Here is a 288,358-nt window from a genome sequence, read left to right on the forward strand (position 1 = left end):
ATCAAATAATGTCAATGGATGTGTGACCAGCTGATTGGGAAACGAATCGGTGAAGAAACATTTATTGCAAAACCATTTCGAAAAAAAAAATACTGATTCGATTTGAATTCTATTTTGATTACAAAACATTAAAGGTTCTTACAATGCCCCCTTTGTACACTTCTGTATATAAAATTGAAACGTCTTAAGAAAGAGTGAAAAAATATTTATAATTTCTCAAGAAATCAATTTCTTACAGTGAAGAATGTTCAATTATTGAATTCTAAACAACCGAATTTGAAATTGTGTTAAAGGAAAGTGTGAAAACTACTTTAAAAGAAAAAATAATTCTATATAGACACACTGAAATCATTCCCTATCACATCCATTTGTGTTATTAAAACAAGGAAAATTAAATCTTAAGAGAACTCTAACTGTTATGAGAAATGTAATGGCTGCTCGTGAGGAAAGTCACATCCATAAAATTTCAAATTTTATTGCTACAAGTAAAAAGAAGCAAATATATCTATTGGACTAGCTGTTGTCATGTCTGCGATGAGAATCAGACGTTTGCTGTGCTACCATCTACTGGCACAAGAAACAAGTACCAACCTAAGTGTTTTAAGTAGGGGTTTCCAGATTTTGTAAACGAAAAACTGGGACATCAATCTCAGACTATATATAAGGTCAGGGTTCCCACTCATTGGGTCAGAATCAATTAATCACCTGAATTTTCCAGGCTACTACTCGCAATTTTCCAGTTCATTCTATACGTAGTTAACACAATTGAAGCCCCCGCAAGGGATATTTAAAGAATGTGAAAAGGTAACATAAGTAGAGCTGCCTGGCGTCCCTCATTCCGAATTCCGATTTGTTGTGTTTAACAGGTCCTAAATATTGCGTCAATTACAACACCCTCCCATTTATGACTGAAGAGACACTTTTTTCTTCGTTGCATCGTCACCTGAGTCAGAAACACTACCCTAAAAGAAATACAAATTTGGCATTTCGCAAGAAACAATACATTTACGCAAAATTCAGACGATAAACAAAAACTGAATCTCTTGAAAGATTTAAGCAGGCTGTCCTAAAGTTTAGTTGAAAACAAAATTCAGTATCAAAATTAAACAAGTCATATACCTTTATTTGTTTAACTGCCACTTCTTATGCTAGAGTAAGTTGTTACGGAATTTTAGCCTGAAACAACAGGAAATTCAGCCTGAAAATTACTGAAAATTTTATCAGTTAAAGGAAAGTATATAAATCCAAAATTATTGAATGCGTGCACAGCATCTTTAGAAATATTTATCCACATGGGAAAATATATTAAAGACAACTCAGTTCTCAGAAGAAATTGTGCCTAAGAAGACGACAAACAGGACGAAATAGTTTAAATGCGGTTATTATGCAGTGACTGAGAGCAATGCCACTATTGTTGATTAAAGTTCCAACAATGAAGTAGTTCTACGCTGCTGATTGAAGTATAAAATAACTAGATAGTAATTAAAGCCCATCACAAAGAAAAATACCTTCTTTTCTATAGAAAGTGATATGTCTCCTCTTGAATATTTTTTAAAATCCTTTTTTCTCCTGTAGAAGCTGAACAACCCATAGGACGAAAGAATGGATGTGAACTTCCTGTTGTTTCATTAGTAAAATTAACTAGCTACACAAATCTTCCAAAAACCTTCCGTTGTTGGCTGAGACATGTTGGTTCTTGCAGGTTGATTTTTTTCAATCTGAAGAACGAAAACCAGAACAAACGGGCGTCCCGAAAGCCTTTTTCGGGACAGTTAATTCTTTCATTGAAAACCGGGACGTCTGGCAACCCTAGCTTTAAGTAATGCACGTTCCATGTCGCTAGCATGTGAGAGGCACACGTAGTGCGCCTGTGTAGCATTTCTCTTACCTAGCTTCATTCTCCTTTCCTCTTTTCTTCATGCTTCTTGTATATAAGAACTAAATAGTACATGTTTGTTTTCTTCTCTTCGCTTATAGCCATAAAATTTTAATTTTTACCAATGTGATTTCCCTCCAAAGCCGCCATCGGAGAAAATGTAAATGCAGTTCAAGGAAATTATGGGTAAAAGTAAGAGAAATGATAACATCCCAAGAAAACCTATGTGCTTCGTATCTTTTGTCTCCCACAATGACTAATAACATTTGAACCGTCCAAGTTTTCCTGATGTAAATGCTCTCAAAACAGTTATGAGTGACCCTCAGAGGAAACGTATACTGTATACCCGTAGTGATGCAAAGTGGATCCGATGGGAATTTTGATCCCTAGATAATTTTTAAAATAGTGTCCAGGATTTCCTCATCGAGATACGATACGATTGTGAATATATCCTTGTATGGAGAATACAAGATCTATCATACCTACATTGTTCACCTGTCATTCTACATAAATTATGTATGTCCCTTTGATAAATCGGTTTAAGTTTAGAGATAGAAAAATAGTTATAGAATAAGCCGTTTTGAGTTTTGTGACCTTGGAGGTCTCACAACTCGTCTGTCTTTCGCTATGGCCTCGAAATAAATAACTAAAATACTCTCTTATAATGGCGTTCGATGTTATTCAGAAAACAAAAGTTATGTATAAGAGTAGTAATTGCGGGACTTGGCCGAAGTTTGGACTTTGACCCCGACCTTTATGACGTCATAGGTCAAAGGTCAATGACCTTGGCCCGGGTCAATGACCTAGGGGTACTTAGGACCACCCCCTCTAAATTTTGGCAGGGGTAAATTGGCCCACCCCCTAAATTTTGGCAGGGGTACATAGGACCACCCCCCTTAAATTTTGGAAATTACCAAATCTAAAAATTTGGTATGGTAGCCTAGGACAACAGTATGTACCTCAATCAGTATTGGGGGTCTATGTCGTTCCCTTTCATGGGTAAAAAATTGCCAAAAATTCAAATTTCGGGGGGTTTTGACCTAATTTATCCCCTTTGATGAGGTGTTATTACCCTATATGGTTATATGGGCGTATACAGGGGTCCATTACCTTTCATAAGAAATAGGTACATTTGTGCACCCCTTTAAAAATTTGGGAGGGGTACCTTGGCCCACCACTTAAATTTTGGAAATTGACCAATTTAAACATTGGGTATTATAGTATAGGACCCTAATATGTATTATGATAAATTTGGGTGGTCCACCTCGTTCCCTTTTAGGGGTACAAAATTGCCAAAAATATAAACGTAAGCAATACGTTATACCACGTGTTTGGTTTTTGGTCGATTTTATCCTCTTTGATGAGGTGTTATTATCCTATATAGTTATATGGTCATGTATAGGGGTCCATTCCCTTTCATAAGATATGGGTATATTTGTGCACCCTTTTAAAAATTTGGGATGGGGTACCTTGGCCCACCCCCTTAAATTTTAGAAATTGCCCAATTTCAACATTTGGTATTATAGTACTGGACCCTAACATGTATTATGATAAATTTGGGTGGTCCACCTCGTTCCCTTTTAGGGGTACAAAATTGCCAAAATTTTAGTACAACCACGTGTTTAGTATTTGGTACATTTTATCCCCCTTTGATGAGGTCCTATTACCTTATATGGTTATATGGTCATGTATAGGGGTCCATTATCTATCATAAGACATGGGTACATTGGTGCACCTCGGGAGGGGTACCTTGGCCCACCCCTTAAATTTTGGAAAATGCTCAATTTAAACATTTGGTATTATAGTACAGGACCTCAATATGTATCATGATAAATTTGGATGGTCCACATCGTTTTCTTTTAGGGGTACAAAATTGCCAAAATATAAACGTTGTACCACGTGTTTGGTTTTTGGTTCATTTTATCCCCTTTGATGAGATTCTATGATTACAGGGGTTCATTTCTTATCATATTGTTGCACCCTTCTTAAATTTTGGCAATGGGGGGTCCACTGAAATTGTCCAATTTAAGCATAGTACAGGACCTCAATATGTTTCGGTGGTCCTATTGTCAAAATTTTAAGTACAACCACGTGTTCGGTTACTGACTCAATTTATCCTATTTGATAAGGTATGGACGGGTATCCCCTTTCAATTTGGTAGGACCCTTCGGGTGTAGTACAGTCACGTGATCGATGATTTGGTTTTGATGCGCGACGAGGTCCCTGGTCAATGTTCTCTAGGAATTAGGTGGAAACTTTGCTCAGGGTTCTCGTCTTATATCGCACAGTTCTTTAGGAGAATCTGATAACGTTGTATGTGGAATGAACAATAAAACACATAGATAAGCATAAATTGTATTTTATTCAATTTTCTGGTTTCTTCTTTTTCTTTCTTATTGACAATGTTTGTATTTTGAGATGGATTTCTTCATTAGACCTCCTCCTCTTCTTGATTGCGATGATTTGTTTCCATGTTTTGCAGCATAGCACCCGTTTGCAAAGCTTCGTATTGTGAATTCTGTAAAAAGAACGAGGAAAAAGATGATTAGTATAGAAATAGATTATGATAAAAACAAATACACTTTCAATGATAAATATGATAAAATTACCTGGAAGGTATATTGCAGCAGTCTACGATCATTAACCGTGGGTACTGTTGTGAACAAGTATTGAATTTCACGCAGAGATTTTCCTTGGGCTTTACAGCACAAATAAAAATAAGCATAAAAGCCACATACGGATGAACCAAGACTTTGCATTTGGCTATTATTATATTTATAGTACATACAATGAAGTTTTAAGAATGCAACATGTTGTGGTACATAAGGAGGAAGGCCATAGCTGTCACAAATATTCTCCAACACCGCGATTATCAATATAAATTGCAATCCAATGGCTTCCTAGTTTTGTGGATGGATCTGTATTTACAATGATTGCCAGAGGAAGAGAAATCCGTGAGGGCAACTCATCGCTTACAAATACCCCGGTAAAATGATTTCTGAATAATGGACTACCGTTTAAAGCACTAGCTAATTGTAATGTATTCAACATCGTGAATGGAAATGATAAATAACGTATACGTACCTTGTAATTTAAAAGTCCAGGATAATGTTGCGCTGGTGGTCGATCTCTAGGAGTGAGGAAAACTCCCCATACACAATACAGTTTGCAGGTGCTGCTAATTTCTCTTGGAAGTGAACTTCCAATCGGATGGCTCCATGTCGTTGTAAATTCCAATAGTGACAATCTCCAGCAGAAGAATCGGGAGTTAGGTCAAATACAAACAGTGTATATCCATTCTTGTAGTCGGCTCTTGAAATTGTATTTCCAGTATTGGTAAAATGTATGCCAGAACCTGAGAACAATGTGTGGTACGATGAAATGTAGAGATTTTCTTCAAAGTTGGGTTGCAATGGTTTTGAAGGTACAGCTTTTCCATCCACGTACAATGTAAAGAAATTAATGTTTAGATGTTGAAATTCGAATGGATTGGTGGTAATAGTTCCACTGGATGCTTCATTCGATGTAAATCCTACAATAATACGATTTGGCAATGTTCCCATAAACAGGTTATCAATAGTTTTGGATTGTATATCCTTCGGGATGGTAAATGATTTCATTTGAACCCTTGTCAGAGGATACTTTGCCGGTGTAGATTGTAAAATTTTATTGTGTGCCAATTTGACACTAGGGCTGATGCTGACTTTTTTCACCTGCAACGATGCATCTAGAATATTGATTTTTGCATTGACACCACTTTCACCGGCCATGAGACAAAAGTTTGGCTTTGCAGGAATAAGTTTCACACGTAATTCCACTCCATGAATTAAAAATTTATCTTGATTAAAAATGTCACAATGAAGATGTCCAATCATATCGAATTTCATACTTTGTTTTGTCAGTTCATAGCGTTGTTGAAATCCTTTGTTCTCACTTGTGGTTGCGTTCATATGACCAGCCGTATCTTGAAACCACATTGCTGTTTGTAAATGTGTATTTTTAGCTCCATCGCTATAATTGAGCAGTTTTTCCAGGTACGAACGATATGGATGATTATGTGACGGAAATGAAATCAGTTTATTGTTCAAGTAGATTTGTACTTCACTAAACATAGCATTTAGAAAATCATTGACAGGTGCAATTGCTTTATCCGTATTGATGAAGGAGGAACCATCTGGTTTCACAATTTGTGCTTGGATGTATAATAAGGTTTGTGGCAAATCAATGTATTCATCACTGCTACCACTCACTACAAATTCTATTGGTGAATTTTCAGCTATTGAACTAATTGGTTTGTAGCCAATAATACGATTGTCCAGAACACTGGTTTGCGTGGGTAACGTTGAAAAAATGTCCAATTCACTTTTTACACATTCACAGGATTGATGATGTAAGAAAGCCATCGTTGAATTAATCAAAAATATCTGGTGACGATGCCAATGATCTCTTCTTCTTCTTATGTGATAATTTACGTCTCTTTGTAGGATTGATGGTGTTGTTGATCGTTGGAAGGTCAACTTCAAACTGAGAGCAGTCATCCCATTTTCGTTTATGATATCCACTTCCCAGCATAGTTTTCAACTTATTTTTAGCTTTTTCTTGTAAATTTGTTTTTGCCTCTTGCATCCGTTGATGAAACGATTCTTCCAGCGGTTGATTCGAGATCACAACATCATTAATCATATTGGCACCTGATTTTAATAATTCTTTTCCCACAGTTTTAGCTCCTTGCTTCACAAGTGGTAACACTGAACGAAATAAGCCACCAAGGAAACTTCCAATGCCATGTCCTGCTTGATAGGGACTTCCCACATAGACGTTGCCGATACCGGATAACGCTTGTTTTTGGTAGTATTGCAAATACGGATCAGTCATGACGACGACGACGGAAATGTAGTTTTGTACACACCGTTAAAAGGTGAATGGCATCCGATGGCCTGTGCTATCCCTTATATCGATTTGTATTTGCTCAAAATTCATTTTTTCCACCGGAACATAATGTGCAGGATTAAAGATTTGTACTGCATGACTTCCAAAAGTATGATTCACAGGATCCATGTTGACAATTCGTAGCAAGGGTACCATTGTATCTCCAACAATGACAGATTCAATAATGTCACAGTAGACGTACATTTGTGATGGTAAACCTAATCGTACATCCGGTGTATATTGTCCCTTTTCCATATCTTTTAAATCACTTTTTGGTTCAAATCCAAGCATTAAACTAACACTTGGTGAGATTTGTACAGAAGTATGGATTTCCTTATTGGGATGTCTTATGAGGCATATATTATTAGTTACATCATGGGATATAAATAAATTGGTTTCTTTATGACGTATATTAATTGCATGAATAAGATCCCGTATATTGTTATAATAGCGTACAGGGATCGTTACAACCTTCCACGGTTCTTGATCATTACTACTTGATGATTTATAATATATTTTATTGTTTTCACTGTTAATGTTCAGTAAAGAATGTGGATAATGAATCTCTACAATTGCCACATCCCATTTCTGGCGAAACTCTACACGTCGTTGTAATTTCGTAATATATGAAGTCAATGTATTTTCTGGAAAATAATCCATGGAACTATTACTGGGAGGTGTAACGTAAAAATCTTGATCAGGTTCCATTCTTCTTCTTCTTCTTCAATGAAGTTGCAGGGATCCACGAATTGAATGAGGAAGGATATCCTTTCCACTGGACGAGATACTCCTTTCTGTGACCTTTTGTTCTTGTACGTAATATTTTATCGATGAGGAACGTCGAAGGGAGCGGCACTGGCTGTAATTCTTCTCTGTAGAAAACACCATCGATGAGTTGATGATTTAAATCCTCTAGTCGATACACTGATGGGTTTCTTGGTACAATGGCTTTTACTCTGAATATTTCCCAAGTCCAGTTCTCGAGGTAACCCTTGTCAAAGATACGATTTGTTTTACTTATACGAACAGTATCACCAACAGATAAATCCGTATCTTGTTTTGAACGTTGTAGCTTTTTGTCGTATAAGTTATGCCACACCTCCAGTAAATTGTCCTGAGAAACGTTTGCAGGTGCCATTTTAATACTGGAATGCCGACTTTCATTGTATGCTTTTACAAGTAAAGGCAATACTTTGATGTAATTGTATGTTTGATATTTGGTAAAGTATTTCCACATACGATGTTTCAATGTCTGATTAAATCTTTCTGCGATGCTGGCTTTAATATCTGGATCCGTTGTTGTAACATGTTGCACGTTGTGTTTCCTGAGAAACTTTTGTACTGTCTTGTTGGTAAATTCAGTTCCTTGATCACTACGTAGCACAATTGGTTTCCTCTCCTGGAAAATCATTTCAAATGCATTCACTATATCCTCGGCACTTTTTGATTTTAGTGGTACAGCCCACCCGTACCGACTAAACACATCAATCACTGTAAGAATATAGCGGTAATTGTCATTATAGTTTTGAAGTGATTGTAAATCATTTAAATCACATTCCCATTGATCATCAATATTGTTGACAAGATAAAAATCTCTACGGAAACGACGACGTACAGGACGATGTAACGTGTAGGTAGGTTGTTTGTTTAACCAAAGTTTTATTTTGGCTAGAGGTATAGATTTTCCTGTGGCTTGCCATAATTTCTTTGCAGTAGAAAATGAGGCAGGATGTGCTGGATTGTAATAAATGGATTTCAACTTTTTGTTCATGGTTTGTACGTTGACCATTGTGGAATGGTACGTTTTCTTTTTGGTCGGACTTCTAAAACATCATCATCTTCTTCTTCTTCTTCTTCTTCTTCTCCGGAAGAAAATAATTCAGGTGCCGGTTTTGGTGGTGCAGATCCTTCAGATGCTGATGTACTATTATGCTTGACAATATAGTTTAATCTTCGTGGATTACCAATCAATTCTTGAGGTGTGTTTGACGATGCAAGGTAGTTGCAGAACAATTCCCAGCCTTGAGGATTAGAATGTTTCCTCGGTCGAGTCACATCACACATTAAATCTACAATATTGGATCCATGTAGTTTATTGTCGTTGATGTACACTGTCCCTTTATGATCCCACGTAATTGCGTCATCTTGTTTTAAACGACGGAATAGTAGTTCGGCTTTCTTACGATACATTTGTGGTATTGCGGCTAAAATTTCTTGTTTCGTGCTATCGTCAACATTCGGAACGTCACCATCAGGTTTCATTGATGTAATTATAAGTGGTATTGGTTCTTCTTGTTTACGTATCACATAAAGATATTTCTGTAATATTCTATTGTACTGATTCCATTTTTCTTCATCACTTGGATACAATGTATTCAGTATAGATTGCATTTCACGATCGAGATTAGATTCTCGATTTTCACTCACACGGGATGATGATGCATGCATTCGTTGAAGCATTTCTGGTGGCACTAAAACCATCTTCTTGCTATGTTCCATGATGTTTATTGTTTAAACAAAATACTGGATAACATACTTCCTACAATAGGTGCAAGTAATGCAGGTAAGAATCCTCCTTGTTGTACGGCTAAATGTTTCTTCTTTTTATCCAATGATTTTGTATTGTCTACGAGATAGCGGAGCGTGTTCTTGTAACGCTTTAATCTTGACTTCTGCGCACTTGTCAGTGGAACATTGCCTTTTAAGACATTATAACAACATTCACAAATACTATGAATTAATGAAGCATCTGCATTGGCAATAATAGCTTTACGCAATCTTGGTTTAGCTTTGTGCAGAGCACGTAGCAGATCAGCGTGTTTCACTGTAGGAGACATCGTGACAGACTAAGTCATTCTTTTCACATGCACAATAATTTAAACATGTTTTGTTGGTACGTAAACATAATGATGCAGATCGTCAGGAAAAATATTTGTACGAAATCGCATTTCATCGGGTGTATCATGTTTAAGATCCATCAGTAAATAGCCATGTGGATTTCTTGTTGCGTCTGCATAACTTTCTTGTAGAAACAGTGGATGTTCAGGCATGATTTGATAACTCATATGCTTGATTTGTGACTTGTCACGTGGATTTTTAAACAACACCAAATACGAACAATTTAAACTCATATTTCTATTTGCTTTACTTTGATGAAATACATTTTGTGTTATAAAAATCACACTAATATTTCGATGATGTGATCCTTTCGTGAACATATCAACAATATCACTATTCACTTCTCGCATATGGTCATCAATAATAATCAAATGTGGTCCATCTTGAGGCTGAAAATCTTTCATTCGTGGAAGTCCTTCGTGAAATTCTACTGGAACCGGCATTGTTGCATACACGTCTTGCCATTCTGCATAATACCAATATATCTTACGAAATTTTGCATTGATCATGGTTGGGAGATGTGACAGTAATCGCTTCACAAAATACGTTTTTCCACACCCACTAGGCCCTGCGAGAATACAGGTAAATGGATGTTTCCACTGTGTATCCATGATGAACACTAAAACCTTGTTTCAAAAATGATGCGTATTTAAAGTGAGTACAAATATTTTTGTTTTAGTTTGTAAATTCTTGCACTCACTGGTGTGAAAAGGAAAAAAAACAGTTCATCTGTTTATCGAGTAGTTGAAAACCGTTTATTTGTTAATCGAATAGTTGAAAACCGTTTATTTGTTAATCGAATAGTTGAAAACTGGATAAAGTTTAACGGTTAACCGTGAAAGCTGATCACTGTTTGAGTTAAATTCTATTTGAAAAATTTTTCGTTTCAAATTTGTTTTGAAATTTTTGTTTCAAAAATTTTGTTTGAAATTTTTTTTCAAATTTTTTGTTTCAAATTTTTGTTTGTAAATTTATTGTTTCAAAATTTTTTGTTTGAAAATTTTTCGTTTCAATTTTTTTTGTTGAAAATTTTTCGTTTCAAAATTTTTGTTTCAAATTTTTTCGTTTCAAATTTTTGTTTTGAAAATTTTTTAGTTTGAAAAGTTGAAAAAAAAGTTTTAAATCTTTCCTATCAAAGTTTCCACCTAATTCCTAGAGAACATTGACCAGGGACCTCGTCGCGCATCAAAACCAAATCATCGATCACGTGACTGTACTACACCCGAAGGGTCCTACCAAATTGAAAGGGGATACCCGTCCATACCTTATCAAATAGGATAAATTGAGTCAGTAACCGAACACGTGGTTGTACTTAAAATTTTGACAATAGGACCACCGAAACATATTGAGGTCCTGTACTATGCTTAAATTGGACAATTTCAGTGGACCCCCCATTGCCAAAATTTAAGAAGGGTGCAACAATATGATAAGAAATGAACCCCTGTAATCATAGAATCTCATCAAAGGGGATAAAATGAACCAAAAACCAAACACGTGGTACAACGTTTATATTTTGGCAATTTTGTACCCCTAAAAGAAAACGATGTGGACCATCCAAATTTATCATGATACATATTGAGGTCCTGTACTATAATACCAAATGTTTAAATTGAGCATTTTCCAAAATTTAAGGGGTGGGCCAAGGTACCCCTCCCGAGATGCACCAATGTACCCATGTCTTATGATAGATAATGGACCCCTATACATGACCATATAACCATATAAGGTAATAGGACCTCATCAAAGGGGGATAAAATGTACCAAATACCAAACACGTGGTTGTACTAAAATTTTGGCAATTTTGTACCCCTAAAAGGGAACGAGGTGGACCACCCAAATTTATCATAATACATGTTAGGGTCCAGTTCTATAATACCAAATGTTGAAATTGGGCAATTTCTAAAATTTAAGGGGGTGGGCCAAGGTACCCCATCCCAAATTTTTAAAAGGGTGCACAAATATACCCATATCTTATGAAAGGGAATGGACCCCTATACATGACCATATAACTATATAGGATAATAACACCTCATCAAAGAGGATAAAATCGACCAAAAACCAAACACGTGGTATAACGTATTGCTTACGTTTATATTTTTGGCAATTTTGTACCCCTAAAAGGGAACGAGGTGGACCACCCAAATTTATCATAATACATATTAGGGTCCTATACTATAATACCCAATGTTTAAATTGGTCAATTTCCAAAATTTAAGTGGTGGGCCAAGGTACCCCTCCCAAATTTTTAAAGGGGTGCACAAATGTACCTATTTCTTATGAAAGGTAATGGACCCCTGTATAAGGCCCATATAACCATATAGGGTAATAACACCTCATCAAAGGGGATAAATTAGGTCAAAAACTCCCGAAATTTGAATTTTTGGCAATTTTTTACCCATGAAAGGGAACGACATAGACCCCCAATACTGATAGAGGTACATACTGTGGTCCTAGGCTACCATACCAAATTTTTAGATTTGGCAATTTCCAAAATTTAAGGGGGGTGGTCCTATGTACCCCTGCCAAAATTTAGGAGGTGGGCCAATTTACCCCTGCCAAAATTTAGAGGGGGTGGTCCTAAGTACCCCTAGGTCATTGACCCCGGGCCAAGGTCATTGACCTTTGACCTATGACGTCATAAAGGTCGGGGTCAAAGTCCAAACTTCGGCCAAGTCCCGCAATTACTACTATAAGAAACTATTTTGATAAAGTTAAGTTTAAAAATAATGAGAATGCCCACCTTTCACTTAAAGTTACTTTGAATAAACTTACTGACTGAGTTCTATATGATAGTATGTTTTGAAACTTAGTGTTTTCAAGTTATAGATTCAAAAAGATGAAAAATATACGACTTTTCTTGCTAACATTCTATTTCGAGCTAAGGACAAAGAACTTTAGAAAATGTGTGTGTGTGTGTGTGTGTTTTCCAGGGTATGCATATTTTGTTGCTTGAAAGATGTAGTAATAACTTAAATTACGTATAGCTGGACCAACAAAATGAATACAACTACGTACTTTACACAAGACACCTCGTCTACGATGTTCATAGCCCAGATCTTCTGTTTCGCAGCAACAACTTTCTGGTTAAATTAGCTTAAAATTGCTCATAGCATGGAAGTAAATTTTATCCAGGAACTAGAGCCTCATTTAACAGATAAATTATCTTGCCCGGAAAGGCATGAAATGTATGTCATCTGTATTTAATATTTGAACTAATAATCCAAGAGACATGTTAAAAATTACGATAAAGATATATTTCTCTTCAACTTATAAAAGGTTAAAACAAAACCATAAAAGAATCATCAGAAAATTCTAGATGTAACAATCCATATGGAACGGTGTAATTCCATAGCACACTGACAGAATAAGATAAGTAAAATGTTTGATGCATACATTATATAGAACAGTACGCATATCCTTTAATGGAATGCTGGAGCCTGGGCTGAGTTGTTTAGTATAATCGGTTTAAGAGGAACAGAGATGCGTCTTGAATAATAAATGAGTGCGTCATTGAAGACATAAGGAATACTTAATTTATCATCAAAGAGTGCAAAATGAGAGAGGATATATTAAAGAGGTATAATGATGAAGAACTTCAGTTTCTCGCTAACACATTAAAGCTATATAAGTTTATCTATATTTCAAAAAGCATGAACCATCTGTTCCATAACATTTCAAAGTCATATGTTTGTACGAAGACATGATAGCTCAATGACAGTGTGCTCATCTGTGACGTGAAAGACCCCTGATTTGTTTAGAGGACATGTAAGGTCGAACTGTTCGTTTGTTTATTGAAGATTAGCGGTCCTTTTCAGCACCAAAGTTATATATATAAAGACAACCCGTTCAAATCTTTTAGTTCACCCACAACAATCGAACTCCGGACCATTTGCACCAAAGGCCCAAGGGCTAGCCACTAGACTAGCGAGGAGGGCTATGTAAGTTTGAAATGTACAACATTGTGTCCATGAGTTTTCTCGGGATTTTTCCGCAAGCTTCATTCCATTAATTCACTCTATCCTCATTCCCATACATTTCACTTAAAAGGAGTGATACAGAAACTATGTAGTGATAACACGCTTGAATTTAATACAGACCTATACCCAGGGCTGAACTAGGGGAATCCAATCCCCTAAAGTTCGCCCTAGCCCCACCCTTAACTGAAATTGTGAGTTGAAGTTTATAAACTACATTTGCGAGTTTGACTTACTGCCGAATTTTCAGTTAAATCAGGGGCGAATTTTCAAAAATACTCAATTTACAAGGGAAGAGAGGGAGATTATATTTTCGAAGTAGAAGATGGTTTATACACCAATCGAAAGCACTAACGAGAAATATTACGAAACTGTAACATTTTTTTCCCAATTCATGTACTGTGCGAGTTATATGAATATACAGAGTGTCCAGAAAGTCCGTTACCACTCCTAGAAATCGCAAACGGTAAGACAGATGCCAAAACAGGAAAACACTTTTTTAATCATTTTAAAAGTACAACGTATCAAAGCAAGAAAGTGTTGTCCCAGAGCCACCCGCAGGGTTCCAGGCGGGGTCCAACTCAAAAATTGCAAATGGTAAGGGGGCCAAGTAGCTTATCATTGGAAAGCTGTTGGAAAGTGAAAGAAGATGGAACAAGTCTCGACTCTAAAATTACCCTCTGTAAAATGGCGGCCGGTCAAAGTGTCAGCAAAATCATCATTGTAAAGTCTATGGCCATCCTCATAAATTTGAAATGGTGAGACAAAAGTCAAAACAGGAAAACACGTTTGTCATTATTTCAAAAATACAATGATTGAAAGTAAAAATATTTGTCAGGGTGCCATATGAGGTCCTACTTAAGATTTTCTAATGGCAAGGGGGGTCAAGTAGCATATCGTTTGAAAGCTGTTATTAAATGAAAGCAGATGAAACAAGTCTGGGCGCTCTACGATAACAATGTGCAAACATATTGCGTTTTAGGTCTTCTTTCTGTAGTTGGGTTTTACTTTGTTTTCACTTTAAATCTTGTATGCGACGTAAAGAAAGGAGATGCCCAAACTGTGAGATTCTGCTTTTCAAGGTCCATTAATATGTAAAGAAAGAAAGAACGAAAGAGAGAAAGAAAAGAAACAAGGACGGAGAATCGAAAAGAGACGGAGATTATATATTGAAGTGAAAGATGGTTTATACACCAATCGAAAGCACTAATTATGCTCATTAAGACACTGTAATATTATTGGTCCGAATGCATGTACGGTGCGTGTCATATACATGATTAATTGTAAGTTTTCCTATTTTCACCGAATACCGCATCAGATCGCATTGGAAATGGTTTGAGTATAGTCTGAAACCGATTTCCTAGGGTTTGCGTTTGAGAAAAGTGCTAAATCGTAGTTCATATTACATGCACAGTGAATTACTAGTTCCATACACATGTAGTTGTTTGTTTTTGGCGGGGGGCAAATTGCTCGAAGCAATAGTCAAGCGACGTCGGTACAAGGGGGAAAAGTTTGAAAGCGAAGCGTGTTGTCTGCTAGTGACTTCATCAGCATGAAGTGTATCACGTAATAACTCATTTCGGAACGTTCGTCGCTATCACATTATCTGCTATTGATTCAAACAACATGAGGCTTCTGGCGAAACATCGCACGAACATCGGACACATTGTGCATGCTTACATTGCCTAGATGCTTGAAAGACATCGCGAATCCAGCCGTCAGTGTTGTTGTAGTTCTTGCAACAATAAGTTGACATTGGCTACCTTATGCAGAGCCGTTTTGAAATATGATTAGCGTCATTCTAAAGGCCTGGCTACTGCAGGAAACATATGTTAGTCAAACTCTTTAGTACGGCAATAATCACGCGTCAAAACGACTCTGCATAAGGCCCTGAAGTCAGGTTTTGTAACATTTGTTTCTTTACGGTTTCAAAAATGCCACATATGAATATTGCCAACGTGCTACCAATTGTCATCGACCAAGTCCAAAGTTCTATCCGCAGTAATAGAATCAAGTCATCTCCAACAAGTGAATGCGAAATTGAATTTGCGACAACCATCAGTGACATCATGATTGAAGGCTGTGAGAAGGGTGATGCAATATCTGACTCACTTGTTCTCACCAACTTTTTCATGATTGATGCAGAAATACCAAGTGATAGTCTTCCATCATCAAGAAAGAGCTCGGTAGAATTAGCTGCTAATGCTGATTACGAGTCAGCTTCATCCGCCGGTCGCCCACGTGGCTCGAAGAAATATACTGACGACCCGCGACGAGAAGAAATTGGTGATTGATTATGCTTGGACACCTGCCTGCACATGCAGGAAAATTACATCATTTAGTAAGCAATATTCATGTGCGCCAGACTGGCCTGAAATACGCCGATGGAAAAAACAGCTTGAATCCGGTAGTGACAGGGAAACTTTGTTGAAGTGAATTGTTGAAGACACACTTGCAGATTCAAAACAAATTCGAGCAAGAGAACTTGATATCCACGACGAAGACCTGTGAATTTGGGCCGCTTGACATGCTGCAAATATAATGTATCTCATTCTTTTGATGCTTAGCATTGGTGGGTACAAAAGTTCAATAACAGCCACGGAATTACCAGCAGAAGAATAACTGCATTTGTTACCAAGCCATGCTTTGAAGATCAAGAACTGCTGCAGAATGAAGCCAAACAATGGTCAATGAAAATTCGTGATCTGGTCAATAGCAAACAAATTTCTCCAGTATTTGTATTCAATGTTGATCAATCTGGATTCAACTACGAGATGATAAGGATAAGATCGCTTGCTTACGTTGGTGAAGATAAAGTTGAAAAATCTGTGCAATCCAAAAGTGCAACGACTCATTCATTTACCATATTGCCAATTATTGTAATGAATGGAACAATGTATGAAAAAATTATGATCATCTTGAAGGAACCTACTGGAACTTTTGGATCACTCGTCTGGCCATCCCAGAAACGAAACCAGAAAATCTAGTCCTTGACGCTTCACCTAGTGGTATCATGACACAAGCTGATTGTGACAAATTTGTCACAGATTTACTTGTGAAAGCCGCTTCACCGACAGAAGAGAATTGTTTTGCTCGACCATTGGGGACCATTCAATAATCATGTGAAAATTGCATACAATCTATCTCAAGATATTTCACTGCGTGTAGAAAACATTCCGAAAAATTGCACAAAGTTTTGTCAACCACTTGATATTTACGGATTCGGAACTTGGAAAAACTACCTTAAAAAGTTAGGACCTTTATGAAACTCGAGCACAGTGATTACAAAGTTTTTTTCCGGAGGGATCACCGTCTAGTGCTGATGTCCATTTTGCATAATCAAACGAGCTCACCAAGGTAAGGTACTTATGTACCAATATGCATTTATGCGGCATTTATGTACCAATATGCTTTCATAAAAGCTGGATTGAAAACTGGTGTACATCCTCATTTCGATTTTCCAAGCGGTTTTATTTTATTTTATTTTATTTCTTTATTTATTAAGACATTACGAGGCCCAAAGAGTAGAATTTCAAAGTAGGGACATTTCTTTTCTTTCCGTTGAATGCAAGAATTAAAGTGAAAAAACTAAAACAAAACTACAGAAAGGAGACCTAAAACGCATTATGTTTGCACATTGTTATCGTAGAGCGTCCAGACTTGTTCTATCTGCTTTCATTTAATAACAGCTTCGAAACGACATGCTACTTGACCCTTTTGCCATTAGAAAATCTTAAGTAGGACCCCATAAGGGACCCTGCGGAGGGCTCTGGAACAAATATTTTTACTTTCAATCATTGTATTTTTGAAATGATGATACATGTGTTTCCTGTTTTGACTTGTCTCACCATTTCAGATTTATGGGGTGGTCATAGACTTTACAATGATGATTTTCCTGACATTTTGACTGGCCGCCATTTTACAGAGGGTAATTTTAGAGAGTCGAGGCTTGTTCCAACTTTTTTCACTTCCCAACAGCTTTCACTTCCCAACAGCTTTCTAACGATAGGCTACTTGGCCCCCTTACCATTTGCAATTTTTAGTTGAACCCCGCCTGGGACCCTGCGGGTGGCCCTGGGACAACACATTTTGCTTTGATACGTTGTACTTTTAAAATGATCAAACACGTGTTTTCCTATTTTGGCATCTGTCTTTCCGTTTGCGATTTCTAGGAGTGGTAACGGACTTTCTGGACACCCTATATATTCATATAACTCGCACAGTACATGAATTGGAAAAAAAATATATTACAGTTTCGTAATATTCCTCATTAGTGCTTTCGATCGGTGTATAAACCATGTTTTACTTCGATATATAATCTTCCTCTCTTCCTTTGTTAGTTGTTTGGACGTGATCTTTTCTCGCGGTGGCTCAGTGGTAGAGTGCTCACCTCTGGTGCGTGGGGTTCTCCCGTTTCGTCCCAGTTTCTTCATTCCACCATTTCATTCATTTCTCATAATCATCGTCTCCTTTAGCCTAGCCGGCATAACCGTGGGACATAAAACGAAGATTTTATTTCATTTTTTGTGATGTTTTCTGTTAATTAAAATCCTGTTCCCAATAATACTCTCCTTAACATTATCAATCCTCATTTTTACTTCAATCATATTACTAACATATCACTCTTCTGGTCGTGCACATTCATCGTGAAGTCTTTCTACCTTAATAACATTTTTTTCATTCTCAAACACAGCTTTACCTGCAGGGAGCGCCATTCTATCACTTACGGTCTTTCTTGGGAAGAAGTTTGCAGATTAGCCAGGCTCCAAGCATAAGCTACACAGGCAGCCGCCTACAGCATTGATATTCTGGGTGGATGTCACAAAAGTCCAGAACTTCACAAGCAACCATGTTCCTCCCAGGGACGCCACAAATGTCCAAGATTTCATGAAAGGCAATATCCTATCCAGGGGGGGCAAATGTATTGATCGCTTAGAGCAACGGAAACACTCTATGTACATAATAAGATTTTTGAATGCACTACATCTAGATTTTGGTTCTACGTATTCATGTAAATTATTTTGTGATCTTCCATGTTTAAAACAAAACAAATAAGCATAACTTGTTAAGAAATAGCAACAAATATGAGGATCCTCATAGCAACAAATATGAGGATCTCTTCTTAAGCAGTGATTTTCATAAAGAGAACCTTTCTGAAAGTTCCTTTACTTCCGAGGGTTCCTTTTTAAAGATATAACTCTGTAGTCAAAAATAAAACTAGAACATGCCTTCAAACATTGGTGGGGTGGAATATAAGTTACTATTTCCATTACAGGTATTAACTAGATTTTCTGTAGTAACTATTATTGCAAGAAAAAAATTCAATCGCACCTAGCTTCTCCCCAGCTAGGACCTGTTCCGATTGTATCGTATTTCATTCGCTCTTTATTTCGGTAGAATTCAAAGGGCAAAAGTTTGTCACAATTAAGTCCACTTGTCAGAATGTAGAAGTTTATAGTACTGGCCCCAGCACCTTCAGCGATCAATACCGAACACTTGGCGCCCTCATAGGAGGGGGAAGAGCTATATCTTTTAGTTTCATGTTCTAATTTCTTCTTTGTGTCTTGCTTGTTTTCAATTTAATATACTGTACATTATATATATATATATATGAATGTTATGGCCTTCGTGGCGCCCTACCAAAATCTCGGAGTCGTCTGCCTTAGTGAGATGACATGCTTCAAACTTACGAAACAGTTCTTAGCATTCAGAGAGCATTGCATCATTCACAAAATCCATACACCTTGCTGATATTGTATAGAAAGGTCTGGAGCTGATTAGTCTTCCTCTTAAGAAAGTTCTCACACAATACTATGATGAAGCAAGCAATACGCAAGGGGAACACATAAGTTTGCAAAGGAAACAACAAGAACAACAAACACATAAGCAACATGTGTGGTAAAGAACTTAATATTGTTCACTATTATGCTCACTGCTTGAATTTAGTACTTGTGATAGCATGAAGATGGAGAGATGAATCTTTTCTTCCTTCGCTACATTAAAAGCGCTGTATGTGTACATAGAAGGAAGTGTGTCGCACCATGTCGTTTTAAAGAGGATTTCAAACGCTCTTAAATATTAATTCTTGAAGTAAATATTAAATAGTACCACAAACTCAAAGTTCAGGTTTTATCACCACCATAAAGAATCTTAGAGAGCATTCTGTCAAGGGTGTTTCAAGAACCATTTGCTTGGACATGTTGTGGGCCGCCGAAAATCTATCATTTTGTAGATTGACAACGGCAGCCTTTGTTGTGCTGTTAAGAGGGGCGGGAAGGATAGCATATATACTTTAAGAAATTCCTGCAATTGATTATCTGTATGGGAGTGTACCTACTGCTGTAGCAGGAGGAAGGAATGTCGGAATAAAGAACATACCCTAGAGTTTAGTAAGTAGCTAAATTGTTGACGCTACCATCGCAGTATTCGTATGACAAATTAAGCGACAGTATTATATTACAGACTGATATTACACTCAATAATCCTCACATCACCAGTCTGACATCACGCTTACTAAACCTCAAGATCATATTATTTCGACCTCACACTCACAACATCCTTTCAACATCACGCTCCCTCAACCTCACAATCACATCATTTTGACATTACGCTTACTCGACCTCACTCTCACATCGTCAAACCAAAATCACACTCACTCGGCCTCACTCTCACAATATTCTTTTGACATCACGCTCACTAGACCTCACGACCAGAACATCATCTTGACATCACAGTCATCGACACGCTCATAATATCCTTTCGACATCACACTCACTCGACCTCACGCTGACAATATCCTTTCGACATCACACTCACTCGACCTCACGCTGACAATATCGTTTCGACATCACGCTCACTCAACCTCATGCTCACATTCTGATTTGGAACTCGCGCTCACCCGACCTCACGCTCACGAAATCATTTCGACATCAAATTCACTCGACTTCACGCTCACAACATCCTTTCGACCTCACGCTCACACCATGATTTGGAACTCAAGATCACTCACGAGTGAGAGTGAGTTCCGAACTCATGAGTTCGGGCACCTTTGATTGTGATACAGATTAAGTAACACAAAGCTATTCTTTTTGGTACACAATAGCCGGCGTTCAAAACATTTCTCTGTCCTTCCGCACTCCCTTCATCCCAAGAAATCAAAGTTAATGTCGTCTGGCAGTGGTGCTTTCAATGGATAGCCAGGGGAAAAGTTCGCTTGGGTGCTATCGCCAATCGTGCTTAACGTGAATTACCAGTATTTTCGCAGTACTACTTTCACCCTCTGTATGTTCAAAGTTTACTCGGAGAAATGTTCTGAAATCTCACTGGCCTAGTTTACATACGAGGCTGTCTTGTCTCAAAAAGGTGTCTGAAAGTGATGTCTCGTCTTGCATCGTGAGCAACCCTAGAGCATCCTCAATGTTTTATGCGCGTCAGCGCTTATGTATATTATAACAGGTATTTTATTGTACTTACTCTATAACAGTTTGCATTTTTTTTGTGATCATTCCATGTTTACTTATGTGTTTGTGTGTGTGTGTGTGTTCTATAAAATAGAATACAACTTTTAAAAATCCCTCCTTGAAGTCACCCACGTGGAAACCCATGAAAATAAGGCGCATGTCACAAGAAGGGCCGATATTTTTTTTAGATGGAGTTGACAACACTGATGAACTTCAGCATTCGTAGAAGCATGCCCTAGTATTCTATTCTTGCAATAATCATCCGAGTAGAGTTGCGTACATGCGAGTAGCAGTAAGTTGAAATGGCTGCCGTAATACAAAATCCCGTCAACTGTGAAGCGAGATCTGCCACACGATTTCTGAACATCAAACAGCTGACATCATCGGTAATTGTGTGCCATTTACGGACTGACAATAATGAATGTAGGGAAGATCAAGCAATGGTGCAGAGAGTTTCGGGACAATATTCATAACGATGAGCGTAGCGAAACGCGTTAATGAGAAAGTACGATCCAATCGCAGGTTCACAATAATTTAACTCATCAAAAAGCTTCCAGAAGTGTCTGCGAAAACAGTGCATCAAATTGTAATTGACAACCTGGGTTATCACAAACTATGTACGAGGTGGGTGCCAAAAATGCTGACACTCTCACAAAGAGCAAAAATGACAGCTGCACGTGATTTTTTGGCCCGCTGGGGGAGGATGGACATGGCTTCTTTTCTCACATAGTGACGGAAGATGAAAGCTGGGTATCGTACGCCAATGGGGAGACGAAGCAGCAGTAACGCAATGGCCACATTCTGATTCTCCTAAAACGAAAAAATTCAAACACCATGAGTTCACAAAATCATAGCAACCGTGTTTTGGAACCAAAAGAGTGTGAATCACAGCAGATGTGTATTACCAAGCACCGAATAATATGCGACATTCCATTCAAAATCGGTGAAGAGGAATAGTACTTTCTGGAATTCTTGTTATCCACATAAACGACCCTCCACCTCCCCCCACACACAGCTGCTCGTACTGTTGAGACAATTCGTACTGTTGAGACAAGATTTCAATGAGAACTATTTAATCATCCTCCTTACAGCCCCGACCTGGCACTAGTAATTTGTTTCTTTCTCTTCACCTGAAAAAATGGTTTTGCATCGAGGCGTTTCAACAACATTGAAGTGCTCAAAACATCAGTTCTTGGCTGACCGCACCCTGAGACGGCAGATTTTTACACAGAGGGTAGACTGAAGTTTGTACCACGGTACCAGAAATATCTGTAGGTTCATGGTAACTACGTGCAAAAATAGCCAAGGTATGTACTTGTATATCAATCATAATAAATTTCTTCTATCATTTTCTTAGGTTTTAAAAACTATCGGCTTTTTATGTGCCTCCTAATATAAGGTGTTTCGGCTAGTAAGGGCAAACTCAAAAGTTACGTACAGTACAATTTGAACACTCAAAACTTACATTTAAAGTGTTCAAGTAGTAATACCGAACTGACCTGTTTCATCCAGTTCTCATGCCTAAATATAAGTTTGTGGAATTAGATCCTCTTTCCTTAGATATTAGTTTCAAAATAATGGAACGATTGTTTTGTCCATTCAGAGTGCATTTTCAGGAAACAAGTCTTTGTTGAGTTCGCACTTACTACAGATTGACATTTAAGAAGCTAGCGAACTCTGGACCTGTATTCTCGACAATGCCAAATTTTGGATGGTTTAATGTATCTTTCTAAATCTAAGACGACGCCCCATTATTTAAAACAAAGGATTACAATAAATACATCTACATCGCATACTGGGTACATTTTCAGGAATAACCGTGAAATTATAGTTAAAATGAAATCAGATGCAGACGTCTCTTAATCTTGATCACTCGAAGAGTCCACTGAATCTGTAGACATGCATGTCTAAAGCAGCAGAAACGAATGAACATGAAAGCTTGTTAGTAGTGCAAGTAAGACTCAACAACTGATTATCGACTATAGTGCTATTCAAAACATAAGCGGCGTCTTCTGAAAACATTGGAAACGCCAAATTTGAAAATCCGCTTCGAAACCCACGTCGAAAATCTGAAGGAACCGGATTACCGATTTTATTAATGTCAACCTGTACTTGGAATGCTTCATATGTAATATTATCCAAGTATTTCGTATTCGTTACTAGAATCTTCTTTGATACAATATCTTTATATACGGGGTGTCTCAAAAGTCTCTCGACACAGGGAACTCTGTTATTATCAGAGTTACAACAAAATGTAAGATGGGGAACCGTCTCCAAATATGATGTTTTCAATCTAAAGTGAAGGTTTTATTTTATTTTTTTTTTTTTTTTTAATCGAACGAGGAGTTTGGGCTGTACACTCTTTATGCACCCAATGCTAAATGAAAATGCAACGTTGCCATTTACCTGGACCCACAACATAAGTAAAGGAAGTTACTGTCTTTTAGCTAACGTGTCGATGGCCAGCCCCAATTTTAAACAGAACTTCATTTACTTATGTTGTGGATCCAGGTAAATGGCAACGTTGCATTTTCATTTAATATTGTGACCATAAAGAATGTACAGCCCAAATGGCTCGTCCGATTTAAAAAAAAAAAATCCTTCATTTTAGATTGAAAACATTATTTTCTCTTACATTTTATTGTAACTCTCGTAATAACAGAGTTACCCTAATATATATATATAATGTTTTGTTTATTTTACTAACTTGCTTAAATAAATTATTAACATAGCCAGAATAAAATAAAAGACTTGCCTTGTCTAAAATATTTTTTCTTATAAAATAGACGAAAGAGAACCGTAATTATCTCTACATTAGCAGATTATACGTACACACACACACACACACACACACACACACACACACTACACATGTACCTAGGTACACTAGAATATCCGTGTGCACACAAACATAGATATTCAAACATCTTTACGAGTATATAATAACCAGAACAAAAGAATCACAACATGAGTATATCAAAATCTAAGGTATTTACGCTGAGAAACACTGAAAATAAAAATAATGGATAACTTAGCACTCAAGACAGAATGTCTTGTTATCAGAATGTAGAAAAGATTGAAGGAAAAAGAAGAAAGTACTTTACAGAAATGCCTGTCAACTATATTAAAAGAAGTGCTAATGGGCCGTTCACATATTACGTAACGCTATTTTTGACCAATTTTTACCATCTCCCTCCCCTTGTCACACTTCGTAACGCAAGCCGAAACCCCTCCTCCTTTTGTTACGTAACACCTTTTGATTTTAATTTTTTCACCATTTTTCCTTACTTTTCCGGGTTATTACAACAAAAAGTATTATTAATGGTAGAACTTTCTAGTCTCAATATACTTGTAGTGTGTTTCCCCAAAAATCAAAGTATTAGAAAAATGGTAGTATCGTGATAATATTTTAACCTTGTAAGGTGTTTAATTAACCAGTTTTAATTCTTCGAAATTGCATACTCTCGTTTCTCCAAGGAGATCACATCCATCGTTTTAGGTCATCGATGATTGGCAAGGAGAAAATACTGCCAGAAAATGTAAGTGACACAGAATCTAAATAACTGACATCGACCTCATTATTCGGGATCCAGGATGCTTCGTGTATTTAAAGTTCGCTAGTATTGACAATGAAAAAAAAAAAAAAATCTTTTCCTCGTCGACCATAGATTCGAAGTGACTGCACACGTGAAGGAGCAGGGACATCTTTGAGAACAAGCTTTCGAGCATCTTCTTTCGACTTTGGACTTCAGTCTACTCCTTTTTAAATGCTTCTTCTCCTAATGCAATCCCAGAATCCGAATAAATTCGACCTCATCAGAAATATTCAAATCCAAAAGTAGAAAAAAGTACAAGATGAATACCCGACGAATCCAGTTTTTAATATCTTATTTTGCTCCAAACCGTAGATCGGCACGATAAACATTATTTCATGAAAAAGGGTTTCTTCTGTTTCCCATGCGAAACCCCTTAGAAGGATAGAGTGGGTAATGATTCAAATCAAAAGTTTTAAATAATAATCTTAGAAATAACGATATGAGTGGGAACGCGAGGGCATTTTCAAGTGGTCATTACGATCACTAAGAACCAACTCCAGAAAAGCGTGTACCGTAAATGCAATTCTGCAATAGCCACAAAACGAAGATTCACTGTATTGTAATGCACAAAGTGCTTGTCACCAGTCATGCTGGTGTCTGGTAGCGTCTTCGAATCTCTACTGCATGATTCAATTTATATAGGCTATACGTTCGCAATTTCCCAAAACAATAGAAGTATTTATTTATTTATAAAACTAAAAGAACTGAATAAAATTATTTATTTAAAAGATTGCATATAAACCTGAGAATAAGAATAAAAATTACAGCAAAAAAAGCGTTACGTAACGAGGACGTAAACCTCCGCCTCCCTCTTGTCACAGTTCGTAAGTAAGATCGAACCGCCTCCTCCCTTTGCCGCGTTATGTAATATGTGGACGACCCCTAATATACCTTTACTTTTGTTTTTACTCTTTTTTACAATCTGATGATGGGATAGTCAAACTTGATAGCTAAAGGTCCTTTTTTAGTTCCATCTAGCTATCTTGTTCATGATTAAAAAGTACGATATATATATATATATATATATATATATATATATATATATATATATATATATATATATATATATATATATATATATATATATATATATATATATGTATATTCAGTTTTCATTCATATATTTGCTCTGATCATTTCCATAAGATCTTCGTTAGGACTCATTAAAATGAAAATATACTCAGCTATATTTAATTTTCGATGTATGATTACTACAAATTACACTTTAAAACATTCTTGGAAAGGCAATCACTCCTCCCCATGAGTTTCAGAAAAATACATTTTAATTAATGGTGTAGTAAGATTGTAATGAAAAACATAACACTATCTATGTCTATGGAGAGCTTTGTCCTTCTTCCCCTAAGCAAATTATGAAATAACACTACTGTGTTTACTGAATTTATTTATTTATTTATTTTAATTTTTAAGAATGCTCAATTCTATTTCTCTTTTCGGCTAAGAGTTAGTGGAGGGAGAGAAAATTTTCTACCGGAAAATGGATCTCACTTTCTCATTTGACAATAACTGTGAATAAAATGCTAACAGTAAACTTGAAACTGTACGCAGCAAACACATTATTCTGTGAATCAATGCATTTATCGGAAAAGTGCTCTTCGTACTATAATACAATAACAGATATAGTAGATTTTATAGACAGTATTATTCTTCTAGTAGAAACTATCATGTTTGGCGGATGTTTAAATGTATTATTCCGGTCGAATGTATATATTACTTCTTTTAAGTAACTTTTTCTTGTATTAGAATTTATGATACGGAAATAAGATATCAAGTGTACATCTTAACAAAGATTAATGAAATATCTAAGTCGACATGATATTATTAAAAAGCTGTACTTCATTACAATTGTAACTTACGAGAAACCCATGTATTTTATACTTTTGCTTTGGAGCCTTATTGTAAATCTATGCAGTCGACAAGCAGCAGTAAAACGCTCGAAATATTGGGGAACACCAAAATAATACATCAAACTAGGAGATTTTTTTCTAGTGATTAGCAACCTTATTTGGAATTCGGAAAGGCAAGTCTCAGGAAGAAATTATTTCATTACCGGATTGCAAATGCTTTCAAATATAATTGTTAGCCACAGTCATTGATCAAGTTAAAATGTAATGAATGATGTGTGCGTACAAAAGAAATTTTAAACACAATTTCGGTCTCACAACTTTAGTTGGAGACTTCGACATAGTTACGCTTCTGCAACATAATGCATAATATTTCCTTTAGCTAACATGAATATACAAATACTTTAAACTAACAAGATTCTATGTCGAAGCAATTGCTCTCTTATGGAATATATCTTTACAGCCTTTTCTAAGATACAATTTTCGTTATAACAATACATCATTTTCGCTATCTAAAAAGTAAATAACAAACTGCATTAGTGAGGCAAAATATTTCCCTTCAAATAATATATAACAATTAAAATAATTGTAGTTCAACTATCATGTTTTGTTTCTTGGCTGTTTTAATATGTCCTGTCTCATGGCTGCTTTGTGAATAACTTACCTTTGAGTTATGGTAGTATGTTTATTAAAATATATTCCTGTACTTCAACTGTGTGGTGGATTATTTATATATTTAATAATAATATACTGGAAATATTATTAATAAATTAAATTTGGAAGCATTTGTTATTTATTTAAACTATGCCAGTAACTAGACTTAGAGTAGTTTATACACATGCGTCCGTAAAGAGTAATACAGAGTTCGTATTTATATTGTTTCCTAGAGTTTGTTTTTTATTATTATTATATACCTCGGCGATGGATATTTATACATATTTATAGTTTATACCTGTATGTGTTCGGCACTTAGGAATTATACATGTTATGCTCAAAAACAATGCAAAGAAATTAAAGAAGGTAACATGATATAGATTTATCAAATAAAACAAGAATTAACAAACAGATACATACATGTATGTAGTGCAGCTTTATCTTAAAAAAGATATTACAATTCTTCGTGAAACATGTTTTCTTTTATATTAGATAATACAGTATAATGGGCTCAATAAACTTTTTATTATTTATAATAGATTATTATTTAATACTATTACTAGCTGAAATGCCCATTCTTCGCACGGAGAGAACAAAGTTATTAAAACTATTTGAATTCCCTTGACCCTTATGGTATGCCTTTCACTTAAAATGTAATGGTAGAAACGCATGAGAAACTCTACTTTTGACATAAAGTTTGAAACACAGTACTCCCTACTTTACTTTCTTTAATCAAAGTGACATGATAAAAACTCAACTTTAGGTGGTACAGACTTCCAAAAGTCATTTGAAATATATCAGTTGTTTTCCCAACCACGAAAACTATGAATTAGACATTAATCTTAGTCATTTTATTTTTAGCCCTTCCCAATCTCCTATGCCGATGGGGGCTGACCTTGAATTTAAATGGAATTGTGAGCGTTACTTTTAATTTCAGCAGCATCAAAAGCTATGGATCAACACTACTATCAGTCATTTTCAATAATTTTTATATATCACCCACCTTCTTACCCGAACATGTTTTTCCAGATTGTAAGACATATGTGTACCAAGTTTAGTTGAAATTGCTCTTGGCGTTCCAAACTTATGCTGGAATATTCATAATCCATTTTTATATATACACTGACGTACGAACAACACCTTAGACGTTGCCCCTGTCAGAAAATAAAGTACTGAGTAGAAAAAGCAATAATGGGCCAGCTTGGCATGCCCGTTTTTTAATAAACTTGGACTTGGAATAAATGTCAACGGGACTGTCACCCATCAACTTAACTAAACTATGGATTCGACACTAATTTCGATCATTTTGGAGATCTTATTTTTAACCCCTTCTTAACCTCACGTTGATGGAAGTTGAACTTGAACTTTAACGATGTGGGAAGTTTGACTATTAATCCCAGCAATCTCGAAAACTATGAATTTGACACTAATATCGGTATCCGCTCTAGGAGTGATGATGCGGACTGAACCTGGAATGAAACGGCATCGGGAGTGTTGCAAATTCAACCTCACTTTCAATTATTTCAGCATGTCATCTCTCCCTACATCCCCCTAGGACCAACAGAAGGATCTTACTTCACAGCATGTTTTTACCATATTGTATATCATATGTGTACCAAGTTTGGTTGAAATTTCTCCAGGTGTTCCGGAGTTATGCTGGAACACACACACTCACATATATATAGTTAGATAGATAGATATATTGTTGGAAAATAATTCTTGCTTAGATATAAACATCAGAAAAGTATTTCCCTGCCCAAAACCAATTAAATAAAACACGATTTAGCTTATTCATAGCTTCTCTTAAGAAACAGAAATATACATTAGTTCTATGCTGTTTTGAGTATATGCAAGTTAATGATGTATGATTTTTTCGGTAATTTTGGTTTTATAACTTGTATTTATAGCTAGGGATAACTAATGATGTCCATACAATTATAGATTAATAAGGTCATTTTGAGAAAGGAAGTTTAACAAGAAAACCCAAAATATTTATTAATACATTGAAAAACAACTTAAAATTGTAAAACTGAAAGATATGTAACCTAAATGGAAATTTTATTAACAATAAAAATTTTTTATAGACAATGTTATTCTTCTGGTGTAATTAATGTCTAATCTTGGCTAATCAATTGTCTTCTAATCTATTCTCGACTAATTGACGAACGTTTAAATTGTTTCAGAGAATGAGCAGAAAAAATAGTATTAGTCTCTAAATATGTTATAACAAGACTAAAATTATTTTAAAAACTCATCATACGAAAAGTGACAGATAATAGTACACACACATTTTCAGGTAATAAATCCCTATGGATATTTGCACTGAACAATGGGAACCAATGAAAATAATAACAAATATACACATTTCTAGAAGAAAAAAAAAATATCATTGTAAATATCACAGTGAACTTGGACTCAATCAAGAAATATATAGACATCTAGAAAAGCAACCCACTATTTTGAACAAAATGTTGAGACCTAAAGTAGGTGAATTCCACAATTATTTGAATTATCTTTCTGATATGGGTATTCACTACATACTTCATATGAATATCCAATTCATATTTTGTATTTACTATGAATTTCTACTTGTTGTCCAATATGATGAGAATGTATTTTTTTATATATTGTGTTTTTTCCATAAGTAATAAACAATATAATGACGGATAGTTAAATACATGGGATAGTTAAATATATGGGATATAATGACGGATAGTTAACATAATAAAAATGGGATACGTGATAAATTCATTTGCTTAAGAAGTGGTATACATGATCCCTACTAAGATAGATCACAGTTTGCAAGAAACTTAAGGATTTGTATCAGGAAAGTCATATACGTCACTGTTGAACAAATGTTGAATTATTTATCTCAATTTTGCTATTTCACATATACATCATACATCATACAAGTATACAACGTAAATGAAATTCTGACACAGAATATGGTTTAAAACTTGATGAAATATAATAACTAAATTGATTCTTAACGACGATAACATATGGACGTCTTCAAAGAAATTATTTGTTCGTGATTCACAAATAAATGTTTTAGCAGTCTAGCAGTTCACTTTCATCCGGGCGAGAAATAAAAAACTCACACAGTCTGAAAACTCTGGTAGCATTATATAGCTACTGTCCTGTCTTTCATCTTCAAGATTTCTATTTCTGTAGAAGAAGTCCAATGTTTAATGCACTAACCACATCGCTGAAAGAAACTGTTAACTTTTAAAAAAGATTCTTGGTTTTCAGCTTAATTTATATTAAGCTTGTAAAAAGACTGTATTGATGTACACTAGGAACATATTACTATATATTGTAAGTAACAATTAACAAATTTTCTTCGAATAGTTGGATGTTGTAGGTTTCTATTTCTTATTTTTACCTTATTTTATTTCCGTATTTACTTATTTATTTATTTATTAACAATCTTTACGAGTACTTTCTGCAAATTCATTAACATATGAGATTTTCAAGTATCAATGACTATTACATATAAGCGAACTTCTAATACCTTGATAAAAATTCGTATGGTCCAATTGGCTGTCAACTTTTTTTTATATGTTGATCATTCTGAAAAGCAATTCTATTTGTATTTATTGAACAGTCTTTTAGTACAGGTTACAATTGTACATTTGATTTGTTTAGTAACCAATAATAATAACCACGATATACTTACATATATCAAAAAGATTACAGACAAGAAGACATGTTAATATATGGAAAAGAACACAAATGAAAGTGGCATACTTGTATGTAAGTAGAAACATACAATAAGAGTAATAGTATAGATATGTAATGAGAATAAGTAACGCATGAACTGAAAAAAAAAAAAAAATAGAGTGGAGTTCAAAAATATTTGTCACTTCTCAAATCATCAGACCAACTTATTCACATGGAGTAAATTATCGAAAATTGGAAGATCCATGAACAGGAATTCCAGGCCGATCACGAAAGGCTTATGTAATGAATCAAAACTAGTTATTTAAAGATTTTGCATTACGCGATGCGCTATAATAACTGCTGTTGTAAAAGATCGGCTCATCTTTAATGTGATCTTGCAGTTCTAAAGCTTCTGATAATTTTGCATAGTTTCTGTTTTGATAAGATATATACGTAAAAAAAAAAAGTAATAAATAAGCCGCATACCATTTTTCTTTAAGTGTGAAACCAGTGGTCGAAGTGAGACGGTATGCGGTGGTATGCCATACCACCTCTTGTTTTTCAGTGATGAAGGCATCCCGCCTCTGGTTTTTCAGTGATCAAGATATCCCGTCACTGGAGAGCAGATGCTAAATACCTTTAATAAATCTATTTTTGTACACAGTACTTGACGAATAGCTTTCCACGTAAAAAGATTTTATTTCTTATGTAGAAATAATTTCTAACTTCACAACACCAACATTTGCGTTATCTTTTTCCTACCTTTTGTTTTTTTAAAATGAGATCTAGTTTATGTTTTGATGTGCCCTATTGAATTGTTTCCTTCTTATATATGTGTGTGTCTTCTTGCCTGAATGCGTAATGTCGTGTTTTGAGCATGGACATAGTTAGAGGTTATCTGCTAAGAGGGATGGACCTTTCAGGAGTTGGGATTGGAATACCCCTTAGTCGAGTGGAGGGTCCGGGAGTTTTCCCGCAGCAAGTTAATATAAAAACTTGGTTTTTGAGCATTTTCGTGTATAATTCTCTATAATCCAACATAAGTAGATATTTTTTTGCACAAAGTTATTGGTGATAAATCAAATTCTCTCCATGCCCCCCCCCCCTCCTCCGTAACTACAGAAAAGCTCTCCAATGGTCTTCAGTCATTATATACCAGAAATGCAAGCTTTCAGGCAACATACCCTCACTGTATTTTAACATTTAGATAGCCGGTACGTCGAGTCAAAATCGTAATAAAACATATCACCTCTGCTTTTTTCCCCACTTCGAACACTGTGTGAAACTAATTCATTATTTATGCTTATTAAATATTTGTTAATAAGTATAATTTTCAGTCACATCTTCGAGAAGGATATTGGCCTTAGAATCTTCCTCAATCAGAGGAAGTACAGAGTGAATATTTTTTACTTACTATCTATAACCATATTTCTTGTTCCTTTTTAAACAATTTAATCTCCCCCTTCAAAAAATATATTGATGCTCCCTTTATATATTTGTGCTTAACATTTATACGTGAGATATATAAATAACATCTAGTCACATCTCTCTTAATTACTTGGCTCAACTTTAGAAAAACTAAAGGTTGATTTGGACGTTTATTAAAAAGTTTGTTTTAATTAATTAATGTCTATCTCCAAAAGCGATAGAGAAAGACTAGAACCTTTTGAAGTGTGGATGTAGAGAAGAATGGGAAATAATTTTAGATGTAATGAAAAGAGAAAGAGAAACTGATTGGGACATTGGCTGAGAAGGAACTGTATATGAGGGACGTGCTAAAAGATATGGTGGAAGTAAGGAGGGAGGGGGCGAAGGAGGGTACAGTTGATGGACGGGAGTAAAACTGAAAAATCATACGTAAAGACAAAGAGGTTAGCGGAAGATCGTAAAACATGGAAACTTCGCCGCTGCGGAAATTGGCCTGCTAATAATGGCAGAATACCTATGACAATGATGATGACCTCTAAAAAGTAATTATAGTTATCAGGAAGGCTGGAAAGTTTCTCTTCGTCTCTGCAGAGTTTTTAGTTCTTCTAGAAGCAACTCTTGCACGTATTTTCTTCTCTCTTCACTTTCCTTATTTCGACGATTCTCCCTTACCCCGTCATTGAATGTAAACTTAATACGCAGATCCCTTCCTTCTTTTGGTTTACCTAATTCTATGCCAGAAAGACCGTAAAGAGCCACAGGGACTTTGCAGCATTCATTTTGAAATACGGGAACGCATTTGTATCTTTCCTTCTTTGCTTTCGCCATTATGTTGCCGAAAACAGCTCCGTTCTGAACACGTTGGATAAATTTGTCTTTATTAAAATTATCAGTAACATAAAAAAATACTTTTGTACTTCTTTCCATTGTGTCTTCGTACTTCAAAAAAATGTCATCTCCCAATTGAAAGTTTGGATCGTCTACTGTGCATCCTTTGAGTGAATACTCAGTCTGCAAGAGTTCTTTTAATTCTTGTGCAAGAACACTATCTCTCTCACTTGCAATAACACAAAAATCAAATACGAAATCTGGTAATCTCTTACCCACCACTCTATGTATATTTTCCTTTATGGTTATTTTTTCGTCTAAAGATATACAGTGAGCGTGTATTTCCCACAATTCTTCGAAAAGTTTATCAAATGTTTCCTCCGATTGTACTTCTCTGAGTCCATTTTCAGTTGCTTCAAAGCCACTTTCTTGATTAGTGTTTTCCTCAGCGATGAAACATAATCCACATGTCTGAGAATCTCTCTCTTCCCATGCTCCAAAGTCTATTGTTGAATATCTTTCATTGGCATTTTTGGATATATCCTTTGATGAGTGGATAAAGTTATACATGTTTGGTTTAAGCCTCAACCTTTCCAGTAAAATTCTTAGTTTGTTCATTGACAGAACGGCTGAAAAACACACAATAAGTAAATCAATAAGTAAATAAATAAACCAGAAGTATGATAGTCTAGCATTTAAGATTACAACTATAACTACATTGATTATGTTCAAACTATTGTATTTTAATTGGTAGGTATTTCGAATACGCACTTCAAATACAAAGGGTTTCTTGGCATATACAGAAAACTTGCTAGAAATATTATTTTCATTGAGCCATAAAAGGATAAAGAATACATAGGTACATAAGAAAATGTTGTTTGATTGTTGATAAACGTTAAGTTACGTGGTTACAACCGTGGTAGGGATATTGTATACTAACAATTATTTCTGGTAACAGATTTTCAAATTTCTAAGTAAAGATTTCAAATTAGATATCAGATTTCCAACAGTACTTAAATAAATACATTATGAATGCCGTTCATTCTAGTTTTGGAACACCTTTGCCTTAATTAAATATAGTATATACGACCAAAGCAAATCATTTTTAATAAATAATAATGTTATAGTTTTGGTAATACATATTCCTCTTCATCAGACACATTATCACTTAACGTATTTGTTGATGAAGGCAATGATTGCCGAAATTGTAACACTATCATTTATTAAGATAATGTGTCTAACAAAGACAATGATACATTGCAGAAACTGTAACACTATTATTTATTAAGATAACATGTCTGATAAAGGCAATGTATATTGCGGAAACTGTAATACTATTATTAATTAAGATAATGTATCTGATAAAGGCAATGACACATTGCAGAAACTGTGACACTATTATTTATTAACATATTGTGCCTGATAAAGGCAATAATACGTTCCAGAAACTTACCACTATTGTTTATTAAAAGTTATTTGCTTTGGTCAGATTTTAGTTTTAATTAAGATAAATTCATTACATGTTGTGACCAATATTCAAGTATGAAAATATTCAAATTAAGCCTCTATGTTGCAGATACCAATCATTTCATAACTTAGATTTAAAAAATCATATAGACTTCAATCCGAAAATAAGTGAACAATCCTTTACATTTTCTTTACTCATCCTCGTAGCCGCTTCTAGGATGAAATAATAATCTACTTTCCAACCCACTTTTAATCAATGTTGCTGAAGAAAAGTAAATATCACTATTTTTACTATAATCATTGATATTACTCAAGATATTACAAAGCAGATCAGTTAAATATGGCTACTTCACAAATAGAAAATAATAATACTGTAGAGAATAATAATGAATCCAATGTCCTGAGAGTGAATGAACTTTCTTAAAAAAGAAAACAATCATTAGAATTAGTAACCAAATTTTAAAAAGGAATTACTAGTGTACTACTGAATATTTTAACTTTTTATGGTTTAATTGAACATTGAATTGGACAAGGGTATGATAGTAGCTCATTCATAAGTGGTGTGCACAATGAAGTTCAAGCTAAAACAAAATCTAGTGAAGAAAATGCGTATTACGCGACATACATTCCTTAAAGTTATTCATAAATTATGCCGTTAAAGGCGTACAATAAACAAATATTTTCTATGTTGTTGAAAATATATTTGGCCATAGTATTAAAAGATGGAGCTTTCTCTTTCATCAGTAACTGGATAATCTGATTTTACGCTAAAAGAGCTAATTTCAACTCGATGGGTAACAAGGTTTACGTAAATCATTCATGTCTGCAAAACTTAGACTCGCTGATTTATTCAAAACAGTAAGGAAAGTTTTTCTTCCTTAGTTGTTTCTTTCTTTTTAATCAGTATAAATCTACCTGAAAGAGAAGAACCCAACTATTTGCTAAATCCAATAGATAATTTTGAATTTTTATTTCCTTTAGTAACATTGACTACGGTACTAGGAAAACGTAATGTCAAAATTATTACAAGAAAAAGGTATTAATGTACAGATGAAGGAGTTACTCCATGACAAAATCACGAACAGCTTGAAAAAGAAAGAGAATACCTTTAACAATGCCAAGAAAGAAACAATGTCAGTCTGAGTGAAGAATCCAATCAATGTTTAGATACAAACGAACCAAATAAGCCAAAAGGTTTTTATTATTATTATTATTAGTATTATTATTATTATTATTATTATTATTATTATTAGTAGTAGTAGTAGTAGTAGTAGTAGTAGTAGTAGTAGTAGTAGTAGTAGTAGTAGTAGTAGTAGTAGTAGTAGTAGTAGTAGTAGTAGTAGTAGTAGTAGTAGTACCGAGGTCACATAAGACGTGGCCTACAGTTTAAGGTGACATCCAAATCATCATAATGCGTTCAAATTGCTATGCTAACCCACCGGAAATTAAAGTCAGGATCACGCAAACCAAAGGGACATACACTATCATTAGCCAGTGGCAGGGAAGGCTTTATTATTATTTTCTTATGAATTGTATGAAAAAGATATGTTTGTGATTGGTAATCACATTTCAATTGTTGGACATTCTAAATATTCAGTTGGATGGAAGAACTATTTGTCTGTTTTATACGTGCAATTCCATACATGATTTCCCTTTCCTAATAATTTAATCCGCTGAAGCAAAAATGGCAGTTTTATGTGGACAGAAATACTTCAAAAACTACATTGTGATATTTGAAACATTGAAACATTTATTTTTATTTGAAACAAATTGACAGAATCAAAAATCAATATTCAGAAAAAATGTATATGATTTAATAATGTTTATTGTAAAATATTATTTGATCTCTAGTTAATTAGATTTTATCATTCACGCACATTACATACAATACAGGGTTTATAAAAATCTCGGGGCCATAAGTAAACTCCGTTATGAGTATAAATATGAAAAAATGGAAGAGAGAAGACTTGTTGGGAGTAGACAAGGGCGTCATTTAGGGAGAGCAGGAGGGGCAGTTGCCCACCCCCAAGAGTTTGAGGAATACATATACTTTAATAGATGCTCTACTAATATACTAGTACAAAACTGAAAGTCTTACGTCAGTGGTGCTCTTGCCCCCCTCCCCCCAAGCGAAGTCTGAAATGACGCCCTTGGGAGTAGATGGTTTTCAATCTAAAATGATCAAATTTTTCAATCTAAAATGAATCACTCCAGCCGTTTGGGCTCCACACTGGAAAGACATTAATGTTAAATGAAAAAGTAACGTTGCCAGTTCAGCACGCTATTCGAACGGAACGTAATGAAATGCAAAAATGACACGGGAAAAGTACATTGTTGTGTGAGGGAATCTAAGACACCTCGAATCACTTTCCTAACAATTCTTTATTGTTATCACGGTGAAGTCCCAAGGCAATAAATAGTCTCCTGAACTGGCAACGTTGATTTTTTATTTAACCTACGACGCTTTACTAATGCAGGGCCCGAACTGATGCGATAGGAAGAATTCCACCCTTTTAGATTGAGAACACCTATTTCAAACAACTTTCCTCTCCACTGTGTGCGTGAGTTTTCTCAGGGTTCTCCCGCTTCTCACTTTCTTCCTTCTACCAGTATCATCTATTTGAATATCACCATCTCTTTTAGCCCTGGTAATCAATCATGAGACGTTAAACTACAAATATAATGATGAAAAACAGTAGGGAAAAAAGAATCATACACACTGAAAAAAAAAAGGGACACACTAAAAACACTTTCGCTAAGTCTTCATCAGACAGCCAGGAAAAGACGTAGTGACAAAAGAAAAGAAATGTAGCTGTGAAGCATCCCTGGGGCACCATGTTGGAATGCAAGTTAAGAGTAAATAAGTTACTAAGCTGAAAGTAAAGAGAAGTTTGTGGAGAAATAGAAAAGTAATGAACGGAGTAGCTAAAAGTGCACCAGAGCAAATAAATAAATAAATAAATAAATAAATAAATAAATAAATAAATAAAGAAAGAAAGAAAGAAAGAAAGAAAGAAAGAAAGAAAGAAAGAAAGAAAGAAAAAAATATATACGTATAGAATAAGGAGAAAAGAATTGAAAAATAAAAAAATATATAAATTAATGAATTACTCTGCTTCTTATATTCTTTTTAACGAACTTAAAAAGTTCGTTACTGAATTCTCTATGTCTGTGTGTCTGCTGTCTGCCTGTTATTTGCGATTTTTCCAATTTTTGAACCCTGCATTCGATAGAGAATCAAAAACTATCAGAGAAGGTGATTAAATTTTTCGCGTCGCTCTTACCGTTCCCGAGATATTGGGCCAAAAATGGCCGACTTCCAGAGATTTAAGGAGCTATATCTCGGGAACCGTAAGTCCAGAGAGATCACATTGGTGCTGATCAATGTTTAAAAGAATGGTAAATATTTTGGTACCAAATAGTAACCGGCAGCCACTGTCTAACTGGCCACTGGTTTGGCCAGAGACCACCACTTAATATCGGTACCAAAATGTTTACCATACTTATCACCAATATCATCTCTCTATGACTTACCGTTCCCGTGATATTGGCTAAAAAATGGCCAATTTCTAGATATTAAGGAGCCATATCTCGGGAACCATAAGTTGTAGAGAGATGATATTGATGTTCATCACTACCTAAGAGAATGATAACTATTTTGGTACCAAATAGTAACCAGTGGCCACTGTCCAACTGGCCACTGGTTGGGCCAGTAGCCAGTTGGTTAGTGGCCATCAATTAATATCGGTATTAAAATGTTTGACATTCTATTAGGGATTGATTAACACCAATATCATCTCTCTATGACTTACCGTTTCCATGATATTGGCCAAAAGATAGTTCCGATTTCGGGAGATTTAAGGTATCAAATCTCAGGAACCGTAAGTCACACAGAGATCATATTCGTGTTGATCAATACCTGAGAGGATGGTGAACATTTTGGTACCAAATAGTAACCGGTGGCTACTGATTAACTGTCTACTGGCCAAGTAGTAGCCACCGTTCCCCAGATATTCGCCAAAAAAATGTTCGAATTTCTAGATATTTAAACGGCCATATCTTGAGAACTGTAAGTCATAGAGAGATGATATTTTGCTAATTTTTGCGAGAAAGAGAAGGTGCGAATAAAAAGATTTACTTTTACATCTAAGAACAATGACAGTTATCCTTCCCTCTCCATTCTTTTTAAGTTCGTTCTGGCAATGCTCTTGAAGCATTCTCAACTGATTTATCTTTGATTCATTTTATATTTTACTATCTTATTTTTCTTTTTTTAACCTACATACTATTCATTCGGTATTATTTTCCATTATTTTCATTACATTTTATAATTAATGTTAGTTGACTTACGTTTAATATTTTGTTCCTTCATTTTTGTTAGTCAAATTAAGATGTGTGCCTCTAAGTCTAACCAATATAATAGGAAACTATAAAGAACTTCGAATTTGTTTCTAAATCTTGGTTTCTAGTTTTCTTTAATCGCTTCAGTTTCATACATTTATTTCTTGCTAAAACTAGGGTAGTATATCTCAATTCCAAAACTACCATGACCCTTAACAACTTTCTGGCAACGTATGCATTCTAACCTCTTCTACTACAAACAAATCTAACGTAGTACACAAACAATCCTTGGTCACGATTAGGTATGTCATGTCGAGTAAACATTTATTGCCTCTCTGCCATTAACCACGTTTTTTTTCATCAATATAACTATTGCCTACATTTCCTTGGAGCTCCTCTAACAGAAATATTTTAAGCCTCTTCAAATAACAAAAACTCCATCCTTTATCTCTTGAACATCTCTCTGTAGTCTGTTGATGCTACAATCTCTCCTACTTAATTTTACCACTTATCCCCTCCCCCCGGTTCTTGTTTGAGTATCTGCCTTAAAATCTATCCTTAATCTTGTTTTTTTCTCTCTCTTTTCTGTCTGTATGCATCTTAGACCTCACTTTCTCCTTCATTCACTTATAAATTCATACATCATCACCATTGGGTAGGTTATGTTTGCCCTTCAAACTAAGAGTTTTCTTCGTGCCCGTTTCAGACTGCTATTTCTTAGTCTCTGCTTCCTTCTTTCTCGTCTGCCTTAGAAAAACAAATTCTTTGTATCCCCTGAAACCTCTGGAGGCTTTGTGTGCGTAGGAAATATGTCTTCCACACGTTAAAGGTTCCTCATAATGTGGAGACTCAACATGTGATGAACTTGTTCAATACCGTATGGGCAGACTTTCGCCAGTATCACACGTATACATAATTCCTAAGTAATCTCCTGTAACTTCAATCAAACTACAAAGGAAGATAAGGATTATAGATACCCAGTGTACCAGGTTGTAGTGTATTGCTATACTTATGAACTGTGCAAAATTCGTGAAAACTGAGTGCTTTCCAATGCTTGAGTAAATGCTGACATTATAGAGTTAACTGTACAAGTGTACTCAATGTGACTTAACTTTGCAACGTCGACATAGCTTCCCAAAGCTGGACAGAGCAGGGCACTGAGAATTTCTCGTAGAACAGTCTTGACATTTACTATAAACCAGAAAAGTACTTTTCCCACTATGCTCACATAATATTGAAGAAATATCTTCTTTGTCTAGAAACTGAAGTATTCGTATTTTGGGTCAAATCTTGTTCTTCACGTTGTATAATCTGATTTTACAATGCTTAAATCCTTGTGTCTCGCTTCTATAATATAACAAACATCCATTTCAATATGCCTAATATGCTAATCTCGGTCATCTTGCGAAATTGATCCAGTATGTTAGACAAATTAAAATAGCATATGTATGCCTCTAGTACATACAGTGTATGTTCCAGCTACTGTAAGTCCAACAACACAAAAATGAACCATAAACAATTTTAATTCTGCTTCTAAATATTTATTCCTATTGCTTTTTAAATCTCAACTGCAGTTTCGATCTCTTCAAACAATCCAACTCACAAATATTTTCTCCCATCAATATAGTATGATTTTATGACATATACACATACATATATGTCGGAAAATATCAACTGCAAAACTCGCTTTATACGAAATTGAAAACATTTAGACATAATGGCACTAACAGATTGTCCAGTTTCTTTCCGGTTATGTGCTCGAGATTAGACTTTTTTTTATAATTGCACTGCTACATATACAGTGTATATGGTGGTCGAGTGCTGGCGTAACGTCAGTGTGTCTGGATGGACGGACAATGCCTCTTCCTCTCTTCGTCAAATTGGAACAATTTCAGAAGGCTTCTCCTCTTAATTGCGGAAAACCTGCGGCATATCGCGACTGCAGACCACATCTTCTTCGTCATTGATCCCCGTACTGGACGGAATGCAGCCACAGTGATATGGACATGGAACTGATGTTTGTAGGGAGGCATTACACAACCACGTGAAGCACTGTAGCGAACACTTCGTAGCAAGGATCGAGAGGATATTTTTGTTTTTCAATGTCCCACGATTATGCATTGATCGTAAGGAAAACGCTGATGATAATGATGATTAAAGTAGCTGAATGAAGGAAGTAGAAAGAAACAGGAGAATTCCAAAAAAACTTGCCAAGAGCTTGGATCGAACCAGTGCACCAGAAGCGAGCACTCTACCACTGAACCACGAGCATGACTATGGCGGATTGGATAATTACATTCTAAATACTGTTACAAAATTTGGAGTTGTTGCGAAGTAGCCAGTGTCCTAATGAATAGTTCAACGTCGCCTCGCGGGACAATACAAATTTGCACGGCGTTTCCTAAGTTTATCAAAGCCGAACTGGTCAGGCAGATGAGCCCAGTCGTGTTTTTGGTAAGAATACAAGGAAAAATACGGAAGTGCCATCGACATCAAATAATTTTTCCGCAAGCAAAGGGAGACCAAGAAGATAACAGGCCAAGAAAATGTCAGGAGGATATATGGTTTCTTTGCCGGAAAAACCCGCTCACAAACGCAGCATTAGAGGATATACAACACGTACAACTGCCTAGAAGTCCAAACATAAATTCAGAAAGTGACAGAACATCAGTCAGAGAGCAAGATCAACACCTACCAAGACAACACCCAGAAGATGGCAGAACACCAGTACGAGACCCAGATAGGCAGCTACCAACAAGATATCCAGGAGATGGCAGAACATCAGCAGAGCAGCAAGATTGGCAGCTACCAAGAAGATCCGGAAGGATCAGGAGACCACCTAATAGATTGTCATTGTAAAAAAAAGAAAAAAAACGGGGGAAGAGTGTAATAGTGAATAATCCGTGAAGAATGTGGAAGAGTGTAATAGGAAATAATCTGTGAAGTAATCTGTGAAGAATGTGAAATAGTGTAATAGTGAATAGTCTGTGAAGAATGTGGAAGAGTGTAATAGGAAATAATCTGTGAAGAATGTGGAAGAGTTAAATAGTGAGTAATCTGTGGAGAATGTGGTATAGCAAGTAGTCTGTGAAGAGTGTGACACTACTGTCAATAGTCTGTGATGAGCATGAGGATGGCCGGCTTTGGCATGAGTCAAAGAGTTTGTGGGAGCAAGAATGAAGTTGGAGTATGCAAGTGGGCTTGTTAGAAGTACTGTGAAGAATATTATTTAGTAGCATGGGGATAAAAATTAGTAAAGTACTTTTGAAGTTTGTGTGCATGTACCCGTGTCCGTAAATAAAAAGAGTACCTTAGTTTGGAAGTAGTTATTTTAATAGTAAAAGTAATAGCAGTATAGCTAGTATAAGTTTTATTTAGCAGTATAGCAGCACAGAAGCGTATGAGGCTACAGTGGTGAAGCGGAAGTCGCTTATGGAGAATTGAATGGTAACATCATCATTTCTGTCTGCAGCATCAGGTGATAACATCCGGGTCAAGGATATCGTGGCAGCAAACTGGATGACGTGTTTATGTCTTGCGGATGCTCCGAACTGTCTTCTCTGTATCATGAAACATGGCGGCAACTTGAGTTCTGTGATTACGTTCATAAGATGCATTACTGTCAGAGATTGTGTGGACATTAGATGATCATGTGCATCCTGTGATACAGATGTTGCTACGAGCCAAAAATGCAATTTTCCAATATTCTGCTAATTAATATTGATGGAATTGTTTAGGTGTACTTTCATGAACATCGGGATGCACTACAACACCTCTGGCCCATCTAATCCCCAGAACTCAACACTATTTAACAATGTAGTCAGTTCTGGAGCTCAGACGTTCATTTATTATCTATTTGAATTTAATATCTCATGATAATGCACCGAGGCTAAGAGAGACGGAACTCATACTATAGAAGCAGATATCTACTTCTATCCTCGGTAATGGAACTAAATGCTGCACTGCACGGGAGATGGCACAATATTTCTCTTCAAGACTTCAACCCTTCGTGATTTATATGGCTCAATTCCACAACGAATGAGAATTGTTCTGAAGGTTAACGCTGATTCCACTCCTTGTTAAGGGGATAAGTTATATTTTTTCAGATATTTTCATTATTTTAATAAGCGTCTGTATGTGATGTGGAGAAGAAGTAAATAGACTGGTGTCTCAAACTATTCCATATTTCACTTTAAATCTGAGACTTTGACTCTCGGTAATAGTTTTACTCACATGAATCTGTATTTAAATCATATGGTACTGAAAGAAAGAACTGTATCTGACTTCCTACTGAAAAAGATTAAAGAAACTGTTCTTTGTTAATTTATATAGATTATTATTTTATTACCATAGATATCTACATATAACAAAATATTTTTAAATATATATATATATAAGCTCTCAAAATTCGATGTTCACCTTAAGTAACCCTCAAGATTTAATTCCAATACTGTACATATATTCTCTTAAATCGAAACTTCATAGGTTTCCACCTTACATTTGGAAAGACATAAAAAGTGACATTTAGAATTATAATTGGGTGTAAGAACATTGAGTTGGTCTATGGCTGTCACGTTGCCTGAGTTGTAATTTTCTTAACATATGAGTTAGCAACATTACTTGCACTAGAGAAGGGAAGGGAAGCTGTCTGCTGGGTAGTGTCTCAAGAATTGTTCTCACAAATACATCTAAGGAATTTCGAAAGCTGTCTACATCAATAAAATTTCGAACAACCTTGTACATTGAATCAGTCGTTGTTAAAGAGGGGGAAATATGCTCCTTTTGAAATACATTGAACATGTCCGCTTAGATCATTTACTCATTAATTCTGGCAAGTCTAATAATAATAATAATAATAATAATAATAATAATAATAATAATAATAATAATAATAATAATAATAATAATAATAATAATTGGAAAAGTCCAACACTGTATTCTGAAATTGCTAACCTACAAATGTTGCTTAAATTGTTATATAACAAAGGTCATGCATAAGAGGCGTTTACGTCACCTGTCTCTCGAGGCACCCATCATCCATGCCCTTACTCAAAGTCCTTGAACGCACAAAGAACAGGAGTGGTGCTAATGGACTTCACTACCTGTACATATTTTTTTAAATTTTATTTTTTATTTATTGAAGAGCAGGAAAGGAAGTAGTTAGAAGTGGATATTGAGGGAAGTTAAAGTGGTAAAAAGTAAACTTTTATCGTTTCAAACCAAGGAAAGAAAACTTACCTAACTCACTAAGTTCTAATTATTCTTTCAAGAATTGGTACTTTAGGTATTGTTCTTTCCAGGAGTGCCAATCTCCCCCCCAAAGGCTGTGACGCCAATCCCCCACATTAACAAAGCACCCCCTTACATTTAATTTTAGACCTCTTCCTATCACAACACGTGAGATCATTAGTTTTTTTTTTAAAAAAAAAAAGACTCAAAATTCACATTGCAATCACTCAAGCCTTAAATTTAAATGTAGTTTTATTTCAACGTAAAATTGATAAATAATTATTTAATCTTTGTACACTTAATAATTATAATCTTTGTACACTTTAGGAAGTTTCATTTTGTAAGCCAAAAAAATAAAATGTAAAATTTTTGCAGGCTTTGCTTATGCCCTGAGTCTCAGTGGTGTAAAAGATATAACAAATTTCAAGAAAATTGGATAATATTTCGGGGTTGCACACTTTGATTAGTTTTGTAAAAGTAGGCAAAAATACGATTTTTCTATGTTAATTAGTTTTATTTTTAAAACTAGACATCACAAACTTAAAATACAGTAGAGCGTCGATTATTCGAAGTAATTGGGGGACATGGGTGTTCGGAAAACTGGTTTGTTCGGATAATCGAACTGTACATGTTTATTTGCCATGCGCGGAGCGGCACGCCTCAACTCTAAGCTGGCGCAGCTGTTGCTGTGAACAGCTTTGATACTGCCGCTACTTCTACAGCCAGTGCCAAACCGACAGAAGTGTGCTGATTGTTGAAACACAGCGACTGGCGGCTTGGCCGGTCAGCAGCGCCTTATGAAGGCCCCATTAGAAGCAATGTTCCGCTAGCGATGGCTCAGTGCGGCGACTACTGTGGGAAACTTGGTTTGGGAGTGAGGGGGATGATGGACGGTAGGGTGGGAGAGTAACAGGTGCGAGCGAGTACACAGTTCGGTTAAGCGGTCGTTCCGTTGACCGACGTTCGGATAATCGACTGTAATACTAAAATTAAGGGGTGGCAATCCCGTGGGGGGAGAGTGTTTTCATTTGACCCTAAAAATAGTTCTGTTTTCCTGTTTGCAAAATTATTTTTTCACTCTTATATAAATAAGTAGGGCTATTAAGTGAATTTTTGTTATGTATGTAATTGAAGATTGTGCCTACCAATACTGGCAAGAATTTTTGGTAGACAGAAAATTCTGTGGGAAAGGTGTTTGATTATATTCACTATATGATTCTGGGCTTAATCGGGAAAAATCAGATTCCAAGGCAGAAAAACATTCATCAAAATGGTTATAGTATTATGGCGGCGTGGTGAGAGGCAAGAAGGTACAATAATGTAGTAATTGACTGAGTAACTAGTTTTTACGCTTTTTTCTTTCTTGTCTGTGTGAAATGAGGCAATTTTCATTATTTTGCATTAAAAAAAAATCTCCCCAAAAACGTTAATGACGCCATTGGCGTCATGTTCTTGAGAGTGTCACAATACCGATGTGACACTCTCAAGAGTCTCCACGGAAAGGAAGTAACGCTAAAATTCTCCAATAAATATGTGTACTATTACTTAGTGCTTACAATAATGTCTTAATAGATAACTTTATTCACTACTGTGTAATTTTGTATTTGTCACAATATGACAGAAATAAATCTCTCCAAAAGAGGGAAAAGAAACCTCGAAAAGGGAAAAAATGAAATGAAATCTTTAACTTTAACATTCCATGATTATGCCTTTTAGACTTGGCCGGGGGATCGAACCAGGAACCCACGCATCAGAGACAAGCCTAGAAAAGGGAAAGGAAACTCTGGATTTATGTTTGTCACTGATTTTTAGCCCCCTGCAGTAATATCATAACCGTGTTTCTTCTTATTAGGTGTTAGTGATAATACTAATACTAATAATTATAATCCTAGTTCGTCAACTAAAACGTTGTCCTTTTCTAGAATGAAAAACAATTTCCCGATTAACATGAAAATAAAGCAGTTCCCATTAGTGTAGTTTAACATATTTAGCCTGTGAAACATGTATATACAGGGTGAGGCAAAAGTCGGTTAACACCCCTGTAACAACACGAAAAACTTGGCGTTCACACTTGGTTCAACAACCATTTATTGTGGTACAAGTAATTTTCCTGGGGGAAAAATCTACGTGAGGTAATTCATGCATGGAGGTTAGTTCTTTTCCGATCATTTTCTCAAAAACGACTCAGGCGGTTATGTTTATATTTCATAAAGTAAATATTTATTCAACAATCTGACAATATGGTATCACTTATTGATCTTGAAGACATCTATGAGATTTAGTTTATTCCTGCGGATGATTTTTTTGGACTATTTTCTCAAAAATGATTCTCAAAAATGTTCATGCACTGTTAAAAATTCTTTCTTAAATCTGAGAAACCGTTTCTTATCTGTGCACCGAGACGAGGGCGCCCATGTTGTGGTTTCCAAGGGGGGCAAGTATAAGCGACGTTTCAAATATAGGTTCAAATTTTGCTGTAATTAATGTAAAAATTCTGTTGGGTTTTTGATATTCTGAAGTACAATTTCCTCTAGGGAGGGCGAGCGCCCCACCTTGCTCCCCCTGATGGGCGCCCTTGCACCGAGAATATATTTTCTTAGACACAACAGTTTGAAACTCTCATTAATGAGAAATGAAGAAAAGTAGTTGAGGATGTATAAAGCGAAACGAGAAAATACACCGTTACTTTTCTTATTAATTGGAATTGCCAAATCTCATTTCTAAGAAAATATTGCCTCGGTGCACAGATAAGAAACGGTTTCTCAAATTTAAGAGATTATTTTTAACAGTGTATATCATGAATAAATATTCCATTAATAACTTGACAATATGACATACAAGGTAACTCACTTGTCTTAAAGAAATCTAGGAGTGGTATTTTAGTCTTGAAGGTAAGTCTTTCGAACTACATTCTCAAAAACGTCTTAGGCTACCATAAATAATGTATTAACACTACTATACAGAATAAGTCATTTCTTACGAAAAACCAACAATAAGTTGTTTACTCTTGGGGATAAGTTCCTTTCTCTTCTATTTTGTTAGAAGCGATTCAGGCAACTTCGTTCATGCAGTGTTTTATATATACATATTTCATTAATAACTCTATAATGTTGGATACACGACTTCTGTAGGGTTATTTTTTTTATTTCCGAAAAGGGTTTTGCCAGTTTCATGCATGACAACTGCGGGGCCCCGGCAATATAGCTGTAACTTCAGGTTAACCACCCTTAAAAAGTCATTGGGGCCTACCAACAAAGAAAGATAATGTGTATTATTCCAGAAAGATACCATAAATATTTTAGGTAATTTATTCATTTTATTTTTCGTTACTATAGTCTATTATATATAAAAGTGAACGCGAGTTTGAGTATTACCGAATCAATAACTATTGATCCAATTAAAACGATAATTGGCATTATTGTCAACATTAGGGTTCTCAGGGATCTTATGGTATTACATTGTCATTTTTCGACATGGGGATGGGAAATGTGACATGTAGAAATAATCGGAAAACACTAATATCAGTGTCCAATCCATGGTTTCCGCGAGCACTGAGACAAATAACGATGATGCCGTTTAAGTTCAAATTCATACCCTGTTGGCATGGGATGATGAGTGGGAATGGGTGGCATCTATAAACAGAAGCGTCATTTCAGATTTTGCTTGGGGGTGGACAAGACCCCTTGAAATAAGTAAAATTTCCTGTTTTTCACTGATTTGCGACTATTCTATTGATAAAATCTATATAAATCTCAAACTCAGAGGGGAAAATGCCCCTCTCTGCCCCCCTAAATAACGCCCCTGTCTATAAATAATTGAAAACGACCGATATTAGTGTTCGATCTATAGTTTTCGGGGTCACGGTAATGTACCGTAAAACGGGGCTACTTTGACAGGTTTTGGACTAGTTTAGATGTGTACACGGGACACTTTCTGCAACCAATGAATGATACTATTCTCATCATAACAATAGGTATCTAGGCTATCACATCCACTACTAAACCTAAGTTTCTACAAGTAAGTTTTGGCGGGAACAAATTAAGAAATACCGGTCAAAGTAGCCCCGGGGGTGGGGCTACTTTGACATCTTATGTATTTGCTGCATAAGGTCAAAGTTACTCAACGTATAGAGTTATTTTGACATGGAATTTATGTAAAGTGTATGAAACACTGTTTTGGTCATGTGTAAAGTACGGTATGCTGTATACTTGATAAGCACGAAATCTTTATTTTGTTGTGGTACATGATTATACACCACTATACAAGTTTTTTTAAAGCTTTACTTTTAACATCTTTTACTTCGAACATACACGGTGCTTTACCTTACATTGTTACTTTATTTTTTATACTACTTTATTTTTTTTTACTTTACTTTACTTTTAACATAATTACATATGTATCGGTATGTTATCTTTACATGTAACAATGGAAAGAAAAACCTTAGTCGTCAACATCACAGTCGTAACAAGCATGTTGAGGATTTTTTTGATCCACCATTACAAAACCCCATACACCCATTTTTTGCACAGGACACATTGAATCCACTCTCTATATCGTCAGAGTGCGAATTAGATTATTTGGGGGGAATAAACAGTGGCGGATCTAGAAGTCCTTATATTATATATTGGGGGACAGGAAGGATATTGAGAGGGGGTAGAAATATAATGGGAGAAATCCCTCATCCCCTCCGGCAATTCGCACCGTGGACACCATATCAGCCTTTATCTATGAAAGTATATGCAACAATTCTCACAGGAAGCACGAATTGCTCATCTGTCAAAGTAGCCCCACTCTATGTCAAAGTAACCCTAAATGTCAAAGTAGCCCCGTTTTACGGTATAGTGGCTTCCAAATGCCATTTATGTGAGTCAACCCCATCTGCATAGAGGGTGAGAAGGGGTGAGAAGTGAGGAAGGCAAAGGGGTGACATTGAGGATTTTTGTATTTACAATTTCATTGAAACTCATATCCTAAGGAAAGAGAAGTTCAAATAATCTTTATAAACCTATTCTCCCTGTTCGAAAGTGGAGCGTTTCAGCTAGTAATTCATAAATATAATTTGAGGATGCCATAAAGGGGAGGTGCACCAGGCATTTTCTGGATGGCCGATGGGCAAGTCTACCCCTGCATGCATGGTAACTAAATATTGAAATATCCCATCAAAAGTGTGTTGCTTAATTTAATTGGTTGGCTGTGTACACCAGGGGTAAAAGTGTATCTGAAAAAGTTGGGAGACGTAAGACGTCACGCCGTCCCCCGTGCCTATCTTTGCCCATTGTAATTTTCTAGAAAGTGGATGGACGCTTTAGAAATTGTTTTGGTAGCGGGGGAACGGCGTCAGACCGTGCTCTCCCTTAACTTTACTCCTATTTTACCCAACAACAAGAATCAGAAGACTAGAGCAATAAAGTCCACATAGTGTTCTAGCTGCAACTACCTAGTAGACACATCAACCAAGCGTTTTGTGGGAAAGTGGAATAAATAAATCTCATTACTGTATTTGTCTATTTCTCTTTTGATAAGTCAAATAACCTACCTTGTTTACTTCCAATATGTGTTAATATCAACAGCCTGGCGCGGCTCCCCGATTCATCAACATCTGTGGCGGCTATAACTGGAACATTTACGTTTGCCACCAACGGTGTGATACCATGCGACCTAAAGTTTTTGTTTCTACTTGAGTCGATGTGCTTACTGCTTAGGATTACAGCAGGTTATGAAAGCACTAATTGTGAACAAAAGTTCAATACGACACTGCTTTCAATATTAGAATCCGCAATAGAAACTCTACTGCCGATTGTGAAATTCAAATGTGTTTACGAGGGCTTAATTCTCTTCCAGAGAAAACCTAGTGATACCCTGTAATAAATATTTATTTTTCCCCTGTGTGTATGTGTACACTGTAATGCCCCTCAGAAGGTCCTCATGTATCTGTACATAGCGAAACTATTCCGAAGCTGAATTAGTCAATTTGTTAGTCTTATTCATTTAAATGTTCTATGTTTTTATTTAAATGTTTTTATTGTTTACTAATTTCCCCCTTTTAGTTTATACTAGTATCGATTACCTCATGTGTTTAGAACCCGTGATTTTGTTTAAGTGGTATTACTGTTCGCCTCAGCGACCCCGAAAACTATGGATTCAACACTAATATCGGTCATTTTCGATCATTTGTATGTATCTTACCTATCCCAAGCTACGTGGCTGAATTTGGATTTAAACGGCATCGAAAGTGTCATTGTTCATCTCAGCGACCCCAAAAACTATGTATTAGACACTAATAACGGTCATTTTCGATCATTTTTAAATATCTTCCCCTTCCCCCTCCCTTAAGTTGCACCGTCAAAATGATATGATAAAAATCATTCCAGGTCCGAACCTCATCTATGTCGAAACTTTGATCGAAATCGGTACGGTGGTTCAAGAGTCATTAAGTCACAAAGACAGTCACTTTCATTTTCATTTTTTAAAATTATATCTCCTCCCCCCTACCTTAAGTTGCACCGTCAAAACAAAATGATGGCAATTATCCCAGACCCGAACTTCATCTATGTGGAAAGTTTAAATTGCTATCTATAGATGTTGGAGTGATTTTGTAACAAATTTGTAGAGTAAAATCATATCAAGTGGAAATGTTTTTTTTTAATAAATCCGTATCCGTCCGAGTACACCTCATTGCGTCTCTTGAGACCTTTGAAGTTGCCAGCACGCAATAGGTTTTGCAATTCCGATTTAAGCAAAGCACCTGCAATGTCAATCAACCCGCCATACATAACTTCTCTACTGGTTACCTAATATCGTAGTTTCGGCCTCCAACAATGTTAATCTTATGGGCCCAATATGGCCCCTAAAATGTTGAATAGAACAATAACCACACAGTTTTAACCCATAACCATTGAATGAGAACTGGACAATCTACACAACATTTGGAATCGACCAGTGAAAATGGCAATCTTGTGGTTTTCGAGACCTTATTGTCGAAAGGATTGGGACAAACATATAAATCTAGCATTCTAAACTTGGAATGAGTATATAGATAATACGATATATTCATTCCAAGTTTAGTCAAGTGAATCCAATTTTTTTTTCTTTATTGAAATAATTTCTTTTTCATATATCCGTCCCTATTATTAGATGTTATTAGATCCATGTTATTAGATGAGACATATATCAATTAATTGATTTCATTGAGCTCAACATAATGACATGAATGAATGTGAATATTCATGCGTAGTTCTGAGAATATAGAGAAAATCGATTTTTTTGTAAACCTAATAATTGATGCTGTACGTTAAGCCTCCATCTAATAAGATGAAACTGATTCTGAAGTACACACCAACCATTTTTTTTTATTACGTTACTAGCAACACGACAAATACAGTATGATTAATGAGATAGAGACCAAAATTGTGATTGTCACTTTAACTTTTTGTTTAACTGTAATATTGTTCCTATTGCATGCTTGAGGATAAATCATGCGTAATTTTTGAGAAAACTGATAAAAAAAATAATTTTTGATTGTATTAGCCTAATAAAGTATGTCGTATGTTGTCAAATCTGATGGGTTGATGTTTTATTATGCTGGAATAGATTATATATTTGATTATATACTGTATGTTAAAGATTCTCAAAATATTCCACTGACGTACCACTATATTTAATACAAGTAATATTAATGTATATACATGTACTAGTAGTCAAAGTTATGTCCATTTTACTTAGATGACATATTATTATTCAGTTCAAAACCTTTTTTTCGTCAAAGAATTTGAAGCATAAAATATACAAAATGATAATCATGCTTGTTGTGCTGTATGCTTGCGAAACATAGTCGCTTACTCTGAAAAAAGAATGTAGACTGAAAGTGTTTGAAAAATAAAATCCTGAGAGGAATATTTCAACCCAAGAGAAACGGGAATGGGTAATGGCGAAAACTTCATAACGAGGAGCTACATAATTTATAACGTTTACCAAACATTATTAGGGTCATCAAGTCTAGGAGGCTCAGGTGGGCAGGTCATGTAGGTAGAATGGAAGAAAGTAGAAACTCTTTCGAAGTTTTGACTGGAAATCCAATCGGAAAACGACCATTAGAAAGATCTAGGCGCAGATGGGAGGACAATATTAAGATGGATCTCGCAGAAATAGGAATACAAAGTACAAACTGGATTTATTTGGCTTAAAATAAAAAGCAGAAGTCAGTGGAGAGCTTTTGTGAACGTGGCATTGAACTTCCGGGTTCTAGAGGCCATAGAGTTAGTTAGTCAAGTTATTCTGGAGAAGTATGATATATATTAAAAAATCAACTATTAATTTGAATCTACTCAATAGGCTATTTATTAAAATATACCAACTTTTAAAGCTAAAATAACATTGAGGGAACACACACACATTTCTGATTAAGGTACTTCAGTTCTAAAATAAACTGATAGGATAAACAACGAATTTGTTCTATATATGAACAATGAAAATTTACTCACATTCAACCGGCTTATTTCCTGGTGAACTAATTTTAAAACGGTGTTTTTTTCGAACGACTCTCCAATGATTCTACACTATGTCAATATCAAACAAGCTCTGAAAATTCCAGAGATCTCATATTCACTAGTAACCTTGCAATCTTTCCGTATCTTTATCTTCTTTGTCTCTTTCCTTTCTTTTGTAAGAATAATTACATTAGTACACAAAGAGATACTCTGACTGAGGAATTTCCGCGTTATTTTCAAACTCGCATTCTTCTACCAGGAAATCGAAAATCTTTGTGATATACTCTTTTGCTCAGGGTATTTCCTTCCTGAGAAAAGAATTATGTAACCATGCTTAAAAGGCTTAAGCAATTTACGTTTTTCTAAATTTTAGTGAAATAAACTCAATATTTACTTACAGCTCGCATGAGACTACATCAGTTCATATCAGTACAACAGTACTCTACACCGAAGTAATTTTTCTCTAGTTTTTTTTAAAAGTTACTTTTTTCGGTATTAAACATTGTGCTTGGGAGCATGTGAGCATGCATACATGCATTCTTCACTCGCTATGCCACCAAAAATACATACTACAGCTCTTGTACAGTATTGGGCCACAATATATGGAATGAGTCACGAACTTGGTGACTCGAAAGACCCAGAAGCAGTCAGACCCACGACCCAATAGACCCGGCGATCCGGACAGGCCTATTACTCTGTCTGACTCGGAGACGAAATGTCATCATACACAGGGGAGAATGTGAGGCTACTAAGGCATTTCTAACGATCATGATTCTTTGCTCTCTGATTGTCTTTTTGTTAAGTGTAATTTTTCCTCCTTGCTTGCTGTTTGCGTCCGTGTGTATCAAACATTGCACTGAAAGATAACTACATGGTTTATTAGAGTATAAACGTGTCAGAATCAGAGAAAAGATAAGCTACATGTTTCTCTTATGAAGGATTATCAAAGTTGAATCTACCTGTAAAACTTGTCGTTAAAAAAATAAAAGATACCGCTGAGCCAGTGTTTTATTATTATTATTATTATTATTATTATTTTTGCATAGGCTATGTTCAAAAGCCACGTATGGGGAGGCGAATAAAAATAAAATCATATTTTTGAAAATATGATATATTCAAAACCTGAAATGTTGAGTAAGAAATGTCACACCGAGAATCAAACAAAAAAAATGAAATAAAATTTTGAGTTTTACCTCTCACGCTTCTGCTGGGTAGGCTAAAGGAGACGGTGATGATGAGAAATAAATGAAATGGTGGAATGAAGAAAGTGGGAAGAAACAGGAGAATACCGAGGAAACCCACGCACACTTTTTTGTCCACCACAAAGCCCACTTGGCGCGAGCTGAGATCGAACCAAGGACCCCATGCGAGACTCAAACAAATGAATGTTCAAACTCGAATAGTAAACATTATTAATCAACTACAAAATTCTGCGCTAATGCTACAGACCAGATATTACGACTGCTTCTGGGTCACTGGGTCTGTCTGGGTCTCCGTATCTGTCTGGATCATTGGGTCTTTCAGTCAACGGGTGTGAGAAGCAAGACCCAGACCCAGACAAAAATCGTGACCCAATTGACCCGTGATCCATTACCCATTCCATGAGTATATGAGCCCAAGTCGTATCTTTTACTATAAATCTGAATATTTACGTATATAAACGAATTCCTTTATCGTTAGTTAATATATCTAATATTGTGTTTGGAGTGTTCCCATTCCGCGGATTCCCAAATAGATACTATATCGCACCGACCCGAGATGCATTCTTTACCACAGCTACTAAGATCTATCTAAACGAACATTATGTAAAACTTAATTTTCAAATACTATAAGTAAAATAATTAATATTGTCTTTAGCGAAATCCAGATCTGGAAACACCATTCGCCTTTGTTGCGTATTATGCATACGTATTATGTCATAAATACGTATTTAACACAGTTCTTGTGAAGGATCGGAATCTACAGGTACCCTTAATTTAACTCCGAACTTGATATGTACTTTAATTTCATTTTCGAGTATTCTATAAACCGCCTAAGAGTATCAAGTACCCTTGGGAAAGTGTGTGGAAGGAAGGGAGGTGTCCGAATCCGTGTGTACTGTGGGTCTATGATACCGATAAGCTGTGTAGTGAGGTGGCCAAAGTTAATGTAGGCTTGTTTGCCTCCTCTTATTCTCAACCTCCAACTTCAAACTTGCTCTCACCCTCACACGCCAACTCATATTGACTTTTCCCCTCAAATCAGCTCCATTCTGTAACTTCGAATAATCCCTAACACTCCAAGCCAGCTGGTGAGGGTATCCATGCTAAAGGCTAACCTACCAGTAAAGCTTCTATGGCCAAAAGTTGACACATATTCTATAATGCATAGATATAATGCACACATAACGCAAAATATATTTAATTAAAGTGCAATTTTCATTGAAAAACTATCAACAAAAATGGGGAAAATGATAATGATTGGTGGAACGAAGCACTCTATCAACCAAATAAGTAGGAGAGGGAGAGGAGAAATAGAATAGATTTCTAGTTTCCGGTACCGGATATTGCGGTATTGAAAATCGCGAAAGAAGAGTTTCAGCAAAAGGAAAGTGGATTTTGTGGTTTTTTGAATAAAGAGTAAAGAAAAGCTCATTAAATGTTTCATTGATGGTGGATTAGACGTAGCGTTCCTTTCAGTAGAGAAGTCAATCTACAGCGTAAAGTAGGATCCGAGCTCCCGAACTAAATTTCAGCCACTTCCGGTTCAGTGTTGAGAATGATGATCATATGTTCTCTTGAGACGCTGAACCATTTTTTTTTTTTAATAAAATCCTTATCTTTATGTATTACCGTTTGAAGTTCTATGGCGATCAACATTGAAATCGGAATTAGTTGATTTCTACTACTTCAGATTTGAGTAGAAGATTAACAAAGGAGATGGAATATATCTTTGCACGTTGAATCGATTGAAAAAAAACCGTGTCGATAACTTTTACCGTTCTTGCTCTATGGAAATCAGCATTGAAACCGGAAGTACTACTAAATTTCAATCATTTCCGGTTTTGGCAGTGTGTTTTGGGTGGTGTCGATATAGGGTCTATATTCTCCTGGGACGCTGAATCGATTGCAAAAAAAAAAATATAATAATAATAATAATAATAATAATAATAATAATAATAATAATAATAATAATAATAATAATAATAATAATAATAATAATAATAATAATAATAATAACTTGTCGCTATCTATTACCGTTTTTGTTCTATAGTGATAAACGTTGAAACCAGAATAGAAATTGTTAGTTACAATCACTTCCTGTCTTAACGGAGGAGATAGAACCTATTCTCGGGACACTGAGTATAATACAATAAACTGCTTCTCAATATATCTTACTAAATTTTTCTTTGATGTTTGTCGACAGACAGACGGATGGACGGTGTGCCAATCTATAAGACTTCCCCTCTTCTTCTATGTATAGGTTCTAAGTATAAAAAATAGCTGTGATAATAAAAAAGTAGTAAACAACGCTCTTTCCAATTTTTTGTTAGTTTACTTCAGGATCATGTGAAATATTTTCACGTGTGGGATATGGATATCCGCCGTTAAAGTCGCCGTTACCAGTTACGATTTTAACTGATTGACTCCATTAACGAACTCGGCCAAGATAATCGCTCAAGTTGTCTATTGCCCCCCCCCAAAAAAAAATCGCACTTATACAAGACTTACCGTGTGGAGTAATAGTCGGACGTACTAACAAGACAATCCTAGAAATTTTACTGCGTGATTCTAATAAATAAACATATTTAAACTTCCAACATTTGATTCCGCTATTATTGGTCCTAACCAGGGAGTAGAAGTCAAGGGGAACACGAAGAGATGCCGTTCCCGAACTTCCAAATTATATATTGCGCTCCTCCACTTCCTAAGAGATTGCAATGGGCTTCGAGGCACAGCATGACGTCATGCATGCCCCTACCTTTTCAAATCCACTTTTACCCCTGGTCCTGATCAGATATGAATCATAGGAATGAAAACTAAAAGACAACCAGTGTTGGAAGACACGAGTTCCACTCCTAGTTGTGAGGAAGTTACACTACAAGAATAGCGTACGCAGAATTTCATCAAGGAGGGAATTGAACCTCCCAAATTCATATCATTTTAGGTATTTATGTGTACATAGGAACTTAATATGCTAAATATCTATTTTTGCATATCTTTCTCAGTACAGGGTGATTAAAATCCGGTAACCCCGCTTGCCTATGCCACTGCATTTCAATGAAGTCATTAGCCTCCGAAACTGAAAGTAAGTGCTAAATTTCAAAAAACAAACAAACCAAAGAAAGAATTTACCTCATTTAGCACAAGAAAATGTACGATACATTCTTTTGTCAAATCTCCGCTAGGCCTGTATTTGTTGTTGTTGCTATTATCGGATTGTTCCCACCAAGAGCCCATATATTAGCCGTATATTATTAGTAGTAGTAGTAGGAGTAGTAGAAAAAATAGTAGCAATAGTAGTAGTAGTAGGAGGAGGAGTAATGATAGTATCCTTCATTCAGGAAATAAGTTTACTATGTTTATATAACAACATTGTAGAACTTGAGGAAAGTTAGATAAGGCTATTATCGTCTCTTTTCATTATGTTTTACTGACTGGCACGTGTATCATTATAATGTTATTGTCGATACGAAACTTCCTCTTTACTATCCGCGTAAACATTAACTTCCGACACATTTCTTCCTTTTTTCCCCAATCTTATCTTATGTATTTGTTTCTCTAATTGTATTAAGAAATGTTTAAGTTTTCAGTATTTCATTGCATAAGAAGTAAAACGACACCTTTATCGTTTCACGGGTATGTCCCGTAAATTTCACACGTAACAGGGTGGTGAAAAGGAGTAATTGCCGTTCTTGTTCTTTCAGAGAAATTCCGATAACTCCTAGTTACCTTTAGAATTTTTAAATAATAATAATAATAATAATAATAATAATAATAATAATAATAATAATAATAATAATAATAATAATAATAACAATAATAATAATAATAATAATAATAATAATAATAATAATAATAATAATAATAATAATAATAATAATAATACAATATTATTGGTGTTTAAGGGGGAAAATATCCAAAAATGAAACATATCTTAGTCTATAGTTCTGACTCAGTAGAACCAAATTATATGCGTCAGTGTAAAAATATAATGCGTAGTTCTTGAGTAAATTGGGAAAAACGAATTATTTTGTAAATCTAACTATTGATGCTGAACGAGAACCATTCACCTAATAAGGAGAGACTGATGTTGAAGTATACGCTCATTATTGCACAGAATGGTTATAGAGATATAGGACAAAACTAGGTTATGATGAGCGCTTAAACTTTAATTTCTAATTCAGTAAAATATTGTCCAAAGGTAAGACACGTATCAGTCAATAGATCACATCCAACTTAACAAAATGACATGTTTAAGGGTAAATTTCTCATGCGTAGTTTCCGAGGACATCGACAAAAACAATTTTATGGCGCTAAAAATTTCAAACGTAACAGGCGTAATTCGTTCCACTGGCGGTTCGTACTTTGAATTTTAGGTGGTACACAATATATTACCTCGTTTTCATTATTATTAATATTATGATAAATAATAATAATAAATATTATTAATAATATAAATAATAATAACGATTTCTTTATGGCATACCTCTAGCACTCAATGCAGAAGCTTATATTGCATTATTTTTGCCGTACCCTTAAAATTTGTTGCGTTTTCTGAATGACTCTTGAGAGCGCTGTCAAGTTCAGCACTGAAATCAATTAATCCACTAAATAAGCCTGGATTTGAAGAAGATTGTGTCAACATGTCCTTCTCTAAAGCCAGTTCGAAGGCTCCACAAAACCGAATCCAATTGATGATTATATTGAGCCCGTATCTGTTTTGCGTCTGGCCACTGGGCACCAATTAACGGTACTAAAATGTTTACCATACTCTTAGGTACTGATTAACACCAGTATCATCTCTCTATGACTTACCGTTCCCGTGATATTGGCCAAAAATGGCCAATTTCTAGATATTTAATGAGCCATAGCTGGGAAACCATAAGTTTTAGACAGATAATATTGATGTTGATCAATACCTAAGAGGATGGTAAATATTTTGGTACCAAATAGTAACCGGTGGCTACTGTCCAACTCGCCACTGGCCTGGCCAGTTGGATAGTGGCCATCAATTAATATCGGCACTAAAAAGTTTAACATTCTATTGGGGATTGATTAACACCAATATCATCTCTCTATGACTTACCGTTCCCGTGATATTGGCCAAAAGATAGTTCCGATTTCAGGACATTTAAGAAGCCGAATCTCGGGAACCGTAAGTCACACAGAGATCATATTGGTCAAACTTAGATTTTTTCCTTATGGAATTGCAATGGTAAATTCTGAAACAGCCTGAAAAATCGTAAATCGAAGTGACAACAAAGAAAAAGCTGTATGGAATGATTTTATGTCGCAAGCCGACCAAATATGCGTCAATCAAGTGTCAAGGTCAGAGGTTACGGTCAGATCAAGGTCACAGGTCACCTTGAGAACCCATTTGACATGATGAGGTACGAACATTGCGTTGTTTTCAGAGTATTCAAAGGTTATCCATATAACCTGTGACCTTGATCTGACCGTGACCTCTGACCTTGACACTTGATTGACGCATATTTGGTCGGCTTGCGACATAAAATCATTCCATACAGCTTTTTCTTTGTTGTCACTTCGATTTACGATTTTTCAGGCTGTTTCAGAATTTACCATTGCAGTCTCATAAGAAAAAGATCGAAATTTGACCTTTGACCCTATATCTCTTCAATCTTTAGTACAAGTGACATGCTTCTATGACGAAACAAAACTTATGTTCTTCCTCTAAAGTTACACCAAATTGCACGGCTTTACTTCATACCACTTTTGCACAGTGAACACATGAAATTGACATGAATTAATCTATCCTCTGCATCAGTAGCGTAGCCAGGATGTGTGTTTGGGGGGCGGCCCCTCCGGCCCCCCTTCCCTACGCCACTGCTCTGTATATATATATATATATATATATATATATATATATATATATATATATATATATATATATATATATATATATATATATATATATATATGAATCGATACATATCATTGAGTTGAACAAAATTATACGAGTAAGTGTAGATTCACATGCGTAGTTTCCGAGAAAACAAAGAAAAACTTATTTTCTCTTGCAAATTTAAAAAAATTGATCTGTAACCATATCAAACTACAAACTTGCAAGATGAAACTGATACTTAATATAGCCTCCTCAAGCTATTCACTAGGAAGACGACAATATATAGCATGATTAAATGAGATGTAGCTCAAGCCTATGATTAACTCTTAAACTTTCGCTGATGGTTAAAGTATAATATTGTCCAAAGATAAGACATACTTGCATATCAATGGATAGATCACATCTATCTGAACAAAATTACATATTTGAGGGTAATTGTTGAAAAAAACGAAATGAAATCTTTGAGTTTTACGTCCCACGGTTATGTCGGTTACGCTAAAGGAGACGGTGATGATGAGTAATGAATGAAATGGTGGAATGAAGAAAGAAGAAAGTGGGAGGAAACGGGAGAGCCCCGAGAAAACCCACCAGCACGCTGTTTGTTCACCACAAAGTCCTCATGGCGCGAGCTGGGATCGAACCAGGGACCTCAAGCACCGCAGGTGAACGCCCTACCATTGAACCACCGCGCCCCCCGAGGTTAATTGTTATGCCTAGCTTATGAGATCATAGAGATAAACCAATTTTTATGGCGCTAACTATTAACAAAACAGAAGAGAAGGGCCAAACTGAAAATAAAAGCTTACAAGGGACATCACCCAATTGTCCGGCTCCGATTTCAGTGAAATTTTTATTGCTGATAGAGGACATGTATTCATTACTTGTGATGACAGAAATTTTTGCCATGGTGCATGTTTTCTATTTTTTAATAATTTTTAAAGGTTGTGATGTGGTTAATAGAGATTACTGCAGAAGTCCCTTACTACCCTTTGTAAACGGAGTGTTAATGAAAGAACAACCATGTAGATACGTATAGGGTCTAGGGGGAAGTCGTACGGTACGTATGACCTTGACGGCAGCCATCTTGAAATCCGCCATTTTGAATTAAGGTCAAGTTTTTTAAATGGGAATAGGGTAATATAATACATAATTTCGAACTAGAATTTAATCAGGAAGACAATGGTGAAGTTAGTTTTAAGATGCGCCCATTTGGTGAAAAGTTACAAGCATATTAATTGTTTATACTTACTATGTGCTTAAGTCCCTTACCTCCGCTTCTAACCCGCGTATTAATGATAATAAGTGGATAAAGGTTTCGGTAATACATATTATGCCTAGAGGGAAGTGATATGATAAGGGTATCATTGACGGCAGCCATCTTTAAATCCGCCATTTTGAACTGAAAACCATAGCATGTGCACCAAATTTTAATAGTAAATTTTCCCCAAAAGCCAATGGTATGCTTATTTTTGTTCTATAGTTAACCAGTATGAATTTATGACTGTTCTAATGTGCACGAAACGTCCATTATTCGATGTTTCAAACTGGCAACACTCTTAATTTTCACCGCATGTTTTAAGCAGGGGCGTCATTTAGGGGGGCAGGGAGGGGCATTTGCCCCCCTGAGTTTGAGATGTATATAGATTTTATCAGTAGAATAGTAGTAAATCAGTGAAAAAACGCGAAATTTTACTTATATCAAGGGATCTTGCCCCCCCCCCCCCCAAGCAAAATCTGAAATGACGCTCCTGGTTTTAAGATTCCAACTGGCAGTTTGCAATTGTTTCCATGGCTCATGTTTTCTAAATTTATTACATTTTTTTTAAGAATTGCAATTTGTCAGTTCGTGAATAGTGTTGGGATAAGCATCCAGCAATCTTTCTGAATTTTGAACACTTGCCATGTAATTATTAATTTCATAGGCAATGTAATCATTTATTTCCTATACCTGCCCTTCAAAAACTCGTTTACTGACATGAATCATCGCAGAACGAAAGAACGTTATTTTATATACCTTGGAAAGAACTCCAACTTTGCATTCACGTAATACCGGAGACGTAGCTTGTAATGGATAGTAGATGAGACGAGAAATAAGTTGAAAGTTCACTTCAGAAAAGGAAACGAAATATGATTGTTGTGTAAATCAATGGTCTTTTGTTTTGTTTTATATTTATTTTCTATGGCAATATTTTAGCTAGTCAGACAAAAAAGTCATTCGTTTTCTAGCGATTGTTGTCGATGGTTCATGTTTGTAAGATTTACAATCAGTTTCAATCGGGAACTCAATTAAGTTACACCTCTTTATAAAAAAGTTACCTGTTTTCATATTTTGTTCATGGTACAAACAGTGTGTTGGGAACAGTCATATTATGTCTCTTTGATATTTTCTATCCTTGTTGCTGTTCCTTTAAAATTGTAAAGTTGTATTTATTTAAAAAAAAAAAAATACTGTTTGTCGTTTCCGCAACATGTAGGCTACACTTCATGATAATTTTGAGTTCGTGTTACACCAACTTCTTATAATTTCATTTGTATTTCTTTACATCGCATAGGTTCATAGGTTCCTCATGTACTCTCGGTTAAAATAAATAATTACACTCCCTAGGAAATTAATAATTACATGGCAAGTCTTCAAACTTCAGAAAGACTGCTGGATGCTTAACCCAACACTATTCATGAACTGACAAATCGCAACTCTTAAAAAAAAAAAAAAAAAAAAAAAATGTAATAAATTTAGAAAACATGAGCCATGGAAACAATTGCAAAGTGCCAGTTGGAATCTTAAAACATGCGATGAAAATTAGGAGTGTTACCAATTTGAAAGATCGAATAATGGACGTTTCGTGCACATTAGAACAGTCATAAATTCATACTGGTTAACTATAGAACAAAAATAAGCATACCATTGGCTTTTGGGGAAAAAATTACTATTAAAATTTGGTGCACATGCTATGGTTTTCAGTTTTCAAAACTTCACTTTAATTCAAAATGGCGGATTTAAAGATGGCTGCCGTCAATGATACCCTTATCATATCACTTCCCTCTAGGCATAATATGTATTACCGAAACCATTATCCACTTATTATCATTAATACGCGGGTTAGAAGCGGAGGTAAGGGACTTAAGCACATAGTAAGTATAAACAATTAATATGCTTGTAACTTTTCACCAAATGGGCGCATCTTAAAACTAACTTCACCATTGTCTTCCTGATTAAATTCTAGTTCGAAATTATGTATTATATTACCCTATTCCCATTTAAAAAACTTGACCTTAATTCAAAATGGCGGATTTCAAGATGGCTGCCGTCAAGGTCATACGTACCGTACGACTTCCCCCTAGACCCTATACGTATCTACATGGTTGTTCTTTCATTAACACTCCGTTTACAAAGGGTAGTAAGGGACTTCTGCAGTAATCTCTATTAACCACATTACAACCTTTAAAAATTATTAAAAAATAGAAAACATGCACCATGGCAAAAATTTCTGTCATCACAAGTAATGAATACATGTCCTCTATCAGCAATAAAAATTTCATTGAAATCGGAGCCGGACAATTGGGTGATGTCCCTTGTTAGAAATGTTGATTTAGTTTCTGGATAAATTACCTTTCTGTCTGTTTAAAGTTTCAAAAAGATAAAGAATTCAGCTTATAATTAGTTTGCTGAAATTTTGTGTAATGTTAAATATACAGCTTTTGAAAAGTAAGTTTTTGAAATGGCTATACACTTGTTTTTTTTTTTTTTTTTTTTTTGTGCGTGTGTGTAGCGATTTTTTTTAAATCTCAACATCGGGTTCACAAATTGAATATGCTGCATGTAAGCACAATCACTTTTGGTATTACTGTACTAAGTGGAGGAGGGATTGAGCCGATCAACCCCCCTGCCTACGCCGCTGTTAAGAAATAGAAACAAAATTAGGAAAACTTACCAGTAGTGCTTTTAAAAACCATTCAACGATCGGTGCGCACGTGTACTGACACTTGAGAGCGTAAGATCCAGCGACGAGATTACCGGGAAGCCCCAGATTATAAAGCAGTTAAGTAGAGGAGAGAGAGTGAGAGATTCCCTCCTTGAGCGTTCACATCCGGAACGCGCCAGATTTTTGGATTCGTCATTATCATACAGCAACTTCAGCACTTTTAACATGTACTCCTACATACTCTCATTTCTTGCTTCGCTCATAAATGTAAAATATAGCCCTCAAGTAGCAGTATCATAGTTGTACATCTCGTTTTAGAGATGGTACCGAGACAGAGACGGACTTTTACATATCGAGACGAGACCGAGACGAGACTTAGGTCAGTCTCAAAAGTCTCGGTCTCGTCTCGAATACTCATAGCTATTAAAATTGCCAGTACACAAAATTTGTTTCGTTACTGTGTTAGATAAGGGTGGGAACGGTTCACTGATGTACATTCGCGTATTAAAGGGGTCTGAATGTCGAGCTCAATCCCCTCCCGATATAAATTTATGATCCTTTTTTCGCACTGCACGTATAACACAAATGTTTCTTACCCGTTCCTCAAGCCTATCCCGAAACAAAATTCACTGCTTCCTCTCTCTCTCTCTCTCTCTCTCTCTCTATATATATATATATATATATATATATATATAATAAAGAGTTTTTGTGTTTGTCTGTCTGTGTGTCTGAGTGCGGCCTGGCCTGGAGACAAGTCAAGTGGGTCGGGTGTCCAAATTTTAGTCACGAGTACCTTGGTCCAGGCCCCAGACCAAAACGAAACTTTTTTTTTTTTCAAAATTCGAACCAAAGGGTCTCAGGGGGAGGCGCTTAACAGGACAAGTAAAACTAGTAGAAAATGACCAAATTCATTGTTTTCGCGGTCGCTGAGATCAATGATGGAACTCTGATCACATTAACGTTTAAATTCACTCCATTCGGCTACGGGCCGGGGGACCCCGGGGAAGGGATACCGAGACATGTAAAAATAATCCAAAATGGCCGATATTAGTATCAAATCCATAGTTTTAGCGGGCGCTGAGATCAATGGTGACACTTCCATTAGCGATGACTTTCAAATTCAGCTACCATTGTATGCGGACCGGGGATCACCGGGGATCACCGGGGGGGGGGATACCGAGACATGTAAAAATAATCAAAAATTACCAATATTAGTGTCAAATCCATAGTTTTTGCGGTCGCTGAGATAAATTGTGATGCTTCCATTAGGGATGACTTTCCAATTCAGCTACCATTGTAAGCTGGCCGGGGGTCACTTGCGGGGGAAGGGTTGCCGAGACATGTAAAAGTAGTAGAAAATGACTGACATTAGTGTCGAATTAATAGTTTTTGGGGTCGCTGTGATCAATCGCATTAACTTCCAAATTCACCCCATTCGACTGCGGGCCGGGGGTAACCTGCGGCCAAGAGATACCGAGACATGTAAAAATAATCCAAAATGACTAATATTACTGTCAAATCCATAGTTTTTGCGGTCGCTGAGATAAATGGTGATGCTTCCACAGGCGTTGACTTCCAAATACAGCCCCCATCGGCTGGGAATTACGGGGGTCTCAGGGGGCGTTTACCGGGTCATGTAAAAGTAGTAGAAAATGATCAACGTTAATGTCGAATTCATAGTCTTCGCGGTCGCTGAAATGAATGGTGAAACTCCGATCATGTTAACTTCCAAATTCACCCCATATGACTACGGGCTGAGGGTCACCGGCGGGGATACCGAGACATGTAAAAATAATCCAAAATGACTAATGTTTGTGTCAAATCCATGATTATCGCGGTCGCTGAGATCAATCGCATTAACTTCTAAATTCACCCCATTCGGTTGCGGGCTGTGGGTCACCGGTGGGGGGGGGATACCGAGACATGTAAAAGTAATCCAAAATTACCTATATTAGTGTCAAATGCATAGTTTTGTAGGGATGGGCACGAGTCGAGCTAAAACTCGATTCAACTCGAAACTCGACTCGAATTCGAGCCGAGTTTCGAGTCTAGTCAAAGGTAATTTTCTCGAGTCGATTTCCGAGCTGATTCACTGTTTTTGAGGTCGAGTTTGATAAATGGCTCGCTCGTTCAGCTCGTTTTAACTCGTTTGAAATCATGACTGGAAAACGAAAGCCATGAAAAATGTAAGCAGTAATGTGGAATACTTTTAGTGTTACTCACAACAGGGGACACTGCTCGCATCTCGTCTTGTCTCGATAACAAGACGACGATAGATTTTTATAACGAGACAGCCTCAAATGTCGTGAGCACCAATATAAGTATATACTGTAGTTTATACCATCAAGGAAGAGACTTGCACGGTCGAATTTTTGAGCCAAACAGAAGCTCAACCTGGGTAGTGATGTCAACGGACTCGGCTAGGATCAATTGAGCCAATGGCTTGAACCGGATGTGTTGATTTAAATCATTGAGTCAGTGTGCCAGATCCGAAGATTAAAAAGTATCGTGTCTGTGCTCCAGAAGCAGTGGATTTGAATTACAGTAAAAACTCGTTAATCCGAATGGCCTTTATTCTTCGTGTGTACATAGGTACTGTATTTTTAGATCAACAAGCAGGTCAGAAAATGACTATAGACTTTTTCAAATTACTTTCTCCCACATAAAGCTACTGTACTGTAGTATTTAAAGAACAGTAACATATAAAGTTCCATTTTGTAGTAGGTCTTTATTGTGTAATTTTTCAATTTATTGTACGTACGTACATATTATCAGTAAATTTATGTACGTACTTTAAGCTTGTTTCGGGCATATATTTCGCATTCCTTAGTAATCCAAACTGCGAACTCTCTGATAATCCTGAGCTCCTTCGTGGCTAAGCGGTTAGCGTACGCGCCTTTGGCGTGGGAGACCCAGGTTCGATTTCCGGCGGGAGCTTATATGGTTCGGATTCCACGTTAATCAGAGGGCCACGTCTCATATAGCCTCGCTGCTGAACGGGACGTTAAACTCAAAATCATCTCAACTCTTTGATAATCCGAACAGCTAGAGCAAACAAATATTCGGATTAATGACGTTAAACTGTATTTGTAGCTCAAATACAATAGAAATGAAAAGATATATGACATCAGGGACGCGCAGGAGGTGGTTCCTGCGGGTCCAAATTCCCCCTCCCTTACAATCCCGACTTTTATGTAAATTTTACCTAATTTTAGAGGTGATTTTATACATTTTAATGCAGTCTTCATGTTGAATATGGACTACCGCGAAAAGTTTTGGACCTCCTCCCCCTTAATGAAATAAAGACAAAAGAGATGGTAAACGCAGATCAGTGTTGCAAACTTTTTCAAGAAATAACGTGAAACGTGTTAAATGCAAACACTATTGGCGCACACACGGGGTGAGGTACTAACGTTTTCTACAGTTTAAATCAGATATTGACAAGAATTGTTTACGTTGACTCTAGGTCTAGAAGGTTTCGCTGAACAATGTTGCCATCAATAGAAGAGAAAACTTGAGTTTGGAAAAGGTACAATAACTCTGAAAATATCACTACTGCTGTATCGTTTAAAACCTATAATGCAAGGCGGTAGAGCACAAGTAGTAGTTCAGTGGCTACGTGAGATCGATAAGTCACGTACTGACCGAGATACACGATATCTCGTAAAAGCTGACAAGGAAGGTTTGTAAAAGATGGCAACGCTGCACAGCGGGTTGGAATCCCAACAACTTGGTTAAAATATGAAAACAGCGTGCAATTTATGTACGCGTCGACTTTTGAGGTCGCTGATGACGTCAAGAATAAAAAACCGCCGGTATGCAGCGTTGCCATCTTTTACAAACCTTACTTCTCTGCTTTAACAAAAATACCGAATATCTCTCTCAGTACGTGACTTATCGATCTCACATAGCCACGGAACTACTCCTCATGCTCTACTCCCTTGCATTACATGTTTTGAACTACACAGCACTAGTGACCTTTTCCGAGTTATTGTACCTCTTCCAAACTCAGCTTTTTCTTCTATTGATGGCAACACTGTTCAGCGGGCCCTTCTAGACTTAAAGTCAGTAAACAGTTCTTGTCACTATTTAATTTAAGGTGTACATAACGTTAATATCTCATTCCCTGTGTGCGCCAACAGTGTTTGCATTTAACACATATTTCAATTTATTTCTCGAAAAGTTTGCAACTCTGATCTCCATTTACCACCTCTTTTGTCTTTACTTTCATTCTTGCTTCCAATGATGATATCCAGTTCAGGTTATTCGATTCACAAAAACATAACTTTCTCCTGGATTGGAAACACTGTTCATCCGGTGATGTTCGTCAATATACGGGCAGATGTCGTCCATTCTCTAGTTGCTTCGTGCAAAGTTTCGTTTCTCTGTCTCTTTTAGTTTCTTTGTTATCACGATTGGAAATTCTAAATTATGTTATAATGTGGAAACGTCATTTTATGACAGTCGTCAAGTCGGCACGTGCTAACGTTCTCGTAGAGAGCTGCTATTTCACAAATGCGTCTTTGCGGTCACATAGAATACATTTGGGGGGTGTGCGTATTGCAACAGGATATTACCCAAAACAAGGGACACCCTACTATATATATATATATAATTTTTAAAACTTTTTTATACTTCACATAAACTACTGCGAAGAGTAGTATGAAGAGTAAAACAAGATACTTCCGAAAGGAAACAAATTATTCTTTTGTCTTACTTAGGTGAGTAACAATAACTCTCTAGGCCTCCAAAGCTGACTTCGTCACCATCAAGGGGCGACATTTTTTCTGGCGTGCAAGAGGATAGGTCTGCAGTATCCATAACAATTTATTTAAATTATAGTACTAAATTCTTCAATTTTTTTAGGTATTATCCTTTATTCAGTTCTAATAGTAGAAATGTTGGAAGCCAGACTGGGTTTTTCGAGGCCCTTACTGGGTGAGGACCCCGGGGCACTGTCCCAGTTGCTTCTGTCTAGTTCTGTCTAGATATATACTCATGTAATACATTACGACTTTATGAAGTTGTATAAAAAAAAAGAATGAACTTAAAGTGAGACGCGAACTATGAGAAACATCGGACTTTGAATCTAACTTGTTTGGTGATCCAACCCAAAATCACACATAGCAAAGATGAGTGCCGTAGCTCTCACCACAAAGTTCACGAAGTTCGTGTCATAAAGTGTCAATTAAACACGGAGATGTGAAACGGTAATAAAGCATTTTGATCAATTTGAAACACAATACATATATTGTAGAAATAATTTACCCTATTTGTTAAGATAATGAACATTATATTCTCTTTCTAAAATGACAGTCAACGCGGAAAGTGTTGGGTAATAAATGAGAAATTGTAAAATTTCAATTTCGGTACGATTTAAGACATCCGTGTTCGTACTGCTGTGTTGCGTTATCCGAATTGAACAATTCTGAGTCAAAGGAAGGAAATTGACTACTCTGTATTACTGGAGTTAATTTAATAGAGTTTAATTGTATAGGCAGTGTTGAGGCTATATGAGAGAAAGTCTATTGCTGAAAGTGAAATATGGGTTACTATTAGGGTTTTATCCCATGTATCATATACCCACTGATGACTGAGCCTGGAACACACGTATGGAAAGTATTAGCGCTAGCAAATTAGCTATGAAGAAGTACACCATACCATAAGTCAAGAATGAAGACAAAACATAAGAAGCTGAAACGACAGATTATACGATAGCACTTTCATAATTGTAATTTCACATTATTTATTTCGAGAGTTTCGAGACGAGACTGAGATTTGACCCTCGAGACAGAGACCGAGATCGAGACATGCATCTGTTGACCGAGACTGTCCAAAGTCTCGTCTCGTCACGTCTCGATACCATCCCTACTCGTGATGAAATTTGGTTTAGGTTTTGGTAAATCAAACTCCTTAAGAAACTAGATTTTTACCAAGTCTAGCCTAAAATATAGCATTTGAACTCAAATTAAATGAACTATGCTTTAAGACAAATGAATATATGTAAACAGAAAATATTTATGTGTTTAGATTTGCTCAGTAGAAAGTCATTTAGTTTCATTTTAGTGTTGTATTCGACGGATAAATTAGTATTTTGCATCCTGAGCAAAAAAAAAAAAAAAAATAAAAAATAAAAATAAAAAAAATAAAATTAAAATAATTAATACAAGGATACTTCATTCAAAATTAAATTTATGTTGTAATTGATAGCTGTATTAAATAACTTTATTCATTCAATAGATAAAAGTATAATATATTACAAAGTTACTATTAAGTGTGTGCAGGACATAATGATATTGCTGAGCAAAAAGAGGATCCGTAAATATAGAAACTTCTATTTTTATGGATTTCGAATAGTTTTAAAAGTTAAACGGTTCTGATTTCACTCTCCGAAAAGATAGTACCAAGAAATTGCAAATTGTATGAAAGAAATTTAAACCATTAAAATAATAATAATAATAATAATAATAATAATAATAATAATAATAATAATAATAATAATAATAATAATAATAATAATAATAATAATAATAATAATAAAACACTTTGTGTAGTGATCCTCTGTCCTTTTCTCCAAGGGCAGCCTTGCCTAAATTAACAAATCTAAATTTTTAAAATTATTTTAACGTAATAAGACCATAATAACCGTCCCACGATTATACCGTGTGAGCTAAAGGAGACGGTGATGATGAGAAATGAATGAAATAGTGGGAAGAAACGGGAGAACCCAGAGAAAAGTCACGCACACGTTGTTTGTCCACCACAAAGTCCACTTGGCGCAAGCTGGAATCGAACCAGGGCCTCCACGCACCAGATGTGAACGCTCTACCATTGAAACATCGCGGCCCCATGAAAGTGTTGTTTCGTCTCGAAAAGTGTATATGATTCTGTTGGAGGAGATCTGTTTCGTCTCTCCCGTGCTCAGCTCTACGAAACATGTTCTTATACAAATTATATAATCATAAAGTATACACAGGATTCTAATATAGGACGGTTTCTGAGGAAAACTAAATTATCTATCTATTAAAATGCTACAATAGCAATAAAAACGCCTGAACTCCAACTTCTAACTTTTGATTTCAAAACTTTGACTTACGATTATTTGTGATTTCACGTTTAACAAACACAAATATTTTAAAGTATGTGTACTTTAAATAAATTATTTAAATAGATCATTTTCATAAAGTATATATTTTAAAATTATTTTTCAAAGCCTTTGTACTTTAATAAGCCTTCTTCAAAATCACTGTAAAAAATCGTTGTGTTATTTCAACGACATGCCTATGTGTTAACACAATTGTGTTAAAATATAACACAAACAGATGGTTAGAACAACTCACTCAACATTTGGAGTTGTGTGTCAAATTCCGATAGTTGAAATGACACAGCCTGTGTGTTAAATTAACACAAGTGTAGAATCTTCGGTGTTGTTTTCTGCGTGATTGCCAAATATGCTGACCATGGCCATCTAATTATAAAGGCTTATGTACTGAACCCACAGTCAAACACAATAGAAAGAAATACTTAAAAAATCCAGGTATTCGCAAGATTTCAACGTGCAAACCACGCGATGTTTTCTCAATTATTTTACATAATGTTTCTAAAGAAATATGTCAACAGAGAGATACAACACCGTATTACTGTGTCACTTCTACACTGCACTAGCGCTCACCAGTCAACATCGGGGACTGTGTTTTCAAAAATGGCGGAAAACCAGTAGAAACATGATTAAGAGGAAAACATATTTATACTATAAGGATATAGGTAAGAGTTTCCTATTATTCTTGAACAAGTAGTTGCTGAAGGTTGTGTTTCAAACCATCAAGAAATACTTCACAATAAGAGTTGGGGAGGACGACAAAAAAAGTTTATGAAAATTTTCTAAATGAAGTGTTCTGTAATTTACTATTCTTATTTTAAAAGTAGAATCTTCGATAATCGATAACGAGCTTTTCTAACACAGAAAATTGGTTCCATCAACACCGCACACGGAGTTATTTCAACACCGAAATAGGTCTCGTAGTGGCACAGAACTAGAGTCGAACTAACACCAAAAACGGTGTTAATCTGGTGGTCTGACCTTGAATTTTGACACAGGGAGTGTTGAATTAACACCAAAACGGTGTTATTTATACGGCTTTGACCTTGAATTATGACACAGATTATGTGTTGAAATAATAAGAAAATGATGTTAAAATAACACAGGGACTGTGTTATATTAATACTTGACATGGTGTAATATTAACACAAAATAATTAACACACTATACACTGTGTTACTTTTTTGTGTTAGTGCAACACCACCACAAGTAACACTCAACACTTTTCCACAAATTACCAACCCTGACACAGTGTAGAATCAACACCAAAAATACTAACACAGATCCGAATTTAACACCGCTCAACATCGCTTGTGTTAAAAACGTAACACACCGCCTGTGTTAAACGCTAACACCGCGGGGTCTGTGTTGAATTAACACCGCATAGTGGTAGTCACGCTGGAACCACTGCCCTGTATTAAATTTGAGTTGAATTAACACAACCATTTTTTACTGTGTACAGGCTCTAGAAAGATGACGTTTCCACTGATCGATTGCAAATTTTTCGTAGATTGTCCAGTTCTAACTGAATATTTTTAAAAACATGGCAATTATTCTTTATTTCAGTTTTACGGCTACACTGCAAGTGTTGAAATTTAAAAAAAAAAAAAAAAAAAAACTAAAACTAAAGCATCATATTCTGTTCATTATGCATTCCAACACCACATAGTTGTATATATGGAGATATTGCATATGTCTCAGGCGTTTGTTTCATGGCCAAATAATAATGAAAAAGGAAGGATAATCATTTCTCCAGTCTGAGATGAATCTTTATTGTTTGGAGTGTTTTGCCCAATGAACACCATATATCAGTGACATTATAATTAACTGTGTGTGTAATGTATTTGCATATTACAGTATTACTACATGAAGGAAGAAAGAAAACACTGATCATACATGAATTAGAAACTCCAACATGAAGTAGGACTCGTGTCTGTAAAGGGATATATACACATGGTATAAGGAATGACAAGGAGATTCGTACTCATTTGTGAATTATGCGCTGTGTAGAGAGTGCAGGTTCAGCTAGTTAAAATAAACATTCTATCGCTAGAAGCTAAGGGAATTAGTACACATTTTATTTTTACAGGATTTATAAAAGAATAAGCATAAATTTTAAGTTTTCTTCTTTTAGCTTGTAACTATAAATATATTAACTACTACCTAAGTGATTCCCCTCAAGAGGCGCCAGTGGGCGGCTATTTGAACTGTATATGAGGGAGTTCTATATAGCTAGTGTCAAACAAACATATTTAAATTTATATTTTCACATGCACCATTTAAAAATTCGGAAACAGGTTGGTGTATTTATCTTAGTTGTCATATCCCCTGGGACTTCGCCAGTGAACCTAGGCCAACATTTTATACAAACTGCTAACTGATTTGAAGTGTTTAAGCTAATTCTTTTTATTAATATTATTTATCTCCCAAATTTTAATCATAGACATAGCGTCATTAATACCCTTTCCCTTTTTGTACCATTGCCAAAAATACTATCAGGATTCATTTCTAATTTCTTATTGTCAGTACTCAGTTTGGTAGAAGCAGGGCCGGCCCTAGGCAATTTGCTGCCCCGTGCAATGGCATCATTTGCCGCCCCGCTTTTCTCCAGTAAGAACAAATCTTAAAAGTCACGATTTTAAGTATGCTACCCAGTGGCGTATTTAAGATTTTGTTTTGGGAGGGGCTTTGCTAACTTCCGGGGGGGCTTTGCCTGAAAATATGAAAATTCTGCAAGATATTTCATATACTTTACTATAGTAAGTAAGATTTCGGGGGGATTAAGCCCGGAAGCCCTCCTAAATACGCCACTGATGCTACCCCATCATGATTTATTTCTGAAGTATGAACAAAATTTCTTGAGTTGTTTATGAGAAAATCTTTCGAAAGTAGGCCTAATAACAACAAAAAACTCACCCAAAAGTATTTTTTAAAAATAAAAGAAATTATCTATGTCCCACTGTAAGGGGAGGGTAAAAGCACTCGCACTCAGAAAGTCATAAACACTACAAATACAATCTGGTTTTGACTTTTTTTGTAAATAATAATCTATTATGTTAGTGAAAAATAAAACAAACACACCTGCAGAGGAAAGATGGTAATCCTTTATATATAATTCAATATGGATCTTCAATCTCAATATATCGGTTTGCAACTCCAGTGCAACTCGCTCTTTTATCTTTATTTCTTGATTTTCCTTCTACATCTGTTATAACATAAAAAAGAACTTGTTTCCATCTTCATTGATAAGAACTTGTTTGTGACAAAGACAAGACTAGTTTTCATGTCAAAACTGTGATAACTAAATGGAACGGGTGTTCGCTATTGTTCGACAATTGAATTCTTGCATTTGACAACAATCAAGCAATTCATGCTGCGATTTGTTTGGCCATTTGTTTTAGCACTGTCTATGTGACCTTATACTAATGTGACTTAAACATGATTTATGAATGTAGTATTCAAATAGAAGGCCAGCTTAGTAAATTTAACTACCATCATCATAAAGTCTGTTCCAACAAGAAATATTTATGTTAAATAATATACTTATGACAAATTTTGCAGTCCCTCAAAAGTTGCCGCCCCGTCAAATTGACGTGTTACACATATGATAGAGCTGGCCCTAAGTAGGCGTCGTTTCTGGGGACCCTTGCCCCTGACATTGTATAGTCATTCGAAGTACTGTACTGTAAATGTTATCGTAAATCCGATCATACCATTGTAAATGTTCCTACAGCAGTTATAATTATCAATACATACATGCACCAATGTTCGTGTATACATATTGTATAAACATACGTACCTGAATACTGTTTCACAATAAGTATATCGTCAATTCCACAGATCTTCGTTATGATTTACAGCTCCTACTGTATCTCTACAGCGTTTTGTGCACATCATGCCGCGCGACGAAAGACTACTTTTTTTTTTTATTTTATTACGATCATCAGTCAAGGTCGTTTTTTGCTTACGGGAGCTGCGGAGTCTGTTCAGTTAAACAATTATGTCATTTATATCAACATCAGTGTTGCCAATTTGATTGACTACAACTAAAATTTCGAATGAGCGACAAAATGCAAATTTTTAGCGCTTAACTCACTGTATTATTGAAATAAAAAGTACAGGCCACCGCACAAACATTCTTTCTCCCATTTCTTTAGCTGTGTGGACTTTGTGGTGTACAAACACCGTGCTCGTAGGTTTTCTCGGGGTTCTCCCGTTTCCTCCCACTTTCTTCATTCCACCATTTCACTCATCTCTCATTATCCCCGTCTCCTTTAGCCTAACCAGCATAACCGTGGGACGTAAAACTTATAGATTTCATTTCATTTTCCCATTTCTTCAAGAAAATCATGTCGTGGTGCATTTCACGCTGAACTCTCTATTTCTGAAGTATGAACAAAATTTCTTGAGTTGTTTATGAGAAAACCTTTCGAAAATAGGCCTAATAATAACACACAAAAAAAAAACTCACCCAAAAGTATTTTTTTAAATAAAAGAAGTGATCTATGTGCCACTGTAAGGTTGTTAAAGAAACATTATATTTATTTATGAAATATGAAACAACATCGCCCGAATCGTTTTTGAAAAAAGACCAAGAGTAGCGTAATCTACGTTGTCTGATTTTTTCTTTTTTCTTTCTTTCTTTTTCTTTTTTCATTTCTTTTCTTTTCTTTTTTTTTTTTTTTTTTACAAAAATCACTTATATTATGAGATTTTAATGAAATATTAATTTATATATAAGAAAAAAAGTCGATTCAGCCAGCGCTGGCTAATGTTAGTGCTGCAACGTTGCAGAACGACCAAAGATTTTTGAGTAAAATTATTAATTGCAAAATTATATATATGCTCGTCAACTTCAACAAAAGTGCTAAAAACGAGAAAAGTTTTTAGCAGAAGAAATCAATTCATTACTGCAGCGTGTCCGTACGAAAATATACTAATAAGAAATCTGTATTATTCCTCAAAAGAAATAGTGATTGAATTATCTGAATTTGTTTTTCGTAAAGAGGAAAGAATACAATTTTATATAAAGTACAAAATAAAATTACTCAACTTACCTCAGTATACCTCCACGTGTGTCCCTTTTGTTGTTCGGCAAACATCAGGGTAGTACTCAACCTCCCTTCAGATGTAGTGTAACATATGAGGTGTCACGGATCCACAAGCATCGATAGTTCTTGCTCTCACAAGTAAACCTTACGTTTGGGTGAATCAAGTTGCTGACAGAGACATATATAAGAAAGTAGTACTAAATATGGTCAGTATTTCAGTGAAGTTGTAGGTGTGAAGCTCCAGGGGTTTAGGAGATACAGCTATCAGAACATCACATGGAAGTACAGAATAGTCTTCATACAGTTGGAGGTAAAAGCTCTGTAAGACCTCTTGTAACGACAAAAGGTGAATAACAAATATATGGATACATATTAGGACTAGGGGAAAGTCATATAGTAAGGGTATACCAGACGGCGGTCATCTTGAAATCCGTCATTTTGAATTAAGGTTAAGTTTTAAAAATAGGAATAGGGTCATGTGATACATGATTTAAGGCGCAAATTTAATCAGAAGAACAATGGTGACGTTAATTTTGATTTACGCGCAATTGGTAAAAAGTTACAGGAAAATTAAATATTGTTGCAGCATATGTATTAGTCCTTTACCCCACCTTGTAAATTTTGTGTTAATGATAATAATTAAATAAAAAGCAGGTGGATAAATATTAGGTCTATGGTGAGAGTAGCCTTGATGGTGGCCATGTTCAAATCCGCCATTTTGAATCAGACAAAAGTTTTAAACAAAACGCATAACATTGACACCTTATTAATAGCAAATTTTACCATAAATCCAACGGTATAACCATTTTTTGATTTCAAGATGGCCGCCGTCAGGTATACCCTTACTATATGACTTCCCCCTAGTCCTAATATGTACCCATATATTTGTTATTCACCTTTTGTCGTTACAAGAGGTCTTACAGAGCTTTTACCTCCAACTGTATGAAGACTATTCTGTACTTCCATGTGATGTTCTGATAGCTGTATCTCCTAAACCCCTGGAGCTTCGCACCTACAACTTCACTGAAATACTGACCACATTTAGTACTACTTTCTCATATGTGTCTCAGTCAGCAACTCGATTCACCCAAACATAAGGTTTACTTGTCAGACCATCTAAAACTTGAACTTGGGCCTGGTACACAAAGTCTTCACGTATGTGCAAATATATATAGGACATTACAAAATAAATTAAAGCAAATTTGCACTCATGAGTTAATTATTCGCTCCTTCCAACACACACAAATATATATATAGATTGATTATTCCTTCAGAAAGTAACTCAAAATATTTTGGACTGTCCTGACTTAGTTTCTTCATTGAATTTTCATGTTCCTTCATTAAAAACACGTAAAAAATACTTGTCTCTATTATTGCAAAAAGTCAAAAACTAATATCGCACAACCGGTGGAAAAGTGTTACAAGTCAAAAAAGTGGAAATTTTGAGTTGTCATCGCTGAAAAGAAAACAGAGAAGATAATACTACCTCTACCTGATGGTATTTTCGCATAAACGTAACTAAACAAATTAACCTCTAGATGGCAGAAATATGTACCAGTATTCCTGGGAGCGATTTTGGTACAATAACAAACTTTTAAATCATGTTCCCACAAATGTATAATTTTGACTTGTAACAGTCTTCCACCGGGTGTGCGAATATTGATGAAATCATCAAGCTGGAGAACAGCTTTGTGTAATTGAATGTATGTGAACAACAATGAATTGGATATATGTGACATGTTGCCTCAGAAATTTAGAAATGTCGTTATCAAGAGTTCCGAGTATGTAATTATATAATCTTCAACACTGTAATTGGACTATAGCCAGTTGTGTTGACAATAAATAAATATAGGCAGCGTAAACTTACGTGCAGTCATTTGAAAGCCGAATAAGCTAGTACTTAGTAGGGTTTCTAACTTTCCAAAATTAAAAACCGGACACCCTTCTGAAGTACATATACTCTTATGATTGTGACATCATCGCTCGTCAAACATATGAACAACCTGAAAGTGGTTACTTCATATTGAGTGGTTCGGAGTTCGAATTTAATAACTCTAATTACTTTTCAAGCATTTATTAAAACTTACTTATTCCAGTTTTGGTTGAGTCGGTACATGTATTTTTTTGTAGTCTATCGTCAATAATTCATCGTATTTAAAACAGAAAAGCAAATATAATTGGCAATAATTATGGCATGCAAATAAATATACTTGAAAAATAAGTCTTACCTGCTCCGCTGGGACTGGTGACGTCTCATAATGCCTACACAGTCTGGATCCGGACACATTATTTAATTAGAAGATGTAGTTGAGGATGAAGCCATGCTAGCTGCGCTCTTTAGCAGTTTTGGTAAATAAGTTCAGCAAATTTTGTTGTCTTCAACTCTTCAGCAAATTCCGTGCACGGTAGGTCGATATCAAAGCGAATTGTAACATCACTGCTACAGAACTACAAATTCGTTGCGGAATGTAATTGCGCTATGGCCGTGATCAGCCGGTTCACTATGGAATTTAGATTCAACTAAATCTTTCCTCGGAATAATAATAATAATAATAATAATAATAATAATAATAATAATAATAATAATAATAATAATAATAATAATAATAATAATAATAATAATAATCATCATCATCATCATCTGAATGGAACAGGGAATAGGAGTAGTAAGAGAAAAAATACCGGACATTTAACGTCAGGTTTTGAGGTCGCACTGGACACCGGACAAGGAAGTCAGAAACCAAACTGTCCGTTAAAATACCGGACGGTTGGCAACCCTAGTATTTAGAATCATACTACAAGAACTACTAATGTGTATCCGTAATTATGAATCTTTCTTTATTAAGTAATAAAACTTGTGGAAATTTGTTTGGGCAGTTTCAAGAGCGAGAGAGAAACTGATGTTCCTTCTGCACAACAGGCCATTTCAAAGTTTAAAAGAAACATTAATATAATAAGAGATCAAATTCATGATGACAAGACCAAGAAAGTATATTTTACAAGAGAAAAATCAAAGAAAGAGGAAAAATGACATTACTGGTATTGCTTACGACATTCGCAAAACGGTTAACTTTGTGGTATTACATGGTATGACAAGGAATGTCCACCTGCCGATATTTGCATTTTACAAAATTTTAATCTTTTTCATCCATTAGTTTAAAAATTACAAGGGCCCATCAAGATAAATAATCCATCCATTATATATATATATATATATATATATATATATATATATATATATATATTTAGGGTGGTCCATATTTATATGGGGAATAATAAATTTAGGAATTTCCTTGGACTTATCCTCTAAAATAGTTCCATATGGAACCAAATTAGACCAGGAGAAAAATTAGATCCATTGAATAATTTTAAATGGTGCCCCAGAAGACCTAAAGTTTTGAATGAGTTTACAATATGGGGATAAGTTGAAATAAATTCTTGTAATTTAGAAACGGCTAAAGGGAATGGAAAGATATCTTGGATAATGAAACTAGAGGAATAGACCAACCTAATCTTGTATGGCATTATCATAGCGGCCATCTTGAAGTCCGCCATTTTGAATTCAGGTCAACATTATTAAATAGGAAGAGGGTCATGTGATATCTTTTTGAGGTAACATTTCACCAGAAGCGCAAATCTGGTATTATTTTCAAGTTACCTATATTCATGTAAGAGTTATTACGTGTGAAAAACAAAATGCTTCTCTGTAATTGATTTTTTATTGTAGTTATGAAACACTATGAGAAAAAAGAAAAATTACAACTTGAAAGAAATTGAAATATCCCTTATTTATGTAGTAGCTTTTTGGTAAGTTATGAATCTTGTTTGCTGCATAGTTCACTTTTGTCGCATCTAGAAAAAGATTGTCTGTAGGCCTTCACTATCTGCAAAAGAAATTGTTTCTGCTCGTCATTTTTCGTTAAGAACGTTGTTGTAATCTATTAGTTACACTCTCCTTTCTGCTGCACCGTTTGTTACGTGGATGACTTATTAACTCATCTAGACGCTGCTGTAGGCGTAGAACAGACAAATATCGAGGAGAATTTGTTATTGTACGCACAGCGTTGTTCTGAAGTCTCTGCAGAGTCCGCGTATTACAAGATGCGGAGAAAGCCCATGCTGCCGCAGCATATGTGACTATTGGTCTAACTAGTGTTTTACATAATATAACTTTGCTCTGCGTATTGAGGGCAGGTGAGCGGAAAAGTTCGGCTAGAGTTCGTAGTCTAGCACTAGCCTTATTTCTTTGGGAGTTCATGTGGTATTTAAGGGTAAGCCTTTTATCTAGTATTACTCCCAAATATTTAACTTTATCTTTCCATGTTATTGATGTGTTATATAGAGTTAGTTGGTCGTTTGGTTTTCGTTTGTATTTCTTAGTAAACTGTATGGCTTCACACTTTTCAGAATTGACTTTGATTTTCCAACGCTTAAACCAGGGTTTGAGTTCGTTTAGGTGATTCTGTATGTACTTCGTGACTTGATTTGGCAAGAATGATGATGCATACACGATTGTGTCATCTGCATACATTGCTATCTGCGTTTTGGTTGTTTTTGGTATATCATTAACATATATTAGAAAAAGACGTGGCCCTAACATGGATCCCTGAGGGACTCCTGCTTTAATGTCTCTTTCCTTAGTGGTTTTTCTTTCGTGTTCAACGAAGAATTTTCTATTCTTAAGATATGAATGCACAAAATGAATGAGATAGTTGGGAATCTTATATTGCATCATTTTATATAGGATTCCTGGGAACCAACACCTATCGAATACTTTCTCCACATCTAGCAGGGCTCTGCCTGTTATTTGTCTTTTATTATATTTGTCTGTGATAAATTCTATTACGCGCACTAATTGGTGTGTCGTTGAATGTTGTGCTCTAAATCCGAATTGTTCAGGTGTGATTATATTATGTGTTGAGAGAAAGCTTCTGAGTCTTCTGAACACTATGCTTTCGGCTACTTTGGCCATTGTATTCAGAAGACTTATAGGTCTATGGTTCTGAGGAAATTTAGCATCCTTATTGGGCTTAGGAATGCTTATCACCTTGGCTATTTTCCATGCATTTGGAAAATAGCTAAGTTTCATTATGTTGTTAATGATGTAACCTAAGTATGATATACATGCGTTAGGGCGGTGTTTTAAAACTATATTCTGTATTTGATCAGGACCCGCTACTTTTGGTGGCCGAAGTCGTTTTATGATACCATTTAACTCTGCAATGTTAGTTTCCCTAATCTTGTCTAATGGGGATGCTTTTAAGAATTCACTTACTGTCCGTTCGACTTTTACATCGTGCCTACGATATTCTAGTTCATGATTCGGTTTGAATGATCCCTCCAGGAAGTCAGCCAAAGCGTCGGCTTTCTCTTCTGAGGAGTAGACTAGTCCGTTTTTTCCATGTACACATGGCGTGTTAATATTTTTTGTAGTCAAATTTTTGGTATATTTCCAGACGCTTGCGTCTTTTAGTGACATTTTTGAAATTTTATTTTCAAAGATGCGATTTTTATACGCGGATATTTCTTCTTTTATGCATATTCTATATCGATTTACGATCGCTTTATAAAGTGGGTCTCGAGTTTTGTTATATTTTTTAAGTCGGTTCCGCGTTTTTATCATATCTAAAATTTTTGGGGGTAGTGTTTATAACTCTATCTTATTAGTTGTAGAGGGTATAGTTTTTTTCTGAAGTAGTTTTAATAAGTGTGGTGAGGAAATTGACGGCAGTATCTATATCTCCTTTTCTATTTAGTCCTTCTAGTATTAATTGTTGGAACCTGATCCAGTCAGCATTCTTATAATTTAGTCTCTTTAGTGGTGGTTCTTTGTCTTGTTCTGAGTTTACTGTGACAATAATTGCTGTGTGATCTGAAAGATCATCATCAGCAATTATTGAGAGCGGTAATTGAATATTCCTGTATAATGCGTAGTCCAAAATACCTGGATTACTGTTGCAATTATGAGGATAATAAGTTGGTTCATTTTGCGCGAGTATTTCAATGTTTCATGTTTCAAGATAATTTTGCAACTTCTTGCCGTTTTCGTTAGCTCTCTTTGATTCGAAAACAGAATGCTTGCTGTTCCAGTCTCCAATTAATAAAACTCTGTTTCCCAGGCGGGAAAGAAGCGTGACATCGTTTGTGTCTATAATTGTATTGGGTGATTGATATATGCCAACTAACACAACCGGAGTATTTTTAACGAATATTTTAATTGCGATGGCTTCCATTGTTTTTAATTGGGGAATGTGGGCATGTATATATGGTGACTATTTAGGGGCAGAGCTATGAATGGGTGCTTGTGATTGGCTTAGGGAAATGCTGAATTCTGGTTGGCTGAAGAATGCTTGCTTCTGATTAGCTATTGTTGTGGCTACGGGAAATGGCTTTGTTGAATGTCTTTTTTATTCCTGAAAAGGGCCGACCAGATAGGACTGAGTTGAAACCCATTGTCTCTATTGAGACTGTTCCTTTCACGTGAGATAGCTATGGCTTTTTATTTATTTATTATTATTCTGTCCCAAAAATTGCTGCACTTGATTACTATGGTGGTATTCGTAAAATCAACTGTGTTCTTTCCATCGTTGTTCTATTGTACAGGCCACAGATGACGAGAAGAACCCTAAAACAGTGGCAGCAGGGAAAGGTCAACGACACGGTCAAGTTCATTTTCGGTTTTTGAGGTGTGGTCTATACTTATATGTCGTCTGCTACTCCGGGTAGTTATTTGTGTGCTATTCCGTCCGTAGTGTCATTTGAAACCCCCGTGCGAAAAGTGGGCGAGGCCATACCTACACTACTTCTGCTAGGGTTTTTCTAGTCATCTGTGAGCTGTACGTCCAGTTTGTCCTAAGTTGATCTGCCACATTCATATGGCATAGAATATTCATCAGGAGTGCGCAAGTGAAGGTCGTCTTTCACTCATTTGAGTAATGATCTGATCTTGGCTGGAGGTTTATGAATAACTCATACCATGTCTGGCAAGGCAAGTATTCTGCTGGATTTGCAAGAGATGCGGCCAATGAAAGGCAATACGCTAGGAGAGAAATAATCTTCACTCTCAACTTTTTTTTATCGCTTTGTGTTGGGAAGTAACGGCCTTTTTTTTTATGGCCATGTTGATATATGTAAGACTGAAGCCATTCTCTTTTAGCGTCAAACGAAGATAGTTGAATTCCTCTTGTAATCTTCCTGGTCATTTACGGAGACTGCTCTGTATTTCAAGGTGTTTAGCACTGTAAGACGTTGTGTCTGTTGTGTCTTGTGATGGAAGCTGGTTGGTTTGAGATAAAGATCCGTATGTGTCGGCTTCCTAGATACGTTATAGGAAATAAATAAGTATACTTACGTCTTTCTCTGAAGTAGTAGCTGGCAAATTAACCTCTTCTTTGGATTTTTCTTCGTTATTTCTCCATGTTTTCCTTTTATATTTTCATCAACGGAATTTACAAAGATATTTTCAACTTTCTTTTTTAACCAATTTTCTAGCACCTTCTTGGACATCTTGCAAATTGAGAAGGAACTCTTAATTCGTAAACCCACAAAGAAAGTTAAGCGAATATTTTCGAAGAGATGGCTTTACAGAAATAATCAAAGATTGTTGTGACATCACATACGCTACAAGTGGCGTATCTACATTAAAATATACAAAGTGACCAAAGAGAAAAAATATTTTTTAAAAATGCACTCTTGCAACGAAATCTCTGTCCTCAATTTTGATCATGTAGCTGTGTATGAAGTTAGAGAAGACAGAATGTATAGAATGTTGTGTATGAAAGACAAGTAACTCTTTTAATAACAGAGTTTGCCATTGGTTGTTGAATATTGTGATGGCCAATCAGCGAGTATTTCAGTACTTCCGCCATATTCAAAAGTAATGAAGAAAGGGAAAGTTGCATCGTTTAGTTCGCTGCGCTGAGTCAATGTGGTAGGTGTAATACTAATATTTTTAGTTCTTCTATTATAAACTATAATATTGTTTGAGTACAAGGAAGATTGTTGTCATATGTGTCCGTAATGTTCCTGCCTTATTTGTAAATGTTAAAAGTACATACTGCATGCTTCCTCCTACATTGTGGGTGGAAGGGCGTATACATTGACGAACAAATGACAAAATAATATGCATTTCTATTGAATTTTTATAATAACAGTGATTTTAAATGACAATCGTTACATTTTAAAATTTGCTTTATTGTAAAAAAGAAATTATGTTCAAATGATACTGAAAATTTATACCAGGAAATCCACAACATTAATAGGCAATGGCATACTGGTCTTGAATTATAAACAATATCCATTAAGCAAATAAACGATTCTATTTGATTTGCCGGAACTTTACATTTTATTACAATTTCTTGGAGAACTACAATACTCGTACTTACCGATGCGTAGCTGGAGTATTATTGTGAAGTTTATCTTAAGTTCTTTTTAGAATATTTTCTGTAAAGTGCTTAAATTCCACCTATCTTTCCTTTCACACGCGCGGACACAGGGTGCGATTGTGATAAACGTTTTCTTACTTTATAATTTTATTGATACAATTCATTTTACTGCTGACTAATCAGCCGGGAGTTTCTCCTGTTATTTCAGATAATTATCTAGACAGTTATTAAAAGTTTAATCATAATGAAGCAATATGAAGCATATGAAGCTTGATGAATATGGCTCTGTGTTACAGAAGGGATCCAGGTCTATACAATATTAAATTTTTACTTTTTACCAACGAACTAGAAGCTAGTAGAGGTGTGGTAGAGTAGAGTAGAATAGGTTAGTTTAGATTTTTTCTCTGGCCCTTTTCTGCGACATTTAATTCGTTAATAGCATATCTGGAAGTCTTCTTTGGATGAGTTACATGGAATTGTTTGCTAACGTAGCATACATAGGGCTCCAGATGTCCCGGAGTACGTCATCTGTCTCCCCACAGTTGTTCAAATATCCAAATTTATAGTTTTTTTTCTTCAAAACTCAAGTCATTATGATTCGTGCAATATTTAAAATTGGTTCACTCGAGCAGACAGTTCTACCAAATAAAAACAATATAACTAAAATACAATGTGAAATATTTTTCATGGAGGAATGAGAGTGTAAATAAGTAATTACTGTCAGTGCACAGCATATGGAAATGAATTATGAGTGATAAAGTATCGTATATGTATGCTCTTCGACTATTCTCGTTTATGTGTACATCCCTGTCGCTGATGCGCCTGTTCCCTACGGAGGCACCCTCTCGCTACCACTCTGGCCCTGGTGCTGTGTTCTGCTCTGACTTGGTTTGATAGCATTCGTGCTTTTTAGTGGCCACCTAGCACAAGTTAGTTCGTGTTTTATGCCATATGTCCACACTATATTGAGTCCTCCTGAAGTCAATCTGCATGTTGTAGTGGAGTTCCTGATTTAGTACCTGCTTTGCTAGAAGAAATACGAAGCTCTAACCCAGGGCACAAAATTTCCGATTGTCAGGTCGCCATTGGCGACTAGAAGTTTAGAGCTGGCGACCAGTGTTCAGTAGGAATGTTTTTTGACTAAACTCTCAGGGCCGCACAGTTTCTTTTTCGCACGAAAATAATTGTCACTGAGTGAGAAAAAACGGAATGTGAAGTCTTTCTTTGTCAAACTAAAGCCCGGGGGAGGGGGGGATCTCATAATTTTACGTGAGAGATACTGCCGACCATCATTTTTGGATTGGCGAGTGTGTCTGACTGAAGTTTTGCGCCCTGCTCTAACCTAACCTGAAAATGTAAGAAATGTACCAAAATTTGGTAGAATTGTCTGCTCGAGTAATGCCTTCAAAAACTTTAGCTTTGATTAGTCTTCGATACTCAACTAATAGAAATGATCAATCGCTTTTGGCGAGTGATTTTCTGCTAATTAATTCCGATATTTCAGCAAAGAGCAAGTATCCTAATTATGATTATAGTGTAATTTTTTATAGGGTCCCGATTTTTTAATCAGGAAAATGTAGTAGTCCGAAGCATGCACGATTTTTTTCTATACAGCGCACCTTTAAATCTGGTTGGTTCACTTTGTTTCTTTAGAACTAGGTTGTTTATTTGAAACGGAATCTAAAATGGGATCCGAATCACTACTCATATTTGTATTCAAGGCAACTACCTTCACTGAGAGTCGAACCCGGAACTACGCGTACAGAAATCTTACGCGTTAAACACTCGGCCAGGAAGGGAAACTTCGGTCAATGTTCCGTTAAGGGGGTTCAGTGTGTTTGACACCACTTCTTTCTGTTGATTTTCGTTTGATTATATAATATAACGTTATATTAGGTTAGGTTAACTTAGCTTAGCTTAGCTTAGGTTAGGTTAGCTTAAGGGGGTCCAGTGTAATTTTGGACCCACTTAACGGAACATGGACCGAAACTTCAGATGAGTGAGATTTCTTGAAGTAAGTAGTCAGTAAATTTGCAGCTGTAGTTTGTAGAAGCATTAACAGTCAGACTTCTGCATTTTGATAATAATAAACCAACATATTTGTCTCTGGTATTTGAGAAATCCATCATGTATACGCTTTGAACGCGTATACACGTATGTGCACGTTTTGAACGTAGACTTAGTCTAGTTGGGTGCATTTAGTTTTAGTAGTAGTGACTGGATATATACCCTATCCGATTGCATTGTTTGCTGCCCGTATTATTCCCTCTTGAACACCTCGGTGCGTCGTGATTGCTATAACCTACAAGGATGTCTAATGAACCTGCTTAATCGCTGATAGAATAAAAGTTTAATGCAAGGAGATTTTTGAAAAAAAAAAAAGATTTATGGAATTCTATTTTTCAATATAGAATTTTCGGCATTTTTGAAGTAAATAACAGACCATAATTAGTTGTTAGTAAATTTGGAAGCATGAAACTTATTTATATCCTACTTATTTTAATGTAACAGCAGTATCTTAAGGGCTTTTTTTAACGCTTTTCCATCACTTTTTAGATATGTATTATGAACAAATAGGGAGTGTGCAGATTTATAGTAAGTATATGCTTTATGAAATTGGGAATGATTCATATTAGAACAAGACTTTGGTTCTTGTCTTAGAATATTACTATTCTTATTAGTGTCGCTGTGGTAGTACACAGGGTGTCTACTGGTCATGAAAGTCATGAAAAAGTCATATATTTTGCTTAGTGGTCATGAAAGCCATGAAAAAGTCCTTTATTTATCCAACTGGTCATGAAAATCTGAAATCTCAAAGTATATTTTTATACTTCATACTTTTATACCTCATACTGCATGTACTGAAACAGTTGTATCAGGTCAGTGATTGTGAGAATTTCCCCCACCAGTTAGTGCTGGCTAACTGGTACTTTACTGTCTTCCTAGCTGCTCCTCATTTCATCTTCTAGTCTCTGTAATATAGTAACAACTTTTTACTGTCCAACTTTCTGATCTGCTATTTCTTTACTTCTAAGAAATGTAAATTGTGTATGTTCGGAACTGAAACGTAAAGCTCTCAGTGACTCAGTAACTTCAGAACTTGATGGAATTGATGTTCAAATTAACTCATTGAAAAAGAAGTTGAACTTGTGATATTCAATCAAGTTGTCCATTTTTGTGTTCACTTTTTTTAAGTTTTGATGTGATAGTAGTATGCAGACTGTGAGAAAAAAATATTTGTAAAAGTACCCTTGAAAAAAGAGAAGAAAGAAGGCATCAGACCCCATCCAGGATGAAGGTTCCATTATGAACAAATTCAGTAGGTCTTATCAGTATGTTTATGTACGCTAATTTCAAATATGACACGATGGAAAAGAATTGTATATTTACGTAATCAGTCTTTTCTTGTAAACGAAAATTATAAATTTAGAATTCAGAGTACATAAAATGCAGACAAAAAACCTAGCTGAATGTAACGGGACTGTTCACAAGATTTTTTTAAATCTATAGAACCTGGTAAGCCTTAAACCCATACTTGAACCGCATTAAAAATTTGTTTACTGCCTTTTAAATTGCTCTTGCATTTTAAAATTAGTTGTCAGCTAATCGACATTATGTACATTAGACAAATAAGAACATAATGTGATCTTCATCTTAACTGATGCACCACTGATGGTAGGGGTTTATTATTACTAATGGTAAATTTTTATGAAGAGTCATGAAAAAGTCATTAATTTACTTTCTGATATTCCAGTACACACCCTAGTACAGTGATAGTGACCTATGATTCGATTTCCCTATAGGGTATGCTATCTACAATACAATAAACAGTATATGCTTCTTCCTAACGAGGCTGGGCGATAAACCTCTGCAACTCCATCATAAATAAGGACGTAATCATTTTACAAACTACTTGGTGAACCTTCGCTAATATAACGCTATTAGTTCTTACAACTTTTCGTTAACCTTATTTAAGAATTGCAAAATGGAATCAGAGAGAAAACATATAATGACGATGATTGTTTATTTACATAAGCTATACATACAACAAAGAGAATCTGTTGGTCACTACTGCTTATCTGCTAAACCAGGGTCAAACTCTGTGTATCATAAAAGTTAGTTTAACAGAGTTTAATTAAATAATATAGATTTTGTCTGAATTACAAGGATCATCATATCAGCAAAGTGATTTGAAATAATACACCAGGCATATGATAAGCCTTGGGTTATATCGCTTAGAACTGCCTTAAGAGTGAATCTATCATTTATGCATTAAATTCCGTTACTGGCTACTTACACGTTTCGGCCCCGTCTTGGAAGTCAGCTTCTAGTCTCATATACATACCACACGATAATGAGTTTAATCACGCTCTAATTATAGGCACTATAGATCACTGGATGCATCACTTCTTCCTCTTTCAAGCCTAGAGCAGCGATCAGATTGCAAGCCCACAACAAACCTCTTTTTGTGGCTACGGAGTCGGCATCGAACTTTGGACCTCTAAGAATAGCATCACTGGTAGTCCACAGCAAACCTCTTTGTGTGGCTATATAGAACTGGATGGATCTCAGCACCTCTGAGGTAAGCAACAATCACGGCCCACAGCAAACCTCTTTGCGTGGCGTATTGAGCTGGATAGAACTGGATTGAACTCAGGGCCTCTCTCTCTTCCGAAATCGAGGCAGCCTGTTAATCGAAAATTCGTCGGCGATCGTGCAGCACCTTGGCCTACCATTCCAGAACGACCCTCGTGACCTCAAAACCCGAAGTTTAAATGCTGCTTGCTGTTCTTGGTTTTTCAGGCCACGAACTACTTTCTGTAACTAAATTTTACTTAGGAAGTTAATTTTTAGCTTGTGTTCCGTGTCTTAATGCAGCCACGGAAACTTTTCCAACGGTTTCTTGTTGACTCGTAGGAAAGCACAAGTTTATTTTGCTTAATATTGGAATTAGTTTATATATATATATATATATATATATATATATATATATATATATATATATATATATATATATATATATATTCATTCTCCCAGTGTATATTGTCCTGATCCTAGGTGATCATTACAATATGTCTCATTTGTTTCACCTGTTTTGTTTCGCTCCATTAGTATATCATAATTGATCAGAGAAAAATGTTAATTTAAATCTGTTGAATTTTCCTCCAAAAACACAATGAGACTGAAGAAAATGCACGTAGGTTGAAGATTAAAATTTTCTATTTCATTCAGTCCACAATATTTCTTCCCACTTCCAAATTTTACACATTACGCTGACACCTATGGACCTTCCACACTGGTGTTAAGTTGTTTTGGCGCTCATAACCTAGTACTCTTCTGATAAACTAGCTTAACTCTTTTACCTAGCGGCTAGAACAACGAAAGTATTGTAACTGAGGCATAAGGTAGTCGCCACCTGTTATGAAATTGAAATCATATACTTAATGAAAGCTGAAATAAAATGCATTCCAGGGAACAGGGTTGAGAACAGGCTTGTAACAAAGGATCGACGCATTTACCACTTAACCTGTTGTCAAGTTATACAAAATTTTAGGGGAAAAAAAAGCATAGAAGCAAGAAACATTTTATGTACAGTAAATTACTGATTCAAATTTCGTAGATTCACCAAAGATAAAAGTTGTGTTCTAGCCACGGTAAAGTGGCTGAATTCCGAACGTTTTCGAAGGAAGTCGCAAGTTTGGGTTTAAACGGATATATCAAGAACACTAATTGGTCGATTGGTACCCATTATATCTTCTTGGAATCATATTAAAATATGCTTTAATACAATGTAGAGCAGTTGTCTGTGGCACCTAGTAAAGGGAAGTAATAACAGGAATTTTTAAAATCTAACTCCAAAATTCTTTTTTCGGCTCTAACATGGCAATATTGTTTCAAAACCAACTCCCCCAAAATTGTAAAAGTACAGTAATGCATATTAAAGATTAAGTCTCACATTATTCCAACGAAAACAAAAGAAATGATAATTTGCAGTTCTTATTATTGGGTTTATCTGAGCTACTTATAGGAGTTCCCTCGTGGCTAAGCGGTCAGCGTACGCACCTTTGGCGTGAGAGATACGGATTCGATTACCAGCAGGAGCTCATGTTCGGAACCCACGGTAAGCTGGAGGTCCACGTCTCATATAGCCTCGCTGCTGAAAGTGACACTAAACTGAAATCACGTTCACACTGAATTGCTTAAACGAAAAAAAAAAATGAAATCTTTGAGTTTTACGTCCCACGGTTATGCCGGTTAGGCTAAAGGAGACAGTGAAGATGAGAAATGAATGAAATGGTGGAATGAAGAAAGTGGGAGGAAACGGGAGAACCCCGAGAAAACCCACGCACACGGTGTTTGTCCTTGCTTAAACGACTCTGTTTCCACGATTCCACTTGCAGTTCATATATGTGTTATATATCCATCGAATCACAGGGCTCATAGCGAGTCACTTTTTTTTTTAAATAAAAGTTACTTTGTTTCAAATTTGTCACTGAAAGTTACTTTTTTTGGGAGATAAAGTGACTTTCTCGTGTGATTTATGTTTTGCGTTGGCAATTTTCTAAGAAAAATATAAAAATAAATGGAAAAAGGCAGAAACTTGTTACTCATTACTCTTCTGAAAGCTTCAGTACTTGCTGCCACATGTGAAACAGTTAGCTTTATTCTCACTTCAGTTTTTATTCTTTCTAAAGCACAGTGGACGGTTGGTGGATGCTTATGCTCTCAAGGTTGGGTTGAGAACCCTTCTGTGTCTATTCTTTCGTCTGTCATAATAGTCCTTTAGTTTTCTCGCGTAATAGTTAACGCTCCGCTCAGCGTTGTGTGTGTGTGTGTATTTGTGTGGTTCATAATGTTCGTCTTATGTTATGCTTCTTGTATGTTCTTAAGAGTAGCTGATGAATTTGAATATTTCATGGCTGTGAGAACTCTCAATGCTAAGTTAAATATAAGTCTGGGATGAAGAGATTCGGAAATAGACCAGAACTGGTTCCGCTTACTCAGAAGCTTCTTACATCTGCTAGGTCTGCTTACCGTAACTAGAAAGCATACTTAGAAAACATAAGAAAGGAGGAAGCTCAAAAAGAAGTAAAGAAGAAACAAAACAGCCCTGAGCCCTGGACCACTATGAGCCCTGGAATCACAATAAAACAGGGTTGAGTTGGTGTGCTGTTGTTGTTTACGAGTAGTATGTGTTTCATAGAGGGAAGTAATAGAGTGAGTTTTTTGAAACTTCCCTGAAAGTTTCATCTTTGCTGTTATAGAAAGTCAACACTGCATAGAAAAAATACCAAAAGATAGTAGTTAAATATACACTGATAGATATTAAACATACTTTAATTTTGGAAGTGTCATGTCAGACCAGAAATAATTACGGTAATCAAGGTAGTTAAGCTGTCACCGTACGTAATTTAAAAAAGAGAAAAATGGAATTACGATCAAGACAGTTTAGGTAATTTTTGAATTTTATTTCACGTTTGGAACATTTTATTATACCATTTATAAAACTTCCACATCACTTTTTTTTTATTATTATTATTTATTATAAATATTACCTACCTTGATTGCATAAAATGTCGCCGAGCTATGACCATATAACATGGATTGGTTCATAAGTTAACCCGAGGACTTTCTAGAGAATCTTAGTAACATTGTCTTCCGAATCATAATTGAAGTCTTCTGTAGGATTGTCACAAGATAATCTTTGGCATGTGACCCACATTGGTGAACAGTTCAGTTCCGATTTTATACATTAACAATATTTCATAGAGCATTCTGTTTTACAAGCACAAAACACTAGTTTCAACAGTTCAGATGGTGCGGACTGTTCAGAAACTACTTATTATTATTATTTAAATTATTTATTCTTGGTCATCCATCTTCATAAGAAGATCCACCAGGGTTTGTTCAAGTGGGCCCAGCCCGGAAAACCCCGCTAGGACTCACCTGGGCCCGGTTGGACTCACCTGAAAAAACTCACCTTAAAATCCACCTGGGTTTTTGAGCTTTTTGTTAGTATATTATTGGTACAACTACGGTGATCACATTGAAAATGATTTTTGTCAAATTTTGGACTTTCCTTGGGCGAATTAGATGCTTTCACGTTAAGGTATGCAACAACTTTCAACATAAGACATTTTTAAAGTTCTGAATGCAATGGATGATTAATAATAATAATAATAATAATAATAACTTATCTTAGCTTGAGATGCTTATAGAACAAGTTAATGTATGGATTATGCTTATAGCCAATTTGAAGTAAGATATTTTAGAAGATACTTCTCGTGAATTGTATACTCGGCCACGCCAAGGGACGTTATCTCTCACACGTTTGACAGGTTTAAGGCCATAGATACCGGTAGCCCTACTAACGGTAAATATGTAAATACATTAGTAAAACTGTTAGTATTATTTTGACGGTAACGCAAGTATTCTTTACTAAAATTTGGTTTTGAGTTGATTTTGTGTTTAACGCCCCTTTCAACAGCGGGGCTATATGAGACATGGACCTACTGATTAACATGGAATCCGAACCACATGAGCACCTGCAGGGAATCAAACCCGGGCCTCTCGCGCCAAAGGCGCGTACGCTAACCGCGTAGCCACGAAGAGGCTCAAAATTTGGTTTTCCAATAGCAGTTTGGTTCAGTCATTTGTTGCTACTCTTCAAATAAGTATTCTGTAGAATCAACACCAGCAATAGCGTAAAAATTCTTGTCAAATTTAAGAAGCTTAATGCTCGGAGTTCCGAAGATTAGGTAACGCATACTATTTCAAGTGCTGAATTCAAACTTCCGGACTATTATCCATTTCATAAAGATAGGCCCCTGACTTCGTGGTGCTGCCATGACGTTCAGTCAAAACTTATATTGCATTGTCGTACCTCGTTGGAATTGCTGGAATGTTGTCTTTTCAATACTTAAGACATAAAAATTTTCTTTGTACTATGTAGTGAGAAAAAAATAAAAATTAATGAAAAATGCGTATTTTTTCGTACTTTTCTGGTAGATCAATGTTTATAGAGCTATATCTCAGAAAAGAGATCACGTGAAATAATCTCCTGTGTACAATATGTAGATGCATCCATTAACTATAAGTTGTAAAAAGTTCAATTTTCATCACTTGATATTTTTTGTGTAATTAAAACAAATGTACGACGCTCTGATCTCCTTTACCATGATAGGTAGAGAAACAAACAAAACACTGTTCGAAAATTTGGAAGTCTAGTGTTCCAAATATTTGAAACTAACAAAAACGGTTTAGTTGGTAGAGTATTTATTTTTTTTAAAAAAATTTTTTACTTCAACATATTCTCTGCGTTAAGCGGTGAGCCATGTTGCAGCCCAATCTTTAAATTCCCCGCGCTTATATGAAGATACAGCATACAGTAAGTGAAAGTGCGGCACCGCTGTCGTACAGTGTTGTCGCGTTCAGGAAGCCTGTAGCGCGAAGCCTACTTCATAAAGAATGTAATAGGAAAAAGTATTTATTATAATCTTTCACATCATAAAAAAATAATAATGCATTACACATCTCAATGTAATCAAAATAAATCGTTGAAGTAAAACATCCAAAAACTCATCTCTTAATCTATTTACTTCATTCACTTTCGTAATGGGTTTTTTGACTCATCGCTGCTCCTGCTATCTTCCTGAACAGTTATTAACAATGGCTCCATTTCTACCTCAAGATCTATCAGTATACACACTTTCCAGCTTAGGAACATGAACATGTTAAAGGTTAAAAAGAAATGTAGCCTTGGCAATCACATGTTCACCCAAGTTCAGCGATCAATTCCCCTGCCGAATGTATAGTAATACAGAATGGGTTCTTTGTTTTCTTTCAACGAAAGAAAACAATGCAATGAGTAGCTGACGAGGGCTGTATTTGCGTCTAATCACGTCGCACTGATTACGTCTTCAACACTTCCCTTCGGTTCGTAGGCATTATAACTCACGCATATATAGCCTATATGGATATTCCTTTACGAGCGGCGGTATTACAAAAAGAAGAGGCAAAATTTTTAGCGATAATGAAATTGCAGAACTGATGAATGACTCCCACTCAGACGGTTATGAGTTAGTAATGAATAGTAATGACATTGATTATTGTGTGCTCTGGCGTATTCGGGAGTGAACAAGGTAGTAACTCGATTTCAAGTGAACCTGAGGCTGCGCCGGGAAAGAGAGAAAAAAACGTGTCGTTCCTATTCAAAGACAGATTCTGATGTAGCTTGGAGCGATAAAATTCAAGTAAACGCAAAATCCCTGTTTAGTGGTGTCCCGGGAATTGATCAAAATTCTGAGCTATCTACAGAATATTCCGCATATAAAGTGTTTCAGCTGTTTTTACCGATGAAGTTTTATAGTAAAAAAAAAAAAAAGTTGTTGATTTTGAATTGAACGTCATGTTCAGCAGTGAGGCTATATGAGACGTGGACCTACTGATAAACGTGGAATCCAAACTACAAGTACATAGCATCCGCAAGGTGAAAGGAAGTTTTTAATAAATATTAGCGTTTATTGCAGGAAATATTGTGGTTCATCGGTGCGGGCGAGTATTTAATATCATATGGAACTTAAGTAAATTATTTTTATTATGTGATGTGGGCTAGTAACTTTTTCTTGGGCGAGTAAACTTTTGTTGCTTATTTGCATCCCTGGGTTATTGCCTGATATATAAAATTGGACTTTGCGTGGGAAAGTGCTTCGAAATGTACAACACTAAAGAGAAGTACTGGGACTCCTAGATCTGAAAACAGATTTTCTGTGAAGTGTAAACTCAATATTACATATCAACTAAGGTTGTGTCGTATAATAAAGTTTGTGCTTGTATTTGTTTCTGTGCAAGTGTATTTTGTACTGCGTGCAGTAAGTGAAAAACTGACAAAAAGCAACAAATTTTCGAGGACCATCACATGCAAATCCAAACAAAATAAGAGTTTGCTTTTCTAATTTTGAACACTTGGCACATTTACTGTATATCTGTTAATTTTTAAGAAATTGGTTCAAAATCTGTGGAGATATAAAATTTTAAAAATATCTAAAGAGTGCCGGACAGTGTGCATGACAAGTTTAAATACCCGTCCGGCTGAGAGTGTATAGCGCCAGGAAAATGTGGCAACGTAGCACTCCGTATAAACTGCGATAGGAAAGGGCGCAAAGCTGAGAAAATCATAATGTCATATTTGTGATTGTTTATCTTTTAAAACAAGTCAAAACAGTTTGGTTGAAAAAGCTACTTTAAGATCTTTCTAAAAGTTTTTTTCAGATTGTAAATACACCACAGCAATTCAGAGATAATGATGTCTCACTTTTTACTGAATAACAAGAAAATTACTACGTGTTGAGTAATGAAATTTTCAGAACTTACAGGTAATATATGCATCTACATATCGTACACAGGAAATTATTTCATGTTATCTCCTTTCCGAGATATAGTCCTATAAACATTGATTTACCAAAAAAGTACGAAAAAATACGCACTTTTTCATTAATTTTTATTTTTTTCTCACTACATAGTACAAAGAAAATTTGTATGTCTTAAGTATTGAAAAGACAACATTCCAATAATTCCAACGAGGTACGACAATGTAATATAAGTTTTGACTGGACGTCACGGCAGCACCGCGAAGTCAGGGGCCTGTCTTTATGAAATGGATAGTAGTGAAAGTTTCAATGTACAGTAAAGAATGCTGCATTTTCGGAAGAAAAAAAAAGAAAGAAAAAAAACCGTCGTGAAAGAAGTGCTTGGGAAATTGCCGCATCTGAACGCACAAAGCATCAAAAGTGAACACTTCCACAATAAAACTATTTATTTTACGCTTAGAATTTCATTTAAGACATTTTGAAACATTTATTTTTTAAAATATGAATTTATATCTTATTTTTGTCGGGAAAGAACCGTCTTGTGACAAGTGCTCGGGAAATTCCCGTAATTGAATGTACAAAGTATCGGAAGTGAACTTAAATAATAGAACCATTTATTTTATAAAACATGAATTATACCTTTCTTTTAAATTAATATATTTATATTTTGGCGAACGTCACTAAGGCTCCTGGGATGACTCGATCTACATTTGTTCGTTTGTCTACTTGTATCACACATACTACATAATACAACTTTCGGTCTTTTAAGTTTGAAATTTTCAGTCTTAAATTTCCTGTGTAGATTTTGGTGGCATACCAACGTAACATTTCATAAATGGTTGTTTTTTTTTTTTTTTTTTTTTTTCCTCAAAATAGCCAGTATCGACAGTACGAAGTGCAATTTTCGGTCTTTTAAGTTGAAATTTTCAGAGTAGAAACACGAGATACATTAAATTAGCTGTATATATTTTGGCGGCGATCCAACGCAAAATTTCAAAATGGCGGCCAGTTCAAAATAGCGGGTACCTACGCTACGGGGTACAATTTTTGGACTTTTAAGTTGAAATTTTATGAGTAGAAACACGAGACATTCTAAATTTGCTGTATAGATTTTCTCGGTGATCCAATGTAAATTTTAAAATGGCGATCATGTTTTCAAATCAGCACTGAATAGAAAATTGTTGCAACTTGTGACGACAGTCTTGAAATAGAAATCACATTTTAACATTTTTAACCCCCAAAGACATCGAAATATTTTGAAAATACTCAATTACACCCGAAGAAACCAATTAAACCCGAAATTCCCCCCCCCCCAAAAAAAAAAACATGGATCCAGGTGGGTTGGGTTTTGTCAGAAAATCCCGGGTATTTTCAAACCCTGAGATCCACCATTCTCTATCGGTATTCAACGCTGCACTTGCGCACAGACTCTGTACTGTGAAGCTGCATTGCTGGTCGAAGGAAAAACTGCAAGACAAAACGCTAGACTTGCTGTTTGGTTAGTGTACTTACAATACAACAAGTCAGTGAGGTTCCTGATCTTTTTGTAACTATTTATGTGAAGTAGAAATTGTTTTTCTGCTAAACCAATTTCATCTTTCGAAGCCGAAGGCAAATTGAAAACCTTTACAGTCAACCGAAGTTCAGAATCTTTCTGTAGAATGTTTAGAACTTTTATTTTACCTTGGTTGTAGATGCCTGAAGTGGTGTCACATCCAGAAACATCATGAGCAATAAGTTACAGTTCTCATCCCCTAAGAGTTTTTTTCGTCTAGAATATTGAACAATGTCTCTTTTTCCATATTTTGAAGGTAATCTGAAGAAAAATGTCAGAGATGATCTGGAAGTGAGAAGAAAAAACAGATCAGTATCCTGACCAATCACGACATTCGATCCAATATTTTGTTTATCGTTGGCTACTGAAATAATGAGCTGAACTGAGTAAAGACAAACTAAACAACCGAAACAGTGTATCTTAGTAAGCGTGGAAGACAATTCACTTATTGTTGGAATCTGCAAAATCAGTTTCTGATACTCTACGCAAGAACAGTGAAGAATATAATTCCAGCTTTAGCAGATGTTACAAACACTTACAAAATAGCCCCTAATGAGTTTGTATGTTATTTATAAGTAATCGGTAATGCTGAAATCAAAATTTCTGAACAGAAAATAAGCAAAATATAACTCGTTATAGTACAATAAGTTTTACATGTTCATATACTACTATGCATGATATAAAAAATACCAATCAGAAAACCTTGCCAACTTTTAGTTCCTGTGTTGTGTGTTAAGCAGAACATTTCTGCAACGTTTGGAACACTTCCACCTTCTTTCTTTGTCACTGCCCACACCATCTTCATGAAGCACATTGAAACTATTGCTTCACCGTGTTGAATCGTACGAATAAACTTCCAAATGTTTGGATGAGACATTCCTACCAGATTGAGGAAACTTTTGGTTCCACTATCCGCAAATATTGTTTGTCCGAGGATTGTTGTTCAGGGTGGCTTGGTGAACATTGTGTGTGTCTAAGGATATATAGAAGGCACATTGTGGAAGCAAATATTACCTGACTCTTGAGTTCTAACACGACGGTGTGTGCCGGACACATAAGTATTATCAAAGTAGCCCAAAAGTTGCAGCTCTAGTTCCGAAGCCTCTTCTCCAGGTATTTGCATTTGATGCACATCTGTTGTGGGAAGAAATGCCAATCCGCTCATTTCCCCGCATAGTAGCTGAAAATTTTCGTTATTCTTATACAGTTCGGAGAATCGAAGCTCTTGAATCTCTCCACGTTGACTTAGTTAAATGAAAAAAGCAACCCTGTACATGAATTGAATTTCCAAAAAATTGCTTTACAGCTTGAATTTCCATTACGACAAAACCCATAATTACAGTTAAAGAGTCTGAATATGCAACAACTTTACTTCACTGCGCTGCTGCACGACTGCACGTAACAGCTTATCATAAGAACTTCGTGCTTTGTTGTCTGATAGAGCGTACAGCGTAGTTATGGAGGTCTCTTCTTTCGAAACCCGATTGATATAGACTTGAAGAAATTTGTCTGAAAAGTTACCGTCCACATACATGTTTCGCTTTTCGATAACTCGATAAGGCACTCTTTTGTTCCAAATATAATTCAATTTAAATTCTGCTTCTGAAGTGTTGTCAAAAAATACAAAGGACTCTGGGTCTCTTCCCGCAATGAGCGAGCATTCTCCTTGAAAAAATGAAGTTCTTGTGTGCGTATGTATAGGTATAATCGTAATTGTTCAATTCAAAATTGATTATCCTGAATCTAATTGTTTGGTTTTTAAATTTTATGCCATGATGTAAACATTTTTTTTTTCAAACCAAATCCGTGGTGGCGGGGGAAGGACCTCTCAATTTGTACGTGAGAGGTACTGGCGACCATCATTTTTGGATTGGCGAGTACGTCTGACGTTGAAATTTTGCGCCGTGTTGTAATGCAATTGCAAAATTTCGTAATCGCCCATGTAACCCCACAACTTAAGACTTAATAATAATTAATTAAATGTTAACAATAATAATATGACAGCAGTCTGTTAGCAAACCGAACAGACAAAATAATGTTTTTTCTTGCAACAGTACACTCTTACAGGGTCTAGATAGCCTAATTCTCATTAATGCTATGTTACTTTTTTATTTTTTAAAAGTTAAAATCAAACGAGCATGTATAATATTATCTTAAACACTTATTTACTTTCATGAGTCGACTGTTTTTAGTGTCAAAATGAGAATCATTCGAATATAGTGGACGAAATTTTGACGGAACTCTTTGAATATATATTCACAAATAATCTATGTGCGAAATATTTTAATTCTCCAAATGTCTTCATTTCAGGTCCAGATGAGAAAAGTAAATGCTGTGGCTTACACACACAAAGTACAAATTACATCATGGACAGCGTTGACGATAATGTTTTAGTCGAAAAGTTAAGGCGAGTGGATCCAGAGCAATATCATACTTTAGTTCGAATGCACTTGTCTTTTGTTTTAGACCTTCAGACAGACGAGTAAGTAAAAATTTTGTTAAAACTATTTTTATATATTAATAAATAGAACATAGTCCACTCTTACTTTATCAATCAAATGACGGAAACGTGAAAATTCTGGGTATATGAAGTGTTCAAACGTATATCACTACGATGAAGAGGAATAGGATTAAGAACACATCAGAGACTCCAAAGACAATAACCCAGCGGTTAACCGTATGTCTTCGTTTTTATTAATCTTTTCTCTCTGGGAACATCAAGAAAAGATTAATACCGATTTTGTATTACCGAGTCACTGGATCTTTACTTTTACCTCTCCTCTTGTACGTTTCGTTTTCTCTTAAAGGAAAATTAGAGTATTTCGTGACTTAATTTCAGTGTTTGCGTACCCTTAATAGTTGTCGGGGCGCGGTGGCTCAGTGGTAGAGCGTTCACCTCTGGTGCTTGACAGTCCTGTTAATTTCTTGGCCAGGCCAGGTGGTACCAAGGAGCAGCAGACCACATACGCACACAAGCCGTTACGGTCCTTATGAGGGCCAAGTAGCAGAAACCGAAATACAACCTATCCAGAGATGAAAGAAAAGCCCTCAATGACCTACGAGCAGAGTCAAGAAATTAAATACCCTCAATGAGCCGAGAAATTAACAGGACTGCTACAGCCACTAACAGGAGATTGTACACACCATATCAGAAACTCCAGCCATTTCGTACAACTACTACACAGCATCAAGACAAACGCAGATGACATACTCGTCAGCTTTGATGTGGTTTCTCTCTTTATGAGGGTACCACTAGAAGATTCGCACTTCAGCAAGGATGTAGTACATCTCTTCAAACACACCCTAACGTCTACCTACTTCCGTTACCAAGACAATTTCTTTGAACAAAGCGATGGTGTGGCAATGGGCTCTCCTCTCTCTCCAGTAATAGCGAACTTCTATATGGAGTATTTTGAACACAAAGCGCTAGAAACAGCAACATACAAACCTACAGTATTCTACAGATATGTAGACGACACATTCGTCATATGGCCCCATGGCAGACAGACACTCGACGAATTCCTGCAGCATCTGAATTCTATACACCGCAACATCCAGTTCACAATGGAAACAGAAACAGAAGGAAGACCCCCGTTCCTGGACGTACTCGTATACAAGAAACCAGATGGAAGTCTAGGCCATTCAATCTACAGGAAACCCACACACACTGATCTCTACCTCGATGCGACCAGTTTTCATCATCCTGCACAGAAGATGGGGGTGTTAAATACTCTAATACACAGAGCATACCAAATATTAGATCCAGATAATATAAGCACAGAACTGTCTCACCTGGAAACGGTATTCAAATTCAACGGATATTCGTCAAAAAGATCAACACAGCAATGAGAAAATACAGCAGCAGAAATTGCACCACAAAAGAGAACAACATGGCAGACAAGGAAAATATTGCAGTTATTCCATATATGGGAAAAACCTCCAACCAACTAGCAAGACTATTGAAGAAATTCAACATCAAGACTGTACACTGCCCTCCACCGAAGATCAGGAGTTTACTACCAACTGCAAAAGACTCATTGGGATTAAAGACACCAGGCATCTATAGGATCACCTGTGAATGTAACACCACTTACATAGGTGAAACGGGAAGGAACATTGAAGACAGAATGAAGAACACCAGCGACACACCAGACTTAAACAACCTGAAAAATCTGCAATAGCCGAACACTCCATACAATACAATCATACGGCCATGTGGGACCAAATTGAAGTACTAAAGAAAAGCAAACAGTTCTGGGACAGGAAAATACATGAATCTCTATTCATCCGTACATACAAGCCATCCATCAACAGAGACGAAGGTTATCATCTACCTGACATCTGGATCCAGCTTCTCAGTACGAAAAGAACCATCAGCAAATCAGAGAGCAGTTTCCACCAGCAAAATCAGAGCACGCCATTGGCCAACAAAAACAACCAATAGGAACACAGCGATTCTTAAAGACCACAATATAAAATGTACGACCAGCACACTTCCACACATAGCTCTGAAGATGTTGCCACTGTATGGTAACGAAAGCTCAGCACAGCAACACTCACTCTGGCAGCAATCCCGAGAACATTGGATTAATAGTAGACGCCAGCAAAGCTTCAAGATCATAGTTTTCCTCTTTGTTTCTATATTTCCGTACAACATCTTGGTTACAGAAGCTAATTTATATTTGGTAGACAATTTACACCCTAGGTTTAAACCAATAAATACAATATTTTACTCCACTTTCTAGTTCCTTGATGCAACTTCTGGATACTACGATACTACCAATCATGAAATTCCCTCGGCAACCGTGCTCTGCTACTGCAAAAATCCCTCGAAAGCAATATTGCCAGTATACATAAAACCGAGCATAATTTTGTTTTTTTCTAATATTTTTATTTTATTATATTTTTTGGAAATATTTTCTTAGATGGATTGCTTTCTATTATCTCCACTTACTAATAACTGAATTTTACCCATAAACATAAAGAAAATGGAATAATTGCAAAATATCGTGGGTTACAGTATACGCGTTTTTTTTTTTTTTATTTTTATTTTTATTTTTTTTTTAATGAGGGTACGTGTCATTTTGAAACTGATGATTTCTGAGGGGGGAAAATCTCGATTGTAGGCCGCACCATGATTTTTCAAGCCAAAATGCGGCGTATTTTCGCGCATATACGGTACTCTATTTTCCTCAGTTTTATGTGTACTTTTTTGGTGAGTGTCTCGCTGTGATTTTCCTTTCATGTGTGACAACTTTTAACATGTGACTAACGTTACAGATTAAAGTTTCAAGGAACGTATTTAAGTTCTTGCTTTGTGCAGGAATTTTTATTAGGTAAGTTCTTTGTAATTCCATAATAAAATAGGCCTACGTTGCATATTTTTTACATTATTTATTGTTCTAGTTAATTAGCAAAAAAATATATTACTTATGTATCATCATTGTCATGTTTTCTTGTTATCATCATTGTTATTTTCCCATGAACATGGGAAAGTCTGTGTGGCTAATTAAGTATCAGGGAAAATTTAAAAAAAAATGTTCTAGAAAACCGGAAGTAGTCAGAGATTTAATTTCCGTAAATACTTTTCGTCACTCTAGTGTTAGTTTTACTATTCTTATGTAAGAACATCTTTTTCCCAATATTTGCTCCAAGGGATCGATTCCCGGCAGGAGCTTATGTGGTTTGAATCCCATAGGTCTACGTCTCAGACGCTAAATTCAAATCAGAGCTAAGGTAAAACGTTATCTGATTTATATTCATACATATTTTGAGTACATATAGGGTAAACTTTACAGTACAGGCTCCAGCTGCGCATCAATAAGACGGACTGCTTTAAAAAGATGTAGTAAGTAGGATAAGATCAGGTCGGTTTAGCGTAGGGTTAGGAAAATCTGGACTTTTTTTTTTAATAACTGTAATTTCTCGTGTCTGCATAAGGATACCAATTGGAGCCGGGGATTGTGAATTTTGCCCTATATATATATATATGAGATAACATTGTTGGCTAGAACTATTTTGCTAAACAAGAATAACAATTGTTAAATACTCTATCCAAAAGTATATTTTGTTTCTTTTAGTACTGATTGTGCTCTGGAAAAATCCAAATTTCGTCCTTTAAAATGGAATTTTGTTCCCTTTACGCGGAAATTGAAGAACCAATCAAAAGGAGTAATGGAAGGTGCACCATTAACTCAAGAGGGCATTTGCCAAGTGTATCAACTTATAGAATACCTCAGTAGGGAAGAACGTGAGTATTATTATTGCTTTTTTTTTTTTTTTTTTTTTTTTTTTGTTTGCAGCTATTTAGATTACTTTTAAGGTATCTATAAGAAAAAAAACAGGGTGTCTACTAGTCTAGAAAGGTCAAGGAATTTTGTATATGTTTTGGAAAGTTGAATGTTGGTTTAAATGTACATGTTTATTGCGAAACACTGAAAACTTAATAAATGTCGAACACAACAAAACGAGGTGTCGAAGTGCTCCTCTTTCATAGCTTTTCAGTCTTTATTAAAGAAATTTACTTGAGCCTCCTTTGTTTAGTATTGTCTAGAAATAGTTTTTCTGGTAAGAAAATTTTTTAAGGTGTTAATCTGTAATTTCAAGGAGGCACTTACCTTGAAATACGAAAAATATTAGGAGAAAACCGTATAAATAATTTCTTTTTTTAATTTGTTGTGTTGTGTGTTTTCTTAGCTGTTCATTCATTGTAGAGAAATCAGCACTTTATTTACGAGTAGAAATAGCTGCTTTATGTAGTTACCTTTCCGTCTGGATTGAAAAGTCAGTTGAACATAATTATTTACGAATTACTTACACTTAGACGCCCACCAACTCCTTATAAATTACCAAGGAGGGAGTAAGAGACCTTTTTATGTATATTCATACTTTTCTTTTTGCCTCATTAATATGAGTAGGTATATTCTTGTTCTTGTATATATATCTTAGTGCTTTCTTGTATTGCTACCCCTTGCACCAAGTATCTCACTTCTTGAAAAAACTCGTATTACACAAGCTGCTCTTTCAAAACAAGTTTCTTGCACCTTGCACATGGCACAAAGAACTGGGAACACCCAAGCCATTTGTGAATAATCACTCTTTTTAACAATCATGTATGAATTTTATATAAATACAAAATCTTTTATAAACTATGATATTTAATGAAACCCTCGCTCATAGGATAGGCACTAGGTATCGCTGTGATGTTAATTGTATATATATATATATATATATATATATATAAAATCGCTGATGAAATCCTCACATGAAACATTTAGGTTCATGTGATGTGTTCTGAATAGCAAAGTCGAAATCAACAAACCTTTCTTTCTGAAAATTTACTCTGAACTGTCAAAATAATCGTCCATTTATTTTGAAACTATTTTTTGAGGAAAAGTGGAACGACTTTCGTAAACTGAAGGCACGAGAAGTGGCAGAGCAATATGATATTACCACTCGAACATCTCAGTTGTAATTTGCGAGCGTTCAGATTGCACATAACTTTTGAGTTCGCCCTTACTATTCGGAACACCCCATGCTAACTATGGTCAAAACTCTCTTAGTTTCACTTATAAGTATCCGAGAATTGGGAAAATTCATTTTCCTCATTGTCTGCTACAACTTCGGAACGACATGACCATGAATCTTTCTTCAGGTTTCATTATGAGTATTTTACTGCATATTTTTTATACATTAATTAACACTTTATTTTCCGCAAATTTGATTATTTTTTCACTCAGTAATTAAGCGTATTTGTATTGACTTCCTTGTACACCGTAGGTTTATTGTATGTGAGAAATCTGGTTGTACCCATTTTTCTACGTTATATCTTAATAACTAGTGAAAAGAATTAATTATGAAAGTATGGTTGGAGAAAGAAATCCATTTTGTGGTCAATATAACTCCTAGATATACTAGGCGACAAATTTTCAACTAATTGCGATTTGTGTAATAAGTTTTCTATAAGTTGTGTGGGCAAAAAGGCAATTTTGTCACCTGAAAATAGGGAAAACAGTTCCTTATCTGCAGAAAAGAAATGTTTCGGTCTCAGCGTATAAACAAACATGTGCGGAAATAAGAAAGAATTCAACTCTGGGAAAAGTAGGATATACATTTGTTATTGGCTTAACTTTTTTCCACAATGAACTTCCGAAACAAAACAAAGAACTGGTTATGTATCTTAATGAACAATAGTCTCACAAAATAATTGCTAACCTTTCTACCAGACCTTGATCCGACACTTCATTCTCGAAATATGGTCCTTTCCAGCATTCTTCCGCCAAATTTTCGGCAAGCTACAGCTATAAATTGGCTGATTTCTGCACCTATGATGGCCTATATATATTTTCATGCCTTGGTCTAAAGAATCAGTTCTCAAAACTCTTTGGTGGTATTACCAAACACCTTGTCCTGTATGTGCTGAAGTTAGTAAGTGTGGAGACTATCTGCATCCAAAACTTGGGCTTCATTTGGCCTGTCACGGGTGCTCTTTACTTTTTGCCTTTACTTTTGGTAGAATATCCAAGAAATTTCCTAATTTCTTTTGAGTCTATTCTGGCGCCGCCCCTGCACAATATCCAATTCTGCATTAATGACATATACGACAAAAAATAATGAATATCTCTTTGTATCATATTTTGATCCAACATTCCGTGCTCTTTTCGCATTTTTCCGACAGATTTGCGACTGGCTATAGAGTCAAAGGGAGGCATTTCTTCACCCAGGTTGGTCTATACCTTTTTTCTTTGGTGTCAGGAATCACTCCCTAAAAGATGGTGAAATTGTTCCGGAACACCCTGTGTGCATTTATATTAAAAATATATGCAATAAGTGATGGTGTCAATATCATCTTGGGATCGAAGTTCGTAATTATTGAGAGGTGAGGGTAAGGAGGAAGAGAGAGAAATAATGATTTGAGTATGCGGATTAGTAGGAGTTAGAAAAGTCCTTCTTGAAACTTTCGTTCATAAGATTGCTTGTTTCTCTCATTAAAATTTTCAGCTAAGTATTTTACAATATCAGCTAGGTGATTTTTAACTCAAGGGATATTTTTTTTTTTACTTTGTTTCTGTCAAAATTAGCTCTCCCCTGGTCTAGTGGCTAGCGCGTATGCCTTTGGTGCACGTGACTCGGTTTCGATTCCTGGTGGAAGAGCACAGAAATTTAATTTCATAATCATTCACTTTCATTAATCATCCGTTTCTTTTAGCCTAAAGGTGGGATGTTAAGCTTAAAAGTTTCATTTCTATCAAAATAATTTATTTATTTATTTCAAGGTATCGTGTTTGCTTTTTCACCTATTGATAGTATGTTTCCATTACACATATTTCTTTCACTTGTGCTTTTCGTGAAAATCTTCCTTTCTCTTGTAATCTTACCAAATACTGCGTTTTCCTTCCGCAGAACTTGGACACTTCCACGGCAGTTGTAAGCAACAAATCAGAATACAGTACTCCGTTCTCTAAGTTTCTAACTTTTTGACATAGTACGATTATGATGATGCTTTGTTTCTCTGCAAATGCCTAGTAACTTCGGCAACATAGTTTGCTGCCTGATTGAGTTTGGTGACCCATCTGTCTCTCTTTCTCTCTCTGTGTGTGTGACAAAGAATGAGGGATACTGGTAAGATTGGAGCACGTATAATGGAGAGGTTTCAAATAGGAAGGGTGACCTTCGCATCTAACATATCTTTCAATTTGGCCGACATTTTAACACTTGAAACCGTGTTCGTGGACCTTATAATCTTGTATTTTGTATAGGGCAGTTTATCAACCTATCTAATTTGCGTGAAACTATATTTTCACGTGGGGGGCGCGGTGGCTCAGTGGTAGAGCGTTCACCTCTGGTGCTTGGGGTTCCGGGTTCGATCCCAGTCCCCGCCAAGTGAACTTTGTGGTGGACAAACACCGTGCTCGTGGGTTTTCTCGGGGTTCTCCCGTTTCCTCCCACTTTCTTCATTCCACCATTTCACTCATGTCTCATAATCACCGTCTCCTTTAGCCTAACCGGCATAACCGTGGGACGTAAAACTCAAAGATTTCATTTCATTTCATATATTTTCACGCAGCTATAAACAAGCAGTAATATGTGCTACTACTTGAGCTTTATATTGTATCTTAGCTCTTGTTATTAATCCCCTTCCTGATACTTGGAAAGAGTCTAAAGATAATTGAAGAAATGGCAATAAAATCATCATTGAATACCCGAAATACTCAAGTTTGTGATAAAATGTTAATACTTGAAACCAATTTCGTGGAGAATGTTAATTTAAGATATATTTATTATTTGTTTATATATTTTTGTATATGATTTCGTAAATGTATTTTTAACTCCAAATGTGTCCAATGAAACCAACATTTCTGAAAGTTTAATTTTTAAGTTGTATATTTCCACCTATGATGATTTTCTGTTTGTGACAGGTTATTTATATACTGTACTAATACTAGGAATTTTGCACAGGGAATAGGATGGTTTACTAATTACATTAATAAATAATTTTAAACTATATCTGCCATTTATTATTAACTAAAATACATGTATGTAAGTTTTATTAGAAAAAAACTATTTTACACACTATGGACAAGTCACCAAAATATTTTCAATTATTAATTGGCAAGTATGATTTGCCAAGAAGTAAACACAGAGAATAAAGTGGCAGTGTAAAGAAGGTGGATGTCTTCGTTTTGAGATTTTCAAACTATGCTATGCATAAGTGTCGGAAGTCTTATAGAATAACTGTGTCCATCCCGTCCGTTTGTCGACAAATATTAGAGCAGAAAATGGTAAGAGATATCGAGAAGCGGTTTTTCGCACTCTATTCAGCGTTTCAGAAATAGGTTCTGTCTTCTTCGTTAATTCTCTTTACAAACCGGAAGTGGTTCAAACTAACCATTTCCGGTTTCACTACTTATCTCTATAAAACAAAAATAGTAATAGCGTCAAGCGGTCTTCTGCAATCGATTCAGGGTCTAAGAGAACATATCACAACAACCCGCAACACACTACCGAAACCGAAAGTGGTTAAAATTTACTATTACTTCCTTTTTCAATACTGATTTCCAGAGAGCAATAACTAAGATATATTAAAATGTGGTTTTTGCAATTGACTCAACGTCCCAAGAATAGGTTCAATCTCTTCCAGTAACTTTCTATTCAAACCGAAAATGTTTCAAATTAACCATTTCCGGTTTTAGCATTTATCGCTATAGAACAAAAAAATGTAGTAGATAGCGACAAACGGTTTTCTGGAGTTGATTCAGGGTCTGAAGACAATATATCTTCACGACTCGCAACACTACCGAAACCGGAAGTGGTTAAAATTTAATACTCTTTCCGGTTTCTCAAACACCGTGTGCGTGGGTTTTCTCGGGGTTCTCCCGTTTCCTCCCACTTTCTTCATTCCACCATTTCATTCATTACTCATCATCACCGCATCCTTTAGCCTAACCGGCATAACTGTGGGACGTAAAACTCAAAGATTTCATTTCATTTTTTTCTTTCCGGTTTCAATACTGATTTCCATAGAGCAAAAACGGTAAGAAAAGGTGTTTTTTGCACTCGACTGTAGGTTCCAACTACTCCGTTAACCCTCTAGTCAAGCCGGAAGTTGTTCAAATTGACAATTTTCGGTTTGAACATTTACTACCATAGAACAGAAATGGTAATAGCGACAAACGGTTTTCTACAAGCTGTGCTGAATACTGTATCTGAAAAGTATGTCATCGGAATTCGCAACCAAAACCCGATTTTCTTGAAGTTTACTGGTAAAGTACGGGAGAAAAATGAATGACCAAAAGTACCATTAAAACTAGGCTATTTTGGTCGTTTATTTTTGTGCCGTACTTTAGTTCTGGTTTCAAAGCTGATTTCCATGGAGCAAAAATTGTAGAACGCACCGAGGAGCAGTTTTATGCAATCGATTCAAAGTCTGAAGAATAGATTCTATCTCCTCCCTTATCCTCTATTCAAACTGGAAGTGGTTCAAATTGTAGATTTCCGATGTCAATATTGATCACCATATAACGAAAACAGTAAGGGATAGCAAGTAGCCCTAATGACTATTTGATATGGAGTCAATGCTTGAGGAACAAGTTCTGTCTTTGATCTTATTCCTCTCTTGCAACAAGTAGTTTAGATATACTACTTGAAGTTTGAGTATTGAATTCGTATAGTTTGGAAGTCTACTATAGTTTCATATTGTGAAACGAAACTCACTTGTAATAAATTAGGGGCCAATGAAAAGCAATACTACAAAATGGTTTAATCAATGGATTTTGTAAATAAGAGTGAAAGTGGTGAGTTAATTAGGTACCCCTAAGGGGGGAAAATTAACCATCGAAAATGCATAATAGTCAATACCATGGAAAACAGTAGTATATTTTATAGACTCAGTTACATCAATTATTTTCCAAGTTATAAATTTTTGCGTACGTTTGACAGAAGTTATGCGTCGAAGGAATCCCAATCAAATATGTAAAAAATATGAATATCTGTAAAAGAATCTGATTGTTACCAGATTTTTTTTTTTAAACCGTAGTTTTAAAATTTCAAATGTTTGTGCATTATAGCGGCCTTCAAGGAATGCGGAAATACATGTGAAAATCTTACTGTTCGTAGTTATCAATATGAATACAGATAACCTATTAAGTTGGCCACCTGCGTCTGTTGGTCTTTCCTATAGTACCTGGATTTTCCCGTAAGATATACATTACTTATTACTTTACAAGTTGGCCACCTCTCTGTCTTGGAACTTGGCCGCATTGAAGCAACGTTGCTCGTATACTGTTAATATTAATTTCACCTCTCTCTGTTTGACATCTATGTAATTATAATTTCTTAGAATATAATTTATCGAGATGTTCTTTGTTTCAACCCATTCATGTTCTATACTACAAGACCGTTTTGCAGTTCAGTTCAGACGGATTAAGATGTCTTTTGTTTTCGTCTATGTTCGAATTTTTTTCTTGGAAGCTTGCAGAAAATTTAGAATAAATAACGGTAGGATACACTTTGCAAAGTGTTGAAAAGGGAGAACATAACAAGTCTTTCTTTGCTTTCTGGTCCAAACCATTTTCCGTATGGACAATAGTTTACTTTTGGTGAGAACGGAAGGCAAGAAAGTGTAGATGTTTTAAGTATTTCCTGGAACTGACATTTTATCTATCGTCACAGGCAGAGGAGAGAAAAGAAACAATGTGCCGTGGTGTTTTGTAGCTAATTAGCATATTGAAATTACATATAAAACAATGCACGAATGACATAAGATTAATATTTCACAGGATACTATTATGTTACAGAAATAATTTGAAATAATTTTTATTAAAATACAAATAAATACGTAGATAATAATTACAGGTTCCCATTGATTTGCAAAACCTGGAAAGGCCACGGATTTTTACTTCGCGGAACCCATTTTTGCTATGCCTGGGTATTTATTAGGGGATATTTTATAAAATAAATTATATGTTTTGCAAAATCTCTACCTGCACACACACTATGTACATATATATATATATATATATATATATATATATATATATATATATATATATATATATATATATATATATATATATATGCATAGTAGTTGAACCATTGGTTGGAAAAGTAGTTACTTTTTTACATTATATAAAAAATCTGAAAATTTGTAACTCGTGACTTGAGAAACTTGGAAAAGTCCAGGAATTTGTACTCGCCGAATAAATGGGAACCCTGAATTAGTAGCTACTTTAGAAGCATTTATTAGGATCTAAAATAGTTTTTGTTTCAAAAATAATTTTTCTGTAAGTTCACCGCTTCCAAAGGAAGTATATTTGACTTCAACTAACTAATGCAAATAAGGGCCAAGGATGGCCAGAAGTTCAGGTCAGAACTCAAATAGGGAATTCTTAGTCACACTAACAAAGATAAAAAGAAACTAAAAGCAGGAGCTACTATGATGGCCGATATAGACAGGTTTCACTGTAGTTGAATGCGGGCATTTTAAGGTAAATCACTGTCTGAGGAAATTAGACTTATAATCAGTTTTCTGCACAACTTCCACTCGCTTCACCTTCCCTAATATTGGTCAGTTTTTTGTCGGACCATGGACTCCAAGAAGCATTGCTTATCATTGCTCATAATGGGAAGTAGCCATCATGAGGAAAATGAATGTGGTATCCAATAGTAAAACCGTATTGTGCAAATGGTATAAATAGTTTCAGAGACTACCTAGAACACTTACAATATTAATTGTTTTTTATAATATTCTTCCAGATATCTGTCAAGAAGGCATTTTTCGTCGAAGTGGAAGCATTGCACGGCAACAAGAACTGAAGTCTCTGCTCAATCAAGGCATCCCTCTTAATTTAGACGATGCGAAATTTTCAGTACACGACTGCGCTTCAGTTCTAAAAAACTTTCTGGCTGATCTTCCAGAACCATTGCTTACTGATTCTTATTATCCAGCATACTGTCAAATTGCAGGTAACACAAAATAGAAACATTGTGAAGGTTATTTTGTAAGTTAAATTAAGAAGTATTTTTCTTTCTGTTCACAATCGTTAATTTTTTTTTATCTATAGGTTTTTTTTTTTTTTTTTTTTTTTTTTTTTTTTTTTTTTTTTTTGTCATAACTTTGATGTTACATATAGCCTAGGTGTATATACTGAGGGAAACACATGGTTCATTCTTGTATCTAATTTTTTACACACCTTAGTGGGTCATCCAGATTTAGTCTTAGTAGTTCGATTTTATTTTATTTTTTTTAAATAATAGATAGGTTATATTTCTCCTAAAAAGGATACCTGCTTATATTCCAAAAACTGCACTCTTCCGCGCGGACTTGAATAGTGTTGTACAACTCCTTCCTTTGTTGCTTTCTTTTAATTCTTTCTACCAGATAATTCCTTTGTATTTTCATTTCCTTAAATCTTTTTCTGTACCTGCGAAGTGGATCTGGATCAAGATGGTCCAGAGCATTTTGAATTGTACTTCTTTCACTACAGCAAATCCAGTTTTCATTTTTATTTACTTACCAGAAAAATATAATAAATAAATGAAATAATTAACAGTTGGAATGATTCGAGGAAAATTCTACGTAAAAATGTTAACAAAATCAGTTAATGAAATATTGCAGTGATTTTCAACTTGCTAATGCAGTCATGGTAATAACTGTTTTGGTATTTATCATAAACGAGTGCGTTAAAACGCAAATTATCAATAATATTTTAAGTACGAGAACTACTTGGAAACGCATTAGAATATTTATGGTAAATTACCATTAATAGATAACTTTATGGCGTAAGGAGTTTCGTTTCGTTCTTTGTTACAGAACCAAAAAACCGCCATTTTTTGATCCTTTTCTGTACTAACACTTTCTGTTTTTCCATAATTGCACTGAAATCCGGAATAAGTTTTGTCACCATTAATCTTAAGTCCGATTCCACATTAAGACTATTTCGCATTCAGGTTTTAATACTACAAAAAACAGAAAAGGACTGTTCACATAAGTAAGTGGTAAGGAAAGGCATCAAATGTTACAATGCCTTTTTAGACCACTTTTCACACTCACAGGTCAAAAATTTAGTAAAGTAGGAAAACATTTAAATTTAGAAACGTAAGTATAATTTGTAATTGCTTTCGTTTTGGTAACTGAAAAAATACTTCTTGTATAATAGCTGAGAGTTCTATTTTATTACACATTTCAATTTTTAGGCGTCGCGGACCCCCTGACTACGTCCCACGGATCCCCAGAGGTCCACGTACTCCACTTTGAGAACCACTGCACTACTAGATACAAGTCTTGTTTGTTCTTCGTATCATTTCACATACAGTACAACTCATAAACTATTGCGATAATGAGATCACTCCCAAGGAACCGTAGTTTCTTTGCACTTTATCGACGAGAATAGTATGATTCATAATCAGGAATGCTCTCAATGCGTTTTCGTACAGATTTTAAGATTTTATCCTCCAGTCTAGTAGGTCTCGTTCCATGATGCTCCCTTTGATCTTTCCTTACCATAGGACTTCCTTTCATCACCATACGCTTTTGAATATTTTCAACTCTTCCGCTGTGACATTGTAACCGTGTATTGATAGAAATGCTTTTACATACATACATCAATCCTTCCTTTTTTTTAACGAAATATTGGAACGTGTAGCTTCTTCTCTGCTTTTGTGTATGTTCTTTTCCTATTACACACTTTCATTGTGCAGGTCAAATGTGCATTTTGGAGATCAAAGTCTGATAAAGTCTTCAAATAGTTACTGCTGCTCGTCGTTCGATATTCTTTGAAAACATTTTCTAGCACAACCACATGTTGATCCAATGCTAGAGCATTTCTATTTAAAGTGTACCCTCGGAAAATACGTGAAACATTTTTTTGTCCCAATCCCCATCACTCTCTTATGGAGGAAACACTCCCTTTGCTTAGGGGAAAGAAGTGAATGACCTCGGCTGTGTTGTCAATTTGTCACTCAGTCGTCTGGTCTTGGCGAGTGAAGATCGTAGACTACTTAGAATGGCTAACAAAACAGCACAGCGAATTCCATGAAATAATTCATTGTGGCAACGCTTCTGCATCCAACAATTTAAAGATGTCGGTCACAGCAACTTGTCCCTACTCTTTCGAAGAAGGTACGGGAAAAAACACACATTGACAGTGTTCTTGGTGTTTCTTTCTTTTTCTCTTTCTACGAGATTGGGTCGAAACTGCTGAACAGTACTTGCTGTGTCGGAACTGGTGGGTACCACAATGGTTTTGCTTGTCTGGGTCATTTTTTTCGGCTGAATAAAAACTGAGGGACGTTTTACAACATTGTGTGGAATATCATAAACAAATATGGGATACTGTGATGTCAAGACAATAGTAACCCACAATAAAAACAAATTTCCGTGTAATATAATTGTAACCCGCACTACACACACGTGTTTCCGGATTATCTACTTCGTCTTTGGGCCATTTCGTCATTCTTAAACTATGTTCTCTGTTCCATATCGAATATTGTATACGTCTTGTTATTATTATACGGCAATTTATCCGCTGGAATATCATTAAGAGCTTTCAGATAAAGATTACACACATTTTACATTAATACAGAAGTACACTATCATTCAACTTTTAAACGTACCGTTTCTGTATTAGGAGACAACTCTGAATCCTACAGGTTATAGGTACTTCCACTGCAGGCATTTAAGTCTTCCTGTCATAGTAAATAGTACCTCCAAGAGTCGCACCGTCCTGCGACAGAGACTTCTTGTCGGCGACCATCTTGCTTTGTGGCTTACCATTGTCTTGATAGTAACACTTTGGGGTTACCATGATGACTATCTTCTCATTTTGCTAGTAAATGTATTTTTCGACATAATGTTAATAGTTGAGTAGCCATTCATTGCCGAATACTGTAGTTACGGTATCTCAAAAATTCGAAGTTTCTGGGTTACCATTATCTTACCCCAAGGGGCTGATCTGATGAAGGCAATGATATATATTGCTGAAAATAACACAGATTAGAAATAAAAAGTATTTGCTTTGGTCACATATTTTTATTTATGCTTTGGCGATTACATGGTTCATGATGATAAAATTTTTGTGTGTATAGCATATAGAAAATTTTCCTTGCCCTGAAAAGTTTCGGTATGCTTATATTTAATCTTGAACTGTGTTTGGAGCCCCATATAGCTTAAATGATATTACTCCTAATTATTTTATTTTTGTGTAAGAAGTTTATAATTCGATATTTATATATTTATTTATAGAAAGTGATTGACTCATTTTTTAATATGTTTTAGAAGTAATAACTTCACTTGATACAATTGCATTTAGGAATACTCTTATAGACACAGTTAAACCAAGTAACTGCTACACTTGTTACCTTTAAATTCATTACCTCAAACTTGAATTATAGCCAAGATTAGCTTATATTGCATATGTATATGTTCTAATGAATCATGATTAAAATTTCATTTATGTATATTTTTAGAGCTTACTGTTAGCAGTAATTCGGACGATGATCAAACTGCTAGAAGTGAAGGTCGTCTGCTTCGAGGCTTACAATTATTACTTCTTTTATTGCCATCGGAAAACAGAGTTCTTTTGCAGGATATAATACAGTTATTACATATAACAGCTAGCCATGAAGAACAGAACAAGATGTCAGCTGAAAGTTTAGCAACACTTTTTACTCCTCACTTATTGTGTCCGAGAAAGGTATGTAAAATACATAATTTCATAGCTCATAATATCGCAGAAGTTTGCGTGGGTGTGGATATATTCATTTCAGTATAGTTTTTTGTGGATATATTTTTGTTTACTTTGCGGATGGTAGATACAACTGCGGATGTTCGTGATAGATTGAAAGTTTCATGTTCATTCTCTGAAGCACTATTAATTATTGTTTTATTTTTATATTATTTATTTATTATATTAAAATGTCATTATCTTTTGGAGCAAGAAACTGCTAGAGCAAAACTGTATTTCGTTGTATTTTTCCTTTATTTTCCTTTCCATTAAAAGCCCTGTTATAAATATGAAAGCATAATATGATTTTATGCTAGTTTTGAGGTCCTTATTCTTTCTCAAAGATATTTTTGCCTCAGTTTAACCTTTACGTTCTCAATAAAGACGCTGTCTTGATTTAATAAGATGAGTGTATATATATATATATATATATATAATCTGAAATTATTTGATAAATAGGGTTTTATCGAGCTTAAGTTCTTTCAAATGGCAATTTCATTTGAGACGATTTATGATTTTTCCTATTATTTCTTCTAACTTTTAGTGCATGAATTTTATTGCAATTTATTTTGTATAATTGACTTTTGAATTTTAACTAGCTGAACCTGCGCTCTTTACACAGCGCATCATTCATATATGAGCATGAATCTCCTTGTTATTCCTCACATCGGTACATGTCCCTTTGCAGACACAAGTGAAAGAAGTCTCGGTAAAAATCGGCAAGAGATACCGTAAAGGGGAGATTTTTTTTCGATTACTTTTTCAATATCGTATCGTTTGCAGGATTTGAGCCTACTTCCGGTTGGAGTTTTTAATTCATGTATGATCTGTTTTCGTTCTTCTTGCATGTAGTATGTATAAAACAAATACATAAACTAACTCTATGGCCTATGGAACCCGGAGGTTAAATACCGCGTTCACAAAAGCTCTCCACTGACTTCTATTCTTAGCCAATTGGATCCAGTTTCTACTTTGTATTCCTATCTCTGCGAGATCCATCTTGATATTGTCCTCCCATCTGTGCCTACGTCTTCCTAATGGTCGTTTTCCGGATGGTCTTCCAGTTAAGAGTTTGAAAGCGTTCCTACTTTCTTCCATCCTGGCTACTTGACCTGCCCACCTGAGCCTTCTAGATTTGATGTCTCTAACAATGTTGGATAAACCGTATAAATTATGTAGTTCCTCGTTATGAAGATTCCGTCATTCCCCATTCCCGTTTCTCTTGGGTACGAATCTTGTCTCAGCATGTTGTTCTCAAATACTTTCAATCTATGTTCTTCGTTCAGAGTAAGAGACCATATTTCGCAACCATACAGGACAACAGGCATGATTATCGTTTTATACATTTTAAAATAAGCTAATACATTACACATACAATCAATTATAATGTTAGTGATATATGGTGTTCATTGGGCAAAACACTCCAAACAATACAGATTTAACTTAGACTGGAGAAATGGTTATCCTTCGTTTTTCATTATAATTTGGCCATGAAACAAACACCTGAGAGACATGCAGCCCCAGTATACAATTATATGGTGTTGGAATGTATAATAGGTAGGGTATGATGCTTTAGTTTTTAATTTCAACACTTCCAGTGTACCCGTAAAAATGTAATAAGTAAATAATATCCTTTTTTTAAATATTGAGTTAAAACTGGACAATCTACGCAAAATTTGCAATCGACTAGTGATTAGTGAAAATCATCTTTCTAGAGCCTGTAGTTTCCGAGATCTCACTGTCGAAAGGATTTGCCACAAATATATAAACGTTCACAAACGTATAGTTTAAAAAACTCCAGAGATGGCAGCACAATTCATTTGCATTTATTTCGGAGAAGGCTTATTAAAATGCAAAGGCTTTGAACAATAATTTAAAAGGATAAACTTCGTGAAAAAGATCTCTTTAAGTAATTTATTTAAAGTACACCTTTTTAAAAATATTTGTCTTTATTATAAACGTGAAATCACAACCGTAAATCAAAGGTTTGAAGGCTAAATTTATAGGTTGGAGCTCAGTCGTTCTTAATTGCTATTGTAGCATTTTAATAGGTAGATATATATCGTAGGCTTCATAGGATCCCAACAAACAATCCTACATATCTATTATCTCAACTGCGATGCGGACGGTTGCGAATGCATATTTTATACCCTGTTCGTAGATTATGGTAGCTGAGACCCCTTTGTTCGTAGATTATGGTAGCTGAGACCCCTCTCTTCTTGTAAAGGCTTTCTACCCACTATTATAATTAGAATATTTCAATAAAAATTTGAATATTTGGGGTTGTATCCAGGGCCATTATTCCCATTGCCATTGAATATGGGACATGCTCATAGAAGGCACATGGGTCAATCATTTAGCTACGAAGGGACATTTTTGGGATAGTAAGGGTGACTAGCTTTGGTTGTACAATTAGTTGAAAATATTAGATAAGAAAATAGAATATTGTACTTTGTTAGAAATATAGTAGCTGTTTCTTATTAACAGACTAACTCTACTTATCTCAGATACCATGTGTGTTAACTGTCGATCCCAATAATGCTGTAAAATTTGAAAACATTGTCTGCTGCCTTGTTGTTAAAATTTCTATGGCAAGCAATGACAACAGTATTACAGTCTCTTGAGGATGCAGGATGGGCATTGCGTGCAAAGCCGAAAATGTCATTTACAGAGGAATCTTTGAATTATGCGAAAGTTACACGTCTTGTAAGGAATTTTCCATTCACTGAGTTAGCTTTGTTTTAATATTATATGGATAGTTTTGGACGTTTATTTTTGCTTTTTTTTTTTTCAACACAAATTCTGTGAAAAAACACTGATGCTGATTTTCATAAACGCAATTCGTTATTAACTTTCTTCAGCGCAGCTTGTTTAATCGTCAAAACGTTAAACCATTTGTTTACGGAAAATGTTTTGCGAAACTCGTTTCTGAGTAAACTTGAAGTATGTTAATAAACTTTTATAAATCTGAATCGAAAACTTTTAAGATTCCAAGTCTTAGTAAAACGAAAAATATTGATTTTGCAGAGTTCATTCCGAAAAGAAAAATTATAATTAAATAGTTACAGAGTAAACGTGCATAGTAGATATACTGTATGAACTAGGGATGACAAATTCCGGAATTTTTCCGAAATCCGGAAAGTGAAATTTCCAATTCCGGAAAATTTTATCATCCCTAATATAAACAAAACTCTTTTTACTCACATAAGCACCCAAAGCTTTGTTTATACGTAATAAATGTCCACCTATTAATACAATAAGTAATGTATAGCAAGTATTGTATAACCGTGAAAAGATTTTAATGTAGTTGAGTTGTAAAGAAAAGCTCTTACGGCGTTTTAAAATCGTAGGAATTTGTAAATATAGAATATTACTAGCGACATAATGCGACATTTTGTTGTCTAGGAGTCTCGCGTGCTTTTTCAGATTGAATTCAATTGAAAGTTTAAAGAACTCGTCGAAAATGTGTCATTTTATACTCAAACGAGTTTTAAAAAGTTTATATTTCTGAAAAAAATATACAGTACTTTCTTTGTTTTGTTGACGATAATTATATTCTAACTCTGAAGTTTACGACTAATTTTCACTTTTTTTCAGATGTCAGCTGAAGCTCTTCATATAAACTATCAAACAATGTCTCGTGTTATAAGTTTTATGATAGAGCAAGGTAGAAAATTATTTAGCATTCCTCCTCAACTGGCAACAGATGTTCGTGCTTACTGGGCTGAACATGAGAAAAGAAAACTTACTCCTAAAAAACAGGTAAATGTTCTGATATTCGGGTTTTTAATAATCGTATAGTTAAGGAAATGTATGAAATATGCAATTGTATTTAGCGTCATTTAACAAATTGTTAGTTGCCGAACCATTACAATGTTTTTAATGAAACTTAGTGAAGTCAATGTGTGTATATACAACATTTAAAAAGAAAGTTAGAAAAATTAAGTTTTAGATTAGAGAAAAATAGGTAAATATTTCAGATTTAACTAGTATTACTTCTATTAAATCTCCAACAGTAAATAGGTTGGATTAGAGTTTAACATCCTTTCCATCAGCGAGGCTATATGAGACATGGACTTACAGCTTAATGTGGGATCCAACCTAGAGCTCTCACCAGGAATCTACCACAAAAATCATATGACCATAGGGGAACTGAACAGTAAGTAGGAAAATTAACTCAACTTACGTGTAATCTTGTTTATACTTCATGCGTGTTCAATCAATCACTAATGCCAGAACCATTCATGATAATTACAATAGAAAGATGAAACCGGTATTAGAGTATATCCTGCGTGGGAGATCCAGGTTCGATTCCCGGCGGGAGCTCATGTGGTTTGGATTCCACATTAATCAGTAGGTCCACGACTCATGGCCTCGCTGCTGAATGGGTCGTTAAACTCAAAATCAACTCAACTCAAAGTATACCCTCATCAAACTTTTTCTTATGGTGCTAGCAACACTATTGTATACAGTAAAATTAACGAGATATAGCCAAAAGTATGAATTAACTTTTAAACGTTAATTGTTGTTTTACTATAACATGGTAATATATAGTTATATAACATTATAATATATAATTGCATATATATGACATCGAGCTAAACAGAATAACTCTTAGGATGCATGAGGGTAAAGTTTCATGCGTATTTTTCGAAAAAAAATAAATAAAAGGCGTTAGAAAGCATGTTGTTCGTTGCCAATAGTAAACATTAATAGTCGCAATAGTAAATAGAATAAAATGCTCCATACTCATCGCGATAGTTGTGAAAACGAAGGAACGTTTTTGAGGATCAGTCCTTTATCATCAGCCTATGTAAATCTAAAAAAGGTTACAACACAGTTTTGAGAAAATGTAGAAAAGGTAAAGAGATATAAAGGTAGTTTAATTTTCGTAGTTATTCGAATTACCTTTTTATCCCTTCACCTTCTCCAAACTTCTTTTAAACCGTGTTTTAACCTCTCTCAAACTTATATAAGCTGATAAGGACTGTCATCCTCGAAAATGTTCCTTCGTTTTCACAATCATGTGTGGAGTCTGAAGATTTTCTAAAGAAGACATTGACACACATACTGCTTGTAAAACTTCAAGCAGTACGAGCAGAAACTTGTATTGCAAGGTCTTCTTGTTAATTTATTTGCTGATACAAGTGTGGTATTGGTAAATTTGTGATTCATTATCAAGAAAGCGCTATCAGTCAATTATTTTTTCTTTTTCAATTTCTAGGATATCAGCATCTGTGATAGTACCGCAGCAAATACTGTCTTTAGCTTTGTAGATCGCGAACGGACTGCTCAAGCCAGCACATCAAACACAACAGAAACGGCACTTGCTCAACTTTATACATATATTCAGTCTCTACCTGAATCGTCGAAGAAACGGAAACTACTTAAACAGTTCAACAAAGAAAATGGTTGTATTACTCCTGGTGAGCGTAATCAGAAAAGACACGTTAGAAGTAAGAGTTTTGGCGATCAAATAAAGGTAGGTGTTTGAAGAGGAAAGCAGTAATAATAATAATAATAATAATAAATTATATATTAATTTAGGAGAGAAGTAATAGTTTTTTGTTTGTTTGTTAGCTATTTGAAATTTCGTAAATAGGTACACAGAAAAGTTTTGTTGACTTTTCACAAAGTGGCTGTGCACGCTTCTATATACATTTCGTTTTAAGGTGAAAGAGAAAAGGTGAAGTTACGCGTTAGTGAATGTTTTGTACGTTGTACCCTGCTGGTTGTGGTTGACACACTTAAATGGTGAAATGAATTGAAATGAAATCTTTTACGTCCGACGCTTATGCCCTTGAGGCTAAGGGATGTAGATAATTAATGAATGTAGGTGATCGTGAGAATTGGTGGAATGAGAATGTGAGAAAAAAACAGGAGAACCTTACGAACATATCACCAACTCACATGGGCCGGAATCGAGCCGCAGACCCCTCGCATGAAAGGTTAGCTCTTTACCACAGAATTATCGTGCTTCCACTTTAACGAGTGCAACGACAACGTTGTATATATATATATATTCTTTCGTAAGCAGGGTAGCAGTGCTCGAGCATTTTGTAGAAGAACTATATAATGTGTACAATATCTTTCGATTGATCTAGATATATTTCTGTTTGTACATTGCTATAGTGACGAGAGATGTTTTATAATAAGTGTGTGAGTCTCCATGCCAGTGAAAAGTAAGATTTTGAACTGTGATGTAAAATCAGTCATTTCTTATCAAATATAGTGATTTAGAGTTTGAGATTGGTGTATATTTCTTGAAGTTATCGCTTATATGTGTAATAGTTAAAATATATGTACAAACTGAGGCATAGTGTGGTTATACGAGGACATCAGTGAGAGATTAAAGAAACCCTGCTCTCATCGTTGTACAAGCGTATATGGTTTAGGGGAGGAGGAACACTAATGGAAAAGGAAGAATATGCTAGCCAGTTGGTAAGGCAGGCCAGTGGTGGTTTAACAGATTTCAGAATGGCTATGAATCGGTCCAGGATGCATCACTTACGAAACATTCTCAAGCTATAATAGGTTCACACTGATCTTGAAAATCAGGGAAATCATTCAAAATATGCCGAAATTCAGGAAAATTGCTGTATTTCGCAAATGAATCAAGGATTTTTTTAGTTACCCATAGTAGATAAGGACATCTCAAGTCAAGAAATTGAAAAAGATAATAAGGCTGAAAAAAGAAAATTGTTTTCAGAAATGAAGCAGCTTTGAAAGAAAAAAGGACAATTTAAATTTAAAAAAAAAAAAAAAAAATCAAATGCTATGTTAGTCGGTTATTTCAAATGCAAAGTTAGGTTTACTGGCTGTAGATAAATCAGATAGTCCAAATTATGATATATGCTTACTTGTTTGTTAGTCAAAGACATCGTTAGTGTATAATTATTGCTCGGTACTAGTGTGTTATTGTACTCCAAATACAGGAAGTTGGGCTAGTAAGTATGTACAGTAAGGAAGTAAGCTTATACTGTATTTAAAAAATAAAACAGAGCGTTGGCTATGGGGATGGTGAAGGGTGATTTTTTATTATTTTTTTTCTTCTTTCTACACCTTACTATAAACAATGTTCACTTGTCACTAGTTAGGAAAAAATTGCTTGGTCATGGAAATTAAGGACAGTCTATACCAGAATTTCAATGTGAATTCTGTGCTCTCAAACAATCAAAACATCAAGATTACGCTCTGTGTTTGGACTGCTTAAGATATTGTGCATCGTGGACTGTTAGTGGCCAGGCGATCAATACAACTATACTCGCAGCAATTGGAATGTATACATAAGAAACTGGAAACTTTGAAGTCAGTGCATATGAGTGGCACAGGTATCTTTTTGCTTTAAACATCACGAGGCCACATGTACGCTAATTATCACCCCTGACACTGATGTTCATTCCTTCTTGGTTGGGATACGCTAATCTACCTCCATGTTTTCCGGACATTGCATTACTATTTGTTCCATTCATTAGCAACAAACTGCAGGGACGACTGTTCCGAATCCTCCAACGAGGAACTCACTCACTGTATAACTTCTTCGGCTCACGTTCCGCTGAGTTCTATCATCGTGGGTCCGTAGTCGATCCAAGCGTTGGAAATGGGTTAAGTGCTGCTGGTGGGAACTATTTCCCACTTGTACATCCTACTTCGTTACTGCCTTTCTCTTGATAGCGTCTAAATTTTAAAAAATTTCTTTTGGGTACCTAATAATGTAGGGTAATGGCAGTATATATCGAACGCCTCCTAAATATCGAACACCTTGGCCATTTCGTTAAGAAATAAGAAAACCAAAAACGTTGCGTACTATCTGAAATTTGTGAACACACCCTTCCAAACCTGGCCTTATAAAAATCAATAGGTCGATACGTTTCGATATTAGTGAAGGCGGGAAAGTTTCCTAGTCTTTGGTTTTGGTGGGAGATTGGAGAAATCGCAATATTTTTTGTAAGATGCAGCACCGCAGTAATAATCTTTTTTCCTATGTGTGATGGTGTCATTATAAGGTATCCTTTTAATAATACCATGTGTTAATATCAATATATGTATATTTATTTGTTATAATGTTACTTTTCAGCTATCATCTTATTTGAAGGGAAAAGAAAATAATGTTCGATATTCGAGACCCATTTCGTAATATCGAAATGCCGTTCGATAAAAGAGGTTCCTTTAAGGAAAAGTGTTCTTTTGTATCGAATATTATTGTAATTGGAAGGGCTATTGGTGATTTAAATATTAATTTAACTGCGTTGTTGGATTCTTTTGCACTGAATACCGAGTTTTACACTGAATTGTAAGCCATCCACCTTGTATCTGATAGTTCATGGGTTCAAACCGTTATAAAAATATTTAGATTTACCATTTTTAGTAATGTTTCGTCAAAGAGAGCCTATCTAATCGAGGTCTTACGTCGTGCTGATCGCATTATTTCACACTTCTAACCCGGGCTCTTCTCAATGTATACACTAGTAATCCAGTTGAAGTTAATCATAAATAATTGTTTACATTTTTGTTGAGTATCTTAACTACTGCTCAGGATTTGACAATGGGCAAAATTAAGAAACCCAACAAGGAAGGTGTCCCCAAAATCAGAATCAAACCTGTCAGAAAATGAAATCATTCCATTATTCGTTATCTGCCTTGACAAGCTGTTCAGCAGGTGAGGTCCGGTAGGATGTCCCAAAGACAGCCATCGAGAACCTTCCACGTTCCTATCACAACTTTAAACGATAAATTATCTGGGCGTCAGAAGACTGAGATTGCTCTTGGCCGGAAGCCGTTCCTGAGCCCACAAGAAGAAAAGGGCTTTCTGAATGGGTAATGAACACGGCAAAGAGAGGATTTCCGTTTAAGAAAAGTAATTTACTGGACACTGTTCAGGAAATTGTAGTCTTTAGGAAGAAGCACATCGTTCAAGCATGGAAGACCAGGAAAAATTTGATTCAGGTGTTTTATGGGAAGACATCCTTGTCTATCTCAGAAGAAGGTTGAAACTACTAGCAAGAGCAGAACTGCGGTTTTGGAAGAGAGAATGCGCGGCTGGTTTGCTTAACTTTAGAGTTATCTTGAATCTGAGGGATTAAGTGCAATAATGGAAGACCCAAGAAGGATTCTCAACGCAGACAAAACAAACTTTCTGTTCCACATGGTTTCAGGAAAGGACCTTGGTGTGAGAGAAGTACAGCGTCAAATTACAGCAATATCTAAAGAAAAAGAGGGCATAACAGTGCTTGGCAATTTCTGTGCTGACGGGTGTTGCGCCCGAACCATGATTATCTACAGCGACATACGACTTGAACAAATTATGAAGAATAATGTACCTGAGTTATGAATCTATGAGAAAACAGAAACTGGCTGAATGAAGACTACAACATTTTTGACTTACCTCCAACGGTTTATTCTGTGGCTAGACACTGAGAAAATCACACTTCCTGTTAATTCTCTTTCTTGATGGGCACAGGAATCATCTATCACTTCAAGTCAGTGGATATTGTCACGATCATCGAATACTGGTGTATTGTTTTTCCCTAATGCCACTCATCTTCTATAACCAGCAGATGTAGGCGTATTTTCACTCTTAAAACGAGCATTGAAGAATGCTCTTTAGGACTAGAAAATCAAAACTCTAGGTAACGAAGGTAAATCTTGCACCCCAATTGAAGAAAGTTTGTAATGATGTCAAACCAGAAATTGTGAAAAGCGCATTTCGTAAGTGTGGTCTTTATCCATTGAGTCCTGCTGCTGTTTACTATACCAAGTGTGTTGACGATATTCGGAAGATCCCAGTGGGAAAACCACAGCAAGAGAGTGACTAGATTACCCCTTCATCTTCTCAACAGAAGTTCCCTACTCCTCATCAAAAACTGAAGTTCGTGCTTGATGATCTGGAAGAATTCATGCCTCCTCGTGTTCTTAATATGTTCCGTGACAAACTAAAACGTGACGAAGGGAACAGAGTGATAGTGATTAAGATTTGGATGATTATTGGAAAAGTGTTAAAATCCGGTACAGTGTGACACATGAAACTAAATTGGCTGATAAAAACTAAACAACAAATGATTGAAGCTAAGAAGAAGAAAACGAAGAGTAAGAAAGTGAATTCACATGGCATAATAACTGTTTTGCGTAAGATGTGTACGCACCTTTACCCAAGAAGGATCTTCTAGGTGCCATCATTTCGAAAACTGGAGTAAAAATTCACAAGTCAAAATATTGCATCAAGGTGAGATTGCTTTGTAATTATTATGCTCGCCTTCCTCAAGTAGTAGTGACGATTTTTTAAAGAGTTTCTCAAACTTCCTGAAGCCACGGAGAAATCCCAACAATTTAGGCTGAAGAAAGTGTATGCAATATCTTGCGAGGAATGCCGGAAAGAACCGAATAAGAAGAAAGGCAACTAAAAAGATTAACGTAAGATGCTCCTCTCTGTGCTGAATAGTGACGATATGAAACAAACATTTTGTAGCTTAGAATATTTTAATATGTATTCCTCTTTGCGTTTGCTATATTAGTTTATATTTTAGAGTTATTGCAATGTGTTTACAATGAAACTACATCCATATTATCCTTAAAGTGAACTTGTTTAAAAATAAAATATTCTGTTTCTATATTTAAACCCCGCTCTTCAATATATAAAACAGCCTGTTCGATAATTAAAACCTCGTTGATCGATATATAACACAACCCGTTCGATACATGAAGTAATACAACTTTGCTATTTAAATGTTCTTCAAATTTCAAAATTGTTAATTATAATTGTCATAAAGGGTTGGTTTCAACCAATAAATAACACCTTTACAGTTTTATCGCTAAAACAGTACCCTGTTCCTCACTGATAGAAAATAATGATTAAATATTCATAGGAATGTCCTTAAGTGTTCGATACATAGTTCCATAACCCTACATATAATTTGCAGTTTATTAAATTTCACAAGTCGTTTATTCTTTAGTACAAGGCTGTATTTATTGTAGTTGACACTTGGAGCAAATTGAAAACCGTACTGTTATTCAAGAAACTTAAACGAATTTTGTAAATTTATTTAAATGCTTAAATAGTTTAATTTGCAAGTTATATTCTTCTCTTCCTTCTCCCCTCCCCGCCATTCCCTCCCTAAAGAAAGAAAAAAATTACTGTTTAGGATTATTTAAGCTTATGAGTTATTTAGTTTCGAGTTATAATACGTACAATTGTTATGTATTTTCTTATGCGAAACGTTCAGTCTGTTATAAAAAGTATTAAAATTCCTTATTAGAAGATCTGTATATACCTTACATTGTTAATCTTTCCTTTCTTTTGCAGAAACACTTATTCAGTAAAGGCATGAAACGTCAGAAAAGTGGCATTAATAATTTTAATCTTGTGCGATCATCAAGCGAAGAACTTCTTAGTGTAAGTAATTTTGCTACATAATTTATTAATTAATTTCAGCTAAGTTTTAATTCTGACCTTCGACAGAAGCAAAATATGTAGAATAGGAAGGTTTACCTTAAGTTCAACATAAAAATTATTTGAACCCGATTTTAACATTAATACGAAATAAAAGGCAAGATAATAAGGAAAAATGAAAAGCACTATCCGGAAAAACAAAGTATTTCTTAGTTCCGTAAATTGTGGCCTCTTAACTTTATTAAATTCGATAAAAATCATTAAAAATGCAACTATTGCTAGGTACTATATTGTGGAAGTTTCTAATCATTTATGGCAGAACTTCTATTATGATTTTCTGTTGACGTTGCTTACGATGGGAAACCTTGATCAGTTCACTTTTCACTTCCGTTAATCAGTTTAATGTAGGATTTGTGGTTCTAATGTATATTTTACATGTATTGCTCGCCTAGTGAATACTTTTTCATATAATGAAACATGCTTTTAACCTGAAGTTATCTGCGTTGTATTCAATGACCTGCGTTTTAAATAGTTTATACCATGTAAAATATATTCCATCAGCTATGAACCTCATTATTTGTATTTATGAATAAATTTGCTGTTACTTTTATAAACGAAAGAACTAACTACTTTCCCAAAACCAAGCTAATGTTTGTTTAAGGATACTAATTATTAACTTCATACTAAGAAATATTATTCCCGGTGTTTTTTCTTGTATTTCTTGTAACATGCACACTTTTTTTGCCAATCTTTCCACACAATCTTAGACTACTTTCCCCTACATTTGAAACTCTACCGACTATTCACTATAACATTCTTGACAGACTATTCACCATTATGTTCTTCCCCCGTTATTTTTTATTTTTTACAAGAACAATCTATTAGATGGTCTCTTGATCCTTTCTGATCTTAGTGGGTGCCAATCTTGCTCCTCTACGGGTGTTTTGTCATCTCCTGGATATGTTCTTAGTAGCTGCCGATCGTGCTCTCCTACTGATGTTCTGTCTTCTTGTGGGTTCATGTTTGGACTTCTGGATGATTGTATATTTTGTTTATTTTCCACTGCTCCGTTTGCGAACGATTTCTTCGTTTAAGAAACCATCTATCATGACATTAGCTTGACTTTTTACCTTCTTGATCTTCCTTGGTTTTCGGAAAGGTGGACTTCTGTATTTTTCTTTCTATTCTTACGAAAAAACCTCACTGGGCTCACCATCTTGACCAGTTCACCTTTGATAAAGTTCGGAAAAACATCTCTATTCTTTACCCAGACCACTTTGTTCTTTTCTTGTTCCACTACTTTTCTGTCTTCCTTGGCTTCTGCACTGCATTAAACATTGTGCGAGTTTGAAAGCTTAACATCAATTCCGCTGGTGATTTCTTTTGGTGTAAGTCGAATCATAATATTTCTTTTAGCTTATATTCTCCCAATCTACGGTTCCATGTAGTTTTATTGCCCAAGAACTGTTTCGTTAAAAGTTGTTTTACTGTTTGCGCAGCTTTTTCCGCAATTCCATTGCTTTCTGGATTGTATGGTGAAGTTAACACTGCTTTAGTGTTTCTTTTCTTTAGATATGTTGTGAAGTCGAAGGATGTAAATACAGGTCCGTTGTCGGAAACTAAAGTCCGCATACCTGGAAATTTAAAAATTCGTCTTTTGTTTAGTTTCAGATCCTGTAGTGGAGTTTACATTTCACACTTGGATCCGTTTGGAATAACTATCCACTAACAACAATAATATGAATCCCACACAATCAAAGTGATCTACATGTACTCTTGCGATCGGTTGTTCTGTTTTCCAACTACTATATTGGTGCTTCGAATTGTTTCTATACATGCTGCTATACGTTTCACTACATTCACTCATTTCTTTAATATCATGGTCCAAACCTGACCACCAAACTACTTCCTTACCTCTATCATTATCCAAGCACCTAGGTGATTCTTTGTAGCTTTTTCCAGATACGTTTTCCGTAACCTATGTGGAAGTACAGTTTTGCCTCCCATAATCACATATTTGTTCACAACTGAGAGTTTTTGCCTGTTGTTAAAGAATGTTCTTAACTCTGTGCTATTATGATGTTACTTCCTTGGCCAGACTTTCACTATCCATTTGTCTCACCTGACTTAACACTCCGTCTGCTTCCAATGCCTCCATGACTTCTCGAGCCGTTAATGGTGCCAACATTATTTGACTTATGAATTCTTTTCGGATCAAAAGATCCAATGTATTTCAATCAAACATTTTCTTGTAGGTCTTATACCTGGAGAACTACATATAGTGTAGCCAAACCCAAACTATCAGTTAACTCAGTGTGATGTGCTTATTCCATAGAAAAATACGAAAACTCGATTTAGGGGCCATTCAAAAATTTCCTGGCCCCTGATCCACAAACTAATTATGGCCAAGATCGCAATCTTTTGATTCATTTTTTAGTTTTCCTAAAATTCTTGTTCATCTATTTTTATACCTATTGGCAACTCATTTATCGGTAGTTTGGATAGGGAATCTGCTACTTCTTGCTTACTATAAGGGGTTTTGAAATTATACGAAGACGAAAACAGTATCCATCGTTGAAATATTGGCGAAGCTGCGTGTGGTATAGTCTTTTCTTCAAATATTATCTTAACCAGCATGGAATCCGCAATCGTAAAACCTCTACCGAACAAGCATTTATAAAATTTCTGTACTCCATACTAATGCTTCCATTTTCGAACTGGGCATATTTACGTTGTGCATTGCTCAGTGTTGCGGATATACACGCTGTCGTCTCCAATTTATTATGTACTTTATTACAGAGTATAACGCCAAATCCATCTTGTGATGCATCCGTTACCCAGTACCACTTCTTCCTTTTCATCAAGTGGGTGTAGTATTCGTGCATTCTTGAATTTCTTTCACTTGTACAAATTCTTTTATATGTCATTCATCCCAACTCCATGTAGCTTCTTTTCTTAGTAAAGCGTACAACGTCGGAATTTTTTACTCTAAGCCAGGTAGTTTTTGTAAGGTAAAATGAAAGCGTGCCTAGAAAGGCCTTCAGTTGCGTTAGATTACCGGTTCGGGACACTTCATGATTGCTTTAATTTTATCTTCCACTGATCTAATCCCTTCTGGACTAGGGGGCCGCGGTGGCTCAGTGGTAGAGCGTTCACCTCTGGTGCATGGGGTTCTTGGTTCGATCCCAGCTTGCGGCAAGTGAGCTTTGTGGTGGACAAACATCGTGTGTGTGGGGTTCTCCCATTTTCGTCCAATTTCTTTATTCCACCTTTCCTTCATTTCTCATCATCACTGTCTACTTTAGCCTAGCCTGCATAACTGTGGGACATAAAACTTAAATAATTTCATTTCATTTCATTTTTTCTTTCTGGATTAATGTGGTATCCCAGATACTCTATTTCCTGTTTGAAGAAAACGCACTTGTCTACCGGAGCCTGATGTTCAGTTTTTTTGAACGTTTATATCCGTGTCTCTTCATAACAATTATACATGTCCTGTCTCCATATTATCACATCATCGAAAAAACACGCAGCCCAGAGCAGTTCTTATAACACTGACTCCATGAACATTTGAATCTTGAGTTGGACAGCTCAATCCTATTGCTAGCCTTTTTTTGCTAGTATAAACCCCAAGGCATGTTTACCGTCATGTATTTTAGTGAACTTTCGTGGATCAATAATTGTTGATATGCTTGCTTTAGATCACACAATACGAAACACTGGACACTCTTCGACTTGTTCATTAAGTCTTCAGTACGTAGCAGTGGGTACGATACTTTTTTTTTCAGAACTTTACCGTCACTCAAAAGTCCCTGCATAAGCTGATGCCTCCATCTTTTTTCTTTGCTAATACTAGTGGTGTCGCCCAATCGGAATACTCCACCTGCGTCAAAATCCCTTGTTGCATCGACTTTTCTAACTCTTCTTTCACTTGTGATTTCAAACATACCGGTATTTCGTGTATTTTAAAAATTGGTACCGCTCCTGCTTTCACTGGTAATACTATCTTGTGCCCTTTTACTAGTGCGTTCAAGTCTCTGTCAGACACTTCCTTGAACTCTGTTTTTGATTTTCCTGGTTAAGTTTTCTGCTACAGTTACTTTATATGTTCCTATATTTGTTCGTATACCAAAGAAATATTAGCATGCAACTGTTCTTTCCAACCTGACTAGAGTATATCCATCCACGAACCTCTCAAAATTGATTGGTTTACCTTAGCATCCAATACCTATAACGGTAATTGCCACTTACTATTTTTCCGCTGCACTGCAACCACTATTTTGCCTTTTGGTCTGTCTACCATCGGCGCTACATAATTTGATGGTATCTGCTACTACTTCTGTGTTGGGAAAACACTCCTTGCATGCATTTATAATGATTACTGACACTGCTGCACCTGTATCTAATTCGAAAAACACTTTCTTACTGGCACGTTACTAAGTCCTTGCGTTTACGGTCTGGTACTTCCATCACTAAATAGTTCAATCATATCTGTTTTCTTACTGCATTACCGACGTTCCTTTGTAAGTCACTTGAACTGCTTTCACTTTTTCTCCTACTTCCTCTAGGTCACTAGCCCCTTGTACTTCACTTCGTTTAAAACATTTTCTAAAATTGGCCTTATACACCACAAAAATTAAACTTCATATTTTTCGCAGGACAGGAATATTTGTTATATTGTCTTCCATATGTACCACACAAATTTACTCTTGTACTGTTCTGTTTTTTTACTTGGCCTACTTTGACAGTGACTCAACACCTTTACCAGACCTACATCTTCCTATTCTTTCTTTCACATGATTGTCATGTCATTACCAAGAGTTTTCGCTTGTGCTGTTATTTGAACCACCAATGTGAAGTTCATATTGTATTCCGCCAACAATCCCTTACGGACACTATCATCATTGATGCCGTATATGGACTGATCCCGCGAGGCGTCCTCTAAAAATGCACCAAATTTGCAGTGCTGCTTGCTATCGTAACGCAGCTACAAATTTGGTGGCAGATTGACTTGCCATCTATTGAATAAATCTGAATTTGTACCGTTCAGAAATTGTTTAGTTTCGGTCGGAAGTATAGTACTAACTTGTCTTTGATTTTTGCGTAGGTCATATTTTGTATCTTTTCCGGCACGCAAATGTCTCTTAATAACTTGTTTCTTTGCATCAGTTAACTCCATTGCAATGCAAAACTGATCAAACTTATCCAAATAATCACTTATTCCTTGGTTTTCATCTTTGAAAGCTTCAAAAAGGTCGAGGTCTGCCATGTTCTAGATCGTTCTCCTCGTTGCCACTGCTGTTACTATTATAAATTAAACAACTAACTACTTTCCCAAGACCAGGCTAATCTTTATTTACTGTTACATGCACGCAACACTTCTGTTTATCTCAAGGATACTAATTATTAACTTCAGGCTAAGAAATAATATTATTCCTGGTCCTTTTTCTTGTATTTCTTGTAACATGTGCACTTTTTCCGCCAATCCCTCCACACATACTCTAGACTATCTCCCTACGTTCGAAACTCCATAGACTATTCACTATAATATTCTTTACAGACTATTCATCTTTACAAAATTCAGAAGGAAGGAATTGTAATTGGACTGCTTGAAGAGCAATCTTATCAGTAAACTCAAAAGTACTAATTTTTGTTCATCCAGATTCTTGTAGATCAATCAAAAAAGTTTGGTATATTTAATGTCGAATTTTCGCTGACGAATCTCAACAGTTTCAAGATTTAAGTAGGGAACAGTATTTTGGTAAGAATAGAAAGTGAAATAGCGATGCTTTTATTTATGAATGTAACAATTTAATTTCCCTGCTCCCTATCCCTACCAAAATACTGTTTCTTATCTAAGTCTTGAAATTACTGACAGTTGTCAGCGATCATTCAACGTATTTATATAATTTTTTGAATGATGTGTAAGAATTTGGAGTAGTTAAGGTGAGTACTTTGATACATAAGTGCGTATATACGAAATGAAAATTTAATAGTAAAGGTGCTTCACAATATTCGTAACTTTGAAGGGCAATAAAATATAGGCCTAGAATGATTGTTAAAATAATACTTGAGTTGCTTGAGTATGGTTGGCATCTATGAAGCTGTAATAAATTGCTACTCTTGATGGTAATAAGATAGCTGTATTTAGAAAAATAACTTTAAAAAAAAAATATCAAAACACTCGCTCTCGTGTTCTCTACGCTGCTGTTACGGATTCACTAAACAGTCATCAGACGAAAAATTTTCGCTGCATTCACAGGCAACCTTGTTAAGATAGGATTTTAGTGAAAGTAGAATGCATGTGTTGAATATGACATACGTTAGTTTACGTAATTGTTACGTGTATGACTAAGCTCTTTTTTCTAGCTGTCTTAATGATCCCAGTGAAGGCAGCGAAAATTTAACGAGTGATGGTTATTTAAAAATCCGTAACAGCGTGGAGAAGAGCATGGCAATTAGTACTCTGAGTTTATGTATAAGAAAGCTTTCCAAACTGTGTATGTTAACTTCTTATAGTCAACAAAAATTGTGAGTAAAGTGTTTCGATGGCGAAAATAAAATCGAAATCCACTTGGCAAAAAGTTTACGTGAACATCAAGAAACCTTTGATCATGATTATATTTTGCAGTGATTTTATTTTGTATATATCAAGAAAAGGTTCTTATAGACATCTCAGTTTCCTGAGATCAGTGAAGACTTTTCCCTGTCTTTCTGGGAAAGAGCACTGAAAAGCAACACTTTCTGTTACAAAAAGCTGGTGTAGCTGACTTTAAAATTTAATAAAGATGCCAATATTATTTAGTGTTAAACAAAACTAGCCCATTCTCTCTTACCACATTTTAGATTCAGTAAAAGGTCAGAGCTCAACTAAATGTGTGACATTTCTAATAATTTTTAGTATACTGAACTTTCCAAATGTATTACATACTGCAGCGTATTGAATGTTATCACGTTTATTTATCTTAATGTTATTCCAATATACGAGTAGTGAATTCAGTGACATGCTATATAGTTCAGAATATACCATGGTTAATATCGGCATTGAGATGCATAAGTATGATACAGCAAGATGTAGCCAAAGTAAATTCCGGTATAGCATGACAGTAAAATCGCATTCCTTGCTTTTTACCTACATACTGAGGACTGTAAAACTGAAACTGGTGCCCACTCAACCATGAATAAGTCGTGGATTTTATATACTGTAAGCCATGAATTTCTTTATCAAACTGAAAATCTAGAAAATTTTCAAATTGATAAGAAAACTTTTCAGAAGAAAATAAAAGTTGGTTTTAGTTGCAGAACTGTGCTTTGGAACTATTTCAAATTTAGTAGTTCCAAATAGCTAAGAGAACGAATGAAATACATATTACCAATAAAATTCGTTCTAACTTTTTCTGTATCGTAAGGAAATAACAAGAATCCCATTATCAAAGATCTTCATCGAGTTCCCATTATCAAGGCTTACAACATTCTGCTAAAAGGTGTTCACATGCTTAAAACTTAGTCTTCAGTGGATATCTCCAATTTATATAAATGCATATATTATTTTCTTTAAGTAGCTCGTTTTATTATTGCGGATCTACCCTGTGTAACATTCCTCCTTTTTATGAATTCAGCCTAGTGCAAGTGCACATAACACTAAAGGATTATGCCTATTACATTTCTCTTTTACAGGTAAATGGAAGTATTTTTATCCACTTCTTCACAAATTCTTCGGTCCCCCACCTCAGCTAATACAATGTTGTCATACCGTATATCCATGCTATATATGATTAATTCGCAAAAACTGAACACAGGAAATTCGGTGTAATCATGCAATTTATAACTTAATAAATCATATTTGTTTTACCACAATTTCAAACAACAAATAAGTGTGAAACCAAAATTCAGCTATTTAACTTTGTTAATGTGATTTGAGACGACTGTATCACATTCCCTATCCAGATTCCCTTTTTGTCCGTGTGTGATTTTGGATTTTTCGTCCTAAAGAGAAATATTTCACCAACATTCTTTGCAGTGAGCATTATTTTAGTCTTTCGTAAAACCTTTAAATCCTGTATTCTATTCAGTTTCCTGGAGATAGGATCTTTATTCTTTCGGGACTACCTCAAGTGCTCGTTTAATCTGGTGTTTATATTCCCATTTGTCATACCTATATAAGTATCTGAGCAGGAAAAAGATATTTTATAAATTCCACTTAGAGGTTTCGTCCACAAAATAGCTTTTATATTGACTAAGAGACCTCTCCAAATTAATGGTTCCACGCTGACTTCTAAATTATACATTCAGGCTGTTTTCCAGTCTGTATGATAAGCTGGGGAATACCGCAAAAGAACCCCTTTTCTCTCGTCTATTGACAATATTTAAGGTCTGTTTTTGTCGAACTATCATAATGGGCCTATTGTAACCAGTAATCAATTCCAATTTAATGACTCCTTCAATTTCTTCATTTAGATGCATCGGTAAAGTAATTGAACTATCTGCTTTAATAAATATGTTTATCCAGAAGTCCACCTTCATCATCTATAGATGTTCAGGTTTCTCATGAATGAAGCAAATGCTAACAGTAGGTTTCCTATAAATTCTGGACTGGAAAGTTTCACTCCTAAGAAAATAGTTGACGGTGTTGATTTGCTTTTTCCAATGTAAATTGTAATTTTATAATATGCAAGTTCTAGCTGTCGAACCAGATACTGTAATTGCTCTTCTGTTTTATAAACAATCAGCGTGTCATCAGGAAAGCGAAAATTTAGTGTACGGTCGTTTCGGCTTCTCCAAAATACAACATTCAAAGCTATATGTAACCTACTGCGAACACTTACTAGTTGGATGATGAACATCTGATTTTTATTATTATTATTATTATTATTAGAACGTAATCTTCTTGTTCACCTCAATCATAGGTTGTGGGCAACGTGGAAAAAACTTTTCTCTCGCTTGGGAGAGCTGTTTTATATTTTGATAAGGCCCCTTCTTCGTAACTGCATCTATATATTCTATCCTTGGTCTTTCTCTTCCTGGTTTTCCTTCTGCTTTTCCCTCTATCAGCACAGTGATCCAATCGGAGTGTCGAATAAGATGGCCAAGCATGCTGTTTCTTCTTTTTCCTATTATCTTCATGATCTGTCGTCCTTAATTTGCTTCCTTTAGTACGTCTTCATTCCTTTTCCTTTCGGTCCATGATATGCTCAGCATTCTGCGCCAACACCACATTTCAAATGCTTCCAGCTTGGATATTTCAGCTTTTCTCAATGTCCAGGTCTCTGTTCCGTACAGCGCCACGCTCCATACTAAGCGTATACATGTCTTAATAAACCGTTTACGAACGTCCAGCGACACATTTCTTGATGTTGGTAGTCCTCTTTTCCTATTGAATGCTTGTTTAGCCTGTGCTATTCTGGAACTTACGTCTTTTTCATTTCTTCCGTCCGAGGATATTAGACTTCCTAAATAGGGGAACGTCTTAACGTCTTAAATTTTCTCTCCATCTAGCCATACGGTTGCCCCTTCCTGTCCTGCTCTTGAACACTTTATCACTTTCGTTTTCTTCTTATTTATCTTCATTTTGCATGTTTTTTCAGTTGGTCGTTCAAGTTCGAAAATGCTTCCTGCATGTCCTCATTCTTCTCCGCTATCAATGCTATGTAATCAGCAAACTTTATTGTGCTGAAAACCTGACCATTTACTTTTACGCCTTTCTCGTTTTTATCCAAGAATTCTTTCATAGCCTCTTCTATATAAATGTTGAGCAGGAGAGGTGAAAGTCCACATTCTTGCCTCACTCCTTTACTTATTCTTGCTTCCTTCTGATCTCTTCCTATAACAGCTGTCTGGTTCCTATAAATTTGGTATATTATTCTTCTGTCTCTGTAATCTACCCTCAGCTTCAACACTGAACATGATATTCCAATTTACGTTGTCAAAAGCTTTATATATATATATATATATATATATATATATATATATATATTTATTTACAAATGCTGTCACAATTGGTTTGTTCATTTTGATGTGCTGTTCCATGATCAACCGTAGACTCAGTATTGCTTCCCTTGTTCCTCTTTTCCTCCTGAATGCAAACTGGTTCTCCGATTACCGTTCTTCGATATTCCCCTCTATTCCTCCGATAATTTTGCGCAGTATTTTTGTTGCATGCGAAAGCAAACTTAACGTTCTGTGTTTTTCGCATTTCCGTGCGCCTTTCCTCTTCGGGATAGATACCAATATACTTTTCTGGAAGTCTCTTGTTATTTTTTTTCGAGATGTACATTTCCTTAATAAGATTAAATAGTTTCTTCTTTGTTGCTGTTCCGAGATTTATAATCACTCCCGTTGGTATTTGATCTATTCCTGGGGCTTTACCATGTTGCATTTTCTCCAAAGCATTGTCAAATTCGCACTGTAAAATTGATGGTCCTAATTTATTTTCATCGACGTCATCTTCCTTCTCTCTCTTCTTCGTTCACTCTGTCTCCTTTGTAGAGTTCTTCAATGCATTCCTTCCATCTTATCTGTTCCTCTTCTATTAGCGTTGTTCCGTCCTTGTCGATGATAATGTCTGTGAGTTTCTTTTTCTCATCGAACTGTTTTCTAACCTTTCTATATGCTGTTTCTGTATTGCCTTTGACTACATTTTTCCTCAATTTCTTTGCATAAATTGTTTATTCAGTATTCTCTGGCCTTCTTTACTTCTCTGTTGATGTGATTTCTGCACCTTCCGTATCCTTTTGTGTGTTTATCTTGAAGTGTCTTCTTTGCTCCATCATTTCCAATATTTCTGCTGTTATCCAGGGTTTATATTGGGTTCTTGTTTATCTTCTTATGTGATCGTCGGCAGCTTTTGTAATCCCTGCTTTCATGGCTTCCCATTTCCGAGTCGATGTCATCACCTCCTAAAACTACCGTAGACGTCTCTTCGTCTGTCGCATCTGCAAATTTCCTTTTCATTTTTTCATCTCTTCTTAGCTTGATTGTGTTTCATCTTTTGTTTGGTGCTACCACTCATTTCCTCTCTAGTCGGAGTTCGCTCTTCATCAAAACTAAATTATGGTCTGAGTCAACGTCTGCTCCTGGGTAACTTACTGTTCTTCACTTGATTTCTAAATGCTTGTCGGACCAGTATATAGTCTATTTGATATATTTGTTTGCCTATTCATCTTGGCCATGTGTATCTTCTTAGTAGTTGTTCGAAGAGAGAAAGCGATATTCGTTACTAGCACATAGCGTTAGCATGCTCGGCCACGAGGACCGACATTAGAACATAGGTAAATTATTTATGGGTGGATCTAAATGAAGAAATTGAATGCATCATTAAATTGGGACTAATTAATGGTTATAATAGGCGCACTATGGTAGGTTGGTAAAAAGAAGCTTTAAATGTATTGTCAGTGGATGGGAAAAAATAAGAAAAGTGACAAAGAAAAGGACAAATAAGTTTTCTTTCCGTTATCCGACAGCTTATTATACAGACTTCGAAAAATAGCTTTAAAACATAATTTAGAATTTAGCTTGAAATCAACAGTTAATTTAGAAAGATCTCTTATTCCATATGAAAACTATTTTGTAGGCAAAAACTCTTTAAGTAGAACTTGAGATACCTTTTTCCTGGTTAGATGCTTATATAGATATGACAAATAGGAATATCAACACCTGATTGAAAGAGCACTTGAAGGAGTCATGAGAGAATAAAGATTCTATCTTTGTGTTATACAAGCATCTCTAGGAAACTAAATAGAATATAGGATTTCAAGGTTTTACGAAAAACTAAAACGTTCACTGAAAAGAATATTTTTGAAGCATTTATTATTAGGACGAAAAATTCAAAGTTAAACACCTGAATAAAGGAATCTGGATAGAGAATGGGATACCATTATCTCAGATTACGTCAATTTAATGTTTAAAATTGTGGTAAAAATAACATTTATTAAATTATAACATTCTTAGTTATACCAAATTTTCTGTGTACAAATTGCCAGGAACGAATAATCAGATTCGCATGAATATAAGATATGGCAACACTAATAGTGTGGATTCCATAGTGTATGAGGTGAGAGAGCAAAGAATTTGTGAAGAAATAGACAAAAATATTTCCATTCACCTGCAAAAGAAAAAAAAATGTAATAGGTATAATATTTTAGTGTTAAATTCATAAAATGGAGGGAAATATATTCACAGAGGAGTCCTTCCCGAAGTTACCTGGTTAAAAATAATATATGCTTTTTAAATAATTTGAAGATATCCACTGAAGACAAAGCTTTAAGCATTTGAAGACCTTTTAGCTCAATATGTTATAAACTTCTAATAAATCTAATAAAATATCGAATTTCAATTATCAATATTGATTTCCGAAATATTGTATGTTATTTTCTTAGGAATACAGGAAGGTTAGTATTCATTGGGAGGTATTCATCGGTCCCACATCGGGAGTTTTTTATGGTCGTTGTGTGGTTAGTAAGAGTTTTTATGAACTGTATTGTAAACTTTGGACCGTGAAAACTGTGAGAAAGCCGTGAATTTGATTATTTAGTTTGAGTGGGATCCTTAGGAAAACATTGATAGATAATCCATTCATAGAGAAAATTGAACTAGGGAAATAAGTACTATCATACTAATAATGATAACGGCTTAGTAAATGTAAAAGATAAATTTCATTTGTGGATATATTCTAATGAGCTTAACGTTAAAATATACAGCCCGTATGCGTTGTCAGTATATTCTTTCGATTTTTTTTTTTTATTCATTTATCAAAATTTTGAAAATAAGCCTCAGGAAAGCCATCCCCGAAGCTTTGTTGTTCTATAAAATTGTTAGTTTTCCTTCACTGAAAAATTTAGTATCAAAATAAACCTCTTACAAACCACTTTTACTATAAAGGAAACATAGTCGCCACTCTTCTGCACTGTTCTCTTAGTCGTAGGAAATAGACCTCTTTTAAACAATTTCATAGAGCGAGAGAGAGCATTAAAAATTTCTAATAGGAAATAATAGAGTGAAATAGATATAATCCATTGATTCACATTATTAAAGAAAGAAAGAAAGAAATTATAATAGAAAAGAATTAATGCTGGTCTCTTTGTGTTTGATTTACTTGCGTAGTATATGTCATCCGCAACATTGTGACGAGCTCTTTGCTGTACATGATTGAACACTAGTGACTAGTAACGATTTGCTAATTCCCTCCAACCTGACAATGCTTTTTCAGCGCCACGTTGTTAGTAAGAAGGTCCTCAGGAACTTAAGGGTTTTATTATTATTTAGGGAAGTGAATACACAGAAGAATATATTCAATGTCTTACCACCACATATTGTATGCGTACAATTGCAACTACAATAAACCAGCATGTATGTATTGTATATCTACGTATCTATAAGTGATTTTTTAACTAGTTTTATTTTTCCACTTTAGCTCTTACCTTTTGTCCTGATAATAGTGAAGTTAGCAAAAGGTTTTAGTTAGATTATTTATCTTAATATACAGGATAGGAAAGCAGATGGTTTATTTTGTTGATTTATATACAGCTTTTCAAGCTTATATTAGTTATATCAGAGTTGCTGAGAATTTAGTGAAGCTGTACATTTTATTATAGTTATATTACTTCTAATACTTTGCATTGCTTTTATTTTCTGTATTCTTGCATGTTGCTGTGTATTCCTTACAGAGTCCTGAAGCCAGCTCTACCTCTCCCAAGCTTAAACTTTATCAGAAAAGTTTCGATGAATTATCTTCTTGCTCTGATGCTTCTCCGTCTACTTGCTACCCTCGCATGCCAGATTTGAAGAAATCTTTATTGTCTCCAGCCGTAGCGATGTGTCTCCAAGGTCATGTTAAAACTGGATTGAGAAAAGCTGGATCGGCTGAGAGTTTAGCCACAGGCCCAGATGAAAGAGCCACAGTAACATTAAAAGTTGAAACTGGGGAAGAGGATCTGCAGCGACCAATATTGAGAAATTTGGCCAGACAAATCGCAATGAATCATGAACGATCAATAAAGCATCCAGCATTTGAGGGAAGTTGTCAATATCAGAAGAGAAATTATAAAAGAGCTGTAACGGCCACTGTGGAAGCACCACCCTCTGATCCCTCTACATTACCTCTGGTTGCATGTGTCCCAAAAGAGGTGGACAAAACTGACGAGTCGCCTCCTAAGTTAAGTCGTGTTGTTGTAGATTCCCATCCCACAAGTAAATTAAGTGGTGGCGATGCGCTGTGTTTGGGATCACCAACCCCAAAAGCAGCAGATGTTGAAGGTACAATTATTCCAGTGAGTAACTCTGCTTCTTCTCCTAATATGTGTTCAGAGCCTAATTTGAATGAGCATGACACGGAACCTTTGTTGGATTGTGCTAACATCCTAACACCTCATAATACTCGAATTGTTACCACTAGCACTCCGACCTCTCATTCAATGCAGAGATCGCGAGGGCTAGAGGGTAAGAATCTCGAGACAAGCTTCCGAAATCATAGTAATTGTCTGCTAACGCCTATTGGGGATCAAAATAACTCAATGTCTCCTATTACAAGATCTACTCAGAAAATGCCTAAATCTATGCAGGTAATTTGTTTTCTTTTCTTCTGTCTTCTGCATGCTAGTATAGAATTGCATGAATTTTTGTGACTGTATATTCTTTGTGTTATGCTTTTGTTTAAAATGTGTTCGTTTTTCTGTGTTCTTATATGTATGTTGGGTTTTGCTTTGTGTATAGAAAGGCCTATTTTGTTACTATTTTTGTAATCCCTAGAAGTTGCCGGATTATTTTCTTAAGTATAGTGAAATAATGATTCCTATGGATTTTAGTTGCTAGTCAGAAGATTCAGTATTTTACCTATATATAAGAATTGTATATTTTAAATTTTCTAATTTAAACATACAACTAAGAACAAATTTGTATAGAACAAAAGTAGTATATTGGACGCCAAGCTCATTTTTCGAATTATGTGGATGTTCATTTAGAATATTTTAAAGAAAATAGCAAAGCCAGGATAAAACTCGCAATTATCGTTAAATATTCCTTTTTATCTATTGTATTAAGCAATTTTCTTATTTTTAATATTTATTTGTAAGGCAATGTTCAAAGAAGTTCATAGAAAATTGTGTTGTGGAAAGCAATACAATATTTATTTACATATTTTGACATTGAACCCCGGGCAAAGCATCTAAAGGGGACGACAGCTGTTTGAAAGCTCTGTTTATATCTCTACTGAACACTTGGATTTTTTTCTCGTATATTTACTACAACGTGAGTTAAATTTCATAAACTGTTCTAGCTTGGCATAAAATATGCCAGTAGTAGAGATTTATCTATCAGGTTGCCTAATAAGTATTGAGCCATTGAAGGTCAAAATTGAGAAGACATTTAGTGATTTAAAAATATTTTGAAACCACATGCACCATTTTGTTCGACGATCTGCTATTTTTGCGGCAACACCATAGTCCCATCGCTGTAGAACTTCCGTGGAGTCTGAAAAAAAAAAAAAAAAAAGTAGTTTTCACAGGCCTTTTTTGAAACTAGCTTAACACCATTCAGGGAGTTTTGCAGACCGAAACAAACAAGTCTGACGGCACCAAGTCCGGGCTATACAGTGGATGCATTAAAACCTCCAACCCAAATTTTCTCAATTTCTGACGGGTCGCCAAACATGTATGCAATCTTGCGTGGTCAGCATGGTATACGACACCCCATGTGTTGACCAGTGCGGTTGTTTGTTCAATTGTTAGGTGCATTCGCGCTAATTGTCGGCAGTACAGGTCCCGAGTCTATAGTTTTGCCCAGCAGCAGTAGCTCGTCATGCACGGTGTTCATACAATCCCACCAAACTCACAGTATAGCCTTCTTAAGTGTCAGTTCGGGCTTATCGCTTGAACTACGATCTTTTTCGCACATTGTTGTTGTAGATTGTCCAATATTTATTCGTAATCAACCGCTTCAGAAATGGCTCGAGTTCGTTACATTGCATTAGAGGTTCGCAGATAGAAATTCAATCGAGTAAATGTTTCTGAGTCAGATCATATGGCACCCGCACATCGAGTTTCTTTTTGTAGTCAACTTTCTCCAAATGGTTTAACACTGTTTGACGATTAATATTTAGGTCATTGGCGATGTCACGACTACTTACATGGTACTCTCGCTCAACGTTTGCCAGAACATCACTCACTTTTTCTGTGATTGGTCGTCCACTGTGAGGAGGATGTTGGTCATCGAAATTTCCAGAACGAAAGCAGCTGATTTCATCTTTTGGTTTGTGCTTTCGATAATGTATCTTGCCTGCCCATTAGTAGTGCAAATTTCTTCATGGACCTATGAAGCAGTTGCGTTTTTATCAAAATAAAAATTGTAAAATGTTGCGCAGTTTTGCAGAAAGTTCACTTATCTTCACGGTGCAATACCTTAGGTCTGATTATAAGAATTCCAACACTTTTTGCACATATGTTAGCTTAAAGGGTCAGTCGTTAATTGGCGTTAGACCTGGCTCATTACAACTCATGAACCCTGAGTTCAGGGACACTAACGCCATCTTGTGCGCAAAAGGTTCAATTTCTTTTAAGCCTACTTGATATATTATGAGAATTGTTGTGATAATGCATTGTTGTAGGTATTAATTTAGCTAAAACAAATTGTTAAGGTTTTTTGCTAAGCAACTTTTTTAAACTTAGAAAATGAAGAATACCAAAAATGTAGAAAGTAAGCCAGATACTATCTACAAAGTTCAAATATATGAACTAATAATTGTTTTCAGGATCCTCCGTATAGTGTCTAAATTTCGGTGCCCAACAATTATGACATAAACTGCGCACACAACTTCTAGTCTAGAAGGAAAAGTTTGGGAATGGTTAATAGTTTAATAGCATTTTATAGATACTGTCTGGATTGGTTTCTACATTTTTGATACTCTTCATTGTCTTTGAGTTATTCACTAAATTAAAAAAAGTGTAGCGATGCGCCGTAACCATCATTCGGAACTTCGTAAATAATCAAATTAATAATTTTCAGTGTTAGAAAAATGAATACCAGAAATTTAGGATGATTACACCTTTGGAACATTAATTCAGTGTATTGGATTCTTGCATTGTAGTGAAATTCATAACACCAATTAACAATGTATCTAACATGCCTGTTCTTGTATGTGCATGTATTTGAAATATTTGGAAAGAATTTATGAGTATGTGAATTGCAAGAGCATGGTCATTTTAACTGTAAAAGAAAAATCGAATAGAACGTTTTTTTAAGATTTCCTAGATTAATGTATCTGGTGACGAGACTTCTTTCTGATGAATTCGACGTCGTCTTATATTGCATTAAAGCAGCAAACTACATATCAAAAGCTAATGGCACAATGCTACCAAAACTATTGCACGAGAAATTTGAGAATATTTTATTTTGTAATGTTACTTAGAAATTTATTTTTTAAAAAATAAAATAAATGTAGTTACATATTTATGAATTTTAATAGTTTATTTTTTTCCGTACTAGGATAAAGGCTAAAAATAAGTAGCTTAATTTTAAATTGTTAGAGAACATTTTCATTATTGTATTGTCGACTTCAAAATTAATACCTCAAATCCATGGTAGTCCTGTGCTTCTTACGAATTTGTAAATTATATTAATTTTTAACAATACAAATATAATGATAAACTAAATTATAAAAAGGGACCCAAGCTGCTCGATCCCCATTTCGTATTATGCCATTCAGATCCTTTAGTTAGTTGTAAGTCCATGGATCATATAGTATGGGAGTTAGAGATCCAAAACTACAAAGAACATAATCAGCAGTAACGTTCAAATTGCTCGATAGTTAAACATATCAATAATAATTATTTTGAAAGGCAAAATGTATTTGGAAAATTATTGTTTGTCAGAATTGAATAAGGGTGCCCTACAATTTAGCAACGTCTTAAGAGATTTAATCAGCACTGTTTTATTTTTTTAGTACAAGGTGGCACTAGTATACACACAATAAACGCAGCACACCATTTACAAACAAGTCATTAAAGGTTGTGGAGTTTAGAGATGATACGCGGACTGTTCTAGAAGTAATGAAAATGGTTGTCTGGCGGGCAGGTGGAGGGGAAACTTAAGTATACAGTTCAACCTTCAGTTGACTGCAAAAGAATTTTTTTTTAAATTTTTTTTTTTAATAAAGATATTGAAACTATGCTATGCTTAAGTATCGAAAACTCCTATGAGCGTCTGTCGATTGGTATCAGTGCTAAAACAATAAGAAATACCGAGAAGTGTTTTTTGGAATCGACTCAGCGTTAAGAATAGGTCTCACGTCCTCCATTAACCCTCTATTCAAACCAAACGTTATTAATAAACTATTTCCATTTTCACTATTGATTGCCATAAAACAAAAACGGTAATAAATAGCGACAAGCGGTTCTTTAGAATCGATTCAACGTTTCAATAAAAGATAAAATTTTCATCTGTATTTCTCTGCTAAAACCGGAACTGGGAGAAATTTTCCACTACTTCTAGTTTCAATATTGATCTCTATAGAACATAAACCCACGGCACCATTGTGTCACATTTTGCACGATAATGACGTCGTTTCTATATGCAGATACCAATTCTTCATAAATTTATGTAGCTGGTAGCCTTTGGCTCACAGAAAGAGAATAACATCACGGCTCTCCTCCTCCTCTCGTGTACTCTTATTGCTGTCACCGTCTTACAGTCTCCTAATCTGCAATAATAGGATTTTAATTTCGACGTCTCCTAAACGTACACTAAAACAAATGCTCTGTGGTCTTCTTAACTTGAAATAAAAAAATATGGAATTTTAATTTGCGGCTTCTTATATGTATTTCGAAACAAACAAATCCCGAAAATAACATCTGCCGAACGCAAGGCAATCTTGGCACTGCGTTCTGACACAATTGTAAGGGTTTTTATCATAGCAGTCATAAAATACTCAGATTACCCGAAACTACAGCAACTTTCCAAATGCATCCATTACGAACCTTGGGGGAAACGAAGATCCCTCCCCCCCATTCATAATTTCCTAACTAATCCAATTTTACCTAGCTAATTCACGAGTATGGTTCACTTGAAAACTTATCCGAAGCCGCCATCTTGTATTGTATTGTACTTCTGAAACTCCTCAATTATATATCTCCTTCCGAAAATCCATAAACTTCGTAAACCCAGGAAGGCTCATTGTTTCCAGTGTTAGTAGCCCTACCACAGACAAATGCATTTTGTAACTCCCACGTCAAGGCTGTGCCCCCATACTTCGTTCAGAAGTCACTTACTATACATTATTCCGTCTAACACGGAAGTTCTACTTATCCCAGAACACACAACTCATCACAACAGTATATTTAACTGCACTTTCCGTTTACAGATATACGTCAGATATACTGCAGATTCTTCTACACTCCTCAGAAGAGATGAGAAAACACGTTGCCACCGAATTTTTGAATCACCTTCAGGGTTTTAATCTTTTTTTAATTTATTTTTTTCTTTCTTTTTTTGCTATTATTTTTCTTACATTTATTCTATTTTATCTTCCATTCTTATTTTTGTTAATTTTATTTTTATTTATTTATTTATTTATTTTTTTTTAATTTCATTGTTTTGTGGAGTTTGGTTTACCAAAACTCCTTTATATATTTGCCATGTCTGTCCGTCCGGAAAACAAAACATGTGTCCATCCTTTCGGGAGAAAATAAAAGTCTCAATAACTATTTGATGGATTACCATTAATTTTGGTTAGAATGTAGAATGTCGAAAGTTAGTAATTGATTTCATTGATGGAGGCGATTTATCCACCGAAAGGAGAAGAAATAAACCGTTTAAAGTTTTAGCATTGATCACTATAGAGCAACAGTTGTAATAGATAGCAAGTAGCGGTTTTCTGCAGCCGATTAAGCGTGCAAAGAACACATTTCATCTCCACTAAAACTAGAACTGATAGAAATCCACTACATGTTCCGGTTTCAGTATTGATGTACATGGAGCAAAAGCCATAAGAAATAGCGAGAAGCTTTTTTTTTTTTTTAAATAATAATAATAATAATAATAATAATAATAATAGATTTAGCGTTCTAAAAATAAATCCCTTCTCTCTCAACCCTCTATTCAAACCTGAAGTGGCAGAAATCAACCACTTCTGTTTAAACGTTCATCACTGTAGAATAAAAGCTATCGGTTAAGCATTCCAAGCATATACTCCATTTTACTAAAACCGGAAGTGGCAGAAATCTACCGCTTCCGGTTTCAATACTGAGAAAATATCACCCTATATAAACCAAACTTCACGTGCTATACATGTGGCACGGCTAGTTTTCATTTTTCTTTTCGAATATAAAATTTGTCACTTCATACGATCCACAAATAAATTTTCAATAGTGGGCCGTTCAGTCTGGGTACACGCTCACATGATTTTAGATTTGAAGTAGGTGCCGCCCATCAGTAGCTTGCTTTTTCTGTTCTTTTATTTCTATTTCGTCTTATTTGATAAGATGTTTAGCGAAAGCTCTTATAGTGTTACTTTTCTTTTTTCAGTATGTGATTGTTTTCATTATTTTGTGGTTAATTCATTTTCCATTTCCGCTTCAAAGATTTCATTGTCCAAACTGTATATGTAGGGAGTTAGTAGATTATTGTGATTTATTTTCCCCTGCTCTTTCATTAATTTGTGAAATTAGAAAATGTGTTAACATTCTCTAGCTTTTTCGGGTATAATACTCACCGATTAGCATTATCTGAGGTAATAGAATGGGGAAACATTTCGACAGTCTTTTTAATGGAAAAATCAAATCTATTGTTCATATAACATAAGTACAAAATTATATAGAGAGCCAATTCGCAAATTTTGAGTTTTTTACTTGCAAACAATTAGGCAAAGAAGAAAAGCACAACGGCAAATCATTCTTCAATATTCAACATTCTTCAAAATTCTACAACATATACAAAACTTTATTCTTTTGTTTTAAATCGTTATTTGATTTCTGGTCTAAAAGAAATTAGTGCTCCTTGATAACTTTTGAGTTTGTTTTTTCACGATGCGCTCTAACGCTCTTGTCTAGGGCGAGCGGTTCTGGGGCATTTCCCGGAGGGAACAGTCAGTCGAAAAAGTGTAACAGCTTTTTCAAGCCAGCCATCCGGAGTATTTTCCTAGTTTTCCCTCATTCACACCAGGCAAATACCGAGATGGTACCTAACATGCAAGTCTCAATCCGCTCCCTTTCATTGGATGTGTTCACCGAGGGACGTCATCTCTCATGCGTGATGAGCTTAAGGCCATAGAGACCGGACATTCCATGTCAAATCAATGTCATCAGACTTGACCATCTCAGAATTTTGTAAAAAAATGGCGCACAGCTTTATTACAGTAGGAGATGAAAAACCAAATATTACCTTTCTCTTTCTGAAAGTGCCCCCATACAGGGTGCTCAAAAATTTCAAAAAAAGGGCATTTATTCAGTTATAGTGATTATTAAAAATTATAAAATGGTTAATATGTGCACTAGAGACGTGGAACAAACACCATTGAAAAGCTTAAGACTGCTCTACAAGTTGTACTATATTGAAAAAACCTGTACAATAAAAAACAACACTTCAACAATTCAAATTAAAATTGGAATTTTGAATTTCGCACAGAAATGTCCCTGTGAATTTCTTGAAAATTGTCCAGATAGTAGTACCATATGTGTACTAAACCACCACAAAAGTTGCATTTTGGACACTCAATGGGACCCGATTCAAAATTCAACATTTACCAAACATTGCAAGATATTGACCATGTGAATATCTGGGTTCAGATCGATAATCATTTGCTGTAACTATTTACCTGCAGCATCAAAGGAATTTATATTCAACTTCATTTGTTTCTTGAGTATTCATTTGAATTTTCACAATTATCCACCTTTCGAGTTATTTAGGGAGGTATTCTTTCCGAACAATATCCAATACAGGTCATTATTCTTGTTAGTCAGTATGGACGTGTTTCTAAATTTATATTGGCTATATTGATACAAATTATTTTCATTCCTTTGTTTCAGGCTTGCTGTTACAGACGTGTGAAAGTGCATAATTGAAATAGGCAAAAGAATTTATTGACTAATGGAAAGTGTGTGAAGTGATTGTGAACAGTGTCACTGTATTTCATAACACATTTGATACAAATATTGTGAAAGGGTGGGAAATATATCCCTCCCTTTCATAATAAGTTCTGTAACAGCAATCCTCTAAATAACACGAAAGGTGGATATTTGTGTAAATTCAAATGAATACACCAAGCAACAAATGAAGTTGAATGTAAATTTCTCTGATGCTGCAGGTAAACAGCTACAGGCAAATGGTTATCGATCTGAACCCAGATATTCACATGGTCAGTATCTTGCAATGTTTGGTAAATATTGAATTTTGAATCGGATCCCATTGAGTGTCCAAAATGCAACTTTGTGGTGCTTTAGTACACATATGAGACTATATATAATCTGGAGAATTTTCAAGAAATTCACAGGGACGTTTCTGTGCGAAATTCAAAGTTCAAATTTTAATTTGAATTTTTGAAGGTTATTTTTTATTGTAAAGGTTTTTTCAAAATAGTACAACTTACAGAGCAATCTTTAAGCTTTCTAATGGTGTTTGTTTCATGTCTCTAGTGCATATATTAACCTTTTATGACAATTTTTAATAATCACTGGAACTGAAAAAATTCCTTTTTTGAAATTTTTGAACACCCAGTATGGGGACACTTTCCAGAGGAGGGAGAGATAATATTTGGGATTTTTTTCATTTTCCACTAATAAAACTGTGCACCAAGTTTTACAAAAATCTAAGATCGTCAGGTCAGATTTTGTCATTTCATTGGTTGGTTTCACATGGAATGTCCCTAAAACTACATGATTATGTGTTTGCAATTTAACGTCTCTTTTTGTGGGCCTGTAGTTTACGTGGAATCCTATTTAGTACTTTTATCTTTCGTTCAATATATATCTTCTAAGGTTTCTGAACTAGAAGAATTTTGACTCTACCTTTAGGAAATTCCCACGAAACTTGTAATTAAGGCGGTATGATAGAGTGGGTTTAATTAATATGGGTAAAATTAATAATAATTCTCATATGTTTTTGAAAATCTTACGTAATTTGAGAAAATTAAAAAAAAAGAAAAAAAGAAAGAACAACTGTACCAACGTTTGTCCTCGTGTTTCCATCGTACCGTGACGACGCGCTAACGCTACGCTACAATTTGTTCCCTTACTAGCTACGACTATTCTTTTGAGGTAAATGCTCAGCCGCTATCCCCATCACTTTTTCACTTTGAATTTTCATTCAATTCATATTTACAAAGGATATGATATGAGTAAAGGAAAATAGCTTTATGCTCCTATTTCCTATATTATTCTGAGAAATAAGTTTTCTCCTTTGTTTGCACGACGAGAATTTAAAAATATAAAATATTGGAAGAAAAAAAAATAAAAAATTGTCTGTCTGACCGACCGTGCGTACGGTAAATAATCTTATTTCTCTAGTCTCTATTGACAGAATTCTCTAAGCTATACAACTAAAATTAAAATTATTAGTATTTATTATTTGGCTCAGCCCCCACTTGAGATAAAGTAACTGAATAATCTCCACTTCCCTCAAGAATTATACTATTATTTTCTCTTCCAAATAAAATAAAATTAAACTTACGAAAACTTCTATAGATATATAATTACGAAAACTCTAGGATTGGTTCATATCAAAGAAATTTAAATGAAAAGATAGAGGAATTAGAATAGAGAATAATTATTTATTACAAATAAATATTCTAATTTAGGAGGTGGGATCTCAGGACGCCACTCCGTCCCTATATGCATCCAAAACTCATGCTTGCCTTTCCCCAATAACTAATGGAGAAAGGAAGAATTCAAGCTAATTTCCAATTTTCCTAGTTTCTTTAATCATTCAATATATATCTAATATAGAGGGGACCTTTGAAAATACGGGTTACAGTATTCAATATATCTCTAATATAGAGGGGACCTTTGGGAATACGGGTTAATACGGATTAATACAGTAATCAGTTAATCCTGGCCCGTACTCCTTACATTTCAAAGACTGGACCTTGACTCACAGGACACAGTCCGGCCTAACCCTGATTCTGAGACTCCAAATTAAGTCTACAATAAGGAATCTATCTAAATTATACATGTAGGATAGGTTAGTCTTGGGATAGGCTGTCAGCCTTCACTCCACGGCTCTGACTAGAATTCCTTGCACTCAAGGAATGAGGAATCATGTCAACACTCACTCTTACACTTTCCTGCATGAAAGTTGCAGTGAGAAAAAATTAATCATTCACAGCACCTAAATGTGCTAATAAATACATACACAAGGGATCGAACCCAAAAGCATTCAAATTAAAATTAAAAGTTCCTCCACCACTAGGACGGAACCAATTCCTAAGTCTATTCGAGCGTCACTCACCTTCGACATAGACCCCGTAGGAAGCTTACATACTTCCATTCTAATCAAGTAATAAATGACCCAAGTAGCTTCTGTTATAGGCGTAGGATCAAACTTCTAAAAACAAAGTTAATTTCTAATTCCCTATCATTGTTTAAGCTATCTCATGGCCAAAGCCCAGTTGCTTTAGCGGACATTTGTAATGTAACAAAATCTCTAATCTGACTACATACAGTAACTAACTAGAGGGGATTCTCTCCAGACTGCACTATTCACTTCCAGTGCAGCAGACTGGCTGGCCGAGATCCTAGACTCAAGGACTCCTACAACGCACAGCAGCTAAAGATGGGGGAGGCTGCCTTTTTGTGTTTTTTGGCCTGCTAAAAAATAGCTACAAAAAATTCCTTTGAAAATTTTTAGCTCCAAATACTCGAATGGAAAATTCCAAGCAAGGGAGACAGAATACAACGGAATTCTCTGCTAGCCTCCTCGACAGGTTTCTATAAGGCAAGAACTAGCATATTAAAAAATCAACTTTAAAAGCTAGCTAACTATAAAATAGAATATGTTTAAATCTTAAGTATGGGGAATAATTTTCTAATATATATATATATATATATATATATATATATATATATATACATACATAAATATACAATATAAATTAAGTAAATATTACCATACACCATTAATAATAAATATATATTTACCAATGAATTAATGTACTCCAGGCCTGAATATCTACATTATAATTAAACATAATTATTAAATTGAGTAATATTTAATTAACCATTAATATTTATAACTTATTCTAGCAAGATCGCTAGACGCACCTTGCAATATAAATAAAGATTAAAACATAAGTGAATAGTGGAATATATATTACCAATATTTTTACACTAAATATTTTATCCTTAAGTTGTAATGCTTTTAAAGAATAAGTAAGGGAAATAATACAGGGACTTAAAAAATAATAGATTATACAGCATGTAAATACATTTATAATACAAAATGCAGTGGGATTTGGAATTATTTAAAAAGCAAACCGCTAATTGGGTAAAGAAAAAACTAGTGAAAGTATTAAAATGGCACAGTGACGATAATTCTTAGATGTTCTTAGATGTGTTAAATTGAAATCCCTTCTTAACTTAATTTACTTTCATGAATCTTTACCACTTTGTCCTTTACCCATCACATTTATCGCCACGATAATGTCAATCTCCAAATATCGAAAGTTGCACCATTTTGTGTTCATCTCCAAAAGAGAGTATTTAAGATCTTTTTTATAATTGGAGTCATAAATTCGTATTTGGATTTATAAAGAAACTTATGGATGAATTTTATATGTGGTCAATATATTTTCGTATGTATGGTTCAGTGATCTTGTTTTTGTTTCATTTATTGCAGGAAACTATGATGACTCCCAGAAGTCGAAAGCCAGTATTGGTAATTTCAGGTTCGAACATTGCGCAATTAGCAGCACTCCCATCACAATTAATAGAAAACTCGTCTAATCCAACGAGTGCTGCATCTAACCAAGTTCATTGTAACGACACGGAATTTTTAAGAAATCTAGGTTATCGAAACAGTGGAGAAGCAGCAGCGTCAAGTATTAAGGACATACCCAATGGTTTAAATCAAAATGACCTTCCAAAAGAGACTAGTAAATCAAGTGATAGTATGTATTCAAGCACAAGTTGGGATGACTCAATAAAGGGAAGTTCTCTTGATAGTCAGGTAAACAGTAATGACTCGTTGACGAGTACTTTTAAAGATTATCTTTTAACTCGTAGTGTACTTACAGCAAGTCCCGTTGACTTGTCTTTTTCTACTTCTTCTGAGTTCGTGTCTAGTCTTGAATCAAATCCGTCCAAAGCATCTAATTTTACTGCTACAACTCAGTGTTCAGCTGAAGAACACAGTGAACTAAGTGAATCTCTCCTGTTTTGTCTTGATGGCAACATTCCGTCGAACGTTTCCGACTTGAAGGACGATGTTAACGATAAATGTACTTCTTCGACTTTGACTTCAGGACTTGCGAAAGGTAATTTTAAAAACCACGATAGCGTTGGCAGAAAATTGCTAACGGCGAGAAAGCGATATGCCGAAGAACATTTAGCTGTTACTCAAGAAAATCTTACTGATGTTGGTAATGAAGGTGTACGATCCGTACTTCAGAAATCACAATCTACAGGAAAGAAATTAGTATTCGAAACATCATTGTAACTTCCAAGTCTTTCATAATGTAGTATTTGTCAGCAGTTAATCTATTTTTATTTAAATATTTATTAATATGTTTTGAGTGGCAGTAGCTCTGGCAAATCGTGTTTTAAGGGAAAGAAATAAAAATGGATCGTGAATGGCTGAAAAGTTTTTAAAGGGTATGCATTCGATTATGTACTTTGCTATTAAAAGCTTTCTTAGTTTAAAAATTTTTCAGATATGGAAATATAAAATTTGAGTATAATTGCATATCTTTCTGCTTCTTTAATCTGAGTTTACTCTATCTTAACTTCTAAATGAATTGTTTCCTCTCGTAACAAAATATTCTGCAGTATAATTAGATGAACTTTCAAAATAACGAAGTTCCAAAGAACTATTTATGATGCTGAAGTGAAATTATTTTGGTCAGAGGCAGAACCGTAAAAATAAGATATAGCCACATTAGCGCGTTATCTAGAAGTGCAAAAAGGTTGAGAAGTTTTCTTGGCAAAATCGAGAAAAGGTTTTAATTTTGCTTAGCATTAGGTGTACAAGATAAAAATTTGACTTCCTTTAATGTGTCTGTTATTAATTATTTATTAATTCATTTGTTCTAAATCGGTTAACGTGCACGTAAATCTGGCATAATGTAACAATTGCTTTTAAATTATAGTATGTTTCGGAATTTTTTTGTGACAAGTGCTATGTATCAAAATAATGTCCAGTATTATCGTACTCCTGCGATTTTTATTAATTTATTTTTCTTACTAATTTATTAAGACACATACACCTTATAAACTTGCTATTATTTATTTATTTATATTTATTTTTTGATCAATTAAAGTTTAACACAGGCATATGCAATTTGGAAGAGGAAGAAATCAAGTAACAGAAGGCTTGATGAAGTCACGGTTTATATAAGTTTTTTTCTTGCAACCTGCAATTGTAGTATCTCGTTCATTGTATGATAACTTGCATGATCGTTCATATTTGTTTCTAAGGTTGTGTCCCAACACGGAGACTGTTTTCAAGGTAGACTTATTCTTACCCTCTCTTGTATCGAAGAAAGTCATGGTGAGAGATTCGGATCTGGGAAGCATTTCCATTACGTTTCACAGAAAAAAAAAAAAAAAAAAAAAAAAAAAAAAAAAAAAAAAAAGCTATAGGATACGTACTTAATTAATAAATTAAAATTGAAGTAAGCTTATGCTTCGAAAGATTTTTATTATCTAATTTCAATCAGCTCGGAGGTCTTGTAGGCACCCTATGAACACATACTAAGCACAGTTGCCTTCGCCACCTACCACTATGTTACCGTAAGCACTAACCTTGTATCTCGAAAAATTATTTCTTCTTTTTGTATAATCTCGACCTCTCTAGGAATTGGGAAGACTTCAGTGAGGCTCGCTCCTACAAGATATCTGGTTGCCATTCGCTTCATCCCGTCCCTTTTCCGGCTGTCGTCCAGGTTAGGCGTTGGATCATAGCCTTCTCTCTCTCTCCCCACATTTCTTCCCTAAAAATCTTTTCTGCATTTTCGATAGTTTCTTTTTTTGTGCCTTCCTTTATTTTCCAACCATCTTTTTCTTGGCCTTCCTGTCGGTCTTATTCCTCCTTTTTTCTTGCTATCCTTTGCTCCTCTATTATTTTTTTCGCGTGACCGAACCATCTTACTCATCCCCTCAATCCGTTCTTCTGCACTTTCCACTCACACTCCCTTATTTTATTATTTCTAACTCCTCTTGTTTTTCCTTCCTTTGCTCTCAGAAATTTCATTTTTGTTTCTGTATTATTTCCTCTCTTCCCTTAGTTGTCTACGTATCCGATCTGTATGTAAGGATTGGAATATATATGCCTGTGTTACGCCACCTTCTTGCATTGTTTCGGTATCTCCTTTTTGCATATGACTCTTATGCCTGGGTCTGTTGTATTTTCCTACCAATTCCTTTCTAAATTTTCTTCTCGATTACACTTTATTTCCATTTCTTGCTTCCTGCTTATTATCAACTTTATTTTTCCTTCTTATCATAAGGCCCCATTCTTCCAGTTTATTATTCCATCCTCTGTAGTGTCTAAATTGCAATAAGTCCGCCACAAAAAGTACTTCTTCATATTGAATTGATGGTAAACTTACAAGAAAGTTGATCACGTTCACGCCTCGATCACGTTTTCTTGGTTTCTTTTCCTTTTTCTTTCACTGAGAACGTCTTGTACTGAGGACAGGGCATAGCAAAATGATGTTTTAAGCCACGTCTTAAACAGTATTATTCTCAGGCTAGACATATCTCTTATGTGTAATTTAAACGGCATTTGGTGCATCTAAATTCAGTTATCAGCAAAACACTATCAGAGGTCGATGGAACCGAAGATGTTGGAAGATCGGCTAGCGCTTTTTCAGTCTGCTCTTCGAATAATATTCAAGTTAGATGATCTACAAGATCTATACATAGTTATCGATCCATGCTTTCGGCCGCGACCACAATATTAAATCTGTCCACTGAGATTTTTTCTTATCTTAGTGTACTACCAACGAAGTTTCATTATTCACAATGGTTCTCTTTTTAAGATACTTTCCATGTATATTAATAATGATGGTTTATAATATTACGGTCGTGCAAAATTTCGTGACAATATAATGGAGAAAAATAGTAAACTTCCTACGTCCAGAAATTGATTCATTTCTACTACCTAGTTCAAAATCGCAGTACAATCCTCTTCCTTCCTTTGGCTTTTCATTTATTGCTCAGCTTGCACAAGACCACGACGGGATTTTTTCCTCGTTTATTACTCAGCATGGGTAAGACTGCAATGTAATTCTTCCTCCATTTCTTGTCCAGCTTGGGCATGACCACAACGGGGTTAGTGTTCCAATTCCATAACAACTACAAAATTTGTAAATATTCTGATGTGCCGAGTCTATTAACATTATGCAGTCAAATTTAGTTATGAATACTACAAGTGCAATGTTATCTAAGGTACAATTAACATTAGCAACTCCACAAGTTATTCACATAATATTCTCTTTATTTAGTGTAACTGTTACTATAGACATACACGAACCCGTCACAAATATCAAATACTGATCACACTGACTATATTCATATAGCTTTTACAATTCAATTATTCTCAAGCTACATGAAGCATCACAAATAAACAATCATTTATCTCAAAGTTTACACAGACTAACTAACGTAACAACTACTATTAACAGGTATATTACGAATTATTGTAATACTTCCTATCCAAGAACGCTTCTGTCTTAAGTAGAAATCTTTCTTTTCGAGACCCTTCTGCAATAATACATTATAGAACGACGTTTTTTTAACTTCTTCTAGTTCATGAGAGCGTCTTCTATCTTTCCATTGATAACATAAGGAGTGATATCATTTTTCAAGTTCTTCACGTTGATTTTTCCATTTGTCTTTTCGTTGAACTTTATAAATCTGTATTACAATGCATGAAGGCATGAAAAGTCTTAAGGGCTTTGATGCAAGGTCCTTATCTTAAAATACATGGACAAAATTTTACTGAAAGTTACTTTTTACTTGCAAATACAATCCACATCTTAGAAAACTAACACAGAATTTAATGCAGTATTTGCATCCACTTGTCAGTGAATATATTTGTGTAACTGGAAAGCAGCGTTCTTTCATAATTTTTATTTGCTTTTTTCATAATTGAAGGATATAGAGAAACTAATTTCTTCGCTTCTCACATTTGGAAAATATACTGTCCTGCATATTGGTATAGCTCCTTTTCTTTTGAAAGCTGTATTCGAAGTTTGAGCAGCGTATATAGATAAATTTGAGGTGGCTCTTGACAGAAATTGAGGGAATATCATACGGGTCTAGGAAAAATGTGGCAATAAATCAATGCCATATCGGAAGTGGCCTGGTGGGTAGCAGCGTTTTGATCAGATTGTGGAAATGGGTGATTCATCACGTGCAGGGCGTTCTGTTCTCTTTTCACAGTACCTGGAACTGATTCATTCCCTCCTGGTGGTGGATCTGCGCTGAACAGCTAGGTAACCGCAGAGGTAGAACCAAAGAACACGACAGTGTTGCACCACGTGCTGAGATACCGCGAAATCGCATCACGTTTGGTGCCTCATTATTTTACAGAAGTACGTAAATGGACACGTTATATTTGCAGGTGACCATTTAGCGCGTTGCAACGTGGGAGGGCATAACTGAACATGCTTTGGCATGTAATATAATAGCAATTTGGTAAATGTAAATCGTGTAAAATATAGAATTGGTTGAAAGCTATTTTAAGGCAATGCCAAAAATGGCGAAAGTGCACTACCGTATCGTAACCGTCTGAAAAAATTAATTTCAAATCGAATTACGATACATACCTGTATGTTTGTTTGCTTTAATTTTCGATATTTAAAAAAAAATATTTTTGTATATTCTATAGCTATTTCTAAAAAAATGGAAATATACATGCCTTTGATTCTAAGCTAATTCTATATTATCCACGCTAAGGAAATAATAAATAACTATGGCCAGTTTATGCAAAATTCTTGGGAGATGTAAAGGGAATGTAAGTAACGTTCTCTGTTAGACCGGTAGACCAACTTCACATACATAGTCTATAACGATACTCGTCGCTCGTATACCCCTCGTGTAGGGACAGTCATGTCATTAAAGAGTAATAATAAAATTTGGTTACCTGAAGTTTAGATAAGATCACAAATTTAAAGAGAAACGTACAACGCTACAACTGCACGAGCATTGTTATTGTCTGTGGATGTTCAAATCTATCAAAAGGATTTGTACGAAATTCAAAATGGGAAACTATCTTCACCACTGTTTCAAAGTAAGGGAACCAGATTCAACTGGATAACGATACACTAAGAGTTTTTTTTTTTTTTTAATTAATTTAATTTTAAAGAGCAATTCACAATGATGTAAGTGAATAATTAACCACAAGTATCCATTCAATCGCGATGCAAGTATTTGTAATGTATGAAAATAGTCATAACTAGCACCGTAAAGTTTACAATTCAGTAATGGCACATGGCCCATTTATTAAAAACAAAACTATTGTACTTGGGATGTGCAGTAACTGAAATTCAAATATGATTCCATTGACTTGTTTTATAAAATAGTACAGAATCTTTCTTTCAATTTAACACGATTTGCTGGAGCACCTTTATTTTTGTTGTCACATATTCATATTACGTACTACCAAGCATACTATTTCGTATATGAAATACCCATTTGGTTGTCTTGAATATATTAAACACATTTTAAGAGTACATGTAGATCTTTACAGAGCATAGAAAGGGAAAAAAGTAAGAAAGTCAAATTGTCTGTTACTGTTAATCTTATAGTATTTGCCACTCGATAACGCATTAGACTGATAGTTTGTGATTTTTTACGATCATCATCATCTCTTATTCGCTCTTTATACTTTCAGGACGATCCATCATGATCAAGAGGAAAGTATATGTTAAAATGTTCGTGTATTTTTCTTGTATGTATTATACTCAAGACAACCATGTGTGTATTCTGTATTTCTCATATGGTATTCTTGGCCACGCTGGCATTCTTTTGTTATAGTCATGTGTTAAAGTTGAATGCATTAGTTGGTTTCGTTCTGACTTCTTCAGCCATGTATAAAATTGGATTTGTGATTAGAACCACAGCAGATAATGTAGTATTTCTTTTGTCAACACTGTATTATTAGAGTATTATCAGTAATGCATTCAAACGTATTTATGATGATTTTATTATTACAGTTGTATTGTTCAGTTGACAAAGATGAGTAATACTTCGCATCAAAAGCTTCAGAGTAAAATAAATACTCCGTACATATACGATTACAATATAGCAAATTAACACACATATGTATGTATTCGTTAGAAATATTTACCGCGTTCTTTACTTGGATATGTTCATGAGATAACCAAGACAGCGTAGTTTATGTAAGATTAGATAAGACATGTAAGTACAATGTTCTCTTCGGCTGCTATGAGTTGAAACTTTTAGTATTGTCTTCACTGATATTTCTTTATTAACAGTTAAACATGTTAGGCAAATATAACTTACATTCAATTGTCCAGCTGATGTTACTAATTGGCGGAATGGAATATTTTAACTTCGATATTGGAAAGAGTATTTTCTTAACTATTGCATTGAAAATAAAAATAGTAATAGAAATATTAATAGATTGAAACGCAAGTAATGTTGGTTGAAATCAAAATAAAGCTTGTCTTGTTAACTTTCCACACCACCGCTCATCAAATTTTTACCTTAATTTTTTTTTCCGTATTTTGATACTAAGCACTTGAAATTTGCTCGAAATATATGTTTTTGGAAAGTTATCTAGGCAAGTCTTATTTATTTCGCAATTCTTTAGTTTATCAAATGTAAAACTCACTTTATCCAAAAGTTTTTTAAAATTTTTTTATTATATATATATATATATATATATATATATATATATATATATATATATATATATATATATATATATATATATATATAATAACACGCAAAATTCAAGTTTATCTTTTCGGACTGTCGGAAATAGGATTATACACTGCTTGCAATTAAAAATACAGCACCAAGAAGGAGATAAGATAGCAGCGTCAAAGTTAGCAGGCAGAGATCTGATTTGTACAAGTAGCAAATGATTAAACTTATCGCTCTGTACGATGCGTGGCAACAGCGGAGTGGAACTGGGACGGTTAGTACCGTATGGGTCCATTATAAACGGGCAGAACGGCTGCAACACCGCGTGGCATTGAGAGGATGAGTCCTTGGATGTCCTACTGAAGTGTGGCAAGCCATGCGTCTTCGATACTGTGGCACAACTTAACTATAGCTAGCGGAGTTCGCAGGTGTGAGAGGCATTGTGCAACCATCGAACTGACAGGTTCATTCGGTGAGAGATCGGGAAAAGTGCCTGCCAAAGAAACAGAGGATCATTGTGTTCAGCCAGAAAATGTAGGACAGTACTTGCAATGGGGGCTTGCGTTTTCCTACTGTAATGTAGTCCCTGCTAGGACCTGCACTAAAGGGATCACAATCTGGTCTAACACCTCGTCATTGTACCGTTTGGTGATCAAATGTCCATCAATGTGTTGGAGGCACGAATGGGCACTGAATTCAATGGCACCCAACATCACCTGGCGCTGGACCGACGTGGTGACGCAGAATGTAGGGATCGCCAAGCCTAGTGCTACGGTAACACCAGACAAGGATGCAGTCATAATGATGCTGAAGACAGAAGTGGGTTTAGTCTGTGAAGAGGATATCTCAGGGTTGCCACCGAACAGTTAGCATTTAATGCAGAACAGTTTTGAAAATCACTAAAGTTCATCTGGAAATACTAAAATTTTAATGGACCAGTATAGACAGCCATACTTTGAAATAAATGGAATAAGTTGTGTTCAGTTAATACACATGCACTTATATTCTCTTCTGGTTTGAAATTAACTAATTGATACGGTACAAATGGTTATATCCTTGCTAATATCATACATTAAAATTATAATATTTGAGCATTTAATAATCAAAGTGAAAGGGGGGCAAAAATCTGCGTATGACAAAAATACATTAAAATATCATGACTCACACTTATCCGAATTGTTTGTACAGTCAACAGCAAATGTGACCTGTACATTTCCTGCATATTCTTTTGTCAGTGACTTTGGCAAGAATTGTTCAATTGAAATAAGTTTTCGTTGGTGCACAGAGATTTTCTCTCTATGTCAACGAAAACAATTAAATTGGTCAACTTTTCCGATGTTATTGACACTAGATTATGTGGGGAGAGAGAGATACATACTTTTGCTGGTAACTGTACATGAAAAATTAACCGTAAATGTATGAATCTAAAATATTATTATTATTATTATTATTATTATTAATAATAATAATAATAATACTAATAATAATAATACATACCATGCAGCAAGAAAGACACTAATTCCTATGTATCAATTCACACTGTATGATTATCAAAATCTGCACTTGTTATAGACAGAAATGATTCATAATATTAATATTTATATTGATACATTTTGTCTTCCAGTTTTGGGGCCTTGGTAACGATAAACACGATTTAGTGTGTTTTATGAGCTTCTTTTATACAACCGTACTTGCACTATTTTGTTCCTTCAATGCTTGTTTTGTAATTAAAATACTATTTAATATTGTAACTGGAAGTTGTTCCTAGTTTTATTTTTGTTCATGATCATCGACATATTCGTTCTGTAGCGGACGATAAATGTAATGCAAGCATCCCTTTTACAAATTCTGTTAATGTTGGAAAAGCAGTTTCTCCAGTTCTATTCTTCAATTTGCATACTTGCCACCAAAATTCCTGTATATTATTATCCTTAAATTCGGTGTTCAAGATCTCGAAATCATCAAAATCGTTCTCTTCCATTGTATTTGTGAAATACATAACCAAAGGGATCACAGAATTATACTATACTTCTGTAGGCTTTTGGGGTCATGCACCGCAAAATGTTGTAATCTGTGGTTCTCAACTTCGACACGTTTCAACAATTGCTTGTAGAACTCAATGTAGAATTGCTGGCATCTACTTCTAAATTCCATGAAGTGTTTCGTGAAATGCTCATTTCTAACAAAAAATTATACCTACATCCTCTATTTCAAAAACTCCTTCGAATTCTCAGGATTAAATTTGATTCAGAGGAGTGCTGTCTACGTAATTCTTGTTCATATAATATTTCAAAATTGTTTCAAACGTGCTCCTAAATTTCTTAAGTTTTCAGTTCTAATTTTTACTTTGGAATTCTGAATTTAGTTCCATCGCATCTGGCTGTAAATGCTAGAAAATAGAAATAGGCTTTCATTATTACTTTTCCAAGTCTCGCAGTAGATCTTGAGGGCGTCTGTCATGCTTTTTCTATACTGATAACAATCTAAAGTACGCTTGCAACACATTCCACTGTTCAATAATTCGTGAAATAAATTGCTGGAGAGAAAGCCATCGCGTCTGGCTCAAACTTAACTCCTTATGGGGTTTCTATTTTTTAATTTCCTTCACTCGGAGACTCAAGCGATTCAGGAAATTATTTACAAGCCTTAGATGCATATATGAAAACTATGACAAATATACAACACAACGAAGAGATGCTATTCAATTCTATCAGTTTTGCGTTTACAGCTGCATTAAATCCCATCTTAGTGTCCAGTAAATCCAATCAAATTTGAAATGGGAATATTTTTCGTAGAAAGCCCAATTATTGCTTCAAAAATTTTATTTCTTTTTCCACTGAATTTCTAACAAACCTAAAAGATTATTTATTACTTGATCCTTTGCAGAGCTAAAATAACGAACTACAACGGCCTGAGTTTTCGAATTATACTACGGAAGGTATAACGTCGTTGGCTTCCCGCGAAAAGTTGTAGTGACGTTGACGCGGAGTTGCCAGTTTGGTTACTCGTGGCTCGCTGAGCGCAGCAGACTGTTTCGACATTTCTCTTTTCCCTCCCATCTTACATGCGGTATTTAATAATAATAATAATATAATAATAATAATAATAATAATAACTAAATTGCAGGTTCGACTGCTTAGTTTGGCATAATTATGTTTAAAAGAGTACTCGATTTCCAATTATCAGTTCAAAGTAGAATAAAATAATAGTAATAATAATAATTATTATAATGTAATAACTATATATACACCGGCAAAGCCATGTGAAATTTTAATGAATGAGTTTTTCTCTTTTCTTAGTACTTTCTGACTCCACCAATGTTCCCATTGGCCTTTCTCTCGTGATGTTAATTTTATTTATTTTATTAACTTACTGAGTAGTGCTCTGTAGGTGTAGAGTAAGGAAGACGATGGAGATGATACATATACACGATAGAATCATGCTGAAATATGAGGAAAAGGTATTTCCTCGCGCACAGTGCTGATTCATCCGGGATTCACAAGGAATGGGTTGGGGTCGAATCTAGGATATTTTTCACAAGAAATGTGTGCCGTAAACTGAGCCTTCTCCGGTGCCAAAATAAAAAATAATAACTAGACCTACCTGTTATAACAGACTGGATACCGTCCAAATCACTACTGTTTTCGCTTCCATCGTTCGTCACATCTTCCGGTTCCAACTCTAAATCTGACGAAAGGTGAATGACGAGTTCTTCTACAATGCGGTCTATCAATGCATCCTGTTGCCAGTAGAATTGTTCAATTTTTATCACATGTGCACACGCGCTTTCCCACCTCTCGGGTGTAATAGTTTTAACTGCTTCATGAAATAAATCTTGTACCCCTGATTTTGTGAACACAGTATTGTTTTGCCACGTCGCCGTTAATCTGAGCCCATATAAGTTCAGTTGGATTTAAGTCACAGTGGTAGGGAGGGAGTTTTAGAATCTCGTGTCCGTGCTCACTTGCAAGAGTGTCTATTTCACATTTTACAATTTTTTTCTGTTTTCTTCAATCATGTTATACAGAACTGTCCATAACATATTATTCTCGAATGGTATGTTGTGTCGCGCTAACCACTCTTGCATTTCTGCTTTTTTGCGCTAGACGAGGGGGGGGGGGGGGCTATTTAGTTTGCGCGAATGTACAGATGCATTGTCCATGACTATCACTGAACTCGGTGGAATGTTCGGTAGTATTTGATATTCAACCCATTGTCTGAACCTATCAGCATCCATTTCTTCATGATAGTCTTTCGTAGATTTCGAAAGGAAAATCAAGAGTCCATTGTCAACAAAACCGGTGGAAGCCCCTGCATGGACAATAATAAGTCGTTGACCTTTCCCTGTTATTACTTTTAGGGGAGGTTTATCGTTGTCTGAAATCCACATTTTTCCCTTCGTATGGTGTGTGTTAACTCACGTTTCATCGAGGTATACTATATGCTTTCCCTCCACCCTCGCTTGTTTGATTTTACGAAGATATTGACATCTCTTGAATATGATGTCTTCCCTTTCGATCAAACACTTTCTGCCGTTATCTGCTTTTTTGTACTGAAAACCCATGTATTTGACAATTTTACGAATAGACCAAAGCGACCCACTAAAATTTATTTCAGCTTTTGCCCTCACATGGATTTCCTCCATGCTTGGAATATTTTTTTCATTGTACATTCTCAAAATACGACGCCGCAATAAAATAATCTTTATTATCAAAATCGACTATGTTTGTTTTTGTAGCAGGTTTTTTGGTCTGGGGTGCGTAACGGAGAGCCGCGTGCATCTGCTTTCTATTTTTGTTCAAGAATTGTCCTAATACAAGTGGGGGACAAATCTGTTGCACTTGATGTTCTGTCCATCACCGAGCTTACAGAAAGAAATTGTCTATTATTCCGAGTAGCATCAAACTCAGATTGAAAAAGATTTATAAATTTTTACCACAATTTCTCGTGCATCGTAGCGGAAAGTTCTTCCACGCCATACTCCCCCCAAAACCAACAAAAATACGATGCACAACGTTCCTGTAACAAGGATAGTGATACCTTCTATTCCGAGAAGCAAGAACTATTAATTCACTTACTACAAATGTAACAAACAAAAAGGGAACAAAAATTAAAACGCACACGCACTATATCAATCACTCTTATGCGCACCACCGAAAACAAGCGGAGATTGACACTTGAGAGTTGGTTGACATTGTGCGTGAAAATAGAAAATGAATGACCTTGCGATGAGTAAGTTTGGCAAATCTGAAGAGTGGTGATTGGCTGTCCTCCTACCACACTCCCAGTGACGAACAGGTCCAAGCGCGGGAAGGTAACGACGTTATACCTTAACTTTAGTAATATCTGTAGATACATCAATAATAATTGAAAAGTTTTTTGCGATAAGTTCAATGTTTTCTTCCGCTAAAACCTTTCTAGTAGCCGTAGCGGATTTCGTACCATCACAAAGTTTAACAATTTGTGAATCTGGAAAACACACCTTTTAAAATTTCAGGTAAAGTGTCCATGGCCAAAGTATGTAAATTTTGCTCTGCTAAATATGTAGATAATCTTACCTCGGCTTCTGTCACTTGATTCCCTAACGTGTTTCTGAGAGGTTAGAAACTCATTGTCCGAAGTTGTTTTCCTTTCTTTGATGGGTTTCAAATGCTTCGAAGTATGTAAATGGCATTCCACTTTCAGGGCTACACGTAAGATAGTCTATTGTGGTTTATCTTCTCACCTCTTGTAATTCTGAAGGATTTTTTTTATTGGTTGTTCGACGACATTCATGTCACGTGATGTCAGTTTCCCTGCTTTATATATATTCGCCCTTACAATATATTATTGTCATTAGATATAAAATCTGTGCTGGTGGTTTTAGTGACTATAATAACAGCACAATCCGGAATGATTGCATTGTTTTTATATCTAATGACAACAACTACACATTCCTGCAGCACCATTAAAATTTTTACCCTCAACTTTAGTACAATTGAATATTTCTCACGCGCACATGCCTTGTTAAAGTATCTTAATAGAGTTTATTCCTGATGCTTATTACCCATGTTTTGAACTTGGCACACTGCAGATCAGTACTTCCGCAACATGCGCCCAAACTTGAGAGAGACAATAGAATAGAAAATATCTGCCAAGAATTAACACTCCCAGATTGAAAATCGTGATTGAAACCTAACTCTGGGTATTTTGAACAACTGAATGAGAGAATTTACTTCACGAGTACAATCTACTTAGCGACTCGCACTAAAATCCACAAGATACTGAACAAAATTACTGAGACTTCGAAGGGTTGTTTTGAAAATATATATGTATGTATATAAATGCAATCTCATTATGTAGAAATGTACCAAATAGCGGCGGATAGTATTATTGTCCCTGCTGTTCATTGATACCTTTGTTAGAAAGCTAAATTTACTCATTAACACAAAAAGAAAAACAAATGCGTAGGTTCCAAAGCACACATGCCAAAAATTTTCTCGTACAGATAAAACTAAAAGAGCAAGGTCCGTCGACTCTACTGTTCTGCGCTTTTACAGGTCCCTTCATAATTTGCTGCTTCTGCGTAGCCACTTTCTCTAGCGGTTGTGTGACATCACCGCGGTGAAGCAGGAACAAATATTGTGTGTTAAGTCAATGTTCCAGCGTAGCGATTTGCAAAACGAAAACAAAGTTTAAAAATGCGAAAAAAATACACTATATACAGATAGTTCCTCACCTTAGCATTGTGCAATTTAACAGCTTTGCATCCATTGTCTTCACTTAACATTCCTCCTCCGAAACTCCCGTGTGTCTATTCAAAAACCGAATTCTGAAGAACGTTTTAGCCTTGGCAGATAGTTTCAACATGGGTGGATCTTTATTTGGAAGTGTCTTCCTTAGGACATCAAATAGTCTGCCAGTCACAATCTTTTTTCGATTCATAGCTTTCTTGTGCAATTTTCGAAATATAACTTTTCAGAGTTTTTCATTGCTTCCATCCACCCCGAAGAAGGTGAAATGAGACTGCAACTCGAAGCCACTTATTTGAATCCGGTATACGGACAAAATCTCGCGGCCAAAACCTCGCGGGACAAAATCTCGCCGGCCAAAACCTCGCCGGGCCAAAATCTCGCCGGGCCAAAACCTCGCGGGCCAAAATCTCGCCGGGCCAAAACCTCGCGTGGCCAAAACCTCGCCGGGCCAAAACCTCGCCGCCCAAAACCTCGCGGGACAAAATCTCGCCGGGCCAAAACCTCGCCGCGAATGAAACTTTTCTTTAAAATTTACCCAATGTGTTTCCTAATATGCAATTCCACATTACAAATAATAATAATAATAATAATAATAATAATAATAATAATAATAATAATAATAATAATAATAATAATAATAATATACAAAACATCGTGTGCGTGGGCTTTCTCGGGTTATTCCCGTTTCCTCCCACTTTCTTTATTCGATCATTTCCTTCATCCTGGTCATCTACGTCTCCTTTAACCTATAGGACATAATGAAGGGACGTCGTAAAAACTCATATATTATTTCATACTTTCATAAATATTATTAGATTTTTGTTAAAATTTTAAGTTTTTGGATGTTCCAAAGTTCACGAAACTAACCTCGTTAGTTGTCATTACTTTCCTTATGCAGACTTTCTTTCTCTATAACCAGTTTAAAAACATCCTGTCGCCCTACCTTCACATTGAAATCCTCTAATACAGAAATAGAATTTTCATATGGTATCGCGGGACTTGGTCAAATACCCGTGATACTTCTTCTGAAACAGCGTCTTTTATACCGTCATCCTTATCATCTGTTCGAACATTTACATTTTGGTCAGGCGAGATTTTGGGTATGGCGATATTTTGGCCCGGCGAGGTTTTGGCCAGGCGGGGTTTTGGCCTGGCGAGATTTTGTCCCGCGGGGTTTTGGCCAGGCGAGGTTTCGGCCTGGCGAGATTTTGGGCCGCGAGGTTTTGGGAGGCGAGGTTTTGGCCAGGCGAGGTTTTGTACCCAAACCTTTGAATCCATATAACTTGTAGCAGCAAAGTTCTTACATTTCTTTGCAATGTATCCAGCCACATATCTTAATACCTTCGTTTCTTCTCTTTGTGTGAAAATTGTCATCACTTTCTTCATCCAAACCAAAATCTGACCTTTTCTTTCATGCCTTCATTTTCTGATACAATCTCTCCAATGCCAAAAGCGTCCATAAGATCACGGGAGTGATTTTGTCATATCATTTGAAATTGCTTCTACTGGAGCACTTTGTAGGATGTGGTAAACGGTATCCTAATATTAAAAGGCCCAGCCTGCGTTTAACTTCTACTGAGAGAAGATGGTTATAAATGTCTCATTTCAGGAGTTGAGAGAATTAATTCTCCAGTGCATCTTGATTTAATTTTCTTGTGAGTAGATACGTGAAACCAATAGTCTTTAAGTCCTCATAAAGTCCCCTAAAGCTACTGATAGAAATAAGTAAACGATACTGTAAAGGTAAGAGATTGCTTTTACCAATTACTTGCAAAGTTTTAATTATTTCTTCCATTTGATTTAATACTCCAATTTACTTTTCAAAATTTACTCCGGAACCATATTTTGAACTTGTTGGTAGCATCAGTGGGAACAGCAGAATTCATGACCATCAATAAAATCATTGACAAGCTAGATGAAGCTGTATACTGTTTCATTTTCTGGTGTTAGAAGCTCGATAAGCGCAGCCGTATGATGGAAACATTTAATTTTCCTGCAACATAATATGATACCAGTCTAATTTTGAAAAAAGGTTTCAATTCTGAAGAATCAAGCTTCAAGAGCATAATACTTTTTTTTTTTCTTTCTTTCTTTCTCGATAGTTGCCCCATTCAACTCAAAGCCACTCTCCACGAAATAGTTTCTCAATTTTACCAAATGTGGCAAATCTGCAAAGATCCTATTTTTTTTTTCCTTTTCAGTCACCGGGTTCACGAAATATGAGTGCTCTGCATTTATTTGTAACTCATTCCATAGTCTCCTATTGCTACCACCCAAATCGGAGATAATTCCAACTACCTTGAATCCTGAGACTTCAACTTTTGATATTATTTCAAGAGTAACTTTTTACTCAGTGCTATCGGAATCATAATACACTGACTGTTTCCACGTATAAAGTCTCGAATCGTTGCTACCTGGACATTTCTGTGTGGTCCCTAAACTAAATCATCCTCCTGGTCATAGCACACGCGCAGTTAACGTTCTTTTCATCAAAGATAAGCACTGAAAATTTCCGCGCACTAAGTAGCGCCCTTGTTGCGTCAAAAATCTTCAAAAGTGGGGTACGAATACCAGGATAAAACTAATTTTGCACCCAACGTCGGAGTGTTGACACTAGGTAAGGGGAACTTTAACCGCAGATGATTGTATAATTTGTCACTGATGGCGCGTTGTGTTAATGCAGGAATACCTTCCCCAGTCCAACTTAATTTTCTTGCACTTTAACACCATATTTACTTGACGTGCTGTAACTTTTTCGTAATATACCCACCACTTGGTTATTAACCACTATTGAAACTACTATGATATTCTATTTCAGAACTGGCCCTTGAAATTAATTCTTTATTGTATTTCCTTTCTACTTCATTTGTAAATATATTTAGCTTTGTACATACTGTCAGACTTCAATTTTTCGTTCTCTAAAGAGAAAAGCTCTTCCTTAAGAGTTCGTCCCTCACTCTACCCAGAAACGAAAGATAACATAGACAGAGAATTATTTTTGTCTTTCGGTCATAATCTTTTATATATAATCTGACTACTTCCAATGTCTGATAAGATTTTTTCTTGAAATACCTAACTTTTGTTCGCTTATTTCTTTGTTTACATGAATATGGTTCACATATGACACTGGTAAGTTCAGTGAAGGTACAGCATCTTATTTCAACTTTTTCTTGGATGGAATATTTGGAAGCTCAGATTTTAAATCACATTCATAAGTTTCGGGAATACAATGGTCGGAACAGACGCGGGCGTTTTCAACTTTCAACCTGTCTTTCCGAGAAAATTTATTTTGCCAAACTTTCCGCAGTTTAGGATCAGAGGGGAATACATGATAAATAACTTCGGAACACTCGTATTTCTACTATGATTGCAACAAGTACTCACCGCACAATTCGGCGTGCTTATAGGCTAACACGAACACTCAGTAATTAATTTTTCTCAACACAGGAAAACAAGAAGTACTCACTTCACAGTAATAATCAAACTAACAAACAAGGGGGAATGACTAGGACCTTGGGTGAAAGAAGTCTTTGCTTCCGCCATGACGTCAATCTTATTGCATCTTCGGTTTTCAAAGAAGGGTAGTTACGACGCGACCTTAAAAGAGGAAACAAACAGTAAGGTCGACAGATCTTGCAAAAGGGGGAGGGCTTGTACGTAACATCAAAAGATTTATTCTCAGCATGTGTCACAGGTGAAACTTCCATCTGTATTACCTTTATTTGCTGTTACATTTTATTAATATATTAGTATGGTTCCCTCTTTCTTTAAACTCACTGGGAAACAAGCAAAATAAATGATAGCGCCGGCGGCTGTGTGCGTGACAGCTTAAAAGTACAGGATTATTGCTGTATTCTGCTCCATTTCTTCAGAAAACTAGCTGCTCACTCTAGCGTAACTCGCAATCCCATCCATGTGGGCGAACAGAGAGACAACGGGCCATTTATTTATTTTAACGTCCCAGGGTTATGCTTTGTAGGCTAAAAGGAGATGGATGGTTAATGAAATTAAATAATAGTGAAATTAATTTTTTTGTGCTTTTCTACCGGAAATCTACCCTGGACTACGTGCACTAAAGGCGTGTGCGTTAGCATTAGACCTGTGGGGGCTGCTAGACAGCGGGCCAAAGATACTCGCTGTTTACATATGACTTCATCACATCAAGGGTTACTCTGAGGCTGTACAAAAAAAAAAAGTAATACCTCCCAAGTTTTAACGTCGAACGAAACATATTGCCTCTGATATTTGAAAAATCATTTCCTTGTTTGTATTAGAAATACCAAAAATCACTAGATTCAGATTTAGGCGAAGTACATACTAGATCACTAGTCCAATCATAAAATCACTAAATCCAGTACGAAACCACTAAAAACGGCAACTTTGGGATGTCCTTCTATTCGTCTCTCCATGCGTGACATTTCGAGATATGATTTCAGTCTTCCATATTTATATTCTGCAGTCAGCGGAAGCCACAGCAATGGGGCCGTGCAAATGATCCTGTTCTGCCAGACGACGTAGAACTGTTTGCGGAGACTCTGGATGCTGTGTAACAGCCGTCTGTCCTTGCAGCCCTTCATATGGCACAGTCATGGGTTTCCTGCGTTCGCTCCGTAGTGCCTTAATGGAGCCATCGAGTTTACGTGCGTAGCACTGGCCAGATTCGGTCCAATACAGGCACCAAAGTCGCGTAAGGATGACACACTCGTGACACGACCATATTCGCTCACGATCAAAGGCTGCTGGAAAGTGCCGCATTCGACAGCTAAGCATCTTTTGACTTTACACACACGCGCGCTACACTAACCTTCGTCTACCGTATAACTGTGGCTCTGGCGGCCTTCGCTTACTGTCACTAGATGACATATCCGGCACGTGTGATGTTTCAGGGCGTTGTTGTGCTAATCAATTGTTCATCTTTTCATACTCCACATATTCTGCAAATCTGGACTTTCTACGATTGTCCCCTTGGTGTTGCATTTTAAATGGTGAGTAGTGTAAAAGCTTTAATCAACTCTAACATCAATAGATAGAGAACTGAAAGACCCGTTGAATCCCATGCATTTCATATTTTCCACTTTGGATAAGGCGAGTTTATTTAATGATTCAGTTCATTTTTCTTCTGATAATAAATGGATGGCTTTGATTATTAAATGTAAAAACGTTAGATATACTGGAAAGTACTGTATTACAAACATTATGTTCCCTCTTGCATCTAATTGGCAATAAACAAAACTTTTTGTATACGAAAAACTTGATTGGCTGGTCATGTTTCACTCCCACGATTACCGAGAGAGCAAACTACAGTGTCTCTCGATGAATCTGTCAAGTAATGGACGTGCAGTAGAAAATTGGCAGTGCTTTGTAAAATCTTGAATTCCTTTCTTAAAACTTCCTGATGAGATTATTATAATGATCTGTACTTATAGTAAAGTACAGTACTCGTGGGACCAATCAGCCATCTTCCGATCTTACGTGCAGTTGAAATTGAAATCTGTGAAAGCGCATGGCTATACTCAATACTTCTATCATTTCATTAGGTTTACTTGACTGCAGTATTATGAAATTTCTATTTGTGTTAGTTTTATAGTACATGTGTATAGTATAGTACATAGTTGTTTTCCAGTAAAATTTCTTTTAATAGTGCGGTAACTTAGTTGTGCTTAAGCTTCATGTAGCTTTGTTTATGGTTGTTTAAAAATAAGATGGAACAATCAATAGTTAAGAAATTTTTGTTTTCAGTGAATGAACTAGTTAAGATATATTTGTGCACTGTGAAACTTTGCCATCATTTGTTTCCTAGTCAGTGAAGAAAGAAATTTCTTAAAAGCTAATGAAGATAGAAACTCCTAACAATTTAACATTTATTGAACGAAATCTTTTCAATGCTTTAGATAAATTCTTTTGATATATTTTTTGAGAGGAAAATTACTTCTGGACTATATATTGTTGAAATGTGTCGCCTTTATAATATGCATTGTGATTTATTTATTAGAAATCTCCTTTTGCCGAAGAATTGTAGTTGACATTCTTCGTGCAAATTCTAGTCAGTACCTTCCATTTACTGTATTCAGTTCTATAAGTAAGTCGATCGGATTATTTTCTTTCCTCCTTTACTGTTTTTCTATCGTTTTGTCAGTTATTATGGTATTACATACATATGCGTAATAATAATTTGCAAATTATACAATTTTCACATTGATGGGACGAATTTAATGCATTTTCCAACTTACAAAAATACTGGTGTCAAGTCATACTGTTAATTGTACGTACTGTCTCAAATTAGTTTTACAAGCTTATTCTTTATACTGTCTTCCAGAATCCAATGATAATGCTTTAAAGTACAAATATTTGTATATGCACTTTTCATACTGTCAATATATTTTCATCTTTTATTTTATTCTTCTTTAATAGTTATAGAAAAAAAAATGCCGTACAGAGTATGGCAAAAATGAATATAAATTATCGTAAAGAGACATAGATAAATTTGTTTTCTTTATAGGAAGTTTTGGTCTTTAAAAATATTTTTCGTAGTTAATTTTAGTGGAAAAATGAGTATCTTGTTTATGAAAAGCAGTCATTTGGTATTAATTTTGTTTGTGAATATAGCTGCTTTAAGTGATGTGTGATGTTCTCACGTTGATTTTTCACTGCTTTAATTGCTTTAAGATGTAATTATATTGTAAATAGAGTTGAAAATCTAAGTATTGATGTATACGCTTTTTGTTAAACTTTATATTTAAACTGTTCTAATCAGTAAAAGTATTTAGATCACTGGTTTTGTATTAAACAAGGAAAAATATTGACAGTAAAAAGAATGTTTTAAAACAACGCATTTGTAAAAGTAACTGAATTGTGATACTAACTCATTTAGAAGATAACTACAATTTAATGAAGATTATTATTTATCTTCCTAAACTCTGGACTTTTCAAACTTTAAAAACTGTAAATCCATTTTGAGAAATAATGTTATATATACGTGTATATATATTCAATGATTTTTTTGAATGTTTATCTTTATGTATTAGAAATGTAAATAAAGATCATATATATTTTACTCAATACCTTTTATTGTCTTTATACATTAAATCAGAAATCTCAAACTCAGAGCTGTAGGAGCAAACACGTTGGAGCTAACTAATCGAGGGAGCCAGAGCAAATCAACCAGTTTTGCGAAGTCATTTTCATTACTTCTTTATGAGTCAAGAAATTCGCAATGTGCTGCATAGCTTCCTTACTAATTCGTTGTTCCCAGAGTATTAGCATGCTGTACAATAGGAAAACTTCAGTTTGGGAGACTTGTACTAAATAAACTAATGGTAGTGAATTAATACAGAACCTAGTTAGAGCGTATTCAGAAGCTTGAAAGAGATCATAAATATGGGTGTAGTGAGAAAGTTCTCCATCTAGATGATTGAAAATATTCTTTCAATATTTACACAACTGATCTAATTGAGGTGCCTCTGCGACGAATTAAGATGACTGAAGAAAACTTGAAGAGTCAGAGATACTGATATTGGCTGCGGGACTCGTGCAGCATTGAAGAAATGCCTTGGCGTGAAAGTGTTGAAATTCTGTAGTTCAGGAAGATTGTAAAATATGCGTGGTTGGCTTAGTAAAGAAGTTACTTGAAAAATGTCGTTTCAAGTATCCACTATTTTTTAAATCCACACAAGATAGCGTTCTGTCCAGATGAAGCGTTGTCACAAATGACAGAAACATTGGCCATTCTTGTATCATCCAACCTGATAGCTGCTTCTGTGGCACAGAATGGAAATAGACAATTCAAGGAACTCATGAGTCAAGAAAAGGAAAAACTGGATACGAAAGCTTAATCCAAGAAGGAAATGAGATTAGATACTTTCTGGATGGCCTACTGAAAAGTTTTATTTTTTTTATTTTTTATTATTTTAAGTTACTATGGTCCTGACTATCTCTTACGGTAATGCTTCCGTTGAAAGGGGCTTCTCAGTCAACGGAGATATTTTAGTAGAAAACCTTCGTGAAGATTCAATTATGGCCCAACAATTAGTATACAATTCCACAGTAGACTTAAGAGGATTTGCTGTTTTCGGTTAGGGAAATAACTCTCGTTGGAAACTGATTCAGCTAGAAAAGCGACAAAAGAAGTTTGCAGAAGAAATAGCCATAGAAAAGAAAAGGGAAGTAAGAATAGTAACACAGGAATTGGAAGCCAAAAAGCAAAACTCATGATCGTATTCCAAAAAAGCTTTGGCCGAAATTGACGAACAAATTAAAGTACTTACGAGAGATTAACGTGTAAGTTAAGGATGAAGCTATTAGTCAAGGATTTGTAATTGTTTAGTTTCTTATAAGTAGTAATGTTAATGCCGAACAATGTATTGATTGTTTAGAAAATTATCTTGAATATTAAATATTTTTGTCAGGTTGATATAATATTTATATTTTATTAAAACATTTGAGATTGAAACTTAGTAAGGAGTATATTTGGGAATCAGCTGATAATTTAATGAGTGGAATTAGTAATCATCTAGATTGAGTTTATTCATCTTGAAGGCCTACGCTCAATCAATATTTTCTGTACCTTCTTGCTTCCAACTTGGTTGAAGCATACAAATAAATAGGACTAATAAACATTAATAATAATAGATTATCCCCCTTCTGTGGAAATTTCATAGGCACACTGGCAGCACCTTGCATTACGAAGTACAGCAAGGGTTCTCAACCTATGGTACGCGAGTCACTTGGTAGTACATACTGCATGTGGTAGAATTGATAAATAATATGTTTTGGTGGTACGTCGATGGAAAAGATTGAGAAACCCTGAAGTACAGGGTCTGTATACAAAGTAATGAGACCTTTTTTTTCTTACGCGACTGTAAACCAGCGCGCTCGCTCCAGGTAGGCTCACTCAATGGAGGAGGAAGTAAGATGAAAATGCACCTAGCTTCAGTCGCTTACAAGCTTCCGTGCAGTTCGTATCGTACTTTAAGTGGATCCGTCTCTATAGGCTCGGTCGAATCTTAAATATGTAACGTTCTATTGAACAGCACTACACCATTGAATTATGTGTGGGACTCGGAAAATCGGCTATGAAGACGTTGGTCATGATCCAGCAAGTGTTCGGGAGTGAAAGCCTATAAAAAGCTGCTGTTTTAAGATGGCAAAGTGCATCAAAGACAGTCGAGAGAGCGTGCAAGATGAACCCTGTGCAGAATGCCCGTATACGAGCAGAACCGAGAACAATATGCAACTTGTGCATAATGTATTGAATTCAGACCGGCAGTTGTGTCTTCGAATGATCGTGGGCCGCGTGAGAACTGATAAAATGATCATGCACACCATAATTACCACGTATTTCCAGATCAGAAAAATCTGTATTGGGCTCGTCCCGAAAGTTTTGATAGACGACCGAAGGCAAAACCATGTGTTTGCGATCTTTTGTAGCGTGTTCAAATGGACCTTCGAGTTTTTTGAAGAATGTGATAACCGGCGACGAAACGTGGGTGTTTGAGTAAGCCAAAGCGCCAAATGACATACAACTGCCCTTGGAAAAAAAAAAAAAAAAAAAAAATCGAATGAGCAGGACGAAGGCCAAGGCCATGCTCATTGTCTTCTTTGACGCCAAGGGTAAAGTCTGTCACAAATTTGTACCTGAGAGGCGGACCGTCACGGTTGTTTTCTACGTAGAAGTGCTGAAAAAGTTGAAAGAGTCAACAGAATGAGGCCGACATTGCCGTCAATTGGAAGTTGCATCACGATAATGCACCAAGAACTAACTGGCCCGGAACAGCATCGCAACGCTTTCCCCAGCCTCTACAGACTTTCTGTTCTCCCGAGTAGAGACAGGTCTCACAGGACACTTCCATGGGACCGTAACAGAGGTTAGAGCAGCTTTGACACGCTGCTTAAAGAACATTCTAAATTATTCCAGGGCGTCTTCCAAACGTAGGAAACTCGTTAGCAGAAATGTGTCAATACCCTAGGGTCTAATTTTGAAGCATTTGTAGTGATATCTTCAATGAATACTCCCCCCCCCCCTTCCCAAATTTGGTCTCTGCTTTTTATACAGACCCTGTATTAAAAAAACGGGGGGAAAGGCATTTCAAAATTAGAATTAATAAAAACCTATCCATGTTGTTGCATTACTCCACATTAAGCTGGTGATGTCTGAAGATACAAGTACGACACACACTTAGCATTTTAGGTTATTATTAATTATTATTTTTAACAACCAGAAAACAAACCTGCTGAGTAGTCCGACAGTTACATGTGATTTTTGCTTTGGTGGACAAGGACTGAATACCCGATAAGCATACCTAGATGAAAGCAGTTGGGACATCATTTTAAACTGAGGAATTCTTTTTAAAGCTTATCTGCTTAATATATTTTTGCGAATCAAATATAATATTGGAAATCTTCTTCCCTCAACCGTAGGCTTATGGGCAATGTGCATAGTGTTTAAAACTTTTTCTGCTCTTGAGAGAGCATTTTTAAAGACTGATACTTCCTCTTCTTCCTAATTGAATCAAAGTATTCCTTTCTTGGTCTTTCTCTTCCCGGTTTTGCTTGTTTTTCCCTCCAATAATACGTTGAGTGTCGAATAAGCTGACCAATCATGTTGTTTCGTCTTTTCTCTAGTTATTTGCTGTTCTTTATCTTCCTTTAGCACGTCGTTTTTCTTCGTTATCCACGGGACAACCAACAGCCTGCGCTAGCACCACATTTCGAATGCTTCCAATTTCCGTAATTCTGTTTTTCTGTGTCCATGTTTCTGAGCCATATAGCGCGACGCTCCATATCAAGGTCTTGATGAATCTCTAATTTTCAGTAGCACTTAAGTGTTTCTCTCTTCCAGATGGACGCTTGTTTTGCTTCTGCTATCCTCGTCTTTTTCACTTCTTCCATCTGAAGAGATTACACTTCCCAAGCACTTAAAGTATTTGATTTCAATTCTTCCTCCTTCTAACAAAATGCTTAATCTTTGCTATCGGTTCCTTGTATTTTTCAGGACTTTTATTTATTTTTATTTTGCATTTTTCTTTCACACGTTCGGTCAAATTACGGAGTGCTTCCTGCAGATTCACTTCGTTCTGTTAGTGCTATGTCGTCCGCAAATCTATTTGTATTGAAAATCTAACAATTTATTTTTTTTATGTCTTCTTCGTTACTAGCCAAGAATTCTTTTACACCACTTTCTACATAAATGTTGAATAGTAATGAAGACAGTCCACATCCTTGCCTTACTCCTTTACGTATTCTTATTGCTTCTTTCTATTCTCTTCCTATGAGGTCTATTTGGTTCTTGTACAGTTTATTTTTCTTCTGTCCCCATAGTCCACCTTCAGTGTCTTTAATGCTCTGAACATGATATTCCATTCCACATTATCAAATGCTTTCTCAATATCTATGAAAGTAACAATCATTTGCTTATTTATCCCGATGAGCTGCTTGATAATGAGATGTAAGCTCGGTATTGGTTCTCTTGTTCCTATTTTGCTTCTGAATCCAAACTGATTCTCTGATAGCTTTTCTTCTGCTTTCTTCTCCAACCTTTGTACGATAATTCTACATAATATCTTTGACGCGTGTGACAGCTCGCTAAGTGTTCGATGATCTTCACATTTTATCGCTCCGTTCTTTGGTATAGAGATCATGAGAATTTTTTCAAAGTCTCTTGGCACTTTTCCAGTCCGATATATCATCTTCGTCTCTTTTTCCCAGAGTTCTGGAGTTTTCCCATTTTCATTTTCTTCAGTGTGTCGTCAAATTCGTATTTTAAAGTTGGGCCTAACTTACCTTCGTCTACTTTCTCATTTTTCTCTATCGCTATTTCATTCTATCTACCCTCCCTATATAGCCCTTCCATCTTCGTGTTATCTGTTCTATTAGTGTTCTCCCGTCCTTGTCCGCTATGGAGTGTCTGATCGTTTTCTCTTCTCACTGAATTATTTCCTTACCTCTCTGTACCTCATTACTGTATTACCTTTAACCATGTTTTCCTCAACATCTTTATATAATTCGTTTATCCACTCTTCTTTTGCTTTCTTTACTTCCCATTAATAGAATTTCTGCACTTCTTATATTCCTCCTCGTTCTTTGTGATTTTGCACTCTCATCTTTTCTCCATTAATTCTAGTATTTCGTTGGTTATTCAAGGTTTATACTGTACTTTAAGTTCTTTTTCTAATATTCGTCAGGTGCTTTGTTGATTCCTTTCCTCATTACTTCCCACTTTGATTTGGTGTCTCTTTATCCGTTTTCGCAGTTAATATTTCTTAATTTCTTTATGTTCCATTTCTAGCATTAAATTATGTTCCGAGTCCACTTCTGTTCTGGGTAGCTCTTCTGTTTTCAGTTGATTTCTGAATGCTTTTCGGACCAATATGTAGTTTGTTTGATATCTCCTAGTACATTCTTCGATATGGTTACTAGAACAGTATGCTCATTACGGTAAGGTTCTAGCTTTAGCAGATTTCTATTAACCGCGTGCATCTGCCATTTCTTTCTCCTAGTCCACTTTTCTATTATGTTTACTTCTTTCTTTTCGTCGACTATCACACTCCAGTCTCCCATGATGATTAGGTTGTCTTTGTGTGGCATCTTCAGTACTACTTCCTCTCTTTGCTCGTACATTTCTTCTACTTCATCGCCTGCGTAGTTTGTTCTGGGCATATATCCTTTTATTATGGTCCCGTTTCTTGATTATCTTAACCACTGCTATTCTTTCGTTAAATAACCAACTTTCTATTACATAGTGTCCCATTTTCTTGGTCATAAGAAAGCGAATTTCTGCTATTTCGCTTACAGCTCCTGAATAGATCATTCTGAACTCTCCCGTCCACAGATCCCAATCATCAGGCCACCAAACTTAGCTGATGCCTAGTATATCTATCTTCATTCTTTGCATTTTTCTTTAGATTTTCCAGTTTTCCGCATTGCAGGAGCGATCGCATGTTTCAAGTTCCTATTCTGCAGAAGGTTCGTTTTATGACGACGGAGGAGGAAAGCTTGCTTTTCCTCCCCAGTGTCGTATTCCCTAAGAGACAATCATTTCTTACTATTCATTTGCATATTGTTTTCTTGAATTGTTAAGGTGTTGTGTTCCCGTTTCCTCACACCATGTTCTGTCCTTGCCTGCCTCTTTCCAGTCCTGAGCCCTGTTGATGTCAATCATCTTCGGCCGCAAGGTGATGATGATAGAGCTTCTGCCTCTACCATAATATCTCTCTTAATCTCGCTTCTGCTCTGAAGACCTGTCTAGTTTGGAATACCCTTATCCGACATAGCTCTTAAGATCATCTAAGCACACAAGCGCCCTCACTGCGACTAAGTGGAGATATTATCTGGGGAGTAAAATCCAGTAATACAAAATATGGTGATAAATAAATCCACCGTCTGTTCTAGGTTTCATTTTAAATCGAAAAATCTGTCTCAGTTCATGACCGTAAGGCATTCAAATTTTTGGCTTGAGAAAGGTCTTCAAAACGAATATTACTTATGTAGTTTATTTAGTACTATAATTATTAAAATGCCTACTTTACAACATTACTATATTGTTAAGTGCACTTGCGCTATTAATGATAATAAAAACGAGAAATGAGCTTCTCCGTGGCTAAGCGGTTAGCATACGCGCCTATGGCGTGGGAGACCCGGGTTCAATTCCCGGCGGGAGCTCATGTGGTTCGGATTCCACGTTAATCAGTAGGTCCCCGTCTCATATAGCCTTGCTGCTGAAAGGAACGTTAAACTCAAAATCAACTCAACTCAAAAACGAGAAATGTAACGAAGAACCTTAACATAGCATGTTTGGAGAATGTTTGAAAGATTTGTCTTAAGAAAATGATGTATTTTTAATTTCTATATCAATATAATGTCACTTGTGTCAGTACTGCTTATATTGTTAGTTATGTTTCCGAAACAAGTAATTAACATTTATGCTTCCATACCAATCTAGAAAACTGGTAAATATAAACCTTAAAGTAAAGTGTTGCTAAATGAATATACATTATTATATTTTGAAAATTATGCGAATTAAAAAAATGAATATGGTCTCCTTGCGCGTGTTTTGGTTTATCGCCAATGATTGTATAAAAAAAATGATCCACATCTTTCGCGAATAAACAAGGATAGTTTTGTTTAAAAAATAATTGGCCACCCTCCTCTCTTTGAAAAACTCAAATCTTTATTTAGAGCCAAAATATTAGAATTTCCTACTTACAGTTGTCAAAATATGACCTTTAAAACAAGATTTCTTCAACAAGACTGTGCATCATGTGTGTGGAAAGGTACGTAAAACTGCAATCAAACACATTCTGTCTTATCTTTACTTAATTGGAGAATATGTACTCTGACGACCTTATTTTTGAACATTACCACAAGTTGTAGCTGTTACTTGAGTTGAGGCTATGAAATATTTGTAAAATCAGGAATGAAAGTTTGCCGGTTTGAGAAATTATTACTTAGGTATTTATTTATTTATTACGGGGATTCTTTGCTGTCGGTAATGTAATCAAAAAATATATTCAGGATGTAATAAAAGCAATCTTCGTGAAATGAAATAATCGTTTGAAAAAAGGAAGTTTTACAGAAAAATTACGATTATTAAAAGAAAAGTTGAACGTTGTCTGTTTCACATATCGTTATATATAGTCAAATACAATGTCTACTCTCATCAGTGGCGTATTTAGGGGGGGCTTCCGGGCTTAAGCCCCCCCCCCCCCGAAATCTTACTTACTATAGTAAAGTATATGAAATATCTTGCAGAATTTTCACATTTTCAGGCAAAGCCCTCCCCGAAAGTTAGCAAAGCCCCCCCGAAAGAAAATCGTAAATACTCCACTGACTCTCATATACAAGATTTGACACTGAATATACCAATTTCTATTACACAGAGTGGACGAAAAGTGTATTGATCGTATAAAATTGGATTGTTGTAGAAAATATGAAATTAAAGCCTGAGAATATGGTATGGGACAATAGAAAACATAAGTGGATAAATGAGAATCTCTGGGACCATCTTGAAAATCATCACCCTGTATTTGGGTCAAAACTTTTAAAAGAGAACAGTGTGTGACAGCATTTTCAGATAGCAAATACTCTTAGAAATGCATCGCTATGATTATCTTTGTTCACGTAACGAATTTATATTCAATTTTCGTTTCTTCGTATTACAACGCTTGTTTTATAATGCCAGTGCGGAGTTCAGACACAAAAATAAAATTGAGACGGTGTAGAAAAAGTGAAATCAAAGCCTATGATATCGATACAGATAGGAAACACATGTATTTTTACAGGAGGCCCTTTTGTTTGTAAGGATTTATTATTTTTTGACTTAGACATTTACTGTAAATTTATTCAATAAACAAAACGCGTTATTTTTCGCTAAGTTTTAAATATGGAAGTACGTCACATTTTACAGAGTTCCCATTTATTTGACAATCACGAAATCCATGACTTTTCCAGGTCACGATTTAAAATAGTTTGCAGGTCTAAATATAATGTAAAAAGGCAGCTATATTTTTCCTGACCTCATCTATTATGCATGTATGTGTATATATACACAAGGCATAACTTAATAAGTGTTACGAATGTCGGGAGGTGAGTCCTGACACCGATATATATATATATATATATATATATATATATATATAATAATAGGTCCTATAAACATACAACATATTGGGCATATTAACAGTAGAGTTCGCGAGGACCGAAAGCGTGAAAACAGTTCGAAGTGCATAATCGACCAGACACAAACGTACGTTCGTCAGGCAAAACACAGGAGATGTTCAAAGTGTCTGCCATGGACAGTAATGCATGCATGACACCAGATCATGGATTGGTGAACCCGTTCGAAGAAAAATCTTTGAGTTTTACGTCCCACGATTATGCCGGCTAGCCTAAAGGAGACTGTAATGATGTCCCGTTCGAAGATACCTGGGTCATAGCGAACAGTTGCGCAGGCGTTATGGATACGCTGTACCAAGTCGTTGACATCGTTGATAGGAGTAAAATACACCACACTTTTCATGTGTCCCCACAGATAAAAGTCCAGTGGAATCAGGTTCGGCAATACACTGATCCATCCAATGTCTTGGGAAGCTGTTGTCTGTCAGATATCGCCCTCCTGTATCTAAATTTTTACTGAAGGAGACTGTTGAGGCACAGTTTGATCAAATTTATTTCTTTTCTATCCACAAACTTTACAAACAACGGTCCTGTATGTGCGCCTCCCAACGACCCAACGCTCGTTCCAACAACGGAAAACCACAAAAATTCACGGGGATATTTCACATGAATGTCTGTAAAGAGGATTGTATTAATTTCCTCTTCACGTGCCATCTGCCCCATGCACCACCATTGACTTCGTCGTATGACTGAACGCCTTGTCCTGATGAATGAAAACGCGAAATGTGTCGCTGCCATGTAGGGATGGAATGTCATGGCAGTATACTGGCTCCAAAATGTTCGTCTGGTAGCAAGTTGCATTGGTTTTAGTTCTTTCGAGATGAAAAATGAAATCTTTATTTAATGTACCATGATTATGCCGTTTAGGCTACATGAGATGGTGATTATGAGAATGATGGAATGGCGAAAGTGTGGATGTTTGCCACCACAAAGCTACTTGTTGCAAGCTGGAATCGAATCAGGGACTCCACGCATCAGAGACATTTTAGCCTTTTTGTCTACTGCATAATGTTAAGTTTGCCATTATACAAGCAATCACAAATAAGCATAAGCAGCACATTCACGTGCCCACTCAAAACGACGTTTGGAATCACGGGAAAAAGAGATTACTTTTTTTTTCTTTTTTTCTAAATCACATTCCAAAGGATACGTCTATGCCTTGTTCAAAGTAACGACAAATTTCCAGCTTTCCTTGCAAAATCCGTTCGTACAGCTTTCGACTCTATCTTTTCTCTATGATACGTGAGGAACGGAGCATAAGAATTTAAGTCTTATGATAGATGTAAATCTTGCGCAATTATACGATTTACGGTCGCAGCGGAATGTTGTACTGCTGCTGCTTTGTTCTGTGAGATGGTGGCTGCTCACGTCGCACCAAAGAACGCACTTTTTGTACCAGATGAACGGTACAACCAGGGCTACGATATCTACGAAGTGCAATAGTGAAGGGTCCAATAACAGTAGAGGTACCTGCTCTGATGTGACTCAACACAGCATTAATATCTTTCTTTGACATATGGAAATCTCTTGTCATATCGTGTTTACTTACTTCGCTAACTGTAACCAACGTAGGAAAAAGCACAAATGCAGCTCTCCCAAAAGACTGTTAATTTTCAGAGCCATACGACCACTTGCACAAACAACAGCCATTCTCTCTGCAAGTGAACCCCACCATAACTTGTCGAGCATATTCATGCGTCCTGCTATCTACCGATCGAACTTGTTCCCATAAACGGCCTTCTGTATAATAAGTACCTTTCTTAGTACTCATTTAAATAGTTATGGAAGGGAGACATATTCATGATAATATTAGATTTGGTGCGAATGAAATGTTCAAACCAACTGCGTCATTAAAAAAAGCTGGTTAATCAAAATAGTAGCCGTCTACAACCATATACTTTCTGCTATAGCTCAGCCAAGGATTAGATTTGAAAGAAATCTGCGAACTACACGTGCGCCGTATGATCATCAGAAAAAGATCTTTCCCGGTAAGAAGTGCTGGAGATGCCGGAAAGTATGGTGGATAAGGAAGGTCTTCAAACTGCAACTCATGGATAGTCTCCAACGTTCTTTCAGCAACATTTCTGGATGACTGTAGGCAAAGCTGCGGTTCATTTTGTGAAGTTCAGGATTGTAACAACCCGCAGTGATGGTTTCAACTCGACGGAGAAAGACATTATGGTTTAACTCTACCATACTAAACATCATTATCTAGAGGTTTTGCAAACCGTCCTGCACTTCGATCAAGATTCAACCACTGTCCTGACCGTTTTCAATGGTCGTAGTAAATCCATTTTTCTGCATAGGTGACAAATGTCCGATGTAGGAAACCTTTTTGTTTATTTCGTACACTCAAAGAACAGCACACATCTATAGGGCGCTTCTTGTTAGCCGGTGTCACTTTAGCCCATAAATACAATTTTTCACCTTACCGATAGCATGGAGTCGCCGGATGTCAGTGGTGTGGTGAATGCCTTAGATGTTCCTGAGAAATTTAATCAAATACAGAAGTTGATCCATCTATATGTATCCGATTTTGACGTCTCACCTACCTTAGGAAAAACCACTAACCACCACCGTTTGCCCTTGATGTGAGCAGTAAGCACCATGTGTCTTGGCAATAGCCCTGCATTGTAACTTCCATTGTAATAGATTCCTTTGAAGTACAGGAACGAGAATCTTTAGCCATTCCTGGCAGGCTTTCCTGAAGCCATGGACTGTGGTGACACGACAAAATGCAAGTGCTCTTTTCAATAGGCCAAACCTGCAAAAATCCATGGGACTGGCATCAGATGACTTCACTGGTACGTCCTGGAAGGGAAGAATCTGGATGTCGGTGTCTGCCACCGTCTGTTGTAGAAATCCCTGTGTAGAACGCGATGTATGTGATGAAATCTTATCCATATGCACACGGACTTGATTTACTGCATATCCATACAAACGGGGATATCTTCTGTATAAATTGGTGTGAGGATATGTTGGTGATAATATGCGGAGTTGATTTTCCAGTTTTCAGTTACCTGCCGAATCCTTAACTTGCCTTTATAGCAGTATCCCGATAACCACAAATCCCTTCGAGAAACTTGCTTTGCATTGACGGATCAAAATCAGGATAGGTTTTCGCGTATACGTTACGGCTCGAGTTTGGCCACAATCTGATAGATAAATCCATGTTTCATCAAGTGTGGCAACAACTTTCACTTTTCCTCGAATAGATGACGTTCATAGTTTCCCTCCGATGGGTCGCAGAAAGGACATGTCCTAGACTTTTAAACACCCATCCGGAGCTTTAATTCACCACGTAGGTTGCGATTCACGGTTAATTGTGCTACGTGCAATCGTTTTGCAATCACATTTTGTGTAGGATGGTTTTCCTGCAGGACCATTCGGCACAACTTCCAAGTTACAGGTGAAGTCACCGCAGTACATGGTTGTTTTCTAGTTCCTTACTGGGCGAACGAAGTGCTGGAACGTAATAGTGTTTATATCGGCTAATTATATTCTTGATGCTCTGAGACTGTGATTTGGGAGGCTCAAATCAAATCAAAAAGAAAACACATAAACTCTTTATTAAAATTATTTTCTGCAAAATTTCATTTCTTCAAAAACTGCGTATGCAAAATTTTGCGTTTTAAGACTTTCCGTAGCGACTATTTGAAGCCTTCTTTTGTTAACTGTTGCAACATATGCAGTGGAAAACAGACTTCATTGTTCTATTAGGTGCTGAGAACTTGGTTACCATCTGGATAACCCGTGAGGACGAACTATAGTGTTACGCTTTGTTGCAGAGCGGGACTTGAGCCTTTTTGTCCCCTCAGTTCTTCCTCAACTTCGTGTGTATCCAGCACGCGAAAGCTATTTCGTTTCTGCAGGCTCCTTTGCAGCCTTTCCGGCTCATGTCTTCAGAACCGAAGTATCTGTCGTTGTGATTAACGCACTGAACATTAAAGACAAGAAAAAAAAAAAAATATGTTGTTTGTGAATGGAAATTAGTTTCTCACGCAAAGTGATTTTTTTGTTATTTGTGCCTTCGCATAGTCGAAGCTTCCGGTCTGTTTGCCGTTTGTATGTGAAGAAAGTATTTACGAAGCAATGCTATAACGCGCGTAGATGACACATATGATTGGAGTTGATAGTAATATTGTCCAAATGTTCAAAGCAACCTGGAATATTTTTGGATGGCAGTTGGATTATCTGAGGAACAGTTGAAAGCGGAATCTTACGCAGCCGAGAACTGAGAAGAGAAGAAGCAGCCAATCTTCATCCTTTTTCCCCTCCCTCTGCAAGTGAAGAGTCGAACCATTTCGTAAGTGGTGAATATGCCTTTTCCCTACTATCATAGGCGCCATACAATAAAGTCCCTAAGTAAAAACAAAATGCTATGAAAATATAAGGCCATCAAGGGTAATAAATATAGAATTCTAAGCCTGCATGCACAAGTAAAAAAGATATAAGTTGTGAATGATTGTTAGTACTGTTGTATTCCTCTGTCTGATATACTGTAAATGTTCATATTTCAAGCTTTAAACTACAATACATTTTTACCAATAAATTCATGCGTTTAAGTTCGATTCCAAGTTAAATAGTTAACTTGCATATTTAAGTGTAAATAATCCACGTGTCTTTTACTTTAATTCAATTCTGTTCGTTTATACATCTACGGTGAGTTCATTCCTCCTTTCTGAGAATTATCCGGCTATTGATGAGAGAGGAAAGCTCTCATATGGAATATGACTATCTCTGCAGGTGCCGGAATTCACTAAAGCTTAGGTTGGAACAAGTTTAAAGATAGGTAATCAGGAATCAAGCGTAATTATAATTGGACAAGTATTAAGAAATCTTGTACATAGAGAAGACCTACACAAATCGGTTATAGCTCGTTAACTCAATGCACATACATTTCCCTGCACTGTTTTATTATCTGTGTCATGGAACAATTGGCGTGAAAAAGTGCTAGGACGTAGCCTTCCCAAAAAAGGTTCACCTTGGAAGCATAATATGCACATATATATATACACGCACGTGCAAACTTGGCGCGACACTATAAGCCATTGGCTTTCCCCTGCTGTCTGAATCATTCGGATCAATTCTGTAAGCAGGGTGAAGGTTTAAAATCGCAAACATAGACGGATCAATCTTTTGTATAATATTGGTCGGTGTCCACGGGGTTCAGTTTGTAATACTGTGCCACCGGAACGAAATCTGACAAACCAAAGCACTGTTAATGTTTGTTTTAAGTCAAAGAAAACTCACTTGCAATTGTGTGTTCTCCATAGTGCGCTTTCATACGACCAAGCTCAATAACGCACTGCCTCCTGACTGTCTGGGCACTCTTCTGACATTGGACGCCCATCTCAGCGTTGCGTTATTGACGTAAGTTTTTCTCGACACGTCAAAATAAGGACATTTCATTCGCATCAACCTAGTATTATATTTATATATTCATTACTATGTTTTCAAGTGACACATGCTTGTTTTAGCATCTAGCGACTAGCATATAAGTCAATTCTAAACAAACATGCTTAGTGAAATATCGTTAACAACTAATGATTTGAATATTAAAATTTATAAAAATATTTGCCATTATAACTTTAAAAAAAGAATTATGGGGTTTGTTGAAGACAGGAAAGAAACATATGAAAATAAATATTTTATTAACGTCAAAAAATTAAACAAACGTTTTTCTACGCCATGTAGCGTACGTTACCATTTAACATAAAGCTGCAGTGCCCAATAAACTTTACTTTTTCTTCTTTCTATCTTTGTGTTCATCTCAGTTACGTAAAATTTTCCTCCATAGTTCCATTTTGGCACAGGCACGTTCAAAGAAAATGAAATTTCTGTAGCTTGCTCATGATGCACTTTTCTTTCTCACTTCATTTCAAGTCCACACTACTTCAGAACATGTCATCATGACTCAAATCTGGCATATAATGAAGTCCACGTTCTTTCAGTGCTTTCGCTAGCAACTTCTCCTGCTCTTGTTTAGCTTCTTGTTCGCGCCTCTGCGCATCCAGGATGTCATCAACAGATACTTCTGTCAATGGAAGGTTGTTTTCCTTCTCTCGATCCTAAAAAAAATAAACACATAGTTATTATGTGAAGAGATGGGGACGGAATACATTGTCAAAATGGATATAAAATCTATGATGCCACAGAAAATATATAATAAGTTCAAATTTGCTGAAACAGGTACACATTGTATACCTCTTTCAGCATGTACAGTTGTATTGCTTAATTATAGTGCTAATACCTAATAATAAATAAATAAAAAGAAACATCTGTATTGCGAGGGTACCCGGATCTGGCACAGTAATATGAAATTCCTCTAGCTTCTTTCGTACAGAGAAGATCATCAACTTAAATTTTTCAAGCTTTTTATTAAGAAAATAACAAAAAGACTTAAAAAAAGGTGCTACAAAGCAGCAAATAATAAAAAATGCTAAAAGACAGAAATATTTTAAAAGGATGAAAAAGCAGACAATAAAATGTACATAATAAAAATGTCTGAAGTCTGTGCCAAGCTAAACAAACTAATGTCCAATAAAATTACCACTAAACTATAAATTTATATCAGGTAATAATTTGTTTGGTTGGCACGGATTTTAACATTTCTATTAACTATTGTAACTTTTAAGCGCGTTTTTAAAATTATTTTTTACTTTTTAACATTTTTAAAATTATTTTCTAACTTCTAACGCTTCTTTAATTGCCTTTTATTTATTTATTTATTTATTTATTTATTTTTTAGCGCTTTTCGAAGTCTGTTAATATTATTTTATAAAAAGTTTTTACATGAGCAGCGAGTCCAGGAAAGAGTTTTTCCTCCATCACTTCTGACGCAACTTAGTATTGCGCTGTATGAAGAATGATTTTTGTTCCTCTCGAAACGATTCACAAGTTCGATTCGAGCAACGAATTCAAACTGTACTACAGGTTACAAATCACCCAATGAAAATATTAATCAGGTTAAGATGCATTTTGTTACGGTTCTTCCATTATTCTGACAACTATATACACAGTGTGATCAAAAAGTACGGTGAATGTAGCTGCACAGTGCTATGATGTATCCATTTCAACTAGTAACCTCGGTAGCCTAAACCTTTCGCGCAGTCAGTGTCGAGTTTGAACAAGTTGTGACATGTTAGTTGGCTTCCAGAGGCAGAAGAGTGAGGACATGTTAAGAGCGTCCGTCGCGCGCCAACATTAAGTTTTGTTCTAAGCTGCAAAGAAGTGTCAAAGAAGCTCCCAAAATGTCAAAATTAGTGTATGGCGATAAAGCGGTGGCATTGAAGACTGTTTACAAGTGATATGAGCGATTCAAAAGTGGCAAGGAATCGATTGAAAACGAGCAACGATCGAGACGTCCTTCGACATCAAAAACAGATGAAGATGTGCAAAAAGTGGCACAAATGATTTGTTCTTAAGAGGCGAATGACTATTCGAGAGCATTCCGAAGAACTAAACATTTCGTATGCGTCCGTGAAAAGCATTTTAGCTGCCAATTATAAGGGCAAATGGTTTCTTTCTTCACCACGAAAACGCCCCGTACCACACGTTGCTTTTGATCAGCAAGCTTTAGTCGAAAAAATATTCCTGTCTGTCCACATTGCTGTGCTCTCTAGATATAGCACTATGCGACTTCTAGCTCTTCTCAAAAATTAAAACCGTGCGTAAGGGAAAAGTTAAAGGACACCATTCCTGGCATTGACAGGACGAAGACAGAACAGCTGAACGCCCTTCCAGAAATGCTTCCAATCACGGATTCAACGTTGGAATAAGTGCAATGCTAGCCAAGGACCGTACTTCGAAGAATATTAAATTAAATTCCATATAAACTTATTATTTAGTTTCTAATACACTTATTCATCGTTTTTATCATACCTCACTCATCCTTCGGTTTTGCAGACCTGGACTTAATGGATTTTGGAAGCAACGGGCAAAATCCGGGGCAACCAATTCAGTTTGGAATTTTTTTTTTTACACCAAAAATACCGAATCTACTGTATTAACGTACGTAATAAATTTCCTTCTAAATCTGCTTAAAGTCAAAGTGTATCTAAGCATCGGGGCCAAGCATACACGTGATTCAAGATTCGTATGAAATCTAGAGAATAGCTAAATATGAAAACTTGAGATTTATCATTAGACAAACTCAAGGGTTTTAGAAATGAAATGATTGTTCTATATTAATTTGAGATGAGTTTGATCACACCACAGACTGACAGGACTCAAATAACATTGTCTAACAAGGCCTACTTGATAGTAATGACACAAGTGGCCGTGTGCACCAACAAAGTTCAACTGTTCAACGAGGGTCATAACCAAGCTCGGTGAAAATGTCTGTCTGTTGCACAAACAACGTTCAAGGTTAAGTCTCGGTCAAATGATGGATAAACTTGGTTTTAGCTTGAACGGCCGAATTTGGGGGTTTAAACTTCGTTGATCCAAGTCAGTCTGTTTACATTCAATAATGACTTCGTATTTTTCCACTAATCAAATTACAATACGCTTCTCGCGTTTCGAAAAAAAAAAAAAAATGCTCGTGGTTCCATTATTTTTTCCATCACCATTACGATCACTGAAATTAGACTACTCACAAATCTATGCAAACAATCTCGAAAATCGAAAAGACTGGCACGCGGTATGCTTTCTTCATTTGTTACTTTGTTAAACGAAGATCAGAGACAAAAAACGACAACCAATCAGAGTCGATTTTACAAATTGACGAAAGTTTACTTAAACGAGATGTACTAAACTTCGACTTTCAATGGTGCAACAAAAGTCCTGAAATCCACGTTTAAACTTGAAAGTTTACTTAAACGAGATGTACTAAACTTCGACTTTCAATGGTGCAACAAAAGTATTGAAACCCACGTTTAAACTTGAAAGTTTAATGTTGAACGCGTTTGTGTGAACGCTCGTTTAAACTTCGTTGGTGCACACGGCTAAAGGTCTCAACCATTATATCTATCTCAACATTATAAATGTAATATAATGTACTTATTAGTTGTACCTGCTGCGATGAATCTATAGCTTTAAAAACTTTATATTTTCTCTCGTAACTTCTGACTCCACAGCTAACTTTCGGTACTAAGTTCTCTCGTTTTCCCGAATTTATGAATTCCCAAATTGTAGCAATACTTCCTACACATGTGACATGATAGCTAGTTATCACTTTTATTTCCTTTAACACCTAAATTGTTTACAGCTTCCTTCTTACACAATTCTCAAAATAAATTACGAAAATTATGATTTTTTTGTTATGACTTTATAAAATTACAGTGTACCAGCTGTTTTACACTGTCAGATTGGATAATATACGTGATTAAAATTACAGTACTGTATTACCCCTCTTTCTTTCGTAACGTAATTGTACATTGCCACGGTTCTCCAGCAGACAGCACTGATAATGTAGACTCGTATACAAGCACCGTGACATGCAATTCCTTAAAAAGTCTTCACTACAACGAAATTAAACTACCGCTAATTTTAGTTTTTCTGTAATATCTTCAAAACAAATAAAAATATTCGAAAAGCAGAAACGTAGTGAATTAGACAACACGATTTTGCATGTGCTATCGTTATCACAACTCATCTATCTGCTTTCGGTTTGCAACTGTAGATACATTTAGCATTTTCCGCGGGTTTTCTGTAAATAGCGGCATACCAAAAGCAGATAGGTGAATTGTGGTAAAGGTATCACATGCAAAATCGTATTGGCTAGTTCACTACGTTTCTGCTTTTCGAATATTTTTATTTGTTTTGAAGATATTACAGAAAAACTAAAAATAGCGATAGTTTAATTATGCTGTAGTGAAGACCATTAAGAACATATCTAATGTTCATCGGAATTAACTCCACAAAGTATGGAAGCCAGGAAGGTCAGGTTGGAAAGTGTTATTATATACTGCTCTCCTGAGATCTCAATCTAGCTATACTCTACATCGAAATCCTTTCATTTACCCGAAAACTACCTGCCTATACCATTGGTCAACCCAACTTAACGATGATTCTCACATAGAAATACATCCTGACATCCAAAAATTCCTCCCTGGGTCCATACATATCTTTTATTCCTAAACAAATTGCTCACCCTGATTTTCCCAAAACCTTCCAAGCTCATCTTAATATTACGGTAAACACAGGGCAATCTCGACGCTGCGTTCTGAAGTTATTATTATCATTCAGCCTGCAAATTAGGGCTCGATCACAATAGTCTGAATTACTGAAAATTTCCGTTCGAACTGCCAACTCCGAACGCATCCATACAGACCTCTGTAGAAGAAGTTTACCAATGTTTCTAAAATACAATTTTACCTACCAATCATGTTCCAGTCAAGGTCTTATCCGAAGCTATCATCATGCACTTTATTCACAAAATCACCCGAAAACACTAAATATCTCCTGCCTAAAATCCACAAAGGTAAATCAAGAAGGCCCTTTATTTCCTGTACTGGTAACCTCGCTTTCCAAGATCGGTTCAGGTTTTCCTACCATATCTCAAAGACAGAATTCACTTCTTGCTCTATCCTCCATCATTAAAACTCTACATCACTATACCATCTTACCACTAAACACAGGCTTCAGGAAATTTGTTCCTTATTATTAGTTTTTTATTATTTAATTCAAGTTATCATTAACTTCAAATCTTCGGACATTACCATAAACATATTTGGAAAGAGTTCCAGAAAGGATAACGAATATGTTATATTCTAGTCTTTTGTTTTATTTATTTTTTGAATTTTGATTGATGGACCGTGTACAGTTGCTATTTCAAAGTCATGAATAGAGGCACGAGTTTTTCGCAATAAGAATTTGAAAATCTCGCGTATCGTTTTTCGTATTTCGCGTTTTGTCGCATTTTCCAAATAAAGTTTTGCATTTTGTAGCTCTTATGGAAAAGATACCCTGACATTTTTACAATTGTTCCTTTTATTCATAGATCACTACAGAAATAAACCATTAATTACCTAAAAACAAAATACATTGAATATTTCACTTGACACTATAAATTTCACTTATAGAAAATTATATATTTTTAATCAAACTGAAGGAAAATCAGTAACTAAACTTACAATAAGATGGAAAGTTTGGTCCCTTCTGAAATCACATAGGCACAAGTTACATTTAAGTATTAAACATAAGCATGTTACATGTTTTCACATTTTCCTCCTTCATTGTTGTACATTTATCACTTATAACCAGTTCATGCTTGGCAGAAAAATCTCTCACAATTGGCATTGTTTGTTCGAAGCCACAAATATGTAACTGCATTTACACCAAACTTCAAACGATTATCACTTCGGAACTCTCTATCCAGCTGCAATGGTAATAACTAACGCGCAATAAGTTCTCTATAGCCGTGTCCGAATCACCCAAAATGCACCGTTCATGCCATGTTCTACCGTTCCGTTAGCGGAAAACTAGCGTTTTAAAATTAATGTAAACGTATTTTTAAAATTTCGCTTATTTAGCGTATTGTTAGAAATTTTGCGCAAAACTGCCAATTTTGCGTTTTATCGGAACCCAATGAAAATACACAAAATATCATAAAACGTCAAGAAACTGAATATTACATAATCTGACGCATTTACTTTTATCGCGCAATGCAAAAATCTCGTGCCTCTAGTCATGAACCTAGTTGTCGCTTAAGAAACTAGAAGAATATGAAGTCTTGAATCTAACAATAAACACCGTGCGTACGATGAAATAAGGTAGGAAGTTTCTCTTACTTATCTTTACAATTGCCTACACTTTGGTATACCGTCTACAGATGACATTTGTAAAATTCAGTCCAGCTAATCTGAATTCAAATTATAATTTCGGCACTGTGCTGATGATACTGTCAATTAACGAAGGAAAAATCAGATCAAGCAAAATATTCAATCTCTCAAATGTCATTTCCCATAACTTTTGACTACAAAGCGAGCTATTGCACCCCATTTCCTTCCTCTTTCAACCATGAGAGATAGAACTGAAACACAGGATGCAGCTTCTTTTAACTTGTTTTGTTCCAGTTGTAAGAAGTGATGTTCACATAGAACTTCAAGATTTATTTATTTACTTTTCCCTGTATATAATTTCATTTTTCACGGTAATGCCAAGCTAGCTGATATTAACAATTGCTCTACTAAGTAATTTTTGTGTATAAGTTCACACGTATTATACCGAAAGAAAAATATTGCTTTTTATATATTGTTCTGAAGCACACTAATTCACCCGAATTCTACGAGAAACCCGAATACAAAGTTTTACAAGTATATATCGTACACACTTAAATACTTGCAGTGAATTAGATATAAACGATTTAACTTATTTGTGCCGCTCATGCGTTCGTTAGTATCTAACGTGTGTCACCCATACTTACAATTTCTCCTAGAAGAACAACATTTTCTCCTCGTACTATGAAAACTCCTCTTGGAATGTCTCCATACTCCTTTCCTACGTGGATTCTTTCAATCGTTCGGTGCAGAACAAGGTTGGCAAATTGATCCACGCTTCGCAGATATCCAATCAGAGTCCTACCATCACGTAGAAGGACCATCAATTTTTCTGAAATGAATTCCATTTTTTTATAGGGTCAGTGAGAGTAATTATGAGACCGATTTCACAACTTTTCCATATTACTCAGCTTACATTAGTTTCAAAAGCAGTTAACCTAGGCAGAACTTTATGGTGCCAATAGAGTAACAATTTGCTATCAAGAAATTTCTTGTCATCTCATAACTTGATGAGTAAATGTCAAATTTGTGCTGTCTCATAATATTCCTCCAAAAGCGTAATTATGAGACACCTGTTGTCTCCAGCTTTCTGTATGCGATATTGAGATATGAAGGAGTCCAATTGTGAAGCAAAGAAGTCTTTGTTATTTTGAGTTTATTCAAAGATATACAAGTATTTGGCTGAGTTAACAAAAAATAACTAAAGAATGTGGAAATAGCTACTGATGTTATTCCAACATTTTTGTGAGTTGACTATAACAGGCCTGATAGGCTAATAGGCTATATTAGATAGTTTCAGGTTACAAAACAGGCTTATTAAACAAATTTAGACTAAGTTCTAGACTGTTTACTAAAAAAAAACTTAGGCTACTTCTGGTGCCTTCCATTTCAACTCAGGCAAAATATATATATATATATATATATATATATATATATATATATATATATATATATATATATAAAATAAAAAATAAAATTGTACCATCACTATCTCAGATATTGTTGAAACTTTTCTTTATAGCAACTAGACATGTTTTTAAGAGACCCATATTTTTTTGTTTTGTCGAAAAAAAACTTTCCCGCCAAGTAATGGGCTATCAAAGACGGGGAGTACAATTTATGAATTGTAAAAGACATGGAAAATGGTCAACTTCGGAGCCCCACCATTCAGCTATGGAGACAGGTAGAGTTATAATTCTTGTTGTGATATGTACATAGGGATATAAATATACTATATTTTATTGCAGTTCGGTTTGCGCATGCGTACCTTTTTGTACATAAATTAACAAATGAACGTCAATTTATCTGAAAAGTCGAAGTTTGCGAATTTTTTTCGAGCACTTCCGGTTCGAATTTTAAAATCCTGTTTTCACGGTTGGTAAGACCTAGTTACCCGCTTTCCGAAAAAAATTTTGTATCGCTTCTGTGTGCAACCGTTTTGTCGCAAAAAATTCGAGAAATTGTAAAATTCTCAAAAATTGCCATTTTTGGGCGCCATTTTCTCGAAAACACCATCTTTTAAAATTCTGACATTTTGTCAGATGGTTTAACTTTACATGAATAATAAACACACCAAATACCATTCTCGACCAATGCTTCATGAATTAACTACAGCCTTTTGAAGTTAGCGAAGTTTCGTTAACTTTGATGTCACAGTTAGCAACACTGGAAACAATAAAAATGCAATGATTTGATGATGTTTGTGGTTCACATTAATTAAATGAAGAATAAAAGGTTTTCCTGACTGGTTTTTTATTATTTTGATCAAAAAAGCTCTCTGGAATAGTAAAATGAGCCTCCCACCTTCGTTTTTTTTTAAAAACGAAGTAATCTGAGATGGGAATTAAGATTACGAAACACACAAATTTTAAGTTCACTTACTTAAAATGGTCTTTGGAAGCAAAATTTCACTGATTTTTTTTCACATGGACCAATCATTTGCTTGCTTGGTGTCTTCTTCGCTAATAGCAGTAGTACACTCACAACTCGTCCAGAGGTGGATCCAAGGAGTCGATCGCCCTCCCAGAAGAAACTTTCTTATTTTATATATAAATAAAACCATTCCAGAGTTTGGAGCTCTTAAAAGTAGCTCTAAGTAGCAGTATTACACCCCCCCCCCAGAAGTTCGTCCTGGATCCGCCCCTGCGTAGCACATTGTCGATAATCACAAAACACTTATTTTCACTTCATTTATGCTCTTTTGGAAACCTGTACCCTGCTGAAAGTCCATGTGGAAGCATAAACAGCACTTCAACTGTACGTAATTCATGATTTATTCATAATTCTGCTACGCACCACTGGTTATCATAAGTATATGCAAGGGCGCCGATCCTAGGGGGGACCGAACCTCCCAAAGCTGATGTGGGCCCCCTATTGTATTTAGGAATATACAATATTTGACATGATTTGAATGCAATTTGTCTTAAAATCCTCATATATATATATATCTTCTGCATCTGAATCTCCCCCCCCCCCCAATCTACAGAGAAATCGGTCCTTTGCGCATATGTATGTAACAAAAGTTCCTTTTTGCAGACTTCTTAAATCTACACTTTGAATTGCAGAAGCTCGATTTTGGGGGAAGCATGAAGTTAGTTTATGGTGACCCGTTACTGCCATAAAAACTTCGCCATTTTCCGAAAGCCAAAGGTGACTTCGTTGAATACCAATTACCGGTCGCATATTTTTCCATTCTTGCTTTTTTTTTTTTTTTTTCTTTCTTTCTTTCTTCCAAAAGTTGTCGAATTCAGTTCCAGGCAACAAAACGAGAGTAATACCCGGAGTTTGTACTTGCACTATACTTACGAATTCTGCGGTTTTAATACTGTGTATCTGTTTTTGCCTAAGGTCATGCCGCGTTGCCACATTCCTTACAACCCCCCCAATACTGTCGCAGACACCATAGCATGGCCCGTTTCACTGCTTTATCGGATCTGTCTGCATCTCGAACATCTGAAAGCGATTTTTAAAGTGGGATGCAGCACCATCATAAATCACTGACACGGTTTGGGAAATTGTAGACACTTATTTCCACGTATTCGAACCTTTTTCTATAACCTATATTTTCGCTTTTCTTCGAGTATTTTTAGAATCTTGTCTATGGCTATGAGTACATGACCGAATCGTGTGTTTTGTCGTCGCTTATTACAACAAGACTGTCAGTTGTTCCATATTCCGGTGATATAACTGAATTTCACTTTGCAGAATAACAGTCCAGTTTTCAGCGAAGTCCACATGAAGTAAAATAGAATTTGCATCTTGAAATTTTATATGATGCTTTTCAGTAGCAATTAATTCTCTTTGGATTTTCTTGATGTAGTCATGAATTACAATTCTTACAGTTAAACCAGCAATGTACGATACGAAAACGCAAAGTGGCACAGTTTTTTTTTTTTTTTTTTTTTTTTTTAAATAACGAGATCATTGTTTTCCCATATGGCGTACGTAACACTTTCATTTTCAGCAGGATCAAAGACTCCACACTTATTCCTTTCATTCCAGGACATTCACTACATTCTTGAAGAAGACAGCTGTCATTTTCAGTGGATCATACTACTAAAGGAAATAGGTCACTCATGACAGCTTCAATACAGGTTGAACCTTTGATTTGTTGCAACGCAGTAGCAGATAATTTAAAATTTGCACAATTCACACACACACACACACTTCCCTAGCAGGTTGCGGACTGACCCACTTTAGTCGCATACTATAAAATTCCGAGTGACCCATTTTTATGCTGAGATTGTTCTGTTTAAAAGAAAGTCCGTAGATTTCTTTGATGGAACGCGTAAGAAATTGTTTCGATTTTTTTAAAAACCTTTTTTCCTTTTTCGATCACTGTAATGACATCGCACTTAATTGAGACTTTGTCTGGATCATTCTAAGTCATCACTGAGGTAATAGTTCAGGCTTTTTATAGATCATCAGATTTTATTGGATGGCCATTTTAAGTAAACTTAAAATTTGTGTGTTTCGTAATCGTAATTTCCATTTCAGATTACTTCGGTTTAAGAAAACGGACGAGTAAGGAGGAGGCTCATTTTACTATTCCAGAGAGCTTTTTTGATCAAAATAATAAAAAAACAGTCAGGAAAACCTTTTATTCTTCATTTAATTAATGTGAACCACAAACATCATCAAATCATTGCATTTTTATTGTTTCCAGTGTTGCTAACTGTGACATCAAAGTTAACGAAACTTCGCTAACTTCAAAAGGCTGTAGTTAATTCATGAAGCATTGGTCGAGAATGGTATTTGGCGTGTTTATTATTCATGTAAAGTTAAACCATCTGAAAAAATTTCAGAATTTTAAAAGATGGTGTTTTCGAGAAAATGGCGTCCAAAAATGGCAATTTTTGAGAATTTTACAATTTCTTGAATTTTTTTGCGACAAAACGGTTGCACACAGAAGCGATACAATTTTTTTTTTTTTCGGAAAGCGGGTAACTAGGTCTTACCAACCGTGAAACAGGATTTTAAAATTCGAACCGGAAGTGCTCGAAAAAAATTCGCAAACTTCGACTTTTCAGATAAATTGACATTTATTTGTTAATTTATGTACAAAAAGGTACGCATGAGCAAACCGAACTACAATAAAATATAGTTTATTTATATCCCTATGTACATACCACAACAAGAATTATAACTCTACCTGTCTCCATAGCTGAATGGTGGGGCTCCGAAGTTGACCATTTTCCATGTCTTTTACAATTCATAAATTGTACTCCCCGTCTTTGATGGCCCATTACTTGGCGGGAAAATTTTTTTCGACAAAACAAAAAAAAAAAAAAAAAATATGGTCTCTTAAAAACATGTCTAGTTGCTATAAAAAAAAGTTTCAACAATATCTGAGATGGTGATGGTACATGCTCTGCCTGAATTGAGATGGAAGGCACCTTCTATTTCTTTATGTTTTAGTACAGTATATTGATAGGCAGCCTAGGCTATTTTCAACAAAATACTGTTGGTCTAGAACTTTAAAAGTTACTAAGAAACAAGATTATAGGATTGCCTAAACTACAGAATACAGATTTTTTGAAACTTAACGGTATGATACAGAGACAGATTCCAGTATGCGTCTCATAATTACCTAGTGGGTTTTCTAGTGGTATCTCGTATGTAATTTAATGGTAGAGTATTGTGGATGGTATCATTTTGTTCCTTATAAGATAGGAAATGAGAAAAGTGATGGTGGACGGTTCCGTGCATGTAGCGCCCGTAGACTTAGCGCCCAGTGTTTCTGGCTCACAGAAGGAATTTTATATTGATTTTATCTCACAATCAGGGATGTCCAGTTCATTTTACCACTCTTTCCACAGGTCGTTAATTCCTGTTATTTTCTTACATCCATGTTCCGTGTACTTAGCGTCCACTAAGTAAAACTAACTGTTATGAAGAGAGGGAGAGAGAGAGCGAGAGAGAGACAGAGAGACCAGCCAATAGCACTGATTATGACGCTTCAATGAATCATAACCTCCGGGGGAAAGGGTGAAACGCAGAAACGTAGTTTATATATATATATATATATGCATGTATGTAACTGTACTCCGTGGTATGCAATGCTCTACAATATTTAAATGTACTATAAACTAAGGTTACATATTTAGCTTTTAATGTGAAAACTATGTAAAACAGACGTAATCTACAATACCGCAATGAGGATAAGGCATACAAAAAACGGTGAACATATTCTCACGACTGAGAAAAGGGACAAAATGTAAACTGGCGAAACACCGGGATAAGAGTCTTCATGGAGGTCACGGTGGTTCAGTGGTAGAAACACTCACATCTGATACATGGGATCCCTGGTTTTATCCCATCTTTCGTCAAATGGGCTCTGTGGTAGTCAGACGCTGCGTGCATGGATAACTCGGAGTTCTCTCGTTTTCTCTCACTTTCTTCATTCCACCATTTCATTCATTCTCACAATCACCGTCTTCTCTATCCTACTCCTATCTCCTTAATCGTGGGATGTAAATTTCAAAGATTTCATTTCATTTCAAGAGCTTTCAAACCGGGACTGTCCCGAAAAAAAAAAAAAAAAAAAAAAAAAAAAAAAAAAAAAAAAAAAAAAAACTGACATATGGTAACTCTGACTATATAACAACATCGGTTTCGATACCAAAAAAGAAAGAGTCAAATTATCATATGGTATTACACAGTTTCAGAAAAAAAAAAAAACATCTAACAAGCTAGCCGCATTAAGTCTGATACATATTTCAAAACTTTATGCGTAATATAAATGTATATAGTTAAGCAATTGATATCATACACTACAAGCACTGAAAAACAACGTAACGTTCTCTAATAAAAAGAACGTTACTTTACGAACCAATAAGTTAATCGCTCTACGAACCTTCTTGTACACATTATACCCTAAAGTTACAGCCTTATGCAGTAATCAATTCCAATCAGATATTGAACGAGTATGGTGTTTCCTTGAGAATAATCCATCACTAAGTTGAACAAGCGCCTTTGAAGGTTAATCGTCTTCCATTTTACTCTCTTCTCGGTAATTCATCTCGCTACTCTTGTTCGATGCAGTTGAAACCATGGCCTCATCCTTTTGCAATGTCCATCCACAAGGAAGGATGAACAGGTTCAATTTTTTGGAATTTCAAATTCGAAGCTTCTGTCAATTTACTCGTTCGTGTCTCTTTCTGTAATGTTGCTATATGAACGGGTATGTTACGAGGAAACAAAAGAGGCTAGCAAAGAAATCGAATCGTAAGATCACCATAAGATGAAAGTCGCATACTCCAGAGACAGACTACCTGATACGTAATGTTGATCAAAATAAATTAGGAATTCTTCAGTTTCTTCTGGTACGATTTGCTGTAAGTAATCCATCCCTTCTGACCCTTGTCAGAGAGAAGGAAAACAAATCCGTCCACCATTCCATAGAAAGCGGACTTTCTCATTCTCCCTATAAAAATTCGCCAATCCCAACTGCTGCAGTATGTACTTCGTGTTCGTGTGACTTGTCTGGAACGCTTTGGCTTACGACTTCCCTCACTAGCCACGTCTGGTTATGAATTTAATTTACATATTCCAATATTTGTTTGTTTTATCCCTCCCCGCTGGTCTAGTGGCAAGCACGCAAGCCTTTGGCGTATGAGGCTCAAGGTTCGATTCCTGGTGGGAGAGCATTGAGTAACCAAAGTGGTTCGGGTTCCCTATAATCGGTAAATTCAAGTCTTCCTTAGCCGACCCGGCAAAACCATGGAACGTAAAACTAAATACAAACCTTTTCTTTTTTCGCAAAAGGAACGTTTTATTATGAAGTAAAACGCTATTCAGAAATATAATATTAAAATTTGCAAGAAGGAAATTTATTTCTGCGTAACAAAATTTAAAATTTAATTATTCACAGGTAATTGTTTTATTGGATTGTAACGAGTTACAGTATAATTTCCCAAAGACTCTTCTCATACAATTCTGCTGTTCTCACATTTAACACTTCCCAAGTCTAACAATCCGACTTTGATAAAATTTAGGAGGTAGATATTACACATGAAATAAACGAATGAATGTTTTTTTTTTCTTTTCAGCGGAAAAACAGTTTTAGGGGGCAAAAGCCCCCACCCAAAATTTTGAAATTTGAGTCCCGAAAGGCAAGAAGTGAACCGAAGTGAATAATATTGTGCACAGATGCTATAAACGTAAAAAGAAGGAATAGATGTTTCGTATTTTTCTGGGAAAAACGGTTGGACATAATTGCAACGATAGTTTGTGTAGGAACAGTGCGCAAAAATAAAGAAAGAAAGAAAAGATTACGTGTTTTTGATTTTGTGCAGAAAAACAAAAGTATGACAAAGGGCCCCCCCATCCTAAAAATACGAAATTCAATTCCACGAGCCCAGAAAGAAATATACTGTAATAAATGAAAATATCCACAAATATTGTAGACGTAAAATGAAAGAATACGTGTCGTATTTTCCTATGAAAACTACCTGCGCTTCTGCGGTAATTACTTTTTTTTTTTTTAGAGGGACTTTAGTCACACCACAGTTTTTCCGCAGAAACTAAAAACACGTATTCGTATATTTTTTTGCATATTGTCTCTAAACACAGTTTCGTTACAATTCTCCATGTCCTTTTAGGTACTTTTCACTATACTAATGAACACTTTGATAAATCGTGATTAAATGTTTGAAGGGGTCTGTACCCCACCCAACCATCTTTTCCAGAAAAATGCGGCACAATATTCTGTCATTTTACGTCTACAATATATGCACACAATTTCGTTCATTCCGGTCTACTTCTTCATGCCTTTCGGTCGTCAATTTCAAAATTTTCGGTGGAGACTTTTGCCCCTAAAAACATTTTTTCTGCAGGAAATAAGAAAGAAGTGTTCATTTATTTTTTCTATATTGTCCCTACCCAAAATTTCCTTACAATTCTCCATGTCCTTTAGGCATGTTTAACGTACTGTTATTAGCGCTTTTGATATTTCGAGATCAAAGGTTTGAAGGGGTCTGTGCCCCACCCAACCATTTTTCCCGGGAAAGTACGAAACACATATTCCATCATTTAACGTTTATAATATCTGTGAACAATTTCATTCACTTTGACTAACTTCTTCTTGTCTTTCCGGCCTCAAATTTCTCCAAATTTTGGGTGGGGGCTTTTACCCCTTAAAAGTTTTCCCCAGAAAAGAAAAAAACACGTATGTTTATTTCATGTGTAATATCTACCTGCCAAATTTTATCAAAATCGGAATGTTACACTTGGAAAATATTACATGTCAATATATTCATATAGCTTGCATTTGCGGCAGAAAGTTCTTGTTTTGTGCTCCCTCTTTGCTGGAGAGACTTTTTTTAGGCTGTTCCTCTTCAGTATACTGGGAAGCTTCTATTCTCCGTGATTTCTTCTCAACGTTGGCGAACTGCTAACCAGACGAAATGAAGAATTTACGGCATTTTAAACTTTTTAATGTTTGTTTCTCGTTTGAAATTACGCTTTGATGACACAAGTGTTGAGTCCACTTACATCAGTTATGTAAAATACTATCATAGGCCATTTTGTTCATTGTTTTGTGGTGTAACGGCGAACCATATGATTGTTAGTGTGAACGTCTGATTTTGTTGTGTTGTAATATATGATAACTTTGAGAATTTTCCTCCGCTCTAGAAGTGACCTCTTCAGGATATAGTTGTGCATTGTGTTTTGCAATTGTAAAATGACTGATCTTAATGGGTATATATTGTCAAAAGAGACAGCGCATCCAAAAAATGAGAAGTTGTTCGTCTACTATAAGAATAAAATTATATTGCAGAGTGTGTGAAGAATCTGCAACTTCACGAATTAGGAACAATTCGTCATCAGGTATTCTAATAGGGCCGATGTTGGCATCAAAACATAAGGCAGCCCTTGTAGGATCGCTTTTCTCCGGAGTTTTGCCTTTTGCATTAGCTATAGGTGCTACGCTTCAAACTTCTAACCAATCCTCTGGTTAAGAAAACTACTCAACGTCTCATTTCAATATCGGTACCTGAACAAGAAACTTCAGTTGCATTTGTATATAAGTCTGCTAATATCCTATCGTCTGTCGGGAATCAATTTCTTCATCGTTTATTGATTTACCAAAAATATTCCTTCTCTACCATCAACAGTGACGTGTATTGTTAGTGATCTGTTAATATACCACGTGCAATAGTCAAAACACACTAATAATAAACAAAACTTTACATACAATCAGTGGCAAAGCCACGATTTCTATTGAGGGGGGGGGAGGTCAGTGTCCTACTCCGGAAAACTTTTTTTCTTTTTTTTTGTCCATATGGAGACTGAAAGCGCAAATTTAGGTTTTATTCTAGCAACTTTTAAAAATGTTGGGGCTTGGGAGTCCAAATCCCCAGAAACTGCCACTGAATACGCAACTGCATACAATGGAAAATTAATACAGTTTGATAGACAAAAGCAACAATTATGCTTCTGACAAGAGACTTATATAAGTGAATAAATAAAGAAAACCTGCTACTAAAATAAGCAAAATTGCAAATAATTAAATCAATCAAACTACATAATAACATATAAAGTTGCAATATGTTATATCTGACTTCATTAGAACAGAAGATTATCAGAACGTTAACTCCGCTACGAGCCACAATCTCAATCTATACTGAATCCATCCTCATATTTCTGCATTAAGGCTGGAGTTTAATGGACCCACTCGGTACCCAATGCTATAAATTTTAAAAACTATCACTTGACTCACGGAAATGAAAAAAAAAAAAAAAAAATACTTAAATAACACAACACAAGAACACAACCAGGGAAATGTCATAGAATCTCAATACTTACTAAGCCTTAGTAATTATTAAAGAAAGTATGCGTACGAGTGCAATGGACCCACCTGGTAGTCCTAGGGTTAAAAGTGTTTCCTTGTATGGATATTTAGATACAGGAAATACTAGTTCTTGCCGGATTTCTTTAACTACTTGCGATATGTTCCATTATTTTCAAACTAGGGTTTAAAATGTAATTGATTGCGTTTAAGGCGGCTTATAACACTGAAAGGAGTCGTTTTATGACATGTTTATTAGAACGTTTTATTTTCATTTGATATAAAGAATTACCCACCAAATTTTGGCAGTTTGAATTTTGCCCCCTGACACCCTGTATTTACGATAGGAAATGAAGTTATGTAATGTGCATAAATAAATGCTGTTTTTGATGCAGTACTAATAGTATTTGCATTAAGGTGCGTGTAATTATTATTATTTAAAACTATATAAATTTTAAAATAACACTAGCACATGAATTCACATCCACATATGAAAATCTCATAGGTGATATGGTAATGCTCTTAAGTCGTAATTAAATTGTACGTAATTACAGATGTACATGAAAAGTCAGCGTGTTAGAGTTGACGGTGGTGAACAGGAGAGGAAGAAAAGAACACATTTCTTTCAATTTGCCTAAGGGGTTTTAAAAGTGACATGACAATTGTGCAGCAAGAATAGCAGGATCTTTCAAGTGAAAACTCCTTGTTCTTTAGTCGTGAAAAGAGAGGGGATGGGGATAGATATGAGTACGAAATTACATTTATACATATAAACTAGTTCTCTCTTTGGTCAACCCTAACACACTGATAAGCATCAAATATTTCCTGGGCGCTAAGTACACGATATTATATGTGGGCGCTAAATCTACGGGCGCAAAGTATACTCCACGTGGTGGACATGTCAGACCCGCGACTGAAAGAGAGTGAGGAATGATGAGTCATCGCTCGCTTATCCCCTTATAACTTCGTTCCTAATCATTCGATTTTAATTTTCTTTTTTTAAAAAAAAGAAAGGTCTAAGTACGTTCTACTCATTATGTTATTAGTAATGTCCGGATTTGTATGTAATTACATATTTTTTTCCTTCATATGTATGTTCGTCAAATCCTTAAATGTTTGTGATTCACACCTGTAGGGTGCTTCAACTCAAGTTTCATATTACATACGAGTATTTTGACCAATATTACATATTTCTATGGTTTCTACATACATATATATATATATATATACATAAAACTGTCTTAAAGTTTAGCGTTTACTGAAATTTTAATTTAAAATTAAAAAAAAATAAACTCTCCAACTGTGCAAGGCTTGCATCTAGATTCAATTTTGTCATGTCTATCTTTTCGTTTCTTTACCGAAAGAGAAATCTCTCTCTTTTTTTATTTTTTTTATTTGTCAAACCATGTTTCGCAGAATTTTCGCCGATAACAAAAGAAATATAAGAAGAAACAAATAAAAATCCTCCCTCCGGGGTACATTAGCAGCGCCCTTTATTCTCAACTCTGGAGGAAGACAGATCACGTGCCTGACAGGCGACTGGCCAGGAAATTCCTAAAATGAAGTTAATTTGAGTGTTATCGGAGGTCGGACGGGAAGAAAGATGAAAGCAAATCTTGCAATTCAAGTTAAAACTGTATGCTAGTGTGCTTCCAGGAATTTACTGCAAGAGTTCGTTCCAAGAAGCTGGCGACAATGGCAATATCATAGCAGGTAACCTAAGCTTTGAAAGAACTTCGCTTGTTCAACTGAATGACAGGAGGACAGTACTCTAGTATTGCAGTTGCAAAACGCACGTGTTCTGTATTGACCGTCGAAGTTAGAAATGGTTCCGGTTGCCTCAACTTTATCCACGAAATTGCGGTCGTGGGTAACTACCGATGATGCGTTTACTACGGACGATAAAGTGGCGTTATGCCAAGTGTGTGATAAAAAAAAATGGATGTTCACTGAAAAAAAAAAGAAAGAAAAAAAAGAGTACTCTTGACACAAATGCATCAAGATACTTTAGTGAGTGAGTTTTTCAAAGACTTGTGCCAAGCAATGATAGCAGCAAACATTCCTTGGAACAAAGTTCAAGTGCCAAAATACCGTGCTTTTCTGGAGAAGTACTGCGGGCGTCGAATTCCTGACGAATCCACTCTTCGAAAGTGTTATCTCGAAGTTTGTTATAGGGAAGCTTATAAATACCATTAGGGCAGAAATAGGTAGTTCATATATATTTGGATTTCTGTGGTCGAAACAACAGACGTTTTGGGACGTTATGTAGCAAAAATTTAGTGATTGGAAAGTCAAGTGAAGATGCTCCATCTAAATCCTATCTTATTGCGAGTAAATTGCTGGAACGCACGAATCATTCCACGATTGTTCGCTTTGTAAACGATAGTCTTAAAGTGTTGTGGCCGGGAGGGGTTCAGGAAGAAAAAGTCCTTGTTCTCTATACAGACAGTGCAGCGTACATGTTAAAAGCGGCTAGAGCACTTACAGTTTTTTACCCTCACTTAATTCATTTCACCTGTACGGCCCATGCTAATCAGCGTGTTGCTGAAGAGGTGAGAGACAACTTTTGCGAAGTAAATCAACTAATTTCTTCAAAAAAGTTTGTTAAGGCGCCACAAACGTGTTCAAGTTTACAGAGATCAACTGCCAGGCGCGCCACTTCCTCCGGAGCCTGTGCTAACGCGATGGGGCACTTGGATACAGGCAGTACATTTCTACAATGAACATTTTCAAAAAATTAAGCCTGTTGTTCATTCATTTCCATCGGAGTCTGCTGTGTCAGTTGGCATTGCTCAAGAACTGTTTAATAACTCAAAAGTAGCGTGTGATATCGCATACATAGACAGCAATTTTGGTTGGGCACCTACAAGCATTAAAAAGCTAGAGACTGTTGGGCGGCCTCTTCCGGAATCCATGGAAATCATAAAGGATGCAGAGAGACTGCTGCAAGGTGTGTGTGGAGATGTAGGGAAAAAGGTTCGAAAGACACTAAATGCAGTGCTGGAAAGAAACCCGGGTTACGACAACCTATTGGCAGCGTGTGAGATTCTCAGTGGTGAAACAAGAACCCTCCCTGAAGATATTTCCCCCAACTGCATCCCCCTGTTGAAATACGCTCCTGTTACCTCATGTGATGTGGAGAGATCATTCTCTATATACAAGAATATTTCATCCGATTGCCGACAAAATTTTACTTCTGATCATTTGGAAATGTACCTTGTAACCCATTGTGCAACAACACACAGTTGAACTGCAGGCGCATCTTTTTTTCAACTTAAAAATGTTCATTAGTGGAAATATTCTTCAATCTTAGTTCAGCTGGTATTGTTTAAAAGATACAGGGCTGCTTTTCCCTGCATGAAATAAATATATATAAAACAATACATTTCGTTTTAAGTTGTTTTTAGTATTTAAATTTGTATATTGCGTATAATTCATTTCAAGATTGGGCCGTGGTGACGGATGCGCATTTAGTGTAAAAGGTTCTAGATTTGAAACGGGACCACACCACACCACATGAGATTTCTGACGTACAAATGCCGTATGCATTGCTTTTCTCGGGGCTTTCCTGTTTCTCCCTAGCCGATTCACATCTTCCTTCATTCGCGTCTGATTTTTATTATCCTGCAATCAGTCACGTTAGTGACGTATGGCTGTCTCAGCTGTTCAAGCATTTCACTTCATTGGGGGACTTGCATTAAGCAGGATAAAGTGTAGTAGATTTTCCTTTTTATTTTTGTAATTCGTTTAAATATTGCATACTCATACGCGTGTTAACATTGCGTTTTCATAAATATGTAACATATGTAATATTACATATTCTTATATAATATTACATATTTCTTACATTTTAAGCGATTTTTGTTACATATTTATGTACCTATTTAGGAGGTTGATATTACATAAAAATCCGAACTCTAGTTATTAGCATCTTTTACGTAAATGTAGCCGTTTTGTTTAATTTTTTTCTTTAAAAAAAAGGAATTTTCCTAAGAAAAAAATATTTCATTTGATCAAACAATTATTTTTGTATTATTTATTTATACCAAAAAGCTAAATTTATAAAAGAAGCGTGAAATGAATTATTTAGCAGCTAATTAGACCTATAGGTAGGCCTAATATATATAGATAATTATATATCGATTTAATGAAAGCACCTAGAGTTGGAAATATGTGAGAGTCTTGGTTGCCGGCGATCAGGGTTTCGGACTGTTGGCATTGGTGTTATGCCAAACTCTATATTACGAAAGGAATAGTAGAACTGGACTGTGCAATGAACTGGGCAAACTGTGATAGTATAAAATGGTCGATCTTTCTGATTTCCAAGGAGACATGTTTGCTTCAGTCAATTTTGTGAGCTCTTAAATACACTTTATAACGTTTCAGTATGATTTTTTCACTGTTGTTCTTCAATTCTTAATTTCACTTGCTAAATTTTTAATTGGGAGCCATAAATTTTGAAAGTTTTTCATTGTCATTCCACTGACTCATTATATTAATATGGATAATACACTAAACACTTATTCTAAATCTGTAATGTTCACGTATACAGGTTCATACTGCCATTAGTCCTAAGCATTAATTGCGACAACAAGACGTTCAGTGATAATGTAAACTTAATAAAAGTTTCGTGTTGTCAGATCTTGAGACTGAATAGTAATAAAACAAGAATTAAACTAGTTCCGAATATGTTAGTTTTAGTAAAACTATAGTTCATTATGAACAAAATACTCAATGAAGAAAACTTTTACTGTATTATATAAAACTAGTAATTTTTTAATTTATATATGAAAATAAGAAAATAGTGCAATCATAAGAGTTACGAAGTTATAACCTGCAGATAATTAAAAGCAGCCAAAAGTACTGTGTCGTCCAATTTGATATTCTGGTAACTAGGGATCTTAAAAATTCGTACCCAATCTGAAAATATTAATCCTTAACAGGAAACGTTATTTTTTTTCGCTTACAGGAAATGTCTGTCTGTTGGATACAGACATATATAAGGCAACATGTTTTTTTTTTTTTTTTTTTTTTTTTTTTGAAGTATGTGTAATGTAGAATAATATAATTTCATATTTTGTACTTCGAGTAAAATATGATAAACAGGAATTACATACATTAATTCGATTCTATTGGAATATAAATTCGGAAAATATTAAAAGATCTAAATACAAATAGTATGTAAATGTAAAAGACTGACAAATTTTAAGTTAGTATAATTCTACACATTACTACCCTGCAAATATGTTATTTGTGAGCATGTAGTTACCCTGTCCAAATGTGCTATTTGTCCAAAAGAGCTTGAAAACCTATGACGGACATGGGGTTCGAATTGAAAACTATATTCAATATAACTGAATAATATGAAGTGAACATAACATAGAGACACAAATAGAAACAGCAGTCTGACCCAAAGTTGCCTGAAAGCAGTTTCAAGCTACTTTTACCTGTTTACCAGCTTGAAACTGTTCATTTTGCGCACTACAGAAACTTCGGGTATTTATTTGGCCTATGTTTAGCAGAAGGGGTCCAGCCCTTTTCTCTAAAAAAATGTTACAATTTTGGTGATTTCTGTTTATATTCGGTTAGTTTAGGGTAGGGTAGATTAGTTTAAGTTAGGTTAGGCTAGTTTAGGTTACGTTAGGTTAGTTTAATTTATGTTATATTAGTGTAGGAGTCCCGCATAATTTTCTAAGAAAATGATAGAATTTCACTTATTTCTACTAATATTACGTTAGTTTAGGTTAGTTCAGGTTAGCTTATGTTAGGTTAGGTTACATTTGGTTACGTCATGTTACGTCTAAGTACTTGCATCACTCATTTCTCCTGTAAATTTTGTGTTTTTTACGTGCTTCTGGACCCCTTGTACTAAACATACCCCATTTATTTAATTTCTCCCATAAATCACTTGATAGTGACTCCGGCTCACTTAGTAATGATAACGGTTGTTATTTGTAATCGCCATGAGTATAAACACACTGTGTATGTATGACCAAAGCTAAATTACATAAAACACGAACCAACATGTGCTGGTGGCCAATAAAAAGCACAAATTTTATCTGAGTAAAGCTCAAGCGTAGCACGGGGACCGAGCGGAAGTGAGGTGGGTGCGTCCGTAGGGACCAGGCGCTTCAGCAATGATGGGTATACGCATAAACGAGGTCGTTCACAAGGGCTCACTATAAGTCACAGTACCGACTCCTAAGGCGTCGATGGATTTCTGATATTAAATGCCATCTGAAATTTTTTTCGTTTTTTGTAGATTATATTTTACCTGTAAATTTTCCAAAAAGTGGTTTCCATATTCCCTACTGGCTCGGTTTACACTAAATGACTGTTCTAGTACTGAGCCATTACGATTCCACGTGCACAATATATCTTAGCATCGTACAGTAATAAATTGAAAAATAAAATAGCAAAGAACATACACTGGAACAAATATAGTTAATGACAAATATTTTAGTTTAAAATCAACTATTAAACCCACTTAACCCGACGACGAAGAAACCATCATCCGTTTTCTACTCGAGGGAATTAATACGGTACCCGTTTTCCGGTCCCAAGTTCTATACAGTACATATACCAACAATGAAAATAATCTATAAATTTACAATATAACCTACTATCTAGTTCTTCAAGTAAAGTTGCTGTTCCAGGAGAAAAATTCATCTTCCGGATCTTGATTCACTATAATAACAGGAACTTTTTCCAGTATTCTTGCTTTATTTAATCAGTATTATTTTTTTTCTAATATAATAAATGTAAATTAATCGTTATTTAATCTTTCATATAATATACTTTCCATACCATGTCTTGACCAATATGTACATAAACTACACACTTGATTTTCAACCGAAAATCGAGTAAACAACAGTTCACTTCAGTAGTGAGAGCAATATTCTTTACCTTTAGCTCTTCGGAAGTGGTATATTTCGGACCTCATTCTACATTAGATCTTTGAATATTTAAGGACTGCCTGCTCCTCTATAATGGTAAACCTACACCTAACGCAAAATTTACGTTTGATTTTACGGCAAACTGCATTGCAGTTATATTTTTTTTTTTTGTATGTTTTACTTTATATTGCGTTCCGCAAATTTTCTGAGGCATTTTGACGGACACCTTCAATAACGGTTTCAGTCAACATTATGCAAAATTTGCCGGTGCAGATATAAAGTACAGGCACGTTCTTTTTTATTTTCGTATCTGTCGATAAGGAAATAAAAGTCTCTTTGCTACCCTCTTTGTAAGTTCGTACATACTCAATGAATAATCCCTAAAAGTATGACCGTCCTGCTCCTTCGGGACCTGATGTAGCTACATGTATACTATATCCAATTTGCCACCTGTTGTCTTATTTGCTGTCAGCAGCGTAACGCGAAGTGCTACATCTGTTATCAGAAATTAACACACAAATCGTTTGTCGTTTTTCATATTGATTGCAGAAACTTTTCCAGCAGTTCTCGTAAAGTGTATCTTGGTGTTTGATATTTACTTATATCATCTGAATTATTGGGAGAAACATAGCTATTTTACTTTTCAATACTAAAAACCCATGGAAGAAATTAAAATTAATAAAATAACTGTTTAACATTTCCCTTGGTATCGAGTGGAAAATCATTAATTTGAGCTGGCAACTCTAGTTCCAGAAATTGTTTTTGTTCTGTTTACAAAAATCAAAATGGATGTGTCTGATATTGATGATAGGATACAGTCTGTAGACCTTATATCTTCAATTTTGTCTTTCTTGCAGAGAAGAGCGGATAGAGGCACTATATGTATAGTTCCAGGGTGTCGTAATTATACCGGGACTAATAGGAACGTGTCATGGCATAAGTTTCCGAAAGATATGTTGACTCGCAAAGAGTGGATAAGACGAGTTAGGAACCTTAGTAGATTTGCTGATCCTATGAAATGCGATGATTTTTGGGATCCCACGGAAGATCATCGTATATGTGGTGCTCATTTCCGTTTGAATGGGCGGAAAAGGACAGAAGATAAGTTTCCGACGATTTTCCCTTGGACTATAGGTAATCACTAGACAACAGTAATTAAAGAAAAACGATTGTCACTTCCTTGTTTACATTACATCGAGCGTTTTGCTTTGTAAGGATTTATTTATAATATCAATATAGGTAAAAAAAAAAAAAAAAAAAGGAAGACGTATTTAATGAAAGCTTAGTCACATTCGAAGATTAGTGACAATATTAGACAAAACTAGGAATAGCTTAGTTTCCTTTCGTTACCTTCGTTTCGACAAGTAATTTTCATCCCTGGGGCTACTTCAGGGAGATATTTATGCTCCGATGTCAACTTGATGTAAGTTAATACAAATTACGGGTAGGCCTAACTTTTAAGTGCCCGCTCCAGCTGGTATACTCAGAAACAAGAAATTACACTATAATTGTATGAAAATGTATCAAAGGCTTAAGTTTAGAGTTGCTCCTCCAGTTTCAAACCTACAAAAAAACAGTAAAAATATTAAATGTGAAGTTTCATTATACAGATCCGTAGTACAAGTAGAGGTAACATTAGGAGTAGGGGAAGTAGTAGGAACGAGTTAGAAGCCCCGCAGAGGTTCGTTGGGTTCAATTCTCGACATAAAATGGGCATGCTGCTGAATCATGAAATCTTACGCGTCTTGCAAATAGTACCAACTTCCACACATCTTTCCTCATATTAAACATAACTTTACTACCAAACTTACACATCTAAACATCACATAAGAACTCCAAATCATAATTTCTTACTTCATTTCTCCTATAAAGCTTCCTAATTTTTATAAAAACGGAGGGACAACTCTACACTTAACCCTATTAAAACATCCCTAACCTTAAGCCAACTGTTCCTACCCCTATCCTACTTGTCCCTAGTTATCGATGCGCAGCTGGAACATGAATTAAAGTTTACCTCAAGTTTTGTAACGGAGAAAAATCGGGGTATGTTTAGTACAAGGGGTCCAGAAGCACGTAAAAAACACAAAATTTACAGGAGAAATAAGTGATGTAAGTACTTAGATGTAACATATGCATATATATCATAACCAAATCTAACCTAACCTAACATAAATTCACGTAAGCTAACCTGAACTAACCTAAACTAACGTAATATTAGTAGAAATAAGCGAAATTCTATGATTTTTTCGAAAATTATGCGGGACTCCTATACTAATATAACATAAACTAAACTAACCTAACGTAACCTAAACTAGCCTAACTTAATTAAAGTAACCAACCCTACCCTAAACTAACCGAATGTGAACAGAAATTACCAAAATTGTGACATTTTTTAGAGAAAAGAGCTGGACCCCTTCTGCTAAACATAGGCCGAAAAATCCTTTCTGACTTAGTTCCTTGGTAGTTATCAAAGATTGCTAAACCATTAAATAATAGAATAAATTGTTCCATGAATGAATGGTGGGATTTATTCTTCAGTGATGTTTTTACTAAATTCATTTGATCCGGCTTAAGTTCAGAAGTGCCTCTTCAGTTTCAAGCCTACAAGAAAGAAGAAGAAGAAAATTGCATTCAAAATTCTTAGGTTAGGTTACATTTTAAACACCAGAACTACCATGTTCCTGAAGTATAGAAACCTTCCGCGTCTTGCAAATAGTACCAACTTCTACATATATTTTTTTGTATGAAACATTACATTACTCCCACCTGAAGATCCCATACGAAGTCCAAATAACCATTTCGTACCTCCTTATTCCTGTAAATTTTTCAGTTTTTTAGTAAAAACGAAGAGGCACCATTGCCCTTTGATCCATTATAATTTTTGCTCAAATTGCTAATTTAGTAGAGTTTTCGAGGTCAGTAATAGGATCTTGCGAGTACGAAGTCTTAATAGTGCGTTCTTTTTTAAAAAAACGTAAGAAAAGTTGGCACCAAGTTCATAAGAGAAGTACTGTACTAAATATTAGAACCGGAACCTGATTATAATTAACCAATAGTTCAGTAATGCAGCATAGTGACTGAGTGTACAATGAAGTGGAATTCTTATTGCTACTCGCTGTGCAGCCTACAGTTTAATTATATATATATATATTAAAATACAATATAGAATAATATACAGTAAAACCTGTCTTAAACGGAAATATTTCACGGTCCCATGAATTTTGGAGAACAAAACGTGTAAAAAGTCGCTTCATTAAGCGGAAACTGTGTTACGCGGACAACGGAAAAAAAAAATAAACATTTAACAGAAAATTCTGAGTTCCGGACTACAGCGTTTAGAAGATGTTTAGACATTTTGTGAGACATATACATTACACTGTCTGCGATAAAATGTTCGTTCTTTTGTTAAATATGTCTGGAAAGTGTTGGCCTTCCCCAACCACTACTCATATTCACCCCCACAAATTGTCCTTAATCCCCGCAACTTAATTAAGAATCATGCGGAATGTTGGAAAGAAGAAAACGAGATAGAGGAAGAAGAAGAATATGATACCGAGTTCGGAGAAGAGTGTAGAATAAATACATATCAAGATGCTCTCAGAAGTTTAAAGGAACTGCAAAAATTTGCATTACGGAAAAATGATTCTGATTCACTTAGTATAATTTCTCAGGTTAAAGTGTATGCGGAAAGTCAAGCAGCCAAGCAGCAATGTACATAGAAAACCCTGCTTGGCTATTAGAAAAATAAAGAAAACGTGTGCATAGCAAATTTTGTATTCATTTTATTTTTTTGTGTATTTATTCGTAGAAGAAAGAAGTACTGTAATCGGACAATGTACGTACAGCAATATAAATGGGCATACTGAGAAAATATAAGCATGAATTTAAAAAAAGAAAGAAAAAAAAGGAAAGGTCTACCTCCACTAAGCGGAAACCTGACTTTAACGGAAATTTTTGCAAGTCCCGCTCGATTCCGCTAAAGACAGGTTTCACTGTATTATAAACAAATGTGTAGTATCATGCATTTAAAAGAATATACGGAAAAAATACTTCGTTAAGCTTCGGCGTAATTATTTATATCACGATAAACCGAACTGAATCCAAACTAAGCGAACCTAACATAACGTGCTTTACAAGCTGGTCGAAGTTAACGAAATTTATGTCAAAATTATTGTACAAAATACTCAGTTCTATATAAAAGAACGCGCATGACGTACTTTATTTTCGATTCTAGCTAATAGAGGGTTATTATACCTTCATTTCTATTTATTTAAAGAGACTACATACTTGATGGTTGTGAAAGCCCAGAGTTTTTTTTTTTTTTTTTTTTTTTTTTTTTAACCCAGGGACACACTTTGCACCATTTGCAATCACTTATGTCACATCCTCCGTAGTTATCTTTATAAATGGAATAGTCTAACAATTGATGAATAATTGATTATATATATATATTTATTTATTTATTTATTTATTTATTATTATTATTATTATTTATTTATTTATTAAATGTAGTAGAGTGGTGAATCCTTTAAGAACCGAGACAATTAATAATTTAATGCAAAATATTATTATAAAAAACAAGGAGCCAATAATATATATATACATATACAATAAGTTAATTAGGAATAAGCTAAATTAAATATATTGAGTTCCCTATACCAAAATAAAGTTTATTTAGATATCTAATTATACAAAAATAACAATTTACATGATAATGGATTACATTTTGAATGAAAAAAAAGTAGTGATTGTCTGTCAGGAAGACCTCCTGAGAGACAAACAGATTGTGCTTTGCTCCAATGCGAATCTTTCTGAAACCGTTGTAAATGGTAAAATATTTCTAATTACATCAAATGTCCGATCGTAGAGTAAACGTAAGATTAAGATTAGGATGAATAGTTAGGAAAATATCACTATTTATAGATTTCATTAAAACTGTAGTAACCTTCAAGTCACGGAGACCTTTCTATTTCAGTTCTTTCTAAGTAATAGGCCTATGTAGAATATCCGTTTTGAGTATATTTCCGTCTCTAGATGTGGCTATTTTATAAACATCTTGGTGAAGTATAAATGCTTATGGTTATAAAAGATTTCATTATTGCAAATTAATTTTTTAAACTTTTTCTACATTTTTACAATAAAAAATAAAATAGCATTACACTTACATTTCGATTTCTAAAAAGAAGGCAGGAGAAAATTTTGTAGAGTCACAAAGTAATTAATATTAATTCCATGTAATATAAAATAGGAATAAAATGCTGTATTACACTCAGGATTCAGATCTCTGAGCCAGCCACCCATAGAAGATTCTTTTAGTTTCCGTGAAAGCACGCAAGACAAATGTTGGGTTGTACCTTAAAGTCAGTGGCTAAAGATGAAAAAAAAAAAAAAAAATAGTTTCTCAACGTTGGTTTAAAAGTAAAAATCCTGCTTTTCTTGGAAGAGCTGAAATGTTGGAAACTTTTCTTTGTTTTTTTTTAAATTTCATTTTCAGCTCCTAATTTGCTTTCTTAGAATAGATTTTACAATTAAAGTACGTTTGAAACATATGATAATAGTACTATATTCCACATACTCCACCAGATACGGAAGAATAATTTGAGAGTTTCCCAACCTCCTTTCTTGTAATGCAACTTTTTCTGTGTTCTTATGTATGTAATTATCAATAACGTAGCTAGGATTATTGTTGGAGTGGAGCAATCAAGAGGTCATTCGTGTTTACCATGCTTAGCGAAAAAAAAAAGAAATCAACTTGACATGTATCTATGTAGTCCTATCTATCTGTATGTAAAATCATTATCATAGTCAACCATTGTCAATCTGCTGTCGGTTAAAAGCCTCACTAACTCTTCTTCATAACCGTCTATCTTTGGCAATTCTTTTCCACGTTACTCCGCAGTACTTTCTTGAGTTCGTCACAGCATCTTGTATGAGGAAGATTCATAGATCGTTCCTTATCTCTTTGTATCCGGTCAAGAACTACTTTTGTCCATCGATTATCATTTCTTCTTGTAAGATGACTAGTCTACTGCCACGTCAGTGCCGAGCTCATCCGTGGCTAAGCGGTTAGTGTATGCGCTTTTGGCGTGGGAGACCCGGGTGCGATTCCCGGCGGGAGCTCATGTGGTTCGGATTCCACGTTAATCAGTAGGTCCACGTCTCATATAGCCTCGCTGCTGAAAGGGACGCTAAACTAAAATCAACTCGACTCAACACGTCAGTGCCTCTATTTTCATGATAACATTCGTCACTCCTGTTATCTTCCTGATCCATGTGATTCTTTTCCTGTTTACTGGTGAGTCGTAACGTCCATCCATCCATGCTTCATTATATAGTCTACGGACGGTGAATATCTGATTTTGTTACTGTCCATATCTTCGATCCATTTGTCAAAACAGGCAGAATACGTTCGTTGAAAGTTCTAAACTTTAGACATATTGACATTTGACTTTTCAAAATGAATCTGTTCCTGCTGAGTGCACTCCAAACCAACTTGATACGTTGGTTAATTTCTTCATTAGTGTTGCCATCCATAGATAACTTCTATCCCATGTAGACGTAGGTATTGGTTTCCTCTAATTCCGTATTTTCATCTTCAATCCTTGACATGTGAAGTTGTTGATCACAATCTTGGTATTTTCCATATTAAGAGTCAACCTGATTTCCTTGCTCCTGGTATTAACTTCTTCCATCGTGTGTTGCAGATCTGTGTTGCTGTGTGCGAAGAGAACAACGAAGATGAGTCAGGTGCACCCCATTTACATTTCTTTCATTGTTATACCAGTGGAGAGGTCTAAGCACATACTCAAGTGCGTTTGTACACAACTTCGGAGAAATAGTATCACCCTAACGTGCGTACACCCTTCTTTATTTCTGTCATTTTCGTACACCAAACAACTGATTATTGTTGCTTGAACTGATCTTTGTTTTTACTTCATTTGAACCAGCTGAAAGCAGTTTTTATACATAACACAAATATTTATATATAACACCATCTATAAACTCTCTGCTGCTCCGTTGATAAGTAGGCTTAGAACTTCTGTAACAACCCTCGCATATTGGGTCTGAAATATAATATTCGTTATAAAGGTATACTGTGTGGCTTTGTGCTGGACACCACCATGTGCGTGGATTTTCTCGTTCTCACATTTCCTTCCCCTTCTCCATCATTTCCCTCATCATTATTATCATCACCATCTCCATTATCCTCGGATCACTGAAAAAGAAAGTAGAAGAAGAAACAGCTGCTCTGCTTTATGTCAACGATAAAAGAGAGAATTTTTTAAATTTATTTTTTAAAGTTCACATATATAGATGTATGTGTGTGGTGGTGTGAATTTATATGTATACAAAGTATAGTATGTTAACTGTAATTATGTATGGGAATCCTTTATTATGTGTAAACTGAGATCAAAAGTGGCAATATAATTATGTATTACGGGTCTTCGGACCTTCAGTACTTTTATCAATAAAATAAATAATAATATCCAAAATTTCCTTTTTTTGAGAAAGTGCCCAAAATGAGAATTCGTTTATGTTCGAGATGTAAAATTCGATATACTTGTATAAACTCTTAATTAGAATAAGAGAATATATGTTTCAGCCTTTACGAAAATTCCAGTTCTAAAGGGGAAAAGAGATTTCTTTTAATATCCAAATTTTCCCTTTCTTTATTCAGAAAGTACTGAATGTGGAGATTTGCTTAAGTTGAAGATGTTACATTCAGTATATAGTCTTAAACAAAAATAAAGGAATACGTGTTGCAGTGTTTCCAAAAATTTCGTTCCCAAGGGAGAAAAGACAGAACATTTTTATAATAACTAAAATTTCCACTGTTTATGAAGAAAATGCCCAATGCAAGGATTTGCTTAAGTTGGATGTGTGATGTTCAGCATTTAAAATCTTAATTAAAAATAAAGCAACATAGTGTTTCATCATGGTCAGTTTCTATAATACTGAAATTTTGCAAAATGTATTTAGAAAGTGCCTAATGTGAAGATTTTCGTAAGTTGGAGATTAGAAATTCGGTATATAAATCCTTGCTTAAAATAACTGAGTTCGTGTTTCAGCATCCGCGAAAATTCTTTTTCTAAAGGGGGAAAGGGGACTTTATAATATTAAGATTTTCGACTATTTATTCAGTGAAGGCTTGATGTAAGGACTCACATTTTATACTATTTTTTTATACAACTTCGAAATTATTTTTTGCATGACCTCATGGATGGATAACCTTTAAAATACTTCAATTAACGTATAAAGTATAATTAAAAATGTATCCAAAAATAGATACTTTTATCGTTGACATAATTATTAGTTCAAATATCCCGAATTTCGGGTATTTTTTCTCGTGACGTCAGGAACAGATAAGTTTAAAAATATTTCCACTGGATTTATCACCATCAAGGTAATATACAAATAAAATCAGAAATATATCGAAGCCTCAGCACGTTTGCTATTGGCATAAGCAGTACTTGAAAGACCCCCAACTTTGAGGGCTTTTTTTGTCACTCCCCATGAACAAACAAGTTTGAAAATAGTGTCTTTGGATTGAGCGTCCTAAAATTAGCATTAAAAGTGCAAATAGAAATTTATCTTAACGTGGGCGCTATTTACAAGCAGCATAATCAGATAATCTTTATGCCAAAAGTAGAACATTTTATTTATTTATTTTTATAGTTACACTGTCATTGAAGTGCATAACGTAAGGGAGGAAGGAGGTTCAAATATTTTTATAAAGCTATTCTCCCCAGGCATTTCAGCTAGTTGTACATAAAGAACACATATCACAAGTAACACAATATTAATCTGCGTGTGTTCTTGAACACAACACTAGCCTGTATGTGTTTTGTGATCATAAATATTTTCTCAAATTACTCATCGATATTTCATTCAAAATTACCTTTCTTCGGGATGATTTTTAAGCTTAAATTGTGTTTGGCTAATAATATATTTTCAAATTTACGTAAGGCTGGTTGTACTTTTCTTCAGCTAAACGATATTCCGAAAATTTGTTTCCATATTTCCACGTAATAATGGAACCTCTTCCGCTAAATTGTTCTTGATGCTCTCAGTAGGTTTGTCTCAGCTTGAATCTGTTACCACTGAACTGAAATAGGCAGTTACTAATGTTAAAGAGGTTTTCGTTTATTAAATTTATAGTTTCTCTTTTTTTTGTAATAATTGTAATCTTTTTTGTTTAGGGATTTCTACAATATGAAATGCAGCGACTCATTTTTTACAATATCAGAAACGAAAGTCCATGACTGTCAGCAAATAATATTTATTGATTGAAGCTATGGTGTACTTAACGACATACGCGAAGTGGATCTGTAGAAAGATAAGGCCCACTTTCCGTATCACAAGTAAATTGCAGAACTTTATTAAAATGGAGGAAGTACACGTATAAATGGATCTTTTTTTATTTTTTATTCATTTCTTTCTTTTATTTATTTATTTATTTATTTATTTATTTATTTATTTATTTATTTATTTATAGTGGCTCATAATTTGTTGTATAAGAATAACCTGTCATAATTGGAATGACGGAAACGGATAAAGTTATTTAAGTTACTTGATAATACTCATGAGAGATGTTCTAGATTTCATTGGTTGTGTAAATAGTTCATCAACGGTGGAATTGCATATAATGGTAACGGTTACATTTTTAAAGAGTCTGGTGGAAAATAATGTGCAATGCAATGGAAGATTTTATTCTTCATATGAAAGTTTAATGTGTTATTTTCTTCTGTTTGATCTCATTTGGCCACAACTTTTCCTCACACTATTTGTTACAAAGATATCGATCATGATTCTATTTATAAACCTTAAAACCATTATTAGGCGATAAAATGTAAACCCAAATTGGGTTGCAGCTTTTTTTTGTAATATTTAATTTGAATATATTTATTTCTGAATATAGTCTGTCATAATTCGTCTATTTACTGTTAATATCCACATATGTATGAGAACAAATTTTGCATATTAATCTTTACCATTCAAATATGGATCACATTCTTAACTTTCAGGCATGCAATTGTAAGGGTCTGTGCTGCTCATCTTAGGATATATTCAGTTGTGTTTTTGTAAAGTTTTAAAAAAGAGATTTATTAATTTTTTTTTTATTTTTTTTTAAGATGGCTACTACGAAAGGAAGAAGAAAGATAATGTGAAAACATACTCATTACGAAAAATTCGAGTTGCACAAGACGACACTAAAGGCAAGAAATCTCCACCAGTAGTAGGTAAGGCTTTTTCTTTTTAATTGGAAAGTAGAAAATTTAAATCTTCCATTTTTGAAGTACAAAAGTGTTAAGTCTTACAAAAGTAAACATAATACAAAAATTATAGCATGCTCTGCTCAATAGTATGGATGGATTTCCCTGCTTGTGTTTAGATTAAAGATCGATGGGTTTAGATGTGAGCCTTGTTGGTTAGGTAAAGGTGGTGGACTCACTTGTCAAGTGCAAGTGATATTTTCGACTGGAAGCTAGCATATTCTGACATTTGACAACAGTTAAATAAATAAATAAAATAAAAACTCCTAGTATAAATGATCCGGAAGTAAAATGACCACTAATCAGATTTGTCGTGTCAGAGCTACCATTGAAGAGTAATGTGCGAGCAAACAATATTTTATTGTTTTCACATATAATGGAAGATGAAAATTATTAAGGTAATTAAGAACCACTTTATTGTGTATAAATTTAAAAATTACTAATGGACTGCATAAATTTGTATAAGTTGCCGACAATAATAAGTATTAGCATAAAGAAAATACAATACACAGACACAGAAAGGTCCCACACACGAGTCTTCTCCACAAGAGCACAATACAACACTGAAAAAAAAAAAGAAAAAAAAAAAGCGGGAGGGCTGCCTAATGATGTTTTGGGAAAAGAAAGACAAGAGACTGCCAGAATAAGAAACTACATTTTGAAATAAAATTGACCTAAGACAGTTCTGTACAACAAAACTGACACCACATATATATTTTGTTCCAAATTTTGTAAATGCTGACAGTATGCTCATACACTGCAAATAACATAAGCATCCTTTTTATTCTTATTTTTATGAAACAGATAGAGGGCAGAATGGCCCAAATAAGTAAAAACACAAAATAAAGAAAGAAAATAAATTAGAAAAGAGAGATGTGAATGTATACAATATTTTCCAAAAAAAAAAAAAAAATAAATAAATAAATAAAATAAAATAAAATAAAATAAATAAAATTGTACAATATTATTAGTTTAACGTGGAATGGGGTGATGGTGGGAAATGTCTAGACAGGACATATACAGAGCAATAGATCTTATTGAGCGGAAAATGATATGCTTGAACGCAAACCCTCATGCGTAGTTTCTGAGAAAATTGAGAAAAAAACAATTTTCTTTATAAACATAAAAAAAAAATTAATGTTGTATGAAAACCACGCCACTTACGGTGATGGAACTGACACTGAAATGTACCTTCATTATGACACTAGATAGTAGTACATAGTATCTAATTAATTAGATATAAGCTAAAGTTATTAACTCTTAAATTTGAAGTTCTGTTTAACTAAAATATAGCCTCAAGAAGACTGTTAGGCTTTTTCCAAATAATTAAAAGCAAAGGTATTACCACAACTAACTTCAAACTACTATAATATACATAACAATGTCAGTTCACTTTCTTTTGACTCCAATTTTATTTGGACTTTACACTTACTACTACAAGCCAATCACATACAAATATAGCAGTTAACATGACCAGGAACCTGTATTTAAAACACTACTGAATTAACTTAAGCCATTCTTGGCAATACTATGTCCCAAACTCTTTCATATGCATATATAAACAATCTTCTAGTTACGCCCTTCATTTCTTAAACCATCGTTGTAAACGTAATTACGCTTCTCTTTTGTTTATACAATCTATCTACTACTACATGTTTGTATTTTTACTCCCAATATCGTCCTGGGTATCACCTAAAACTGAACTGCACCAACTGACTCCTAACAATGCGATATATATCAGTCTATAAATCACATCGACCTGAACATAATTGGCTTATGGGTAGATTCTCGTGTTATAGTTTTTGAGAAATTAATAATAATAATAACTTTTGTGGCGCAGAAAAGTATGTCATTCGCTGCCAATAATAATTAACAGTTTTTATTTTGCTGGAAGAAATTGTTATTTATTTATGTACTGTATATTTAATAAAATACAGTGTTACTCATGTTTGTATCTTCCTAGCGGAGACACGCATACTTGTTTTACGTAGGCCTGTATTTAGGTCTGTGTTTGAGCACAGGGCGGCAAAATTTTGATTTTTTTTTTAAAGATTCATAACTAAGTAATATTTAAAACTAGCAACCCACAGAGTCCCAAGCACAAGCGCGAGAAAAATGTTAATGTGTTTAATTCGCTTTAAATTACAGAAGTTACTAATTAACTAGCTTATCTGATTATTTTTAAAAAGTCACCCTCTCCCATCCTCACCTAAAGAGGTAAGGATGAACTAGAACATCATGAAAACTGATACCGTTACGCTTAGCGACCTCAAAAAACTATGAATTCAACTCTAATTTCTGTCGTTTTCGATTGCTTTTAAAATTTCGGTCCCTCCCTGGGTAGTGGAGTATGATCTTGAAGTTGAATTGGATTAAAACTGTTACTATAGTATTCATCTCAGCAACCTCAAAAACTTTGAATTCAACTCAACTGTAATATTGGTCGTTTTCGTATTATTTTAAAAATACCCGCATATTATTATTATTTACATTGCACCATGATATGAGTAAATATTTAAGAAATTCAATCATAATTCTTGTGAATTTATGAAATATAAAAATGACATAACTGTTGATTAAGAATTAATAGAATTCCTTTTTTTCGGACAGTAAATTAAAACCTATATGAATAAATTACACGCCAGTATTGATGGAATGTGTCCCCAATGGATGAGTGGTTAAGCTCGTTGCCTGGTAACTAAAGGGTCCCGGGTTCGATTTATGGTGGACACACAAGTGGTTCGGATCCCAAGTTAAGCTGTAGGTCCCGTCCTTAGTACGTCATTATCATCCCATGGAAAGCAATGGCAAACTACCTTGGGTTCACCTTGCCCAGAGACCTTCGGGTGAAGCACCTACCTTCTGGCCGAACATCATTATAATCATCATTGAGAGAGTTAGGTCATTTAAAATTACGTTGTAACTTTCGTAACTTGTAATACCTAAACTGCTTCTCAACAAGAGCTGGTATGTTCGAAAATTCACGGCTTGTTTCCTTGTTTGAGACATAAGTTTGTGCGGGGGTCGGCAAATTATTTATAGCACATGGGCGCACAATATATAAATACGAGCCTGGTTTTACGTACATACTAACTAACTAACTAACTAACTAACTCTATGGCCTATGGAACCCGGAGGTTCAATGCCGCGTTCACAAAAGCTCTCCACTGATTTCTATCCTTAGCTAACTGCATCCAGTTTCTACTTTGTATTCCAATCTCCGCGAGATCCATCTTAACATTGTCTTCCCATCTGCGCCTAGGTCTCCCTAATGGTCGTTTTCCGATTGGTCTTCCAGTCAAGACTTTGAAAGCGTTTCTATTTTCTTCCATTCTAGCTACATGACCGGCCCACCTAAGCCTCCTAGACTTGACGACCGTAACAATATAGACCATATAAATTATGTAGTTCCTCGTTATGAAGTTTCCGCCATTCCCCATTCCCGTTCCTCTTGGGTCCGAATATTCGTCTCAGGATCTTGTTCTCAAATACTTTCGGTCTTATGTTCTTCCCTCAAGGTAAACGACCATGTTTCGCAACCATACAGAACAACAGGCATGATTATCGTTTTGTATATTTTAAGCTTCAGATTCCTCGATAGAATTTGCGACGACAAGAGATTTTGAACTGAATAATAACACGAATTCCCTGCTTTTAGTCGACATGTAATTTCTACTTGAATATGATTTTCGTCTGTTAATATTGATCCTAGATATTTGAAAGTACCCACTTTATCAAAAGTATTATTTAATATTTTAACGCACCCATAATTTGCCGTATTACGGTCCCGACGCACTTCCATGTATTTAGTTTTTTCTGCATTTCTTTCTATTGTTCTCCTGTCATCCCCTATTAAATTTACATCATCAGCATATGCCATAACCTGGTGAATACCGTTCAACTGTAGGCCCTGGTTGCTATCTGTGATTTTCCTTATAGCGTATTCCAGAACGAAGTTAAATAATAATGGCGACAACGCATCTCCTTGTTTCAGCCCATTTTCGACGTGAAAGCTCGTGGACAAAAATTTCCTACCCGAACTTTACTTTGGGATACTACTTATAAATTTTTGGTACAGAAAGGTACGAAACATACGGGTGAATAATTTGAAGTTACACAACATCTGTACAGAGAGCTTCCTCGTGGCTTTATAACCATTGGCTTTTTGGTGCGGGAGACAAGATTCACTCCTCTGTGGGGAACTCGTGTGGTTCGCATTCCACGTTAATCTGTAGGTGTATGTCTCATATAGCCTTGGTGCTGAAAGGAACCCTAAACTGTAATCAATTAACAAAATCTATACAGACCACAGAATATCACGAATATCGTACCGATATTGAAAGCCAGAAATCTAAGATAGATGGGGACGTCGATGACGAGAAACACGTGCATGGTGCATCGAATTCTAGCCTTAAGGGTTTTGAGGGGAAAAAAAAGGAAGAAACTTTGGAAGATCAAGAAGCAGACGAGAGATGATATAATTAGAACCTCTCAAGAGGATGGTAGTAAGCTTCAAGGCAGGCACGCGATAAAGGGTCCAAGGGGAAGATGTTTCTGCGGAAGCGATAGAATTTATTGACGACTTAATACACTCCAAATTACTAATTGTATTTCATTGTTGCCGATGTTCAGGTTCAGTTCAGTTTGTCGTCATCGTTTTTAGACATAACGGTAACAGAAGACCAAGCACCAGAGGTACGACAGAAAACTTAAGTATGAGCGTTAAGTTGTGATTTAAAAAGCATAAAGGATGTGGAAACACGCTACCACCAAAAGAAAGGCGTTTTCTTATAGCAAATGAAAGAAAACATTTTTAATAGACATGATTGAAAACGCTATCTTTCACAACTACAATCAGCCATCTTTCGAAAAATCAGTTTCGAAGCTATCTAGTTTGAAAATTATTAGACCGAGTCCATGTTGTTCAGGGAATCATAAAATAACTGATACAGGGTTTTGGAAGGTAAGTAGAGAATCGCAAGGACTTCTAGAAGTTATGCAGTTTGCTTTCAAAAACCAGTTAAGAAGGTACAACATGGTTCATAAAAATGAATATTTAGACATAACTCCACGTGGGATATAATAAACGATATATCTGACATATTTTGTAGTAAATAAATAAGGTATTCGTCTCTGTAGCGCCTTAAATTTATTTCTTATACGAATAGTATATTGAGTATATTGAAAGCATTGGCTTCCATTATCGGTTAAATGCCGAAAAAATAGAAGTAGGCGTCAGTGAATTCACATAACACCATAAATATGTTCTCCTTCAACGAAAAATTTTGAGTTTAAAGGTAATAACGATCTGACCAGCAATTACTCCTATCAAGCACTCATTTTTAAAACTCTCACAAAAATAAATATTACTACGAAGCTGAATATTTACGAATTAGTACTGCACCGAAATTCACATAATATAAGCTAATTATGCTTTATAAATAAAATTATTATTATTACCTTATATTTGCGTTATGGAAATTACTTAACCAAGTTTTCAACCACTCTTCTTCCCGTGGCCTTCGTCGAGGTGGAAATTTCTATTCCAGGAAAGTGCTCTTCCTGTTAAATGTTCATACTTACCTCTTCTTTTCTTGTGAGAAATAATTTTTCAATTTATAACGACTAAAATAAAATTATAGTCCTTAAACTTTTTAATTTTTTTTTTAAAGCTACAGGAAGAAAATTGTTGGATAGTTGCTAGATCGTGTTCAAACTTTTTTTTTTTTTCTGCAGTTGTTCGATAAAGAGAGCCCTGTATTCCAAAATATTAAGAAATATTTTTTGAGGGCGCTACCGAGATGAATACCTAATTTAAGAAGTGTACTAGTTTTTATATAAAGTTTTCAACTGCTCGAATTTAGTTCCATAATTTTCAAGCTCGAGCAGTTCAAGTAATGACTTCTCGAACTTTCATCAGCTATAACTTTGAAAGGTTATATTCGAGCTATCTTTATTAAGAACTTTCTTTACAACCTGTTTATAGGAATTTAGAAATGATATAGTATGCTTTATTATTTTTTTTAAAGAGAAAAGCTACATATTTCATTCTTTAACTTTTTTATCTGTATTCTTTTGGGATCGTGGTAAATGGTTATATACCTTGTTCACATGAAATACACATTACTTTCATTGAAATATAATTGTACAGTAAATATATACTGTATTTATAAGTTGCACCAACAAAGGAATGACAGTTTTTTGTTTCCTTTCCTTGAAAATAATGCTCGTGTACATGTGCATATATGTAGAAAGATCGATGCTTTGGTATTTTGAAAACCTAAATATCTCTCTACGAAATGATCTTTGCTTTAAGTAAAACGCCTTTGTTTGTATAGGAAAGACGCAATTTTCATCAAAAGATAATCTCAAAACTCGGAACAGAATAAGTTTAAAGACCAAAACAGTCATCCAGTTTTCTTGAGTTGAATAATGGTAATACAAATAAATAAGAAATAGAAGATTAATTTTAAGAGAAAAGATGTACCACTGAAAGAGAAAATAATTTATACTTATTTACTTTGTTTCTTTAATAGCTGTGTCATTTAAGATTAAATGATCAGATCTTACGTTAACAATATATTGGATTGTTGCTTGGTTACGTTGGAAACAATTTTACATTATATAAATTGAACTTAAAATTGTTACCTTGAATTTGCGTGGAGTATATTATTTATAGAATCTTCGTTTACTATTTCTTTCCTGTGGTCTTCATAGTGTAAACTTCTTCCAAGGGAGTATGGACCCTTCAAATATTCATAGTGCTCTTCTTTCTTGTGAGATTAATAAATATTTACATTTATGTGCATAACACCAAAAGAACTACTTTCTTTAAATGGAAAATGGACCAGTATGTTTAAAGAAAGGGCTATTAGTTATTTTGGTGTTACGCATATAAATGTAAATATTATTAGTCTCACAAGATAAAAGAGGCACTATGAATATCTGAAGAATCTATATTCCCTTAGAAGAAGTTACACCCTAATGAAGACCACAGGAAGAAATAGTGGTCGAAAATTCGGTAAATAATATACTTTACACAAATTAAAGGTAACAGTCTTAATTTCATTTATGTAGTATAATGTTTGCGTAAGATGAATTCTGTTACAATTTTTATATTCATTTTTATACATTAGAGATCATTGGAAAACCTTAAAGAATGTGAAAGTCTTAATATTAAAGTCTTGGATTTTAAAACTACCTGTTTCTGCATACCTCTCGAGTGTAAAGAAAGCATTTTTGTGTGGTATCAATAGTTATTACATATTCTATTAATATCATATCAATAAAACTGCTGTTTCATATAATTATAGGGAGTTCTTCATGTTCGAAACTGTTATGTTTGTATGTTAAATAGAGTGAAGAATATGTTTTACAGTTTCAAATATTGATTAAAATTCATTAAAATACTTCTTGTATCTTACATCTGTTTGGTGTAATTACTGAAGTGAAGGCGAGAGTTGAAATGAAGGCTAACAGAAAAAGTGTGTTTCCGTAAGAGCACCTTACACATCATCCCAATTTTATTGTGTGTATTATTCAATTAACATGACTAAATTTTAATACGAAATGGAAATCAAAATATCCTTAAATTTCCAATTTCTCAAGCCGTATCTTTACGAATACATCTGCAGACCTCTTGTCTATAATTGCAAAATATCATAGTATAAAGGGGAATCAAATGAAACCCGTTCGGAACCCATATATCCACTATCAGTAGATATATTGTTACAAAACGTGTACTAGAGAAATATGCACACATAGTGACTGTCTCGTAGTAATTGCAGTTCAGAAGAAGTCTCCATAGGCGTTCACGGACTTGTCCCACTGTACCACTAGCAGAGGAATTCTGTCCAGGTAGAAATCAGTCGATTGTTAGGCTCTACTCACTGACTTCTTCTTGAAACACATCCTTTAGTGCCTTCTTCAGTGCACAGAACACGTGAAAATCGCAAGGTGAACGGTGTGTGAAGCAGCATCTCATTTGAACCGTCGGAACAAGTACTAGACCTATTAGGCAATATAAGGATGGGAGTTATCGTGTAACTCGATAACACCTTACGTCAGTGTTCCAGGTCGTTTGCGGTTAATGGCCTTCTGAAGACAGGTCAGCATACCACAGTGGCGTGTAGCGTGGCTTAAAATCTAACACTGATGATCCTCTACAGTCAAAAATACAGACTATGACATTGCCAGCTGCCATTTGTGACTTGAACTTCTTAAGGCATGGTGACGACGGGTGCTTCCACTACATACTGATGAATTTGGAACTGGGTTCAAAGTGATTGGACTATGATACATCTGCTGCTAGCATTCGTGGCACCGACTGTGTACATTGTGGTGCCTCAGGTCCTTAATTTTTGTTTATGTGTTCCATATCTCACATTCAGTTCTGTGGCTATCTTTCGAATACTCACACGTCTATTGTTGCGAACACGCTCACTCACCGCAGTACGGTTGTGATTTGAGGCAACAGCATGCGCCCAACCGGGACACGGAAGATCTCTTGTTGTTAGACCTGTGCGAGACATTCGTGCCTAATCTACGACAGTCGTCCTCGATACACATACATCTTTATAGACATCTTTCTCCCGACGCAACACCTCAGCTGTTTGACATCCTTCTGCATTCACTGGGATGCATTTGAAATGATAAATATCATAGATCAAACCTCATTCCTGCAAAGACAATTAATGCCACGTTCCTACCAGAGGTGCCGAACGGATTTTGTTTGATCATCCTTTTAAAGCAAACATCTCTAAAGAACTACGTGTTACGATTAATTATCATTAATAAATCTAGCTGCATATGTTAACATTGATTCAGTTAAATTTATTATTTTATTTCAGAATCCTCACCAGCAGCAGAGAGACTGTTCTCTTTATTACATGATCATGTATATTTTGACAGTGGAGGAACACAATTATTAATTGAATTTTTGACTTTGATTAAAAATATTAAAATGTGGGAAGTGAAGTACAGGCAGGACGGTAAGAGCCTAGACTCTTTGGAATATCGAGATATTGTGGCATTTAAAGAATGCTACAATCGGCTTCAAGAAATAAAAAGTGAAGAACTCCATCACGTGTGGTTTCAACTTGACTCATTATTTGTGGCTGAAAATGATCTAAAGCAGGTAAGTTAATGTAATGCTATCCATCTTTAGAAAAACATTGCTTGTTTAAAATACATAGGTAGAAATGCATATAAGTATATGCAGTAGGACTTGGCTTGAAATTGGACACAAGAAGAAAGTGATGGTAAGTGGTAGTTGGGTTTTAGTATTTTACGTGCGTATGCAACATCGGAGCATGAAAGATTACTATTAATGTGGACTTCGAAACGACCAGTGCTTGAATCCGGTGTAGTTGGTGGGTTCGCAGATCATCATGGAAGATCAGTTCTCATAGTACAGGCCCTTCTCCACCACATTATCTCGTCTCGAAGAATGCCAGATTATAGGACCACGCCACTGGTTACGGGGGTAAGTGATAGTGATCTCATCATGACGCCCGTAGGCTATTCCGAACTATGTTACCACCCCGAGAGACTACACAAGTAACTTTGAGCAGATAGTAAATCATGCATATGTTGAATGTCGGTATGGGATATAATAACCCTCGTGAGCTCGACAGGGCTTAGGTCAGATGATTCAATAGGATAGGTTGGAAGGCTTATAACAAATAGAGTACGCTGGATTGCACTGGAGATAAATTGAGACGCGCTTTATTCTGCTGTAAGATGGGGTTCCGCAAAGTGTCCAGATAAGGTTGGATTGACGATGTTACAAATGTACGACGCACTATTCAAACTTAACTGAATAAAGAGCAAAAGTGAGCAGATTATAGTTTATTTCTCATGCCAGAATGAAAGTGTCAGTCTTGTATGCCGAGTTCAAGGATACGCTAAACTTTCTCGTTTACCTGCGCACTTCCGTCCGTGTGTTCGAGACAAAACGCATCTTACACAGCCATTCGATGTAGCTGTATATGTTCCAGTGAAAAAGGTGTGGTGGTCAGTTTTGGAAGAACGGAGCCTTGCACCTGGAAGGAAATTCAACAGTCTTCCAAAAGAGGCTTTTCCTAAAGGTCCTAGCTGAATAAGCATGTGAAAACTGCCCCCAACCATATTTGCACCAAATTTACAGTATCGATTAACATTTATGGGAAACTCAGTTTCCAAACGTTTCAGCCCCCAAGCGCTTTTGGAGGGGTATTAGGAGGGGGGGAGGAAAATAGAATTTATTTTTTTTTCTCCTGAATGGCTCAACCGATTTGCATGAAAAAAAAATGTTAGGTGTTCTCAACAAGAGAAAAGTCGGAAAATATTTTTTTGAAAATTTTTAGGGTTAAAAATTGGTCAAAAAAATTTTTGAAATTTTCAAAAAAAAAAAAAAAAAATGGAAGATATTAACTGGGACACCCACTACTGGAACAATTTCGGTTTTCGAGAACATTTTACTGAGTATTTCAGCTGGTCGAATAATTTTCGATAAGTATTTCGCATATGATAAATAATACACAATAGCAGCAACGTGAGAACAGCAGCCAACAGTTCTGTTCACGAAAACCGTAATTGTTCCAGTAGTGGACGAAAACTGTGATGAGGATTAATTTCTTTTAATTCATTCTTTATTTGATCATATTAAACACAAATATACAGTAATACCATCGAAACAAACAACTCATAAATACCTATTAACAACAGGCATATTATTAACCAACTGTTACAAAACAAGAACAATTACTAAATAAAGATCCATATATATATATATATATATATCACAGAACATTAATTATGTGCAAAATCAACACAAAATGCTGGAATGTATAATTTTAGTTGATGTACAGCAGTGGCGTAGCCAAGGGAGGTGCAAACAGGGTCGAGAACCCCCTTCATCCTCAGAGACCAATTACTATTAAGACAAAAAATACTTGTTATCATAAGATTCCAATGTTATAACAACTTCATCCCTCCATTCAAAGGTATTGGTTATCCTAGTGGTGTACAGTGTGTATCATATGTATACCACATAGATGCTGACCTATGTACATTTGCCTTTTTTTCACTATGAGGTACACTTGCAAGCAAAATGAAAACAATATATGTTGTTAGGAACCCTCTCAAGACAAAACTGGCAAAAAATTGTGGGTGTCCTAGTTAGTCTTCCACTAAATTTTTTTAATTTCAAAATTTTTTTTTTTACCAATTTTCAACCCCAAAAAATTTCAAAAAAATATTTTCCGACTTTTATCTTGTTGAGAACACCTAACATATTCTTTTTATGCAAATCGGTTGAGCCGTTCAGGAGAAAAAGAATCAATTTTCCTTCCCCCCTTCCTAACACCCTTCAAAAGCGCTTGGGGGGCTCAAACTTTGGGAAACTGAGTTTCTCATAAATGTTAATCGATACTGTAGATTTGGTGCAGATATGGTTGGGGGCAGTTTTCGCATGCTTATTCCGCTAGGCCCTTTGTAACGTTACCTTTCGATAGCATTACATCGTGGTACGAAGTCGCAGTATAATCAATCTGTGCTCAGATATGTTAATTTGTTGTTGCGCGACTGTATGTTAATGCGTTTGTTTTCAAGTTAATTAATTTGAAATATTTTTTTTTGGCGTGATGGTAGCCTTAATTTTGACCTGTACATCTTGTTTTTGTTTAATATAAGTTGATTACGTGTGTATCAACACATACTCTTGTTTTGTTTTTGTGATTGAATAATGTAGCTAACCGGATAAGCAGCACCCTTGTTCTAAATCTGACCAGATACCTTTTCGATATTCGTTTAGTTATTATTGCTATAATGCACTAATGGTTAAATATAAGCTTTCTTACCAATGAAAAATAGTGTTAGACTTAAAAATTTAGGGAAAGCAGCCATATGCCTAATTATAGGAAATATATAGTATATGTACTTAATACGTATTTTACTAAATTACTACGACTATCTGAGAACGGTAATCTGATTGGTGAAAGTGCATACCATTTCAGTTTCTATCTTGCAAAAGAGGAAAATTTTAGTTATAAACTGCTGTACGTTTTCGTCGTAATAGGTTTTTTTTTTTCTTTCTTCGAATTTCTGTCACCGGAAATTGCACTTTTGCTTCGTATAAATATTTAAATCCGGACGTTTATGGTTTGTAACGTGCTCTATTCTTCACTATTGATAACTAGGTGATTTTAATAATGAGAATTAGGTATATCCATTAACTTTCTTTCCAAAATTAAATTTATTCATAAAATGTGAATACATATGTATTTTGATTCGGAATACAGGAAGTGAGTTTCGTTTAAAAGAAAAAAGAAGAAGAAAAAAAATAGACACACACGGACGGGGGATCGGAGCTTGTGCTAAGAATAAATTTGTTTAAGTGGCGAATTGCCCGAGTTTGGAGTAAACCATGAAGAAATTATATTATTTGGACTAACCTAGAGTTTTAGGATTGCACGGCTCCAACGAAACTCTTGTTATTAACCGTTTGAAAGATCCCCTGAGTACATCTATGAAACCGGTCATTAAGTGGTCAGAAGCATTTCATCAATTATAGAGTTCGTTGTCACCTGTGCGATTGTTTACCAAAAATCTCAGAGGGAAACAGGCGCACCGTTGAGGACGGAATCGTGGAGTTGGGTTTTAAACATCTTCATGACTAAGGTAATGTGATTTTGATTTTTAATTATTCTTCAGGAAGATGGGCTTAGGTTTCAAGATGGCGTCACACAATTGCATCGATCCAAGTGAACTTTGTGGTGGACAAACACCGTGTGCGTGGGTTTTCTCGGGGTTCTCCCGTTTCCTCCCACTTTCTTCATTCCACCATTTCATTCATTTCTCATCTTCACCGTCTCCTTTAGCCTAACCGGCATAACCGTGGGACGTAAAACTTAAAGATTTCATTTCATTTCATTTTTACAATTGCATCGATGGTCCCACAACATCATTTTGAGTAACTGATCCAAAGTGATTGAATATTTTGGTGCTGAACTAATCAAAATAACTTATCAGTCTATATATAAAGTTTTTCTTTAAGATGTGCAGTGTCATAATGCAAATAATGCATTAAATTTTGCTTAGAGTCACACATCGAGAACGTTCCGTAGCTGTCTTCCCGCTGAGCATACATTGAAAATTAAACTGTTCAGTAGTTTTGATATAAAATTCTTATCGTTAACAACTGAGTTTCTTTTGGTTTAATATGTTGTTTACTCGGCGAAATAATAATATTTCGGGATATATATATATATATATATATATATATATATATATACACTTTAGTCTATCAATATAAATGTTTGAATTAGCTCGGGTAAATTAACATGCATAAGACTTTGCTTGCGTTTTGAAATTCACTTTGAACCTATCGTAAATATTAAATAAAACTGATATTTGCTCGCGGTATGGACTTAACCTCATATGCCAAAGCCTTTTCCAACTATGTCAGCTTGGAGTTAACCTAAGTGTGATTATGAGAAACCTGATTGCAATTCTTTATATATATTTCTTTTGTTCGTTCATTGTCCATATAAATTTATAATTGGATATTCCCCTCTGCATCAGAGAATATGCTGTCATGAGTCATTAGTTCTGTTTTATGTTCATGTCCATTTGTATATATTTCATGATTCATCATCATATACACAGTAGTAGTAGTAGTTGTTGAACAAAGATGATGCTAACCTAACCTGATAATTTGCTAAGCTCTCTTGGAAGAGGTTGGTAGGTGATAGCAATCATAATAAAAATAATAATAATAATAATAATAATATAATATAAAATTAATGATAAAATGTTTTAGTATAATGACAGTCATAACGCAGAAGGGTGAAGAATGGAGGGCAAAACAATGGTAGTAAAATTTTAAACGATCTAGTATGCTAATGAACGCTGGTTTCTATAAAAAGCTTCGGGAGAATATAATTAGTTGGCATAATGTAAATGTAAATAATATGAGGTTATTCAAGTAGGTTTGAATCAGTAAAGAGAACAAATATAATAATATTTACAAAATCTTATTTATTGAAGAAAGAAATACAATAAAACTGAATAATAATCAAAATATATTTAAATATGTAACAAATTTTCGAACTATAACAATTAATACTGTATAGATTTTTTTCTTTCCTTTTTCATGTTAGCGAAACTTCATAGCGAGCATTATATGTTATTCTTGTTACCTGAAATAATAATGGACAATAAAATAGCTACAATCGGAATTTGATGTATGTTATTCAAGCAATATACTAAATATAAATCAAAATAAAGTCATATAATCCGAAGTAGCGAAGTAGATACCGGGAGTTCTTCACTGGAATATTGTCTTAACAAGAATTTGGATATTCATATCTATGATATTTTATATATGTCAAAAATTTAGATTATTGAGATGAAACTGAAATGATTGATATTTAACTGAAATAACCGTTGCGCTAAGAAGTAATACATAAATTGGCTTGACTTAGCCAGGATTTACTTAGAATGTCTCCTTGTTTTTTTCTATATATATATATATATATATTTTGGCATAAAAAGCATTCAACATCAATTGGTGACAAAGTTGTTTAGTTTAAATAATTGCGTCAAAAATGGTATTAACATAAATTGGCATCTCCAGTTAGGTTATGGAGATGAACTTGATCATTTGATTAGCTGTGCAACCTAAGTATATAGCATAAATCGGCCTGCTTCTTGTAATGCGGGACTAGTATAACAAATTTCTTTCTAAGCTTATAGAGGCTTTAGAGCGTAAGCTTTAAAATAACATATTATCTGGTTTTGCTGCATGTGCTATTAGGCCTCTGGATGCAGGTTCTTAAACATCTCCCTATTATTCCAAGTGAAGAAGCCATACCGGTACTGGTATCAACATCTGTTAAAAGCAGAACAGCAACAAGCAGCGCATCATTAGTTACCAGTACTCCAACTATTGCAAAACGAGTAATTCCTCCGAGAAAGAAAAACGCAATAGATAATATTATAATTGGTCTTTTACATGATATTCACAACTGTATAGGGAACTTCATCCAGGAGGGAAAAAAAAAATACTCAACATAGCAGCTGGCTGCAGCCCCTACGGATTGTCGTGAAGACATGTTCAGTCCCAATGCTAAAATTTAAAAGCAGTCTCTCCAAAACCCAAAACCACTTCCAAACAAATGTTAGATGACTTCTCCCGATGAACATTACGAAGACATTCCGAGCACCGGTAGCGATGATGAATCAGTGATGGATACATCCTTTGGAATGTCAGAATCTGAAACAGAACACATGGATACCTAAAAATCAGTTCGTGGGTAATGATACGATATGTTCTAAAGAAAGGTAAACTGTATTATGCTGGGCAAATCATAGACAAAGAGAGCTGCAATTGGAAAGTCAAGTTTACACGTATTAGTAAAAACAGGTACCAATATGATATTCCATAGGCCCGAAAGTGAAGACAGCGATGTGGTTTGTACAGAAGACACTGTTCTGGTGTTATCAGAGTCTACTCTTGCTTATGGAGGGCTTAAGTTTGGTGGCATCTCTTTTAAAGGTCTCAATTTGCAATAATTCAAAATATGTTGCAATTGTATATAATGTAAATAGTGTTTTTCATACCAAACAAAAAATATTTTCGTTTGTTTTAAAAACTTCTCTATTAAATTCATATGAACATATGGACCTCTTACTACAAGAAAAACCTTTTAAGGTTTTAAATATTAAAGTTGCAATAGTGCTACGATAGATATCAACCTTTGCGAAATATTGGGTAAGTACATATTAAAAATATTTTCTGTAGCCCGTTAGAAAAACCGCACAACTATGTAATATATATCAAAATGTTCACACAACTCATAAGTAGAATTTTATAACGACAATTAAGAGTACGTTCAATGTAGCTCCATTTATGGGACTACTTTGAACACGTATATTTCATTTATTTTCTAGCTAAAGACATTATCTGACAACAATGGTTATCATACAGAGTGATAGCACTCTTTTATGCCATGGATTTAAAAATATAAAATTTGCTTACATTATGTTGTTCACAAGAGAGTGTGTTTTTATCGCATCAAAGTAGCCCCATTTGACGGTAGCCTTAAGGAGAGCATCCTCTCCTTTAGTCTAGGGTTACAATAAGCCTCATTCTCCGGAGGTCGAATTATGACTGAATACGGCAATCTTCAGAGCTACATAAGGCAAAGACTGCTAAGAATACCAGTAGTTATAGTTATGAACTAGGTTACCATTTAAAACTGGTCTCCAACTGGAACATTATCGATTAAGAATAAAACGTGAAGAACAAATCGAACTGGTATTCTACAACAGAATATCAAAATTTGCCAAGACAAGGGGAGCTCGATTTAAAAAGGAAAACTGAATAACAATGTCTTAGGAGATTGATACTACCTCTAGTTAAGTAGCTAGGTTTGTTATCAAACTCTCTTAGACACAAACTAAAAGTGATTTAAACATATGTTCCCACACAACCCATTCAAAAGAGGAATTTGGAGGATTTTACGAAGAAATTACGGAGCCAAATAGTAAACAAGGAAAACCACTAGTTGAGACATTACCATGGAAAACTTAAACGCCAGAATCGGCCATAAATTAAATAACAAATAGGAAATTTCGGATATGGGGAACAAGATAAACATAGAAAATTTTTAGTAGAATTCACCGAAGATGAGATGTATTATGAATTTCTTCTTCAAGAAAAAGCCCGAGGGAAACAGACATCCAAGCGAAACTGACTGCACCATGTCAAACAGAAGACATGTGATTGAAGATTGCAATTTTCTCATTAAGTTCAATATAGAAACTAACTATCTAATGGTAAGTTGTAACTGCATCTTAAAATCGAACGGGAAAGAAGAAAGCTTGTAGAAAGACAAACACATAGAAAGAAGATTCTTAATAAAATAGCGTTACGTATTTCAATTGAATACGAAGAAATTTTTGCCGCACTAGAGAAGGATATTTCAGAAGCTAAAAAAAGAGACCACATGAATTCTCATCGACACAGTTACAGAGAAAGAAAGTATAACGATGGAAAACGAGAAGATCCGCCATCTGGTGAAGGAATGAAGATTGGCACAGACAAAGTGATACACAAAATACAATATATGGAATTTTGCAAAACAATACGGGCATTAAGAAGGCAAACCAGAACCTAAGCAATAAACGAAGCCAAATCTTAGGAAAAAAGAAAAAAAACGCAAAGAAATACTAGATATATAACAACAATTATATACCAAATTACATTCAAGTGAAGAACCAAAAGGAAAAGAATAATAATAACAATAAAGATGAAGAAAAGAAGGATATCCCTCGTGCTCAACAGGAGGTTGCATACCCAATAAGGAATATGCAAAGAAGGAAGGTATAAGAAGATGGAGTTACGTAATTCATACTAAAGGAAACTGGTAAAGACACGGAAAGATCCTAGCGCAGTTTTATACTACTTGTCTTCCAAGAGTTACAAGTTCCCGAAAGATGTCATGATTATACTGGTACATAAGTAAGATTTCAACGAAATGGAAAACAGACTTCCCATTCAAGAGAACACGATGGGTTTAGAAGTGATTCTAGCACACTAGATCACATTCAGATAATGTGAGAACTAATAGATAGGTCAAACTAATGTAAGTTACTTAAATAGTCTTTGACTGAAAAAAAAAAAAAAAAAAAAAACGATTCGGTGAAGAACTCTGCGATTATATTAACGCTCTTAAATCAAGTGGTGTCAAACAAACCAATGTTAATATCAAACTGTTTGGGTGTACATAAGAGTAGAAAAGAGGTATAACAGGATGATATTACTTTTCCCAAGCTTTTAACAAACATACTGAGATGTAAACGGGAAGCATCTGATCCGTCTTCGTTTCGCTGATTTCATCGTTTTCTTCCCAAACATCAACACAGAACTGTGAGTTACGATACATAAGCTTCAGTTGAGAAGCAAGGAAGTCATTTGAAAAGAAATACGCAAAAGATGACAGTGATGTTTGACAGCTTAGTAAGAAAATCAAGGACAGAGGTTGAGAGTGCTGAATTAGAAGCGGATAGAATTAGATAGACGTAGGTATCTATCTAGGATAGAAGATGTCTAAGGGTGGCAGCATTAAAGAAGAAATAAATAGGCGAAATAACTTCAGCTGGAGAGCATTCCGGAGGAACAGTGTCATATCGAAAATTAAAATGCCGTTGTGGTTAAAGCGTAAAATTTTCAATAAACGGTGCTTTAATCTATAGATCGGAGACGTGAATACTAAAAGTCAGTCATTCACCCTTGCATACTACATGAAGAGATATATGTTAGTAATCATCCGAAAAGATAAGAAAGGAATATCATAGATCATGGAAAATAACAAAAGTGAAAGATATTCTACTGAAAATAAAGACATCGATATGGCATTGGGTCCGATATTTGCACAGAGAAATGATACGTTAAAAAAAAATGAGTAGATGAAAAGAGGCCAACGGAACACCCTCATATACTACATGGTTACAGAGGCTGTTCAGCCTACGTTTGGCCGATTTCGTTCCTTCCCCCTCCCGGGCAGAATGGACTTACCCGACCTGGCTCGTAGCGTCCTACAGTGTTGTGCAGTGGCAGAGTTGTTTTTCCGCGCGGACGACAATAACGCACAAAACAGGACCATTGTTGTGAATGTTGTGTTAAATTTGTTTCCAAGTGTGTAAGTTTCCGCTCTGTGACCAAAATGCCGTCCAAACTAAGCCGTTTTTGGGAAGGCTATGTTGGGGATCTTTATGACACCCAGTTTAGTGTTTCTGTCATTAGAAAGCAGTGCAAGAAGAATGGTTGCAACATCAGTTTAAGTGGAATAAAAAATGTAATTAAAAAGTACAAGGGCAACAAAGCTCCACCATTTGGATCACCAACGAAGTTGCCTAGGAGGCGGGAATGCACCAAGGAAACCTCCACCATGCAGAGGAAACTTCGCGAAATGGCAATGCAAGAAAATTCGCCAACACAAAGGTGTATGGCTAATCGTCTTGACGTGTCTTTGGGGACTGTGAGCCGAACGTTACACCATCAACTCAAACTGGAAAAAGTCATGAAAGCTCGCGACCATCTTCTCACGGATGCCCACCAAAAGAAACGAAATTGTAACGCCCGGAAGCTGTACGAACGACATCTGGGAAAACAAAGGTGGAAGTACGTCGTAACGCTCGATGAAGCATGGATTTACCTTTCCGACTCCTGCAAACCAAAATCCATCACGTAACGAGAGAAAGGCGCCAAGAACTTCAGAAGGTTGGTCCGTGTCTGTAAAGAATCCTTCCCAAAAGGGTTCATGGTCGTTACTAACTACTGTTACCGAGGTAAACTGAAGATTCGTAGGGTGGCGAAGAACTGCAAACTAAATTCGCAGTATTTTCAGGAGCAGATCATGCGGCCGATCTACGAGCATGAAATTCCAACAGTGTACGGAAATGACGCCAATCTTGTGCGCATTCACATGGACAAGGCCTCATCACATACCTGACGAACGTCCCTCGCATTCTACAGGGAGATGGAGGAGGCAAGTGGTATATAGGTGATACCTTTCAATGAAGTACCTGTTAAATCTTCAGATGCAAGTCCTATGGACTATTGTGGATTTGGATTGCTGAAGCGGGCTTAGGAAAACAGCGTGTGACAACTGTGGAAGGACTTTGGAAAGCTGTGCAAAGGGAATGGGATAAGATTCCCCTCCCAGTTCTTCAGAGAAGCCTATTACAGTGAAAATTACGCTGTCGGCCTATTGTTAGGAACCAAGGGAAACACATCGACCATTTACAGACCTGGCACCATGGATTCCTCCAAATTTTTAGCTAAGTCAAAATTGGCCAAATGTAGACTGAACAACCCCTATTATTGTTTTCCTTTTGGTTTTTCACTTGAATGTAATTTGCTATATAATTGTTGTTATATATCTACTATTTCTTTGCGTTTTTTTTTCTTTTTTCTTTCTTCCTAAGATTTGGTTTCGTTTATTGCTTAGGTTCTGGTTTGCCTTCTTAATGCCCGTATTGTCTTGCAAAATTCCATATATTGTATTTTGTGTATCACTTTGTCTGTCAATCTTCATTCCTTCACCAGATGGCGGATCTTCTCGTTTTCCAATATCCTTCTCTAGTGCGGCAAAAATTTCTTCGTATTCAATTGAAATACGTAACGCTATTTTATTAAGAATCTTCTTTCTATGTGTTTGTCTTTCTACAAGCTTTCTTCTTTCCCGTTCGATTTTAAGATGCAGTTACAACTTACCATTAGATAGTTAGTTTCTATATTGAACTTAATGAGAAAATTGCAATCTTCAATCACATGTCTTCTGTTTGACATGGTGCAGTCAGTTTCGCTTGGATGTCTGTTTCCCTCGGGCTTTTTCTTGAAGAAGAAATTCATAATACATCTCATCTTCGGTGAATTCTACTAAAAAATTTCTATGTTTATCTTGTTCCCCATATCCGAAATTTCCTATTTGTTATTTAATTTATGGCCGATTCTGGCGTTTAAGTTTTCCATGGTAATGTCTCAACTAGTGGTTTTCCTTGTTTACTATTTGGCTCCGTAATTTCTTCGTAAAATCCTCCAAATTCCTCTTTTGAATGGGTTGTGTGGGAACATATGTTTAAATCACTTTTAGTTTGTGTCTAAGAGAGTTTGATAACAAACCTAGCTACTTAACTAGAGGTAGTATCAATCTCCTAAGACATTGTTATTCAGTTTTCCTTTTTAAATCGAGCTCCCCTTGTCTTGGCAAATTTTGATATTCTGTTGTAGAATACCAGTTCGATTTGTTCTTCACGTTTTATTCTTAATCCGATAATGTTCCAGTTGGAGACCAGTTTTAAATGGCAACCTAGTTCATAACCATAACTGCTGGTATTCTTAGTACTCTTTGTCTTATGTGGCTCTGAACATTCCTTATTCAGTCATAATTCGACCTCCGGAGAATGAGGCTTGTTGTAACCGCAGGCTAACGGAGAGGACGTCTTCCTTAATTAAGGCTAGTCTATCTTTGCCAGATTAGTAGTATTTGCGTTTGTTAGTTCATTGCAGTAATGCATTTATATCAGGATAATTGACGTTATTTTATCTTCCGTGAATATAATTTCTCTACATGTTTGAGTACCCAGGAGTGATCAGTGTTATTGCTTCTATGTCTAAGTATTTACAAAAGGTGCTCTGGTATTCCTTTCCTACATATAAACCTTTCTGTGGGAAGCTGCTCTTAAAAGCCTAAGAGATTCTTACGTCTCGTATATCCTAACATATAAGAGTTCATCATCATCATCATTTCGTGTAGAAAGAACACTTTCGTATTTATTTCTAGTAATTGTTATTTTTCTTTTGACAGATATATGAACAGCTGAATGGGAACAGAAATGAAAAGACACTGACTGATTTTGGAATGAATATACTGAGTAATATAAGTGAGGAGCACCAACAAGATTTGTGTGAAACTGACTGCAATATGGATATTGAGGAATGGGCTTTCAGTTTAAAACCTGAACCGGAAGACTGTGGAGAGAATTTTGAAGATGTATTGAATACTCTCATTATGGATCCAGAAGAAGAGAATGTAAGTTGCGATTGGTCCTCGGCCGCAAATATAAGTAGTCAGAGTGAAGAGAGTGAAGTGGAAAAAGAAAACGAACCGGAATTGAGTGATAAAGACGTTGAAACAGATGGTGAAGAAAAGTTGTCGAAATCTGACAGTGATTTTTCACAAAATAGTGGACATTGTGCACGGACTCGACAGTATTTCAAAGTAAGACATAAACAGTCTTCTTCTGAAGGTAAAGATGAAAGTTGTTTAAACAGTGTTCCTGCATGTGATAATATTACTGTTCAACACAGTATGCCGTCTATGCAAACTGAAAAGACTACAGATTATGAAAGTGATCATAATCAAGTGAAAGTAGAGAACAAGCTAGAATCGAGTCATGAAAAAGCTGAAACAGAAAATGAAAATGAAGTTTCAGCATGCGAAAGTGATCATTGTGCACGAACTACGCAGTACGTAAGACATAGACATAAAAAGCTCTCTCTCGAAGACAAAGATAGTCAGATCGTTTCGTCTGATAATATGTTTGTACAGAATAGCATACCGTCTATAAATTGTGTAAATAGTAAAGGATCCAACTGTGTTAGTGAATGTAATGAACTAGAAAAACCAACTCCGGCCGTGATACCTGAAGAAAACACTTGTAAACTTTTCGTGAAAAAGGAATTTGATACTGCAATTCAAAACAGGTATGTATGCAAGATTAATTGTTGTGTATATGTAGGTAGAAGAAAATTTTAATAGTTCTAAACAAACGTTTTACATCCATACATGCTTCACACATCAGTACGCATTCCCCCTCCAAAAGAAATCCGGATTTTTTCGAAATTTAATACAATAAATTCCTTCATAAGGGTTAGCAACAATATAAATTCTCCATCTGTCAAACGTATCGAATTTCTGCGAGACTTGATGGAACATATTTTGGAAGACAAATTTATTATAATTGATGAAAGGTTTCAAGCAACAATCTGTACGAGAAAGTTGTTCAGTATATGGAAACCAGTATAAGGCTTTGACTATCTACATAGATTCTCGCAATGGAAAGTCACTTATTTTTAATATTTCACAGTAAGACTGAACCATGTTGAAAGCAGAGCTTGTAATAGTTATATCATGAGAGAAGGACGCAGAAAAGTTACAATAAAATTAAAACAATATAGATTGTATTTTGATAATTTTCCCCAGTGTAAATTAACCGATATATTTCGGACAAAACTAAACCCATTCATAGTATAATAATTTTAGATAAGTTTTAAAAGTTTCTGTTATGACCCTTAAAATAATTCGCTACATAATGTTTTCCGTGTGCTTTTTACCTGTTTCACGTATTTGTCGTGATAATGGGCATCAGATTTTGCCAGCAATGTATCGACTACTGTTACTGTGTGCTGTTCGAAAATTATCTTGTTTTAATAGGCCTACATCAATGTATGCATAACGCATTAATTGTATAAAAGAGAGCAAATATTACCTGTGTGGTGCGTCTTGAGGTATTATTTTTCTTCAATATTTCGCAAATCTCACTGTTTGCTTATTCATGTAGTCCTAATCTCCGGATTACATTTTAAACCACTGTTAAATTCGTGCTTTTTCCCTTGCGTTTGAGAAAAAGGGAAACTTTAGGTTAAAATTTATTAGATTTATATGCCTTTTTTCTTCTTCTTAGAGTTGATAACTGTATACTGAAACAATTTATGATGATCACAAAGTGTCTGCTATCATTTGTTTTTAGATATTTAATATAGCTAGGTGAAATTATATGAGTTGTGTTTACCCAAGAAGGATTAAATACAGTATCCGACATTCCATTCCGCATTCTCCGACGTACGATAAAAATAAATAAAAAAATCGGCAACAAGAATTACAAGTAGTGAGTGTAGTCTATTTTTTGTTGCTGCCGACTTTACTGCGTGGCGTGTGAGTCTGCACTATGACTCATGTGTCTGTCATTTAGTGCAGTGCATTTTACCATTGTATGCAGCGACTTAGCTACGCAGGAACGTCACTCGCCAGGAAAGTATATTACACTTAAAAATGTCCTTCAGTCATCACAGAATAGAACTTTTGAAGTACCGCACGTATCGGCGGTGCCCATCCATTTCATGGTCCGTGACGCGGATTTTTTCTTATATGTCTTTCCTAGATCAAGAAGTACTGACTGTAAATTTAATCAATGCTTCTCGCTTCTTTAGTGTAATATTTCCCCATTTCCTCGCAACTCATAATGAATAAAAAGCATTCTGGTATTCAGATAATTACCCAATAAATATTTCAGTCGTGTCCTTCCCTTCCCCTGAAGGAAGCACGGGAAGTATTTCGAAGCTTTTAGCAGAATTCGCCAGATTTTAGTGGTACTTCGGAAAGAGAAACTAGATAAAATTTTAAAGGATGAAAATTGTTAACCATGCCCCCTACAAACCAATCACTACCTGCCTCGGAATACCATTAATCCATCCCAGGCAGTGAATTAGTCGCAGTATTAGATGGCAAAATTAGTTAGTTTTAGTTGAAAAACTAAGTTAAGTGAAATATTTTTTCTGCGTCCCTCTCCAAATTGCACATGACCTTGAGCATCAAAAATGGAAAACGTATGGGGGTCATGCAGTACCATAAGGATTCCACATAACTCTTGGTAATTCGCATACTACATTTGGATAGTTTCTACCATTCACAGAGGGGGATATAATATTCTTCAGGAGATTCCCTCTTCGTACAATATTTTTATGAAATTTTGAGCGATTCCTTTTTTTCCACTGTGCAGATTACTTCTATCTCATTTACGGAAGTTTTACGGTGAATGGTGTATTATTTTTAATAAAATTTACCAGGACTTGACAATGCTTTGGAACTCAGAATTGGAGAAAATGTGCGAAGTAATTAATTTAGAACCCCTTCCCCTAATCAAACACTTATCTGCCGTGAATAGTTATAATCACGTCCATTAGAGAAGATAGAGCTAGTTCCAATGCATTATTATTGGTTTCAGATGGAATTTAAAATAATTTTAGACAGAAATTCAAATTAGTTGAAATATTTCTCTGCCCCCCCCCCCCCTTTCAAAAGAAGTAACCTCTTGACATTCTGAGCATCATGATTCCCCCATCTGGTACGTACTGCATTAAACTTAAGGGAATTCTGTAACTGTAAATTCATTTTTTAAGTTAATTTTTCATATTTTCTCGAAACATACTTTTTTTTTTTCGTAGGTCAGTTGTCAAAAAATAGTGGAACACGCGTTTAATTATTTTACGGGCGTGGGCAGTATTCAATTACTATTATTTGAGGTTGGTATCTCTGCGGGCCCTGCAATGCAAGATAGAATGCATCGCGCCAGTTGTTCTACTATTGTATGCCGTTTGGTATGAGATGGAGTGTTCGTCAGCAGCTCATCGTGCGTTTACTGTGGAAACGTATTTTAAGAATAATGGAAGTGCCATAGTTACGCAGGGGAAATTCAGGCAGTATTTTCGAGTAGGCTGTTATGGTATTATTCGTGCTCGACACACAGTAAAGAAATGGATTGGTAAGTTTAGATAAACCGCTTGTGTAACCGACAATAAAATGGAACGAAGTGAAAGAACTGTACGAACCTCTGAAAACATAAAAGGGGGTAAGACGCTCTATCGACCAGAGTTCAATATTGTCCGCTTCTCTGCATATGTCAGTGCGATTGATGCAGCGTATTTTGCACGACAATCTCCATTACCACCCATACGAGATACAGGCTGTTCAGGAAAAGCCAGCATGTTATTGTGAGTTTTAAGGAAACCGTTTTGTGAAGACTTTTTGCGGTTACAAAAGAAGAAAGGTATATTGCGCAATTTGATGGTGTCTGATGAAGCTCATTTTGAGCTGTGTGGTTTTGTGAACAAACAACACACTCGATATTCGAGTAATCGAAATCCACAGCAAGTTCCATAAATAAAAAAAATAATAATAATAATAATAAAAAAAAAATTTAAAAAAAATCCTCCATAATAAAACAGTGACACTGCAACTTTCGGATTGTAGGGTCTATATATTCAACGATGACCATGGCTGTGCAGTTACAGTAACGTCAGAAGGATACGTGCATATACTGAGAAACTTCCTGTTTCCATGTCTTCGGCGGTTAATTTTGATCTCACCAGAGTCTACATGCAGCATGATGGATCTACAGCCCGCACACATGGCTCGCCAGTCCATGAGTGCTTTGCGCTTTGTTTTCGGAAAGTGTGTGATCTCCCTATTTGGAAGCAGTAAACGGCCTTCCAGCTCGCCAAATCTATCCGTGTGTGATTATTTTCTTTGGGGATCTTTGAAGAGCAAGGTATTCTCAACACAAGTACCAGATATCACACCATTAAACCGAAGAATTCAGGAAGAAGTGCGTGCAATTCGGGAGATACGCTTATGCGTGTCGGGCATCATGCGCAACGGACATCATCTACATGACGTGATTTTTAAAAAGTGACCATACCGATAGTTGTAATTACTGTAATACGTATGTGTAACCACTGTATATGTAGTGGCAAGCCTTTCTGATGTATTTTTTATCAACAATACACAGATTACATGAGTAGTGAGTTATTTTTGTATGTTTCAAGTCGTAGTTGAACGCTGCCCAACCCTATAAATGAAAAGTCGAAATATCAAATTTGATGTATCTAACGCTAAGAGATTCCGAGATAATAGACATTTTTTTTTAATAATTGCAAATCCCATTTCTCCCCTCCCACATCGAATTTTCAAAAGTTCTTTCTTACTGGTGCCTTACGTCACCAATCATATGCAGCGTCTAAATTTCAAGTTCTAGTTTAGGCAGTTTGGCCTAGACGTTGACCAGTCAATCAAAAACTTATTTTATATAGAGAGGTGAAAAGGTCAGAAAACTCCAGCTATTACGAATGGCTCACGAGAAGAACATTCTTGGCTGTCGATATGGCTGACATCAAGGAGATAATTATTGTGTTTCGTGGTTACCAAGAAAAGTTGTAGAATAACATTTCCCAATTAGAATATTGGATATGTGTATTGTATATCAAAATAAATTGATTATGCATTTAAGCCAAAGTGTGGGGAATATGCAAAAGAAAGTCGTTATATTTTTGCCAAATCGGATAGAAAACTAGTTGTTTCTAGTTTGTCTCTCCTACCAAAATATGCGTTTGCAGAGGAATGTACTTTGAACGTATCATACAATCATTGCAGTTACTTGGCTTAACTGTGAATTCATATACTTCTGCAATGGAGCAATGGATCGTTAGTAGAAGTAAATTGGATGACAGTCATGTGACTCCCTAAGAATACTCAAATAAATAAATTTTAGATTGGATAATCTGCATAGCTTATTGATCTCGGATTTATGAACAAACTAAACTGCCTTGTATAGATCTTTCTATGATCTTTAATCGCAATCTCATTTTGATGTACTTTGTATCAAAGCTGTAAATCACGGCAATCAACAGCTTTTTTGTTTGACCATTAGTCAGTTTATATAAGAAAGACTGTGTTTAATTTTAAGAAAATTCATGTAATTAAATATTTTTAAATTTGTTCCAGGTCTTTTTCGGATCACGAACGAAATAGTGATGAAGATAATGATGATAGAAAAGACAAAGTGTTGATAAATGATGGTAAAAAAGAAGAAATTGTGGCCAGTTGTTCCTTGAACAGTAGTGACATACCTGCAGAACACAGTGAAAGTCGTATCATTGATACTGCTCAGCGGGATGTATCTGAGTCTTCCCAGCAAAGCAGCAGGAATGATTTACAGGAAGAACCCGTAAGTGAGACTGGCAAAGATGGTGAAATCGAAGAGTGCTTTAAATGTGGAAAAGAATTGACTACAGATCCCAAACAGAGAAATCCAAAAGACGATTCTGGACTATGTCCGGAATGTTTTGCTCAGGAAACGAGCGCAGAACCTGCCGAAGAAGAAGAATCCTGTATCCAGTGTTTCGCATGTGACATGCCATTTTCTTCAGAGAGTGAGATGATGGAACACATGCAAGTGGACAGAAATGATGAGAAGTTGTATAGGTGTCGAATCTGTAATAGATCCTTTCAATCGAAACAGTGTTACGATTTTCATAGCAAAATGCATCCTGCCAAAACATCGTTTTCTTGTGATTTCTGTGATCAAGTATTTTTTGAAGTTCAAAATCTTGAAGCTCATAAAATAATACACAAATGGCAACGTCGAACTAAATAAATGTGCTACATGAAAGTGGAAGTAATTTCGGCGCTTGTGTTGTCCAGTAAAGCTGAACAAATAAATTAGGGACGAAATAAAAGTTCCGTAATTTCAGTAATATGACTAGAATGAATACCTTAAAGAAATATCTTTGAAGTTACACAAAACAACAAACAAATAATAGTTAAGTACCTTTGAAAAATGCAGATTGACACATACGTTTGATGCTCTAAAGTCACTCCAACACAAGGTTGATCTTGCTTCCACATGTTAACTGTTATTAGTCACTGCCTCCAGAGAGAAAAAAAATGTATATGATGATTGTTGATGAAGGCCTCATTTTAAAGCGAATTACCAATTACAGTTTGATAGCTGACTGCAAAAGGTAATCGTATGTAAGCAAAGCGGATTTTGTTGTTGATTGTAAATCGTCTTGTTCTTGAAGTTACAAATGCTGTAAACCAAAGAAGAATACTCCAAGAATGAGTATTTGTGCGCAAGTAAAAGTATTTTTTCACCTCACGTTTTAGTTACTTTTTATTAGTTTGCAGAGTAATACAATATACTTGATTGTTATATTATAAGCTTAGCAATGTTTTAGTTATGCTATTGATTCTTCCAGGTGCGAGCGAGGGTAAAAGAAAAAGCACTTTTCGTTTTTTCTTTTTTTTTTTCTTTCTATATCGTATGTAAAATTTTATATTTTCATTTGATAATTCTTTTAATTTGTGCAACATATTTCTTAACGTAGAGTAGCAGAAATTCACAAAACTCGGTAAGATTTTAGTGATACCTAGAGAATATGTAGCTTTCTTTCTTTATATTTTTTCTTAGACCAGAAATTTTCTAAGAATAAAACAACAAAAAATTGTGGATCGGGTAGAAAATTTCTTTCTGAGCTCGAATTATGAGAGAATACAAAGGCCATTCGAAAAGTTCTCTGAATGTCTCAAAGTTGGTAACATTAGTTTGAAACGGAGTACGTTATTATTATCATGGGTTGTATGCTGTTATGACAACTTGGATCATTATTTGGATCAATCATATAGTTACAATTCCAATGCATACTGTTTTTTTTTTTTTTTTTTTAATTTACTTTAATTTATTTATTTATTGAATGCTGAGCGGTCATCAACTGTTTGGTGTAGGGTGTTACGGCAACGAAAGTAGATAATGATATAATAAAAAGCTTTCTGACGGACTCAGCTCCGGCATTTTCAACTGTTTTCAGTTGAACTTCTGAGTTCTAACGTGGTCGTGATAGCCTGAAAGATGATATCATTACGGACAACCAAAATTTGTCAATACACCAAACATAACTGAAAAGTTCCAGATATGATACTCCAGGATCGCCGATATTGCTGTAACTTTAGGCATTTCAGTTGAATGATTACTTCACAATGAACCGAAGAATTGTGCATGAAGAGACTGTCAGCAGAGTGAGTGCCGCGACATTTGACCAAAATCGAATCAGAATACATATCTCTAGGGACGACTTAGCCCGTTTTAAGAAAAACCCAACTATGCTTCTATTCATAACCATCAATGAAACACGGCTACACTACTAGACTCCAGAAACCAAACACCAGTCAAAGCAATGGAAACATTATGATTTTCATCCCTAAAGAAACGTGTTTTAAAGTTTATCGGAAAGATTATATCTTCAGTTTTTAGGGATAGAGAAAATATCCATACTGAATCAGGGTGCCCACCTAACCATGAATAAGCCGTGAATTTCGTTAACAAACATTGAAAAATCTAGAAAAGTTTCAGATTAATAGAAAAAGGTTATCAGAACAAAATAAAAGTCGAAAGAAGTACTAGTACTAACGTAACGTACTGACCGTCGCGCTGGGTTGCTTTTGTTGTCATTAGTCAGTAAAGGTTATTTTTATAAACTTTCCGACTGTGAATTTGAAACTTGAAACTTTCCTAAACTGTGAAAAAGTCGTGAATTCGATTACTTAGTTTGAATGGGAACCCTATGAGTTTATATTTCATAAAGCAATTGCATAAAGTTTGATAATATTGTGTTGAAGCACTATTCCTCTCCCCTTGGATCTCCGTTAAGTTTGGACTTTTCCGACTTGGACAGTTCCAAGGGAGGAGTCATTCCGTGAACACTTGCAATCGTACTTTGTCGGGAAATGACTATTTGAAAATGGAATAATGGATTAAAATTATGCTCTCCAACAGAAACACCCCAAATGCTGATCGAGGCATACGTGATATTTGTATGTCCGATTCTTTCAGCAGCATAAACGTTTTTAGGAGGCGGAGGAAAGCATTGAAGACAATGATCATTCAGGTAGGCTGCGATCTTCAGTTACTGACACGAACCAACTGAGACCTAGTGAACTTGAACAGGGAATCTGTTTGGCGGGTTATTAAAGCATTAAACATGAAGAAAATTTGTGACAAGGTTGTGTGGAAAGTCTCTTGCACGGGCAAAATGAGTGCCGTCAAGAATTGTGCACTGACATATGTTACAACAATTCGAAAATGAACCAGATTTGCTGTCGTCTATAACTACCTTCGGTGAAACAAGGATTTTTATTTTAACCTACAGCTCGGAGACTAAGCGGCAATCCATACAGTGGAAGTGCCCAGGTTTCCCCAGAACGAAGAAAGGACTTAAAATATAAGGATGCGTGTGTTCTTTGGGAATTGTAATCTTTGAGTGATTTCTTATTGGTGGGACAGTCAGTCAACACTATTACATTGAGATTTTGACCAAACTTCTCGAAAAAGTTAGGAGAAAGAAGCGTAAACCGTGGAAATTGAATGGATTCTGCACCAGGACGGCACATCAGCACATAAGCCTTTGTCTGTCAGGCAGGCAGTTTTGGGCGCGTATAAACATTACTGTCATAGAACATGCTCCCCTACGCGGATCTGAACCGTGTGATGTGGTACTTTTCGCGAGATTTACGTCTGGTTTCAAGGGAAAAGTAAAACGTCACTTGGTTCAGATCTTTTCACTTTAGTTCACCTTTTGTTGTAATGAAAAAAGTCAAATCGAAAACAACATACCTCTCAACGTGAATTCACAGAAAATAACTTCCAGTATTGCTATCAACAGTATTACCAACGTCCTAGCCGCGCTGACATACCGCTTCTCGTGGGATCATTAAAGTCAAGCAGTGCCAGGTCTGATCAAAAGAAATATGAGTGACCGTTATTACTCACCAAATGTGGCGTCCAACCAGCGTCGTGAGGACAATTGGAGAGCTACTTGAAAGAAAGAAATAGCAAACTCCAGTCTAGAAAGCCAGAATTAATTGCAAAGGGAACTGATGTACTGACCAGACATTACCCATAATCCGGCTAGCAGGTCCTGGCCGAAGGACTGTTGCACCAGAGTTTAGTTAATTGTTACTAATTTTCAAGAGGTAAATCAATGTTCTGCACGTCATTCCGAGAACGTTTCAAATCCTCGTAAACAAAACATGGTAAAGCTTTGAGGATAGTGAAACTCAGTTTATTTTTGTTGTAATTTTGCAGAGTTTATTTTTCTGTTTTGTCGTTGAATATCATGTAAATGGTTGGCGTAATGTAGGTTTTTGTGTTCATTTTACTATTATGATTTTTGGTATAGTATGCAATTGATGTCAAATTCGTATATGCGGTGCAATAAGGAGTTAACGCTCCTTGCAAAACTAGTTGTGAAGTAAAATTCAGTAATTTCTGTTTGAGTTTAAAAAAAAAAAAAAAAAAAAAAAAAAAAAAAAAAAAAAAAAAAACCTTTTCAAATTACGTGTGATCTTGGTGGTATTGCAACTGGTTGTAATATGCAACTGTCCTAATATGCAACGCATTGAATTGAAAGTGAGGTACCGTTCAGAAAATATTCTATGCAAGTAAATGTGATATTATAAATGCTTTATAAATTCAATATATTTGTGACTTGTGTTAGAAAATTAGAACTTGCTGATTTCATTTCAATAGTTAACGTGAAGAAAGTTAATAATGCTGAAGTACAGTATATCGTGTTTGATAGGTTACAAATAAAATTAAGTTTGTGCGATTATTGTCAGGCAAAGACAAAGAATAATAATCTGCTAGTTAATAATTAATTTTGCTACATATTCAGTACATAAATAACAATTTCTTCCAGAAAAATAAACACAATAATTGCAACAGTACGACATACATTCAAGCGCCATCACAGATGTTTATTATTTACGATTTTCTTGAAAGCTACGAGTTGGAATTTACCCAGAGGCGTGCTGTTTTGTTCAGTTCGATGTCATCTATTGACTGACATATGTCTTATCTTCGGATAGTATTTTAGTTAAACAGAAATTAAAATTTAAAAGTTTAGGTAATTTCAGGGTAACTATATTAGTGTGTAAGTGGTATACACGTTGTGGTCAAAGAGATCCCATTAACTACATTATGTATTGTCGTCTTAATAATGCCGTAATGAAGATTTAATGAGGATATGCAACTCAGTTTCACATCAATAAGGGTAATGATTTTCGTACAGCATTAATTTTTTGATTTACAAAGAAATTACTTTTTCTCTATTTTCTCAAAAAACTACGCATGAGGTTTTACACTCACCTGTATCATTTTGTTCACCACAATAAGATACATTGATTGTTAACACCTAGTCTTACCATAAATACTGTCTTAACTTTGAGGATGACTGTACTAACGTCCGTACAAGCGAGCAACGTCAAGAGCGGTATCGTGAAGCGTGAGTCATTGCTGGATGAGATGAAGAAGTGTAAAGGTGTCAGTTGTAAGTGTTCAAGATGGAATGGGACGAGTATAAAAATCGTATGGCCGTGATGGCGTTGCACAAGGTAGTAAAATCATCAGGGGAATTAGTAAAAAAAAAAATAGGTGCAAATTAGTAAAATAAAATCGTTTACCGCAGTCTCCAGCGCTTTGTTAAGACTTGAACTGTGAAAGATCGCATCAAGGAAGACCACGCACAGTACGAACACCAGAACTTGTGAAAGCAGTGGCGGCTCGTGCCCGATGAAATCCAGTTAGAAAACAGTCAGTTTGGTTCATGAGCCACAGATACCGAAAATGTCTATGTCTCGCACGTTAAGCAGTAACCTGGGACTTCATGCTCATAAACAACGCAAGGGACATCTCCTGACAAATGAACTGAAGTACCAGAGGCTCCTGAAAGCAAAATGCTTACTTAAGCGTTACGCAACAAATGGGCATCGTCGAATTCTTTTCATTGATGGAAAAGATTCAATGTTGAGGAGACTTTCAATGCACAAAATGACAGGATATATGCTACTTGCTACATCCTATAGAGAAGCTGGTGGAAAGGCTCCAAGAATTCAAAGGGATCAGCATTCTGCCTCAGTCATGGTGTGGTGGGTTTTGAGCTACAAGGGAACAACGGAGCTTCATTTCTGTGAAAACGAGGTCAAAACGTCAGCCAGGCGACCGCCAACCGAAGACCGTCAGCCAAAGTGTACCAGGAGACAGTGCTTGAGACTAGTCAAGAATCTCACCAACATCCTCTTCCATGGACAGAACTGGAGCTTCCAACAGGACTCAACTCTAGTACAAAAGGCAAGGATAACCCAGTAATGGCTAGAGGCAAAAGTTCGGACTTTATTTCCACTTCAGATTGGCCTTCTGCAAGTCCGGACCTAAACCTTCTGGACTACAAATTGTGGTCTAAGTTTCAGGAGACGGCTTGCAAGAAGAGACATCCCAATATTGAAAGTTGAAAGAGGTCTCTTCGGAAGGCAACTGCAGATTTTCTAGTTAATGTGTTCCATAACGCAATTGATGAGTGAACCATAAAAACTTAAGGACTTTGTGCATGCTAATGGTGCTAATGTGACCATTTTGAATAGTTATTTGTGATTTTGGTTCATAATACATCCATGTAACTCATGTTATTAGAATATTAAAACATCTCTAACCATTTTGTGTCAATATACTTAAAACTTTGAGACAGTAGTTATGGTAAGACTATATACGGGAGGGGGGCAAAAAAAAAAAAAAAAACGAATTGAAAGAACGCTGCTGTTCCTAGGCGTAATAGAGAGTTCTCCTGCTAGGTGGGTCTAGTAGAGACCTTCCCAGATCAGTTGGCCAAGCGGCGTCTGCGTAGGAGGTTAACGTTTGATCGTATTATTGTTTTTCTCAACTGTTCTCGTTCGCCGCCTGCGAAATCGTTCTGACAGATTCAAAGGAACAAGGAGTGTGTTTGCTTCCTACTTGGAAAATCGGAAACGAAAACTTACCAAATGCTTCAACAGGCTTTCAAGAAGGATACTATGAACCGCACACAATTTTATTTTGAGTAATTTGGGCGCTTTAAGTGTGGTGAGATGAGTGTTGAAGACCGTGCTCGTTCTGGGTGCTCTTCATCATTTCGAAACGACGAAAACATCGAACAAATCTGCCCCAAAATCAGCGAGGATTGTCGTTTCATGATCGATGATATTTCAAAACAGGCAGGAGTGAGTTGAAGCTCGTGCCAGCGTAAGGTTTTGCAAATGAGACATGTTGCCGCTAAGTTTGTTTCTCGCCTGCTCACACAGGATCAAATCATTCGTTTGAATTTGAGCCAGGACTTGAAAAATCAGATTGAAAGTGATCCAAACTTTTTGACCAACATGATGACATTTTCGGAGAATTAAACAAAATCTAAAAGGAAAATGTTTTGATGGTGTAGAGGCTGTGAAAAGAACTTCGCAGAGCGCATTGGATGATATAAAAGTTTCACAGTTCCAGAGGTGCTTCAAACAGTGGGAAAGAAGATGGGAAAAATGAATCGCATTTAATGGAGAGTACTTTGAAGGAGACTGAAAGAATTTTGTAAAAAATGTAATAAATTATTTTTAGAACGAAAGTCCGGTTTCTTTTGGGTCCTCCCTCATATATATCATTGGACTTTTTTTTAATTAAATGGTAATTATATAATATTATAGCGTTTAACAGAAGAAAAATATACAAATATATTCAAAGATCAATATATATATCTCATATATATATCATATATATATAATTTTCTCATATATATATATATATCAGATTACATCGAGTTGGAAAAGATAACACGCTTGAAGGTAAGTTTCAGTGTCTAGTTTTTGGTAAAATCGAGAAAAACAAAACTTTTGTGGTGCTAAAAATATGTTATTCGTTACCAACAATAATTGACATTTTTTTGTTTTGCTGGAAGAAAACCTCACTTAATATATGTAGCAAAATACACTTAATTAACAGATTGCTGTTTGTCTCTTTTCCTGGCGGTGATACACATACTCTTTATGTATATATTACTTATAATATTGTAGAATTTTCCTCATTTCACTAATTTCATCAGTTAATAATTAGGGGAAGTAAAGAAAAGATTCAGTTAATAATTAGGGGAAATAAAGAAAAGATTTAAGAGAATTTACGTCTCACCTTCCCATTGTAAGGAGAAGAAACATTTCTGATTGTATATAGTGAGCTCTCACCTAATCGGAAATTGATTTTCTTCACAATATCTGAGATTTTTTAAAATTATTATTTTAAGTTGTTCAGGTGGATAACACTAATCAATAAGATTGAAATGTTTGGTTCATATATTGTGCTTTATGAGCTTTCGAAAATTGCATAATGTGTAATTGATTTGTTCTTGTTTACTTGTTATACAACGTACTCGAAAAAGAACGTAAACCTGACTTTGACCAACAACAGCTCGAAAACCAACATCCTATTTAACGTTATTTATGTATGTATATAATTTTTGTATGATAGGAGATTGAAGGATGAAACAAAAACGAATTTAACTAGGTATAATTATGTTTATAAATACGAGCTTGTATTTAACAATTTTATCTTTTTAACTAATTAACAGTGGCCAGCGTTTTCCGTTGTTTAAACATGAATTTATATGAATATAGCTAAAACATTAATCAAAATAAATTTTACGAGCAATCCTTAGGGTTTTCCCGTTTCCTCCCACTTTTTTCATTCCACCATTTCATTCATTACTCATTACTCACCGTTCAGTGGTAGAGCGTTCACCTCCGGTGCTTGGGGTCCCTGGTTCGATCCCAGCTCGCGCCGTGTGGATTTTGTGGTGGACAAACACCGTGCTCGTGGGTTTTCTCAGGGTTCTCCCGTTTGCTCCCACTTTCTTCCTTCCACCATTTCACTCATCTCTCATCATCACCGTCTCCTTTAGCCTAACCGGCATAAACGTGGGACGTAAAACTTAGATTTCATTTCTTTTTTCATTTAGACTACAGAATCCGATATTGCTTGATGTATCTATACATCTAAAGATACAGATAGGTGTCAATAAGGCTTCATTATTGCGCTGGTTCATAAGTTTTATTAATAATGGTCCGCGTTACGTCAATTTCAGAACGTACTGTAACATCAAAACAAAAGTTATTCGAAAATTAGTTCATTTTCAAGTTCAGCGCTTAGAAATCTATAAACGCTGGCTCCTGTTACTGCGGAAATTTCTTTGGGATTAGTATAATCAATCTTAAAGAACAAAAGTATTGAGAAGTATGATTACTGGACGTGTCTCTGCTAGTCCATTGATATTTTTGTATACACTCATCCCTCGGTTTAACGGACATCGATTTAACATACTTCGGAAGCAACGGACAAAATCTGAGGTAGCCGATTCTGTTCGGGAACCCTGATTTTAAATTCAAAATGTCGAATCGAAATGTTATAGTGTAGATTTTTAGTTTGGAAGCCCTGATTTTAAAACTAAGTTGAATTTGTTGTATCAATAGTGCATATTTATACTGTACAGATATTCTACACTGGATTGTGCGTTTGATTAAAGGCGTAGTACCATATTATTCCTCTTTTCTTCGTAATGTAATTGAGGATATATTAGATCTTGTAGAATTAGTGTCGAAACTTGTGGACAATAGGCATCATCGAACTCTTGTTGCCCCTCTTAGTCCGTTATGACGAAGGATGTGTGCACTTTTTGAGCATCAAATAAAGTACATATAATTTCAGATGAGAAGAAAATCATTAGGAGAAATTGGCATAACAAACTGCCAATAAAATTAGATAAATTGGTCAAAACAATTTAGTGTAGTAATATTTACACCAGAAAAAGAGATTCTCTTCTTATTTACTCTACTTGGGTATCATTATTAGTTTTTCATATGAATGTAATTTTTTTAAATGAATGATTTTTTTTCCATCTAATGTAAACGTCTTAAATATCTACTTACAGGTATTTTACTCCCATTGGAAATCGAACCCAATCGTTGTGTGCACCAAATACGAATTTGACAAACATTTACTTTTAATGTAACATACTGAGAAGTCAAAATACTTGCAATTAGCGCCCACAAGAGTATCAATATTTCTAATTGTAAATATTATTTTTTTTTTAAGGAATTAATTGACGAACAGGTGCAAAAGAGAACATTACTAGTCAGCAAGGAAATACTTGGGGGTTTAAGCTGCATACATTTCCAGCAACATGCATAATATTCTCGCATTTGCTGTATTCATTTTTATTTTTCTAAAAGAAATGCCAGTCTCTCAGCACTGAACGTTGAATTGCGTGATAAATAAGATAGCAATTAGAAATAAATGATTTTCCAATCTATGATGCCAAATAAAATTTTATGATTTTTCACAAAAATGCAAAAGATGGAAAAACTTCTGCTTAATCCCTGAGTGTTTGCCACAATTTTTTGTTAAGTTTTTATATGTATAATGTATATAAGATGATTGAAGTTTGTTTTTACTATGTAGGGAAGCTTTGCACTCGTTTTTATGGCATTATACCTGCAAATAAATGAGAAATATAAAGTAATTATGTTGAATTGTAATAATGGACGCATATTGGTTGTTGGAGTATAATGCTAGATATAACATTAGAAAATACGTGTATGAATAATGGACAGCTGTTCAGCATATATGTAAAGGATGGAAACTAACGTGTGTTAACATAAATGTTGGAAGAAACATTGAAGTTCAGTTTTATTATGTAAATTCTTTGTACACGTGTTGGATTAAGTGAAAAGATGGAAGATTCCACATGATTCATGTACAATGTTCCAGTCAAATGATTTTTCGATTCTTGCAGAAATTGTCCTACGAATAGTCTTTGTATTGGTCTTTTCTGCGGAATTAGCAACGACTTAAAATTTTCTTTATTGAGTATAATATATCTAGAGTCTTGTTTGAATTTTATGAAGTATATTCTTATTCTTTTGTATAACTTTTGGAGGTTTATATTCTATCAACAAGTGGTTATTTGTTATTGAAAGCACTTCTAATATATGTATTTTAGAAATTGAAAACGTGTTTGTTTAATAATGTAGAAGGTTGTTCCGAAACATGCAAGTAAGTTGTCCTGTGGCCAGTTCATTAAGCAATTCCATGTCGTTATCAACTGTGGTATTCGATTAGACCACAAGCATTGTGAACAATCGCTCGACTCAACCGGAACTGTGCTGGAAAGTAGGCATAAGTATTATCTTCCACTTTGTAGCTTTCCAGAGACCACACACAGTTAGACCGCGGCGATGTTCAAAGTAAAATGAAATCTCAGTTTTACGTCCCACGATTATGCCGTGTAGACTAAACTTGGTAATGATGAGAATTAATGGGACTGGCGTTATGGTTTATCACGAGAATGTTAGTAAACACAGTAACGAATACAAGTTTTCTGCTTTATTTAGTGGTAAACATAGGATGTTTAGGCCGTGTGGCTTAGTGGTTTTTCTATGTGAATACGTGCATTGGGCTGTCCATTCATACATAGGTAGGACATCTGTATGAAAAATGGGATTTATAATGATTGACTAAAAATATGTAACATTCATCTTTCCATTTATGGATTTATTCTTACAGATCATGAATCACCCAGTACACCTAAATTTCGCAACAACTGTGAACTTTTTTAAAAAGTTATCCTGCAATAGGGAACAGACTGTACTTTCCTTTGCATCTATATTGCGGACCTCTGTCGGATAGGTGTCTAGTGACTAGTGACACACTTTCACTTGACACCTGCTAGATGGCGTTCATAGTTTTCGGCAGTGGTCATCCGATTACCATATTTGCGCGATTATAGGCCGCGTGCGAACATAGACCACACCTAAACTTTTGACACAAGAGTTTAAAAAGAAAGTAAATCTAGTATAGAAAAAAGTAAGTATAGACAAAAGTAAATCTCGAATATAGGCCGCAGTACTAAATTTACGAGAAAGTTCAATTAGACTATAATTGTAATTATAATTACTTTGAGTTGCATCTATCTCCTTCCCCTCCTTCAGCTCTCGCATAAGTAAGGGTGATTCATCAGCAACAGGACAGGTTTTGCGTATTGCGAGGTCTCGTGGCGTGACTAATTTAAGCGACAGTGTAAGGAAGTTTAAGATGATTTATTCGAGAAAAGTTGATCATTTGGTTTTTGAGTGACGATGAGACAGGAGCGTACTAGTTACACAGCGAAATTTAAATTGCAAGGTATCAGTTATGCAAAGGAACACAGAAAAGAAGCTAAACGCAGATTTTATGTTGATAAAAAAAAAAAAAAAAAAAAAAGGTGGATATGCCGGTACAACTGAAATGATTCAAATTGAAGGCTGCAAAATATTACGTGTACATGTTATTTTGAAACTGACGATTTATGATCTGAGAGGGGAAATCTCGATTATAGGCCGCACCATGATTTTTCAAGCCAAAATGTCGGAAATAAAGTGTGGCCTATATTCGCGCAAATACGGTAACAGTGTATTGATATTGGAGGTGGTGTATGAGAGGCAGATATTATGATCCAGTGTACCCTCATGTCGATTAATGATTCTGTTGACACTAACTTGAGACACATGGATCGTCTGGGCTATTTACAATCTATCCGTAGGATGTCGCGCAGCATTTTCTTACTTTTGCGGGTGAAAGCAAAAGGTGTCCACATCGGATTTGTTTGCTTGTATCCGGAACTATCTTCTGTATATCTCCCTCCAAAATTTTAATATTTCTTGTATCAAAGGTAGATAAACGCACTATTGGCGTATAGAGTAAATTAAAAACAATGTTACCAGGTAGCTGGAGAACCTGAAAATGTCAGTGAATTTATTTTTTGTCAGGGAAAACCTGGAGAACATGGAAAAGTCAGGTAATTTAGTTATTAATATTTCAATGTATAAATAACGGTATTATTTTTATTTCTGTGCTTTTGACCATGCAAAGCGTTGTGACTATACTTTTCTTTTACGATTAAACTCCCTAGCATGGCTCAGTGATAGAGCGTTCACTTCTGGTGCATGGGGTCCTTGGTTCGATCCCAGCTCACGCCAAGTGAGTTTTATTGTGGATAAACACCATGTGTCTCATTTAGCCTAGCCGGCATAATCATGGGACGTAAAACTGAAAGATTTAATTTCAGTTTCATTTTTTTCATTATTAAAGCAAACTCAAAATGACATGGTGGCATTAAGATTAAGATTTCCAATGCATTTTAGCAGAAGCAAGGGAATTGGCTCCAGATTGCCAAATGATCCCAATTTTCAAACTCTGCCGCCAGCGTCATGTAAAAAAAAATCCTGGATGAGTTGGCAGTTGATGAACACTTGGTATATCCAGAGGAGATTTTTTTTTTTTTTTTTTTAATAAATGTTTGGACAGAATTATTCAGCAACTGAAATCGCGTTATGAAAGCATGAATGATATGACATAGAAAAATTTAGTACCCTTTAACTTGGATGAAGGAGAAATTGTGTATCCAGCTAATAGATTGTGTGAATTCTACTCAAATGATTTAATAACTCCTGCTTTGGGGCAACAGCTTGCAAGTTTCCGAACAGTAATGAAGGAAAAACCTTGTGAAACTTCAACTGCGAATGAATTAGCCAAATTTTTAATCGTAAGTAACTCCGTCATTGCTAGTAGTGTTTCAAATTTGTGTACTCTTTTACAGCTATGTCTCACTTTACCTGACACCTCGGTTACACCTGAGCGATCATTCAGTAAACTAATACAATGAAAACGTATATTCGTAGCAGAATGTCACAAATGAAATTGAGCTCTTTGGCAATGCTGAATATTGAAAGCGAAGAAAGTCGCCGGATTCATATTGACAAAGTAGTTTTCCAAATTCTATATTCCATCAAAAACGATTGAATTTGGTGAGAATTATCAAGGAAAATATTTTCTTACGTTATTTAAACAAGAAAACTTTAAAAGAGCTCAACTTTAAGGTTATTTTTCTTGTGATGCCATGTATAAATATGTTTCAAACAGTTCCATTGGACTCAAAAAGTCCTGAAATTGGTATGAACAGCGCAAAGATAAATGTATCTATGCCTGGGTAGTTTCACCATTGTCATAAGCAATTGTTCAAAGAGACCAAATTTAATGTCATTTTTTCCCATTATCCTATGGTAGAATATGTTTCAAAACCGTTTTCAATTGGATTCAGCGTCCTTCCATTGCTTAAGAAAAGCAATTAGAAATGTATTCATTCGAGGACACTTTTATTGTTGTCATGAGCAGTACTTTTAAAAATCCCAACTTCAAAGTTTTATCTTTCTGGAAACCCCATGGACGGATGTATTCAGAAATAGTCTCGTTGGATTTAGCGTCCTTAAATCAGTCTAAAAAGCATAATTAGTACTTTTCGTAAGCTTAGGCACTTTCTGCCAGTGGCATTAGCGTTAGTTCTCTGGGGAACCTAGCCCTTTTACTCACTTACCCTTGATTGATTTCAACTGCAACTAATGTAGATGCCCAAAATAAAATATACACTCTGTTTTATTCAAATTGAAACGAGTTTTGCAAAATTTGTGGGGATTTGGGGAGGGGGCATGTATAATGAGTGAACTTGTAACATGTGTTGAATTATCCCTTGATGAATTGCAGCCACAACAAGAGAATTACTTTGAAAGATTGAAGAGAGACGCATACAAAGTTTGAACAAAATTGGATAAGTTTTACGGGAGTTATCCTGGAACAGGAATACGAACAGAGAGAAATGCTGATTGCATTGTATAATAGAAGCTCACTGCCCTCGATGAATTTGTGTGCTTATTTTACTTGTTTATTTACGTCACTTTCAAAATGTCAGATAGACGTTCATTTAATGACTAAGTCTATTTTGTTTTGATTTTAGTATTTACCAGTGTGACAGATCAGTACGAAAGTGAAAATGAGCGGCTCGGGGGAACAAAGTGGTATGTCACATTTTTTCTAACTTTTGAGTAAACGCGAATAGAAGGTTTAACATTTCCATGCACTTTGCAATAGCAAACAAGCTTCTCCTGTCATCTGCAGGGACATTTTCGAAATTAAACTACCTACTGTTCTGTGGTACGATCGCAACCCATTCCACATAATAACTCAGTTTCACTTTAAGTAATGTTTACCATTATGTTCCCCCAAAGCCGGTCAAATATAAACGTATATTCGAAAAAAAAAAAATATAAAGAGCTTTCATACATGACGCTACATTCGTATACAAACGAAATATTTAAGTTTCCTTGTAAGAAGGTCTTTCAAATATTTTTTTTTTTTTTTTTTTGTGCCATGTTAAAATTTTTAGATACTGCTTTTGGAGCTTTTATTCAAAGTACTTCCCTTTATTTAGTAGCTGGTCTAGTGGCTAGCATGTGATCCCGGGTTCGATTTCGGATAGAACGTAAAAATTTGATTTCACAAATCATTCACTTTCTTTTATTATCCGTCTCTTTTAGCATAAAGCTCGTAACCGAGGGACATTAAACTAAAAAAAAAAAAAAAAACGCAATAACACTAATATGATAATTTTGAAAAATATACATTTTAATACTTATGCAGATAGTGTCTGATGAAGCCAAAGTGGATAGTTGGCAAAACTGTAGCACGTTAATAATTTTTACAATAAAGGTATTTTGCTCAGAGAGTAGTTTAAATCAAATTTAAATAAAATTTGTTGTAAACTTGTTAACTTCAAAACTTAAAGTTGTTTTGAAGATCTTTCCCAATAGCAGCCTAGAGTGCCATGTTTTTCGTTAACATATTACCCACATTTTCAGTTGTATATACAATTAATTGCCTCTTCCCATCACCAAATAATGTATATTTTCCAGATACAAAGCTTTTCTCTTTCGCTATCTTATAAGACTACTGCCAGTGTGAGAAATATTAAAATCTCAAAGGAAGAGTATATAGCCATGAGCGGCGATTAGGGGGGGGGGACAATTGCCCCTCCCCACTTTTTTTTAAGTAACCCATTAATGTACATAGTTTCATTTGGAAACGTAAAGTTTTTGTATGTATTACTGGTTCATAAAAAAAATGGTGCCATATAATATTGCCGTTGCGTGAATATGTATTGGTTGTCTTCCCGTGGAGTTAAGATAGCTACAGAAATTGCGTTTCAATTGCCACGGAAAATAACCCAAAAACTAACCTATTGGAGTTCAACAATTCCAGGATACTTCCCCTTCTGACATGGGCTCGATATGTTAGTCAGCCGCTTCGAAACTATTTGAGAGAACATTTTGCAAATGAAAGTCTTTTACAAGTTATTCTTTAATTGCACAAAAATTGACAGTTCCTAAAATGTCTTTTCTTCTTTCTAATAGTAAGGAATATTGATTAAAAAGAGAGTATTAAGAAACAACTTCTACATTTTCCATTGTTTTGCAGTATGATATACGAGTGAAGTGGCGTGTTTAGGGGTGTACGAGTGCAACATGATTCGGGAAGCTGCAAAAGAAAAAAATTCTTTAAATGTCGTAGCATATGCTTGTAGTATTTACTGTCTTTCATTTTCCATGAGTAATAACATACATTTAATAGCATGTGTGTAATTAAAAATATAAGTTTTCATTAATCCCCAGTTTCAATATAATTTCTACAAAAAAAAAAAAAAAAGCTTCATTGTTCATTTACTGTGATCAATATTATCCTTTCTATTTATTTGTTTTGCATATTTGTTATTAAATAACCTGATCACACAATTTTCCAGACATAATTTTAAGATGTTCATGAGCAAGGAATCAAATCTCTTCTTACACATTAGTTGCTTAAGAGTTCAAAGGGCTAGTACCTACTTGTGTTGCTCTTGTCAATTTACTTAATAAAATAAGAAATACGATATACAGTACTTGAACTGAAAAAATGTATCCTATTAGTTATACAATCTTTTGTCAAGCAAAGTGTTAGAAACAACCAGGAAAACTAAGACTGATATACGAATATGCAGATCAAGTCTTGCCCCCCTTCCCCTTTTAACGTCCAATCGCCGCCACTGTATATAGCAATAGCAACAAAAAAATGTATTGAGATATTGGAGACACTTTAACATCAGTAAGTTTAACACATCTTGTTCTTGTATCGTTTTATTCTTTTAACAACCAACAGTGATATTTGTATTATACTTGTCCACCACCCTCATCATCCTCTATATTCCCTGTTGAATCGCTAGAAATAACATAGAGGTCACCGTACATTTTTTCCGAATTCCACCACATGGAGCAACCCTAAGAGAGGCTTGTTTGTGTAAATCTCTCAGAGGAAAATACATTGTGCGATTCAGTGTTTTCGTAAATTAAAGTGTGTTATAGTTATGTGTCCTTTTGTAAGGCACGAAAAGGCGATTCAGAATTCGGTGGGGTATCGTTTAACGAAATGCCATCAAATATTGAACTACACAAGACATGGTTAAGAAAAACACCAAGACTGGGCGGTAAGAGGGGAAAGTAACTAGATTTCATGTGATAAATCTGTTGTTTGTAGTCAGAATTTTGTAAAATAAGATTTTAAAGAAAATTGCAAAATTCGGAAGCTGAAACAAAGCTCTGTGTCCAGTGTGTTCCCTGAATTATCTCCATGCCGTAAACGTCGCCAACATCTAGTGGCCCACTTGCCGGTAAATGTCGACCGTCACGCGTCGAAAGACTGCCGCTAGTGTGCCACTGGCGGCAGGGTTGTGTCGAGTCGAAAGAGAGGTCTAGAGTCGGAGTATTGAAGTTACCACCGCGTAGCAGTGGGGACTTCATTTTGGTCTGCTCTTCTTCGATTCGTCGCGGAGAATCGCGAAGGGACCAACACGAACTATACCTGTCATGTGATGCGGTTATTTTTATATTTAATTTTTCCTGCTGCTCTTCTTCGATTCGTCGCGGAGAATCGCGAAGGGACCAACACGAACTATACCTGTCATGTGATGCGGTTATTTTTATATTTAATTTTTCCTGACGAATTGTTCCTAAAGTGAGCTACGGGAGTCAAGAATAACCCCTGCCTCTACATCATGAAGTGAAAAATCTTGAGATGAGTGCGTATAAGTATGAATTTAGATTGCAACTGTAGTCAGTCATTTGAACGTGAATATGGGAGAACCATGAAATAAAGTAAATAGACGCGCGTCATTTTGTTACAAGATTACATGGCGAACGGATTTTATCTCATCTCAAACGGTTATCGTCGAATATACACGGTCACGGGAGCACTCTGATTAGCTAAATTAGAAATACCTCAACGATTTGTACCTCTACGAGGCACGTAGCCAAGGGGTGGGTCCGGACCCCCCTTCCCCTCGAAACCAGAAATGAAAAAAAAAAAATTAAGGAAGGATGAAACAAAAAGAAACGAGAAAAAGAAAATCAGTGTTAAAAATATAAAGCTACAGCAAGCGTTTGGTTACTCGAGCTTTGTGTGGAGGAATCTGAGGGGGGTCAAGATGAAAATTGATATTATTGCGACGGAGAATTCCGAATTCCATCTAGCTCCATGCTAATCCTGTACAATACAATGATTGATAAACCGGTTCGATCAGATAGACCCTCAGGTAGAACTAAAAAAATGCCCACAATCTCCTATAATATGAACCTGGCAACATAGATTCCAGTTACACTTGTTAAAAAACTTTCAATTTCGCGGCAACGCTATTAAATTTTATATTTACTACCAAAAGAGATCTCGTTGCTATCCTTGACGGCATTAAACGAAAATAAGAAAAAGAAGAAGAAAGAAAACAAGAAGAACCGAGTTGGAATAACCTCGGAAAACTACATCTTTTAGATACGTTTTTATATTCTTTTACTTGAGATTTCTTCATAGTTTGCTATTAAAATACTTACTAACATATCCTCATTTTATTGTCCTAACAAACCAACAGAGATATGTTGTCAGTAAACTAGTTGAGAATGATCGAGCACCTGGTGTGATAACTATAGTATTTTGTCACGGACCTCCCCCCCCCCCATTAAGAAATCCTGGCTACGTGCCTGCCTCTACAAGCGACATTTTGTCGATCGCCTCAGTGGCCAAGTCAGAAGAGCACGCGCCTTGTAATCCAAAGGTTGGTGGTTCGCGCCTATCTTGGGGCACGTTTTTTTTTTTTTTTTTTAGACTCTCTTTAATGTAACAAATTACGCATATAGGCGATTTAGTCTAACATATTTTGGGGGAGTAGTTTTGTTGTTCATTGGCGTTTCGTCGCGTCTCTGCCGCTGGTGGTATAATTTTCAAAACGGAAGTGGGGCCATCGCGGATCATCGCTGCGGGCTGCCAATTTTTGGCGAGATACTTGACTCACTTGTCAGAGGACACTTTACATCACCGCGCCCGCTGTTCTGTTTTTTAACTAGAGGTAGCAGTTTGAGATTGTAAACAAGTTTTCAGGAAGTGAGCGCTACACTGCGAAGAAACAGACAAAAATTAGGAAGGGAGTAAATCTCGAAGAATCCCGCGACTAATAATAGGTTATGACCACACACACAAAAAAAAAAAAAAAAAAAAAAAACTTTTTTGTTTGGGTGGAAAAGCTGCAAATCACTGCTGTGGAAACCTTCGTAAAGCGTTTGAAACATGCTGCAAAGATACTTGTAGAACATAAATTCCATATACACTTTGAGGAAACGAAATATAACGATTTTTTTTCAATCGTTAACGAGTTTTTTAATGATTGTCAATTAAAGATTAACTAAAATCTTAATTAATTAATTTAATCATCATTTCTTAAGATTAAGTACAAGTTTGCTTGTTTCCGTCAACATTTCCGCCGTAATTTGTTTCCGGAGGGTTCAAGATGGTAGAAAATGGATCCAACTCTGCTGATCTTATGTAGGTAGAGGCACTCCTTATCTAAGGTGCACCCATTTCTACTTGTTCGCTGAGAGGTATCTTCTATACGTCTTCTGACGTTTGTGAACCTCTCGTGGATATGGCACTCTGTGAGGCAGTGTACGCGCTTCCAATGTGAAAATTTTCCGGGTGATGTTAATAACTATTTTTTGAGATACCGTGTGATGTGGCCAATTTCTCTGAGTCGGAGACTTCCTATGTCACTGCTGTCTTAATGGCACGCTCTGTATTGCAGGTTTGAGAGGGCTGGGACGTGTTCTCACAATTTCCGACTGATCACGTACAACAGAGGCCTGTTGGGCACATTGTCATATAATGAGATCCACACCAGCTTTAGTGACGATTAAATCTTTTTTGAATAGTTCCATTACTGATTGCTGATTGGCTATAATGGGCAGCGTAAAGACTGCAAATGAACTCTTCGAGAAAGCTGCCCCTTTTACCTTTGTGTTTCCACGAATCATCCTCAACTGATACTGTTATGAAGTACGGGTCCTAATGTGGCCTACAATGTATCAGGACATAACAGTGGTAAAATACGTCGCTCGGGAGGGCCAATGAAAATCGACTATTTTTATTGTAGGCAGCCTTCTGGTATAATAAACGCCTGAATAGTGGGTTTTGTTTAAATTTTCGGGAAAAAAATTAAAAACCCGTTAAAGAACGAATTGGTTAAAAAGAAGGAAAATAACTCAACGTAACTGCATGAAAGAGAGTGAAAAACATCCTAGCCTAAGTTTTCTTTGCCTAGCAGCATGGGCGCCCGAAGAGAAAGACCCTGGGTCACGAAAATGTATTAAATTTCTTAAGATTTTCTTAATACAAATTTAAAAAAAATACCAAACATAGCAACTAGGGAGGTGCCCCCCTCTAGAAAATTTTCTTTGGGCGCCCATGCCTAGCAGGGTCATTGTTTGGAACCGAAAATTTGACTTCTAAAACTTTGAAATTGCTTGATCAACCTATTTGTACAGTTGGTTACTTTTAATTGAATTTTTTATTATTCCTTGATTGAGCTTTAATGGGGATGACTATATACCGTCGTCGTGATAAGCCTAATGACCGATACACGTATTTTTTAAAGATCAAAGTAAGACTTCTAAAAAATGTATACATTGAAAATAAGTTAGGTGGAATAGAATTAAGTTAATATCGGTGTGCTTGCTAACTACTTATGTACATGGAAACTTATATAGTACAATTGACTGCTTGAATCTGTTATTTGCGTAGCACAATACTGAATCGATTATCATAAAATTAATGTGCGTGTAATATCAAAATACAATGGCTGATAAGGCTGCATTATATATAATGTATGTTGATAATGATGAATGTATAATATTTATGGCACCATAAATCTATGAGGCATATGTTTATCAATATCACCTAGCTAATGATTACACAAGTTACTACGCATGTGTGTTATTTGCTTTTAACTCTGAGGACCTATTAGCTCACCTTAAATAACATGGCCACATTTTGTAAACTGCCCTAACAAACAACAAATTAAATTACAGAGATTCGTTTTCATTCTTTACGACTATGCATGACGGCAAACAAAATAATAATACTAGTGAATAAATACAAATTGAACCAAATTGCAAGGTAGCTCTCTGACAAAGGTAACATTAAACTTACTTTCAAGTTACGGTATGGTTACTTTCCTTAACAACTAGTTCAACTTATTTTTTCGCGAAAATATTATAAACATAATGTAAGTTACGTTATACCAGAAGTTCATATTTTAGCTTTTTGTGAATTGTTATTAAGATTAAATAATAATAGGTAAACTCGGTCTATAGTTGAATAACTATATTACTACTTTAGTAATATATCAGGTAGTCTAAAAAGTTATGAGCCTTTTGCACATGAGGTAGCGTTACTATCCCAAATTTCAGGGTATAGGAAGGAGTCACAGTGTGTTAGGCCTAATGTCATTTAACAGTTGATAGTTGAAGCAAGTAGTTGTGCAAAAAGTGTTGGAATTCTTTAATCAGATGTAACCTATTGCGCCATGAAGATCAGTGAACTGTTCACGCTACATTTTACAATTTTATTTTGATAAATAAGCAAATATTGCGCAGGCTGTGAAGAAATTTGTGTTGTTTATGGGCAAGATACGTTATGAAAAGCAACAGCCAAATTATGGTTCAATCGCTTTTGTTTTGGAAATTTCAAGATCCGAAATGCTCCTCGCAATGGGTGACTCATCACAGCAAAAGTGGATGACCTTCTGGCAAAAGTCGAGCAAGAACTGGTATATAAGCAGTCATGATACCGTCAATGACCGAAACATCCATCAACAAACAGTATTAAACTATTTGGAGAAAGCAAGCTACAAAAGGAAGCTCGACGTTTGAGTGCTACATGATCTGACAGCAAAACATTTACTCGATCAAATTTCCATCTGTGAATCTTTGCTGATTCGTAACGTAGCGAACTCGAGTGATTTCTAAAGCAGTTGATCACGAGTGGTGAAAAGTGAATAATATATAACATCTATCTATCTATCATATCTATATCTATCTATCTATCTATCTATCTATCTATCTATCTATATATATATATATATATATATATATATATATATATATATATATATATATATATATATATATATATATATATATATAACACAGTGGAGTCTCGTTAATTCGAACTTGGATAATTCGAAATATTGGATAATTCGAACAGAAGTCCATTCCCCTTGAAAACTGTATTGAAAACAATAGTAAAAAATCGTGGATAAATCGAATTTTTGAACCTATGTTTTGGATAATTCGAAATAAATACAATTGAAAATTGTTAATGTTGGACAGATGTAAACAGAGAAATACAGTTTTAACGTGTTTTCAGTTATCCAGATGCATCCATAGGGAAGAGTAATACAAAAGATAAATAGAAAATTATGTAATGATAAAGATGAAGGTGAATTGGGGAAGAAATAAAAAAAAAAAAGAACGTGTGCCAAACTTATCTCGTTTCAGAATTGGTTGAAAATTTAAGATGAATTATTGATAAAGTCAACCAAATGTTATTAATATCATATTCCTCGCAATACATGAAATTCAAGATTTATTGACCGTACAAAAACAATCAAATTTAAGCAAATGAGGTTTACGACTTCTTAAAAGTGAGAACAGAATATTCAAATTGTTACTGGTGTTTAATTGTTTGGGCTATTCAATGTATGTTGTAGTGTTGTACTACCATGAGCAAAATAAATGACGCGTCTCTTTATTTTGAAGTTTTTTGAAAATATCTCCGTTTTCTTTATATGTTCGAAATTTCGGAAGGTTTCCCCAGCAGGACAGGTTAATAACAAACCCGTTTTTAATATTTGTGTTAGATATTAGCTTAAAATAAAGAAATTAGAAGCAAAAAACATTAAATCGACAGAAATCTCGAGAATTACCAACTCTGCTAAAGTGGGAAATTTTCAAGAACACGAGGGAATTCTGCATTTCAACACGAAGCAGCGACATCTATGTCATTGAGAGGAATGTGGATTAAATCTACAAACTAAACTTTTAACGAATATTTCTAGTATGTCTTATTATATGCATTATCTGCAAACTCCAAATATATGAATATATGCTAAGTATTAACATAAAGATAGAGCAAATAGTGGAAATTATCTATGGAAAAGGACGAATTGGTAGGACGATCGTAATGAAATATCGTCTTTACCGGAACAGGCTCAATTCACGTAAAAAAACAAATAGCTCAGTTAGTTAAAGCAACGAGTCTGTATGCTGAAGGTAGCGGGTTCGATCCCGTGGAAGTGCCGTTATCATTTTTATCACTACAATACGGTTATTTTTTTTAAATTTTTTTATTTGGGAAAGAATCAAATTGTAACGTATGTGTAAAACTCATGACGATACCAAAAAAAGAAAAAATGCTGTTGTCGCACTTGCATTAGCGTCCCTAATTTTGTTTGCAAACAGTTTCGTAATTATTTCCCCTGTGCTCACTGCTCACCATATGCTTGCTGGCGCATAACGAATGTTTCCCAGTAAATGTTAATTCTAATTTGGAGAATTTTATAAAGTTTCACAATATTTCTCACTAGATAGTCTTCTATCTACGTGTTTGGATATTTTGATAACAGATTTCCCTATTAAATGTTTAATTTTCCCTAGATGTTTAATTACGGAAAAGTTTTACAATGTATTTGTATTGAATTGAAATTGTTTTGAATTTACTACCTAAGGTAAGTAGACCGAAGGAGGAGAACTCAAGTAATTGATATTCTACGTAAAAGCAACCTATTGTAGAATGATGATGCTTCTTACCTTCAGCACATAATCTTTACGTTAGAGAGTCAGACAGAGAAAAATCCTGGTCTTTCCTCCTCTATGACCACCCATCTTAAACCTCTACATATCATTGTTCGTCTCACAAAATTTCGGTGCTCCAAAAACATTCAAATAATAATAATAATAATAATAATAATAATAATAATAATAATAATAATAATAATAATAATAATAATAATAATAATCCTGAATATGCCATCCTTACATAATGTAGGATATCTTAGTTTCCTAGTTTAAATCTTAAATATCTTAGATTAAAATGCTTTCTTTAGTACTTATTTGAGCAACCATGTAGGAGGGGGTACGACTTTTTATTTTACCCCTCTCATTTCAGTAGCCTTCCAACAGAAAGTAATTTTTGATAAACAGGACAGACAAAATGAATAAGAAATATATTTACAGCATCCTCTCCCCTTTCATGATTGGAATATCACGTAATATTTTTTATTCTACGAAAGATGGCCCTGTGCGGTTAGGGGTAGGTAACTAAAAAAATACCTAATATATAGCGCCCCTTGATTGTAATATTACCGCTTCTTTATTTGTACGAGGGAGCCCCTACACAATCAAGGGTGACAAAAAGAATAGGAAGAGTGTCTATTGATTCCAGTGGTGGATCCAGCACGAACTCCTGGGGGAGGGGAGGGGAAGTGAAACATTCTTTTGATGATGTGAAGCTGTCACAAATTACCACTTAACTAAACTAAACAATAGTGGGGGGGAACTGGAACCCAGTCAGTTTAAATTGATGTAAAAGTTTAATTTTTGGATTCATATTAAAGTTTTGGTTTCAAATGAGAATTTCAGTCCAAGTGGTCAATGATCAAATCTCGTGGGGCTCTTCAGTGTAGGCTAATACGGCCCCCTTATGAGAAAAGGCAAAATTATTAACATGTTTATAACTTTCGAATTTTTCGTCTATTTTAAAGAAATATTTTGCTTCGTATTAAAGTGTTGGTTCCAAATGACAAACTCAGTCCGAGTGGACAATGATCAAATCTCCGGGGGGTCTTCAGTATAGGGGGCTACGGCTCCCTTATGGGAAAAGGCAAAAATATGAAAATGCTTATAACTTCCGAATTTTCCGTCTATTTTAAAGAAATTATTGGCTTCATATTAAAGTCTTGGCTTCAAATGACAATTTCAGTCCGTGTGGACAATGATCAAATCTCGGAGGGCTCTTCGGTGTAGGGGTTTCGGCTTCTTTATGGGACAAGATTCACGTAGTTGATATTGCAAAATTGTTTTGTATATATAAGTGGAAACTTGCACCATTTGGTTAATTTTACCTCTTATGTTTTGCAGATTCATATTCCAAACAATAGTTACTTCGCAGAGCTAAAAGAAGGCACTTACTAGTTTCATTAAAATGAAATGTCTTTTATGAGAGGAGCAGACGAACGAACAGGCACCCAAACGTTGGTTGAGTCGTACGGTTGAAACTCGTTAAGCTCGCTTCAATTATTATTATTATTATTATTATTATTATTATTATTATTATTATTATTATTATTATTATTATTAATAATAATAATAATAATAATAAAGCATTGCAGGAACCTTTGGTGCAGGGGGTCCGTGGCTCGATTCCACTTCGTGCCAAGTGAAATTTGAGGTGGACAAATACCGTGTGCATGGGTATGTGTTTTCTTGAGATTTTCCATTTTCCTCCCACTTTCTTCATTTCACCATTTCATTCATCACCATTCTCCCTTAGCGTAGGTGCATAATCGTCCAACGTTAAACTAGATATTGCAATTTCAATAATAATAACAATAAAAATTAATTCAACTGAAAGGACTGTAATTTATGTGGACAGCAATTATCATAAATATGCAACCATTATAAAAACAATGCTTTGAGTAGAAAGATAATCCTTCCCAAGTGTTAACGAATGCGCACGAGATAAGACATGTCTCGAGAAAGAGACAAGACGCGCTTTGTGACATCCAAGATAATACGAGGCAAATGTTTTGGACACGAGATAGCTTGTAAAATGTCTCGTCTTGTCTGGAATGTCTCGAAAACAAAAGTCTAAGTTTTAAAATTATTTTTCAAGATCTATTCTCTCAGAAGTAGTTCTCTGCCTTAAAATTAATAACGACATTTGTGATTTAAAAAAAGATAAACAATGCCTAAAGTTAATAGTTAACTTTTCGAAAAGAAGCTTCATTAAGGGTGAACCTGAAAGATGTCCACAAACTTCGGGAGGTGATTCGTGACATCAAAAGGAGACAAATGGTCCTCTTGCAGTTTTCGAATTCAGCTTCGTTGTCGAGATACAGGGTTGCCAACTGGTCGTGTTTGAGAAACTCACTGGGAATAAATTCAAGTCCAAGAATAAACTACTACTCATATATTTTTCAGGTCAATTGACTTATACCATGTTGTAAGGTCAAATATTTATTTATGAAGTGTGTACAAAATTCGCCAGGGTCTTTTCTGAGAAAATCGTCGAGAAAAAGTCACCTCCAAGAATAAACTACCCCTCGTAAATTTTTCTAAGAGAAATATCTGAAACTGCAATATAGGGTTGTTAATTAAATATTGATTAATGCATTCAGTTAAAACCATTTTTGAGAAAATAGCGTTTTTCGATTTTCGGCTGTTTGTAAACCACACTTATTTTAGGTGGTAGGAAAAAATGGAAAAGCTCCTGTAAGAATACTAAGTAAACCCTAAGTTTAAAATTTAATGTAGATAAGTTGAACGGTATGGCCTCTAGGGGAGTGCATATAAAAGTGTGCCGAACGGACGGACCGGAAGGACGGGTGTCGAAAAGTCACATTTTCGGTATGTAGACGCCATGAAACATGTAAATCCGTTGAAATCTGAATTTGATATTATTTTCACAATCACTAGATTTTCTTCTCTCTTTTGTCGCTCGAAAAAGAAAAGCCTGAGTTTACCACAAAAAGCTAAGGAGTTTCTCAAAAAATATTCAATTACAGGGCCACCGCACTAAACTTTTTCAATTCAATTTCTTAACTGTGTTAGGCCGCAGTTGTTACTGAAGTGTGTATTTGGATAATACGAATAAAATTATCGTATTATTCAAATACATCGAATGTCAGATTATCGAATAAAAAACTTCGATTGAAGAAAATCCATACTACAAAACTAACTCACACTTTGAGCACATTTTCATTAGACATATAATAGACCAATTAATGCAATCATTGTTTATGAAATATGAAAAAAATCAAACGAATCACTTTGGGAAAGTCGTTCAAAAAGAACACGTCAGGAGTAACCTACCTCTTGTGAATTGTTTCGAACAATGAGTTAATATATACTTTTGGTTATTAATGAAATATTTACTTGCGAAATTTGAACAAAATCGCCTGTCGTTCGAGAAAATTGTCGGGGAAAAAACCTTGACCCCAAAAATAAACTATCCGTTGTAATTGTTTTTCATAGAAATGACTTATACTAAAATATAGGGTTATTAATGAAATACTTATTTATGAATTATCAATAAAATTGTCCGAGTAATTTTTGAGAAAATCCTGAGGGAAAAATAACTCCCCGAAGAAACTATCTCTTGAGGATTCTTTCAGGGTAAGCGAGTTATTCCATGTTACTATGTTTTTAATGAAATATTTATTTCTGAGTACGAACAAAATTGCTTGACTCATTTTTGAGAAAACCGTGGAGGAAAAACACCCCCAAGAGTAAACTACCCCTCGCATATTTTTTCAGGACAAACGAGTTTTGCCATATTGTTCGGTTATTAACGAAATATTTATTTTTGAAATATGAATAAACTCTTTTGAGTTGTTTTTGAGAAAATCGCCCAGACAACACTCCACCAAGAATAAACTACCCCTCGCATTTTTTTTAGGACAAACGAGTTATGCCATATTGATAAGTTATTAATGAAATCTTTATTTATGAAATATGAACGAAAACATTTGAGTCCATTTTGAGAAAATCACTGAGAAAAAACTCACCCCCTTAGTATAAACTACCCCTTGTAGATTTTTCTCAGATAAATGCCTTATACCACAAAATAGGGTTGCTAATTAAATATTGATTTATAAAAAAAGAAAAAAAAACAAGATCGTTAGAGCCAGTTATGAGAAAATATCTTTTTTTTATTTTCATCGTACAGAAGACTACCCTTGTTTTGGGAGTAGGAGGGAGATAAAAAAAACTATAGGAAATACTATGAAAATCTTAAATTTGGTGCAGATAAGTTGAACATACCGTAAATTTTTCAACTAATTTACGGTATGTTCAAGTATGGCTTCTAGGCGAGGTATGGTTTCAGGTATGGCTTCTAGGCGAGTGCACAGAAAAGTGTAGCGAACGGACGGACGAACTAATGGACATGTATCGAAAAATAACTTTTTCGGTGTTAGGGGCTATAATACGTGTAAATTCGTTGAAATCTCAAATTTGATTTTTTTTTTCGAACACCATACTTTCTTCTCTCATTTGTCACTTCAAAGTAAAAGGAACTCAGAACTACAGATAAAAGACACCTACTTTTACACATAGACATTTATTGATTTAAAACTGTTTTAGTTTGTGTCATTTCACTTCCAATTGAAAGGTTTTACAATGATTAACGGCATACCAATGACGAGACGGAAGTTTTCAGGAAGTAAGTGCATTCAGAAGTCTAGACTGCATTACAGCCTGTTTTTATTTCTGCAATTGTTAACAGCTGTAATTTCGTCCAAACGCTACATGAAATAATTTTTGGTTGACGTCATTGTATTACTATTTTAGTATTGTTCTCTTCAGACTTGGTTGAAGTTTTGTCTTAACGGTTATACATTTTTTCTTTCTTATTTCATCGTTACACATAAGAACAAAATGTTATGGTGAGTGGATAGATTCGAACCTACGAACATTGAGTTTATATTCTTCCAACACTTTACCAATGGACCAAGCTTTGTCTTCACGTTAACGCTCAGTTACAGGGTTTACTACGATTTAAATAAAATGGCTGGCTGTTAGAATTCCCTGCTCACATATTTCGATAAATAATTTTCATTGCTTCGTGGATACGTAGAGCAATGTTTAGATACACATTTTAGGAGAGTGAATTTTGGTGTATATAATAATTTCATGCCAGGTAAAAGCTAGATAAGTTTTGATAAAATGTTTCATATGTAGTTCTCAATAATAAGCTTGCTGTTCGGAGTGAAGTTCCAAGGTTCAGCATTGCCTAGCAGTTTTTGCTATTAATATCCCTTCTAACAATATTGGCAGTGGACAAAAGTTAGCCCGTGTTGAAGCTTTTTGCTCCTAATTTAGTTATTTTACTTTATTATTTAACGAATATATTGAAAATTGTCAGCAGGCACGTATGCAGTAATTTATTTCGGGAGAAGTCCGACTTCAATATTAGGATAAATTATAATAAAATTTAAAAGATAATCCTTAAATTTAGGCTAAATTTACAGAGAAGTTGGGATTTCAGAGGGGAGTCCGGACCACCTGGACCCACCCCTAAATGCGTCCTTGTTTGTCAGTAACGTTTCCTCATTTTGAAACCCTCAAAAACTTCGGATATATAAAGGAAAACGAGTTATTTTCGATAAAATATCACTTCAGAAGACGCGACAGTTTTATTGCACATGGTGGTATCCCAAGTTCACAAGGGCAAGAATTCATTAATTTTGATTCTCTGTCATTGTGCTCTATCGAAAGGTTAGGTTTGTAACATATTACTCCTACGAACAAGCATGACTGGCAGATAGGAATACTGAACACAACTCCAGAGAAATGCATGCTGAACTTACGTTTATAGCTACGCTTTGGTGATTTGCCCTCAAGGTCAATCGAGTGGTAATTCAGTTCCGTCTCTGTTCTTAAGCCATGTTCGTATTACTTCGAACAGTTTTGATAATGAAAAGCATGCCTCTTAATATAACAGACTTCTTTCGCGTAAGAAATCGAAACTCAGTTGGTCAGAGCAACTAGTCGTTAAGAATTAGGTTGTTAGTTAGTTAGGAGCCCAGTACGAGTAAGGGTTTTTATTACTATTGTTTTTATCTTTTTTATGTGAGGAAAAATCAAATTGTGACATCACGATATCAAATGTATTTGATTTGTCTTAGCTAAAAACATCAGTAACCGTCGAAATTATTTCACCAACTGATCACTTACTGAACATTTCAAACACGTCAAACCAGTGGCATAACATGAAGGTTAACCTCTCCTCCGCAATCCTTAGTTATGCGTCCGTACTTTCAAGGGCGGACTAAGGGCCGGGCGACTGCCCGGGGCGCCAGAGAAAGAGGGGCACCAAAACGAGCCTCAAAAAGTAAATTTTATAATGTGCTTTCTACTGACGTTTTTGGTTTATATTCTTGTAAAGTAGTGGCAATTATATGATCTTTTTCCATTTCACTATGGAAGAAGAGAGTTTCATAGTACTAAGGGGGCTGTATCGAAAAATTGAGAGATGGCATGTAGAATAAAGAGTGCCGGGAATTAAGTATTGTTTGTTTGTTTGCTTGAGTTTAGCCTTCCACGGTTATGCCTTAATGGGCAAGGGAGATGTGGATACTAATTATAGTGGAATCCGAACCACTTTTATCGTTCAACAGTAATCCACCGGGAATTGGACCCGGTACCACAGAAGGCAGGCGTGCTAGCCACTAGACCAGGGGGGTGGAGTTGGTATTGTTTATAGCGGGCCATATTCTTTGTGAACTTTTCCTAGGTAATGGATTTCTTTTTGAAAATGGGTTTAAAACAGAGGCGTCATTTAGGGAGAGCAGGGAGGGGCATTTGCCCCCCGTGAGTTTGAGATGTATATAGATTTTATCATTAGAATAGTAGTAAATCAGTGAAAAACGCGAAATTTTACTTATATCAAGAGGTCTTGTCCCCCCCCCAAAGCAAAATCTGAAATGACGCTCCTGGTTTAAACTATTAAAAACACTATGATAAAATGCAAAATATAGGCTACTACTAGGGGAAGGGCTCCAAAAAGTCACTTTGCCCGTGTGAAAATTTGGCCTGCTCCGCCCCTGCGTACTTTCTGTATATTTTTTGGCCTTGCAGCTTGTGCGGTCCCCACGCCACATTGTTGCGGGGGCGCTATTTACGCCTACCCTTCGAACGTAATTCAATAACTGTTTAAGAAATTCTACCATCCGCGTGAAAACGGGAATATATTTTTCTAATAGTCCCATAGAACTTTCACTCAGAATACCAGATGCAATTTTTCAGAGTGGGCTCTGGCTAAGTAGAAGGAAGATCTGTTTCCTAAGTAAGTTCCTTTCAGAAAGTTTGCTATTTCTTTAACAGTGATGTAAATAAATATACTTATCGTTATTAGCTAGACACCAAACCATCCTGGACAAATCCCTCTAGAACAATGATCGGCAAAAGTTATTCTGCATAATTTTATAAGCGACTCAAGGGTGAAACACTTGTTAACGAAAGCAATGTTGTGTATATACTGCCTTGTTTCTGACAAAATATAAAGTCTTTTGTAATCTTTAGACACTTTTCCTATTCTTTTTGTCACCCTTGGTTGTGTAAGGAAGCCTCGAACAAATAAAGAAGAGGTAATATTACAGATAAGGGGCGCTATAAATATATTAGGTATTTCTTTTGTTACCTAACCATAACGGCCTAGGGTCGTCTTCAGTAGAATAAAAAATGCTACGTGATATTACATTCACGAAGGAGGAAAGGATGCTCTAAATATATTTCTTATTCATATTGTCTGCCCTGCTTCTCAGAAATTATATACCTTCTGTTGGAGGGTGCTGAAAAGAGAGGAGGGGAAATAGAACGTCGTGCCCCCTCATACATTTTAAATTTTGTGACGTGGTTGCTCAAATTATTACTAAAGAAAGCACTATAAACTAAGATGTGTAAAGTTACAACATTATGTAAGGGTGGCATATTCATTAATAATAATAATAATAATAATAATAATAATAATAATAATAATAATAATAATAAATATGAATGTCTTTGGAGAGCCGAAATTATGTGAGACGAACAATGATATGTAGAGGTTTAAGATGGGTGGTCATAGAGGAGGAAAAACCAGGATTTTTCTCTGTCTGACTCTCTAACGTTAAGATTATGTGCTGAAGGTAAGAAGCATCATCATTCTACAATAGGTTGCTTTTACGTAGAATATCTATTACTTGAGCTCCCCTCCTTCGGGCAACTTTGCTTATGTAGTAAATTCAAAACAATTTCAATTTAACACAAATATTTATAGAGAAAATTAAACATTTAATAGGGAAATCTGTTATCAAAATATCCAAACACGTAGATAGAAGACTATGTAGTGAGAAACATTGTGAAACTATAAAATTCTCCAAATTAGAATTAACATTTACTGGAAAACATTCGTTATGCATCAGTGAGCACAGGAGAAATAATTACGAATCTGTTTGCAAACAAAAATTAGAGACACTAATGCAAATGCGACGATATTTTCTTTTTTTTTTTTTTTTTGTATCGTCATGAGTTTTACACATATGTTACAATTTGATTCTTTCCCAAATAAAAAATAAATAAAATAACCTTAGTGATAAAAATGACAACAGTACTTCCACGGGATTCGAACCGTCTACCTTCGGTATACAAACTCGTTGCTTTACCTAACTGAGCTATTTGCTCTCTTACATAAGCTGAACCTGTTCTACAGTAAAGACGATTTTTCATTACGATTGGGCTAACAATTCGTCTTTTTCCATAGGTAATTTCCACTATTTGCACTATCTATACGTTAATACTTAGCATAGATTCATATATTTGGAGTTCGCTGATAATGCATATAATAAGACATACTAGAAATATTTCGTTAAAATTTTCGTTTGTAGATGTAATCCACGCTTCTCTCAATGACATAGATGTCGCTGCTTCGTGTTGAACTGCAGAATTCCCTCGTGTTCTTGAAAATTTCCCACTTTAGCAGAGTTGGTAATTCTCGAGATTTCTGTCGATTTAATGTTTTTTGCTTCTAATTTCTTTATTTTAAGCTAATATCTAACACAAATATTAAAAACGGGTTTGTTATTAACCTGTCCTGCTGGGGAAACCTTCCGAAATTTCGAACATATAAAGAAAACGGAGATATTTTCAAAAAACTTCAAAATAAAGAGACGCGTCATTTATTTTGCTCATGGTAGTACGTAAATATATTTTACATTGTACACGTAGTTTGAATTATGTGAAGTCAATGTCGTTTATTAGTTTGCGGTATTCGATCACGCAAATAATAAGCTGCTTTAAAGGTAAAGTCTACACCATATGTATATGTTTTTGATGCACAGTACTTTGGTTTGTTTGTTATTATATATGTGAAAATGAGTGTTGTTGGATAATTCGAATTTTGGATAATTCGAAGTTTTTTCGTGTCCCCTTGAACTTCGAATTAAAAAGAGTCCACTGTATATATATATATATATATATATTGAAGATACGGAAAAACTAAAAGAGAGCAATGTTGTTGGAAAGTAGTGTTTTTTCAATCTAAAATGTTGGAATTTTCGGAATTGGACCAACCGTTTGGGCTCTATACTGGTATAGCGCCCAATGGTAAAGACAAATGCAACGTTGCCACGTCTTTGATGAACAACAAAGAAGGAAACTGCATGTGGTTTGAAGTATCCTGGGCCAAGAAAAATAGAAGGAACGGTTACAATTAAGAATATGAAGAAGGATCACAGGCAACGTTAATCCAAAGCAGTGGCGTCGCCATCAGAAGGGGAGGGGCAGTTACGAAAAAGAAATTGAATTGCATTTATTCACGGCAAACTGGTATTAATTGCTTAGTGATGTCAACGAGATGAGAAAAGAGGACAAATGAATAAAATTAGAAAGGGCCTAAGTGCCAAAACTCAAAAACCAGAGAAAACTCGATAAATGAGTTATCGCAATACAAGTTAAACGAGTACTGCGGCAATGTGAGTTTTATAAAACAGAAACAACTTTTAAGCTATAAACTCCTTACAAACGTATTCTGCTTGGTACTAAGACAATTTTGAACGATACAATTCAATTCTACTTATTGCGGTACTAATATCCTTTCTTATTATTCAATTGTTTTTTCGTCTAGAAACAGAAGCGTCAGTATCGTCACGTTTCCAGCCGAGTTCAAACGAGACAGATTAATTATCTCGTACCCAGCCGCTGGTGTAGAGGAGTGGGAGTGTACCTGCCCGCCATACGGCAGTTGAGTAGGTCGAACTTGGCAAAAACCTGCTCCGACTGGCCACATTGACTAACGTTTCTCCTGGTTTTCCTCAGTCTCCGCCGGGTTCATGCCGGGATGCACCTTTCTATCAGGCCAGGCCCGCGACCGCTTTCTTTTCCAGTTTTAGAACTCACCTAAAGAATTCATGTGACCTTGGATTAGAGGTGTAATCTCTCCTTGTGTCATTTCCTTGACAAAATAACCAAATAAATGAAGTTTCTCGGGTGGCGAGTTCATTATTAATTTGCATGTCTTAGCTCGGCTCGTAAACTTGTCTCCTCATGATTGTCTAGTGTCGTGTATGAATTTTCGAAACGAGACGAGACACGAGAATATTCTGGTCTCGTGAGCAATACTACTTATGTCATTGGAAAGAGGTTTAAAAATGTAGAAGCCAGTTATTTGAGATGCACCATCCCAGCATTCGTCTGATGGGCGACAATGGCATACCATCCTTCTTCCTGTGACAAATGAATGCCATCAAGAGAATGCAAGTCATACAAGGAGTACCAGTGCTCATCATCTACTTGTTTTAAATAAATGAAAGAATATAAAAAAGATACTGGTTCAAAAGCAGTTACGCAATTTAACTCTTAAGTACTCGCGCGGGGTGTTCACAGACCCCCCAAACAGGTAACTTTTGTGTTGCTAGCCAGAAGTCCTAATGAAAAAATATTTAAAGAATGTCTCAAAACGAGTTCAAAAAATCTGATTGCAGCAAATAATTTTAAAAACATGTCTGGAGTTACGCTACATTATCTTAATTATTTTAAAAAATATATTTTTATTGTAAAAAAACAAATATCAATTTGGGTTTCTACTGGACCCCCGCGCGAATACTAGTGTCACAAAAAGTGCGCGAGTACTTACAGATTAATAGGAAGCTGAATTCATCTTAGTATCGACAAACACGAGAGCTAAAAAAAGGAACCAATATCCTGACCAAGATTTGAACCATGAACGTACGAATATCGTATACACGTTACCGACTGAGCTACTGCGAACTGTATAGGAACTGGGAAATAGTCGAAATGAAATAAAGAAAGAAAGGAAAAGGAAATTCCTGGATTGGGACACGGTAACTGCTCGAATGTGCGTTATTTGATGGGAAATTCCAATGAAGGTAGACAGAAGCAGGAGGGGAGGAAACCGTCAAGTATTGCAGAAAGCACCGCTGAGCGATTTTCTTAAATGAGCATAGGGTCATTATACCCCTATTTTGACCGAGTGACAATGTCTCAACGTAATCAAGCACGAACAACACGCCACAATTTTTCACTTTCCGTTTAGTTCTGTTTGTGCCGTTATGCGTTGAATTGGTGTTGAAATGTGTGTTGCATTCAAGTGGCGTGTTAAATTGGCGTCCGTACGTCTCCGTGTGTATGAAGAATCGTGACTATGTATTCATCTGCAAACAAAGCGGAAATAGTCCATTACGCATCCGGTTTGAGTATACGTGCGGCTGCGGAACAGTTTCACCATCGTCAACCACAGCTCCCATTGCCCTCACGTACAATGATTAGCAAGTTATTGACACGCTTCAAGGATACTGGAGGTGTCTTTTACCGACTTCGCTCTGGCAGACCGCAATCCGTAACCGACGATGGCACACTCGTGGCATTCTGGCTAAAGTTAATTGCTGTCCAACGCGATCGATACGAAAGGTGGCCCAACAGAGTAATACTTGCCGAATGTCTGTCCAAAGAATTCTGCGCAAGCATGATTTTCATCCCTTCAAGGTACGTTTCGTGCAGCAGTTGCATGGAGATTATTCCGACTGACGACATGAATTCTGTGAATGGTTTACATATACACAACATAAACAACCCAGCCTTGCGATTAGCATCATATTTTCCGACGAGGCCACATTTCATATTAATGGAACTATTAACAGACGTAACTACGTATACTGGGCAGACAGCAACCCTCATGTTACCAAAGTTTCCCACAATCAAGTTGACCCTCGTATAAATGTGTTGTGTGCAATTCACTGTAATGTTCTGGTGGGTCCTGTGTTCCTAGAAGGGAGATTAACAGGTGAAACCTATCAAAACCTGCTACAAACAATACTGGTACCTTATTTGTACAACTTGCCTCTCAAATCGCCAGCACATTTACTGCCAATACGATGGTGCGCCACAGCACTTCGGTGTCAGTGTTCGACAATGGTTGGATGCAGCAGTTCGTGGACATCGGATCGGGCGTGGAAATCTGGAATGGCCACAGAGATCGCATGATTTAACAGTGCTTGATTTTTCTGTGGTGGCACTTAAAATCCGATATTTACAGGGATCGCCTGCATACAGTTGCTGCTTTACAACACAATATTCGCGAGACCTGCGATGCTATTTACCCTGAGATTCTGCAATGGTTTGGGCCAGTTTACGACATTGTATGACAATTTGTGCACAACATGGACGTCACTTCAAACATCTACGCTGAACAAAGTTGCAGCATTGTTTTACCTGTTTCAGGAGGTGACTTGAAGTGAATGGGTTAGATTAGGTGCGGTATCCCTTGTGTGAGTTTCACAGTCATTTCTCCTCATATTATTCATTGGACAAAGGAAGAAGGATGGTATGCCATTGTCGCCCATCAGACGAGTGCTAGGATGGTATCATACATCTTCTACATTTTTTAATCCCTTTCCAATGACATAATTAATATTTCTCACGATATCAGAACAGAGACAAGAACAGAACGAGACAGAGACGAGAATGAGATGAACACGAGAGAGACATTTCGAAAACTCATACACAACACTAGACAATCATTCAACGAAATTAGATGAGGCAACAAGTTTACGAACCAAACTGAGACCTACAAATGAATAATGATGCTCATCAGCCGAGAAACTTTATTTATTTATTTATTCAAGGAAATTACTCAAGGAGAGATTGAGCCCCCACTCCCAGGTCATATTGACCCTTTAGATGAGTCTAGGACTGGAGAAGGAAGCAGTCTGTACTGAGAGATCATCCCGGCATGCACCCAGAGTGAGACTGAGGAAAATCAGAAGAAACTTTAGTCAGTATGGCCCGTAGGAGGTATGGCACGTGGGTAGGTTTTGTGCCCACGTTTGGCCTACAAAAATTCTGTGTGGCAAACAGGCACGCTACCCCCTACCTAGCGGCTGGGTATGATATAATTAATCTGTCTCATTTGAACTCGTCTGGAAACGTGACGATACTGGCGCTTCTGTTTCTAGACGAAAAAACAATTGAATAATGAGAAAGGATCTAAGTACCGCAATAAGTAGAATTGAATTGTATCGTTCAAAATGGCCTATGTAAACAGACTTACGGGACACTATATATATATATATATATATATATATATATATATATATATATATATATATATATATATATATATATATATATATATATATATATATAAATTCTAGATTGCGCGGGAGAAACTATTAGTCAGAAATTGACCAAAATGTGATAAGTCAAAATTGGAGATCTATGTGTCATGCTCCATCTCCGGTTAACTTGGTATAAGTCAATTCTAAACGTGAGTTGAATAATAGTGTCTTGGTACTGTTAGTATAAGTAATTCATAGTTATGCTTGGTAAAAAAAAAAAAAAAAAAAAAAAAAAAGCCTCCTAAAAACCTGTATTTTTTGAGATACTGTTTCTCCCGCGCAGTCTAGATATATGCAATATATATATATATATATATATATATATATATATATATATATATATATATATATATATATATATATATATATATATATCGTGGTAGAAGTGAGAATAAGCTCCAGAGTCTATGAGCGATCTGTGGCAAAGCCTGCATTGACGCCCGGAAAAGTTATGCTATGTGTTTGGCGGGATTGGAAAGGCGTTGTGTATCACGAGCTGATGACGGGGGGCAGAACGATAAACTCGGACCTGCACTGTCGTTAGTAAGCGCGAATGTGCTAGCAATGCAAAAGAAATGGCTAGAACAGATCAACAGAAAGGATGTGTGGACCATGCTAACAACGGCGCACCGCAAAAATATCTTTAACGATCTGTAAGAAGTTGAGAGAACTTGGCTGGGTGGTTTTAATGCATCCACCGTATACCCTGAACCTGCCACCATCAGACTATCATTTGTTGCGCTCTCCACAAAACTCTCTGAATGGCGCTAAGTTTGTTTCAAAAGAGGCCTGTGAATACCACGTGTCACGAATTGTTTGACCATAAACCACAGAACTTGTACAGTGACGGGATTATGAAAAAATGGCAGATTATCTTCGAACAAAATGGCGCAGATGTGATTTCATAATGTTATTTTCAAATCACAATGATTTTTAAAATTAATTTTGACCTTTATATGTTCAATACGTTTTAGACAACCAGATACTAAAACTGTATATATTTTCGATGTATAATCAAACATGTATAATTAGACAGTGAAACACATCGTAATTCAAGGTTCAGTCATAAGTCTTGCAATATTCTGGTACACAACATACCTATTTTTATTACAGTGCAACGAAAGCAGATTAACATTTAAAGTATAGCCTCTCGTGTTGAACTGTCTTACTCATCTTCCTGACAGTTCCTGGATTCCAAATGATAGCGTGTCTCGTCCTTAGAGGCAAAGAGGTTAGTCACGGCTGTTTCCACGTCATGTTGGTTTTGTTGAATCATCGTGGTTTTAGGAAGTGCGCCAGCGACGGAACAGGTATTAATCTGAAGGTGAAAGGTCAGAACTAGATCCCTTGTGTGCCGTCAGTTCGATGCCATGAATTTTTTGCTGCGTTTTTCGAGCCTACTTTAGTTTTGTGTTATGCTATTGCAGCCAAGCACGCTTTCCGTTCACCAATGTACGATATTTTTGGTGTAGAGCAGCGTATATCCGCTCCAACTATTCGGAATAAAGGTCAGCACTAATGGTAGCATCGTTAGGAATGATGTTGAAGTGAAATACCCCCTCGTAGTTCGAAGATGGATCCATCTATCTTTACGAATTGTTTCTTCAACGATGGTGACATTCTGTTCACTTGATACTGTTACTGCAGGCTCGGCACGTGGAAATCCGCAAGGTTCACACAGCCTTCTTTAAAGAATTTGTACAACCTGGAGACGTTGCTACGGTCCATATAGGTTTCCTCGTTCACGTACACCATTCCCCTGTTAATTTTATTCGGAGTTTTCCATAAAAAAAATAATTAAATAGTAAGTAAATATGACATAAAC

The 288,358-nt window shown here is 35.5% G+C and overlaps 4 protein-coding genes across 9 annotated transcripts; 2 read left to right on the forward strand and 2 right to left on the reverse strand.

Annotated features, from left to right (window-relative positions):
* Nucleotides 1–27,612: 27,612 nt before the first annotated feature.
* Nucleotides 27,613–74,683, reverse strand: LOC145691514 (uncharacterized). Its single transcript, XM_081766924.1, has 2 exons — nt 74,581–74,683; nt 27,613–33,797 (listed from the first exon to the last, which is right to left on the reverse strand). The coding sequence occupies exon 2, from the start codon at nt 33,784–33,786 to the stop codon at nt 32,896–32,898; it is 891 nt and encodes a 296-aa protein (XP_081623050.1). The 5' UTR covers nt 33,787–33,797; nt 74,581–74,683; the 3' UTR covers nt 27,613–32,895.
* Nucleotides 74,684–83,639: 8,956 nt separating this feature from the next.
* Nucleotides 83,640–163,542, forward strand: RhoGAP54D (Rho GTPase activating protein at 54D). 4 transcript variants are annotated; one of them, XM_081766930.1, is made up of 10 exons: nt 83,640–83,762; nt 99,451–99,622; nt 103,221–103,390; nt 111,394–111,603; nt 115,105–115,331; nt 118,959–119,123; nt 120,586–120,843; nt 126,661–126,750; nt 140,409–141,302; nt 152,557–163,542. In XM_081766930.1, exons 2-10 carry the CDS (start codon nt 99,507–99,509, stop codon nt 153,373–153,375), a joined length of 2,949 nt encoding a protein of 982 aa, XP_081623056.1. In that variant the 5' UTR covers nt 83,640–83,762; nt 99,451–99,506; the 3' UTR covers nt 153,376–163,542. The 4 variants fall into 4 exon arrangements, with proteins under 4 accessions (XP_081623056.1, XP_081623071.1, XP_081623076.1 ...); XM_081766945.1 differs by having other exon boundaries at nt 140,409–141,011; XM_081766950.1 differs by having other exon boundaries at nt 140,409–140,997; nt 152,557–152,808.
* A 24,271-nt stretch (nt 163,543–187,813) lies between these two features.
* On the reverse strand, nt 187,814–211,735 carry LSm1 (U6 snRNA-associated Sm-like protein LSm1). 3 transcript variants are annotated; one of them, XM_081766965.1, is made up of 3 exons: nt 211,598–211,735; nt 194,547–194,731; nt 187,814–188,247 (listed from the first exon to the last, which is right to left on the reverse strand). In XM_081766965.1, the coding sequence occupies exons 1-3, from the start codon at nt 211,632–211,634 to the stop codon at nt 188,074–188,076; spliced, it is 396 nt and encodes a 131-aa protein (XP_081623091.1). In that variant the 5' UTR covers nt 211,635–211,735; the 3' UTR covers nt 187,814–188,073. The 3 variants fall into 3 exon arrangements, with proteins under 3 accessions (XP_081623091.1, XP_081623095.1, XP_081623086.1); XM_081766969.1 differs by having other exon boundaries at nt 211,499–211,603; XM_081766960.1 differs by lacking the exon at nt 211,598–211,735 and adding an exon at nt 211,315–211,573.
* Nucleotides 211,736–212,132: 397 nt separating this feature from the next.
* On the forward strand, nt 212,133–254,725 carry LOC145691570 (uncharacterized). The gene is made up of 5 exons (XM_081766983.1): nt 212,133–212,721; nt 221,721–221,828; nt 230,711–230,997; nt 243,218–244,116; nt 248,972–254,725. Exons 1-5 carry the CDS (start codon nt 212,373–212,375, stop codon nt 249,621–249,623), a joined length of 2,295 nt encoding a protein of 764 aa, XP_081623109.1. The 5' UTR covers nt 212,133–212,372; the 3' UTR covers nt 249,624–254,725.
* Nucleotides 254,726–288,358: the final 33,633 nt, after the last annotated feature.

The sequence above is a fragment of the Thermobia domestica genome, chromosome 1 (genome assembly GCF_964235325.1).
Source record: "Thermobia domestica chromosome 1, izTheDome1.hap1.1, whole genome shotgun sequence".
In the NCBI taxonomy this organism is placed as follows: Eukaryota; Metazoa; Arthropoda; class Insecta; order Zygentoma; family Lepismatidae; genus Thermobia; species Thermobia domestica.

What these genes read in the sequence shown, in the direction of transcription:
- LOC145691514 (XM_081766924.1), bottom strand. Translation starts at nt 33,786, where the DNA reads ATGAACAAACTAAGAATTTTACTGGAAAGGTTGAGGCTTAAACCAAAC.
- RhoGAP54D (XM_081766930.1), top strand. Translation starts at nt 99,507, where the DNA reads ATGGACAGCGTTGACGATAATGTTTTAGTCGAAAAGTTAAGGCGAGTG. An exon ending in ATACCTCAGTAGGGAAGAAC is followed by an intron (nt 103,391 to 111,393) that starts GTGAGTATTATT and finishes ATATTCTTCCAG; the next exon opens with ATATCTGTCAAGAAGGCATT. An exon ending in GTTTTGGCGATCAAATAAAG is followed by an intron (nt 120,844 to 126,660) that starts GTAGGTGTTTGA and finishes TTTCTTTTGCAG; the next exon opens with AAACACTTATTCAGTAAAGG.
- LOC145691570 (XM_081766983.1), top strand. Translation starts at nt 212,373, where the DNA reads ATGGATGTGTCTGATATTGATGATAGGATACAGTCTGTAGACCTTATA. An exon ending in CTGAAAATGATCTAAAGCAG is followed by an intron (nt 230,998 to 243,217) that starts GTAAGTTAATGT and finishes TTCTTTTGACAG; the next exon opens with ATATATGAACAGCTGAATGG. An exon ending in GATACTGCAATTCAAAACAG is followed by an intron (nt 244,117 to 248,971) that starts GTATGTATGCAA and finishes AATTTGTTCCAG; the next exon opens with GTCTTTTTCGGATCACGAAC.
- LSm1 (XM_081766960.1), bottom strand. Translation starts at nt 211,360, where the DNA reads ATGAATTTTTCTCCTGGAACAGCAACTTTACTTGAAGAACTAGATA. An exon ending in TTTACTTGAAGAACTAGATA is followed by an intron (nt 194,732 to 211,314) that starts GTAGGTTATATT and finishes AATTCATTTCAG; the next exon opens with AAAAATTGATGGTCCTTCTA. An exon ending in TTGTTCTTCTAGGAGAAATT is followed by an intron (nt 188,248 to 194,546) that starts GTAAGTATGGGT and finishes TATTTTTTTTAG; the next exon opens with GATCGAGAGAAGGAAAACAA.